At 41.4% G+C, this 288,358-nt stretch overlaps 1 protein-coding gene and 1 pseudogene across 4 annotated transcripts; one reads left to right on the forward strand and one right to left on the reverse strand.

Annotated features, from left to right (window-relative positions):
* Positions 1 to 821: 821 nt before the first annotated feature.
* APP (amyloid beta precursor protein) lies at positions 822 to 142,747 on the reverse strand. 4 transcript variants are annotated; one of them, XM_077342471.1, is made up of 17 exons: positions 142,507 to 142,745; positions 98,782 to 98,949; positions 67,570 to 67,699; positions 60,954 to 61,066; positions 60,380 to 60,573; positions 57,740 to 57,942; positions 52,747 to 52,914; positions 38,100 to 38,233; positions 33,137 to 33,211; positions 31,449 to 31,607; positions 26,980 to 27,108; positions 21,448 to 21,547; positions 18,897 to 19,115; positions 12,321 to 12,374; positions 5,414 to 5,514; positions 3,798 to 3,944; positions 822 to 2,056 (listed from the first exon to the last, which is right to left on the reverse strand). In XM_077342471.1, the coding sequence occupies exons 1-17, from the start codon at positions 142,564 to 142,566 to the stop codon at positions 1,955 to 1,957; spliced, it is 2,256 nt and encodes a 751-aa protein (XP_077198586.1). In that variant the 5' UTR covers positions 142,567 to 142,745; the 3' UTR covers positions 822 to 1,954. The 4 variants fall into 4 exon arrangements, with proteins under 4 accessions (XP_077198586.1, XP_077198587.1, XP_077198588.1 ...); XM_077342472.1 differs by lacking the exon at positions 12,321 to 12,374 and having other exon boundaries at positions 142,507 to 142,746; XM_077342473.1 differs by lacking the exon at positions 52,747 to 52,914.
* LOC143839855 (large ribosomal subunit protein eL39 pseudogene) lies at positions 66,754 to 67,070 on the forward strand (annotated as a pseudogene).
* Positions 142,748 to 288,358: the final 145,611 nt, after the last annotated feature.

Here is a 288,358-nt window from a genome sequence, read left to right on the forward strand (position 1 = left end):
CTCCATCTTGCAGGCCCAGCAGAACTGTCTTATTTCCATCAGGGCCCTGAAAACTAAACATATGAAATTGCTGAAGAGCAATTCTATCTTGAATATAAACTTCATGAATCTTTTGGAGGTGAATAAATATGTCTGTTCCGGTGATTCACAAAAGGCCTGCTGTTTTTCTTAGGAGCAATGAAGTTATAGTAGAAGATAAATTTGACACCACCTAAAAAAACTCCATTTGAACTTCCAGCAACTTGATCATGATGTGGAGATAAAGGACAGGCTTTAGTATGGGTAGAATTATTATATTCCAGGATAAGGAAGAAGAGAAAGCGGTTTTCAAAAATTCTAGCCATTACTAAATTCTATATTGGTAAGTCATTTAAAGCAGAGAATGAGACAGGGTGGGTTAGGCTAATAGCAATTATATAATTTCTATTAATATTCAGATAAATGATAGTGAGATGCAAAGACTAAACAATTGGGACCAAAATATTGTTTACTTTGTATGTTGACATTATCACATACGCTAGAGAAATAAGCTAGAGGAATAGTCTAGGATGGAGCACTGAGTATGTTCTATGCCAGAACTGCACATATTAGGTTGCTTTAAGCTACATTTACTTGACAACAAACAGTATGGCAGGCAACTGTTTTATCAACTTCAATAAAAACCCCTCAGTTTTAAACAAGTGCTGCTGTAAGTGCACTCTTTGCTGAACATGTGTCCGTTTCCTATATTTAAAGGGAAAACTCAAATTTTCATGCTGTAGCAACATGTACAACAGACAACTTAAGATAGCAGTTACAGAATCACACCAGTACAAGAGAGCTCCTCCAGGAATGTATTTATTTACATTAAAACACTATTATACAAACTGAAAAAGAGACATTGTGGAGGGGAAGGCATGCCCAAGCAAACACCCCTCTCACCCACTGCCATTTTGTTCCACTACATTCAAAACGGGAATTCTATGACCCATGTCTATTTGGGGGAAAAAACCCTACCCAAGCCCTAAGTGTGAAATTCGAAGGTCACTGTTAAAGTCACCTCCAAAATACTTATTTCTTCACTCAAATAAAACACTTGCCCAATGGTTTTATTTGTAATTTATTTATGTAACACAGTGTAGAAAGCTATCAATTCATAAGCAATGATTCTGTACAATCATCCTGCAGAAACGTTTGTAGGATCCCCATTAATTTTTCAACCAGCAGGCACTTTTTCCCACCCCCCTATAAAAGTGCTTACAATTAACAGGGATTCTTTTTTTTTTAAGCTGGAAAGGTACAAAAAAAAGAGTTACCCCCTTAATGCCTAAGGTGTGCACATAAAACAGGCACAAAGAAACAAACATGTATTCCCATGATTTCTACATCACTAGTACAGCAGAAGCAACAATCTGTACAATAAAATGCAACTGCAGAGGAAAATAATTTCAACTCATCTGGAATACTTTTCTAAAAAAGTCATCTTGACTTTAAAATGCATAGTGATCAGAAAAAGGAAAAAAAAACGCAGCAAAGAGAAGCAGCTCAACCCCACATACACAGAAAGCATCCCCCATCAATTCTTAAAGCATATTTCAATTAGGACTTATTTTTTCCATCACAAATCACAAGAATAATATACAACTGGCTAAAGGAGCTATATGATAAATAATTGGGAAAGAATCTATTCATGCACTAGTTAAGTACAGCTAAACTTTACAGTACACAAAAACATTCATTAATAATGTAGTTTAAAGAATGAAATGTAAAGAGAGAATACATTACTGATTTTATAATTCAAGTTCAGGCATCTACTTGTGTTACAGCACAGCTGTCAAAAGGCGATGAGTAAATAATAAAACAAAGTGTTTTTTTCCATTTTTGTTTGCTTGTCTCCACAATTTTCTATAACTGAACACCAATGGGCAGTGAAGCCATCATTTTGCTGTCCAACTCATGAGGCTGCTGTGGTGTTCTAATTCTGCATCTGTTCAAAGAACTTGTAGGTTGGATTCTCATATCCATTTTGTTGCATCTTAGAAAGGTGACGTTCCTCCGGTGTCACTGCAGCATCCACCTAAAGACGGTTAAAAGATGGAATATAGTCATGTTGACAGATAACAAAGCATTCTTTCTCCTGAATTTAGCTACTCTATTGCTCAGTTGCTTGCACTCGAAAGACTCTGATTTTATTGTGCTATTTCAGACCAACATGGCTACTCAACATGGCTAACCCAGAACTGAGTTAGCCTTGCAGGTGCCACTGAGCTGAAACTTCATTCCCACATCTGTTTGTTATCTCATGTATTTGTATGCTAATTTATTGCCATTCACAGATTTTATCAAGTGCCTTAATCCAATCTCAGCTATAATCACCCAGTTTCTAACAAGCTCTTCCTGACAACTAATCCCTCCTTCCTATATGTAATAGATTCAAATGAGTAGCCGTGTTGGTCTGAAGTAGCACAATAAAATCAGAGTCCAGTAGCACCTTTAAGACCAACAAAGATTTATTCAAGATGTGAGCTTTCGAGTGCAAGCACTCTTCATCAGACTAAGAACTGACCATCATAACAGTAGGAATATATAAGCAAAAGTTAATCCTGTTACATTAGTAAACTGTGTTACAGCATCCACACACAGCCACATCTGTATTAAAGGAACCGTGGCCTCTTTCAACAGTTTACAGGGCCATGAGACACTCAAACCAGTTTGGTTCATAAATGAGCTTCCTCGTTTGGACGTTGATTCCACCATGAACCATAAACCAAACTACATTTTATCAGTACGTGCCCATCCCTATTAAGCACCACACTGTTCAAAATGCACATGATTGGTATTTTAGGATTTAGGGGGTGTGCATTCAGCTAATCCAAACTGAAAAAATACCAGATTTTTTTTCTTTTGGCTATCAAAAATGGCTGGCTGCAAAAATCGTCACAGACGATAATGGAGCCAAAAAAATTTGACATTCCAGAATACTACCAAATATTGGGATTCATGACTATATGGGAAATCTACTCAAGCCCCCAAATTACTGGGGTTTTTTGGACACCCCTACTAATGATCTCAGGAGACGTCATCCTACTATTCCAAATAAACCAAGTCTATCGAGTCTTTTTTCAGAAGATGTAATGACTATACTATTTAATTCTCTGTGAGCAATAAATTGAGTAGCATTTTCTAAACAAGTATATTTCATTAGTAAACTCTTTACTCCTACAGAATGCCATCCCTCTGAAAACCATTCCAAATTTTGAATTAACAATTGGTCTCCAAGATTAGAGATTAGCTGTCCTAAAGAAAACGGGTGCTTTGGAGAGTATGGTATTATTCCCCAATAAGATTCCGCCCCTCCTCTAAATCCACCATCCCCAGGCTTCAGTCCCAAATCTCCAGGAATTTCATAATCCTGAGCTGGAAAGTATACTGGTGTCTAGAAAAAATTCCTTTCGTCCTTCTGTTGGCAAAAAATACCTTTGTTAGGTAAACAAAACTTGCTTCCTAGAGAAAACAAACTTTAAATAGAACACTGCTCCACATTTATAGGCCTGGATTACAGACTATACAGTATATGGTTTATATATAACATTCGTAATTGCGGGCCAGATGTAATAGTATGCTAGCCTATTCTCCTAATAAAAAGTTAGCAACATTAATTGGAAAGCAAGATGTATCTGAAAACAGGGGCAGGCCAGATAATTTATTTTAATTCACTCAAGTTAAGTAACATACCATCATGTATTTCTGTTTGCCATAGATTGCTGCTACTCTAAATTAATGGAATAATATTTCTTGGTAATATAGGCTTCACTCACCTCTACTACACCATGATGGATTGATGTGTACTGTTTCTTCTTTAGCATCACCAAAGTAATTACAATCACTGTTGCAATGACAACACCGCCCACCATTAGTCCAATGATGGCTCCTTTGTTCGACCCTACATCTTCAGCAAAGAATACCTATTTTTTTAAAGGTACAAGATTAAGTAAATGCAAATTAATATATCTAATTCTCAGCATGACCCTATCTGTGGATACTTAAATCCAGAGCCTGGAACTATGAAAACACAAAACAGATCTTTCTAAAAACATGTACACCCTGAGGGGAAACTAAGCCTTAAACTAAGGTATAAATACAGTAAATAAATAATAAATAATGCTATTGATTTGGGACAGATAAAAGAAAGATTGGTTGGTAAGTGGGAAGGAGAGAAGGATGCAGGCAAAGTGGAGAATATATAGGGGCTTCCCGGAGAAGAGGACTAAGCTATAGTGGGGGAAAGGGGTACAGGTGAAAATTTAGTTGTAACTTTTCCCATCCCAGCACCTATCAGGTTACCCTCTCTCCTGATTTATAAGGCAGCCAGCCAGCAGATGACCGAGGCACAATCCTGCCAGAAAGTATACTTACAGATTTGGAACTGAAATATAAATACATTCTACAAAACAGCACATAAAATTAAGAGGATAAAGGTTTGCTTTATACTTGCATGAATTATAGTGGAAAAAAGAAAACACTAGAAACAAGAAAATACATTGTTTTACTCTATGAAAGGCAAACACTGTTTAATACTGTTTTTAAAAGACTGTGCAATTCTATTTAAATGAAAGAACATTAGCTTATTGACCAACATAGCAGATAGCACTAAAACTTCTATTTCAAGTGTGTCTTTCCATTGCATATAAGCTACCATAATTACTATAAGAGAAAAATAAAATGGAATTTAATCATCTGAAATACACTTTACCAGTTGTTCTTTCACTCTCCAAAACAGGTTGTCCCTTGAGTGATTCATGAAGATGTTTTTAACTGTTGTGAGCCTTCCAGCCTTGAATCTTCCAAATTAACACTTACATATTTTTGGACTATTTTCTAGCACTAGGAATTCTTTTTATTTTTGCTTGCAAAAATAATTATCAAGTTCTAAAAAGGCTAGATTGCCTTGCTAATTGTAATCTTCAGCACCATTTAGCTTCAAGGATATAATCAAAATAGAAACCTTTCAACTTTAATATCAGAATGCAATGACTCCCTGTTGTTAATGTGTCAGTAGTAAGCAGCAACAATCTCAGGGTACACCTTCTCTCTGAGTATTGGTTTGGTGTACATTCATCATCATTGGATTTAGCTTCAGCTGAACGTCAACCTAGGCACACAAAGAACTTCTTTTTTCTCAATTTTAAATCAGTGTCTGGTACAAAATATGTTAAACCTGTTTAAAAGTAAAATTTTTCAGTTTTCAGTTCATACTCAGCACTTATTTGACTGATAATGAAAGACTGAATAGAACTGGAAGAATGAAACTATAATTGGAAGCGAATACATACAACAGGCATCCATGGTTACCTTATGAAGAAATGTAACGTAAGATGCTACAGAAATGAGTAAACCATTATTACAGCAATATGAATTGAAAGAGCCCACTCACCAGTTTCTGATGATGCACTTCATATCCCGAGTCATGTCTAAATTCTGCATCCATCTTTACTTCTGAGATCTCTTCTGTTTTAACATTTGTTAATCCAGAGCCTACAGTTGCATTGGAAAAACCAGGGATAACTAAATCCAGCTTTTAAGCAACTGTAAACACTCTACACCTATGTTGCTAAGGGTAATGATTATGACTCACACATGACAAAGCATCAAATGAAAAATGCTTGAGTGATTCCCCTTTCCAATTGTTTTCAAAAGGTCTACACACACCCATACAATGAATTGCATCCTGCATAAGAGCCTTTTGAGTTGAAGAAGTCTCCTTGTTCACAGTCCCAGTATTTTTAAAGAATGTGTAATACATTATTCCAGCACCCAAAGGGGAAAAGGGATTTTCAAAATATTTCAAAAACTAAGTGAGCTGATGATGTTTCACAAAATGTTCACAGGTAGGAGGAAATAACAGGGAATCCGAATATTACTGCCTCCCACTCACTCATCCCTAAAATAAGCAATACAAAACCTTTTTTGTTGTTGTTCATTTTTTTCCACATTATGTACCTCAGGACATGACATAACAATTAGTTCCATTTATCCCCAATCCTGATAAAGGCTCCACTTCTGAGTTTTCATCCCAAAAATATGATATAGTATTATGGTAATGCAATACAGCCTTCAAATCCTTTTTGGCTCATTTGTCTCAAGAAATATGTAATGGGGCATTAGCTGCACTGATACAGCTAAATAAACTCTTATATTAGTGCTCTGTTGTAGCTATATCCTGATTTCTTTCTATGCTGAATTGCCTTCCATTTGAGCTCTTCTTTCCCAGTGTTCTATAAAAATGTAACTTCAATATTTATTAAACTTTTATCCAACTTTACAACTAAAATTGGTTTAAAGATATTTTAAAAATTAAAACAATAGAATACAATAGGTTAGATGCAACTATCCTCCCATGCAAGCTGCTCTCCCTTGACACAAAATAATTCTTCTGCTGGAATAACAGAGCTACTTAGAGATATGAACACATGAGATTCAAGCCAATATTCCATGTTGTAGGTACTGCTAAAAATTATTTTGTGGATCAGCCTCTAAAATGCCAGATATGTATGATATTAATGTAAATATTACATCTATATGTTAAAATACATAATCTCAATCTTGGTTTTACTGACAAAACCCAACCTAAACACTGTGTATGGGGAAAAAGGTAAATGAGTCTTTCACCCCACTAAGTTTTCTACAATGCAAGGGGAGGAACAATTTTCACCAATTTCCTGTGCCCATGGCAGACTAAAATATTCACTAAAATTTAGCTCCTAAGGGATGGGGACCTCTAGCAAAAGCTTGTGTGTGGGAGAGTTGGGGGTCAGATGTCTCCTGTGGGAGGAAGAAATCAGTGAAAATCAGCTCCTCCCCATACCTGTAGAAATCTATGCAGGATCCAAACCACAGGGCTGTATCCGATGGATCTATTCTGCTAAGAGTATCACTTCCTTCTGGCACAAGAGTGTCTTTGGTCAGTAGAATGTATTTCAGAGATTTCATAGGATAATGTTCCCTTCTGAAAACAGCCAGATGAAGCATGGGCTACAAACAGAATTCTGAATTTTGCTCAATTTGTCTCATGCCTAAAAATATGATGTTGTAGCATTGAACAAATCATATACCTAATTGCTGAACATGTTATCTCCCTAGTTAAGTGAGTATCATTTAATTGAAACAATTTAATCAAGTATCTATGGCTGTAATTTATAAGAAAACCTGTGTGATTAAGGAGTGCAACTCTTTTGAGAAGACCTATCAGAGGACTAAACTCAGCCTTTCTCAACTTTTTTACTGCTGAGAAACCTCTGAACTTTGTTTCAGGCTTCGAGAAACCCCAGAAGTGGCACAACTGTGAAGACAGGAAGCCAAGCTGTGTACATGTCCATGCAGGGGCCATCCCTTCCCACCCCCATGAGGCCACTGGTCATTGGGGGGGGAGTGTCAATATGACCATATATGATCATATCACCTGATAAATGTTTAAAAATATATTAAAATTAATTAACTTCCATCCATTTGGAAAACTCTTCCTGGGCTGTCAAGAAATGTCAGAGTTTCATAAAATCCGGATATGACAACATGGGGACCCCATCAATTTATTATTATTATTATTATATTTTTTATTTTTGTTTTCTTAATGATTATACAAATTGAAATGTGCATTTAGACTGCATTTAAATAAAATATATTAAATAGCTCTTAGAGTTTTCAATTAGGTTCAATTCAGTTTATATACCCCCACCATTTTGTCTTTTTAACCAGCTGAGTTCATGCTTGGTCACAGTATGGAAGAAATTCCTCTAAGTCTTGGACTGGGTACAAATATCTTTCCATCTCCTTTTTGCTTATATATTTCCCCATCAACTTTTTAGAACTCTGAACAGCAGTCAGTTTGGACCACATTAAAGTAATGAAGAAACTATATCTTAACAAATCTAAATAAATAAAAATAAATAAATCTGCATATTTCTTCCCTGCAGGTTAGAGTAAAAAGAAAACCAGGGATAACTAAGTTTGTGAATACTGTACAAACAGAAAGGTTAATTCCACCTCCACAAGTCTGTAGTCTCAGATCCTAACTGGAAGTCCTTTTTTGAATTTTCTTGCATTGGGATGAGAGACAGGCAGTGGCCAACCTTATCCCTCCATAACTGTTATCATATTCTGGCAAGTACTGTTCCCAAGTATGTTTACCAGATGTGTACACTGTAAACATTTGGGAGTTAGGTGAAGTATATTCACTGTAGAACAAAATGCATAGCATTTTGGATTATTGTGGGCTCTCTTTAAAAAAAATATCTAAAATGTTTATGTTCAGCTTTTTGAAATAACTGTTTAGGCAGCTAAACCAGTGCAACATAAATAATTTCTACAAGATGATTTCTAACAAATACCATTTTCTTTTTGTAAATAGCAGCTGTGGGAGGTATATTTCCAGTAGGGACTGTGAGGTAAAGGAATAAATTAGCTCCTTTTCCCAATCTCACGTGTGCTGCCCCCACAACCATACTGTGCCTGTATGTTTTTCTCAGTGAGGAAGAATTAAATTAATTCCCCCTCCTGGTGCTCTGATTCTAATTTGCATTAGTGCTTCTAACGACTGATATATACCAAGAAAAAATAATGCAGAAGAGCCAGTTGTCTCCTAGAAGCTTATCTTTGTAATGGCATGTATATGAGATGGGAAATAATTAATCAATCATGTTTTTGCCAGTGCAGCAGTATCAGTTAACAAATAGTTCAAGCATCCTTTTCCCTATGGGTGTCTCCCAGGAATCATTTGGAAGTCCCTCCTGTTTTAAAATAGTGAAGTTTTGGGACTATCACTAAGATTGCTGAGTCATTGCTATATGGAGACTGGCAAGTCTTGTAGCAAGACAGATTGTTCCTGGGTCATATCTTATGTATGTATGTATGTATGTATGTATGTATGTATCCATGCGATTTATATCCCGCCACTCCCATACAATGGCTCGTGGTGGATCACAAGGTCCTCATTAAAAATCCCATTAAAACATCCATTAAAAGGACATACTGATACAATACAAAAATACACAGCAAATGGGTGATAAATAACACAAGCCCCGCACCCAAGACTAATACCCAGTATTGGGGAAGAGAAGGGGCCTGACCGGCAGCCCTGGGAAGGGGGGGGGGGCATGATCTTCCAGTGATCTTCCTCACTGCCCTGGCCTCAACCAAAGGCCTGGTGGAAGAGCTCCATTTTTCAGGCCCTGCAGAACATGGAAAGCTCCTGCAGGGCCTGCAACTTACCCGGGAGCTCATTCCACCAGATCAAGGCCAGGCATGCCTCTCTTGAGATGGGAATCACTAACAAATCAGTGCCCGCAGAGCGTAAAGCCCTGTGGGGGGGGCATAGGGCAACAGGCAGTCCCTCAGATATGTGGGGACGAATTGGTTATTTAGTACTAATATTTTACCATGTATATGGTGACCTACAAGTCTGGGTACTACGTGCAAACTTTTATCTGAAAAGATAAAGAGCTAGCAGAAAAGCCCGTTGTAGGAAAAATACAACGGGTGCTAGCCTCACTCAATCCCCCCACTGGGCCAGTCGCACCAAGGCTTCAGCGGGGCTGCTCAGAGGGGGGGGGGGTGAGCACAGGCAGAAACTCCCCCCAAAGTTAATCTGAATACAGATAAGAGAATCTGAATGGCTACTGGTATAGCTGAGCCTGTAAAAAAGACATTTTCCTCCCAATTTTTATTCAGATATATTCAGCCATACCAAAAATCAGCCGGGGTGGCAGGAGCTGAGAGCTCTGCGCTGCCTCAGCTGGGCCTGGTTCTTCTTGCAGCTCAGTTTTAACTGGTTTTAACTGAGCTACAAGAGGAATCAGCCCTGGATTGGCCAGGGCAGCGGGAGTTGAGAGTTCCCGGCTATATCTGTGTGTGCAGCCAAGTGACCTCCCCACTGTAAACTTCTCCTGCAGTACTGTTTAAACCATGCTGCAGGAGAAGTCAGGCTGGCTTTTATTATTGGTAGTTTTTATTCTTGGGTTTATTTGACTTGAAAAAATGTGGGATTTCCAAAAAAATCCTGGCCTGAATTTGGGTATTGATATTTTAGATTTTTTTTTAAACATCAATTTTTGGGGGGGTCCAACAGACCAAAACTGAAAAATACCTCTTTGGTTTTGCACACCTCTATGTAGAAAACTGAATAATGGCAGGTGGGACTATCTTTGGGATTCGGTAGGCAGCAATGAATCTTGATTTGCCTTTGAATCTAAGGTCTGAAATGCAGCGGCTGACTTTATCCTTTTTTAATACCTCAGCTGTAAACGTAAAGTAAGATTTCTTGTAAATGGCAGATGAAATATGTTGTATATAATTGTGTTCGCTTTAAAAATAGGAATTAAAAGTCTACTCTAAAGCTAATCTACCTTTTGTTATAAACACAACCACTACTTTTGTACTTTACATTAAGAGAGAATTATACCTGCATCCTAAATCTGTACACACAGGCATGGTTTAGATGAAATGATAGAATATGAGATACCATTATATGAACTAGCCTTGTTGATCTTCTGGGCTCATGTGCAGCAATCCAATTAAAAGTGTACACTTTTGAGACAAACAAGAGTGGGTCTGTATCTGACAAAACAGATTCTGGTTGAGGCAAAATGACATACTATGCTTTGTTATCTTCTCTGCAACCAAGATTCTAAGCCAGAATTTGGAATCTCTGTTTATAGGGGAAGATCCCAAGACTTCTATAAATTAATTCCTGCAATGACAAATTATATTCCCCTACAATCACTAGTCACAAGTATGGAGAGGGGGAGGGAAACCCCTTTCAGCTACACAAATATAACTATAACAGACTGGCTAAGAAGTATTATGGAAAAATCTGAGTAATCCTGAAAAAACATATTGGATTGAGACATTAAACATTCTCAGCATTCTATTCCTTAGGAAGATTACAATAATGATTTCATGCAGAAGAATCTACCTAGGCATTGGGGTATATAAGAACATAAGAAGAGCCCTGCTGGATCAGACTAGTGGTCCATCTAGTTCAGCATCCTGTCTCACATAGTGGCCATCAGTTCATCTGGAGGGCTAACAATAGGGTATAGAGGCTGAGACCTTCCCCCAATGATGCCTACTGGCTTTGGGATTCAGAGGTTTAGTGCCTATGAATCCTTCAAGAATCCATCTAATCTCCTTTGAAAGCTGTTTATTCCTGAGGTCATCACTACATCCTCTGGCAATGAATCTCACATTTTAATGACTCTCTATGTAAAAAGTATTTCCTTTTGTCCATCCTGAATCTACTACCTTCAGCTTCATTGGATGCAAGACACTGTTGTTTATTTACCAAAGTATCACAAACAAGATCAAGGACTGATTCAGATTTGCATTACTGAATGCCTTAGTAGAAATTAATCTAAAAAGTGATGCTGTATTGGCTCCTTGTGTATTGGCACCTGCAATGGGCTTCATGAATTTAGTGACATCCCTGGGGGAAATGTAACACATAGTTCTGCCCTGAATCACACAAGTTTGTGAACTGCAAGATCCATGCATGCTTTTTTTTTGCTAGCAGGCCACCTTCTAAAAATATTCAGATTATGTTAATTGTATCATGGATAATTTGCTTCATCTTAACAAATGAAAATACTACTCCAAATAATACAGCACTTTTTGGAATTAATGACATTGAGCACCACTGACTTGAGGGTAGAATGAACTAAAGAGTCTCTTCAATTCATGAAGCCCATTGCAGGTGGGACACAAGGAGCTGAAATGACTTTGGCAAGTGTCAGCAATTACATACAAATAAACCCACAAAATACTTCCTTAAACATACCTTGGAATTAAAATTAAATTCTAAGTACATTTACAAGTTTAATTTTCTAGTTCTTTTCTGGAGAGCCAACTCACTATACTTAATATTTCCAAACCAAAAATATTTGTTTTTTTATTCTCTCTCTAAATACAAAGGAAACTTTGACTATCAAATGAATCTCACATTTTAATGACTCTCTATGTAAAAAGTATTCCAAAATTCTTGTTTGTCTCTAAGGTGCTACTGGATTTAAAAAATGTAATTAAAAGCCCTCAGTCGGATTTGCATACATTCTCTGGGGAACAAAAATAACTTAGCCACACCAATTTTAGCTTCAGCATATTCTTGGTACAGTTACTTCTTTCATGGGTAATGATGGGAAATGTTTCAGAAAGATGACTCAGCTAAAGTACTTATAGTGACACAATAGTACAGCAGAGAAATATAACAAAGAAAATGTGATCCATTCAGCTAAAGCCAATCACAGACAAGCAGGCCAAACACAGGTTAGGTAAAAGCCATGCACATTATATACCTGGTCGTGTGGTGAGTCCTCTGTCTGCAGCTGGTCGGGCATCAACTGGCTCAACTTGGTATATGCAGCCAAAGAAACAAACAAAAGGAAAGAAAAAGAGCAAATAAAAAATAAACAAAAGCTTTAAAATTAAGTTGCCAATGGTATTGCTTAGGACAGCGCAGGAAAGGAACTGCCACAAACCAAGTTATAAAAGCAACAGCTGAAAGAGATCTGCTTTAAGTTAATCCTGGAAACAAAAGAAAAGGCGTGGAAACAATTTCAAACTAAATGGAAAAATGCAATTAATGAACTTCTGATTACTTTACATGTTAGCTATCAAGAACCAACTACCAAAAGTTCTACAGCTTCTGTCTTCAGTGTTTGCTTCAGAATATCTCCTGCCTTTGGCCCAACATAAATATTATCATATATGTACTTATATTTTATTAATCAATTGTGGCTCCCTTGAAGAAGGGCTTTACCTTCTGACCACCACTTTAAGTACAGCCTTATATTCTCCTTGAGACAATTATGCAGTAGCCAAGCTTGTCATGGAACATTTTTGGGAAACCAGTGACTAGTTGCCTATCTTCCACTTGTTCCTTGATGTAAAGTGGAATAACTAAAAGGTACTTTAAAAATGATACAAACCAAAAGCTCTCAGGTTGAGGCTCTGGAATCATTCCAACACAACACACAGCCATAGTTTCCATTATGTGAACAAGCCTGGGGGAACCTCAGCCTTATACAGTCCCTCTCTCAGTACCTTTTTCCTGGACTGCCATTGAAAAAGGATTGGAAATTAGCATTGCATGTTTTAATATGTAAGTTTTACCACAGATTAACTCCTTGAATTCAGATTTAGCAGAGTGACTGATTTTGGTTTGGGACACATCTGAATTCTGAACTGGGTTTCCCAATTTGTGTCCATCTCTATGTTAGGCCAGTCAAGGTACATTGCTAAATTGGGAAACCCAGTTCAGATTTCAGATGTGTCCCAAACCAAAATCAGTCACTCTTCCAACTCTGAACTCAAGAAGTTCAGGGCATGGGGGGAGGGGAACCTACCCAGGGGTCCTAGAGAATCCACAATCACAGAGCATTTCCAACTAACTATCCTATATCTGCTCACCATGTTTGGTGAAGATTGGACTTCTTGGGGCCAGGTTATGGACACCCAAAGAAGGTGCTCCCAGGAAAGTGCCCCCCACAACAGACACTCAGTGAGGTAGGTGAGGCTAAGAGAGCCCTGATATTACTGCTTGGTCAAAACAGCTTTATCTGCTGTGATAAGCCTAAGGTCACACATCTGGTTGCATGTAGGGGAGCAGGGAATCAAACCCAGCTCACCAGATTAGAAATCTGCACTCACAACCACTACACCAAGTTGGACAAACCCCAGCAGTAAGCAGGAGACAACTGTTGCTGTCACTGTTGTGGATGGATGTGTCCCAGGCTAGGCCCATCCTCTCTCCAACAACCAGATGAATGCAGGGCCTCTGTTGTGGCCTGGGAGCAACCAGAAGAGTAGGTGGCTGTACTGTATTGCATTACAATCTAGGGCCAACTATGGAGCCAGCCCACTCTCCCTCTGTGGAGTGACGTGATTATAGGGCAGGGCCAAGTCTTTCACCCTGTGTGGGAGCTAACCACACAGTTGCAGGTAGCTGCACACTCCTGCACCAATGTTCTAATTGTGGTGAAGGTGACTGCAGTTTAGGGTCAAGATTCCTGCTGTAACCAGGAGCTACAGGCACAATTGTGGGTGGCTAGATAGTGTGCAGAGGCTAGATAGTCATCCAATAGAAATGCCATTTTATGAACTTAGGCAGATTGTGAGAACTTAGGCAGGAAGGGATGTGCCAGTGTTTGTCCCTTCCATGCCTACCCAGGGAATTGCTGATCATCACTGTGAGCTGATAGGTGAATTTCCTCCAGGCCAGGCTGGATTCTGGAGATTTTTGGTGGGTGGGAGATCACTTGGGCATGAAATTGGGGTCACGGTGGGTAGGCAGGTAGTTGTGAGTTTCTGCATTGTGCAGGGAATTGGACTAGATTAGCGATCCCCAACCTGTGGGCCGTGGACCACATGTGGTCCTTCGACTAATTGGAGGTGGGCCCCGAAGGACGCCTTCCCCCCCCCCCAAGCCCTTTACAACATACTTCGGGTGTCATTGTCTCCCATCATTCCCAGATGGGACTATCTCATTGCAAAGAAACAAGCTCAGGGTTCCCATTGATTTGTCATTGTCATGAGTTAAAATAGTGAATATTTTCATGAGTGAAAATAAAATGTTCCTTATGTTCATTGTTGTGGCATGTCTGTATCTTATTTTGAAGGGATGTTTAAACATTACCATAGAGATCAGAGAGCGTTAGGGCAGTGGTTGAGAGTAGAGGAGTAAACTACCCCCCCCCCACTGGGCCTCAGTAAAAGGCATTGAGTGGTCCCCGGTGTTGAGTGGACCCTGGTGATAAAAAGGTTGGGGGCCACTGGACTAGATGATCCTGGAGGTTCCTTCCAACTCTATGATTCTAACAAATCATAACTGTAAAGAGCTCCAGCTCAAAACTGCTACCAATAGTAATAGTGTGAAATCCATGGCATAGTGGTTAAAGAGTAGTGGACTCTAATCTGGAGAATTTGGTTTGATTCACCACTCCTCCACATGCAGCCAGATGGGTGACCTTGAGCTAGTCATAGTTCTCTTAAAGCTTTTCTTGCAGAACTGTTCTCATAGAGCTATCTCAATCTCACCTACCACACGGGGCATGTTTTCTGGAGGAGGGGAAGAGAAAGGAGTTTGTAAGCTGCTTTGAGACTTCTTTGAGTAGTGAAAAAGTGGGGCATACAAAACCTGCTTTTCTTCTTCATCCTGCTCCCAGGGAGGTGGACCATGTATGCACAGCTAATCCTCCTGCAACCTTGCATTTTGGAGCCCATTTCCCATAATCACCTTGCCAGTGGGATGACTGTCCAAGCAAAACAAAGCTGGGGATGGCTCTGGAATGCAGCCCAACACCCCAGAAAGATTTGGTCATGCTATGTAACCACTTTATAAGCTGGTGAACTGAAAGGCTATGGTGACTGCAGATGGGACACTCTCTCCCCGCTATATCAACAATAACTGCTGGCCAGCAACATGAGTTGATGACTTGTTGCTATGAACACCCACGCCATCACAGACTAAGATACCATCATGTCTCACACCTAAGGGTGCCATGGCTCATGCCACCATAACAAGTTGTCTATAGGCACTGCATGTTCTTTATAGTGGTCTCAAATCTATATGAATGGAGGAAGAGCACCTGTCCCCTTTATTGATGTTGTAGTTTTGAATGGAGAGGGTGAACGGAAAAAAGAGCCTTGCTGCTTAGAATGGGGGGGGGGGGATTGCTTAGCTAGCTTACTCATTTATGGGTCAGGGGACTTTTCTTTGCTCTGGGTTCCTCTCTGTTGTGATTTGTTATTTGTTTGTTTGCTTAGGATTTAATTCCTCTTTCATTTAACAAGCATTAACTACCCCGTTGGGCTGAAAACGTTGGTATTAAAAGCCTGGAATGGTTAGCATTTCAACACAGTCTCAAGGAGACGTCTATATGAGAAAGGGCTGGAATTCAATAATTAGAGAAAATGATTTACAGGTACATTTACTCCCTGAAATGTCTACTTCAAAGAACCTCAGACAGAAGGTATCAGGAAAGCCCTTTCTTTGCTGGACACTTTTAAGAGAGCCATTGCCAGTCAGAAACAAACAATATAGAGTTAGACAGGTGAACAGTCTGGCTCAGTATAGAGCAGTGACATCTAAATTTTGGATTGGTAATTGCATAATGTAGCAAAAGCATTAATTACAAAAGAAATTGACTACACAAATCTGTATCATGCTAGATTTTGTAGACAGACTCTGCAAAAGTATGACAGAAGACATTCAGAAAATCACTGGCATGCAAGTGGTGAGCTGTGTGAATTTTGTCACCAAATCTTAGAACACTCACCAAAGACTTATGCTTATGGCAGCAGGTTCACAACTGCCACACATGCATTCAACCCAGGCAGAACACAGGCAAGAAAAAAAAGCCACAAATGTGTCAAAATAAAATCAAAAACTCATTATGTTACTGTGCCTAATGGTCATGACTATTCATGCAGAGGCAAAAGTCACAGCACCCAATAAGACCATGTCTGCCGCTTAAACAACTTCAGTGTGGGAGTCAGAAATATGTAAACTATGTCAAAGTTTCTATCAGCAGATCACACTGAAGGCCATTTCAGATGCTAGATAAAATCAAACATAAGTTGACCAGAGCATATGATCAGAAGGGAGCTACTGTTAAGCATGGTTCCATGAAAAACTGTACTTAGATGACAGATGTGTTGGCAAGCAATTCCTTGCATTCACACTTTACATCTATAAGTGTACTCTTCAAGCATCTTGCATATATGCCAAAAGCATGCAAGACCTAAAGTTCCACACATTTATAAAATCTATTAAAGAATAATATCTATTAAAGCACATTTATGTATAGAACAAAATAGTCCAAGTGGTGTTTTTGTCCAAATGATGTTTTCTGTCTAAAACAAGGAAGGATAACAGTAGACACAGTAGATAAATAAGAAAAAGAGACATAAAATAGCAAAATGTTACAAAATTTTCAGAAAGACTCTTCTAGGCTAATTTAAAAAAACATACCTTGTTTCTGCCTACATTAGAGAGAGGAAGCTATATTCCTGCTTTTACTGTTCCAGACACATACTCTTTGCAACCAAAAATCAGTAACAGTTAGCCCAAATATTTGCAGTGCTAGCTGTGAACTTGATTGTTAAAATAAAAGTTTCATGGTATCAAATTCAACAGCATTTTCACAGCAATGAAATGCAGCTATGCATGGCATAGATGGTCTATTTGACAAATGCTATTAATTGTAGTGGTTTCTAAAAGGGAAAATGTTTGAGTTCTCTGCGCCATTTGTTCCCTCCCAAGGGTTAAGGTGAATACTAGTGGATCTATTCCAGTTTGCAGGTGTTGTAATTAATCCATCTTGTTCACTGGCTTTTATCTCTTTCAAGGCCAGAAACAAAAATGCAGCAATTAGTTCTTTCTGAAGACATGCTATCCACAAGGCATGTGGGTGGGGGGAGCAGGAGTGATGATGCAGTCTTCTAGGGAGTCCCTGTGAATATGGATCCTGATTGGATTTGGAGCATCATCTGATACTAGAGGGTCAAAGAGCATAATTGAGCTAGAGATTAAGAGAAAGGGTGATTATTTGGTGATTTATGGGACAGAAAAATTCTTAATCCTCTGATTTTGGACTCTGATGTTCTGTGATTGTCTCATCTGCTTCACGTATCACTATCTTAGAAAGAAGTGTCAAAAGGAGTTCTCTAAAACCTAAACCTAAGTCTATCAAGAAGAAGCTGTGCATTTTAATGGGAATAGTAATGTTAATTTTTTAATTAATTTAAATTAATGTTGATGTTTTGTTCCAGCTATAAAATTTGCCTCTACATATGGTGGTTGTACTTAATATTTAAATGCTCAGTTATTTTCTACCAAGAAAAGATTTGCAGTGGGTTACTGGGACAATTTAAAAGCTCTTGAGTAATGTGTATTTCTTTAAATACTGCAGAGCATGTTTATCCATTCTTCCCTTTGGCTCCACAATAGTTTTCTTGTTTATCTAGGAGCAAATTTATTCTCCTGCACTCTGACAACTTCTCATCAGCTTGCATTTCTGAATATTGAAGGGTGATGGGTGATTCATGGATAATCGGCAAAATCCCTGGTGACTTTACTGCTCCCCTTTGCCTAACAACCCTACTCTGACTTATCCAAAATAACAACTGTGCTACTTAACCCAGAGAGTGTGTTGCCACTTCAATTTACCTGGGTACAAGGCCTCAATATTAAGAAGTGAAGAGGGTTGTTTTTTTTTTTTTTTTGTCTTTTTAAGGAAAACATTCTGATACAGAAATCTGCATCTAAATCAAACCTGATCCAGCCAGGAAAAAAAGTTTGATGTCTTAAAGTTTATCAGTTTATATCTAATTGTTTGAATCATCAGAGACTTCAAATGTGATAAGTCCAAAGAAGGCCAAAAATGTTCACTTTAAACAGTATTCCTACAAGATGTTCAAATCAATTATTTTTCCAATGATCAACAAGAATTAACTGCAATAATTTTGAAATAAGCCAACTAAGAACAGCCTATTCAAACCTGTCCATATTAATCGAATTCACTTTAAAAGAAACTCCAAGGTAGCAAAACTTTTCCATTAACCACTGAAAGGCACATTGTTTAATTAGGTGTTTATTATTTAAAATTGAATCTAATTCTGACAAGTTAGTTAACTTTTTAGTGGAGTTACTCCAATTTTTAATAGCTTTCCTGTTAAGGTACCTTATGCATCTTGATATCTGCAGTTATGCATAAGTTTCTATTCTACTGTAGACTGGTAAACTGTTGTGGAAGATTTTCACCACACAAGAGCATACAATGTTAGTCAGAAAAATTTACAATGAACCCATTCACATCATTCTCTATAGAAAAAAAACAACAACAAAATCCTCTCTAGTCATTTTGCATTACCTTCATTTTCAGTATTGGCTGGGACAGAATCCACTGCAAAGGGATGCCAAGGCTGAAGGTCTAGGCCAAATTCCCCATCGACTGGGAGGAGTTCAACTGTTGTTTTAGTTTCTGTCAATGAAGGCATCAGGGCATCATTTCCATAGCTGATCCTAGGCTCACTGATCATATTTGCCAAAACATCATCAGAGTAGTTTTGCTCTCTCTGAAGCAACTCATCTAAAAAACAAAAAACAGGGAAGAAACATGTCAAGCTATTATGCTGTTTCATAAGAACTACTTGATGATGGAAAATGCATATGAAAGCACACAAAAGTAGTTTATAAGAGATTTTGCCTGACAAAGAAACAGACTAATAGAGCAACCACACACAATTAAGAAAGAAGCCACAATTGCAGTAAGTTGGCAGCTTGCACCAATTTCTGGGGACTGTACTTCTTGTTCTTGTATTTGTAATAACTTCCATTAACTTTTCCTTCAAAAGACTCACAGGCCTCATTTTCCAGTTTCTAGTACTATTTTAATTATTTCTCCTGTAAACCCACATGGTTCTACAGGAATTTATTTACAGGGCAATTCACATACAGGACAAATATCAGTGGACAACCTGTGTGGATGGCTAGCTATAAGTATTATTCAATATGAACTGTATAATGTTTTGCCTTAACACTGGCAGTATTGACAAGGGCAGACAAACAAACTTGGATAATTCATTTGTCTACACTATACAGGTTTTTTTTAAAAGAAATGCATAAAAGGTAAAGTTATCCCCTGTGCAAGCACCGAGTAATGTCTGACCCTTGGGGTGACGCCCTCTAGCATTTTCATAGCAGACAATACAGGATGGGGCCTTGCCAGTGCCTTCCCCAGTCATTACCATTTTACCCCCCAGCAAGCTGGGTACTCATTTTACCATCTTCAGAAGGATGGAAGGCTGAGTCAACCTTGAGCCAGCTGCTGGGATCGATCTCCCAACCTCATGTACAGACAGCTTCGGACAACATTTCTGCCGCTTACCACTCTGTGCCACAAGAGGCTCTAAGAAATGTATAGTAGGATACAATTTCTCTCTGATACTTCAGGACTTAACTAACCACAACACTATGTATTAATTTAATATCAACATCAGCAGTCACACTGATAAAATACTGGTCATACTGATCAAATGGCCCCATGCTCATCTATTCAAGCTTTGCTCACCCATGATTTTCCTTTTAAAGATCTCTACCAAACTTTACCATGCTTAAGAGAACCCGAATTCTTACACAAAGCACTACTTTTTAATTACTGTACTGAACATTAGATGATGATTAGTGGGATATAACAAAAATTGAGAAATTAATTATAAAGAACATAAATAATTGTTTTTATTCAACATTTAGATTTCTAACACTATAGTACGCATGGGATTGTCAAGAAGGTTCTAGAACAGGCTTTCTCAACCAGGGTTTCATGAAACCCTAGGGTTTCTTGACAGCCCTGGAAGTGTTTCTTGAATGGGTGGGAGTTAATTAATTTAAAATATATATTTTTAAAATCAGCTGATTTATCAGCTGATTTGATCATATGTGGTCAAGTTGACCTGCCCCCTCTCAAAATGGCCAATGATGGGCGTACGGGGTGGGAAGGGGAGAGTGCCCAGGTGAGTGTGTACACAGCTATGCTTCCCAACCATATTCTGCTTATCATGCTACTTCTGGGGTTTCTTGAAGCCTGAAGAATGTTTCAGAGGTTTCTCAATGGTAGAAAAGGAGACAAAGGCTGTTTTAGAATATCGTACTGACAAGGAAATTGCTCATTTTCATTCATTCTTTGAAGCCTCACCAGCAAATATGACAGCTTCACTTTGAAAGCCCTAATCTGAAGACTCCTGAATCCCATTATTCAAACATTCATCATTACCCAACCTGTTAGTATAACACACAGGCTGAAATAACAGGACAACAACTGCAGGGGATAGAGAGACAGGAAATTGTAATGTGCTACACTTGCCAAATGAGAACAATCTCACCATGTAAACAATTCTGAAGAATTCAAGGAGAATTTCTTATAATTTAAGTTAAACTTCCATCTTCAGAGAAAATGGGATCATTGTTCTTTAGACTGCTGCTTTGTGAAGCTTATGTCAAAATATTCTCTGCTCTTTTCATTTGCTCAGAATTTCCTACAAAATGAGCATCCCTTTCTTGTTGGTCAGTATTAAATATATAATATAAGCCATAGCCAACTCCTCCCTTCTCTCCTAGTCCCATGAAGAAAATAGAAAGATATGAACAGAATAACATTTTTAAAAAGGGAGAGAATAAAAAAGAAAAGGAAAATCACTCTCATCTCTGCCTAAACTGGGAAAGATTCTCCAATAAAATATTGCAGTATTTATCTATGGTGTGCATTTTATCAAACTGTGTTTCCTCTCCCGACACAGTATTTTAATAACAATGTTTTATTTAATAGCAACAAGCCAATTATATTTTAATTAATCTAGTCTTTCCTGAGCTGAAAATTAACAGCCCCCCCATAACACTTAAGAGTGCAAAGTACAGCAACTTACCAACATCATCTTGGATCTCTTCAGCAACAGCCGGCACTTTGTAGAGGAGAGAAAGAGACTGGTTCATGCGCTCATATATCACACGTAGGTGAGTCATAACCTAGAGATGAAAAATCAGTTTGCAGTGGTGATCTTTAATATATCAAGAAAAATGTGATGGATACAACTTTAAACACATTTTAGAGAAAGACAATTTGCACCCCCTGTCAGCTTTATCAATTTGCAGCCGAGAACCCATTAAAAAGTCACAAGGCAATTCGGTTCTGTCATATATGCACAGAAAAGGTACAGTTTTGTGGCAGGTATCTTCAGTGCTGTTCATTGTACCATCTATGTCAAGGAGGATTAACTCACATTAAACAAGTGCTGTCAGCAGGAAGGACAAGAATGTCAACAGTCAAGTGCAGAATTTCTAACTGAAGTTTTGTAGGAAAAAGCCCTTGCATATGACCTGAACATTTCTCCCTTTCCCTGGGGAACAGCAGGAAAATAGTATTTTACTTAAATCTGAAACAAGAAGTTGAAAGCTAGAGCTTGCTCTTCCCAATGGTATCAGTCTGCTGCATACTGAAGCTTCAAGTGGCTCAGGGTAGACGGGTGCTCCTGTTTTAATAATGATTTTCTTTATTTGAAATTGTTAAAAATATTTGAAAGTATTAACAAATTCCTTGCTCTTATGCCACAAAATAATAAAAATATCATGGGCAGAAAAGGCCAGGCCAGCATTTGCATGACAATGGGGCTAATCCCTGCTTATGCATGATGTCAGCACGGGCCTGGCTCAATTTAGGGCTTCTGATGGCCTGCAGCAAGGGAATGCTGATTTTCCAGTGTTCCCTTTTTTGCTGTGGCCATCATCAGTGGCCAGGCCCATGCACCAACAAACCCTGCTCCTGGCACCATACTACTAGGGCCAGGAAGGGACTGAAAATGCCCCACTTGGCTCTGCACCACTTCATAGCACCATGGGGTCAAATTTTTGTTGTTATTTTGCAGGAAGGTGGGATCATGATCTCGCGTAATCCCACCTTCCTGCAAACCTCCCCCTGCTCCCCATGCGGTGGAACCTTTCTGCCATGGCTGTGTTTCCCAAGGGGATGCATTTAGGTGGCGGAGCTTCTCCACTGCCAAAATGTGTCCTCTGCAGGGACGTAGAAAGAGGCAGACCCGTTCCACCACTGAAATGCATTCCCCATGGGGACACAAGAAACTGCGAAGTGTGCTATTCCGCCACAACGAATCGGCAGTGGCCCAGTGTGGCTGCTGCCATGCATGATTGGCCTGCCAAGTACATAGGTGATACTTGCTAGATCAGACCAATGGTCAGCCATTTACAAGGTATTATGGTCAATCACTTCTCCTGATGTTGCTTCCAGCACTAGTATACAGCAGTGTGTTGCCTCTGTATTATAGAGGTTCCCTTAACTCACCATGGCTAGTAGCTATTTATGGACCATTCCTTTATGAATCTGTCTAACCCCCATTAAAGTTATCCATGCATGTGGCCATCACTACATCCACTAGCAGTGAATTCCACAGGTTAACTGCTTGTTGAGTAAAACAAGGTTGCACTTACCTGTAGCTGTGGAACACAAGAGTCTATGCAGGTGTAGGCTAGCTGCAGGGAACAGGCTTTCAAGCTTCCAGAAGATTCAACATCTTTAGAGTGCTCCCCCTTCCCTTCATCTTGAGATGACAGCTAGGTACTTTCCTGCCCACATGGTAATGTAATAGAGACTGGGAAAGCATTCCTCCCTCAGTTCCACCTTTGCTACCATGGAGTAGGCAGACCAAAGAGAAATATCAGCCCACAGCAGGGAAAGGAGGAAGGGATGTAGACTTGTGGCACAGCTGTCATTTGATGAACAACAGTTATAGGTTAAGTGCAACCTTGTTTTCATCATCATGTCTTCTGTGCGGAGGGAGGTGTGGGAACTAAAAAAGTGACTGCAAAACTGCTCCCCCTACAGCTGCTTCACTCCTTGAGTGCATGGAGTAATGCCAGATGAATGTGGTAGGTGACCTCTTTACTACCCTGCAGATGTCTTCTTCAAGGCTTGAGCCCTGGATGAAATGAGATCAGATTGGGAATAGGCTGTCTTTATGAGCTCTGTCATAAGCCAACTGAATTGCAGAGACCACCCACCTAGAGATGATCTGTTTTCTTTTTGAGACCACTAAAACTTGCAAAAAGGGTGTCATCTTATCTAAATTATTTTATATGGTATGGTGTAAATAAAATAGTGATGGCCTTCTAATGTCTAAGGTGTGCAATGTCTCATGAGTCTATGTGACTTGATGCATTCAACTGCTGCTTCTCCAGCCTCAGGCCCTTGGCAAAGATCATCCCTAGGCTAACATCTTTTATTCTTTGGATAGGGAGCCCATACACTGGGGCACCTGCTCCTGTAGAAATATCCAGTACCTTCCCATTACCACTGTAAAGTGAGATACTCAAAGGAATGCACCTGGAGAATACACCTACCTAACAAGTTAACTTTACCACCCTCTTCATCCACTGGGGAAGAATCTGCCCCAGATCTGCGTCTGGATACTAAATCCTCAGTTACTATAGAACTTACCACTGACTGTTGAAGAGGAATTCACATCCTTCCTTGCTGATTTTGAACAAGTTCTTTATCTTCTTGGTAAAGGCCTGACCAGAGGTAGCTCTGGACCTGAGTTGGATCCATAAAGAACATTATTGGATCCAAAGGCTTCAAATCTGAAGGAGCATAATCAAGTTCCACTGCTTTTACCCTTCTAATTAGTGGCTCTGAATAGAGTTTTAAATCTTCTGTAGGTGATGGATTTACTATGCGGTTGTCCAGAGAAGGCATGGAAGTACAGACCCATTTGTCCTCTGAGTCTGTTCACCACTTTCTTTGGTTTCTGATGTGAAATTTACTGGTACCACCAAATATGTTTCATTGCTTTGTAGAGGCTGAAGGTTCTTTCCCAGGTAGTACAGGGGGGCAAATGATATCAAGGTTACAATAGTGGAAAGGGGAACAATATGTCCCCTACTGTAGGGTAAAAAAAACCCTTGGCCCTGTAGGAAGTTGCCACTGTGGGACATTGTGACCACAGTTCTGGGGAAATTCAGTTGAGGGTGCTGTGTTTTTACAGTAGTCCGAAGGCGCCACCTCAGCCTTAAAGACATCATACTCTGAAGACTAAGGAGAATCTAGTCTGTCCATCAAAGATGCTGGTGTTCTAGGATGCTCTAGTAGGATGAACTATGCCAACAAGATATATAGATAGTTGATGCTGACAGTGTTTAGAATCTCTATGCCAAGGTGGTGATGGAGATTAGTATCAAGGGGAAGTTGAACTTTGGTGATGAAGGGATGGTGAATCTTTGTACCATGGTGGGGCTGGATACTGTTGGTGAGGTGAGTTTGATCTTTGACCTTGACGTGAAGTCAGTGACAGATGTAAAGGCAAAGTGGGCTCTTGCCACCACAATGATTTCTGGAGTTGAGGGGAACTCAACGCTGTGTGCTTGGCCTTTTTTGATAGGGGCTTGGAGGGGGCAATTGGTACTGATGCCAAGATGGTGTTCTAGTCTTTTTATGGGCTATTCCAAGGGTTTTTTGTCAGCTCAGACCAATTCTTCCTACAGGATTGTCTTCATCCTTGATGCCTTCACATTCTTTTCGTTAGATGTGAAAAGGTGGCAGTTCTCACAGGTCTCCATGATATGGCCTTCCGCAAACAAATAAGTAATTCCATGCCCTCATCATTCTGCACTATCTTAGTGCTGCACTGCTGGCACTTTTAAAATAAAGCCATTCTTAACTCAGAGATCAACTGAGAAAAGACTCAACAAAAATATTGAGGCAAGGTACAAGAAACGTCCTTTCTCCATGGTGGTGGGGAGAGAATTAGAGAGAAGCACTGTCCTCTCCTCTGTTACCTGACAGTTTGGGCAGGAAAGTAACTGGCTTTCTAGAGGGGAGGGGGAGCACTACAAAAATGCTGAATCTTGTGGAAATTTCAAAGTCTATTCTGAGAGGTTGGCCTGTTCTGAGAGGTTGGCAGTTCCACAGACAGAATGATTAACATCGTAATGTCTTATGTCTTCCTGGAATCTATTGCACATCAGCTTTATTGGGTGTGCCTGTGTGCTGGTATTATGCTACTAATAATTTTTAAAATAAAAAACCTAACACTTAGCAAGGTTTTTTATTGTTAAAAATCTGCATATTTGTTCCAAGAAAGGAAACACAGGGCTTCTTGGTGAGATCCAAAGACGCATGTAACAGAAATTGTAAGCCACAATGTTCTCAAAGGAAAAGCAGTGAATATGGTTATGAAATAATGTCCCTGCTCAGTCTACCAAGAGACAAATAACCTACTTACAAGAGGAAGAATTCCTTACTCCTCATATTTTGCTTTGTGTATTTACTCATGGTGGGGCTCCAGAAATAGTATTCAGATGTAACTACTGATGAAGAGAGCTTATACCCAAACATCTTGTTGGTTTCCAAGGTGCTAACTGTTCTACCACAGACCAACATGGCTACCCTCTGAAACTATCTAAATTGTATTTTTGCTGTATTTTTCTCTATAAAATACCCTTTATCTGCAGCATATATTTTATTGACTCCTGTGTTACATAAGCAAATTTAGTCTAGCGCATGGTTAAATGTAATCAATGCATGACATTAGAACTAAATATATTATAGTGACTATAACAGAAACATCATTATGCTATGTTAATTGAAAATGATAGAGTATTAAAGACTTAATATACATCAACAGTAGGTGATATATATACTCAACTTCTTGTTTCTGTGAACCATTTACATTTTTCAAGAGCCTTGGGAGCTACCAGGCACAAAATGACAGCTTGGTTGATGGAGCCAGTCACAAAATGGCAGTTATGCAAAAATTGTAGCATTTCAGAGCAAGTCTGCAACACTTGGCTAGGGAAACTTTTCCTCTACTGTTCCCTCAAAGCAAACCAACAACTTGTCCTGGAGGGAAAAACTGGTTACCTCTATGTTTTGCCTGGAAGAAACAAGTAGCTGTTTTGCTGCTGTGGCAAAAAGCCAATTGCATGTTCCTTTATCACCCAGAGCAAGTTTGTATGTGTGAGGGAATAAGGGAGATAGATAGGGAATGGTGCTGGTGCTATCATTTCCCCACACCGAACAAAGGTATATGTGTTTATGTATGCCTTCTTCTCCCTTAGCACAGTATAAAAAGAGAAGCTAGTACTGTAGCTTTAAGGGAAGAAAATTATAACAGCAGCACTGAACAGAAGATAACTACTTTTAACTGAGTGGAGAGAACATATCACTCCCAAGAAATCTCCCCACTTTTCTTTTTTATATGAAATCACTAGACTTTATTTCTAGCCATCTCCTTTATGCTTTCACAGAACTCAGGCATCATTTTAAAAAATTGAGAAAATCTTCTCTACCGGAATGACAAGGTAAATAGTGACACAGTTTTGCTTGTTGCAGTAATTAGCATTCATTCAGTATTAAAAATGAGTGTTCATGTCTTTGATGAGTATGTTACCTGAGATCTGATTTGGGCAGCTTTCTTTGGATCCACCATCCGGACATGCTCAAAGTGTTTGATTGTGTGCTGCCTGTCTTTTTGTTCAGCACGCACATATTTCTTCAGCATGTTGAATACATGCCGAGGCTGTGGAGAGGGAGAAAAAATAAACAAACAGTGAAGCTCTGTATTCTTAGTGTTTGGGAGGCAACGGTAGAAGGGCTTCTGGCTCTGCTGGTGGACCTCCTAATGGCACATGGGTTTTGGCCACTGTGTAACATAGAGTATTGGACTGGATGGGCCACTGGCCTGATCTGACATGACTTAGCTTATGTTCTCTTACAGAACCACTAATTCACAATGGGGAAGTCAGCTCAGTTTCCCAGATCAGTTCAGAGCACTGTTGGCAATGCCACACACGGTAATGCTATGCTGTATTTTTAAAAGAGGTAAATTTTGTCAAAGCAACAATGGCACTGCTAAACTACCGTCTACATAATGTTATAAATTTCTAAACACTCCTGCTGACAGATGTCATCCTAAAAACAGAACTGACAGCACTTACACATGACCAAATCAGTTGGGCAGTTAACAATTCAAAGTCCTAAGATGGCACAGGATGCTTCTGTGTAAAAGCACAACTCAGTTTCAGTTCTACTGGGTTTACCTAGTGATGAGATCATGCAAATACAACCATGCATAAGGTTAGGTGTTATCTCACGTTAGGTGTTTTCTATAAGCAAGAAGGGGCCTAGAAACAGAAACATTCTCACATACAATAACCCTTAACTCATCCTGAACAACATAATGGAATAAAAGCCATCACCTGGCAATAATGTCCTTCTAACAAGATTGTATCCAAAAGAACGGACACATAATAAATTTGACATTAAAATGGAAACTTTTTTTTTAAACAAAAAGTGCAGGTATATTTCAGTCTTCTGGGTTTGTTTGCTGCCAACATGAAAGTCATTATCATTACCTTTTTTAAAAAAAAGCTAAAGGAAACTGCTACACTGGCAACTTCATTCAACTACATGACAACTGTTTTCCTGATGCTGTTCAATAAATGTGTGGATTATTCTATAGCTGTCCTATGGGATTCAGCTATCAAGGCTCAGTTCCCATCCCATGATCATTCCTTAATTCAGCTGTCTTCAGCATACTGGGAGAGGGCTGACAGAGCAGTCCAAGGGAAGGGGTACAGGTATGCTCTAGCAAAAGTAAAATGGTCTCCAGGTTGCATACTTTCCTACATTGCTATTGGAGTCTGAAATGCCATATATCTTGCACAAGGTAAAGTGGGGATAGAGTGCATAGATCCCTGAGGAAAATGGATATAATGAGCATCTGGAACGTAGGAAGCTGACGGGCAGCCAAAATAATGTGTCTGTAGGGAAGCCAATCCACATTCATGCACCCATCTCCTCCTGGTGATGTGTGAGGGTGTCACCAGCTGTGTTGGGAGACCAGCTTGACTTCCTCAGGGCTCATTCTCACATCAGAATCAAAACAGGAGTCTTGGGTATGCCTATCTCTGCATTTATGGCTCACATGAGCAGCAGAGTTGCTGGGGACGCTCTATAATGCCTTATTCCTGTGTGCTAAGTTGAATGAGTGATTAGAGAATGGCTTCCAAGTATGGAAGGTGTGAGTTCTTGTTCAGCCTCTTCTTCCTATTTTGGTATTGCTTGGCCTGTGGAATAACATATAAGCACTGCCTTCTGGCCATCATCTCTCTTAATGAGAATCAACCCTTTGTCACCTGTTTGCCAATGGGTACCTTTCTCCAGTGAAAAATGGGGTGTGTGTGAGTGCTAAGATTGCCTTTGGTGAAAGTGCAGCTGTTACTTCCCTTGTTGATGTTTCAGTGTCTGTATTCCTTTTCCCTGGTCTTGTGTCCCATTCTGGCTAAAATTCATACCATTGGTGGCAACAGTCCTGTATGATCCACTGTGCTTGCTTATGCTGAGTGAGCTATGGAGGCATGTGTATCTGTCTGGCAAAAGGCCATTCAGTCTCTAGAAGTAACTCGTGTAAATTAATTCCAGGGGTCTTGCCACTCATGCCATTAGCATGTGGTGGCTGCCTGGCTTCAAGACACACCATTCTATGATTGTTAGAGGATAACAGAGAAAAACAGAAACTCCTTGGCAAGGCATTCGCTTCATGGGAAACACACCAGAGTGTTTCCCATGAAGCAAATACCTTGCCAAGGAGTTTCTGTTTTTCTTATTTCCCCTCTGGACAATGGATATAGGATACCAACTAGTGAGGCATTATCAGTGGTGGGGACTTAGGATGGTGCTAGAAAACCACTGTCCCCTCCATCTGTTAGTAAGGTGGTCAGAATCAATTTTATTGTCTGTTTCTCTAGCTGTTCAAATGGAAAGCTTTGACTGGGGTTTGGATTGCTACGACCACTATCAGACTAGAGGTGTCTAACCAGAAATATCATGCACATAGATGCCAAATAATGTGGTAACTTTTGGCAGACTAATGTTACTGGATCAACTCTTGTGAACACAGTTTCCTCAACACTTAATCCATGCGAGATGCAAATGCAAGCCAATGTCAAGACACAGAAGAATTACTTCTGAGGCAACTGTTTCAAGATCTTTAAAAACATCCAGATCCTCTTCAAAATAGCACAGGACAATTCTCAGACTAATTACATACTTCTGCAACAGTGGAGTATCAAATATTAATATACAAAGTAGATCTTTTGTGTTCAACAGGCTTGTGGCCCCATGCAACAAAACATATTTTACCTAGCAGCAAACCGTCAGTTGCTTTTCCATTCTGCCCAAGCAACAATTACTTGATCAACATATTTTTGAAACAATGGGCCAAAAGACATATTTTAATTATGATGTCACTTTACATTGTTAGACTTTGAAATGGGTGGCTACAGTTCTCATAAATAATAATTAAATAAATATAGCTATTGAATAAATATTGGATTTTAACAATTTTAACAAGCATTAAATGTTTTCCCTGTTCAAGATATCTCACTTGTGTGCATGTGGGTGGGGAGAGGTGAACTACACAAAAGAAATAATAACTCCTGAACACCAGTAAGGTCTGTCTGAGCTCAAGAAAATAATTTCTATGCTGTCAAAAAGAAAATAAAGGTGACAAAATATTTTTACTAATCTTTAGTTCTCTGTCAAAGAGAAATTAATATTTGCAATTTTAATTTTATTATATAAATGGTGTTAATTATTTACTCATAAATGCTGAAGGCTACCCTAAATTATTGAGTACCAATTGACAAATTAGCCAGTGTCACCTCAAACTCCTCAACATTTCAAAACCATCTCGTTATAACAAGAATACTGCATTATGCAATTGAGAGAACAATGAGAACCTGTAAGTGATTAGCTACCAGGTTTATTTAATTACAGGGAAGGCAACAATTTCATGGTTCGCTTACAGAGGAACTGGAAGTGTGAAAAATGCAACAAACCATCCATGTAATGAACTATAGATGGCATAGGCTGATAAATTGCAAAATTCAGCTACCTTCCCAGAATCTTAATTCTCTCCAGTCTACATTGCAATTTTAACAATGAAATTTTCCCCTAGGATGTCCTAACATTTATGCAGCCCTGCATATTCTATGTGTAGACTAAAAGTCGTATTTCTTGTAAAAAACGTATTATACCTTGCTCTCTCTGATATCCTGTTATATGTTATATATGTTATATATCTTCAAGCACATTAGTACATTAGTACTATATATCTTCAAGCACATTAGTACTTTTGCTTTACTCATAGCAACATGTGCTAATTCTATATGTCCTCTGATAAAATTTTAAAACATTTTGCTTCAAGTTTTGAGACAGTATTTTAACATTTCATATTAAATAAGAAACAGAATTTCATCAAGCCATGGTTATTGTTAAAAATGTTTGGCTGTATAAGAAGTCTCATTATCAAGTCAATCCACATGCAAGTTCAGAAATCTTCAGAGCAGCTGGGGCAGTTGGAGCTGAGAGCTCTGTGCCATCTCAGCTGGAGCTACCTTTTCATACAGCTCAATTTTAGCACACTCGGTTTCAACTGAGCTGCAGGATAAGACAGTGTGGAGCTGTGCCAACTGAGCTGCTGTCTTCTGCCACTTGGTTTAACTTCCAACCCTACCAGGGCTGTCATAAAACCCCAGGGTTTCACAAAACACTGGTTGAGAAAACCTGGTATATAGATACACATCCTGTCTTTGCTGGGTACAATTTTCTGTGTGTTCTAGAAAGTAACATACCAAGAACAGAACAGAGTCATGGGAGATCATAGCCACACCTCAAAATAAATTAGCCAGACAGAAACAGAATCCTAGATAATATTCTAGCAACAAATCAGGTGTGCACAGAATGCACTTACTTTGCCCTAAGTATCAATGAATCCAGAGGGGTTTATTTCCAGATAACAGCATGCACAGTATTGAGTTCCTTGTCTATTCTTCCTACAATTCAAATTCTGCTTACCCTGGGAGGAACAGACTGCAGGGCTGTGACATAGTTTTCTAGAGCAACGCGCCGACGGTCATTGAGCATGGCTTCAACTCGTGCCATGTGTGTTTCCACTAGTTGCTGTCTTTCATTTGCAGCTTGTTGCTCCAATGATTCCACTTTCTCTTGGAAATGCTGTTGCAAAAGGGAAAAAAAAGAAAGCAAATGAGAATTAAATTAGCAGACACCATAAATAAACTGACAGCATAAAAGGAACTATATTTAAGGTTCCTTTCCTTTGCACAGACTTAAATGGGAGTTTGTTGTCTTTTTGTTTGTTTAGGCTTTCGTTCTCTTTTTTGCCTTAAATTGTACACTGCCAACTTTTCCTATAGTCCCTTTAGAAGTTATATTGGAAACTGACCTTTTCATTGACCACTAAGATTGTGTTTTAGGTATCATGAAGACCTAATGAAGGGAATTAATTTTAACTTAATTTTAAGATTTTCATTAGCATACAATTACTTGATGAACATGTCTGACCAAAGAAAGCGAAGGAAGTCCATAAGAGTATCTTGTGCTTAAATTTTTAGAAAAAAGTGTTTAGTCCTCTCAGTATTTTTAAAATAATGTTTAATTCCATTAAAAAAAATTTAATCCATCTTTCTCCCACCTGGAAATTAAGGTATCAATGAATATAGTTGTTCAAAATGTTCTGTCTGTAGTCAGTTCATCCTAAAACTGCAACCCAGATATCCAAAAGGAACATATCTGCACTTCTAGTGGTGGGTTAGGTCCTCTATAGCAGTGGTCCCCAACCTTTTTATCACCGGGGACCGGTCAACGCTTGACAATTTTACTGAGGCCCGGGGGGGGGGGTAGTTTTTGCCGAGGGATGTCGCCGCTGCCTGAGCCCCTGCTCCACTTGCTTTCCCGCCAGCGCCCCTGACTTCCCGCTGTCCATTGAGGGGCATTGCAAACAGCAGTTGCACAGTGCCATGCCGTGGAGGAGGCCCAGCCATGGCGGTTACTGGAGAGCACCAAAGGTGAGCCAGCAGCAGAGTGGCAGGGCAGCCCCCGAGGCAGCAGCCGCGGAGGAGGACAAGGAGGAGCCGCGGCCTGGTACCGACTGATCCACGGACCGGTCCTGGTCCCCGGCTCAGGGGTTGGGGACCACTGCTCTATAGCCATGGTTAATATGTGACGCTAGTTATGGTATAGTAAATACAGCCAGTTGTTAGTATCAGACCCAGGTTCAAACCTTGTTTGTCACTTAAGCTTGCTGGGAAGTCCGGTCTAAGTGGAGAGGGGGACATTTTTTTGGGGGGGAGTAGGTTTTGGAGGGGTTGGGTTATCTGGGTTTGGGAACCAAACTGGAATTTTCCAATTTGTGCTCATCTCTATTGGTAGGCATAAGAAGATATTATATTTATAAAAAATAAAAAAAAAAGATTTATAAAAAATGTGCTTGTGTGGGTGCAGAGATTTCAAAACCTAGTTTCCTGTTCACACAACCTTTACCAAAGGAAGTTAGGAAATACTACACAGAAGGAACAGAAAACTTGGAACATGGATGCTTTGAATTTCATCATTTGGATTTCTAAAAAATTCTGTTTGGAAAGCAAGGCACAACAAAATATCTGTGTGGAAGCCAGTAACAATATTCATAATGCCCTAAGAAGTGCCCACAGATTTTGTTTTATATTACAATCCTAATCGTTTACCTGGATGACAGCCTTTTTATCAGCCTTTGGTAAATTCTTTGCTTGGTGTTCTGCTTCCTCCCATTCCCTCATGACCTGCCAAAACAAATGTGGTCATTTTATTATAATGATATGTTTCCTTGAAAATTTTGCAGAGAATGGGCAGAGACCTAAAAAAAAAAAACGTGATTAATCCAATAACAAGCATCTGAATGTATTATATTTTTAAATATTTTTCACTGGTTTTAATATGAGACTCTATGAGATTATATGAGCCTCTTGTGGTGCAGAGTGGTAAGACAGCTGTTTGAAAGCTTTGCCCATGAGGCTGGGAGTTCAATCCCAGCAGCCGGCTCAAGGTTGACTCAGCCTTCCATCCTTCCGAGGTCAGTAAAATGAGTACCCAGCTTGTGTGCTGGGGGGTAAATGGTAATGACTGGGGAAGGCACTGGCAAACCACCCCGTATTGAGTCTGCCATGAAAACACTAGAAGGCGTCACCCCAAGGGTCAGACATGACCCGGTGCTTGCACAGGGGATACCTTTACCTTTACCTTATGAGATTATGGTGCTTCAATTTTTAAATTTGATCATTACAGCAATCTTGTGAAGCAGTCTAGACTGCAAAGCATCAATGGCTGACCTGAACTGAGAAGAGATTTGAAAACTGCTTTCCATACCCATTGCTCTGCCTCCACACAGTATGTTGGTTACTGTCTAAAACCTGAGTCTAAAAGAAATCAAATTTCATATGCACAGGTACTGAGAAAATAATTTGGAGATGATTTTAAAGAACATATATCACTGGAAGTGCTCAAAGTCATTTTTCCCTGATATGGATTTCACACTGAGATCCAAGCTTACAACAACAAATAAAAACAAAGTGTACTGCTTCGGGCCAACATTGCTAACCCTATTGAATCTAACAACAAATATCATTAACCTTATGAATTTTGCATACACATTTTTGTAATATGTTCTGCATCACTAAATGTTCTCCCACAACAGACTTTGGAGCAGGGAAGAATAAAAGCTGTAGGGAAAAAAGGGAATACCACATCTAGAATGCAGGAAGCAGATTCTGCTAAAAATCAAAGTTCAAGGATTATTTCAAACAAAACTCCATGAAGCCATAACTTAATAAATTAAATTCCTCATGCCCAAGACTCTGTATCTCTTAAGACTCAATCTATGTTGTCAATTAGACATCCTGTCAATGGTCCCTCCTCCCATCTTCACCTTTCTAAAACACAGTGTCTTATATTAAATATTGAAGCAGTGGTCTAAATCCTTTCTTTATCAGGCTTCAATATGACATTGATATCCCTCTGTTTTACTTTACAAATAAATGCAGGGCTTCCTAGTTTTTTAACATATATAATCCTTCATCAAACAAGGGATTTTTGTCTTATAAACCTACCTTCAAATTCAAAACAAAGGCATTTGGCTGAAACACATTGTGAATGCCAGCTTTACTATAAAGGTGATACAGTTATATTTCATTTGAGCAAATTTTCAGTCCCTTAAATCCCTCAAATCTTAAAGAATGAGTGAAGTGAGATTGTAAAATGACACTTCACAAGAATCGATTATGCACAGGGTAGGAAAGCCAGGCTGGCGGTGGCAGGGCAGTGGAGCTAATCCCCACTTGTGCATGATGTCGCTGCCATCCTGGCTACCTCCCAGCCCTGTCCTGAATAAGGGTCTCGTATGGCCTGAGGTAAGAAAGTGCGGATACTTCCACATGCCCTGTGTTGATGCAGCCGCCATCAGCAGCCCTGCTGGAACAGCCCCATGCAGCAAATACCTTGGTTGGCGTTGTAGAGCTCTGGAGCCGAATGGGGCATGCTGCTATCCTGCCAGTGTGTGGTGGGGCCCCCTGCTGCAGCCACCACAGCACAGTGGATTCTTCCAGCCCCGGCATCATGCGTGCACATGCACAATGTCAGGGCAGTCCACGTGCACCAGGGGACTCCTATCCCCGTGCATTCCCGGGATGAGGCAGGGCATGGTGCCCCGCCGCTAGGAACCAGCAGTGGCACAGCACAGCCACTGCCACACATAAACAATCATGGCTAGTTATGATGTAAATCTGAAGACCAGGAGTTCAACTCTGGAGCAGATGATAGACGGTTTGTGGAATCTGACCAGGATGATTTAAAAATAAAATGTCATACAGCACCAGCCCAAATTGTCTTTTTAGAGGCATATGCTTTTGACATCATTAAAATCTGAAAGGTATGTTAATACTAACTCATCAGAAAGACTAATTTGTTTTTGCCAGACAGCATCACTATTAACCAGTGCTCCAAACCAAAGATAACACACTGCTTCCCTTTTTCAAGACACAGCAGCTTACAGAAATTAAATGTACTTATGACACACACACACCATAAATTTCCCTCCCCCAGACATAAGATTGTCCTTCTGCTTCTCTTTCCCTATACTGGTTAAACTGCCCAAGTACAGTATTTTTTTCTTTTCTGAAGAACTCTGGATGTCCCACCCTGTCATATTAAAATGTTTTGTCTGTTGGATTAGCCCAGGAACCTGAAGGAACGATTGGGAGCCCCACTTTGACTTAAACAATTTAAATAGCACTTGTACCATTTTGAAATTCAAAAATAATAAAATATTGTATTATTTGGTTTTATTTTATTTCTTTAGATTCTGCTAGGAATTTGGGAGTGATCCTAGAGATCTCCTTGTCTCAGCTTGTAGCTCAGCTTGTTTTTCCACCTTCACCAAGCTTGGCTACTAGCACTCTATCTGTCCCAAGAATACCTTGCCACATTGATCCATGTGACAGTAACATCTAGACTAGATGTTTATAATTCGCTCTACACTGGCCTTCCCTTTTCCCTGACCTGGAAACTTCAGCTGGTGCAAAATGCAGCTGCTAGGGTTTTCACTGAAAAATCATGGAGAGTCCACAGCCAGCCAGTGCTGAGGGAGATGCATTGGTTGCCAGTTTTTTACCAGATCAAGTTCAAGTTGTTTCTGGTATTAACCTTTAAGACCATCTGCTGTCTGGACTCAATATATATGAGAGACCATTTAACTCAAGGGGTAAACTCAGGGACCATTTAACTCAGGGGAAATCAGGGGTTGAAAATTTCTAAGGTAGATAATTCTGAGATAAAATCAGTACATACATAGATTTTAACTCTTATGCTTCAGCCCAATGAAAGCATCTTAAGCTATTCACAGTTACTTTTTGTTGAGAAACTTTTGTTCCAGTGCTTTCCCAAGCAAACTAGCATGCTTTTGTGAGTATTATCTGACTGTTTGGTTTCCAGAAGGGCTGGTATACTCTTTCCAGCACCCAAATCCCTTTCTCTTGAAACACCAGTATTGTGAGTTATTAACTGACTCTTGAGGCCTCTAACTGACTCTTGAGGCAGTTCCTAACCATACCAGATTAGGGAACTCTGCACTTCAGAACTAACTCCGTATTTGACTTTCTCTAGAAGATCTTTCCAAACTTTCTTTTCAGCTTTCCTCTAGTTCTCCATCTGTGTTAACCTGCTCTCAGCTAAGGCTGAAATCAGACTCAACTCAGTCAAGCCAGACTCTGCCCTCAGCATTCAGCTCTTAAGTCATAGTCATAAACCTATTTTTGCATCAATGAAAACACAAAGCTTTCACAGCCACACATATCTATAGTACTTCAAAGACTTGATGCTTCATGCTGTGAAAATGACAACTATTGGATTGAGATTTCAAGAAGAGTGTCATTTCAAAGTCAAATAGTCTTCAATACAGGACACACGGTATGATATAGATGTATGGGGGATAGAAAGATTGGGGAAGGGGAATAACAAAAATATGATTAAGACAAATACTAAATTATACCATTAGAGTTCAAGATTATATATGGAGCAACTGACTTCTAAAATTATTATCTATACTACTTTAAAGAGAAAAGGCAAATGGAGAAGGACAAAAATATGCCTATTCTTACAACAACTTTTCAATACAATCAAATACATGTGCAAATACATGTGCAAATCAAGAGACATATGTTCAAACTTTTAAGTTCCTATCTTGACACTCAGGGCTAAAGCACTGTGTAGCTAGTGATGAAGAAAAAACAACAGCTATTTGTTTATTCCTGCCATCACCTCCCAGACATGTACAGTCACCAAATGAGTGCAAGGTGAATCCCTGAGAGGCAGGAAGTGTCACTGAGCTTTGGGATGTCTCATTTATTCTCCCATATCTTGTTTGCTAGTACATCAACATATTTGTATCATACTTTCTTCAACACTTGGTCAAAAGAATTATGAGCTAAGCCAATGTTTTAATATGACTGTAGAGCAGTGGTTCTCAACCTTCCTAATGCCATGACCCTTTAATACAGTTTCTCATGTTGTGGTGACCCCAACCATAAAATTATGCAAGTGTTCTTCACAGAAATTAAACTGAAACTGACCAATGGTGTGAAGATCCATTGTTCATGATTGTATATAAACAGGTTTTACTGATATAGGTCAGGAACATCTGGAAGAGGCCAACTCTCCTTCCTCTCTTCCCAAGTCTTCAAACTATTCTATTCTTAGTAGCACATAACACTTAATTAAAATATTTCTATCCTGCCTTTCTATATTGTTTGTGTTTCATGACTGTAAGTGTGTTTCTCATTGTTCCATAACTCTAAATTATAAAACCCAGTGTATCACATAACCAGTGCCTTCTTCACAATTCTTTTGTTCCCATTGAAAAGATCTAATTTTATATATCACTTCCAACCCCACCACCCCGTCCAAAAGTTCAACTGGGTACAAATTCTCAACTGTATGTCACAGGAAGAACTGGCTTTTCAAATAAAACATGGGTAGCCATTTAAAATTATTTATTGCATCGAAACTAAAGGGAGGGTAAAAGAAATTAAGGAGGCAAATAACCCATGTTTCTTTTCACTTAAAAAAAAAGCATCTCAAGCTCTTATAAGAGTTGTTTGTAAAAAACATTTTGCAGCTCACCTGAGACATCCTTTCACGGTGCTTGGCTTCAAGCATCTCTTTTGCTTTTAGGAAATGGGAATGCTCATTCTCATCACCAGGTGTCTCCAAGTATTTGTCAACGGCATCAGGAGTGCTGGGAGCCGTAGTGGGAACTTGGGGTGGTGGTTATGGGAAAAAATTAGGAGGAAATGGAACAGTTAAAAGTGAAGGATAAATGCATCTATATCTTTTCAATACAATAACTTACAGCAATCAGATGTTAGAAAGCAATATAAGAAGTTACTTGTAAAGAAAGAATTTACTCTGTTGCAGAAGAAACATGCACATTGATAAGAGATTTTGTCCCACAAGGAATGCATGCATAAACTGAAGGTATTCTAGACTATATAAAATACATAGAATGGAATTAAAACAAAACAAAACACATGACTTATTATTTCAAACAATGGCTAAAAACTTTTAATGTTTTCCTGACTAATCAATATATGCATACTTTAAAAAATATCAAATATGGAAGAGACTGGTCTATTACATTCAGAGGCAGGAGAAGCCATATATAACAGAACTTTGTGATCTACAGAACAGCTTCTTGAACTGCCAAATAAGGTACATATACATTTGCTTCACTATTAATTATCTATGTGAATTCCTAAACTCCACAAACTAAAAACAGTTTTTAGTAATTATTGCAGATTTGCAAAGCTTTGGCCACAATTTTAAATAGTATAGATTATAGATTAAATAGTATAGATTAACAAGCAGATTTGAAAAGTGACATTGTTATGTGTATGCAAACAGACATTCAAGTTCTGAATTTAAAAAAATCAGATGCAAACAACATCTAATCCTCTTTACAGAAGTTTTCAGATGAAACAGATGTAAAACGTGACAATGAAATGCATTACTAAAGGCAATAAATAGTTCAGTTGATCTGACAATGCATTATTGTGTATGCAAAAAATTAATCACAAAAAGTGGCTAAAGGGACCAAAACCCAGCAGAAGCATCAAACATGGCATATCTGGAGAAAACCAATGAGAGAAAAAAAGAATTCTACAAAATAGCAAACGGGATTCCAGTGATTACAAATATCTGAATGCAGCATCTGTTAAAAAAAATTGTGTAAAGATTTTCCTAAAGAAAACTGTATTTTTAAAGACCAAACATGTTAGTTCATGAGATGACCCCTCTGGTAGACCTCCTGCATTTTGGCCACTGCGTGACACAGAGTGTTCGACCGAATGGTTCACTGGTCCAATCCAACATGCCTTCTCTTACGTTCTTATGACCATCCATTATTCAAAATCAGGCTAATATATCAGCCACTATGTTTGAAACACAGTCTAAATGGCAATTTCCAAAACAGTTCATAATAGCAGCAGCAGCTTTCCACTGCTGCAACAATGAAACTAGTAGGCACTGTTAAATCCCAGCAAGGTCTCAGGTGTTGTATCAGTTACTCTTCATGAAAAGGTTACAGAGTTCCGGTTAGACAAACAGCTAGTTTCATTTCAGAGTCTACTTAGGGACCAAAACCAATGCTAATTAAACTAGCGGGATTACACATGTACAAGCTTCTTAAAAAAGGGTCAACAGTAGCCAATTTCCTTGTGTCATATGAGAAGCAGTTGACATCGATCTGAGAGACAACCAATTTATACTGTTAGTATTCCTACAAAAAAGTAGTAGACCTGGGCCATTCTAGATTGTTGTTGTTGTTGTTGTTAGGTGCAAAGTCATGTCCGATCCATCGCGACCCCATGGACAATGATCCTCCAGGCCTTCCTGTCCTCTACCATTCCCCGGAGTTACCCTTTTGAAAAAGAAATGATTTCTTTATCTGCTGGGAAAGAGCAGAGAGAGCTTTTTATCAGAGAAGCACACGTATTCTAGGATTACCACATTGTGCCAGTACTCAGTCAACAATCTTTCACTTATAGGGTTAGTATACCCATTAGTTGACTATTTGACCTAGGTAGAGATAGTCTCAATTGCTTGAGATAATGCTTGTGAGTTTTAAAACCAGAATGATTCTTATAGCTGGAATGTTTTATCTTTTATAATATTTAAATTAACAATGATTCTTTTATCTTGTTAATGCCAGATGTTTTTATGTACCTTGTAATTTGACTACTGGTCTAGTACCGTAATAATAAAGACTTGACTTGACTATTTGACCACAGTTAAGGTTTCTTTTTAAAATGTATAATCATAAACAAAGCCCAAGAGGAATGGCTGGTATTAATGGTATTTCAACTAAAATTTCTCTTCCAGGACCTTGTAAGATTTAGGGGACTTACAACTTTCCCCTTGCAACCGACACACCAAGGAATTCAAAGGAATGCATTCAGTTCACTAACTTGGATGATCCCCCTGCTTAGGAGAGACTGACTGATTTAGATCTGGACAGCGTGTTGCCTGGTCCATCAAATTATCTGTAGAAACGTACCTTTTTATTTCATTATGGTGTCAGGAAGTAATTAGTACTGCTTGTCCTACAGCCTTGCAGTACTTCTAGGCAGGCTTAACATACCAAAAGTTTTTCCTAGTGGTTTCCTGCTTTTATGCCCTAATCTGCATGGTCCAGACTGATCTGTTCTCATCAGATCTTGGAAGTTAAGTAATGTTGGTCCTAGTTAGTACTTGGAACTGGAGACCATCAAGGGAATCAGGGCTGATATGGAGAGGCAAGCCATGGCAAACCACATCTGTTCATCTCTTACCTTGAAAATTTTCTGAGGTTGGCATAAATTGGTTGCAACTTGACAGCAAAAAACCAAACAAAAAACCCATATCTGCTTTAACAGGAAGAAACCACCTACTGCACCCAACCTTTAAAAAACAAATTTAAAAATTTGCAAAGACTTCCCTTTGTTTAAAAAATTGCCCTTGTAGGTTGATTCTAGTTTCCCAAATAAAAGCCAAATTGAAGAACTGTTCAGTGACTTACATTGTGAAACATTATAATTATTACATTAATAAAGAAAATGCTTTAGACTTATTCAACCAATCAAATTATAAAATTAGGTAATTATTATTTTGTACAGGCTACACCCCTTTCACAAAGACTGCATTAAGTTCCAAGACATTAATATGGGGGGGGGGGTGCACTTTGTACCAAAGGCCATCTATCTGCCTTATAACAACCTCCCCCCCCTTGGGCATCCCAACTTGATAAGGAGACATTCATGGTCAGGATGACCTGGGGAACCTATCTGCTGTAATGTTCCTGGCCTTATCTGCTGATTAAAAAGGCTACTCAAGCACTGAGGGAAGCACTGATGAACTGCACTTGCTGAGATGGCTCAAGGCAAGATTTCCCCCAATAGACCATTAAGCCTAATCTGTTACTGGTGGAAATGATAAGATGGATGTGATATCTCAGTAAACCACAACTGGTATCTAGCTATGGGAATATAAAGCACCCCTTTAAGCATAAATGCACTACAACTGTAGCCATGCACTTGATGAAATCTCTGGGTGCCACAGGCAGACCAAATGGGAGGGAAGTGTAGTGGTATACCTTAGAACCCACTCTGAACTGTAAAAACCTTTTATGAGATTGGTGGATTGAAATATGAAAACATGCATCCTTCAAAGTGGGAACTAAGAACCATAAGGAATTCAATTATAAATGAAAGCAAGACCATTCTGAATTTTGTATTTTTTTAAATAATTGAAAAATAGAAATAAAACTAATAATAAACAAAATTCTGAAAAATAAACTACAAAGCTATTACAAAACATCAATTATACAAGCCTGAAATTAATTTCTTATTCTAAACAGGAAGGCATTTCATTTCCCAAATGTATCAGACATTTACACTGACAAAGATAACTGTAGCAATTACATTCCGGAACTCTACTGCTCTCCTACAGTCCTACCAAATGTATAAAAGTGTACCCAACAATCCCCATTAGTCCCTTGGTATATTTTATAGGGAGATAGGGGCCACTGATACAGTATTTTTTTTTTTTTAATGTCAGAAAGGTTTACTGAGAAAGTTAAACTGCTTCTTAACAGAGAGCTTTTGGGGGCTTTCAAATTTCTTGTCCAGTGTTTTAAAATTGTTTTCTTCTAATTGCTATCAGCATATTATAGAAAATTATACACCTTAGAGAATATACTCCTTTCATTGTTTATAGCAAAGTTTTCAACACTTGTCAATGGGATTTTTATTTCATCTTTAACATTTCTAACATTCAGATGCTGATATCAAGGGATTTGCTCAGTGTAGATATTTTTGCAAAATTAACAACTCTTTGCCTATCAGAGATTAAGGATTTATAATTGAATACCTTCAGATTTTCCCAGATTTTAACATGTAATTCTTTTGCAGTTTGGCTAAATTCTTTAGATTTTACAAAAGAAGCCAATGGTGATATTTTAGGAACTAATTTTGGTCTGATCTTTATTCAGACATTTTCTAAGGCACTGATAACAAAATTATCCTTAGCATAATAACTATTTTTATCTCTTTTATCTTGTTTGGTGGTGCTGCCTCTGGCCCCTGTAGAATGGGATAAGTGAAGCCATGTTGCCTCTGAGAAGAACAATGCTTCTGAGTTGCAGTTGAGGAGTTAAGATCACTTAACAATCTAGCTGTCATGCCTGTCATGGAGGGCACTCCAGAGGCGGCTACTGACTCGGATTTGCCTGGGCCAAGCATTCCGCCGGAGCTGCAGGGAGACCCGACCATCACAGCCCTGATTCTGGAGCAACCTATATTCAGCCAGCTAGAGACCCACCCATATGAAGCCATGTGCATCAAGCCCCAGGACAAGACCCCTTTTAGCCCTGAGGATTCACCAGACAAACAGCAATAGCATCGGCGGTCCAAGAATCCTGCTAGCCTTGAGCAATGACCAGAGTGGCTGAGATAGCATTGCAGATCTATTCTGACAGCTGTCAGGAGAGCTGCACATCTGTCAGTTTGCTGTCAGGCTAGAGGAGATGCAACCGCTTTCTCTGATGAGGGTTAGGTCCAGCTGCAAGCCCCCTGGTTGAGGGCTGCTCCACTCTGCTCTGTGTATTTCAGGAGGACCTGGTCTCAAGGTCCTTCATGGGTACAACACATGGATTCCCTGCCTGTTTTCCCAGACAAGTCCTTGTTCTGGTTTGCTACAGTGGAGCTCTGCCTGACTGACTCCCGGTTCCTGACTTCGACCTGACTCCTGACCATGCTCTGGGCTCCAGACACTTGGCTTTGGTTCTTGACTATGCTCCCAGCTCCAGACTACATTCCAGGCTTCAGATCCTTGGCTTCAGCTTCTGATTACACCTCCAGCTCCTGACTCTGTTTTGGTTTCTGACTTGCTTCCTGTTTCCTGACCCCGCTCTGGCTTGATTTTGCTCCCTGCCCTGCCGACTGTGTAAACTGTCTCCCACGGCTCCTGATCTCCTGGACGGAACTCTGGACTCTAGCCTACAGCCTGCCTCGGCACAACCACCTGACCAAGTAAGTGCAGCCTGGCAGTTTTTGTTCATCATTGAAAGGTACTCACCAGTGGATTGTGAGAAGGGGAGATCCTATACCTTGTAAACATGGAAAACAGTGTTGTAGAGCCATGAGTTTTCTTCAGGGGCAATAGATCTGGGCTAGCACATCTGCAGCATGTTTACCTGCACTGATCTACAGCTTAGTTTAACTGCCTGTGATAGAACATGTTTAGCTAGGGACTTGAAATAATCATGTAAGTTGTCTAAATACTGGGAGAGACTTCCCAAAGGAAAAGCTGCTATACTTCTATGATTACTTGGTAATTTGCAACTCAGAAATTAAGGGTGGATGATGCATAAAACTTTGTCCTCAATGTGCCTAGCCAGTGGCTCTTGCCATCTGCTGGGGAAGAGTGCTGACTAGGTCACTGGCATGCTTGTATATCTTCCATGACTAGAGAGGAAGGTGGTGGGTGTATGGACAGAAACTTGCAAGAGTCTTGCTTCAGTCTACATAAAGTCTCAATTTTATGAGATAAAGCCTAGACTGAGGGTTGCTTCTGAAATACTGGAAGTCAGATAGGACCTCTAAGATCAGGATTCCTGGAGGATCAGAATATCTATTCAAGATCCTATCTTTTGGTGACTGTCCGACATGGAGACATTGACATCAAGGGTTTTCACGATTCTCAACATTTGTTCATCACAATAGAAATTCCTGCTGGAAGACACTGGGGTCAGATCACCCACTGTATCAATGAACGATGGATCTGAAGCAGTCTCAGAACTATACCAAGGCACTATGGAGACCTCTTCCTCCATTTCCTGATCTACGGGTTGAACTAGAACCAAAGTGGAATGAGCTTCCATTTATCTCCTTGCACTCTAGGTTCTGAGGATGATGTTCAGCTTATCTTCTCAAGTATGATGGAGACATGCTACAAGCATACTGGGGTGGATTCGCTGGTTGCCAGGATAAGGGGGTCCAGGCTCTGATGGAACCAGCTGTCCTGCCAGGGTACTCCATTGATCATCATCTGCATCAGGAAAAGAACCAGAGAAGGAACCTAGATGAGGTGATGGGGCTCATGAAGGAATCAGAATGAACTCTTAATCCGGATTTGGTTTGAGATGTGCTGACTTGGACTCAGATTTGCTTAGATTTCTTGTGCTCTTGTGTAGGTGGCTCTGAATATTATTGAGTCTTAGCCACCAGCTCTGATTATGGTAACCTGGACAACTAGTTGCTGTTTCTGGGGCAACCAAAGCAGCCTTCTTTGAAGACATAGGAGCAGTCTTAATGGTTGGAGCGGAACTGAATGGACTGATGTTGAACCAGAATGGCTTTCTATCGTCAGAGTTGAATGAAGCAGACTTGTAACAGCTGGTCCTGAACTTAGAGTAATTTTAAGTGGAGCAGTGGCAAAGCCTTTTCTCATCGTGTGGACTTAGAAGCTTTTGGAGTAAAGTGCTGGCAAACTGATCAATTTCCAACATTATGGGTTTTCTTCAAGCACAATAGGCAGAGCTTATGCTCTTTGCTGTGGGTCATTTTTGTTCTGCATTTGGGAAACTTCTTAAACAGTGTTCAAAGAAACACCGTGTTTTGTATAAAAAGGTGGTTGGTCCCCTTTAAGAGGTTTTTACAATCTGTCACATTGGTAACTGTTAGCAGCTGGAACACACTGGTATTTTATATATATAGTAGGGACCAAGCCTCTTGCATTCAAGAATACTTCGGGCACTAGATTGGGATGGTGGTGGAAGAACTCTGCGGACAGCCTCTCCCTCCTCCAAGGACCTGGAAAGGCTACAGGCAGCCTTTAGGGAACTCACCAGCATGGGCAGCTCTCACACCGCAGGGATCTGCAGTCTCTGAGCCTCAGAGAGAAGTGGAAGGAGGAGGGGTGGTCAGGGGTGGGGGACGGAAGATGATTGGTTGGCCGCTGCACAGACAGGCAAGCTGGTTGGAGGAGGAAGAAATTCAGGGGCGGGACAGCCACCCTGAGAGGGTGTTAAGCGCTGAGTGGCACTTAAGCCATGAGACACGCTTCTCTCCCAAGCTCTTACCAGAAATATATTATGTGGAACAGATATACACTGTAACTCCTGACCGGAGGACCAGAAGCATTCTTTTAGACTTCACTTGAAGACCAGGTCCCCAGAGAGAGGGACAGGGCTTTTCCTTACCTAATAGAATTTAGGTGTGAAGTGTACATTGTTCCTCCTCCATTTCTCCGTTGCCTTGGTAGTGGGGGGTGGAAGTGGGATATTTTTCTTTCCGCCATGTTGGGAGTTTTAAAAGTCTTTTAGCAGGAATTTTAATGGGGTTTTAGACTATTGTTACCTGCCACAAGCCTGTCAGGGAGTGGCGGGAAATAAATCGAATGAATAAAATAAATAAATAAGTATATTTTATTGTGTATATAAGTATATTTACTGCAAATATGGTTCTCTGAATTTTATATTTTATAAATTATTATTATTATTTTGTTAAAGATTATGTTTATCTATATTGTATGTGTTGATAGCTAGAGACCGTGAAGGCATTTTAAAGAACTCAAGAAGTTAACTGAGATTGAGGCTTTTGTTTGCCTTATATAAACTAAATGGTGATATTTGTATTCTAGTCTTTTATTATACACACTTTATGTGTGACAGGGATGGATTCAAGTTTAAAAAGACAGGCTTCTCACTGCTGTGTCCACTTTAACCCCAGATAACCCTACAAGCTTTTTGTAGAGCGGATTTGGAACAGTAGCAGTTGAGGGAAAAGTGGAGAGATTCTAAAAGAAGATGCACTGTGGGGATTTAATGGTATAGTCCCAATGTTAGACTCTCTGCTATTCAATATGTTAAATTCAGAAATCTGCATCAAAAGCAATCAGTACAGTCCTCATGTGGTTTGCTAGTGCATAGACTGCTGGCTGTGCTCCTATACTAGGTAAGACTGGCACTTTATAACCAAACAGGTTAATTTACTTGGGAGAAATACTTGCTGTCATGAAGGTTATTTGCTTTAAGTTTCATTGTTCTTTTAATGCCACTAAAGGTATACTTGGGAGTGACTTGGGAGAAGAAAAGTTAATACCTAGTAATCTCTCTCTTCTTTTTTATTAAAAAAGGGAACAATTGCTATAGTATTACATTGACACACAAGACAGATCATTAATCAACATGACTTCTGGGACAAGTAAATTCTTTTCTAAAAGGCACAACTAGTAGGTTTACTTCACTTAACAGTACAATTTCTTCCATTCTTATATTCTCAAAGTCCCAGAATAATTAGCTGCAACTTGGTCTCAAAACATGCAACAGAAACTGAGACATTAAACATGTGATAAACAGGCCACCAAGCTCATGTCATAGTTATTTTTCCTCCTAATTCAACAAGCAGCAAATACACTTAGCAAATATAAACAGCATTCAGAACATGAAACAGACAAACATTAATAGTGAATAATCTGGGACCCATCCTCAAATCCCAGAAAGCAAGAAAATTCAGACCAATTTCAGATCAATATGTTTATTTCTATCCAACTCTCCTTGATTCTTCCATCTTCAAACAAGTAAATCTCCACAGCAAAAAGTGAAAAAGTATATAGTGTTTATACAAGAATGCCAAATAACAGTATCAAGAAAAAACTTATCTTATCTACCGAATGAGATCAACTCATTCATTCATTCATTCATTCATTCATTCATTCATTCATTCATTCATTCATTCATTCATTCATTCATTCATTCATTATTGGCACACTGGGATACGAGGGACAGCCCTTCAATGGCTGATCTCTTTGGGGTTGTGGACAGAGGGTAGCAATAGGAAAGAACCAATCGCATTGCTCTCAGCTCCCGTAAGGTGTACCACAAGGAGCAGTTCTCTCCCCAATTCTATTCAATATCTTCATGTGCCCTCTTGATCAGCTGGTACAGAGGTTTAGACAGGGATGTCATCAATATGCTGATGACAACCATTTCTTACTCCTGATGGATGGCCACCCTGATTCACCCCAAGACCCATTAGCCAGATGCCTGGAAGCAGTGATGGGTTGGCTTATGCAGAGCTGTCTGAAAATCCTTCAAAGACAGAGGCTCTTTGGTTTGGTAGGAAGGACCCCAATGAAAAAGTGCAATTGCCCTGCCTGGATGGGGTGCAAGTATTTAGTGCCACACTCAGTCAAGAACCTGGCCATGAACTTTGACACCTTCCTCTCCATGGAGGAACAGATCATGAAAGTAGCAAGGCTAGCATTTGTCTACGTATGCCAAGCTGAACTACTAGTGCCCTACCCTAACAGCTGCACTGACTACTGGTTGAATTCCAGATCATGCTTAAAGTCGAAGGTAATCACCTTCAAGGCCACAGCAGTCTGGGACTGGTGTACTCAAGGGAGGTTTACCTGGCATCCACCAGAGCCAGGGCTTTCTCTATTCTGGCTCCCACTTGGTTGAATGAGCTCCCAGAAGATATCAGGGCCTTGCCAGATCTAAAATAATTCTGCAGGGCCTGCAAAACAGAGAGTTACCATCAAGCTTTTGGGTAAAGCCAAAGAAACAACTAGAGCTCCCAGAAGATTCCCACCCCCAACTACGCCCAATCAGTCATAGCACTGGGTAACTACCGATCTGGCCACGTAATTAGAAAAGGTTGCACAGAGTTGTGCAGTTAAAGGTTGAATGTTACACAGTTATAAGGTTTAATGTTTTAATGTTGAAATGTTCAGAAAGTTATGAGTTTATAATTGTCAATACTCTTGTACTGTACTAGAATCACAGTGAATTATGTGCTGCGAACCTTTACTATAAACTGCCATGTAGGAAGGGCAGTATAAAAATGCAATAAAGTAAATAAATATCAATCAATATAAAGAAAACAAAAATGAAAACATATAAAGACCAATATCAATATCTGCATAAGACAATTTCATTTGTGTGGATTTCATTCTCAAGAGATCATAATGTCAGCATAACCATTCTGTAGTGGCAGCTCAAAATAATCCAAAGGCCCTGATTCTCAAGTTACGTGGTACAAGCAGCATTTTATCCTATCGGTGAAGAACTATAGCTGGCAAAAGTCAAAGCAGCCATCTAATACCATAAGGTATGAGGCTTGCTAGTGTGGCATAGTTCTAGGTGGTGCTCAATATACTGTATGCCACCAGTGTAGAATGTAACGTCATGACCAGCACCAGCCCATGGGCATAGATTGTGGAACAGAACAAAGTTGTCCTGTGGTATCTTTAAGAACAACAAAGTTTTATTCTGGATTTAAGTATACCCAGAATTAAAGTTTATTGGTCTAAAAGTGCCAGTGGACTCAAAATTTGTTTTACTGCTTCAAGCCAATACAGTTACACTCCAAAATAAATTGTAACTATTTCTGGTAGCAAAACTAAAAATATAACCTATGCATATTGACACAGATTTAATTTTAGATCTACAGTTCTTTGTCTTATATCATGAATTTCAGTGTAAACCACCCTGAGCCACAGTGGTATATAAATGCAGCAAATAAATAAATAAATAAATAAACAAACATTTTCCCCATTTTAGAAAAGGGTTGGTGCCCTAAAAGTCTAAGGTGTTCATAGCTTTTCTGTTTTAGAAAAATTTAGAAAAAACAAAGATAACTAAGGGGGAGGCGGGGGATACATGGTGTGGAGAAAGTTGGGTGTTTTCTTCCTCTTCCCAAATTCTAAAACACTGGACAGGGGCATTGATAGAGTATTCTTTCACACAGTATATAATTCTAGTAAAATTCATGCTAAAAGATATAATGATGGTTACAATGGAATTACACAGCTTCAAGGAGCTATAAACCCTGATGACTCAATGGAACCTGCATGTTCAGAAGCAATCGACCACTGAATATCAACTCTGGAGGACAGAAACAAGGGGAAGCCTTTGTTCTCCCCTCTTCTGGTTAGCCATTGTAAGATAACAGATGCTAGAATTATGGACCATTAATCTGATCCAAGCAGCTCTTTTTATACAATATGTTCTAACTTCATCACTCTGCATAAACTTTACAGAAGTAGTTTATGTAACAAACAACAATCTGTTGTAATGATGCAACTGCACCATTCAAGTGCCTGTCAGCAGTAATTAACAGAGTCATCAATTTTAATTCTTGTGCTGAAACTGGCTTCCTTTAAAGGCTGTGACTGAGAAATTAGAGAAGGAATGTTCCTATTCAGAGAAATACTTACGCACAAGTGACAAAATGTTCTTGTACATAATTGCATGGGAATTGCCACTAGAAGATCTGGTGCTTTCTATCTGAACTACATGAGTTGACTGATTATTTGGGGGAGGGGGGCATTATTTCAGATTTACCAACTAATTTCAGGTTTACCGCCCTGAGTCTTACGGGAGGGTGGTCTACAAATGTAATAACATAAATAAATAAATGATTCTATTTTTAAGCAAGATGTATAAGCCATGGACAATCCCTTTTGCCTATAGTTTAGCAAACTGATTCACAATATCTTTGGAAGTTTCTATTATATGCAGTCAGGACTGGAATACTTTAAAAAATGATTTATTAATATAAAATGGCACACTGTTGACATTTGTATCATAATTTTTGGTTTGAGTAGTCTTCGAGAATTTGTATCATAGATGAGACATGAGTATCTACATGATACTAATAAATGCACACATCACTATGACAAGACTGCTACCTTTCTTAGATATGGAGGACTTAGAATGAAAAATAATGCTTTAATGATACATTAATCCCATTTATAGGAATTCACTGTAATATTATAATAATTTCATCTTGCTAGATTATATAGTTATCTTCCATATGGCCAGAATGTGAAGTTTAAAAGAAATTCCTCAACATTACATGAATATCACATTTTTAAAAGGAAATAAGGTAAACAACTTTTAGATAGAGGTTATCCATGAAGAACTGTTCAGGATGCTGAGCTGAACAAATACCCAGTTGTAAGCTGCTTCTAGAAAAAACTGTTAAGAATCACATTTCCTATGCTTTTCATTTGTAATTTGTAAACACTGGCATGTGGTTAAACATATACCTTGATCCAGTCACCTGGAGTGAGTGGCTATTTTATGAAATGGCCTCTATGGCACAATCGCCCATTGAAGTTCTTGCCTTCCTCAGCTCCACCCCAAAAATCTCCAGGTGTTTCCAAACCTCGGGCTATTGGACCTATTGTTTTGTTTGTTTTTCACCACCTGGAGGTTGGCAGCTGTAGGCCACTGAAAGATCATTCTTTCTCTTTATAGAAATCAATGAGAACCACATGAAATTGCCAACAAAGAAAGCAGACCCTGATGAAATCCAGCTATCTGTCTCTCATCCAGCATGCAATGGAGGGGGGCTCCATTGGCAACTTCTCATGAGGAAAGGGGGGGACTCCCTGCCATTTGCATCCACACTCCCCCCTAACCATAACGTCTTCACATAGATGTTATGTGAGAATCCAATTCTCACAACTTTTTTTTGTAGGATGTCTCCTCCCCTCTCAGCCTACCCTTAGCTGCCAAAAGTCAACTCTGTTGGAGTGCTCCAGGATAGCTGGCCCTCTTGTCTATATGCTGCCCAGGATAACTGTGTGGTACAGAGTAAGAAGAAGAGTCCTGCCTGGCAGAGTCCATAGTCATGAAGTTCCCAGATTTACTGCTGCTGCTATACTGGGTTACTGCAGTTTTATAAGTAATGTTTTATCACTGTAGGCTGCCATGAGCTAGCAAGTCTGGGAGTGGTAGCAAATAGATAGATAGGATATATAAGAGGGATGGGTGGGTGGGTAGGTGATATGAATATTTTTTCTCCTACCATTGCATGTTTATTGCAATTAGTTTCAAATTCATCTACTCATGTTTTACCTTGTTTAGGACTCTTGCTTTTGCAGTAAAGAAATTCTACATTGCTTCAGGTTTTAGTGTACTAATATGCAAACAATTATATCATGGCAATTATATCATGCTGTATCCTTATGTTTTTGAGTGTCTACAAAACTTGGTGTGGTTAATTTAAAAACAGCCAGCTCCATGTTTTGGAAGATCCTAGGGATTATCATCCTCACTGCACATGCATGAATACACACACTCATGTGAGCACACATGTTCCACTCCAAGCAGTATCACTGCCCAAAAGGAGACAGAGAGGAAAGTGAGAAAGGAAGGGTCCTTTCTGGGTTCCATTACCTCTTATTTATTTACCCAGGTGAGCAAATGATAGCGTCCCTCTAAATTCAGAAACCACCATCCCTGTTAACTTGTTACTCTTCTCTATATAACAGCAATCTTTACTATCATAGCATATAACTGGATGAGTAGAAATCAGTCCTAATACCATGATCACTCCTCTCCTCTGACAAAAGCATATAGGGCTAAGGCAGGTATTCTGCCTGAACAAAAACACTTGCCAGCTTTTCAACAGAGAGAGTAAGTTAGAGATTGAAATCCTTTTCAATGTTTTAGTCTGTTTGCTATTGACTGTTGTCGTCCCCTTCTCCATCCCAGCTGTGATCAGATGAACGTGTCTGTCTTTGGAAAGACTATCTCATCCATATCAGACAGCAAGATCCTTCTTCTAACAGGCAAAAATAACACAAAGTGAATACCCTTGGTCCAAAACTATGCAAATCCTCACTTTTCCAGTCAAGCCTTTCCCAGTAGCCACCCTTAGTCACAGTCCATTTTTTCTTCTTTCTTCTAGCACATCAAGTTACAGTTTCAAACAAAGCAACTTTTTATGATATGCAGCTACATGCGCCCTAGCACTCTAATGCATGTATAGTGTTTCAAGCAAGGACAGGAGCCACATTCCAAAACCCAAAGATTTGGCACGCAGGCCATTTCCTAGTTTGCTCAAACCCTGTGCTTGCATGAGAACCAACACAGACTCCAACGAAAGAATGTACTTCTACAGCAAGTCCTATATGCCTTGTCTCTCTAATTGTCTCCCACTTTCAATTACTTTGCTGCAAGACTAATCTGCATCTACATCATAGATGAAAGAAGTCATCTAATGGTTATTAGAGAGAGAAAGAAAGAGACATGTACTAATGGTCAAACACACTCTACAATTAGAGAAGCTGAGAGATTTAGTGAGTGATAGCACAGGGCCAATCCCAAGGAATTTGAAAACAAAAATACTACAACACAGACCCATTGCAAGCAGCAGAGGCAGAAGTGGCACAAGACAGAAAAGAGAGAGACTGCCACAGGCTGGAGAGGTCCACTTACTGACGCTGCCACAGACTGCCATGCAGTATTCCTCAGAGTCAAAGTTGTTTCGGTTTCCACCACATCCGCCGTAAAAGAATGGTGCACATTTTCCTTCAGTCACATCAAAGTACCAGCGGGAGATCATTGCTCGGCAAGGACCAGTCTCAGCTTGTTCAGAGCACACCTCTAATTATAGGAGATGTGGAGTAACTGTATTTAGCATGAAATTGGAATCGCCATGCTATACTACACACCTTTATTTGTATACATAACCATAAGTTGTTCTAGGCTTCGTGTATATCTGGGATACCTGTAAATATACCTTAATCAATTCAAAAACCCACTGCTTTAAGTTCTACTTTTAAAACAGCACTCAAACCAAAGCCTCATGTGCTCATCGCTGTCCACAAGCCTGAAGTCTACGAGGCAGGACATGATCTCAACCATTATCTTCTCAAGTGTCAGGAAATACTTATGCAATAACACATTATAGAATCTTAGGACAAAAATTAAAAATGAGCGATTCAATCCTGCCTATAGGATTTATACTACTGACGCAGACAATAATGTCAGAAATTCCTCTTAATACAGACCAACAATAGCAACTCTACCAGTTAAATCATGTTTGAGCGGCTTATACTGGGATTATAGTCACGGAGGCATTACGTTCCTGTGGATGAAAGCAGATCATACAGGGCAGGCTATATATCCATAAATATTAAATAGCTTTCATGGTTTGATTTTCAATTTTGATTAAAAACTGGGTGACTTCTGACCTCAAACAAAAAATTGCATATAGAAATTGAAGTCATATTCAATTCACCAGTGTACATAATCTATAGTCTACTAACAATAATGTTCCAAACAGGAAAATATAGATACCACACTGATGTTTTATGGTTCACCATCTTGTTTAGTGTGATCTTATATTGTTTTATTAAGGGCATTGTTGGGGATTTTATTGTGTTTTATTCATTTATGTAAACCACCGTGAGACACTTGTGAGCAGTGGTATATAGATATATACATAATACTCTATGCGTGCATATTATTTAGTAAAACTATATTAATATATTTTACAAGATGACTGCAGATGTCTGGATGTAGCAAGCTGGGAAGCCCCAAATGGGTTTCTCTTCCTCCAAAATGGTAAATGAAGAGGCTCCAATTGTGGATACCACAGTGCAGGTGAAGTGGCATGGGCACCAGGGTGCCACAGATGTGGTTACTGCTAAAACCCTATGAGTGGAAACAAGCCAGGCTGCCAAATTCACTCAGCGACTTTTACTCCCAAGACGTGGGTGGCAGCAGTACCCAGAAGGAACCAAGCACTGCTAATTTGTGCATCATCAACATTTTGGGAAGGGCAGTTGAATAGTAAGAGCAGAAGAAATGAAGTGCAGCTAAGCTGCAGCATGTTACCATAAAGGAAGTAGATGGGTAGCAGCCTGAGCCCAAAGAGTCCAGCAATGCTTGAGCTGGCTCTCAAGAGTGTTAACATTCAGAGTCTTGGCACTGGAAAAGCATCGTCTATCTGTACAACACTATAGAAGGCACAGATGTACATTTCTCAGCAGCTCAACAGAAAAGCTTTGAAGATTAAACTTAACCTATTTTCTTAGTTTCAAAAAGTAGTACCTGACCATACTTTGGCTTATTCGCAAATGCAACTTCCAAATTTTAAATATATACTCAAAACCTGAAGCTAAATCTTTAACCTAACACTCAAGACAAAGAGTATTTCAGGAGACTGTTGGAGAAAGCTGAGGAGCTGGTGCAGGATTTAGGAATAAAGCGTAGGCATTAGTTACACAAGGGTGGAAATGTTCTTACTACAGGTAAGTACATTGCCAAATAACAATTATTTAAAAATTCCAATTTCTAATTGAAACAAGACTGGATTTCTCTTCCTAACATTTAATCCACAGGAAGTGACTAAAAAGGGTATATCTGAACTGCACAATGAGTTTGAAACACAGGATCCTAGTTACCATATAATTAAAATATAAAATCAATATATTTTTATCAAATATTTATTAGCTAGTTACATTATACAAAAGTAAGAGCCCTCTTTTGGAAACTTAACTACATCAGCAGAATTCTATATTTTAATGTGCACTCATTAACGTCATGCTCATTAATGGATCTGAGTATTATTCAGAGCAAATACTTCTCACCAAAACAGATCTTTAAGTGCATCTGACTTTCTCATATTAGATCAAAGTGCCCCATCTTATTACCTGTGTTTTAGAGATCTTGCTAACCTTGCATTTGTTTGCATTCAATATTTTCTACCATGGACTTTTCTTTCCCTTGCCAGGCTGTCTCTCTACCTATATGCTATAGTCTGAATTTAAAATTACAGCCCTCACAAACAAGGTCTAAGCATTTAGACCATTCAGTGGCACTAGGTAAGTAACAGAAGTGTTGAATCATATTCCATATATCATCACCAGCATTTTAGTTGCCACAAAAATTAATTCTGACATCTGACAGAAGAGATGAATAAATGCAAAATGATTTACATATGGCCTTCCTGCAAAAACAAACCAGGTCATGTTTAGGTAAAGGTATCCCTTGTGCAAGCACCAGGTCATGTCTGACCCTTGGGGTGACGCCCTCCAGCGTTTTCATGGCAGACTCAATACAGGGTGGTTTGCCAGTGCCTTCCTCAGTCATTACCGTTTATGTCATGTTTAACATACCTTTATAATTACCTTTATAACATGACATTCAAAATCATGTAAAATACTAAAGGCAACATAAACACAAAACATAATGATACCAAAGTATCATAAATAAGCACTAACAGGTAATTTTTAAAAAGCAGATCTACAGATTAGATATATTATACAGAGACAAGGCATTACAAATATGTACTCTGTTCTTAAATTTACATAATGTATTTTTAATCCATCTCTTTGCCCATTTCAAATAGGACTCGTCCTCATTTTTTGTTTGTTGTTGTATACAGGAGCTACATACAGTCACATGGTTCCATAAAGATTTACTGGAAAAATATTCTTACGTAGCAACCTTTTGGCTTCCTTACTCCAGGGAGATCTGTTTCTAATTATTAGATTACTGTACGGATAAGGCATCAAAGAGTTTACAATTACTAGATGCTTTCTCTAGTGTCAGCAATCCTTCAGTTCTTTTCACTTCACCTGTCAGTGCCATTTTGAGCATTTCTATGGAAATATTCAGTTTACAAATATCTCAAATATCGTAATCTGACATCATTTTCTGTAGGTAATGTTGCATTTAATGTATTTAATGATATTCTGATGTAGATTAACACACTCATTATTTTAAGGGCCACTAATTCTGTATTTGCAACCCATTTATAAAGTTCATTTAAATAGACAAAAACAATATAGAGGGAAACCTGGAGAAGGTCTCAGCCATACCGTTTGCCTTCCTGAGCAACTGGTTGCCTACTATGTGAATCAGGACACTGGACTAGTTGGACCCTGGTCTAATCCAGCTGGGTTGTCCTTATGTCCTAAAAGCAAGGTTGGTGTAGTAGTTTAGAGTGGCGGCTTCTAATCTGGCAAACCCGGTTTGATTCCGTGCTCCCTCTCATGCAGCCAGCTGGGCGATCTTAGGTTTGCCACAGCACTGATAGAGCTGTTCTGATTGAGCAGTAATATCAAGGCTCTCTCAGCCTCACCTATACAAAATCTCCACAACTGAACGCTAATTCAACTGAAACCAAAGGACAGATTTTGTTATTCTAGCAAGGAACTAGCCAATCTTCATCATCATGCTGCATATTTGTTTTGATGCTGTTTACTAATTCAGTCTCTCCTTTAATCTGTACTCTTATGATTTTTGTTCCATTGTCTGAGGAAGTGTGCATGTACACAAAAGCTCATGCCTTGAATAAATCTTTGTTCATTTTAAAGGTGCCATTGGACTTAGATTGTGTTGTGCTACTTCAGACCAACACGGCTATCCACTTGAATCACCTACACAGGGTGTCTGTTGTGGGGAGAAGAAAGGTGTGATTGTAAGCTGCTTTGAGACTCTTGGTAGAGAAAAGTGGCATATAAAAATCCACTCTACTTCTTCTACAGTTCTAGAGTTTACTTACAAGACCTGAGTACCAGCATAATCTCCTCATTACAGAACCCACAGAAAACAAATACCTTCATCTGCCTCAGTAACCTAGTGCCACTGAAAGCTTGGCATGAGAAGATGTGCTATCTGACATGAGAGGACTATGTCTCAGGTTTCTGTCCAACAGAAAAGTCATCCATTAAAACTATTTTCTTTTTGTCCCATTCTATTTTAGAAAATCTATTATGGAATTCAAATTTGCATTATTTGGATATTATTATGTTTTAAATAGTTTTCATCAGTACTAAGTCAATTTTATCAGTACTAAGAGGGTAAGTCTGAGCTAGTTTTAACTGAATAATACAGAGCAATCTTTCTAATTGCTTACCAGTCAACTTATAAACTGCATTGTCTTATTATTCAAAACTCCTATAGAAGAACAAAAATCTCAACAAAAAAATCTCAAAAACAAACAAATAAAAATTTTGGGGCTAAAATGTTTACATTTTACTAAACATTATGGCTACTTCTAATAAAATTTACATTTGTACAAATGTTACATTTGATTAGTATGGTCAGGTCAAAAGAAAAAAACAACCTAATCAAGCACCAATCTATTTTTTCCTCCCAGTTTCAAATGGACGATCCAACACGCAAGCCCCCTTCCTAACATCCACCAAACTGTTGAAAAGACACTTGCTTCTGTTTTGATTGCAACTTATTTACTTACACATAAGAACTTAAAAATTTGATTCAGGTGGCTTGATGCAGGGAATCTGGGATGACAAGAGAAAATGCCCAAATTTGTAAATCATTATGAGAAGAAAAAAAAAAAGACAGTGTAGGAACTTAGACTATTTTGCTGTTTGGAACATTTTTATCAGTGAAGGGCAAATGCACACGGTGAAGGTCTGTTACTTAGACATTTTGCCCTGAAAATAGCCATTACCTCGTACAACCTCTTCCACAGACTCCGTTGTGGTGGTGCTGGAGGTGGCAATGCTAGTTGTTCTCTCTGTGGCTTTCTGGTATTTCTCCTGAGTATCTTCATCATCCTCATTGCCATCATAGCCATCGTCATCTGTTACTTCGTATTCCACATCTGCAACCTCCTCTTCCTCTGTTAGCTGCTCTTCTGCTACCTTGTCATAACTGTAAGTAGTAATACACTTGAATTAAACCCAACAAACAGGATTACATGTATACGTCTGTTAACTGATCCTGGAATTCAATGGATGTATTAAATATGGTAAAAGGAAGTTTGTTCTGGATGAACGAATGCTGTATTAGTAGCCATAGTCAATAGCCTTTTAATTTCTTTGCTGCAGTCCCCATCTGCAGTGATCTTGGAGCCCAGGAAAATAAAATCTTTCACTACCTCCATTTCTTCCCCATCTGTTTGCCAGGAATTGAGAGGGCCGGATGCCATAATCTTTGTTTTCTTGATGTTGAGTTTCAAGCCAACTTTTTCACTCTCCTCCTTCATCCGCATCAAAAGGCTCTTTAGTTCCTCTTTGCTTTCTGCCATTAGAGTGGTATCATCTGCATATCTCAGGTTGTTGATATTTCTCCCTGCAATCTTGATCCCAATTTGTGACTCATCTAACCCTGCTTTTCTCATGATGTGCTCCGCATAAAAGTTAAATAGTCAAGTTGACAGTATACAGCCTTGCTGAACTCCTTTCTCAATTTTGAACCGATCAGTGATTCCATGCTCGGTTCTCACTGTTGCTTCTTGACTTGCATATAGGTTTCTCAAGAGACAAATAAGATGCTCTGGTATTCCCATCTCTTTAAGAACTTGCCACAATTTGTTGTGCTCCACACAATCAAAGGCTTTAGCATAGTCAATGAAGCAGAAGTAGATGTTTTTCTGGAACTCCCTAGCTTTCTCCATGATCCAGCGTATGTTGGCAATTTGATCTCTAGTTCCTCTGCCTTTTCAAAATCCTGCCTGTACTTCTGGAAGTTCTCTGTCCACATATTGCTGGAGCCTAGCTTGTAGGATTTTGAGCATAACTTTGCTAGCATGAGAAATGAGTGCAATGGTGTGGTAGTTTGAACATGAGAAATGTTACTAACACTCAAGCTACAGTTAATAGCACCTAAAACGAAAACATTAAATCTATTTGACTATAAATGAAATTACAGTATTTAGAATTAAGTCAAATGTAAAAACAGTTTAGAATAATATCAATACTTTTTATATTTAACAATACAGATGTCATAGAGTACAATCACATTGAAGTCTTCTGTGCTCCACAAAGCAGCACTTGACAAAACAATTCCAGCTTCCATTACAGTGAAAAGATTTTGACTTTGGCAATCAAAATAATTATTGTCTGTGAATATGCTGGATCACACTAAAAGCCTATATCACCCAGAAACCCATTTAAAATAATTAATTATTTCTACTCCTTCAAAAAAAGAATAGCCACCACCATAGGGCACTTACAAGCTACACCATTTCTCTATTCATCCAGCAGCTGTAACCTAGAAGCAAATCCTGGACCTGTTTTTCCAATATGCAGGTTCAAAATCTGGACTTTAATATCTGGCTCATTTATCAAGCAAATGACTGTTCTTTTCACTTCAGCACAGCCAAGAACATAATTCTAATGAATTGCAATTTAACATTTCATTGTGAATACAAGTTAGAACTTGTGTTTTGATTGGCAGCCTTACAAAAAAAAATCCCCATGCAGTAGTGCTCTTTTAAAATGATATAAATTACCTTTCAAACTTTAGCTGAATGGTGCAAAAGCACCTTACACATGTTAACAACCCTGAAATATCTGAAAGTACGCACCAAGAGCAACAATTGTATTTTAGAGTGGAGCAATAGAATAGAGTGTGATGGTCCCCTATGAAATACATAACCGACAAATGTCAGCTGTTTAGAAAAGCTGTTATCAATTTTCACTGTTACATACATATGATATTCTGATAAGGAAACACCTCACAGACCCAAGCAGACAAAAGCAGTAAGGCATTTTCAAACACTATGTCTGCTATGCAGATACAGGAGAAGAGCTGTTTTTTTATGCCCCGTTTTTCACTACCCGAAGGAGTCCCAAAGAAGTTTACAAACCTCTTTCCTTTCTTCTTCCCACAGCAGAAAGCCTGTGAGTTAGTGGGGCTGAGAAAGCTCTAAGAGAACTGCTTTGTAAGAACAGCTCTAACAGAACTGTAACTAGCCCAGGGTCACCCACCCAGCTGGCTGCATGTGGAAGAGTGGAAAATCCAACCCAGTTCTCGAGATCAGAGTCTGCCACTCCTTAAGCACTACATCCCAATGACTCTCAGATATACTTTCTTGCAGGTTTTGCACAGACACATTAAAGGTTTAATTATTCTGTAAGCTATAATTCCCCATAATTTATTATAAGTCCAATTGAACACAGTAGGGCTTACTTCCAGTAAGCATGCACCAGATCAGATTGCTTTTGAACTTGGGTAGCTTTTGTAGTCAGAACTTTCCCAGACTTTGGCCTAGCCACAGAATTACCATTGAGTCCTCCATTCAGGGCAGATGTTCACAAATGCTGGCCTAACAATGTGCCTGAAAGGGGAGGGGCACCAATCTTACCTGCCATCTGCATAGTCTGCATCTGCACCACCCCACCAAACATCAGAGTCATCTTCTTCAGCATCAGCAGAGTCTGCATTGTCATTCTCATCCGCTACTGGGCAGCACACAAACTCTACACCACGGAACTTGTCAATTCCACAGGGTAACAGCATCCCATAGTCATGAAGATTCATACTTTTTTCACTACAAGACTGAAGACAAAATGAGGAGAGAATAGAATGTTAGGACAGAATATGAAAAACAAACCAGCAAGTTGATTTAGCACAAGCGTAGCATCTATTCAAGCCTTAGAACAGACAGGCGGAAGGTATGCTATACTGCCATAAAGCAGTTACTACAAAGTTTCCAAGTTTAACATGTCAGCCACCCCTCATGCAAACAGATTTAAGTCCCACAGCAAGTCCAGGAACATCTTAGACGAACAAGGATTTTCAAGGTATAAGTTTCCAAGAATCAAAGCTGCCTTCTTCAGATAATAGTGATGGAGATCTCAGAATTCTAGTTAGAAGGTAGGAGGGATATTGTAAAGGATGCTCTTAAAAGAGTTTTCAGAATACTGATTATAACATACCTCCTTAGCAACTGTGTGCCAGTGCAGATGGGTTTCACATATATCCATCCTCTCTTGGTGAAGGAACTTGCACTTATCGGGCACGAGCAGAGCATCACTCACAAACTCTCCCACTGTTAAAATAAGAAGACATCTTAATTTTTATATATTCTTGGGTACATTTTTGTGTGTGCAGCTATGAATGACCCTGGTTCTTACTAACCAATAGGATAATATTTTCTGTGAACAAATCAAAGCAGAATCATTTTGTATTTCAATCCCCAGTGTTGCAATTAAAAAATCACAGAACTTATAGAATCACGGAGTTGGAAGGGGCATACAGGCCGTCTAGTCCAACCCCCTGCTAAAGCACATAGTTGCTAAAAAACTGCCAGTGAGGGGGAGCTCACCAGACCTTAACTACTCTGACTGTGTCTGTATATATATTACTTGGTTGTATATGTTTTGTACTCCACAAAAAGACTTTAATTCAAATTTTGAACATAAAAGAAAATTTCTACTATGCACTTTCAAGTCTATATTTTTAGCACAAATGTAGGACACTATTTTTAAACACATGTAGGTATTTTCAGGATGCTGGATCTAATATTTCTGTGAATGGAACTAATAATATTTCCGTGGACACAAGAACAGACTTTTAGCTTTTATCAATATATTTTTCAGCAAGACATTTCTTTTCTACTGTACATCATAAATGACTTCTCTGTAGAAGAACTTTAAAAATCATCTCTACTTCCATACTTTGGTGAAGGTGAATGCTATCTAACACCCCACTAGTGGTCAAAAATGATCCAAATGCTGTGAATCACAACTATGGAATAATGTTAAACCCCATCTGGGAATATGTTTGGCTTATTTGTGGTTGCAAAAATTATTAATTGGTAATCATTATGATCTATTACTCTGCAGCTATTGTAATTCTTAGGAAAGTGTGGCACTAACTCTCAATCTTAGTTTTAAAAAAACCATGATGAGTAATAAAAGAACAGGATCCTAGAAAATTATATGGAAAAAGAATGCTTTAAGTGTTTGAGACCATGCAGTCGCAGTGCAGGACAAATGAAACTTATACTTCTAAAATCTTCAGATTGAGAAAGTTTGTGATTGCTGAGAAGTCTTCTTTCTACAAGTATACATATCTATGCAACTACATTTCCTAGGAAACTAAGTAAGTTTTCCATTTAGAAAGTTTCCCATTTAAAAACACTGCAGCCAACCACCATAACTTTAAGAGGTAATTCAAAAGCGGTGAAACTTGCAAAAAACCACCAGGTCTATTTTGATTTACAATCAGAACAGTATCTATTTGCCCACATAATAAGTGAAATATATAAATAGAAATGGGTACCTGCCTACTCACGGAGGGGAATCCTTCCCCCCCATAGGTGTCATGGCTCTGATCCACCCCTATTATCATTGTTGCTGCCAAGCCAGGCTTGCATCCACTATCTCCTTGCCTGGTGTGGCTTCTTTATTTTTTATTTTATTCTCTTGAATTTCTATACCGCCATCCCATAAGGCTCAGGGTGGTTTCCTCTCCCATCCTTGCCCTTCTCAATCCCAGCTTGGTATGGAGGAAGGGTAACTGCATCATTCCACCCAAATCCCTAGTTTCTGGATTGGGGATGAGAGAATGCCCACACCTCCTCACCTATCTCCTTTCTTGTTGGCTTGGGGAGGGGGACATGCACCCCTGTCTACGATTACTGGCTCAGCAGGAGGGAATGAAAGGACTGGCACCCCCCTGGTGAACTCCCTCCTTGATGGCTTGGTGGGGGGGGGGCAGCAAGCACTTCTGTCTTCCATTGCCATCATCACCACTAACCTCTGCTGAAAAGGCTCTCAGCTCCCAGCCTCTGCTGCTGCCTGACATGGGAGGAGAAGGATAGGCTTAACCTACCATGTATTTTTTAAAATTGTTTTCAGATTTTTCTGCAAACGTGGGTGGGTCCCTCAAGTTTAGAAAAAATGTCCTTTATCTCAATGTGGGCCCATTCTATGGATCTGTAGATCAACCCACATAAGAATATTAGATACATAAATGTACACAATAATTTAAAAAATAGCAGTATAAAGTTGTTAACTAAGTTATTAGTTCAAAGACACAGCTAAATACTTTATCTCAATTCACTATCTTCCATTTGGTTTCTGTCATTAATGTAAGGAGAAATCTTTTCCTTATTTCATAACTTCGAAGACTGAAAAGTTAAACCACAGCTATTCAATGCACTACTCTTTATTTTTCATTATAAATGTTAAAAAGACTGAATTTTTAAGACTGAAACAAATATTCTGCAAATATTGCTATTTTTCTGCCTGGCTTCCTTTGATAATGAAAACATATTCATGTTCCTTTCAGACAGACTGCAAATGTCATTCAGAATTTACCTATCACACAAATTCAAAATGCATTTGTTCTGGCACAATTTGCAGATGTCCATCTAAAATTATTGTTTCTCATTCACTTTGAGTAACAGGTCCAGTTTCTGGCATTGAGAGGGTGGCGGTAATGGTATGGCATAGGCCTGCCCTGACCCTGTTTCTGAGGTTCCCACTGCAGGCTCCCTGTGGTGAAGAAAAGTAAACTGGTAGCCACCCCAGAATGCAGGTATGATTCTGTTCAGAAATCATCTGAAAATATTTCTGTGCTGTCAGTTCTTTTGCTGTGGGAGTGGCCTGGTGATGTCACGTCCAGTGGGAGTGTCTGGATGATGTCCCTTCTGATGACATGGGATTTTTGGGGGTGTGAAAGTAACAAGTGGCCTGCTGGTATCACTTCTGGGGTTTCTCAAAGCCTGAAGAATATTTCATGGCTTTCTCAATGGTATAAAGGTTGAGAAAGGCTGTCATAAACATTTGTTGACATATTTATTGGGTTACTTCCTAAAAGCATGTGCTCCATTGCTACTAAATACAATATGGGAGATTTATCTGCAGGGGTAGAACCCATCCTTCTGCAACTATTAATTCTATAATGAAATGTTTTCAGAAAATTATTCATTGTTTCCATTCCCATTATGAATTTTAGTAAACAATGAGACTAGCTTGGCTTCAGCATGTCTTCTAGGGAGGCAGCATATAGAATTATAGAGCTGGAAGAGGCCATATAGGCCATGTAGCACAACTCTCTGCTCAATGCAGGATCAGCCTAAAGAATGCTTTAGGCTGAAAGGATAAAAGGATGCTTTTATATATATATGTAACACACCAGAAAAAAGAGTTCAATGAAATCTGAAAACATTGGAAAGGTGGGCAAATGAGAACAAGATGCAATTCAATAAGGATAAGTGCAAAGTTCTACATCAGAGTCACAAAAATAAGAAGTGTGCATACTAGACTGGAGATACACTTCTGGGTAGCAGTGTGCATGAGCGAGGTTTTGAGGACTGTAAATTAAATATGAACAGAAGTGTGATGTGGCACTAAAGGTGAATGCAGTCTTAGACTGCATCAACAGAGGCATCTCACTGAAATTGCAAGACATCATAGTCCTGCTGTATACGGCATTGGTCAGACTGCACCCGGAGTACCATGTGCAGTTCTGGAGGCCTCACTTCAAAAAGGATGTGGACTAAATTGAGAGGATACAGAAGAGAGCAGTGAGGATGATCCAGGGCCTGGGGACCAAGTCCTATGAGGAAAGGCTGGCAATGTTCAGCATGGAGAAGAAGATGTTGAGAAGGGAACATGATTGTGGTCCTTAAGTATTTAAAAGGTTGTCACTTAGAGGAGGGCAGGGAATGGTTCCTATTGGCAGCAGAGGATAGGACCCAGAACAATGGGTTTAAACTATGTCTAGAGCAGTACCAGCTAGATATCAGAGAGGGGGAAATTCAGAGTGAGAGTAGTTCAGTACTCCGATGCCTAAAGAGGTGGTAAGATCCCCTTCACTGCTGGTCTTTAAGCAGAAGCTGGACAGATACTTATCATGGATGCTTTAGGCTAATCCCGCATTGAGCAGGAAGATGGATTAAATGGCCTATATCAGTGGTCCCCAACCTTTCTGAGGCTGGGGACCGGCAGGGCAGTGGCCGCGCCCGCACATCGCGCATGCGTGCATGCGTCATGTGCGACCAAAATCGCACATGTGCGGCACTTTCGCGCATGCGCAAAAGTGCCGTGCATGCGCGATTTCGGCCGTGCATGGCGCAATCGCGCGGGCGCGGGCATGGCCCGCGCATGCACAATCCACAGGCACAGCCCTGATTTCCTCTCCCCGCCCTCCTGCAGTAAGAAGCTTCCCGGGCCGCAAGCTTGCGGCCTGGGAAGTTTTTTACTGCGGGGGGGGGGGCGGGGAGAGGGAGCCGCGGCCCGGCACCGGGCCGCAGGTTGGGGCCCGCAGGTTGGGGACCACTGGCCTATATGACTCTGATTTTCAGACAAGTAAGTAGATGAAATTTAGCTCTCCCCTGTACAATTCCAGATACCTGAGATACTCTGCCCATTGTGCTCATTCCCTTACTGTAGTTTAAGTATGTGCAATATTCTTCTTATGGCCAGAGTTTATTTGGGTCTTAACATTACATATCATATTTAATGTATCTATAATTTATGTTTTCAGTTAAAACAGTTACTGATACACATTCTACTGGGCTGGAAATTCCTCCTCGGTCACCTTATGTAACAGACTGTTAGGTATCTGGGATGCAGCAATATATATTGACTGATAAGGGGAAATAAGGGGAAATTTGGCCAGGGCCAAATAGAGTCTGTGGGGAGGGGCAAGTCATTCTTAGGATCATAAATGAGTAATGAAGACACAGTAAACAAAACTATGTACAGTTTCAATTTCTGCACTGCAAGGCACAATGTGAAAGACACAGCATGGAAAGAGCAAAGCAAGGCTTGGGGTGTTCTTCAACAGAAACTATGAGAGCCAAATCATGGCTCCACATGGCCTTCTAAAAATAGCAGCTAAAGGGACTGTCACATAGTAAAGATAACATGACTAGGGTTCTGGCCTCACTGGAGCTCCGTCACTGCTTCAGCTAACCACTTCCGGGATGAACCCTCCAAGCACAAACGGGACTAAAACAGTTCTGCAGGGCCTGCAAAAGGGAGCTCTTCCACCAGGCATTTGTCTTAGGCCAGGCCAACCAACCAACATCTGCAGGGCCCCTGCTCCTCCCGTCCCCCCAGAAACCCACTAAGACTCCTGGACCTGTTTGAATCACCACTGTTTATGTTATGATATACTGTTATGTTTTACTGTCACCCGGTTTATCAATTAATAATATTAATGTTATTATATGTATGGTTCCATGTATAGTTTCAGCTATATATAAACTGCTCTGAGCCTTCGGGGAGGGCGGTATAAAAATATGAATAAATAAAATAAACTTGCATCCATCCCTCTCTCATATTGTCATTTATCTAATGAAAAACAAAGTTAAAATAGAGCTTGATAGTAATGCTTTAGATCGGGCTGCAGAATCAGGGGAGTCTGATGAGGACTTTTTCACAGTCAGAGTAGTTTAGCAGTGGAATAGGATACCTAAGGAGGTGGTGAGCTCCCCCTCACTGGCAGTCTTCAAGCAAAGGTTGGATACACACTTTTCTTGGATGCTTTAGGATGCTTAGGGCTGATCCTGTGTTGAGCAGGGGGTTGAAGTAGATGGCCTGTATGGCCCCTTCCAACTCTATGATTCTATGATTCTATGATTCTAATTTCTACAGGGCATAAAATGATAAATTAGGCCAAGAGATTGTAACATATTAAAGACTATTTACGGAACCAAGATTTCCCTATGTAGCTCCGCCTTTCCTTTCTCTCTTCCGCTACAGCGTTGTGGTGATCTGTCGTCAGATCTTCGCCATGTCCTCCCACAAAACTTTCAAAATCAAACGGTTCTTGCTAAAAAGCAGAAACAGAACTGGCCGATTCCACAATGGATCCGCATGAAAACTGGCAATAAGATTAGATACAACTCCAAAAGAAGGCATTGGAGAAGGACCAAGCTAGGCCTGTAAAGAGAAGCCCATGTGGCTCATCTTGTCCTGCACCGAGACCTCAGATGGCCTTTTGCTACCAATGTGACACAACCCTGTTTTCAAAGCTGACTCATGTTGTGCATATTTTCTTTTATAAACCTTTAGTTTCAAAAAGGGTTTTGGGAAGAATTAAATCTGAATAATGGGGAAGAAAAGATTTCCCTATGTCCAAATATTTAGAACTTTATCTACTGCATCACACTGATACTAGTACCATGTGCATATTAAAAGTCTTTCATTTCAAAATCCTACACAATTAAAACACAGCTAAATCATTCTCCAAATGTTTACATTAGTAATATGGGGAGCGCCTGCAAAAAACATAAGACTTCCATACATTTTGCATGCTTTATCACTTTTCTGCTTGCTTCAGGACTAAAATAGCATTTTCCTGTGAGTTAAGGCATCCATAGCTACTTCCTTGTGAATTATTACCTTCCAATCAAAATGTGTACTGATGCAATAATAAACAAAGGGAATAAGGAACTCTATTTCATAGAGTTCTGCCTGGCTTAGTGAACAGGTTTTAAATGTAAACAGTGTGTGTGTGTGTGGGGGGGGGGAATCCAAGTACATGCAGTACAATAGAGTGACAATCTTGAAATACATTTCTAGATTCTCTTACCTAAACACCTGTAAGGAACTACAATATGAGGATGACTTTTGCATTGCTTCCGTCCTCGCTTGCACCAGTTCTGAATCGTTACAGGTTGGTTTGCTTCTACAACATTTGTAATTTGCAGTTCAGGGTACACCTAATATGTAGAAGTACAAAGAACACAAAAATAAAATAAAATTTCTTGATATTCTTGCTTACAGTATCACAGCACAGTCTTGTGTATCGGTATTTATAAGCTTACATTTTTTATGCATTAAGGTCTATGAAATATTATAGAGCATGTAGGGGCGGGTGGGGGGGGGATGGGACTTCTCTAAAGTACCAAGGAGCCACTTTGATAGTTCACAATAAAGATTATTTAATTATGTTCTATATTTATTCTGTTTTTTCTGACTGTAGAGTCATTGCTCACATATACAATGGCACTCAGTCATACATTCTTCTCCTCTTCATAACAGCATTTTAATTAGTCATCTTGATACATATATCTCCTCCCTTCCAAATAAGTTTTTGTTACAGAAGAAACTGTATTTTAACCTTCTCTCTAGATTATTTTAACCATTCAGAAATAAAAAGCACTTTGATGGATTTAACAAACATATCCTGGCCGCCAGGAAGCTCTGAGAGCAAGAGGGTGGGGTGGGGGAGAGGAAGCAGTTCCTGGGGGCCTGGCAAGCACACCCGGTGCCTCTGTGAAGCCCTGGATGTGCTTGGCAGGTCCCCGGGAACTGCTCCCTCTCCCCCCCCTGCGGCCAGATGGCTTCCCGGGGGCCTGGCAAGCACACCAGGGGCCTCGTGCTTTCCAGGCATTTGGGAAGCACTCTCTCTCCCCCACCCCCCCAGTGGCTGGATGACTTTCCAGGACTTTGGGAAGTGCCCGCTCTCTCCCCTCCCCTCTGCGGCCTCTTACCTGGAGCCCTGCAAGTGGAGCGTCGGAGTCACAGATGTGCCTGGCTCTAACAGCCAGGCACATCTGTGAGGCAAGGGGTGAGGGCTTGGTGAGGGAGGGCGGGAGCTGTAGGGGCAGGGCCATTCAGGGTGCAGCAGGCTGCACCCCAATTCATCATATTCCAGCTCGGACAGGGAGGGCAGAAGCAGTAGAGGCAGGGCCAATCAGGGTGCAGCTGGCTGCACCCTGATTGGCCTTGGAGAGGCCGGACTGATTGTCCCCCAAGGCTGTTTCACAATTAAGAGGCAACGAATGGCTAAGATATGCAAGAAACAGGAACAGAAGCAGGTTTTTTTTCAACCTAATCAATAATAATAATTCAAGCTGCACAAGAAACAAACTGCATGAAAGCCAAGATTCAAAAGACCAGTAATGACAGCAAATGTCAGCTTTACAATCCAGCCAATTAAACACCATCTAGCTTCAAAGCCTGTTCCTAAGAACGGGCATTGAAAGGGTCCCCTCCCCTGGCCAGGCAGCTTACGCTGGCTTTGGGCTGCAGCTCACAGCTGGATCAAGTGGAGCAGGCAGGAGCTGGCCAGCTCATTAGCAGGCCTGGGACAGAGCTCCTTAGCAGGCAGTCAGCATGCCAGGAGGCCCTCATTAGCAGGCCCAGCCTAGCATGCCAGGAGGCCCTCATTAGCAGGCCCTGCTTAGTAGGCTAAGAGGCCCTCGTTAGCATGCCATCCACCATGACCCTTTGCCCAAGGCTCTCTCCCTTTACCTGCTGCTGGCTCCAGGAACTGAGGTGCATCTGAGAGCAAAGAGGCTAACATCCAGGGACAGAGTGCAGGAACTGCAGAGGCAGGGCAAAGCTGGCTGCACCCTGATTGGCCCTATTCCAACTTGGACAGCCAGACACGTTCCAACCCCCCCCCCCCAGGCTGTTTCACAAATATATAGAGGAACCGTGGATACAGATAAGCTTTCTTAATAGAGGACCTTTATTAGCATAAGATTGGCTAATCATAGAAACTAAAATTTTAGACAATTAGAGTTACAAATTCTAAAACAGAAAGATTTTCATTTAAAACTGCCAAGAGAAACAAGTACTTTTAGAATTATTGTTGAGTCCTTCATACTAAGTATAGTTTTTATCCAATGTTTCTTGTCAACACAGATAAATCTCAATTTCTTCAAATATCCAGCTAAAGGATGACAATATAAAACAAACTTAGAACATTCCAAGAGTAAATGGTATATCATGTCAGGAACATTATACCCATGCAAACAATATCTCTTCTGAGAAGGAATATCAAAAATTCTACCCTGAGTTAGGTTGGAAGGAAAGATGTTTAGGTAAGCTCTTTTTAATGGGTGTTACTCCAGAGTTACGAGGGTTTTGTATGTTATTTCACCCTTGTTACTGAGGTTCTCTAGATATACTGATGATCTTTTAGTTAACATCTTAGTTGCAGATAAAGATAAATTATATTTCTTATACAGTGCCAAAGTTCTGTTATATTGCCAGTAGAGTGCAGAAAACCTTTGTTAATTTTGAGTAACTTAGTTCTTAAAATGTTTTAATAAAACTCTGTTTTTTAATTTATTTTCTGATGCTGGTCAATGACTGTAAATAAACCAATTAAATGAATGATATTCCAAAATAAAGGATGAAACACATGATCTGTATCTGTGATAAAACCATTCAAACTCACTATAAAGAATGTTTTTTGATAACAGCTGCAGCTATGCTGCCTGCCCTTTGCAAGAAGCAGAATACTACTTTTCTCATACTCTTCTCCTTTGCTACATGGTACATTCCTCTTGCGGCGCAGAGTGGTAAGGCAGCCGACATGCTGTCTGAAGCTCTGACTATGAGGCTGGGAGTTCAATCCCAGCAGCTGGCTCAAGGTTAACTCAGCCTTCAATCCTTCCAAGGTCAGTAAAATGTGTACCCAGCTTGCTGGGGGGTAAACGGTAATGACTGGGGAAGGCACTGGCAAACCACCCCGTATTGAGTCTGCCATGAAAACACTAGAGGGTGTCACCCCAAGGGTCAGACCCGGTGCTTGCACAAGGGATACCTTTACCTTCCTTTTGCATTTTATTCATAACCATCCATGAGATAGGTTAGGCCAGTCTTTCTCAACTTTTATTGTTGAGAAACCCCTGAAAGACCCTACATTGGTGTGATCAGAGGAGGTGTAATCATGGAAAATAGCTGCATACATGCCCAACCAGAGCCCCTCCCCTCCCCAACCCTTTCAGGCTTGTAACTGGCCATTTTAAGAGGGGGGAGGGTTGACATGTATGGTCATGTCACCCAATAAATGTTTAGCAGTTTTAAAAGCATTTTGGAAATTAACTCATGCCCATTCCAGAAACTCTTCCAGGGCCATCAAGAAACCCCAGAAATTATGGATTGGTTTTATGCTGCTGGGGGTATGTGTTTTATCCTATTTTATTATCTTTTTGTAAACTGCCACTAGCCAGCATGGTCCAGGAGTGGCAGTCAATAAATCAAAACATAAAAAAATAAAACCACAGACCTTGCAGAGTTAAATGGAAATCAAATAAGTTGCAGATGTTGTTCTTGTTTTTTTTTTTTAAATCCTGGGTCACAGGGGATAAAAAGCCCAGTGTAGATAAAGCCTTGATCAGATACTCTAAGTACCACATAAAACTGATAATATGACTAATTGGCAATTAAATTTTTAATTTAAAATACTTGCAATCATAGTATGGAATAGAGCATATTTTATTTCTGTGCTGCTTTCACCTATTTAGTTTTCTTCTCTGGAGCCTCCAGAAATTATGGTATGACCCACAATTACAAAAGATGTAAATACTTCTATCTTGTTTAACTGATGGAACAGTAAATCTAAACCTGGCTTCAAAGTAAAGTTTTGTGAACACCTTTTCTGATATAAGGCATTCTGTTAATTATGTTAAAATTTACACTGAATCAACCTGAGCCAAGAAGAAAGGCATAGTATACATTTTTAATAAGTTGTGCTAAGACACAACTCCCTCAATCTATTTATTAATTGGGAAAAGTGCATGACTACAATTGGGGGGATTTGTGTGACATTTCTCTAACTGAAATATATTCTATTCAATGACATCAACTTCCTGAACTAAATTTAAACTGCTGTGTTAGACATTGTGCTCATTGAAAGGTGAGAGTTCCTGATTGGAGAGGTAAAATTCTACTTGCCAACATCTCATTACTGTGAGAATAATAGTATCCTATACACTTAAAGATTCTTCTACCACATACAATTAGGATGAGAATTTGTTTGGTTTGTAAAATATTTGATCTGCTCAATTACAAATTTAATCTTCTACTTCCAATAGCTACAATTTTGATAAAAATCCAGATTTTGTGTTTTCTTGTGTTCATATCTTTTTCTGCCTTTTGAATAACTTTTTAAATCAAAACTCAACAATTAGTTAACTTTTCACTCCACATATTGTCTAAATAGAAATTCCTGAACTAGTTTCAGCACAAAAATGGCCTCTAGATACTTCTGAGTAATATAATTTTGCTCAGTACAATGGTAGAACAAGCCTCTTTCAAACAAGCACTATATAATTACCAGAAGGCACAAGAATAAAGAAGTCTTCTGTTATATTTTATTTCAATAACTAGATTATTTTTCCCAATAGGACACAGAAATGTCTTTGTTCCAGTGCAAAGCAGAAATGTGGATTTGTGTTTCTCAGATTAATTAAACACATGCAGCACAGATATAGGAAACAGAGTTTCCACAAAGCATTTCCACCTCAGTGATATCAAGTTTTGCAGGAAAATAAAGTTCATGTTTACTTAGGGTATGCCCACTCCTTCACAGGTATTAAATCACAGATGGAAGTGTACATGAAGCTAGTAAGGAAGACATACAATTTTGTGTGTCTTGAACTTTTGACAGCCACTTAAAAGAATAATTAAAACCATCCAATTAACACTCATTGGAGGAATGAAATCCTTACACATTGTTACCCTCCTCTTTTTTGAGAAAATGTGGAGTTGGGCAAAACAGTTTATGTATCTTGAGAAAATTATATTTTAAGAAATTTTAAAGTTGAAGAGTTTTATAATTTAAATTGTACAAAAATTTAAATTGCATGTTTTATATATTGCAACCAACCCTGAACTTTCAGGGATTAGCCTGAAACATCAGTCCCAGATATCTGAACTGCTCAACTTGATCAATACTGTAACTGGCAACAGATCATTTGAACTCCTGTGCCCTCATTTCTTACTAAAAAGAACTTTAGATTTCAAGTAATTAATAAGCAGACTATTTGGGAATTATAAGAGAGCCAGTTTGGTGTAGTGGTTAGGAGTGCGGACTTCTAATCTGGCATGCCGGGTTCGATTCTGCACTCCCCCACATGCAACCAGCTGGGTGACCTTGGGCTCGCCACGGCACTGATAAAACTGTTCTGACCAAGCAGCGATATCAGGGCTCTCTCAACCTCACCCACCCCACAGGGTGTCTGTTGTGGGGAGAGGAATGGGAAGGCGACTGTGAGCTGCTTTCAGCCTCCTTCGGGTAGGGAAAAGAGGCATATAAGAACCAACTCTTCTTCTTCTTCTAATCTGAGAAGAAATGTAAGAGTCTATGCATTTCTACTACTGATGTTGCAAGCAGTGCTGTATCGTCAGCATACTGTAGGACTAGCAATTTGATGGAGGATAAATATGGTGAGTTGAAATCACCAGGAGTACAAATCATTAATATTAATATATTATATTAATAGCAGTAGTGAAAGAACGCAACTGTGCTCCACACCAATATTCAATGTAATTCGACTGGTGACCCTCACCCGAGCTTTTGAATGAAAAATAATAACCTTCTGTCCATATAAGTGTTCCTCAACTTCCCTCAGAGCCTTTTTCTAGGTATTAAGCCAAAAGCAGCCAAGGTCCATGACTGAAATCACCAGGGGCCCTCTTTAAAGTTAGTATACTTGTCTATTAAGAACTGGTGTAGAAATGCTCAACAGCACTTACGCTCTTCTGAAATCTAGCCTGTTCTCAATTAAGAATTGCCTTTTCCTCCATCTAGGTTGATAACTTGATGTAAATAATAGAAGCGGTGGCTTTTCCATTACAGATAACAAAATAGGATGGTAATTATACATATCTAATGGCTCACCCTTTTTACAATTTGGCACAATTATCACATGCCACCAGATTCTAGACATTATCCTAGTCTCACTGATCTGGGTAAAAATAGGTGCCAGAATTTCTGCCAACCAAACAGCATTTGAGTGAAATGATTCTAGAGGGATCAAGTCAGGACTTGGTTCCTTACAAGTTCTCATCAGATTTATTAAATCCTTGATCTCTGTTTTACCAGAGGCCATACACCCATCTCAAGAGGGTGGATTCAAAAATCGGCAGTATCCATCCTGGGAGCAGCAAATAAAGCTGTAAAAGCTCTTCCCTGCTGTTAGCAGAGAATGTTTTTAAAATTTGTTTAATATTTATCAGGTTATATGACCACATGTGGTCATGTTGACCTGCCACCCTCCCAAAATGGCCAATAGTGGGCCTGGAGAAGGTGGGAAAGGGAGGGCCCCAGGTGACTGTGTACACAGCTATGCTTCACATCTACATTCCACATGACTGTGCTACTTCTGGGGTTTCTTGAAGCTCTAATTTAAACATGAGTCAGCACAGTGACTCGGTGGCTAAAAAGGCAAAAGGGATTGTGGGCTGTATCAAAAGAAGTGTAGTGTCCAGATTTCACGAGGTGATGATACCACTATGAAGAAACCCCCCAAAGAAACACCATTAGGAGCTCACATTCCTTGTAAATTATAACCTGCTTTGCTAAATATCTCTAAGTTCCCAAACCTCATTTTGTTTTCCCAACACATCATATATTCAAAGATAAAATCTTTAATTTCCTCCCACTATTACCTAGTCCAGAGTGTTGAACTCATTTGTTATGAGGCCTGGATCTGATATAAAAGTCAAGCAGGCAATGTGTGCCACAAAATGTAATGCCAGGTTCCAAAGATATTATAAACTTCATAAAGGAGAGCAGCTGGCAACCTCCAACTTGGTGTGCCCTCACATTATGAGGTCCCATGTGTTGGATGGGATGGAGTGCAAATAAAAACACACATGGACAGACTGGAGAGCCAGTGATGCAGCACAGGGAAGATGCTCCCATGCTGCCCAGAGGGGAGAAACGCTCTTCAAAAGCCTGCTCCCAGTACCAATGCTGTGAGCCTGGGCCCCAGGCTCAGGGAGAAAATGTAAGGAGAAAAAATGTGACATGGCTAGGGATTGCAAGTCCCCCTTCCCACCCATAAGCCATCATGAAAAGGGACCAGGAAAATCAGCTGAATTAATTTCCTTTGCTGAGGAAGTAGAGAAGGTGATGGTGACTCTGGTGTGAGAGACTGAGTGCATGGTGAGACTCAGGCCAAGCAAAGCCCAATAAGCCAGAGATGCTTCTGTGGCAGCAACCATATCCAAATAAAGCCACCATGAAATCTAGGGGGGGGGGAGACAATGCTGGTGGTTCAAGATACACGTGCAAATGCCCATTCACACAGCTTTCCAAGATGGCATCCCTGAAGCTGCAGCCAACCGGAGAGGTGTACATTCTCAACTTAGAACTCCGAGGCTGGTGGTGCTGTATACCATGCTGGTCAGATCACACCTGGAGTACTGTGTGCAGTTCTGGAGGCCTCACTTCAAAAAGGACATGGACAAAATTGACAGGGTGCAGAGAGCAATGAAGATGATCCAGGGCCTGGGGATGAAACCCTATGAGGAAAAGCTGAGGGACTTGGGAATGTTCTGCCTGGAGAAGAGTAGGTTGAGAGGGGTCATCCAATGAGCTTCCATGGCATGAATGGGGATTCTAACTTGAGGCCAGCACTCTTATCCTCTGCACCACACTAGCTTGCCCTCAGTGGGGCACAAGGCAGTAAGCCTGTGATAACCAGATGATAGTTAGTTGGTGACACAAAGGCAAGGGCCCAGAAAAAGGCCAAGAAAACTAGGAGCCCTGAACCTCCCAGTTAACCTACATAGGCCAATTGGTGGCAGCAGCTGAACAGAGGAAGAGAAAACCAGGTGGAGACCTTGTGCATGCCTTGGAATTCAAGGTGGAACAGAGCTTATTAGGAGAACAAGCTATTTTGCAATATCTACATTGGCCTTTTAGCAGCGCCATTTTTTTTCTTCAGAGAAAGACAACAACAATCGCATCAGTGGCCCAGTATGAATTACCACATTAAACACGATCCCGGGTTCAAAAACAGTCTTAAATCCTAATCATGTTTTCTGATGTTCAAGTACATGGTCTTCAAGCTGCTTTAGTTATTTCAGAGTCAGCTATTTGTGATCATGTAACATATTGTACAACAGAAAAAATATTTATCACATTAACATCAATGTATTTAGAAATAAATTATTAGATACGCACTATTAATTTCAGCTTCCTCAGTATCTTTTTTCCTTTAATTTCCATGAAGTTTATTAAAAGGCAATTATATATGCATTGTAGATGTAGATTTCATTTATAGATGTTTTATGTAATATTTGAGATTTCCTCTTAAAACTTAACCAGATGATATAAGTAAACAGAAGTGGAGCTCATACTTTCCAATTGCAAAAAAAAAAAAAAAAAAATTCCGTGGACCTTCTTTAAAGAGTAAACAATCACTTTGATCATTCCATTCAGCAGCTGTTCCAGCTTTCACCACCTTATTTCATGACCTACTTTATGCCCAATTTTTCCTCTAGGGCTTGTGTGAGCTGTCACAAACCAAGAGTCCCAGGATCTCATTTTTTAATAATCTAATTAATTTATGCATTCCAGGTTTTATTACAGAAAAGCTGAAGGCAATCTAATTCAGTTTGAAGCATATGCTTGCAAACAGAAACTGCTGCGATTTATCCTTTCTGTGAATCTTATTTCAGGACTAACACAAAAAGTATACTTAGGAGTAATGCAGTAATTTTCAAACTTTGAAATTATGACCCAAATAATTCAAATTGCATCAGTAAATTCAAAAACAACCCAAACTGTCCTTGATGTTCATTTTGTGATGCAAATTGCTTAATCTGTAATACAGAGGATGATTACAGAGATGATGAAAAAATTACTATGTGGTTTTGCCATTGTGAATACCTAATCCTGATCAGAATACACATAAAAGAAGCAATTGTATATTACAAATCTAAGACTGCATATAATGATAGTAATTCCTTCTGGTTATATCTCGCTCTACTCCAGTCACACAGAAGAAGGGTGAGAATTAAGTATCTGAGGTACAGGCAAAAAACAAAACAAAAAAACAAAAAACATTTCTTATTGTTTTTCCCCAAAATTCTGTCTCTTCTTCAGAGCTATGAACCAATTCTTGTGATTTTGGCCTCATTAAAATCCAAGTAATTGTCAGCCAGTCAGAGCCCATGAACTCTTTTGAGTGGGAAAAGGTAAAAGGAGGGGAGGGAATTTTTCCTCAGACCAGCAATTTTGAATGTCTCTAGATCAACCTTACTCAACCTTTCTGTCATGAAATCCATGAAATATCCTTCAGGCTCCTAGAAACTCCAAAAGTGATGTCAGCAGGCCACACCTTCCTGCCACACCCCTGGAAGTCACATGTCACCAGAAGTGACATCACCCAGCTACTAGACGTAGCACACCAGGCGACTCCCATAGCATAGGATATGACTGCTCAGAAGTAGTTTCAGATGATTTGTGAATAGAACATTGGTTTACTCACTGTGGGAGATCCTTCTCCCTGGGCTCTAGGGCTCCATCTGTGATGGGTGGTTCTCACTGCTGTTGCTAGGGAGGCAGGAACAAACAACTTCCTTTTCCTGTCTCCCTTGCAGGAACCATCCATTCCTTCAGTTATAATACTTTCAAGGCATAAGAATAAACTTTAATTCCAACTTTTTAAACACATGAAAAAGGTGCACCAAGAAGACAGAAAAAGGAATCGAAGCTGTTATTACCCCTATTACTAATCTCCCTCAACTTTGACAAGAATCATTTGTCCAAACTGTTAAAAATTTTAACCAATGTGATATGTGCAGGCGGCACCCAGTATGGACTGGAAGGAGTCCTAGAGACCAGGGAGAAAGACTCTTCATGGTGAGTAAACCAATGGTCATTCTCCCCTGGATCTAGGGCTCCATCCGTGATAGGACATGAAAGAACAATCAGTTAGACCGAGGCAGGACAGAGTAGTCTGCATCCACCACCTCAAGAAGAACACATATCCCAAATGCTGCATTGGCTGAACTAAGCTCTTTAACTTAGAATGCTTTATGAAAGTTGAAATTGAAGACCAAGTAGCTGCCTTATAAATTTGGTCCACTTATGCTGATTTACATAAGGCAGTATTGGTAGCTGCACAGCATACATAGTGTGCTGTTTTACCTGAATTAACAATTTGACCCACTGCTTTATATGCTTCCACAATACAAGTTCTCAGACATTTGCCAGTTGCCAATGAAGACATCCTTCCCCCCTTGTTCGGAGGAGTTACTGACACAAACAGAGAATCTGTTTTCCTAAAAGGCTCTGTCTTTATCAAAAAGGCCTTCAGCATTCTGTGCACATCTAACACATGTCATAACACTGCCTTTGGATGTTTGGGTGCTGGGCAAAAATAAGCTAAATTAATTCCTGACTCTTATGAAATTAAGAATTAACTTTTGGTTGAAATGTGGGATCTGTACGCAGTACTTTGTCTTTGTGAAAAATACAACCATTTTTTCTCACTTATAATGTGCTCAAGTCTGAAATTCTCCTTGCTGAAGTTATTGCTACTAAGAAAATAACCTTTATTCTTAAATAAAGAAATTTCCTGAATAGGCTCATAGACTTCAACAACACAGAAAAAACTGTATTAAGTTTCCCAATAGGGAACCTGTGAGATTGAGGAGGGAAGAAAACTGAAGCTCTTTTCAAAAAAATGTGGTGATGTCTGGTTAATGGAACTCCCCCTACCAAGGTCACAGTAGCCCATTCAGTGTTTTTCCATCTTTACCATGCAAGGCTACTAGCGCCCTATCTGTCTTCAGATTGCTTAGCCAGTCATCCATGCAATAGTCACCTCCAGTTTGGACTTCTGTAACTCGCTCTACAGAGTCTGCCCTTGTCTCTGACACAGAAATTGCAGCTTGTGCAGAATACGGCTGCTAGAGTCCTTACAGGAACATTTTAGAGGGCCCATATCCATCCTGTGCTGAGGCAGCTGCATTGGTTGCCGGTTGCTGCCCAGATCAGGATCAAAGTTTTGGTATTAACCTTTAAGGCCATCTGCGGTCTGGACCACACTTATCTGCAGGACTGCCTATCTCATGCCCCTCACAGGGCACTTTGCTCTGCGGGTGCAAATCTGTTGGAGGTCCCTGGCATGAGGAAGGTTCGCCTGGGCATTTTGTACACAGGCAAAAAGATCCACAAACGGAGTACAGAAATGGTCGCAGAACAGATGGAAAACTCTGCAATTTAGAGACCATTCTGACTCCAATACTGACAGCAGAGCTAGTCGGCCTGTATATTAAGTAGTCCCTGAATGTGTTCTGCTCTCAATGAAAGGAGATTGTCCTCTGCCCATGTTAGAATCAGTTTAACTTCTTTTTGCAGCAGGGAGGACCTGGATCCACTCCCCCCTATTTGTTTAAAGAGTCTTTGGCTGTAGTATTGCCTGTCCGGACTAAAACATGTTTCTGAATTGTTTGCTGAAACGAAAGAGGTTCAAACAAATTGCTTGCACTTCTAACAGATTTATATGTAGGTTGGAGTCCTGCTTGGACCATTCACCTTGGGTATGCTGCCCCTCCCAGGTGGTCAGACTGGCATCTATGAAAACTACTGCTTCTTCTTCCAGGAAAAAATAATTTGCCCTGTTTTAGATTCTTCACTCTTAGCCACCTAATTAGACTGTTCTTGACCCTGGTGGAAACCTGAATGGAAAGGTTCTCCCTGGTTATGATCCTTACTTTGTAGGGCCTGAGAAAGGATTGCAGAGTTCTCAGATGCAGGCTGCCCCAATGAAGGGTTTCCATGTCCGCTACCATTAAACTCATAAACTTGGCCAATGACAGAAGGGAGGAACATTTGCTTCTAAATGCAGAGATCACCATGTCTTAGGTCTTTTTTTTATCTTTGTCATAAAGAGCATATTTCTTGGTGCATTCAAAAGGATCCCCAGATGTTCTAGACACTGTATGGGAATAAAGGAGCTCTTTGACAAATTTAGTATGAAGCCAAAATTTTGCAGAGTTGTTATAGCTCTGGCCACGTGTTCCTTGGACTCCCCCTCGGACAACACTCAAACTAAAACGTTGTCTAAATAAGGATGTATTTGTATGTTCTGCTGTTGCAACTTGAGCTACTGGAATGATCATAAGGTTCATGAAAACATGAGGAGCTGCAGCTCCGCCTCCTTCAAGCCTCAGGAGGTTAGAAAAACCGTGGGGGTTGAGTACTTCTGCAATAGACCTTAGGGTCTCCATGCAAAAGCGACATTAACCTGATGAAAATATTCACAAACTTTAGGTCCAATATTGGATGTCAATCCCTATCTGGTTTTGATACCATAAATGGAATGGAATAAACTACTAGTCGATGGTCTGACATTAGCACTGGTTTGATTGCTTTTATTTCCCTGAGATGGGCAATTGCTTGAAGTAAAACTGCCCTTTTTGTGGGGTTTGAACTTGTACGGGAGTGTAGAAAGCAGTTTGGAGGGAGGGTCAAGAATTCTATTTTGTAACTCAATTGAATCACAATGGTGGTCCACTGCTTTGACTGTATGGAGGCCCAACCTTTTGAAACAGTGTTAGTTGGCCTCCTCCTGAAGTGAACATGTAGTCAGGCTCTATTTTGACTATGGTTTCTGTCATGCTTATCTTGCCAGTTGGGGCCCTGTCTGCGGAATTTATAATACCTTCCTCTCTAAAAGGATTGATGATTGTAACCCCATGAACCTCTTCTGTTGTCACAAAATCTGGGTAGTGTATTCTTGGCTCTGAAAGAGAAACTTTGATACTTAAGGTCTAATGAATTTTGGAAGGACTTGCTTTCCACCAAGATTCTGTTAAGAGTCACCAAATAATTTATCCCCCTAGAAGGGGTAGGAAATAATAGTTTTAGAATGATTATTAGCCAACCAAGCCTGAAGCCAAAGGACACGTCTAGCTGCTACAGCTAACGCCAAGCCTCTAGAAGCAAAAATTAAGGAGTCCAGAGTGGTGTCTGCTAAATAAGACACTGCTTTTAACCAACTGGATACTCCTTCCGCTTTTGTTGCTTTCTGGCTCTAATCTTACCAATTTGCATGCCCATGGACTATGGAAGCTCTGGCAACAATGGAAGCTGTATTAAAAACGTTAATAGACATTATGAATGCTTCATGGGTTTTTATTAAGGTGAAGTCAGCCCACCTGTCCATGCTGTTGCTAATATTACTTTCCCCATATTCTGCTACTGGTCCCTGGGATTGTAAAACAGTTACAGGAGCATCAACAAAAGAGGTTCGAAGGAACTCCTCAGCATAATCTGATAATTTATACATTTTTTACTGCTTGTTTGACATGGGTTTCAACCATTCCACTTTTTTTCATTTTGAATGATTCCATCATGTGGGAAACTTTCTGAACAACTCCCTCAAGAGGAAAAAAATTCTTCCTTCCTTTTGACTCTGGAGTTAGCTTTTCTATCAGCAGGCACTTCAGATGACTCAGGCTGAATAAGGCTTAAGGCAATAATATATTTTTGTAATATTTCCTGAAAGGTTTGAAAAATCTTTGTGCCTGTTCTGGCACCTGAACCTCTTCCACTATTTCTTCATCTGTTAAAAATTCGCCTTCCTCGACATCGTCTTCCTCAGAGGAGGCTGGGGACAGGGAATACTGTAAGACCGCTCCCTTAGTTGGCACTAAGGTAGCATGGCCATAATGCACAAATGGAGGAGAAGAATAATAAGTCATGCAATGGAGCATCATCAAAGGAGGCAATGGAATAGAAAACATATTGATTTTTCCTCCTCTGGCAAAAAGAAGCCACTTAGTTTCTCATCATATTTTGCATAAAAGTAAACATTTCAGACAACATGCCAGCTGGCGGTCCCTCACTCACGTGACCCTGGAAGCCTCCAGATCCTGACTGGGAAGTGAGATTGTGCCCCAGAACGCCAGAAATGGTTTGAGGATCATCAATGGCCACATTCTCTGAGCCTCCAAAATGGCCATCCACAGCAGACTGCTCTACTATATTTTGCGGGCTAGCCTCTGCACTTGTAAAATGGCTACCAGAGCCGGAATGGCACCACTGAGCCAGTGCAGCTGTGCTGAGGGATTATTAAAGCACATTTTTTTCCATTCCTTTTAACATCCCGCAGCTTCTCCGACATTGCCACAGTCAGTCCGGCTCAATCTAAGCGCTGACTGCCAGGTCTGATGTTTCCTCTGCCATGGCTTCTATAGCTGAGAGATCTGATTCAGATAAGTAATCACCCTTCAATAAGATGGACGCCATTAGGGTGCTGTAAATCCCATTGCACTCGGCTTCTTCTGACTTTTAAATTAGTCAAAGCTAAGTCTTTTCTCCCAATAATCCTCTAAGAGGATAAAGATAAGAAAGGAGATTTAGAGAAGAAAAGGTTAGAATAAGAATTAGAACTAAGGAGGGGTAAAATGAAAAAAGGAAATGGGTTGAACAGCAGCAGGCTCAAACACAACTGCACTTCCTGAGACAGAAAAACTGAAGGAAGGTAGGTGGTTCCTACAAGGGAGACATGAAGAGAAAGAAGTTTGTTTCTGCATCCCTAGCAACAGCAGTTAGAACCACCCATCATGGATAGAGTCCTAGAGCCAGGGGAGAACCATACCTGCACTCTGGGTTGACTACTAGTTTGCTCTTCTTCACCAAAGGGAATCTGAAGTGGGAGCCTGAAGAAACAGGGCTACGGTCCATCTAGGATGCTCCATTGCCTCCAACCCCCCCATCACCAGAAAAGGGCAAGAGTAGGCCTATGCTGCTCTTCCCCCCTTCCCCATACCAGAAATAGCCCAGCGGCCGACTCAACTGGGTCAGGAACAGGGCTGGGGCAAGCCTATGCTAGAATCATAAGAGTTGGAAGGGTCCATACAGGCCATCTAGTCCAACTCCCCTGCTCAATGCAGGATCAGTCTAAAGCATCCTTGATAAGTATCTGTCCAGCCACCGCTTAAAGACTGCTGCTCCATCACCCCCTGCCCCCTTCAGTTAAGTTAAAATGAGAGTACTCACCACTCTGGACTCTAGTCGCTATCACAAGTAACAAGCCTCTGCCAGCAATTTGTTTGGTCATTCCAATCCCCTCGACTGCCTTCCAATTTCCGCCAGTAACATTGCTGGCCATTTTGGGAAGAGGATTGACATGACTGTATATAGTCATATTACACAAAAACATTTTTAAAATTAAAATATATTTAAAAAATAATTAACTACAAACCCAGTCTGTTAAATACTTTCGTGGTGATCGTAAACCCCTTATGTTTCATGAAACCTGGTTGAGAAAGCCTGTTCTAGATAACAGTGTCAGTTCCACAAGTTTTTTTTTTTTTTTAGCTTTTAGTTAATGTTTGAGGTTGGCTTAGGGAAGAAAACTTGTTTAGTAAAATAAAAAACATCCAGTTACAAACCTAACATTCCTACCTTATGCGTGCAAGTTCTGTGGACAGGAGCTCTGACTGTTATGAAAGCAACATTGGAACCTAGAAACAATCCCTTATGTTAAAGAAGTAGGTTGCAGTGAAACTTTGTAAGCTGAGGAAACCTGCCTGGAGAAAGGGGAATTAAATCACCCTTCAGGGTTTATTTATTTTATTTAAGGCTCAGCTACAAATAAATTACTCTCACTGGGGGAAAGTTTGTAATTTAAAGGGTGAAGCAGAGCACCAATTTCAATTTATATAACAAAGCCAGTGACACCAAATATTTGCCAAATTAAATACTTAATTTTCTGCTAAATAACTTTGCGATTTCTCTGTGTAGACAAATATCTATGAAAAGAGATTTCTGTTTTACCTCATAAATAATTGCAGCCTTGGTCTATCAAGTTCCCAAATAAAAAACCTTTAAGGAACACATGAGCCTCTTGTGGCGTAGAGTATTAAGGCATCAGAAATGTTGTCTGAAAGCTCTGCCCATGAGGCTGGGAGTTCAATCCCAGCAGCCGGCTCAAGGTCAACTCAGCCTTCCATCCTTCCGAGGTCAGTAAAATGAGTACCCAGCTTGCTGGGGGGTAAACGGTCATGACTGGGGAAGGCACTGGCAAACCACCCCGTATTGAGTCTGTCATGAAAACGCTAGAGGGCGTCATCCCAAGGGTCAGACATGACTCGGTGCTTGCACAGGGGATACCTTTACCTTTACCTTAAGGAACACATAGGCCACACATTTCCATTGCTTTGAATCCCCTTTTACCAGAGGAGGAGGAAGAAGAGGAAGAATGGGTTCATATATGCCGCTTTTCTCTACCTGAAGGAGTCTCAAAGTGGCTTATAATCGCCTTCCCTTTCCTCTCCCCACAGAAGACACCCTGTGAGGTAGATGAGGCTGAGAGAGCCCTGATATTACTGCTTGGTCAGAACAGCTTTATCAGTGCTGTGGCCAGCCCAAGGTCACCCAGCCAGCTGCATGTGGAGGAGCAGGAAATCAAACTAAGCTTTTCAGATTAGAAGTCTGCACTCCTAACCACTACGCCAAGTACTGGGGGACGGGACATTTTCAGTTCTGTGAGTGGTCACCTCAGAGTCTTTTCTCCCTATACCTGCCACATTTCCAGTCTACTTTCAGTTAGAACAGTGTTTCCCAACCAGGATTACGAATAACCTCAAGATTATGCAAGAACCCTAGAGGGGTTGTTATGGCCCTGGAGATGGTGGGAAGGGGAGGGGCCCCATCTATACAAACTTTTACCCATTGAGGCTCCTTTATTGTGGTTGACCTTTCATGGTGGGTGGAGTCCATTGCAGTGAATTCTATTGGGGGTAGTTGGATAGAAGGGGGATTGTTTGGGATTTCTTACTTTGGCTGGGTTGGAAGGGAGCCTTACTCTGTCTTTAGGCTGAGCCCAGCAGACCAGGCTGCTGAGTCACTTGGGGTGGTTGGGGACCAGGCCTAGCTCCCATCCACTGCTGCAACCTGGCATTTTGGTCCTAGTGGTAGGTGGAGCAGTCTGCTGCTTTCCAGCCAGGTGAGTCTTCTTTCGGTTGGTTAGGGCTGGGTTTATTTCATGTTTTTTTTAAAAAAAAATACTCTTGAGTGGGTGGTTGGAGGGAGGGGGGGTGACATGCCACTTCCAGGGTCATGGCAGGGAGGTATAGCCAGCTGACATCACTTCAGAGTTACATAGAAGTCTGCAAACCTTTTCAAGGTCAAAAGGTTAAAAAAGGTGAAAGATGATATACCAGAAGTGAACCCAGCTGCCAAAAAAGTGTGTAGGTAGAGAAGGTGTTGAAAGGGAAGGTCTTCATGCCTTACCAGGGCAGCTTTTTTCTTCTTTAAATAGGATCCCACACCCTCTTTTTACCAGAATTGTTGGGGGATGCCTGGATTCAAACATTTAGTTTGAATGTCAATATAATCTTAGCTTTAAGCATTGTCACCTGATACAAACACATTTTAATTAAATCAGTGATCTCCAATATCTTTTCCCGTATTTTAGGAACGCAGCACATCAGCTTTTTGACTAAGTTATTTTCACAGTTTGCAATGCTGCTTTTTTAGATGGGAACATGTTTCATTTGCAATGTAGTGTCGCCACAACAGTCAATTTTAGATCCCCCTGTATTCAAATAGGTCATAAGGTCTTTACTTTTCACCTTCCTTCCACAAAGCTGCCAGGCACTTTATCAGCTGAAGTGAAAACAGATCATGTTAATGATATATAGAACTGTCCACTTTCAGCCCAAATGTGTTTTCTGTTGTGATTATTACAGGGCATTGTGAACTGGCCTACACCATTCATTCTGCTACAGACCTCCTCAGTTGTTCAACAGCAGGTAGGATTTGGAGGCAGAAAATCTATACACATTTTAAATATTTTTAAATAAATATTAACTATAGGCAAGCTATATTTCAATTTATACAACTACTGTAAGTTAAAATGAGCATTAAAACATACTGAATATACAACTGCAGAAATGCAGGAAGCTAGACTACTCACTGCCAACCTTTTCAGGTGATTCAAAATTTACAATGAATAACTCATAGGGAAATGCTTCTATTCTTATTCATTATTGAAGAAACATATAATAAGGATATAACCATCCCTACCAGTAGGTTGTTCAGCTGAACATCTGAGTGCTTGGATTGGTTCTGTACTGATTTCTAGTTGTTCTATTTTTTGACTGTTTAACTCTAGTAATTGTTTTAAAGATCTGTACTGGAGGCTCTGTCAGATACCATGTGGAAACTTTATATTAAAGTTTATTCCTTAATAAGTATGTTACAAAAACAAAGCTGAACTGAAGTTTAATATTTATCATACTATGATTTAATATTTGATAACCTTGCCCAAATAGGAGTTGGTTTTATACCCTGCTTTTCAATGCCAGAGGGAGTCTCAAAGTGGCTTAAAATTACCTTTCCTTTTCTCTCCCCACAACAGACACCCTGTGAGGTATGTGAGGCTGAGAGAGCCCTGATATTACTGATATTACTGCTCAGTCAGAACAGCAGTATCAAGGCTGTGAAGAGCTAAAGGTCACCCAGCTGGCTGCATGTAGAGGAGTGGGAAATCAAATCCAGCTCAACAGATTAGAAGCTACCAATCTTAACCACTATACCATGCTGGCTCTCGTATTTGTGCTTAGTTAGCACTAGTCATAATAGATTATTTGTGCTTAGTTGACACCTGTCATGAGTAAGAAAGCTCAAGTCTTTGAGCTGGAGTCCCCTTTGATCTGTGACTTTTAGGTCAGCAACAGAGTGTCCAGGGAGACGGTAGTGTTCTCTCACTGGTTTCAGAATATTGTGGTTTCTGATGGCGTGTTTCTGTCCACTGAACATTTTCACACAGCTACTTGTTATGTTTAGAAAACAGAAAGTTGCAAATGACACCAGATAGATCATTCTAAAGGACAAGCAAGTGCAGGTGCTCAAGATGGTACAGCTGATGTTATGTGTACACAGTAACATCAATCAAGAATGGTAATATATTACAAGAATTGTACTGCATGATTGTACATGAGGACAAAGATGTTATTTTGTTTGCTGTAGGATCTAGTCTGTGGGTTGATTGTTGCTGCAACAGTCAACTCCACTCTGTAATTACCCCCTACAAAAAAGTTCTGTCCAAAGCATGATAAACGCTGCAGAGCCATCCAGGCTTGTCCAGGTCCTGAACTATTGAAAATAGAATAACAGACAAATATCAGCATCATCCAAGATTTGAAGCAGAGAAAAGGGTAATTCTCACCTGTCCTGACTATAAATACTTCTAAGATGATCATCTCAATTGTCCATCTTACATAGCTGAAGCTTCAACATTGTTTCGAATTTGCTTGTGAGTCACCACTTCCTTCTCCTTCGTTGCCAGCCGAGTAGCCTATCTCATATTCCCCTGGCTCCTCCGCCATTTCCCTCCAGCAGAGACTGCAATGCTCGGACCGCCAATTTCTTAAGAACCTCAGCTATTATTTTGGCTATTTTTTCCCTAAAGCTTGTCAGTTTAACTTGCAGTTGCCTCTATTTTAACTCCTGTATTGACCAGTGTTGCCTCTGTAAATGTATTCCAGGATACGATTCAACTATAGTTCCAACCTTATACAGACTCACTATTTGGCCCCTTGAACTCATTTGATTGAGAGAGCACAAACAGGAGATGTGAAATCACTTTTATATCCTTAGACTCAAATGAAAAAAAAGTTGTTGACTGAGTTTTGCAGAGGCTTTAATTAGGTTGTAGAGTTCAACACCCATCCACTAACATAGGCCAGCACTATAACCCTTTTATCCAAACTTTGAGTTGCTGTGTCACCACACTTTCTCCTAAGACAACATTGTTATGCTTCTGTCTTAACTCATAAAGGATCCTGAAGAATCTTGACAGAGTCTAAAGCAATTATGTGATTGTATCGTGTTCATTAATACTTAGCTTAGCTTAATGCCCTGGAGTTTACACTGAGTTAATATTCAAATGTTCATGGTTCAAAACAGCTCAGCATTGACTCAATTTCAACTGTAAATACTCCTCAAGGACCTCAGAACACATTTATTGCATTAAGACAGTTATTATCAACACATTCTAATCCTTCTGCCTTTAAAGGAGAGCCTGTTATTAATTCAATTTTTGGCTACATCTGTTTCAGACGTTTCAGAATAAGGTTTAGCCAGTTAAGGGGAACAATGTTGAATAGGAGTGTCTGGTATTTTGGAAAAAAATTATGTCTAATTCCTGGAACCTGTCTGAAGTCATTTTACGTTTACAAAATAAAAATATAAATACAAAACATTTTAAAAGTATTAACTAAAATCCTGCATTAAAACCCAGCCCAGCATAAATAAAAACATATATAAAAACTGACCTTATAATAACAGTGTCATATGAGGATCATTTTGATCTCCTGGGTTGCCCTGGGGAATTGGTTTCAGCTTCAGGCAGCTGTCTTCTCTGTACTCCCCCCCCCCCCCGCTGCCGCCCATCCTTAGCAATTCACAGCCAGATGGCACTCCAGCTACTTCTTCTCCTCCTCACTGTGGGGAGCCCTGTCTTATCAGCATACAGCCTTGGTTCTCAGGGGGAAAGACAAATGGTCAGCAGGAGACTTCCTAGCATCAGGGGAAAGATCAGACTAGGCGTCTCCAGAATTTACGCCTCAGAATATCAAATGCATCTTTGATGTGAACTCCATCAACCTTACAAAGAACTTCAGCTTTATATTCTCACTGTTATGATGGTAGTTCATAGTCTGAGGAAGAGTGCATGCACTCGAAAGCTCATGCCTTGAATAAATCTTTGTTGATCTTAAAGGTGCTACTGTACTCTTGATTTTGTTGTGCTACTTCAGAACAACAGAACAACACTTCAATTTTTCTCACCAGTAATTCCAGCCCTATAAAAGGCTGGCTAGATCTTAATTGGATGTCTGCCAATTTACATCCTGCTATGCTTTGGGATTTCTACTATGTTTTGTGAAAACCTTCAATAAAGACTTTTATTCCCTATATACTCCTTGGAGTCATTTGGATTAAGTTGAAGGAAGGGTCTCACCTATGATATGGAAACCTGAGTTTGTGACAGTTTCCAAGACTAAAATGCAATGAAGTTTGAGTCCAGTGGTACCTTTAAAACCAACAAAGTTTTATTCCCTCCCACACACACACACACACGGCCGCCGCCTCCGGGCAGTGTACTGAGCTTTCCGGCCCCGGAGTTTTGCACACGCTACACCAGGTAGTCCACATACGCCAGAGGATACCCTCCCCCATGCATATGTGAGAAGCGTCGGAAGATTCCGCATTACCTTACTGCAGGCCTTTCAGGGCGCTGTACTGGGCCAGGGCTGGGATGGCAGCAACATCATGGGCAATTGGGACTGACCTGCTGCTGTCACCCCGGATTACCTGCCCCGTGCATAATCAATTGTCACATTTTCTGGCTATAGGATATCTGCTTGTACAAAATGTTCCATGTCTGAAGTCCCCACTTGTATGCTGTTAGTTTGGTGTAGTGGCTAGGAGTGCGGACTTATAACCTGGCATGCTGGGTTCGATTCTGCACTCCCCCACATGCAGCCAGCTGGGTGACCTTGGGCTCACCACGGCACTGATAAAACTGTTCTGACTGAGCAGTGATGTCTGAAGGCTCTCTCAGCCTCACCCACCTCGCAGGGTGTCTGTTGTGGGGAGAGGAAAGCAAAGGCGACTGTAAGCTGCTTTAAACCTTCTTTGGGTAGAGAAAAGCGGCATATAAGAACCAATTCTTCTTCTTCTTCTAGCTGTAGACATGGGAACATTCCCATACAGTATTTCTTTGTTATAGCTGTTATGTGTTCCTTGGTTGGGTCTTATGTATTAGTGCTCTATTATAGCTGTAGGGAAAGGAATATATTTATTGTCTATAATGCTGTGCATTTTAATGAGATTATTGAAACATAGGCAATCTTGAATCCTTACCAACCATTTTGTTACTACATCCACCATGCTTACAAATTCCAAAAGTACCCACATGCTCCAAAAGGTTGGGACCCCTGCATTTAGAGGAACATGAGGGTTTTATGACCAAATCTGTCCAACTGTATTATAAACATGATGCTGTTTTGATAGAATGCTAAAGAAGTTTATTATTCAGTAAGCATTTATGATTTGCTGGCCTTAGGTTTCGACTTCAGGAGAAGGATGGGCATATAAACATTTTAAAACACAGTATGGAAGAGAAAGGCTACACCTCAAAAGAGAAAGCATATAAATCTTCTATTAACTGCCCCAACCATTCCAGGCACAGTGAGGTATACAGAGCACAGCCATGGGCAGAGTATATTCTAGTCCTCTTATCTTAAAATATGGGACAGCTTTCTATTTGGCTAATTGGCATTCGTTCACATAATAAATGGTATGATTGTCCCAGTGATGGAATGGGGCCCCTACAGGCAAAATACCTAAATGTAGTCAAACAACTGCTGTTAGAGCAATCTGGGGCACTCTATTCTTGCCACTGGCCAGGTTCATGACTCATTTTTTCCTTTGTAGTATAAGTACCAAGATACACAGAATGCAGCATAATGTAATAGTACTTACTAATCCATAGTAAGTTCAGAGTGCCTTCTCTAGTAAACTACTTCCCCCTACATAATGAGATAGTGAGGTCAGGCTGTGAGATGTGGAAAATATATATATGGGGGCACTTTTGCTCATTCACTAACCCCTGAAGACTCTATCCATTACTGATCCAAAACTCAATATTTTCTGGCCTCTACAGGCAACCACGGAATGGTAACAATATCAAAGATATTAATTACTCTACTGTTGAGCTACAACCAAGACTCACATGACAAGGGAGAAGCAGCTATTTTACAGGACTGCCATCTTTTTATTTCATAACTAGTAATCAAGCCCGCTGCAGGGGAATGCAGCGGGCGCTAGGTCCTCCCTCCCTCCCTGGGGGGCCCTTTCTCCACAGAGGGGCACCCATGGGCGGGGGGGGCTCCCTGGTCTTCCTCGCCCCCCTCCCACCACCCCGCCGCCTCAGGCCGGTGCCGGCCGCTCCCCTCCCTACCTGGGCCACGGCCGCGGCGGCGCGGGGGCCGCCGGCGTCTCCATCCTCGCCGGGCTGAAGCGGGCGCCGCTGCCAATCGGCGCCAGGGGAGAACCTGCCGGGAGGCGGCGACGGAGGCGGCGACAGCTGCTGGGGCGAGAGCGATGCCGCCTCCGCCCCCAGTGAGCAGGCGCGGCGGCGGAGGGACGCGAAGGCGGCGGCCAGAGGCTAGCTGGGCCAGGAGCCCCGCCGGCGCCGGCTGTGGCAGGGAGGTCGGCCGGCCGCCCGCCGTCAGCGACCAGGAGCAGCCCCGCCGCCCGTGACGGGAAACTCCGGAAAACCCCGCTTGTTTGGTTTGCGGCGGGCTGAGGCGGCGAGAGGCGCTTCGCGCCTCTCGCCGCCTCAGCCCGCCAGGCAGGGAACCCCCGGCAGCCGCGCTTTGCGCGACTGCCGGGGGCTCCCTGGGTCGGCGCCCTGACCCGGCGAGAGGCGCTTCGCGCCTCTCACCGCGTCAGGCTGGGAGGAACTGCGAATCGGAGGGACCAATCGATTGTCTGTCGTGAGGAAGGGTCCAATCCGGACCCTTCCTCATCACGGACTAATCCCACCTCTACCCCTCTTAGCGAATTATATAGTCCGTGGCGCCCATGGCGCCACGGGCGGTTTAAAGACTCTTAGCGAATTATATAGTCCGTGGCGCCCGTGGCGCCACGGGCGGTTTAAAGATGAATTCTCATGCCTATCAAGGGTTTAGGAAACACAATGTCAACCAATGTCTCTGTACCCAATGGGAGAGTGGCACCCATTAATGTCCCTCATACAAACATGAATTGGTATTGTAAAATGTAAAGTGGCTGGCAACCTCATTTGGTGATTTAGTTACCATTCCCACTCTGTGATATTCAGTTAAAAATATCACACACACACCCAAAGGGTCGATCCAGAGTGTTTTTTTACCTCAAGTAAAAGAAACCTTTACAACAATTCCAGTGTTCCATTTTCACTTGAAGACAATGTTCAGACATTTGGGGTCTTATCAAACAGGGCATACAAAACAGGAGAGAGACCTGCTAGCCAACCCTGACCTTTAAGGTTCCACAACCTTTTGTAGGATTTGCTCCCAAAATCTGCATCAGCTGAGGCAATGAAGTTGATTTTGTAATGCCTAATGAGCATGGACTCGGACAGCCAACTGGATGCCTTACAGATATCAACAACAGAAGCATTCATGTTGAAAGCTGCCAGAGTTGCTGCACTTCTTGTACTTGTAGACCTTGATGGGTATACACTGGTACTATATATTTCCTTAGGCACCTGGCTAAAGGTAGATATGGAGATCTTTTTACATTGGGTTGCAGGATAAAAAGCTACAAACTATCCAACTTCCTGAAAAATCTAGTCTGCCTAATGTAGACATGATGGTTTTACTAAAGATCCAAAGAATGTCAGGTTGTCTCCTTTGGATGGAATGGCTAGAACCAGAAAGAAGGTAAAGCAATTTTAACTGATCAGTGAAACAGCCTTGTGCCTGTGCCATATATGGCAAAACTGGGAACCTCCATGGACAGCCAGCTTGGTGTAGTGGTTAGGAGTGCAGACTTCTAATCTGGCAAGCTGGGTTTGATTCCATACTCCTCCACATGCAACCAGCTGGGCTCGCCACAGCATTGATAAAGCTGACCAAGCAGTAATATCAGGGCTTTCTCAGCCTCACCCACCTCACAGGGTGTCTGTTGCAGGGAGAGGAAAGGGAAAGCGAATGTAAGTTGCTTTGAGACTCCTTCGGGTAGAGAAAAGCAGCATATAAGAATCAACTCTTCTTCTTGTATGGAAAAGAGCCCCATCATCTTCTGAACCATCCCCTATGCTGGGACTATGGAGATAATTTCAGATGCCTCCGCTTCCTCCTTTCTCAAGATCTTGGAGTGCAGAAAATGGAAGAAGGCATCAGGGCATCCATCTGTTCTGCCATAAGAAGTAAGGTAGCTTCATGTTGAAGAGGGGATCTGGTAGCCATCTTCAAGTATTTAAAAGGGTGCCATATAGAAGATGGAGCAGTGTTGTTCTCTCTTGCCCCAGAGGGACGGACCAGATCCAATGGAATGAAATTAATTCAAAAGAACTTCCAACTAAACATCCGAAAGAAGTTCCTGACAGAGCAGTTTCTCAGTGGAACAGGCTTCCTCAGGAGGTGGTAGGTTCTCCATCTTTGGAAATTGTTAAACAGAAATTGGATAGCCATCTGACAGAAAGGCTAATTATGTAAAGATTCAAAGATTCAAAGGGGGAGTCCAAAGCTGCCGCTCGCACCCAAAGCAGCCAGCACCGTGATACGTGGGGGAGAGAGGGTGCAGGTATCAATGCCCATGCCTCCCCTCCCCCCCACGCTGTGGTGCTGACTGCTTCGGGCATGAACAGCCACTTCGGACACCAAAGTGCCCAACCGTAGTCCCTTTAGGTATTAGAGAGGTCAAATTAATGTAAGCCCAGGACAGCAGACCTACTACCTTTTGATGAATGTTCCAGACTTGGTATACCCTTAAAGATTTACACATGCTTCTCCTGCTGTTTGCCAACCTCATCATCCTTATCTGGATAGACATCTGATCCTGTCTAGGATAACCCTGAGCTACCATAGGCTTATGCCCCTGAGAGTTTTCTGAGCTGTCCAAGAGCCCTGGACCTGGCATAGATAGCAGTAGGCTCCCCAAATGAACATAGTGTTGATGAACTGTAAATCTAGAGAGAAATGAAACATTTTCTCTCAGAAGAGGTGTGACTTTACTGTCCACAGATTCAAACCCTTTAAAAGGTTTCAAGACTACCCTGAAATGAATTTTGTGTGCCACGTGTTTCTGGAACAATAGGAGTAACTCACAGAAGATGTTGTGAATGGGGTGTGGCCCATGGAACTAAGCTAAACACCAAGACAATTAAAGAAACATGAGATTCACTGATAAAGGGAAATTTACCAACTGCTGCTGTTATGAATACCTTGTACTGTACTGGAATACCTTGTACTGTACTGAGTCTGTGCACCCAGGTGCTCAATCTCCTGGGATGAAATGAGCTGGCTCTTCCGATGGTGGTTTTTGAAATGCTGGATCATTACTGTGAGGTCTTGTAAGACCTTCATCTTGGTTGGGGACTTTATAAAAAAGTTGCCTAGATATGTGAAGGCCCCTGGAGTGGAAGTCCAGCACTAGCACCACCATCAGCGGTCTGGGCCCAGTGTATCTGAGAGACCGCCTCCCTGCCTATACCCCCAGAAGAGCTCTACGCTCCGCCACCTCCAACTGGCTACGGATCCCTGGCCCTAAAGAGGCTCGTCGGGCCTCAACAAGGGCCAGAGCCTTCTTGGTCCTGGCCCCCACCTGGTGGAATGAGCTCCCCAAAGAGATCAGGGTCCTGCCGGAACTTCCACAATTCCACAAGGCCTGCAAAAAGGAGCTCTTCCACTAGGCATTTGGTGGGGCTGACTGAGCCATAACACCTACAGGTGCCCCCCACTGAGGGATTGTCAAGTTATTGTTGAAGTGCCGTTCTAATTGTTCCAGCTGATATGTTGTTGTTATTGTTATACTGTTATATTGATTTTGATATTGATTTTGATAGTGTTTTATGTGAATGTTCAAAAATGTTTTATGTAAACCGCCCAGAGCCGTAGGGAAGGGGCGGTATAAATAAATAAATAAATAAATAAATAAATAAATAAATAAATAAACAAATAAACAAATAAATAAATAAATGAATGAATGAATGAATGAATGAATGAATTTTGCAAACATTAACATATCCAAAGCAATACCAAACAATATTCCCTGCAGTTAAAAATTAATGTCTCCGCAGATGACCATTAGAAATCAACTGCAGTCTTGAAGGTTGGGGACAGAATGTATGTGGATGTGAAATCTCCTAGGAATAATACATCTTCAAATCTTGAGTACCTCCACTTCGAATCTGACTTTCCTGTACCTCACATGCTTATTGAAGAACCTAATGTCCAGCATTTCTGTCCAGTCTCTACTGTGTTTCAGAACCATGAAAACAATTGAGCAGACCCTTGATCATCCTAGATGCTCCAATGTTCTGCAGGAGAGCTATGGAACCCATGGTTTGCTACACCTCTTATTGAGCTTGGGATTTGGGGTGCTCAATATCCTGTCTCATAGGGTTGAACTTGATTGAGTTTCCATGGCAGATAGTTTCTTGAATACTTTTGTTGGATGTAGAGAGGTTCCACATCTGGGTGAAGAATTACTACCACTTTTCCATTGACACCTGTCTGACATCAACTGAACTGTGGATGTGTTTGATTTATCCAGGGTTGGGGTTTCACTTGGGCAAGAGGTTTTGATTAGATGGCCTGTAAAGACTTTATAGTCATTATAAAATGGAGATAAGAACTAGTATAACTAAAAGGTCTGGGACCATATTGGATTTCCACTCCTCTCTTGAAAGGCCACATACTTCTTGTTCTTTATTTCTAGTTGATGGCCAAATAGCCAAATTAGGGTTCTTTTTGCCCATCCCAATTAATCAGAAGGAGAGAAAAACCTTTTTTATATTTTTACTGCAGAAGAAATATAGATACAAAGGGAGGTCCCCAAATCTGTGAGAAGAGCAATACCATTACATAAGACTTTATAACTTCCCATTGGAGGCGGGAGAAAGATAATGCCCTTTTGGGTCAAACCAATAACCTGGGGTCTTCACCCCTTTCACATCCCACAGGACCACCCTGTTGTATCCATGCCAGCTCCCCAAAAAGGTCACAAAAAGCAACTTTCATTCCCTCTCCCTCCCGGCCAGCCTCTATTGGTTAATATATACAATTGCATAATATAAATAATTCCCTGTGGCTTTGGGAACAGGTCAGTTTGACATTGGCAATATTTCAAGACACAGCTAAGAACAAGCTGGGCCTTCTGATTACGATACAGTTCGAGACGCCAAGTTTCTCTTTACAGAAAAAAATTAAAAAGATCTCACCCCAACTCCATCATAGTCAAGGAGTATGTATATGGTTGTGTATGTATATGTATCTATAAAAGATTATCTCTCCAAGCATTTCATGAAGTAGGTGCTGGTCCATGAAAACTTAAGCCATAATAAATGTTAATTGCTAAAATGCAAAAACTTGATTGCTGCTTTTGCTGCATGAGACTAATGTCACTGTCCCTCTGTAGTCTTTCATTTTCTCTAGGAAATGTGTATAAATTAGACTCAGTAGCCTTTATTAACTACACCAAAGAATGCGCTAGCACAGTATGCACAGGAAATCTTTTAAGAAAAATTAGTACCAAGCCTGTAGTGTTTGATTTATATAATAAGGTTTGGCGTTAAATTTCCTTAAGAATGTATTTTAGCTTCTTCTCCTGCAAGGCTTTTAAATGAAAAATTGTTCTAGAAAATTGGTACAGGTCTTGTATTTGCTGCATTTTTCAACACTTTGTTTCATTGGAGCTTTAAAGCAGTTTTGCAGGGTTTTTTCCAGTCAATAGGCAGTTGTTATTTTCTTTTAAAAGAGAGTAGGCACTAAACCTAAACACAAATAGGTCTGTTTAGCATAGAGAGGAGACAACTGAGAGGGGATCTGATAACCAAGTATTTAAAAGGGTGCCATAGGGAGGATGGAGCAGAATTGTTCTCTCTTGCCCCAGAGGAACAGACCAGAATGAATGGGATGAAATTAATTCAAAAGAAATTCCATCTAAACATCCGGAAGAAGTTTCTGACAGAGAGGTTTCTCAGTGGAACAGGCTTCCTTGGGAGGTGGTGGGTTCTCCATCTTTGGAAATTTTTAAACAGAGGCTAGATAGCCACCTGACGGAGAGGCTGATTCTGTGAAGGCTCAAGGGGGTGCCAGGTTACAGTAGATGAGTGATCGGGTTGTGAGTGTCCTGCATAGTGCAGGGTTTTGGACTAGATGACCCAGGAGGTCCCTTTCCAACTCTATTATTCTATGATTCTATGGAAATCCATTGGATTCGTCTGGGAAGTACTTTTGATATTATTTGATTACAACTGTCTAACTTGATCTTTCAGATTGTTTCTGTAAAGTAACTTGACACTAATCCCCGAAGTGTCTCAGATTGTGTCTGCTGCTCTAACACCGTCACAACTGGTATATCATGAACTTTAGTATTTGTACAACCTAAAGCAGAATCAGTAGAAATCCATCTGTGTTATGTTTTTAAAACTTGAGTCTTGTAAAAGTATTTCTTTCAACTTAAGAGATCTAATACAGGAAGCAGCTCTGCCATAAGAAAGGGCCCAGTGGAGAATACAAGGAATGAGGTCTAGAATGCATGACTCCATGGAAATGAATTTATTTTACGTGTTAACATGCTGTTCTGAGGAAAGAATGGACAATTGGCTGATCATTTCATACTTCTCTCCTTCAGTTACCAGTGTTTTTGAAAAGTTCTCCATCATGAGCATTTTAAAACATGATATGAATAAACATTTTACCTTTCCAAATTCCAAAATTCAATGGGAATCATTGTTATGACAAACTAGACAAAATATTAAAATGGGTATTTTTGCTGAGTCTTTTATAGTAGGCTATTTTTGTTTCAAATGTGTACATCAGTATATTCCCTTGTCAGAAACATCTCAGTAATTTATGCTTTATCATCATCCTCTTAGATTCAGAAGTATTAACCTGTGAGGACATCAGGCAATTTCTAGTTAGTACAATTTCTTTCTGAAATTTATTAAAAGTATAAGCTTTCGTGTGCATGCACATGTCTTCAAAAACAAACGCTAATATCTTTAATACAACCTTGTTGGTCTTGACGGTGCCACTGGACTCTAACTTTTTCTGCTGCTTTAGACCTACATGGCTACCCACATGATGAATCAAGAAATGTAAGGAACCTAAACAAAAGCAGAAGGAATTAGTTGTCCTCCTAGTAACTATTGTGATTTGTAGCTGGCGGTTTTGATTATGTCTATTTTGTTATTATATGTTTGTCCCTATTCAAAGCCCATGTCTTCTGAAAGTAAAACATTAAAGCACAACAAAACAAAAAAAATAGTAAAATAAGCAAAAAGAAAGGGCAAAGTCCAAAGGGACAAGAAATAAAGAACCACATAAAACAAACATTATCTTCTCTTTGGAACTATTTATATTTAGTTATTTGTGTACTTTAATGGCTACACAAGTATTTCTATATAGGTGTAGCCTAAACCTGTACACAGAAATCTGTGATAGTAAATTTACACAGTTGTCTAAAGCAGTTATGTCCTTTGATTACTACTAAATTGAAGGTGAGTGATTCCAAGCTTTGCAGTCAGGGGAGAATGAAAAACCTATTTTTATATGACCAGATTGGAAATTCTATACATTTGGAATATCACATTATTAAAAATCACATTCCCAGTGATACAGCAATTCCTGATGACTAGTACCTTTAAATATGTGCATCCGTTGATACCGGTGAAACTCTAACAAGTTTCATACGAACAGAAATAGTTGGCTACAAACACAGGGTTGGAAAGGCTTGGCTGTTTGTAATGGACAAGGTATGGAATAAGGCAGGAACTGCAAAAAGTAGAATAATTGTTTCCCAGGAGCTCCACAAAAAAAATCAGCTTGAGTTTTGGAGTATTTGTTGAAAGCTAACTAGGAAATGAGAGGGCAGTTGACACTAGCTATTTGTGATTCACTCCTAGGACCAACCTTGACTCTGATGGATGGCTGGGCAATAATTCCTCCCCCCCACCATCCCGGACTTGATATACAAGACTCATATACTGCAGAAAGCCTAGACAAACATTTATTTTTGACCCCTTAAGTCATGAAGTACCAAACTTCCATAAAATACCATAGAAGTATTTTAGAAACCAGTTTAAGGAAAAACATTCCTTCAAAAGAGCTATGTAAAAACAAATCAATCAGCCACCAACTACTTCACCAATCAGAATGGTTCACATTATCCTGAAACCAGAAAAAATCCTCCCCTAACCAAATGGGCAAAGATCACGAAAGAGAAGATGTTGAAGATTCTTATTTAAAAATAGAATATTATCCATATTCTTTGGGAAAAATCATCAATGTTGAATTAGACACTTACTTGCTGGCAATACTGCAAAATCCCTTCTTTTGTCCCAATACAGGTCTTGGTACCTGAAGGGTCAGATTCCCATTTCCCATTCTGGACATTCATATGCATATTCAATTTGCCACAAAACATGGCCACTTGAGGTTCTGCCAGCAGTCCAGCATTTCCATCAGTCGGCACCTGTAAGAAGCAGATAACATTAATTCATTATTGCAATAGCAATTTAAAACAGCAAGAGGGAAAATAAAGCACTCAGAACATATAAAAGTTCAAAGACAAATTAATCATCACTTTACCTACGGAGACTCCTGACCTAGCAGAAAGTTCTGAATATTTAATCATGTTGTACTTGTGATGTGGCAAACAGAGAATGACAGCCCACCCCTTCAACATGCAAGCACTAGCTGCTCTGCTGTTCTGAAAGGCAGGAGGCTTGTTACATGGACATATTACATGGCAGCAAACATAACCCTTTCAACAGCTTTTGTAATTTGTTTTAGTAGCTAGTTACTAACAATATTTTTGTGCCATTTCACACACAACAATTTTAGCAACCAAATGCTAATGGATTTTAGCTACCTTTTCATACAAAGCCTCTTGCATCCAGTTAGCAAAACAAGGTTGAGCCATGTTTGAGATAAACTGCCTTCTTCCATTTTCAACTTTTCTTTGCAGTTCTGAATCCCTGTAGTCTGCAGTTTAAAATGACTGAAGCCCTTCCAATATTACGACTTCCTCCTGCCACTCTTTTTCACCACACTCGTTTGCAGGGGTGGGACTGGTCTAGTGGGCTGTGTTTTATTACCATCTTAGGTTTTTAATTGTATGTTCTATTGTTTAAGGGATTTTAGATTTATGTAAACCACCATGAGCCAGTTGTTCCAGGAGTGATGGTCTAAAAAATAAATAAATATTGTTATAAGTTGAACTTTTTTGGATGGCCACCTCCTTGGTTCCCAGACCATATTCCTAGTGCCCTCCCCAACCCACCCACATGAACACACACCTCTTTCCTGGTGTTAGGTCTAATGCAAATTCAGTACACACTATAATGCCTACACTTCTTTTCTAGTTGTTATGCAGTGGCCATATGTATAAATTCTTTATAAAAGTCATTTGCAAAAGCCGCTTTGGGTCCTCAATTCGGCGGGGGCGGGGGGTTGTGAGGGAGAAAGAGAGAGAGAGGCAGAGAGAGAGACAGAGAAGCAAGCAATGGAAAATCCCATGACCAGGAGCAAGCTGGAGGAGGCTTTTCCAGCCTTCCAATGATGGAGACTTTTGGGGAATAGTTGCGAAACCAGGGCTAAGAACTTCCTGGTCAGACCATTGCCTTGCAGTTATTCTGACCTAGTGTTATAGCCCTCAAAACAATTTTTTAAGACCACAAGAAAGACACTATGGCAGAAAGGGGGAGGTGAACTGAATTGTTTGGCTAGACAATTTCAGAAACGGCTCATTAACAGGATGAAATTTAGTGTATGAAACTCTCATCCCTGTGTCGCTTTACTTGGAACTGGGCCAACAAAAGAAACTCCCAAGTTAGAATGGATGAGAGGAACCATAATTTCCAACAGAATTCTGACAGAATGTTCCATGAAAGTTATTCCCATGCCTCCCCTTATTGTAGAGTTGTAGTACAGAAAAACTAGTCAACATCTTTGAAGCTCTAAGATACATATTCTTCCAGCTACAAGTAGTCTCCAACATGACTTACTATTCCTCTCTGGGAGCCATTTGTTGTTCTAGGCAGACATTAACTTGAAAGCAGAAGACATACCTAGCATTTAGAAAGGCTCATTTAGTTCCTGGCATTTCCCATGTAGGCCAGGAAAAGCATTTCCAAAAATTTTGAAATACTATTTTCAGTGTGGGCTACATAGCAGTGAGCTAGTTGCACTGGTGAATTAATTCATTTATATATAGATAGACAAGCAGGGTATCTAAAAGACTTTCAGGAGCATCTCATTTAACCCTCCCTACTATTTTCTTTTTTCTTTTCTCTTCCCTTTTCTTACCGTCTTCTCTTTTCTTCCTTCCTTTTCTCTTTCCCAAGCATCACCTAAGCTACCTTTATCAGGCTCCCTGTCTTCAGCATTCCTTCCCTCTCCTCTGTAGAGTCTACTCAAGAAAGCTATGGCCCAATTATATGATAGTAGCTATAACCCAATAATTGCTGCCAGGACTGATTCTTATAAGTCCTCTCAAAGGCCCAAACAAACCTGGAAAGGGTCCTGCTCCCTTTGCCAGCAAGGCTTGAAGGTGCAAATACCATGGGGGGGGGGGGTTGGCACCAACAGTATCCATTTCTTAAAACTACAGGTACCCCTCTTATCACTTGTGGGGTTTACAGCCCCATTTTTAAAAAATGATTACAGATTTTTCTGCAAGCCTGGGAGTTTTCTCAGGTATACAGGTAAGTATTTACAATGGAGCCACCTTTAGTATTAGATATATTGATGACTTACGTAATCACTCACTCATGTACCTTAACATTCTTGCTTTGTAGGTCATGAATGAATGACATATTTCCAAATTCATCTAACACAGAAAGGACCGATTTATCACTGAATATGTCAATCAACAGCAAATATACTGTTCCAACTTAAGCCACTGCATTTGTTTTCAGGTTCTACATCTCCTCAAAAGTGCTGCCATATGCCACACAGGCCTTTGGTAACTCAATATTAAATCCCATTCAAAACTCCAATTAATCTCAAAATGCTTTGTGAGAATTATAAAGCTATAAAACAGTAGACAGCTATTTGCTTGAGGTGAAAAGTAAGCAGATATGTAAAACCACCATGTCTTCTACTGTACAATGCATTTGTCACAAATACAGTGAAAATGCGTGTCACACAGGATGTCAGAGTATTGGCTTTCAGAAGAAAGCAAGATGTTCCAAGCAGTTGCGGGGAAGATATTAAAATATCAGGCAACTGACATATTAGAATCTCAAAAACACTCTCCATATGTAAAGGTCAGAATTGCATCAGTATAGATGATTCAACATATTTCTAGATCAAATATGGTCAACTGGAAATATATGGACGAGATCCAGGACAAGAAATTTTTTAACAGACCTCCAGAACCCCTATCAAATTTTAATCAAGCAGTGTTTTCTCAAACAGTCATGTACAAGGTGGGAGGGATGTTTTCAAGTTGTAAAATACCTTAACTGCCCATACTCTGGTTTTAATATCTGTACTAAGGGTGGGAGGGCGCAGGGCTCCTGCCTGGCATTTTTTCCGACATGGACATTTTGTTAACTTTACACTTTACCCTTGGCTGTTCCCAAGCCGAGAGAGAGAGATTTTCACCAAAGTTTTGCATCAATTTCACCATACAGGCTGTTCTGGTTAAGTGTCCATTCTTAACAGACATTTATACATTCTCCCCAACAAATTGCTGGTTCTTCCTCCTCACTCAAAGAGCTGGGAAGCAGCACAAAGGAACAAGAAGGAGGCCAGGGGTGGGGAATAGGCTATAACTGGCCCTCAATGGAGGAGGAATAGGCTATAATTGGCCCTCAATCAGAGGCCCAGCATGTCACTGGGTAGCACAGTCTCAATTTTATGTGGTATGATGTATGGACAAGATCCATGCTCTATAATTGCAAAATCATTCATAGTAATGCTAGACTAAAGACAAAAGTATTCATAGCATATAAGAACCACCTCTTCCTCTTCTTAATCTTACCGCGTTCACTGAGCTGCAGATAGGCTAATGCTCTCAAAAGACATTAAAACATCAAGCTAGGCAAGGAAAATTATAGTCAGTTTCCCAGGTGATGAGAATTAATCTGCATTATAAAGGGCGTAAGAGGTAAAACTGACCTTCATTATCAAGTTGTTACAAAACCATTCAGAAAAACATTAAACAATTAAAGATTGCATGCTCAGTCCAGCTCATAATTAAGACTCACACTGGCTTGTTTTCTTAAACCTTGTCTGTCTTACAGTAAACAAAACAGTCTTCTTCAAGGATGCTATCCTCCAGGCAGTACTTTCAGAACCCCCAGAATTAAAGCTCCCCTCCAGACTGCAGAGATCAGTTTCCCTGGCAGAAAGAGCTGTTTGGGACGGAGATTGGGGGTGGGGAGAAGCTCCCTCCTGATCAGGGCTAAACTACCATGGTGTGCCATTCCTTGCTGAAGGACAGTGCTTACTCATGAGTAAACATTCCCATGCCTCTTCTTCCACCCAGCAAACTTCTGAAACTGGCAGGAAGTTGGTGGTGGAGAGCTGAACCCTTATTAGCTCATTCTGGTCAAGGGCTCCATCCTGATTGGGGCTAAACTACTAGGATGGGCCATTCCTGGGTGAGGGACCTTTCCTATTGGGAGAATATTACTGACGGGGTCAATCAGGTAGGAAGTAAATTCTCTGCATGAAATTTCAGCTGATTGTCCCTCACTGGCAGAGTGCAATTTGAACTTACTGCTCCTCAGTGGCAAGGCAAAGTGCTCTGTCTCTGTTGGCAGCACACCCAAGTTGGGCCAATCAGGCAGGGAGTGAGTTGTCTACTTGTGAATTATTATGTTTAATAATAATGATTATACACACACACATATATATGTGTGTGTGTGTGTATGATGCATATATCTATGCATATGATGTTATCTTTGCATACATTTTATGTAGCCCTTAAATCTGTAGCTTAGCATTTTCATCTCGGGTCCTGGTTATCATACAGGGTATTTATGAATGTAGCAGGCCCGGAATCTAGGCTCCATTCCCCTGCTATGTTGTGTCTGGGAACTGTTAACTCTACCCTGTGTCCTTGAATGCCAACAGAGATCCTGTGCAGAAGACTGTCTGCTTTGTGAAAAAGGGATCTTTTCAAACCTTTGGCATGGGGGTATGCAAGGGCAAAAAGTAGATAATGGTCAGGATAGTTAGGATCTTTAGTCTTAGCTAGAACCCATGATGTTAAGTTAATTTTTCTTTCAATAAATAGATTTTCTTCAAATGAAGTCTGCTTAAAATCTCACAGGACCTCTATTCTTCTACCCTTAAATGGACTTGAAGCTTTAGCAAGTTAACCTTTTTTAGGTTTATCTCCTCACAATAAATTAAATGTACCATCATCAATATGTCATGTAAGATAAAGATTTTGTTCTTCCAAGTTGAATGATTAAAAAAAAATTCAACCCAATAGTTCAAGGGTGAACTGGAAGGGCCAAAAGGTGACAAGAAAGCCAGAGAGATTACATCTGTCAATGGCAGACAGATGCCTGAGATACAAAATAAAGGGAGCTCCAGCAGATAACCTACCTTTCTTAACTATCAAAATTAGGAGTACTCAAACTGCGGCCCTCCAGATATCCATGGACTACAATTCCCATGAGCCTCTGCCAGCATTCGCAGTTTGACTACCCTTGGTCAAAATGTTGTGCAGGGAAACTAGTATGCGATAGCCATAAACCACCATTCCTAGTCTACAGGTATACATTGTTTTGGGAAAGAAAAAAGAACACAGGAGCCCTTAAGAAAAAAAATCTCTCAAGAAGAACCACCCAGTTTTTGTGGCATGCTAAGGGTATATTTGTAAAGGCAGAGTTAAAAACACAAAATTAAAAATCATACTCTTGCAATATCTGGCTATGATTCATTAATGAAACAAAAGTAGCATACATAAAAATGTGCTCTATCACGGCCACCCAAATTAAACCAACTGTTAGACCAGTGGTCCCCAACCCCCGGGCTGCGGCCATGAGAGCCTCAGCAGCGGGCCGTGGCTCCTTCTCCCTGCCTCCCCGCAGCGAGAAACTCGCTAGGCCGCAAGCAAATAGGCCGGCGGCGCAAAGCTGCATGCACGGACCTGCCACCCATGCGCTTTTTGAGCCCAACAGGAGCATAAACGCGCACATGTGGCAGGACCACACATGTGCGTTTGTGCGGGCCCCGGGTCGCCCTCTCCCCCCACCCCTTGGCAGTGTTCTGCAACGTTAAAAAGGTTGCAGACCGCTGTGTAAGACCACAAGATTACCGACATCCTTGATACAGGCAGCTGTAAACAAAGAAGATTTACTTGTCTAGTGCCACATCAGAGACTGTTCAACTATGGAAGTTCAGCATCTACATAAATTACTGCTATGTAAATCTTTCTATTACAATTTAAAGTGTTGCTCTATTGCATATTCATTTTCAAGTGAAAAGAAACATTAAACTTTCTTCAATAAATAACTACTGTGGAATACTAAATATGCTAAAAGCTTAATAAACAACTCTCTTGAAACGTAACTGTGCTTCTGACTTGTCTTTACAAATGTATTAGCCAGGAAAAAGAAAACTGCTATTCAACAATTCTTCAACATTCAACAAGAATGTTCTGTGGCAAAATAAAAGATTTTTATCTGATGGCTTTCTTATCTAAACTAATAAACGCCAGTTACCCCAAAACATTTATAATTATTTACAAAATAATTGTATTCCAGAAATACTAATTTAACTTCTCTTCAGGATCTTGTGTTAGTGGTTGCAAAGAACATATGTTTGGCAAACGTGAAGGCTTTGGGATTTTTCATAACTTTACATTTGAAAAATTCCTGCATTTTGAGAAAACCTATAAACCAGCAGAAAAGAAGAGGGCTCAACTTATAGCCCTTCCCTTGTGTAAGGCTGTAGAAGTTAATCATTCTGACACAAAGACATCAGTTCTCTTCTAATGAAAGTTTATACAGACTCTGATCTTATTACTGGCAAATCAATTTACTGTTCGCTTGCATGCAGTATGAAGCATCCCCTTAAAAGGATTAATCATAAAACACTTTCAATAGTCCTGTTAAATGCAGCATGAATACAGGAGGATTAAATCATCACCAACCACTTGGCAATTAAAAGGCAAGGGGAGAAGAGAGAACCTCAGAGGTTGTTGGGATTTTTTTTTACATCAAACTTCCCAATAACTCTAAAGGATGATTTTCCATATGTTTGTTACAAAGTATTCAAGGAGCAATTCACAAAATCTGACTGTTTGTAGACACATGAGTAGACAGGATCTTACCAGGTATATACCAAAGCACTCCTAACAATACTTAGGAAGGACCATTACTTAACTTACTATGATATGGTCCTTTTCCTTGAGGCCAGGAGGACGTCACAGTGGGTATTTCCCCAGGGAACAAAGGCTTTCCAGGAACTAGAGTAAATCCTGTTTGTGAACTATCTATGGGAGGCTAAGATGGTATCTGAGACTGCTTTGGAATAACCTAGACGGTGGAGCTGAAATCTTTCAACCTCCAAGCGATCAGACGCCACCAGTGGGACTTGGGATGGAAAAGTGGGCCTGTTTCGACTCTGCAGGAATTGTGGTGGCAGAAGGTAGTGCAAAGATTGAACTTGATCATGCATTTGGAACATGACGTGACCTTTGTACTACCTTCTGCAGAATTCAGGATACCTACAAAAATGTGATTTCTTGAAAGCTGCAAGCAAACAGTAATATTATTTTTTTAAGTTGTGTAAAAATATGGGTTCATGTAAATCGCTCACATTGAATTAATCCTCACCTCTTGAGAATAAATAATCCAGTCTAAAACCTATATACCTAACAAATCTGTGCCAGCTAAACACTGCTATATGGATTATCATATTTTCTTGCTTAAAAGGACTGTGCTATTTGTAAAAAACAACAACAAAAAGTTGTGAGAATCAGATTGTTGCAGAAGATGTGGAAACACCAAACATAAGAGAGACACTACTGAAATATGAGCTAATCTATTGCAAAAAAAAAAAAAGATTTGGTCACAGGATTCAAAGTAAATTCCTTTGTGAGAGGTGAAGAACGGTGGGATGTATGTGGAGGGCAGGGCCAACTCTCTTGCCCCTACAAACACCTCCGAAGGAGCAATTCAGTAAGGGGGTTTTCCAAAAGAAGAGCAGTGGTCAGTAAGGACATATTATTCCCAAAGAAAAATCATCTCTCTCTCTCTTTCTCTGTATGTCTATAATAGCAGAGAACTGTCGAAACCTCCCCAGAAACAGTCTGAAAAAAATACTCCAAGAACAATCCCTTAACTTACTTCTTAATTTACTGCAAGAAAATCCTAAACAAAAATTGTACATGAAAGAGGAATTCAATCTCAATTTTTGCACCCTTTGCAGTAAACAAGCAAAAAGTGAATCATAACACAGTGGAACCCAGGGCAAAGCAAAGCCCCCTGGCCTCTAACTGAGTAAGCTAGCTATCCCCCCACCTAGCAGTCCCCCCACCATGTCTGGCACCAAAGCTTGTTCAGAAGTACATCTCTCTGTCCAGAGGCACAACAGAAAGCAAGGGGATCCACATTTGTTCTACATTTACATAGATCTGAGTCCCACTATGATGACAGGGAGTGCTGTCATTGGAGGCAACAGTGCCTGTCAAGCTTCAGAGAGTCCCTACTTGTGTTTCCAGGACTGGAAAGTACCACCTCCACCATTGTGTATCATTTTTGCTCCATTGTTTCTGCGTAGGTTTCATTTTCCAAGTAACCCCAAGCCACATCCAAAACCTCAGAAATTTCTTTGGAAGCCATGTGTGCCAAGCATCACCCGCAAAGCCCCCATCTGGTCAGAATTCAGCACAAATTCTGGCTTGTCACGTGGTTCATACCCATCCCTAATCACGTCTGCTAATGAATATGTAAACCCCATTTTTTTCCATCACCAAAGTTGCTTTCTGACTATCCAACACTGAGTGTCCAATTATCTATTCAGTGTTCCACATTTTCAAGTTCAGTAGGTATGTTCAAAACTGAACTTCTCATCTTTTATTTCCACAAGACTTCAGTACTATCCATATATATTGGTAATACTACAGTTTATCTGATAAAATAGGCAAAAAGCCTTAGGCATTTCTCTGTAACACTTTTCTTTCCTTTGTTCTCTCATATTCTTTGTTCACAGACCACATAAATTTCCACAAGACTTATTCTGTCCTCTGTTTACAGAGGGAAGAGATGCTGTTTTATTTTTAATTGAAAACTAAATTTCTTCATATGTAGAATATTCCTTGAATATGCAGGAACAATGCCTGTTGGTGAACCTATTATACGGTATAGGACTATTCAGGTAGCTATTAAGAATTATTCAAAAAAAAAATCATCATACCACATAAAATTCTGACCGTACTTTTGATGAAGTGCTGGCCTTCTTGGTGCCAGCTTGGTGTAGTGGTTAGAAGTGCGGACTTCTAATCTGCCGAACCGGGTGTGATTCCGTGCTCCCCCGCATGCAGCCAGCAGGGAGACCTTGGGCTTGCCACAGCACTAATAAAGCTGTTCTGACTGAGCAGTGATATCAGCAGCCGCAAGGCCTTCTAAAGAGAGCTCTTCTGCCAGGCATTTCATTGTAATGCTATATGTTCACAATCCTGATGTTTCCTTGTTCTGTACCATGAATTTTAATGTAAACCACACAAAGCCACAAGGGAGGGTGGTATCCTTATCCATGGTTCCTCTATATATTTGTGAAACAGCCTGGGCAGTGGAACGTGTCCGGCTGTCCAAGTTGGAATACAGCCAATCAGGGAGCATGCCAGCAAAGCTGGCTGCACCCTGATTAGCCCTGCCCCTGCAGCTCCCGCCCTCCCTCCATGGACTCTGTAGCCTCTTTGTTCTCAGACATGCCTCAGTACCTGGAGCCAGCAGCAGGTAAGGGGAGAGGGCCCTGGGCAAAGTGTCATGGTGGAGGGCCTGCTAATGAGGGCCTTTTGACCTGCTGACTGCCTGCTAATGAGCTGCCCAACCTCCGCCCACCCCACTTGATCAGGCTGCAAGCTGCGGCCCAAAGCCACCTTAAGCTGCCTGGCTGGGGGCCAGGGGAGGGGACCCTTTCAAGGCCCGTTCTTAGGAACGGGCTTTGAAGCTAGTATAAATATAATATCTAAAATTTCCTGTGCCAAATGTATTATTCTCAAACCAGGAACAGACATCTTCCTTTTTTTAGAGCACATGTGCTTTTTATGCCTTGTTGCAATGATATTTCAGTCACCATTTCTCAGATCAGACAGATTTTCTACAATGTGTGAACCTTAAGAAGGAGTAAATGCCCTTCTCTGAGAAAATGCCATTTAAAATTTTATTCCTGTTATATTCTGGAACAGCAAACACGGGTAGGTAGGATACAAAGAAAAGATTAACAAGCTGCTACCAAAGATTTATACATTCATAGAAACCAGCATAATACATACTCCAGCACATTTGTGTAAAACCATTCAGCTGTAGCAACCTGACAGCTAAGCTATAAATAGAATGAAATACCCCCCAGTTCCTCACTGCACTGTGTTTTCAATGTTTTCTTATTAGGACCTAATAATGAGAAGTAGACAAGACTGTACAAGAGATCATGATTTCCATCACTAAATTATTTTTTTAAATTATTGTTTGGTAACATTTAGGAAAGAAGATAATCACTTTCCATTATTTTTGTATATACAATGATTATGCTTAAGTTTTTTGTCTGTGATCCTTAAAACTCTATCATTGTGTGCCTTCTGGTTTAATATCTACTTGCAAACAAATATTTTCCTTTACTACACTGATTATCATTCAAAGCACAGATAAACTATTAATGAGAAGATTTCATGACATCTACATAACTATGGAAAAAAGGAATGTTAGCATCTTATAATCTAAAGTAGCAGAGTTAATGCATATTATATATTACCACAATGCATATACAATGCAGAGCTGCCTAACTGCCTAACTCTTCTTGGGGTTAGAGATACCTGCACTTTTCCTATGTGTACAAACCTCCAAACCTTACAATCAAGCCAGTAGTATTTCCTCCTCATCACAGACTGCCTAATGCCAACCAGTTAGATGAGTGACAACATGAGTTATGGGCTTCAGGATCATAATTCGTTTTCTTAACTCAGCCTTTCTCAACTTTTTTACCATTGAGAAACCCTGAAACATTGTTCAGGCTTTGAGAAACCCCAGAAGTCGTAGGATCATTCAGAATATTGTTTGGAAGCATGCCCACATGGGACCCCTCACCCTCCCATCCCCTCCAGATCTATCATTTTGGGTTGGGTGTTTAAATAATTAAAAAAACATATAAAAATAATTAACTCCCACCCATTGAAGATACCCTTCCAGGGCTGTCAAGAAATCCCCGGTTTTCACGAAACCCTGGTTGAAAAAGCCTGTCCTAACTACTGTACCAAACTAGTTACCCAAACAATCTTAACAGAACTATTTTAATTTTCAGAAAGCAATAAATAATTTGTTCAGCATTCTTATCTGCTTCAGATCTGCTTCACCAGGTAGACAGTCCTAGCTAACATTTGTTTCAGTTTGTTACTAGCATAATCAGTATAATCTGCTCCACTTAATATTTTTGGTAAGGGCTTGGAGGAGCATGTTTCATGGCTTAAGTGCCACTTAAGTGCCACTGTCGAGCGGCCAATTGCCTTCCATCCCCTACCCACTTCCCTCTGAGGCTCGGAGGCTGCATATCCCTGCCGCATGACAGCTGCCATCTGCAGAGTTCTTCCACCCCATCCCCCCAATCTAGTGCCCGTAGTATTACTGAATGCAACGGGCTTGGCCCCTAGTATTTCCATAAGAAGGAAAGATGCAGACTCAGGGACATTCTTAGCACTGAGGCATCAGTTTTTTAAAAACGGTAAAAAAACTGTTTCATCTGTTTCCATTCTTCTGCTATTTTTGAGAATGTACACTCAGATAATTTTACAAAGAAAACTAGAATCTAAAGGCAGAAAATCTTTAAGTTTCCCTTTAAAAACAGGGTAAAATAATTTTTGCAACTTTAAACATAGAACTGAAGTTCTATTGATTACAAGAGAAATCCCAAGTGAAATGAAATACTGTCTGCAACAATTCACTCGTTGTTTTCTGAGGCAAGTTAAGAAACAGTTTCACTTTCTTTATTGTCCTTCTAGTATCCTCAAAGACAACTCAAGAAATTTCCAACATTATGGCAATACAATTAATATTTATTTAAATATGTGTGCTGTACCCGAGAAGGGAAAGCTTCTTTTGGACATTTTCAAACCTATTACTTAATCATTCTTAAAGATGCTTGCTTAAAATTCCTGTTCCTAAATATAAGAATATGTGAAAAAATAGATGATTAAATGGATTGCAGAATTAGAGTGAGCAAATACCTGTGCTAAAAGTCATGGCATAAGCAAATCAAGTTTATATGTAGTCAGATGTTAACGAGAAAATGGGAACGAAATGTTTTTCAGATGTAATATAACCCCATAGGACATTGAGAAAATGGACAAAAAAAGGAAAATGCTGGAAATGTCAAGAAATAGATTAAACTTTTTATCATATGTGGTGGACCTGTAAAAAGGCGGCTGCGTGGAGGGAATGGAAGGAAATACACAGAGAAATGCAACATGTATTAAAATTCAAACTAACAATGGATGTCAAGAAATATGCTACTGGGAATATTAACCAATAAACTATCAAAAGTCTTTGAAGAGATAACTGAATATATGGTGACAGCAGGTAGACCTATTTATGCAGCAAAATGAAAAAACAATGTGTGCCCAAGCTTAGAAGACTGGAATAATAAACTGGCTGGATATGCTGTAATGGTGAAATTAACATCATGTTTGAAAAACAGATCAATTTCAAATTTGAGAAAAGGTGGAGAATCTATTATGCAAGGAGAAACTATTTTAAATAATATATAATTAAAGAATTAGAAGTTGGTGACTAAAGATGTCGTCCTCAGGGGATTGCAGTGCAATCACTGGAGCCTGACAGGGGTCAACTGTGGAAGCAAGTACACAAACCCCACCTCATTTTTTCTACCCAGGAAGTCCTAGTGAATTTTTATTTCTATATTTCTATCTTTATGAAAATAAAAAATATATAAAGGTAAAAGTAAAGGTATACCCTGTGCAAGCCGGCTGCTGTGATTGAACTCCCAGCCTCATGGGCAAAGCTTTCAGATTGCTACCTTAACACTCTGCGCCACAAGAGGCTCTTAATATATATATTAAGATGATATATATACACACACACACACACACACACACACACACACACACACACACACACATCTTTAAACCGCCCGTGGCGCCATGGGCGCCACGGACTAAATTGATTACTAGTATACATATATACATACATACATACATATATGTGTGTGTGTGTGTGTGTATGTATGTATGTACACACACACACACACACATATAAAGAATTAGATGCTGAAAAAGAAGAATATAAATCGTGACATATGATGTATTATTGTCTTGATTTACAGTGTCATAATATTTTTATTATTGTTTAAATGATATGCTAAGGTGGATATGCAGAGATACTATTTAATGGAATAAGGTAATCATACAAATTATTAATATAGAGGTAAATATAGCAGTAAATCTTTGGTAAATATTAACCATTGTTAAGATTTAGGTAAGGAGGAGATAGGAAGAATCTTGCTCTTAAATCTTTTTTTATTATATTACACAATGTATAACAATCCTTAATTAAATATGTATAACTTTTTTCTTTTCTGTTTGTCTTCATCCTTCTTTCTAAAATAAAAAATGAAAATGAAAGAACATTTCTGATCCTATGAAGTTGGAGAACTGAGAGATAAATAAGAAGGAATTAAGAGTCATATTTTAATCAAATTCACCTTTCTATACCAGTAGTATCCCATGAGGAGTTGACAACTGCTAATACAATCCAATGATATACCACATAATCATAAAGATAGTTTCAGCATGTAGCCACTTTGGTCTACAGTAAAAGCTGATTCCAGTCCAGTAACACCTTAAAGACCAACAAGCTTTTCACACTGTACACTTTGACTCCTGAAAGCTTATACCCCCAAAATTTTGTGGGTCTCTAAGGTACTCCTGAACTCAAATCTAGTCTAGCTATATAATCATGGACACACCACTGACACCTCTGTTAAGAAATAAAATCACAGAGTCAACAACCTTTCATCACATGGTCTTTCAGAATATAGAATGACGTTGATTGTTCCAGCAGACTTTTGATGAGAGTGCTAATCTAAATACCTAGAGATGGCAAAGTTTCATGATTTAGGGATAGCAGCTAAAAGGTCTACATCCTCAAAAACAGAATGTGTGTGTGTATCCGTATCCATGCGGGTGAAGGAGGAGAGTGCAAAAGTTGGCTTGAAACTCAACATCAAGAAAACAAAGATCATGGCATCCGGCCCTCTCAATTCCTGGCAAATAGATGGGGAAGAAATGGAGGTAGTGACAGATTTTATTTTCCTGGGCTCCAAGATCACTGCAGATGGGGACTGCAGCAAAGAAATTAAAAGACGCTTGCTCCTGGGGAGGAAAGCTATGGCAAATCTAGACAGCATCCTAAAAAGCAGAGACATCACCCTGCCAACAAAAGTGTGTTTAGTCAAGGCTATGGTCTTCCCAGTTGCAATGTATGGCTGCGAAAGTTGGACCATAAGGAAGACCGAGCTTCAAAGAATTGAGGCTTTTGAACTCTGGTGCTGGAGAAGACTCCTGCGAGTCCCTTGGACTGCAAGGCGAACAAACCGGTCAGTCCTAGAGGAGATCAGCCCTGACTGCTCCTTAGAAGGCTAGATCCTGAAGATCCTGAAGATGAAACTCAAATACTTTGGCCACCTCATGAGAAGGAAGGACTCCCTGGAAAAGAGCCTAATGCTGGGAGCGATCAAGGGCAAAAGAAGAAGGGGACGACAGAGAATGAGGTGGCTGGATGGAGTAACTGAAGCAGTAGGTGCAAACTTAAATGGACTCCGGGGAATGGTAGAGGACAGGAAGACCTGGAGGATCATTGTCCATGGGGTCAGGATGGGTCGGACAGGACTTCGCACCTAACAACAACAATCCTTATCTACGATTCCCTTGTATATTTCTGAAACAGGCCTATGGGTGGAGCCCTACAAAAACTGTCCGTACTCAATTCCAGCCCAATCAGGGTGTGGCTGGCCTCTAAAGCTAATAGCATCCCTGGCTGGCTGCTCCCCTGGCGACAGCCAGCCCACAGATGACCCTGGCTGCCGAGGGCGACACTTCTCCGCTGGCCGACCACTTCTTTTGGCCAGTGGCACCAGGGGACAGGAGGAGCTGCAGGAGGCTGCACCGCTGCTCCTGCACCGGAACCCATCATCTGACACCTTCAGAAACGCCAGGTCTGTTGCCCTACCTCCACATACAAATGCTGATACTGCCGCCGCCAATCTGCACTATGTGCCACCCTTCCAGGCCGCCCTGCCGTGCAAATACCGGACCACAAGATATGCCGCCTGCCTGCCAACCTCACTCCAAGACACCCTTCCACAGCCCTGTGACTGCACTTCTACCTTCCCTGACGCTACCAAGCTGCCCTGCCACACAAACACTGGACCACGAGGTACACTGCCTGTTCACCGCCCCACAAGACACAGATCCACCCCCTCTCACTTCCCCTCTACCTTCCCCGACATTACCAGACAAACCCAGGATGGAGGCCACTTCACCCTCCCACCCACCCCAACAACCTTTCCTGCTAGTGCCCGCTGCATTGCACACTGCAGCGGGCTCCTTTGCTAGTATTTATATATTACACATGCAAGCCAGATCTGCTCTATTCTTGTTTTACTATAAAACCTGAATTGTTTTTTGAAGTACAATTCCTTAATTATTTGTAGTCACTGCAGCCATGCTTTGAGGTATGGAAGAGATAAATGACTATTCTTAACAAGGCAAGTCATAACTGTATGTAACAGGAAGGCAGAAAAGAGATCTCAAAGCATACCAAAATAACAAGCCTAGTTTTATGGTGCATATTTAAAGTGCCTTAAAGTTATTTAAAGCTTCATTCATGACTGAGTTAATTGCCACAAATTTACAGAAGGAATAATAAAGAAAATTATTTTAAAATACTGAAATGTAATTTTTAGAGCATAACAAACAAGGGGGGGGATTTTTTATGAACCGTCAGCCATTTTAGTTTTAAATTTATAATCTATTATAAAGAACCTAAGGCGTACAGCTACTAAATCTACTGATATCAAATAGACATCAAAATGTTTGGTGTGAGTGCATCTGATCTGTCCACATTCATGCCAAGTTCATAAAAAGGTCTACAAGCTTCCTAGCAGAGAACATTACCAAGTCATTCACCAAAAAAAAATACTGGAAAGATTTTTTCACAAAGGTGTTGCAATGGAAATCAGTGTAAAACCAAAACCAAGGGCCATTCCGTACTCGTTCAAAATTGCACAATGGTTGCAAATTGAAATTGCTACTGATTTGCTGTTATGCACAACGTCGTTGACAATCTGCAACACTCCTGAAACCGATCCGCAAAAAGCGCTTTGTTGTAACGCTTTCAGGGAAATCCCAAAAAGTGGATTCACCTTCCGGAAAGCGCTACACTCTTGCAACCAATCTGCAACACTAGCGGGAAAGTTCTGTGCGTTACCATTGTTGCGGTTTCTGCAAAGTCCCTCCCCCTGGCTGTCTCCTCTGATCTTCCAGCGAAGCGATCGCCATGTTTTTTTCTCGGAGCGAGCAGAGATCAACGCACCGGCGAGCCTTCGTTTACCCAGCAAGGCTTCCCTGGCTGCAGTCCCTCCCCAGAGCTGTTTTAAGTCACCAAGCACGAAGCAGCACGCAGCCCTGTTTGCTGGTTTATTTTCCCTTTATTTTTCACTCTATTTTCGGCCGAAAATTGCGTCCATGCGGGGGGGGGGGGTTCACTCGGGGGGAGCGTGGCAACGATGAAACGGCAGCTCAAACACCACCTGCTAGCTAGATGGCTCTCTCCGTTGCAACGAATCAACGCAGATTCGTTGCAACGTGTTTTTTTTTTTTTTAAACCTTCCTTAAAGGGAAAAGGGCTTTTCGGGAGCATGATAACGGCCACCCATTGGCTGCTTGACGGCCAGGGGTGGGACAAAGCTCGGCAATATCGCTTCCTGGCTAGCGATTTTTGCCGAGACCGGAAACCTGTGGGAAACGATAGAAATGCAACTGGATTCCACTACAAAGGCAGGTATGCATAACGACGAATTCCACTATTTAAAATGGCATTTTTTCCTTCCGCAACCAATTTGCTACATAGATCCTGGTGCGGAATGGCCCCAAAAAAGGAACACAACCCAACCTTCACAGGTAGGAACTCAGAAGTTAAGCTGTACAATAAAATAATGTTAAAATGTTAATTATTTATTATAGTGCACAATTAAAAACAGAATAAAAAATACACGTTAAATAAAGAATAAAAAACTACACGTTTCGACCAAACGGTCTTCCTCGGTGGTCAGAATTGTGACAATACACTTTATATAAAATATCTAAACTTATTATAAAGTGTAGCTGAGTGGTTGAATGGGATCTGTAAATTATGGCTCCAACCAATATATATAAATTTTAGACTTTTTGGAGACCACCTCCTATAACATATGCCTAGGTTCACCACTCTTCGCTATTATATAATTCTGTGCTAAGAGTGTACCTCATGTGCATCAGAAAAAAAGCTTTTGCCACAATTCTGACCACAATTCTGACCCAGTAGGGTCAAACACATTTGGTCTTATGTGCTGTTAGTTCTGTATAGTTTTTATTTTGTTTTTAATTGTGCACTATAATAAGTAATTAACATTTTTACATAATTTTATTGTACAGCTCAACTTCTGAGTTCCTTCCTAATGGAAATCAGTCACACAGGATAAAATTATGATTATTCTATACTAAGGTGCTTCATCTATTTCTAAATTCTACTCTCTCTTTGTAACTGCCCTTGCCTCAATTCAGGAGCTACCAAACTAAGGGCTAAAATGGACTGTGATTAGATATGAAAACTGAACAAAACATGACTAATAAAAATATGATATAATGACCATAAAAGATTCCATTTTTACTTTTGTTTCCTTAACTGAATCTTGAAACTACCTATATGACAACAAATATTAGTTTTTATAACTTCTTTTTTTTATTTTTGTACGATCCTCCCTTGCAGCTCAGGGAAGTTTACAATATGAATTCACAGTTCCATTGTAATATTGGTACAATACACTGAAATTAAACTCATAAACTTGTAACTTGTAAACATTGTGAACATTTAAACTGTTAACTATCTGTTCCTCTTCATAAAAGGGTAAGAAGGTGCTGGGAGCAGTTGAGAACTCATTGCCTACCCACCAATCAGGGAGGCTGTCCTGGCTGTCCCATCCCAGTTTGACTGCCCATCCAACAGCCAATCAGGAGGGAGGTCCTGTCCCTTACTGCATCCCCCTCCAACTTCTTCCATCCAGAAAAAAATGCCAGCCACCAGTAAGGCAGGCAGGCAGCTGGAGCTGGGAGGGAGGGCAGAGGGCCAAGGACTTCAGCTGGGGGCAGTAGAAGTGGGGGTGGAAGGAGGGAGTCCCCACCAGCGCTTCCCCACCCCAATGCAAAAGGCCCACTGAAACCTGCAGGGGCCTCAGCAGGCCTTTTGGAGACCACGAGGGGGGGCTCAGCTGGCCTGCCCAGGGCACTCATTACATTCCTGGTTGCAATGGGCTTTGCTCCTAGTATAACCATATAACACAAACTGATGCTTGATGAAGTGGCCAGATTTGAGATCACCTTTGGTGTATCTGGTGAGGAAGGGTTCTGGAAGCCCCCCCCCCCAGTCAATGGTATTTCTTCATTGGCCCCAATCGAAAGCTTGGCAAAAAAGTTCTGATTTACAGGCCCTGTGGAACTGTGCTAGCTCTTGCAGGGCCTTGATCTTCTTTGGGAGCTCATTCCACTAAGTGGGGGCCAGGACAGAGGAAGCCCTGGCCCTGGTTGAGGCCAGTCGTGCTTCCTAGGGCCAGGGATCACTAGCTTGTTGGCATTAGTTAAGCATAATATTCCCTGGTGGGCATAAGGCAGAGAGACGGACCCTCAGGTATTCTGGGCCCAGATCACCTATCATCTTGAAGGTAATTACCAAGAACTTAAACCTGATCCGGGATTCAATCAGTGACCAGTGCAGCTGTTGGGATACAGGCTGAAAGTGGGCCCTCCAAGGTGTTCTGTATCAGCTGGGAGTTTCCAGAGCAGGGAAAAGGGTAGACCTATATAGAATCAGTTAAAGAATTTCAGACTAGGTGTGACTGTCACATGGATCACTGCGGCTAGGTGTTCTGAGGCCAGGTAAGGCACTAGTAGCTTAAGTTTGCCACAGGTCGAAGTTAAGTTTGCTAGCCATGCTACTCTTGTGACCTGTTCCTCCATATCCTCAAAATCACGTCCAGGTTCCCTGCAGAGTGCGCCACTGATAGCTGCACCTCACCCAGGCAGGGCAATTGCACTTCCTCACTGGGATTTTTCCTACCCAGTCACAGGACCTTTATCTTGAGGTTGAGTTTCAGACAACTCTGATTGAGCCATCATGTCACTGCTTCCAGACATCTGAGTAATGAGACTCTGGGGGTAAATCAGGGCAGCCATCCATCAGGAGTAAGAGTTGGATGTCATTGGCATATTGGTGACATCCCAGTATGGACCTCCATACCAGCTAGCTGGATAAGTAGGCGCATAAAGATATTGAATAGAACTGGGGAGAAAACTACTCTCTATGACACCCCACATGGGAGTGGGCAGCTGTGTGACTGTTTATCTCCAATTGCTACCCTCTGTCCACAACCCCAGAGGAAAGAGATCAGCCATTGAAGGGCTGTCCTCTTATCCCAGCATTGGTGAGGGGATGAGCTAGGAGCTCATGGTTGACTGTGTCAAATGCTGCCTTGAAATCGAGCAACATGAGTAGCACTGACCTGCCTAAATTCAGGTCATCCATCAGGCTGGCTACCACATGGCCAGGCTGGAATTTTGACTGGGCTGGGTCCAAGACTGAAGATTCATTCAGGAGTGCTGTTAATTGCTCTGGGGCAGCATTTTACACCACTTTACTTAGAAATGCCACATGCGAGACAGGGTGGTAGTTTGTGGGCTCCCGCAAATCCACATTTGCGGGAGAGCCAGTTTGGTGTAGTGGTTAGGAGTGCGGACTTCTAATTTGGCATGCCAGGTTCGATTCTGGGCTTCCCCACATGCAGCCAGCTGGGTGACCTTGGGCTCGCCACAGCACTGATAAAACTGTTCTGACCGAGCAGTGATATCAGCGCTCTCTCAGCCTCACCTACCCCACAGGGTGTCTGTTGTGGGGAGAGGAATTGGAAGGCGACTGTAAGCCGCTTTGAGCCTCCTTTGGGTAGGGAAAAGCAGCATATAAGAACCAACTCTTCTTCTTCTTCTTCTTCATCAGTAACAGCCATACCACTGACCCCTTCAGCATGGGACATTTAATTTGGAGAAGTACATGTAACTATTTTACAGATCCCTACCTCGTACAACAATTCCAAATAAAGAACCACTTCTGTAAAATTTAGGTTATTAAATTAATTCAGGTCAAGACAGTAGCATAATGCGAGTGAAGTTCTATTTTGGACTTCAGTATCTACTTATGAATTTAGAGCACATAGTGTGAGATTCAATATTCTTGTAACATCATGTATACCACCACATAACTGGTGCAATGGATGAGCCTCACCCTGGGAAAACCTCCTTCATGATCAAGGTGTCTCCCCTGCCAGCAAAAGGTCTCTATCTTGCTTTATGCAGATGACATGGTCCTGGTTTCCCTTACAAGAGTTGGTCTGAAAGGAGTTGGTACTTAACAACTTGGGTATTTATTGTAAGGAAGAGTCCTTTTCCATCAACTACACAAAAAAAAAGTTATGGTTTTTGGGAAAAGACCTAAAAAATTTATTTGGAGTATAAACAATATTCCTTTAGAACAGTGTAGTACATTTAAATAGCTTGGGATCACTTACAGTGAGACCCTAAACTGGAATGCCCACCTTGCAACTATAAAGGCCTCTGGTCTAAAAATCATTGGAGCCATTCTGAGATTTTATTACACCAGGGGAGGCTTTCTAGTTGACCCAGCTCTAAAGCTCTTCGCAGCCAAGGTCATTCCTCACCTACTATATGGCATTGACATCTGGGGCTGGAAAGAACAAATAATCAATAGCTTGGAGCCCATTCAGAACTTTTTCTTCAGACGCATCCTGGCTCTTTCAAAAGAGTCTCCTGCAGCGCTGATGAGGGCAGAGCTTGGTTTTCCCTCCCTCAAAGCCCGTGCCCACTTAGCTACTCTGAAATCTTGGAAGAAAGACATCACAACGAAATTAGATTATTTAAGCCATCAAAGTTTTAAGCTCTCATTGAGCAAAGACAGGACTCAGTCTGACTTTTTTTAGCTCCATTCTTTCATGCTATACCATACCAGATGATTTACTGCATACATCAGCCAATATTTCTGATTTACGTGATTGGGTGTTCAAAGCTGAATCACTGATCGACCACTCTTCAATTCAGCTATCACAATCAGCCCCATGGTATAAAATAATTAAAAAAAACATTCTAGAGCATCATATTTAGTAAATATAACAACACGTAATGGCCCTAACATCTTTGCGGTTTGAAATGATGCCATCAGCCATGCTCTCTGGGCGATATCTCCAAATACCCACAGCCAAACGCCTGTGTATATGTGGAAATCCATCTGTGGAGGACCTGCCCCACTATGTTTTGGCTTGTCCCCTGTACTCCGAACCTAGGGACAAATTCCTTGCCAAGGTATTACCAAACTCACACCCTATTTCTGATTTTAACAAAGTCACGTATCTGTTATCAGATGTCGACCCCTATATCTCCTATAGGGTGGCACTTTTTTCTCTGGCTGCCAGGAAGATTCGAGCTAATGCATTTTTACAGGAGCCTCCACCTTGATACACCATTTTATCCCTTTTATTGTAACTTAGTAGTCCATGTTTACATTTTTAGGTACACAATATTGGTGACATATTGTTTGATTTATTTATATTTGTGCCACATTGTTTTAATTGTGTTTTGTAACGGCCTTTGGCTACATACAATAAATGCTATCGTATTATAACTGGTGATACAAAATGCAAAACAGATAATTAGTGCAAACCTTTCCCCCTTTATATCCATGTCAGTGGTACTGAACTCCTATGCAAATCTTTTATATACACATATATTTAGTAGAAGCTGTTTTGTTTTTAGACAAATTATTATAAATGTAGATTCTACTGAACACAAAATATGAAGTGCGATATATGATCAAAACAACAACAAAAGTATTAGATAAAAGAATATTATTTATGCCTCTTACCAGCTGTCTCAAGACAGATGGACAGACAAGGCAACTGTCTGAGTGTGATCAGTGTCCTAAGCTTTAACCCACTGGAATACAATATGCAGTCATTCTTGCATGTCTGCCAAGTCATTCCACAAGGCTGTGGATTTTGTAGGTATTAATCACAGACACTTCAAAAGTACAGTCTGTACAGTAAAACTTTATCATGCCACAAGAACAACCCTGGGCTGATGCCACCAGGCAGGCACCGGTGGGAAGCATTCCCAAGCCTCAGAATAGCTGGCTTTCCAGTTACTTCTGTCCCCTGGCTGGAGAGATCTGTTATATCACAAGTTTCTCCCAGCCCTTCTTTCCAGATTGGAAAGCTGGGGCTTTCCAGATTGGATGTAAGGGCTTACTTTTATACTCTGCTCCCGGATTAGCTCCACACCCTTCTGTCCTGAGTCTACCCCACATAGACTCCTTCCCTTTCCTCCTTCCTGGCTTGCTTCTCAATTATTTCCTCCATTTGAGATGTGCTCGTCTATCTGGCACTGCTGCCTTCTCCTGGCCCTGACTGCGACCTGTCGACTCTAGCTGCCATTTGCTTTTCCCCACAGCTGCCCACATGCTTTCCAGGGCCCCGCTGGACCTCTCCTTTGCAGGCCATCTTTGGAACCACTTTCCCACCTTGCTTGCCACATCCTCCTATGCCTTACAGAAGTCTGCCATCAGCTGCCCAATTCATCTCCTTGCAGGCCCCACTGTTCTCCCTGGTCCTTGCAGCTGCCAGGTGGGTTGTCCACTCCAGGGTTTGTCTTGTTGGGGCTGGGGAGTCTGGGGCTCACAAGCTCATCAGTGACAGCAGGTGCTATAGCCATACACAAACTTATACTTCATTAAATTGGTGTCAGCACTAAGGCTAATTCAAACAAGTATATTCAAAATTAGCTATTTTAGAGGCCAAATCATAGTGGAAACCTACATAATGCAATCTTGTACTTCAACAGCCTCCATGACAAAAATCTAATTTGACTGTCTACACAATGGTAGAGTATTGGAGTGCCTATAGAACTTACTATGGTTTCCTACTAGAAGTCACCTATTAAGGGACTAATCTACACAACAGCATGACAATGCCTAGAAAGAACAATCACTAGGGGGCTATGCTACATGATAAAGCAGAGATGTTCACACTTTATGGATTTCTCTTCCACCCATCTTCCAAGTACTTCTGGGCAGAAGGTAAGGGAGTCTTCCCTCCATGTTATCCTAATCACCACCCAGTTTAGCAAAACAAACCAAGACCATTGTCCAGGCTACCCAGTAAGTTTCAAGGCAAATGGGAATTTGAACCTAAGTCCCCTTGTGGAAAATTCTAATGAAAAACTCTAGCCACTATACAACACTGGCTCTCAACACCCTTTCTGCCTACAATAATTACATGGCAAAACCACACTATGAGGAAGCCACTTTGTACTTGTAGTCTTGCCTTATGGAGCAGACTCTAAACCAGTGGTTCTCAATCTGTGGGTCATGACCACAATTGGGGACGCTTGGCCCCTTCCCTGGGGTTGCCCGGTTGCCTGCCGTGGCCACAGGGATGTGCAGAAGTAGTAGTGTGCGGCAGCAGGCAGAGGCGGTGGTGGGTGGAGGCGGCAGAGCCATGGAAATGGCCACCTCCATGATGCCTCAATTTTGTGTGCATGCGTGTGTGTATGCATATGCCACCCGTGCATGTGCATGCCACTGTACCAGCCCCTGCCAAGATGGGGTTGCCAGCAAGGTAAGGTTGAGAACCACAGCTCTAAACAATTCTTGAACAACAGTACTGAATGTTTGGCTTTTTTAAATTAGTATGTAAAAAAGTAAAATTGGCAGAAAACAAGTTTATAATATTCACTTAGTTTGTTATTTCATATTCTGAATAATAAGATATTTATGGTATAGCAAAATAATCTGGAAAAAATCTAAAACTATTATATTTGTTTTCCCAATAAGTAACGAAACTCGAAATAAATGACCTATAAATGTTAACATAAATGACCCATTAAAAAGTCAGCAAGAACTCATAGATTTGGCAGTGGAAATTTGAGCTCTTTAAAATGTTTTACCACACACGCTGCCTTACTATTGTCATAGATATGGACAGAAATAGAGTGGAACAGTTGCTGACCAAAAAGATTTTGTGGCACAGGTAAATAGAGGAAACGTGGCCTCTTAGGAAACCATTCCAAGAAGTCTAGAGCCCCAGAATAGAATGAAGAGCAGTAAGAAGAAAACTAGTGTTGTAACTAATTATATTAATTATGTAGATTAGTATTCATCTAGCCCATTATCAATTGATTCAATTTATTGAGGCCCAGGTGCAGAAGCATCTGAGAATCACAAGAGTGTCTAGCTTTACAGAACTGAATACCAGGTTCAAGAATGGTGCAACATTGGTTGGAGGATATTCATATTTATCAGAAACTTGTAATCATTATTTTTATATAGACTTTATCAAGAGAAAAAGTAGCAAGAATGAAAAAATATTATATATTCAAAAAAGACACTGTAAATATAGATAACCTTGTATGGTGTTTGAAGTTATGAGACAGTGATTTAGCCAACAATGTGATCTTTATCAAATGGGACTGTTAGCTATTGTTAAGATTTTAAAATCCTATTAAATGTGGGAAGTTGCACTGATTGAGAGCTTCTTCTAAGAAGGTGGCTCCTTGTCTGCTGACTTTTAGGATAAGAAACTTCTATGGACTCATGTAATTACTCTCCTTTAATTATCTATGTAACTATGATGGATGGCATAATGTTTTGAAACTCAATAGTTATGCTTTAATTATAAAGTTTAGAATGGAAGCAGAGATTCTATAATAGTATAATAGCATTTACTTGTGAACTATACCCAGAACAAACCAACAGCATTATCAAGATTATCAACTCCTCTGACAAGGAGTTACTTACTTTATTTATTTGTACTTACTTCTCACAAGGAGTTAAATGAACTGATGCAGAAAACCAACTAGATGCCTAGGGTTTCTTAAATGAACACTATATCTGAATCCAACCTGATCAGTCATCCAGAATCCAGTATTCATAGGCATGTGCTGCACACAACAGAAACAGATATCCCCAATATTCCCGTGTTAATACAAGTGGCATAAAACGCTATGCTCAAGGCTAAATATGAAGAGTCTGGGACTATATAGCCTTGCATGTCTGTTTGTTAAGTATGTACTCTGTACCTGCCAGTGTCTTCTTCTAAACTTGTCAGATATCTACTCTTGAAGTCTTCTTATCTCTATTGGTATGCATTTTTGTTTAGCATTTTCCATTACATCCCACAATGAGAAGCTTAAAATGAGAGTGAAATGAACCTACATTTCCTTCAATTTGAACCAAGTTTAAATTGTTATATTAAAGACAGTTTACATAGTTGTCCCATGGGTACAAAGGGGTGTCAAACATATGGCCTGGATACCAGAACCAGCTCATCCAGAGCTCTTATCCAGCTTCTAAGCAACTGGTACAAGAGAGGAAAAGCAGGAGGCTGCCCTAGGATCGGGGGGGGGGGGAGACAAGTGTACGGGCACACACACTGAGTTATGTGTGGTTGAAACTGTATGAAAGGAAATGCCTTGGAGATGGTTATGGTATCCTTTCGAAAAAGCTTAGGCTTGCATATGATTAAATATTGGGGCTCATGTGAATTTCCCAGTAAATCAATTGATTTTACTTCGAGGAATCAATTGCCTTTATTTGAATTTGGGGTAGAAAATAATACTTTTAATTGGGTATGCCTGTGTTATTTATAAAATTTATACCTCCAGTACCTGCCATTACATTTTATGTCAGACATGGCTATGCCCAACAAAGTAACATTTATTTCATGACAAATGAGTTCAACACTTGTGCTTTAACCCATTTAAATCTATAGTTGGAATATACATTTCCAGGTCTAATGGAAGGCCCAAAATGAAGAAGTGAAGTTCATCTGCATTAACTGGGGAAGGGGGAGACAGAAAGGCCTCTTAATTCACCTGTCTGTCAACACAAGATAAACAGCAGTTTTGTTATGCAGCAGGTGGTTAAGTTTAGAATTCATTACAAACAAAAAGTGACCCAAGACAGCAATCTAGAGATGCCACTAGAACACCCACCCAGAAACAAATAGACTAAAATAAACCATGGATGTTCACTATCTGACAAGGGAAAAGCAGTCTCTCTCTTCCCATCCCACTCACTTGTATACTAGCTGTGAAATGACAGTCTCAAGGTAACAAATTAGCAGTTCAATAAAGGACTAGAAATGTTAATCAAGTAAATATGTCTCCACTGCTCCTTGTGTTTATTTGTACATATAGACAAAAGCATGTGAATAAGAGTGATGTGGAAATGACAGAAAACTGTGTGGAAGATATACAGCAAATATTTATATTCCACCTTTCATTTTCATGAGGAAAAAACTAATAAAAGAATATGAAACTCAAATAAACGAAAGGCACAAGAAAAGACTCCACTCTCTATCTTCCCTCTCCTGCCACTGGTAGAATACAAGGGGCAAGAGGGGAGTATCTGTCAAGCAATCCACATTTCACTGTGTGTTGTGCCTTCGTTATTATACAGTATCTGAACAGGAAAGCCCAAGGGGTGAATAGAACTACACCTAACAACCCAGAAGTAATTTTTGATGTCTGAATTGAGTCCTTTTTTTTAGCATTATACACAATATTTAGTAGTATGTACTACTAAAATACTGAAACTCTAAATACTTATAACCTGGGACAAGTTGCATGGTCTACTGGTCACTTCAGACCACCAAGCTTTTCAGAGTCCAGGACAGATGACCATCTAAAACAAAAGTGTCAAACTCAGTTGTTATCAGTCATAAACGTTACTTTGTCTGGCTGGGCCATATATGTGTTATAAAATGTAATGCCAGGCGTTGTTGTTGGAGGAAGAGGAAGAGGAGAGTTGGTTCCTATATACATTTCCATACAAAACGGCACTTGTAAATGAGTCATTGTCCTTCAAATAAGGAACTTTTTCAGCACTCTTCCCTCCATATCCCTAGCCTCAGCAGCCAAGCATGCCTACAACCTGAGTTTTGTTCTGTTTCCTCTCTTCCCCTGCCCTACCTCTGAGGAGGCACACTGGACTGTCCCTTCCACTTCCCCAACCCCAGCGACAACAACAGCATTGTGAGGCGGGCCATGCTGAACAACTGGCCATGGGTAATCCAGTTGACGAGAGTCTTAGTTTAGGAGGAAGGGGGGTCTGAACCTGTCTCCCCCAGATACTCCTGCTCCCAGTTCCCTTCCCTTCTATATTTCCCATAGAAGTGACAGGGCTTCCAGGAAGGCCTGACAGCGAGGCTGTTTCCAAATCCTTCAGGAAGTGCTTTTTCCCCTCTTTTGACTTATTTTTCCCTCACAGGCTGCGAACAGGTGGGGGAAGAAGGGTGGCTGCCATCTCCCACCCACCTCAACACTCACTCCAGGCCCCAGTTCTGTGGCTGTTCAGATGTGTCACAGCAACATAAACGCCCCCTTTTCTTTTGTTTCTCAGCACACTTCCAAGGTGGGAGGTCTTCTCCTCAGAGCAACATGCACAAGACAGTGCAGTTGCCTCCCAAACCATGTATAAGCCCACATCCTCCTCTCTGCTGGCAAACTGCCATTCCATGCTCCCCTTCTCACCAACACCCCTCACAGTCACCATCTGAAAAAACACAAAGCTGGATGATGCAGCAGTGTAAGCACTGTTCTACCCTATATTGTCTCTTTGCCCATCCTTGCTGAGGCCGAGAAGAAAACACCACATACTCCTGTTTCTCCACCTTCATTGCCATTCTCTCTCCTGCTATTTTACCTCAGCCTCTTAGCACTGACCCCTAGCCATCATTCTCTTTCTAATTCTTGACAACTCTGACTACATACACAACCCACTACATAAGCCTGCTTGCCCCCTGAACAACCTCCTGCTTTTCCTCCCTCAAACCAGGGTCACTTTGATGACCAGGGTCAGACATTACTCGGTGCTTGCACAGGGGATACCTTTACCTTTATATATTGCTCACTCCTGCTCAAGTGATGTAGAGGCCCCTGTGCATAGCAACAACTGAAGCAAACAATGTAAGGAATCAATTTTCAGAACAAGTATTTTTTACAACATAATTAACAATGACACAAATTAGTATTTTCTTCCTTTTTAAAAATAACACTCTCCAATTAGTAGCCTGCACCATCTGTAACAACACAAACACTTTTTTCTGGAGAAGAGGTCTGCTCTGTAATAGTTTTTAAAGTGTAAAAAAGCAATAATTACATGATTTTTTTTAAAAAAAGGGATATGTACTGCACCCATCAGGAGAATTATTTTGGACTAAGAGTAGAGACCGAAAAATCAAGAAACAAAACCCTTGCTTACTTCAAATCTGACCTTAAACTGCAAAACAGACAATATCTTTAAGTTATAACTGAGCAGGTGCAAAAACTGCAGGAGATTTTTGTTCTTTCTTTGCTGCAGCTTTGAGGCATCACTAGGTATCTGGGGAAAAAACTGTGTAAAGCAACCATATGGTCATGATATGTATTTGCTTCCTACTAATTTTATTTCTAGTGTAGGATAGGATTTTTTGTTAAGTGTTTGCATATTGTGTCACCAGAATTTATAATCTCTGTTAATCTATGATATTCAAGTTTATTAGTCTGGAATGTTTGTTTCTTATTTGCCTCCCAGTCAATTTTCTACATCCACAACATAACTCTCATGACTGTGGACTTCCAGTCATTCCTCCTTACAAATACCAGGGAAAAGCAGCTGCAAAACCGCAGAATGCCTGCATTACATTTACAGTATATCTGCTCAAAATGATGAGCACTAATAGTATCAAGAAAACTGAATTAGGAATGCACAAGAAAAACATTAAGTACTTTCTTAGGTGACTACTTATAAAGGAATGTTGTTAAGCAGAATTGCCCAGCTTCCACAGAAAAGGCTCAAAAGCATTTTGAGATGTAAAGACTGAGATATCCTTCAATAACCATTATTGTACTCCAACAAAATCTGTTTTGTTTTCCTGTACAGTCTTTAGAAATGATGTATTTACTCTTTTCCTCTTAAAGTTCAGCAGTTCCATTCAGAAAGCTGCTTTGTCAAATGAGAAGAGTTCCTGATGCCAAACTGTGCCATGGGATAAGAAGAATGGAACTTGAAGCATCTGGAAATGTTCCCTCTCAGACACTTAACACTATTCAAGAGTGTAATGTACACTCAATATCCCACTATAAACAGATACTGAAAGGAAGATCAATGAAAGGTGAATGGTAGTTCATGTCTGTGTTTCTTGCTGAGCTTCCTAAACATTACTAGTTCCCAACCTTTTGCGTATGTTGACCCATAAGTTTAAATTCCCTTGATAAGGAGACCATTTATTTATTGTCATGCAAAACTTGGACTATAGATTTTTGACTACCATTTTTTAAATTTATTTCAACTGCAAATTTGCCTATTTTATAACCTTTATACATAAATTAAGTTATCCAAGAAAAAATTTACTCAACACACCTACTGATATGGAATTTGCGGAGGTGTTTATGACACTTAGATCAGTTATTCTCAGGTGTTTTTTTTTAAGAGTTTCAATTTTATTTATGCTATCATGTTCTTTTTTTTAAATAATTTCAAATTTTATTTATAATCCATTACAAGAAAAATTCTCAGGTGTTTTGAATGCTAGTATAAAGACACAACTATCTGACTGCATATTGCTACAAATTGCATGAGCTATAAAATTATAGATACAGCAAACAGATCTTGTTGAACCCTGAAGCATTCCAGATCAATTTATTCTTTGTTATTTAAATTTTAATTTAAAATGGCATCAAGAATTAATTCATCCTTATCCATAGTTCCTCTATATATTTGTGAAACAGCCTAGGGGGTGGAATGTGTCTGGCTGTCCAAGTTGGAATAGAGCCAATCAGCACCCTGATTGGCCCTGCCCCTGCAGCTCCCACCCTCTGTCCCTGGACTCTAGCCTCTTTGCTCTCAGACGTGCCTCAGTGCCTGGAGCCAGCAGCAGGTAAGGGGAGAGGGCCTGGGCAAAGGGTTTTGGTGGAGGACCTGCTAATGAGGGCCTCTTGGCCTGCTAAGCTGGGCCTGCTAACGAGGGTCTCCAGGCCTGCTGACTGCCTGATAAGGAGCTCTGTCCCAGGCCTGCTAATGAGCTGGCTAGCCCCTGCCCGCCCCACTTGATCCGCCTGCGAACTGCGGCCCAAAACCACCTTAAGCTGCCTGGCCGTGGACCAGAGGAGGGATCCTTTTCAAGGCCCATTCTTAAGAATTGGCTTTGAAGCTAGTCTATACAGAATATATGATCCCATAAATTTCTACACAGAAGTAAGTGTCTATACTGAACCATGCATACTCCCAGGTAAGTGGCTGTAGGATTGATATGCAAAAAGGCTTTATTTAATTAAATGGGATTTAATTCAGGGTATACAGAGACAGACAAGAAAAACACAGAAAATAAGTTGGGATTTACTTGGGTAGCTTAACTAAAAGCTTTAGACTTAAAATCTAAATTTTCTTTCTCTTACAAAACTATTTTAGAAATGAAGGTTCTCCCAGTGTCCACAGATCCATTTAACTTTAGTGGGATAATTCTTCTTTGGGAAAATGCATCTGTTTCTAAACATTGAGCACTTTCGTTTTTTTTCTAATTATATGATATATTCTATCTAGAGTCCGCACATTCTGTCCCCGTCAATGGCTAGTGAGTGAGTGGAAATGAGGGAAGAAATGAAGCTGGAATTTTAAGCTTGTAAGACAGAGGCTTGAGAAGCACATGAGAGGTCCTTCTTGGCTTGGCTGTTGTGTGGATGGTACCCGCCCCCGCCCCCCGGCCGGGCTACCTGCCCTGCCCTGCTGCAACCCCTGTGAAGGGGTCATTTGATCCCCATGTTGATAACCACTGATCTAAATAAAGAATATTTACAACCTAAAACTGTAAATGGTGAACAAGCAAATGGTTGGAGAGACACAGGAACTGAAGTGACTTTTCTCAGGCTTGGCCTGGTAAATTAAAATCAGTATTTGCCAGGAAGGTCCTAAGAAATCAAAGGCATAAGTGGCCCAGAATTTTAAGTGGAGTTAGCTACAGTCATCTCTCCAAAGCAGCCATTTTTGCTTGGGGAGCTGATCTTTATACTTTGGAGATTAGCAGCAATTCCAGATCTCCAGGCCCCACCTGGAGGCTGGCTGTCCCTGGTCTAGAAATATTCCCTGAGGGGTTTGAAAGTGGGGCCCCAAAAGTGTGTAATGCCTCCGCAGCCACCTAACCAGCCACACAGCGCCCCCTGACCTATTTGCAGAAAGTAGGTAAGGTTGCCAGATTGGTGTAGGTTCATGTTCTGGAATTTCACACTACCTAATGTGCATAATCTGACTAGGGTGAAGACTGCTGTGCACAGAGAGACCTGGTTGCCAGCTTCCAAATGAGGCACTAAACCCACACCAAACCATGAGCTAGTACCCGTTGTATTACAGAACACAATGGGCTTCACTACTAGTAAAGAAGGTATAAGGAGCTCATTCTATTAGTCCACCAGTGCTACAACTTTGATCACAAACCTCATACACCCTTTTTGAGAAAAATAATTTGTTTGGCCATTTATTGCAACTGCATCTTGAACCCTTTTTCAACATAGTAACTACAGAAACATCAAAGTGGTATTACCACTTCAAAATGATGTGAGGAGGAGAGTGGCTGGAAGAAAGCAAAAATGCAGGGGACGACGGATCAGGTTGTTAGTGCTGTGTAAAAGCACAAGTACAGGTTTCCAGGTGCAGCTGCAGCCTTGCCCACCATAGACTGCTGGTTGGCTTGCTGGTTTGCTATGTCCCACCTCTCCACCTCAGAGAGCCCGCATGAGCTTGGCTGGGCATCAGGTAGACAGTCTACAAGAGCCCACAGGTTGGGAAACACTGCTGTGCACAATATCAGATGCTACAGCAACAGATCTTCCCAGTCCAGTGACAATGCAAAGCATGTCCAGCTCCAATTTCTGCCTCCTCACTCTTCGTTCACAAAACACTTTAGCAACTATTCCTACAGGGCAAGTGAGATGGCTAGGCAGTAGGAGAAGCACAAACCAGATTTTCTGGCTAAATACCAAAAAGAGAGAGTGTATGCAGAAGTGCAGGTGTCTGCATTTTGAAACAACCACCACCTGTCTCCTCAACTCCTCAGCAGCCAAGGTGTGAAGGGTTAGAGGCACTACTTTCACCAGGAGAGCTCAAAGACCATCTGGAATCTACCTACAATCCATCTCTCTCTAGTCCCAATTGCTGTGGGGCTTGCAAATGGACTGTTCAGAGGCCTATTTCAGAGACAGGCAGCAGGTCTCAGCAAAAAAAAAAAAAAAAAATCACCATTAAGGCTCTAGCTAGGCAGTTTGCCTGTTAGCCTAGGCCAGCCAAATCAACAGCAAGCCACAGGAATACCAGAAAGCAATGTGAACTGTATGGAGAGGCTTGGTGAACTAATTATATACGCAGGATTATGATTCACATCTATTGAATCCCTGAAGTGGGAGGCTCCCCGTTGAAATCCATTCACTCCCCGCCCCAAGGAATCCATGCCTGAGTTGTTATAATAATTCTTGAGTATTTTTCTTCCTTTACTTCCATTCTAGTTACTTGGCAGGCTAATATTAAATGTTGGCCTCCCAAAAAACATTAGCTTAAGCAGAATTGTCTCTAATATTCAAAAGTGTATGCTGCAGTACATTTCTTCTAGATGTTGTGGAGCTCTTGGTTTTGTTAACACATAGGATGTCTATCCACCGGAACCCATAAGTTAAGGACCAGTTTGCTTACACTTAGCATAATCAAGTGATTGGGTAATTTATTACATAGAAAAGGTGGATCACAAAAAAGTGTCTCTGTCCCAAGGACCTTACAATCTAACATTTGATTTAAAAAAAGATGAGAAACAGGGAAAATTATTAGGGTGTGAAAAAACTGGGGACATATGTGTGCTCATTTCAGTGACACAAAAATGGACTGTGAAATGTTCTCACAATTTTCCTGGCTTGGGCATCTTCAAGAAAGCATCCTCATATGTACTATACACCCTATCTGAAAGAAGATGTAAAGGTAAAGTTATCCCCTGTGCAAGCACCGAGTCATGTCTGACCCTTGGGGTTACGCCCTCTAGCGTTCTCTTGGCAGACGCAACACAGGGTGGTTTGCCATCCCCTTTGCCAGTCATTACCATTTTACCCCCCCCCCCGGCAAGCTGGGTACTCATTTTACCAACCTCGGAAGGATGGAAGGCTGAGTCAACCTTGAGCCAGCTGCTGGGATCGAACTCCCAGCCTCATGGTCAGAGCTTCAGACAGTCTGTTGGCTGCATTACCACCCTGCACCACAAGAGCTCTTCAGGATGAAGCAATTCTACATCTTTTTCAGAAAGATAGTTACTTATTTCTTAGTGGTAACCACAATATAGTTAGCAAGGCAAGGGCTTATTTGGGTTAAGAATCTGTAAAAAATATTTTTAAATTGACACCATAGAACTCAGATTATTTTTGTTTGTTTTAACATGAAACCAAGCAAAGTCTGCTCAGTTTATTAACAGAACATATCATACCAGCCATAGGCATCTGTAGACATGACAGGTCAATTCCATTTAAACACCTGCACTTACATTTGTATTTATATCTAATACTTTCAGCCCTAATCTTATAGAGCTCACTACTCATGCATGCTTCGCATGTTCATTTTGTACCAAAGTTGATATTGACTTCATTGGCAGCACGTTTCCCTATGTACATATATGTTCTATCAGCAAGCTAGATTTACAGAAAGCAGTAGTGTTTCTCATTTTGTTTTCGCTTTTAATCTTATATCACAGTATTTCTTTTCCCCAAATCCCATAAATTTAAGGCTAATCAAAGCATCATCTCAAAATGATCAAAATCATGCCAAATATTCTGGATAGCTTCAGGGAACAAATTATAACATGAGCATTTTACTTCATCAATAATCCTAGCCCAACCATTTGTATCTTGAGGTATGGTTGAGGTAACTCTAATTTACACATTTTTCTTCCCTTTTGGGAAGAAAAGCAACATCCTATAAAGAAACACAAGATACAAACCAAAATGTCTGATAATGCAGTATATCTCACCTTCTACCTATATGTATGGACTGGTAACTTCCATTTCAATGCAGCTGAATAAGTACATGTGCACATAAAAGCTTATACCATGAATATAACTTTGTTGGTCTTAAAGGTGCCAGAAGACTCAAACTTTGTTCTTCTGTAATATATGTATATAGTATTAAAACAAAAATGTAAGAAGTTAAGATGCAGTAAGAAGTAACACGTGCATATAATGTCAAGAGTTTAGGAAGGGGCAAAGTCAGCAGGACAAGGCCAATGCAGCTGGCCTCAACTTTACATCCTGAAATAAATAATACTGTCCTCACTTTCTCTCACGGTTTTCAGACACATACTTTCTACTAGAATAAACTCTCCATTTTCCAAAGTTTTCATAAAAATGTGAATGCCTCAATTAAAAGCCATTCCAGCAACCTAATGTTTAACAATCTTTAAGCAATACATAATCTGTAGAGCGGTGATTCTACTTAGAGATACACTAAAAAAGAGGTGGACAGAAAGTACACCATGCTCCTTCAGTTGAGCACTGGAGAAGTTCTTGGGTAGACTACTGTGCTCTTTCTAGTTGCTAGGATTTTGTAAAGAATGATGAAGTAGACTAATATAATCCCATAAGGTACTATTAAACAAACATAGGATCACTTGACAGTTTTGTTAAAATATCATATTTAACATTATTTTGTAAGTTTAAAGAAATACATAAAAGCAAATTGTGAAAAATGGAAATCTTTCCACCCCCTGCACTACAGAAAATACAACAGAGTATTCTGTGAATCAATACTTCCTTCATTGCTGATTCACAAAATTTGCCAATTTACGAGTCAGTGTAATGCAACTGACAGACTGAGGCTGTGAGAGAACCCATCCAGCCATAATGCTCACTATGACCGTTTACGCACTGGGAACTTCACTGCCCCAGCTTCCGTGCAGGAGCACAAATCAGGGGTGGATGAGATACGCTGGGCCATATGCTCCCCCGTGTGAGTGCAGGAAGAGGTGGGGCAACCTGCCATGACTAAAACTCCAGCCTGCAGCCTGGCATGAAACCTCCTGTGCTTAAATGGTCTATGGGCACTTTCACACACAGTAAATAATGCACCTTCAATCCATGTTAGCAATTTGATGCAAGTGCATTTGCTGTCCCACACTCAAATCCTGTTGCAAAGTCCACGGAAAGAGGATTGAAAGTGCATTACTTGCAGTAAATAGCACAGAAATCCCTTAGTACCCAAGGGAGAGCTTAACTTTTGTTTCTCAAAACAGCAGCATTCATTTACACAACGCAACTCCTCTGAAAACCAAGGGAAATGTTATATGGTGAGGGGGCATGCTGTTCAGCTTTTCAAAAAGCGCATCTGCTGCAAACAGTCAAGGACTTGGGAGTTGGACAGACAAAAGTAGGTTTCAATCACGATATCTCAGTCTAATTTGCATCTTGTCACATCACATCACAGTAAGAATAAAACAGAACCAAAAAAAAGAGAGAGGAACATACTAATACAACCTGAGGAAAATCATAATTTAAATATTAAACATATAATATACTATCTTTAAGATAGTGTACATTTTCTAAAACATTAGGGAACACAAGTGATCTACAGTGATCTACAGAGATAGACATCAACATGATGTGATAAAAGAACCATACACTTTTGTGTAGGAAGTACCTGAACTACCAAAAAACACATTTTCAGCTGTTTATCTTGATGATTTAAATCTAATATCTATATTTTACCCTCATTACCCATGCCACAGCACAATCCCTAGTCAGCAAACAGTACTCATCTAAGCAATGAATATGAACAGCAAAGTCATTTAGAAACTTGTGTCTGAAAACTGCTTCATTTTATGGAATATATACAATCTGGCTGCTTATCAAATTAGTTTTATCTGTGGATTCTTCTGGTACTGGGGGTATGAATGGACAAGACAAGGCTTTCTACAAACCTGGGGAAAGCCCCAGAGTTGCAGAAAAATCTGAAATCAAAAGAAAAATACATTGAGGGATCAAAACACTTCAAAATATAAAAGCAATATCATATCTATTTAAGGGCAGGGGAAGCTATCTGTAGTTGTTGCTAGGAAACCAGGAAAGTACTGCCAGAACTCAACACTTCCTTCAATAAAAGGTGGGGAAGGGGGAGAGAGGGAGGGGCACTTTCCATAGCTGTTTTTGCCTGTGAAGGATTCATTGAGGCCAGCAACCACCAGGTGACCTCCTACCATGTCACTTCCATGATTCATCCAGGTCCATCTGTTATTCAATACATCAGAAAATAAAAGCCTATGTGGTATAATTGCTAGAGTTTTAAACTATAATCTGGAGACCCAAGATGCAAATCCCTACTCTGCAGTAGAAACTCACAGAGTGATCTTCAACCAGTCATGTTCTCAAGCCCCACTTATCTTGCATGGCTGTTAGGGAATAAAATGAAGAATAATAGAATCACAGAGTTGGAAGGGACCCTCAGGGTCCTCTAGTCTAACCCCCTGTAGAATTCAGGAAATTCACAACATCTGCCAAACTCATAATTACCCCAATTCCATGCTCAGATGATGCCCCCTCCAAACAAACCAAGAATCTATGGTTAATCTGGCCTAGGGGGAAATTTGCCTCCCAACCCCAAAGTGGTAATTGGCATTTCCATGGGCATTTCCCAGAGCCAAGCATGGCATAATCCCTGCTGCCCAGCCACTTACAATCTGCCTTATTTACAGAATCAGCATTTCTGAGGTGGCTATCTAGTTGGCTTAAAAACTTCCAAGGAAGGAGAACCCACCATCTCCCAAGGAAGCCTGCATCATTGAGGAACCACTAACTGTCAGGAACTTATTCTTTTGAATTACTTTCATCCCACTGGTTCTGCTCCGAGCCTTTGGAGCAATAGAAACAACTCTGTTCCATCCTCTATGTGACTGCCCTTCAAGTACTTGAAGACAGCTATTGAGAAAAAATGATGGAAGCAGTTTGGCCACCAATGTAGAAAAAGGTGGGGTATAAAGGAACAATAAATACAAATGAAGATTCAGACGCTATAAAAGTTAGATAGATGAGTGGGTTGAAGAGAAAGAAGCAGGGAAATATGTGGATATGGGGGTTGCCAGGAATAGGAAGAGAGGAAATAGTGTAGGAAAGGCGATACAGGGCAAAATGTGCTGCCCGTTGTAATATCTTGCCTGCTCCCAACTGTCCAACTTGGCCTGCACCACACAATTGAACCACAGACGTCCCAACGAAAGGCTGCCACCAAAAAGGGAAGGAAGGAAAGCTAAAGAGAGGGGCAGATAAAGGTAGACTGGTGGGTGCGTGGAAAGAGATAATGAAACATGAAAAGGGGAGAAGAACGAGGAACTAGGGATTTCCCACCCACAAGTTCCTGTCATCAATATATAACCTTGAGCATCTTTCATGGACAATACAGATTTGGGTTTACATAGTATTTTGGGATACATATGCATTTTTTACTTTATTTCAATAAATACTCAATAAATTCTTATAGGATGCAGTAGAAATATCAGCAGTAAGTAACTCTTGAGTACACACAGTATCAACAACGAAATATGTGCTGATTTTGTTTCTTAACTCATGCTGTCTACCTATAAGTTTTTTTGTAAACAACAATGATCTTGGCATAATATTTTAATAGAAAGCATACAAATTCAATTAAGGCTATAATTACAATCTTGCTGGCTTTGTAAAACACAATAATAATACAATTGTTCCTAGGTACTTTAATATGACTAGCTACAGTAAGAGATATCATGAGAAACGGTGGAAACAGCTCTATTCAAGGGTACAATAGCTAAAGGCAGAGGCAATTTTGCAACTACAAATATTATTGTTCAACACACCACCATTATGCACCTACTAAATTTTACACTATTTGGAAAAGCGTACATACATAAAGACTGTGGGAGAATAGTTTTAATTTGATAACATCTTTAAAATTATGCTTTTTAGATTCAACAATATTCCTCAAATTGATCCTCAAACAAATATAGTTTGCACAATATTTATGCTGGTACTGCATACAACTCCTATCCAGTTAGTTCACAGTGGCTAACAACAATCATTAAAATCCAATACAATGTAACATCCATGTAACACACTTTCACAATGAAAGTTACCAGGACTCACCAAAATTCAACCTTAGGACAAGATTTTTGTTCTAAGGGCAGCTGTAATATATGAAGTATGCAAGTAAGAATTGACTCTGAGGCAACCAGCAAGGAGGAATTGCACAAAGCTGGTTCTTGCAGGTCTAACATATTACTAACCTAGGTACAACAGGACAAGCAGGCATGCAATTTTTGGTTTTGTTCTACACTAGTATGTTTTCAACTGAATTTGAAAATGAGATTCTCTGTTCTTTATTGATTCATATTACGCTTGCAAATAAACTTAGCAAATACTAGGCACTTGCATTTTTTTCACCTTAGAGCCTTTTTTGCACATGATATGAGGCAAGTAAAAAGAACACAAATTACACATGATTTCTAATATGAAGGAAGAAGAATTCACACATTTCTCCTGCAAGAAAATGCTTATACAGTTTTGCACTGCTGAATCTCCCTTCAAAAGAAGTACCAAAAGAGTATCTGACCTACTCACAGATGCATATCACAATGAGCAATCATAATGAGCTTCAAATACCTGGGATGACAGAGAATACCCTTTTCATAATTACAGAATCTCGTAAACCAGGATTTTTTTTGGGGGGGGGGAGGCAGTTATACCACTATGGTGTCATTAAAAAGTGATCCTTACCATTTCAAGGCCTCCAAAACCAAGAAAAACACAATGGAACACTGTGAGAATGTTAATTTTAAAAGATGGGCTAGAAAACCTCTCCTAATATTAGAGAATTATCTTCCCAATCTTCTTCTGCAATGGAACAAAACCCCACCCCACACCTTCTTAAAAAACGTAATCTGTAATAAACATAAGACTTCTCAGAATAACAGAGCTGGAAGGGACCACCTGGGTCATCTAGTCCAGTGGTCCCCAACCTTTTTTATCACTGGGGACCGGTCAACGCTTGACAATTTTACTGAGGCCCGGGGGGGTATTCTTTTGCTGAGGGCCTATGCCACCACCGCCTGAGCCCCTGCTCCACTTGCTTTCCCGCCGGCGCCCCTAACTTCCAGCCGCCAACAGCAGCTGCGCAGTGCCACGCTGAGGGAGAGCCCCAGCCATGGTGGCCGCTGGAGAGCACCAAAGGTGAGCCGGCGGCAGAATGGCAGGGTAGCCCCCGAGGCAGCAGCCGGGGAGGTGGATGAGGAGGAGCAACGGCCCAGTACCGACTGATCTACGGTCCAGTCCCAGTCTCCGGACTGGGGATTGGGAACCACTGATCTAGTCCAATCCCCTGCACTATGCAGGACACTCACAACCCTATTGGTCATCCACTGTAACCTGACACCCCCTTGAATCTTCACAGAATCAGCCTCACAATTTCATTATTTTGCATTGCTACAACAGCTGTTCTAGTGTAGTGGTTTGAGAGCTGTGTAAACAATGGAGCCCTTCATTCAACATTCACTTTGGTCATAAAATCTAAAGGTGGCATTATACAATTCATTCATTTTGCCATATGCCATACAGATATAGAAATATACACCTACTAGATTTCAAGCCCATTTTATGTTAGAATAAAATGGGCGCTAGCTGCCATCTCTGGGGACGGCGCTTGGTGGCTGGCCAGGGCGGCAGAAAACTTTTTGAGCCCCCCCCCAATGAAGAAAGGCTTGTGTGGGCCCAGGGAGCGGGGTGGGGGCTCGGTGAGCCGCCCAGCACCGTCCCCGGGCCCGCAGAAGCCTTTTTCCTTCCCCCCCAGTGGCAAAAGCTGGGCTCCCCCCCCCAGCGGCAAAGGCTGGCCTGCAGAAGCCTTTTTCCTCCCCCCCCCAGAGGAAAAGGCTTTGGCGGGCCCAGGGACGGTGGTGGCTGGCTCAGCGAGCCGGCCAGTGCCGTCCCCGGGCCTGCAGGAGACTCAAACTTTGTTCTTCTGTAATATATGTATATAGTATTAAAACAAAAATGTAAGAAGTTAAGATGCAGTAAGAAGCAACACGCGCATATAATATCAAGAGTTTAGGAAGGGGCAAAGTCAGCAGGACAAGGCCAACGCAGCTGGCCTTTTCCCTCCCGCCCAGCGGCAAAGCCGCCCAGCGCCGTCCCAGAGCCCGCAGAAGCCTTTTTCCTCCCCCCCCAGAGGCAAAGGCTTCTGCGGGCCCGGGGACAGCGCTGGGTGGCTCAAAGAGCCAGCCACCACCATCCCCAGGCCCGCATAAGCCTTTTTCCTCCCCCCCAATGGCAAAGGCTTCTGCAGGCCCGGGGACGATGCTGAGCGGCTCAGCGGGCCGTCCCCAAGCCCACAGAAGCATTTTTCCTCCCCCCCCCCAGCGGCAAAGGCTTCTGCGGGCCCGGGGACAGCGCTGGGCGGCTCGCTGAGATGCTCGCCGCCCAGCGCCATCCCCGGGCCCGCAGAAGCCTTTTTCCTCCCCCCCAGCAGCAAAGCCTGCCCCCCCCAGAGGCAAAGGCTGGCCTGCAGAAGCCTTCTTCCTCCTCCCCCCCCCCCCAGTGACAAAGGCTTCTGCGGGCCCGGGGACGGCGCTGGGCAGCGTCCCCGGGCCTGCAGAAGTGTTTTTCCTCCCTCCCAGGGGCAAAGCTGCCCAGCGCCATCCCCAAGCCCGCAGAAGCCTTTCCCCCCCCCCAAGCGGCAAAGGCTTCTGCGGGCCCAGGGACAGTGCTGGGCGGTTCAGCGGGCCATCCCTGGGCCCGCAGAAGTGTTTTTCCTCACCCAACAGCGGCAAAGGCTTCTGCGGGCCCGGAGACAGCGCTTGGCGGTTCACTGAGGTGCCAGGGCCATCCCCGGGCCCGCAGAAGCCTTTTTCCTCCCCCCCAGTGGCAAAGCCGCCCCGCGCCGTCCCCGAGCCCGGAAAAGCCTTTTTCCTCCCTCCCCCAGCGGCAAAGACTACTGCGGGCCTGGGGAAAGTGCTGGGCGCCTCGCTGAGATGCCCAGCGCCGTCCCCGAGCCCGCAGAAGCCTTTTTCCTCCCCCCCCCCGCGGGAAAGACTACTGGGGAAATGCCCAGCTCCGTCCCTGGGCCCGCAGAAGTGTTTTTCCTCACCCCCAGCGGCAAAGGCTTCTGCGGGCCTGGGGACAGCACTGGGCAGCTCAGCGGGCCATCCCCGGGCCTACAGAAGCCTTTTTCCTCCCCCCCAGCAGCAAAGCCTCCCAGCGCCATCCCCGAGCCCGCAGAAGCCTTTTTCCTCCCCCAACAGTGGCAAAGGCTCCTGCGGGCCCGGGGACAGCGCTTGGTGGTTCGCTGAGCGGCCCAGCACCGTCCCCGGGTCCGCAGAAGCCTTCCCCCCCCAGCAGCAAAGTCTTCTGTGGGCCCAGGGTGGGCGCTGGGCAGTTCAGCGAGCCGCCCAGCGCCGTCTCCGGGCCTGCAGAAGCCTTTATGTTCCCCCAGTCAGGAGAGGGCACAGGGAGCCACAGGTCTACCTTCCCTCTCGGCGGCCAACACATTAAAAAAAAATTACATGGCTTCAGCCCTAAAAATGGTTATTGGAAGTTTGCCCAATTCACACAGAATTACTGTCTAGATTTTACCTACTCTTTGAACAGCTCATTACTGGTAAGGCATTAACGTCTTTTATAGCCTCATCCTATGTGTGGCTACTTAGAACTAAGACACAAATTCATTTCAACAGGATTTACTCTCAAGAACATCCACAGGAAAAGGTTACAGACAGTGAAAGAAGGGCAGTCAACCTGGAAGCAAGGTTTTCCAAAGAAGCAGAGAATAAGATCATGGTTATTTTGTTACTGTGACAAAGAGAGAGAGGAATTTTGCACAGTCAGTGTGACATGTAAGTTTTAACCTAAATATCCACTCATTTCCTTCCTTATTCATTACATTCCAATTATTTCCTTGCCTGGTAAATTCCAAAGGGAGGTGTGGCATACTTAGGTTTTCCTCTGCCACTCCCCTGCTTCCTATTCAACAAAAGGAAACAGGCCCCATGTCCGGGCAAAACCCAAGCTGAGCAGTGCTTCACAGATCTTTGCTATGTCTGGATGATGCTGTGATGATTTAATCATACCATTTTCCCCCCTGGAATTCCTTGGAAACGGCAGGAGACAGATACGAAAGCAAGAAAACAGAAACATGAAAACAGAATGGCATCTAGTTTAAGGACAAGAAGGGGGTGGGGTTCTCTGGAGCTCTTAGGCAGTCTTTTCTTTCTGCCTCCTAGTAAATATATTGCACACAGTATTATTTGCTGGCTGCATGAATGGCGGGAAGAGTTGTTAAAACACCTAGCGGTGGGAGGATTTCTCTAGGCTGCAGCTTTCATTACAATGTTTCCTTGCTGCACTGCAGAGGCGCCATCTTCTCACTCTTAATCGTCACTCCAATCCGTTTCTTTTCATCTGGTCCCAATCCCTAAGAACTCATACTCGAGGAAACCGCCGGGTTGTGTAAGGCGGGAGGCAGCTTAAATGCAAGAAGGCCAGAGATTTCCTCCAGCAAACTGTGAAAATCCATTCTTCTGCCCACACTCCCCAGCTAATAAAATCTCCTTCCCCTACATGCAAAGTACGCGACCCACTCCAGGATCAACAAAACCATCTCATCGGAAACGGTGCCAGCGATATACGCCTTAGGAGGCTCTGCCGCCTTTCCAGAAGCGGATGCCAATGCGCCGGCAAGGCAACACAGGTATCCTCCCAGCCTAGCCCAAGGCTCGCCCTACAAAGAGAGAGTCTCTTTGCCCTTTGTTTTAAGGAAAGGAGGCTGAGGCTTCATTTCGCAGGAGGCGCAACGCATGGGGAACTTCCAGGTGTAAGTTAGCAAGGCAGCAGTCGCTTCGTACAAGAATTTGCTCACTGCAGGGCTGGGCGAGCGACAAACGAATCCCTCACATTTGTTTTCCGCACCAGACGGGAGAAGGAGGAAACCAGGCAAAGAAAGGAAGTCGAGCGAGGCAACAGGGGAGAGCCATGTCGGCGATGAGCCGCCTCCCGTCTCTCTCCCCAGCTATGTGGCTTCCCCCACCATCACCCTCACCACCACCCCCGCTCCGTAGTATCCACCCACAATCGGCCCCAGCAGACAACACAGGGAGGCGTAAAAGGCAGCAAAAGCCACACGCCGCCAGAAAGGCTTGCCCAGACAACCCGCCAAGGCGAGGCGGCATCCCCCCAAACCAAGGAGGGGAAAGGAAAGCTGACCCCCCACGCACACCCCTTCCCCCACGACTAGCACCCTCAAGGCGCTCCCTAGCAGCTGAGACGCCGGCGGAAAGAAACGACCGCTTAGGAGGCTCCTCGGAAGCGCCTGCATAACCTGCGAGGACTGAGCTTCAGCAGGAGCTCCAGGCACGGCGGCCAAACAAAGACTCGGGGGCATCGGGAGTCTCGCCTTACCTCCAAAGCCCCAGCACTCCAGGAGGCCACGAGCAGCAGCCAGCCTAAATGCGGCAGCATCCCGGGAAAGGTGTGGGGCTGGGGCGGCAGTGAGGCTCCGGCAGTAAATCCCCCCCAGGCTCCTTAGCGTCCCCCTCCTCTTGCGCCGCTTGGAAACGGAACTGAGCTGCAGCAGCGGCACCAACCGAGCGCCGAGGAGGAGAGGGCGAGTCAGCTGATGTCCCAGCCCACCCGAGGCAGCGACGGCGGCAGCCAGAGCAAGGCCCACGCACCGCAGAGACCCCTAGCGGAAGCGCCGCACAACCGCAGCCTTGCCTTTCCTCCAGGCGCTGGTACTCTACGAGTCCGGCAGAGGGACGCAGGAGGGGTGCGGTGACGAAGGGTGGAGGATGTTTGTCCCTCTGAAAAGGAGCGGATGAAGCCCTTGCGTCTACGGGGAAGATCTCTGCTATTTTAGAAGCCTTCTTTCCGCGAGCCTTCAGACTTGGCGAAAACTCGCCCTATGCCGGGGGGGGGGGGGGGGAGAGAAAAGGATAATTTGTCCTGGGAACTGGAGCTACTAAAACCGAAAAATACTCAAAGGAATGGCAAGAATTTCCCCAGAGGGGAATGACGTTTTCTGTGACTGGAATTAATATTTGGGGCTGGAATGACAGTTTGCAGAGTAGAATTGTAATTCCAGTTCTAGAGCACGGATTCTGGTTCCAGGATCTGTCAGTTGAGTCCCAGAACATATTGCCATTCCCAAAGATGCTGATTCTGCGCGTGGGGAAGAGATTCTGGTCTCAGAGCACTTATGGTACTCCAGAGACCATCAGCCCTTTATGGTGCTTGTCATTCCAGGCCTTGAACAGGTTTCTCTAATTCCATCAGTTTCATTGCAACTTTGTGTAAAAGTAAAGGTAAAGGTATCCCCTGTGCAAGCACCGAGTCATGTCTGACCCTTAGGGTGACACCCTCTAGCGTTTTCTTGGCAGACTCAATACGGGGTGGTTTGCCAGTGCCTTCCCCAGTCATTACTGTGTACTGTACTGTATTTCAGTGGAGCCCATGCAAGGAGGAGTGGTAGAGCAGAAGGTCCCAGGTTCAGTCCCTAGCATGTCCAGTTGAAAGGACTAGGTAATAGTTGATGTAAGAGACCTCCACCTCAGATTCCGTAAAGCCACTGCCAGTTTGAGTAATAATACTGGTTGATGGATTGAGGGTCTGATTCAGTATTAGGTAGTTTCATGTGTATAAGTCAATTGGCATTCCTGGCTTCTTTTATATCCATAGGCATTCAGGCATTCTCATTGCTCCTAATGGGCATTCTTGTTGTTATTTATTGATTTTATTTTGGGATTTATATTCCACCCTGTCTTTGAAAACTCAGGACAGATTACATACATTATAGTACATACCCACCGGGACAATATTGCCATGGATTTGTTTATTTCTTATATTTATGTCCCTCCATCTCCTCAGGGCTCAGGACAGTTTACAGAAAACTTGGAAATCATAATACAGGTACCATATAATTCAGTAATAACAACAGGATGACAACAGCAGTAACAGTTGGTATATAGTGGAACCATTGCTGGACTTGACAAAAAAGAACATCAAGGATGTTGTAACACATATACAGTGAACACACCTGGCCTCTCAAGGAAGCATACCAAGAAGAGACTCCTTGAACAGAATAGCCTTGAAGAGCACTAAGAAGACAAAATATCATAATAGAAAAAATCTAATATACAGTTAGAGCGTCAAAGAATTGAGGCTTTTGAACTCTGGTGCTGGAGAAGACTCTTGCGAGTCCCTTGGACTGCAAGGCGAACAAACCAGTCAGTCCTAGAGGAGATCAGCCCTGACTGCTCTTTAGAAGGCCAGATCCTGAAGATGAAACTCAAATATTTTGGCCACCTCATGAGAAGGAAGGACTCCCTGGAGAAGAGCCTAATGCTGGGAGAGATCGAGGGCAAAAGAAGAAGGGGACGACAGAGAATGAGGTGGATGGATGGAGTCACTGAAGCAGTAGGTGCAAACTTAAATGGACTCCGGGGAATGGTAGAGGACAGGAAGGCCTGGAGGATCATTGTCCATGGGGTCGCGATGGGTCGGACACGACTTCGCACATAACAACAACAACAAATATACAGTTTGTTGAAGCCCAGGTCCAACTGGTCCAAAATGCAGCAGCACAGGTTCCCACTAGGGCACAGCTCTCAGGCAAGTGCACTGGCTCCCAGTTGAATTCTGGATCAGGGTCAACATTTTGGTTTTAACCTTTAAGGCCATCCGCGACATGGGCCCCATGTATCTGAGGGGCCACAAAGCTGACTATGCTCCCTGCAGATGCTTTGTGCTCTGCCAATTCAAACCAGCTGGTGATCCCAGGCTCCAACACACATGCTTGGCCTTAACCAGGGCCAGGGCATTTCCAGTCCTGTTGGATTCCAATCAGCAAGTGACCTTGTAGGACTGCTTGTTGTAAATCAGTGGTCCGCAACCTTTTAAAGGCTGCGGACTGGTGGGGGAAGGGCGATCCGTCGGCTGCGCAAGTGCAGGAGTGCGGCGCATGCGTGTTTGCGCCATGCGCTGCCACAAACGCGCATGCGTGGCAGTTTCACGCATGCACGGGAGTGCCGCAAATGCACACGCGCGGCACTTCTGCATATGTACTGCCACGTACGAGCACATGCACAAAACTGCCGCACATGAGCACATGCACTGGCGGCCACTCTTCCCTCTCCCCCCTCCTGCAAAAAGAAGCTTGCCGGGCGGCAAGCTAATCGGCTGCTTTGGCGGCCGATTTGCTTGTGGCCTAGGAAGTTTCTGACTGGGGGGGGCGCGGGGAGAGGGAGCCGCGGCCTGGTGGTTGGGGACCACTGTTGTAAATAACAAGGTACTGATTGTAGGCTCAGCAGAGACACCCAGTGGCTACAAGCAGAAAACCGCAGCCAATTTCAAAATGCATGCTTGAACATGTTTCTCCCGGACTCATCCAAAGTCTTTTGTTTCAGGTGTCAATGCCCACTTCCTCCTGGACAGGAAAAGAAAGAGGGCTTTGTTATCCTGCAGTCATTTTGTTCTTTGTTATAGCAGAGATGCAGATGGACTTGCAGCAGTAGCCATCTTGCTGTGGAGTTAGCATGCATGCTTAGCATGTAGGACCAGTCTATATTGTTTGCAACTTGCTTAGGTTTTTGGAGCCCTGACTAGCAAGGCTGGATATATCTGTGTCAGTAAATTTTTTCCTGTTTTTCCTGTTTTTCACTCTTTTTAAAATTGTTTTTCACTCTGTGTCTGTGCCTGTTGTTTTGGGTGCTTTTCCTCGCTCATTCAAGATTTTACTGCAATCTCTTTTGATGGGCAGCTCATCCTTTCAGCAAGTTGGGAGACTTTATTTCTTTTTACTTTGTTGGTGACCTTTGTGAGTGCCTTCTGGTTCCAATCAGGGACCAGTGCAAAGGTTTATTGGGAGCACTCCAAAATCCCAACGTCCTGATCCCAACCTGGTCGAATCAACTCCTAGAAGAGCTGCGGGCCCTTCAAGAGATTATATAGTTCCAAGGAATCTGCAAAAAGGTTTTGCACTCTGTGGGTGTGAACAGGTTGGAGGTCCCAGGCCCTCGTGAGGTTCACCTGGCCTAAATCTGGGCTGGGGCCATTTTGGCTCTGGGCCCTGCCTGGTAGAATGAGCTCCTGGGAGACCTGAGGGCCCTGACAGAACTTTTACTGTTCTGCAGGGCCTGCAAGATGGAGCTTTTCTGCCCAGCGTTCGGTTGAGGCCCGGTTATGGAAGATGTGACCCCTGTTCTGCCCCCTGGTCCTGATGCCTGCCTGTTATACCTTCCTGGGTGCATATGACAGCTGTTGTTGGTGTGGTTTGGGGTGTAATATTGGGATTGGGGTAGGGTATTTAGGGTGGGTGGGTGGGGTGGGCCGGCCGGCCTTCTCCTAGCCGGCGGAGCGGCTTCGCAGCGTCATAGACGCTGCGAAGCCGCTTCGCCAGCTAGGGGAAGGCTCCAGAGAGCCTCGGGTGGGGGGGTGGGCTGGCCAGCCTTCTCCCGGCCGGCGGGGGAAGGCTCCAGAGAGCCTCGGGTGGGGGGTGGCCTGGGCAGACAAAAATCCTTCCCTCCGAGGAGACACCGACAGAAAAAAGAAAAAAAAACCCACAGCCGACAAGCGCCCTCATCCCCGCAGAAAACCATACCTCCCAGGAGCCAGTGACAGACAAAAAAAAACGCCGAGCCCCCAAGGAGCACCCGTCAGGAGCCGCCGCCAGCCTCCTCTAACAGGTAGCCTTCCGCCCCTCGCCTGCCCCCGTCTGCTAGCGCCCATTGTCTTCTTTATACAATGGGCTTTTTTTACTAGTATTGCATAAAGCAAGACTGTAGATTAAATATCGTCTTCATTCTGAGTGTGGAGCAATAACTGCCTTGCCTTTTGCAGATCACAGTGGTGCTATTCATTAAAACCTAATTGTAATCATTCTTGTATTTTGATACATACAATGTAAAACTCAGCAAAAAACAGAAACTGAGCAACAGAAATAACAAGAGAAAATAATTTCCGACAGATGGATAGATACCATTAAAATACAACTCTAATCCATGTTACTGTTACTGCAGGCAAAACAAGGAGACGGAGGAGGTCCTTGACTCATAGAACTAACTTATCTTTGAGTTAACACCTACTGGGTAGGATACTATTGCCTTTAAACTCCCTTTGTACTGAATACACAAAAAACACTGTGGTTCTGGCAGCACAAGGGGGGGGGGGACAAATGATGCTGGGACCTTGGTGAGAAGAAGCAAATAGTAATTGGGACTCCTGTGCTCATTCGTAGCAGCGCTATGGAAATCTGTAGCATTCTCAGACACAGGGAGCTTGCAGAATGAGACATTTGACAACCTCTTTCCTTGCAGATCTTATTCTCAAACTGATGAAGATTAACAGAGGCTGTGATTTTAAAAACCTGTGCCTGACCTTACTAAGTTAGATCAAAGAGCAGCTCATTATTTACCTCAGGGATCTCTAGCATGGGGCACAAACAACTAAGCAGTGGGAAATATTTGTGGTAGAGATATACAGCTGTAAATTTGATAACTGATCATTGACCCAAACCACACAATTTAATTAATAAATTAAGTTAATTAAATTAATTTAGCTCTTCCACCAGGCTTTCGGTTGAGTTCTAGCCCTCCTCACAAATGTGACGGTTGTGTCTGTCATCTGCCCCCTCCCTTTCCCTTCTTAGTGGGTGTGGAATTGGGTTAGCTATATTGAATTTTGCCGCCATTCTTGTCTTAACTTTTGCATTAATTGTATTATGTTTTATTGTGTTTTTATTGTTTTAGGGGATTGGTTTTTATGTGACCCGCCTCGAGCCTCCGAGAGGAGGCGAGATATAAATAATAATAATAATAATAATAATAATAATAATAATAATAATATTGTAAATGCTCTCAATCAGAAGAGAGTATTTCTGATATTCAGGAGCACTTTGAAACTTTCTGATTGTATTGATATTCTGAAGCTCCGCTGTCTGATCAATTTTCCAGGCAAAGGGAGGGAGTAGGAGAAGCCAACATCAACTGGGCTACCTTTGTTCACATATTTGTTCACCCCCTCAAGGAAACTCTAAAAGGTTACTGAGACAAGATTTTCCCTTGCAGAAACCATGCTGAATCTTCCCCAATACCTTTTATTTATATATTTGCCTACTAATTCTATCTTTAACAATGGATTTCAGCAACTTACCTGGTATGAATGTTAGACAAACCAGGCTGTAATTTCCTAGATCTCTTCTGGAACCTTTTTTAAAGATGGGAGTTGCATTAGCTATTAGCAGGCAGACCCTCCTCTCATAGAATCATAGAGTTGGAAGGGGCCATACAGGCCTTCTAGTTCAACCCCCTGCTCTACGCAGGATCAGCCCAAAGCATCCAAGAAAAGTGTGTATCCAACCTTTGCTTGAAGACTGCCAGTGAGGGGGAGCTCACCACCTCCTTAGGCAGCCTATTCCACTGCTGAACTACTCTGACTGTGAAATTTTTTTTCCTGATATCTAGCCTATATCGTTGAACTTGTAGTTTAAATCCATTACTGCATGTCCTTTCCTCTGCAGCCAACTGAAACAGCATCCTGCCCTCCTCCAAATGACAACCTTTCAAATACTTAAAGAGGGCTATCATGTCCCCTCTCAACCTCCTTTTCTCCAGGCTGAACATTCCCAAGTCCCTCAACCTATCTTCATAGGGCTTGGTCCCTTGGCCCCAGATCATCCTCGTCTCTCCTCTGTACCCTTTCAATTTTATCTACGTCCTTCTTGAAGTGAGGCCTCCAGAACTGCACACAGTACTCCAGGAGTGGTCTGACCAGTGCCGTATACAATGGGACTATGACGTGATTTTGATGTAATGCCCCTGTTGATACAGCCCAAAATGGCATTTGCCTTTTTTACCACTGCATCACACTGCCTGCTCACGTTTAGCTTACCGTCTACAAGTACCCCAAGGTCTCGTTCACACACAGAAGCGTATCCCCCATCCAGTAGGCATGCTTTTCATTTTTCTGACCCAGATGCAGAACCCTACAGTTACCTTTATTAAATTGCATCTCATTTGCCCATTTTTCCATTGTGTTCAGATCTCGTTGAACTCTGTCTCTATCTTCTGGAGTATTTGCCAGTCCTCCCAATTTGGTGTCATCTGCAAACTTGATGAGTAGTCCCTCCACCCCTTCATCTAGATCATTAATAAATATGTTAAAAAGTACCAGACTGAACCCTGAGGTACCCCGCTACTCACCTCCCTCCAGTCTGATGAAACACCATTGACAACAACTCTTTGAGTGCAGTTCTCTAACCAATTCCCTATCCACCTATCTGAAAATCCAGATTGCAGTCCTTTAATTTATCCATCAGAACATCATGGGTAACCTTATCAAAAGCTTTACTAAAATCAAAGTAAACATCAACCGAATTTCCACAATCCAGCAAACCTGTTACTTGGTCAAAAAAGGAAACCAGGTTGGTCTGTTGGAGACAAATCCATGCTGACTTCCTTGGATCACCAAATTGTCCTCCAGATGTTTGCAGATAGCTCTCTTTAATATCTGCTCCATTATCTTCACCACAACAGAGGTCAGACTCACTGGTCTGTAGTTTCTTGGGTCATCCTTCCTCCCTTTTTTGAAGATCGGAATAACGTTTGCTCTCTTCCAGTCCTCTGGGACATCTCCTGTCCTTAAAAAGGTCCCGAAGATGATGGACAAGGGTTCACTAAGCTTGAAAAAATATTCCTCCTTCAGTTTGCACTGCAAATGTTCTCTAGTTTGACATTAGTCTCTTTTTACTTGCACTGATACAATGGCACTGGATTCTGTACACTGAACTGGGTGTGCTGGGTTTACAACCCCCCCCCTTGTTTGAATCATGATTATGCACTTCACATCAATCATTTTGAGCTGCCATTGTCACAATATCACTGGGTTCTACTGGGCACTAAAATCTTGCCCTGATTCTGCGGGGCTTGAAATCCCTCTTGCTTGGAAAGTGTGCTTTACATCAGTCCTGTTGAGCTGATGTCACAATGGCACTGGGTTTTGCTGGGCTCTGGTATATTGCACAGGTTCTGCTGGGCTTGAAACCCCCCTTGCTTGAAGACTGACTCTGTACTAGACAGCAGTTCAGTTGAGCTGGCTTTGCCACAATGGCACTGGATTCTGCTGGACACTCTGACTGCACTAGTTCTGCAGGGCACTCTGTACATTTCATTTATTATGCTGGTCATACAAAAATTACCCTGCCACCACTATCAGTTTCTACAACAGAGATTCTCTTGGGCTTTGATTCTGTTCTGTGGGCTTCTATTACTCTTGCGTTTTTTCTGTTTATTTTCTTCTGCTGGTAACAATGAACAATAGGGCACCTTCTTTGGAGGGGATAACTTGAACCCTGTAAATCCAATCCTCACCAAACTTAAGGACAGATAGAGGACAGCCAACCAGAGATCCCCTGTGAATTTGGTGTCTTTAGCACATCAGGGGTCATTCTAATGCCTCATGAATCTAACCAGTTCATTTAGTTCTTTAAAATTCATGTTAGGTTGTTGTTTATGAACCATTTCCCCAGTTTATGCCCTTCCCTTCCATAAAGATGGTAGTTGCTTTAGCTATTAGCAGGTAGACCCTCCTCTCACTAAGCTTAAAAAAACATCCCCCTTCAGTTTGTACTACAGATATTCTCTAGGTAATTATATCAAACCAAGTCATGATTGGCTGCAAGCCAAGCATTCTAATTGGCCTTGAACCTTATAAAAATTCCACACTCAAGTCACCTTTTTCTATCAACATCTCAAACAGCTTTGCTTGACCTTGCTCCTCCTCTTTCTGCCACTCACTGCTTCCCACGTGAATGATTCCACTTCATTTCTACTCTATCATGGCAATTATTTGACTGTATAAATCAATGTCACATGAGCCTCATCGACCTGTTCCACCTACCAAGCATTAATTTGCACTCAGTAGTTACCACCTATGAGCAAGGCTATTGAAAGAAAAAAACAGAGAATGGAAGCCCCCTGCTTTTCCTTCATCTGCAAAGCAGAATAAAATGTAATTGTAGAATTCAAATGCAGATCTTCTGTCCTGTGAGAATTTTTGATAAACTAATAGTAGTGAAATGAACACATCACAGGACCCCAACAGAAAAGTCTGTGAGGAAGAATATGAAGCAGACAATCCACCAAGTAGCCAGGCTGCACTAGAATGTTAAAACAACAGAAGAGGTCTATCTGATCATCAGGCTTAGTACCAGAAGAGGTATCAGTGTGTAAGGGATTCTACCTATAACCATTATACCTAATATTTCTCTAGCACTTAGAATCATAGAATCTTAGAATCATACAGTTGGAAGTGACCATACAGGCCATCTAGTCCAACCCCCTACTCAACGCAGGATCAGCCCAAAACATCCTAAAGCATCCAAGAGAAGTGTGTATCCAACCTTTGCTTGAAGACTGCCAGTGAGGGGGAGCTCACCCCCTCCTTAGGCAGCCTATTCCACTGCTGAACTACTCTCACTGTGAAATTTTTTTTCCTGGTATCTAGCCTATATCGTTGTACTTGTCGTTTAAACCCATTACTGCATGTCCTCTCCTCTGCAGCCAATGGGAACAGCATCCTGCCCTCCTCCAAATGACAACCTTTCAAATACTTAAAGAGGGCTATCATGTCCCCTCTCAACCTCCTTTTCTCCAGGCTGAACATTCCCAAGTCCCTCAACCTATCTTCATAGGGCTTGGTCCCTTGGCCCCAGATCATCCTCGTTGTTCTCCTCTGTACCCTTTCAATTTTATCTACGTCCTTCTTGAAGTGAAGCCTCCAGAACTGCACACAGTACTCCAGGTGTGGTCTAACCAGTGCCGTATACAATGGGACTATGACATCTTGTGATTTTGATGTGAACTTTGACATCTTGTGATTTTAATGTGTATTCAAAGTGTATTGAATACACTGATATATGTGTATATCAGTGTATTCAAAGTGTGCTGTGTCCATTATCTTCTTGTGATCCTTAAAAGACTGTCATTCAAACTTCGTTCAAATATCTGTTTCTGATGTTAATGTCTTTTTTTTACTTACCACCTGCAAGGGAGACCTGTGCCCCAACTTATGACCACAGTCTGTTCTAATTGTGAATTTTTGTATTTACTTAAACAGAGTCACTTCTTCCACAATACTCAGCCCCATGCCAAGTGTATGAAACCTAGTCATAAATCCTCACCTTGATCTCTTTTCCTTGACATGCTCCATTACTTTCCCTTGCCCACACCAGAAAATGTGCATAGCGAACAGAAGCAGAACATGGATAGATACCCCTAGCATCGATTTCCCTTATGGCGACATTTTCTCTTCCTGAATTCTTCCCCTGAATTCTTCCCCAGTACAAAAAGACATTTAAGTATTCTTACATTAACAGGCAAGTTAGTGGTTATCCAGTGTTTCCCTGCCTCTGATCAGCAGACACAGAACCCCCACTGTCTTATGAACTGTGAAGAGTTCTAAAAGTTCAATGGACAAACATGGTAAACACATCTCTGCAGTGAGATTCCTCCCCCACCCCCGCTTCAAGTTTCATTGGGCAACAAAACCACAAGGCCGCAGTGGTCATCATCCCAGCTTGATTACAGTTTCCTTCTCCAGACCAATGACATGTTCATTCAGTTGTTCAAACAACTATGTGATTGTTCTGAAAGGTTGCGTGCTGCTTTACACCCAAAGCACAAATTTATGGCAATCTGTCAGATGTATAGGCTAGTCTCATTTGCTATACAAATCTAACTTTATTAAGTAGTAAATATAATAACTACTGCCCAGACTAGCTCTTTATAGTTCTTCTCAGTGTCTTTCTGCAGCTTACATGTGGGTTGTATAACATATCTTGAAGATGAATAGATTTGAGAGAATAAAGTAGGGATGTCAAATAAGCTTCCTTAAAAAGGAAATATAAAAAGGCAATTGAAGGAAAATGCCTGTGTTTGTGTTAGAAATATACTGCACAAGGGCTCAGATCTTTTGGTCATACTGAATCTCTACATTTTAGCTAATAGGCTTTCTTTTTCCTTTGATGCCCTTCCAAAGCTTCTTTTTCTGTGAACTATAAGGGAGGAGTTATACATAATATCAGAGCCTATTCCATTAAGGCACTCACAGATACTTTCAGATGTGATCATGTCCTTTCAAGAACACAGTAATGCTTTTTCTTCACTAATGAATAAGAGTATTTTTAACTATTATTAGACTATATTCAAGTTTATTTAAAAATGAATGGCAGGAAAAAGTCAAAACAACTTTCCCCGGCATTCTCTAGTGGCAAAGCTTTATTTTGAATATGAAGTGGACAGTTATATTCTGGAAATAAAGTACTTTCAATAATTTTTTTCAGATTAAATTCACAATATAGGAAAGATGGCAAATAAAAGCATAATGAATTCTGGTTTTCTTCAATGAGTAGGCTCATAAAGTTTTTGACTCACTGAGACTAGCACTACACAACAGTTGTTGATAATAATCTACCAAGGATTGACTAATATCTTGTCCTTTCCAGCCTAAAACTGAAATATTTATAGTGCTGTTGTGCATCAGGAAGATTCAAAATTAACGTTGTGTGTTGCATTTGGCTTGTGCCACAAGTTGTACAGTCAGGCAGATAATGTAGCCTACTTTTAAAATGGCTTCCTCACTGAAATAATAGTTCATAGGATTGAGGTTCCAGTGTTTATGGCACAGAATAAGGCTGCCGTGGTGGATCAGTAATCCCCTTAGCGCTATATGGGTTTCTTATTCTTGCTTCAAGTTTCTCTGCAAATTTAGGGCTTTTCTGCATGCCATAAATGTAGCATCATACTTACCTTGTGAAGACGCTATATTCTGGCTGCTCGCATGATGTTGCCAACCTCCCTCATCTGGCCAGCAAACTGCTTGGTACATCCGCATTTTAAAGCACTAATTGGGGAATCGCAAAAAGCGGATTCACCAACCTAAAAAGTGCTATCACACAACAGACAATCAGCAGGCCACCAGCAAAACAAATGTAGTGAAGAAGCACTACATCCACCTCCAATGTCCTGCCCTCACACCTGTCTCCCTCTTCCTTCTTCCTGGGGACGGGAATTTCTTTCTTTTTCTTTTTTTAAGGCAAACTGCCTGGAGCAACCACTAGGCGGCCATGTGCCTCAGTGAGCCTGCAGATACACAGAAGCACTTTATAATCAGGTTCCCATTTCACACAGGTTACAATTTAACACAGCCTTGCCAACACAAAATTCTCATTGTGTGTCAGGGAAATCCCCCCCCCCCAAGATTGTCTGCGCCTCTATGAATATGTAAATAGGCATTTAAACAAATAAGTATATATTTTTTAAAAATTGACAGTTGCTGGAAGTTCCAGAAGGAGATTGGTTGCCCAAAGTGATCGATAATGGTAGACAGGCCAAAGTACAATAAGCCTAAAGCATGTTGCTCTCTCTTCTTGCTCTTCTGGAAGCGAGTGAGGAGTGCAAGATGTGTGAAAAGCAGCCAGAAACATACAAGATGGCTTGAGAGGTGTGGAGTGCCAGTGAGTTGCAATTAATTCTAGCACTTTGCCATACAGCAGGCTTCACGCTATAATGCCCAATCTGTGGAAAAGCCCTTAGTGTCATCCCAAGAAGAGTCACATCCTTCTAAGTCAATTGAAGTAAATGGAGTCAGAAGAGTACAAATGGGAAATCCACAAGTACTAGTTTCTCGGTACTTAAGTATCCATAGATGGGACAATGTTGAGAATTACTGGCCACAGAATCCTCTACAAGATCAAAGCAGTTTTGGAGAACTGAAAGAGTGTCCTTGGACTTTTAATCCATTTGTATGAGACATGTGCAGCCATTTTACTGAACGCAAGGGAGTGATAGTAGCAGGATTTCCCATTAAGTGAGTCAGAAATTGTTGGCAATGATATTACCACACTAGTCAGGCAAGGAATATTCTGTTTCTTCAATTATGCATGTTACTGATTGTTCCATTGGGCCTAAAGCAATCTAGAGGATGGACATTGTTTAGCCGTGCTTGAAAATTTTGATTCCTGCTCATCTATCTGGCTGCCATTGTCCTACTGGGTAGGCATGCTCAGATTTATATTTAGGAACCGCTTGTTCTTCTCATTTGAACTCATCCGTAAATTTACATCAGAGGTTCTTCTCCAAGTATCCCTGCTTTCACAAGATAGATGGGTGGTTATTGGATGGTTTTCTGTGGGAGCACTAGAATGTTGATACTTCCTTTTCTATTTCCTCATCCCCCCTGCTTTAACACAATGGTGTGTCCTCTCTTATTTAACTGTGCTTTTAATGCCAAGTGGATAAAGTAGACAGGGCACCAATAATCTTGTACTAACTACTGACAGTTTGATGGCTGTCTTGTTGCATATGTTTTAACTGGAGATATTATTATTGTTTTAGTTCACCCTTGATCTACTACTATACTGAAACCAGTAGGACTTCTTTTTGAACAAGTATCTGCTGGACTGCAGCCTTCTCTACAGAAATGAATTGCAGAATGGCTTGCAATGATGGAACTTTATCTAGCATCCCAGTTTTAAGAAGTATGGTATGATTGTCACAGGTTACTACTAACTCTTTTGTAAGAAGAGAGCTATGATAACTTCAAAGACCAGGATTCCAAAAACTGATTTGTTGATTACATAATGAACAGTGGCTGACTCCTTCACAATACTGTCTCCATCTCATCCCTGACCTACTGCTGTGGCCTGCATTACGCAACAACCATTTGTGTATCTGGATATAGTTGCTGTTGCTAGAGTAACCAATCCACCTCCCAAAAGTAGCGAGGCATTCTGCCCTGGTTTAATAACATCTATCATTTGGACATTTATTTTGATTTAAGTACAACATAATTTATTATAAGATAAACATTCACATTCAGTTAGACATAATTTGATAAAAGCAGAGTAGGTGTAATTATTATCTGAATACATAATTTGCCCCTCCCCAAAAAAACTGGGAGAGCAAACTTGCTGTACCACAGACCTGTTATATCTATGTTAGCATTATCAATGTTAGCCGCTCCCTGCACATCTTGATATCAGGACAAGAAAGTGCATGTCCACCTTTGCTAATGCATTTCAAGTGTGGAAAGGACACTATAATAACACTAGCAAGAAAGCCCATTGCAAGCAGGAATGCAATGGGCGCTAGGACCCGGGGGACATTGGGAGGTACAGATCTCTCTCTCCCTCCCTCTCTCTGCATGTCTCGGTGTACCTCGCAGCAGAAGGCATAGCAAGTAATTACGGCTGGTTTGTAGGAGCCAAGGAGGGCTGGTGTGCAGTTTGGAGCAGCTCTCTCTGTCTCTCTCTCCCTCCGTTGCAGCAGGGGCAGCTCTCTCTGTGTCTCTGTCAGTAGTTTGGGGCAGCTCTCTGTGTGTCTCTCTCTGCCTTTCTTGCAGCAGGAGCGATAGGAGGGAATGAGGACTCTTGTTGGGTCTGGCAGGGCTTTATGTGTTTCTCTCTGTCTCTGGTGTGTCTGAGAGGAACATGGCTAGCATCCAGGGAGGGAGGGCAGGAGCTGTAGGGGCAGGGCTAATCAGGGTGCAGCCAACTAATCTGCGAATTAGTTCTGGTCCTAGCCTTAGAAATCACCCCTACAGGGTATCCACATTGTCTGAGTGCTATTGCTAACGTATTTAAAAGCGAATCTGCCCTATGGGCAATTTCTGAGACACAAGAGAATAAATAATAAAGATGTATAAGGAAGCATCTGATTCATTAGCAGATTAAGAAATCACCTCATGGATGCACCGATGGTGAGCCATTTTGTAGAAATGGAGCACACACCAGAAAGCCTGCAATTTTTTGGACTTGAACAACTCCATCATTAGGGACACCATAAAATGGACATGAATAGATTTCTGAGACAACTTGAATGTTTCTTCATATATTCTCTAGATACACTTAGCCCTAGAGGACTGAAATGTCTTGCTTTCTGTAAGTCTTGGCTTTGGAGGACCTCTTTATAATAGTAATGTATCTTTAAGAATGTTGCTGTGTGTAAGTGGGGTCTGGTAAGATTATTTTATTTATAGTCAGATAACAGCCCTAAACCTTTGGGAGTAGTCATTGACTAGCATTCCCCGCAGTACCCTAGAGCAGTGGTCCCCAACCTTTTTTGGGCTGGAAACCAGGGGGGGAGAGGGAGGCACAGGTACCGGTGCCCGCAAACCAGCAGGTGCGCCTCCCTTCCCCCCCCCCCCATGGCTCAGCACTTGCTGCACCAGGAGCAATTGGCCCCCTCCCAGTGCAGTGAGCACCACACTGTGGGGGGGGGGGAGGCACGGGTGCCGGCAGGCGCAAATGCGCAGGCACAGCAGGTCCACATATATAGAAGAGAAGATATATACTTGTCTTGTTAATTTTATAGGAAAGGGGGTAGGATTTTGCCACCTTTGATACAACAAACTGTTTTTGGAGGTATGTGTATTTGTCGTAATTCTTTGCTGCATTGTTTAATTTGACTAATATGTATAATAATCTGTACATTTTGAATTTAGGACTGGAGGATTCAACCACTGATGAAGTCAATGAAAACGGATTTTATCTAGAAACTGTTATGGTTGTTCCTTCTGGTATATATATAAAAGAATTGTAAAAGAAATTGTATTGAAATTCATTATATACATTATCATAAACATATTGCCTTGGAAAGGTTCCCTATTTTTTTCTGTTGACTCTATCCTTCTTCCCCTGCTTCACCTCTCCCCTGAGCTTGTCTGTTCCTGCTGCAGATCCTGCTTGCTATCCTGCAGTCTCTATGTCCCTCAGTTCCTCTTCCCCTCCTCAGCAACACAAATTCTCACAATATGGCTCCTAGCGTCTTAAAAGAATGCCAAAGACATAAACAATTCAGAAAAGAAAAGGCCTGCAGGAGGTTGAAAATTTCCCACCGACCCAAAATTTTAGGTGTAACAAATTGAGTTAACAGTTAAGATATAGTAATAGTTGTGTAATATTTAGTGCTATCTGTGAGGTATATTTTATGGTAAAAATGTAACCATATATGATTCAATCACTTTTGATCTTCCTGGTGAGTCTGCTGTTTCTAAATATACCACATTCAGTTCCTTGTTAGTTGCTGCAGTATGTTGTCACAGCTGGCGGTTTAGGCCTGGGGAGATTCTTTTGGAGCAGTCTGCATCTGCGTACCAGACTCCACTACTTGGGGGGTGGAGCCTCTGTAAGAGGCTGAGTTGACGCTGAGCCACAGAGCCTCCCTGGCTGGGGGGCAAGCTCACATCACTGGGCAGCTGGAGGAAACAAACAGAGGCTCACACCCATTGGAGCCTCATTGCTTTGGTTGTCTTCCCCTGCAGTGATTCCTGTGGCATTGCGGTGCTGAAGGCTCAGCAACCACAGTCTTGTCACTGGGGTCTGGCTTCCTCATGGTTGGCTGATTATGAGGTAGCTCAGGGTATTCCCAGGCTGTGCCGCCATTCCGGTTGGTAAATAAAGCTGTGGCCAATACTTGCATATAAGCCGAGGCACCTAATTTTACCACAAAATCTAGACAAACGTATTGACTTGCATATAAGCCGAGGGTAGGAAATGCTCCATCATCACAGCCCTTCCCTCTACAGAAAAATCAAGAGGATGAATAGCTGCTGGTTTTTGTACCCCGCTTTTCAATAACCAAATGAGTCTCAAAGCAGCTTACAATTGCCTTCCCTTCTCTGACAGAACTGTGAGAACAGCTCTGGCAGGAGAGCCAAGCAGTGCCCCCTAAGCCAGGAAATCAGAGCAGAACAACAGTATCTGAAGTTGGCAACCCACTACAAGTACAACAGCTATCAAACTGGGAGAATGGACTAACTACAACTGCAGTGCCCCCCAGAACAAAATACTGAAATAAAGAACTGTAAAACTGAACAGTGAAAGAAAGAACTGTAAAAATCAACTTTTAAAAGAAATATAACCCCAAGAAGAAAAGGCAAACAATTCTGCCCCTCAGATAAAAGAAAAAAAACACTAGGAAAAAGGAACAGTAAATCCCAAAGCACCTTCAAAACCCACCCACCCCACCCACAGAAACCAAAATAATAGTTTGGAAGAAGTGATTAAGAAGAGGAAGAAGTGAAGGCAAAAGGGGAAAAAAAGATCAGAGTCCCTCAGTGAAACTGTTGATGTCCTACAAGCTGCCAGAGCAAGCTCAGCTTGCAGTACACATTTGCAAAAGGCAATGCAATGAATGGCTGGCTGGAGCAGGCTTTTATTTCAATTACCGCAAATAACCCCATATAAACTGAGGAGGGCTTTTTCAGTGTGAAAAAAGGTGCTGAAAAACTAGGCTTATACACGAGTATATATGGTACATTGTATGCGCATCTTCCTTGTTGGCCCTTATTTGCCCTCCTGGTAGGCAACTGTAATTTAGGGAGATCTCCAGACTCCACCGAGCAGTTCGCAGGTTCAAATCAGAAGTAGATACATGCACCCAGATTTAATTTTAACAACTCTGTGAAATACTGAGATGAGAAATAGTGGCTTTCCCATAGTTACTCCTTGTCTTCTCTCAATCAAAAGTAACTAAATGTGTATCCACATATCGGTAGTACCTGGCTTCCCATGATAACTAGGGCCAGAATTCATTTGTGCCTGAAATACCTGAAAGATGTTTAACATCCCTCTAAAGAGTTTTGTCTCTTGAACCATCAAAGCCTTAACAGACAGCTTGCTTTGCTCACTTTTTAGACAATCTGAATTCATTAATTTGAAATTCAAACTCCTTTTGTACAATCATTATTCAGTGTAACAGTAGCATGTCACTCATCTTCAGGCACTAAGCAGTCTTAATGTTTAGTAAAATCCCCCTTGGATATCTCAATTTTCATGAAACAAATGAGGAAAGAATAATTTCTAGTTGTAAGGCTGTGAACATCTGGCATGTTCTGAACATAGAAAATATCCCTTGTCTTCCAGGCAAAGTTTGAGAGATATGAATTTACAGGATTGTGCCAAAATATTTCTACATACAATGGGAAGGCTTTGTGGTATGCTTTGGAACGATCAAGACATGTAAAAATATTTGTTTATATTATTGTACATATAAATATATAAGGATTTATATTGGGGTAAATTCTGCAGTTAGGGTTAGGATTAGCTTAATGATGGGTCTGGTTGGGTAATTTGGAAGTTTACTGGGATCGTTAACGGTGAACAAGACTTTTTTACATGGCTCGGAAATACCATTGTAGGTATAAATATTTTCTTCCATTATTGCACATGTAAAAATACAGGGATTTATATCAAGGTATTTTCTCAAGTTAGGCTTAGGGTTCGCTTAACCATAGGTCCGGTTTACTGAGATCCTTATGAGTGAGGAAGGCTTTGTGGCATGGTTTGCAAATACCGTGAGAAGTAGAAATATTTTGACACCATTGTAAAGGTAAATGTATTGTGATTTTTATTTGGGTATTTTCTTAGGTTAGGGTTAGGGTTAGCAAAATCCTGGGTCCAGTTGAGGAGTTTGGAGGTTTACTCTGATCTTTATGGATGAGGAAGACCAGTGTATGTAGAAATATTTTTTGACATCATTGTCCATGTAAATGTATTGGGATTTTTATTTGAGTATATTCTTGGGTTAGGGTTAGGGTTAACTTAATAATGGGTTCAGTTGGGGAGTTTAGAGGTTTACTGGTATTGTAAGGGGTGGGGATGATTTTTTGACATGGTTCAGAAAGACAATTGTATGTTTAAATATCTTCTGACTTTACTGACTTTATGTAAAAATATAGGGTAATATGTCAAGTTAGGGTTAGGTTTCGCTTAACCATGGGTCTGGTTGGGGAGTTTGGAGGTTTGCTGGGATCCTTAGGGATGGGGAAGACTTTGTGGCATGGTTGGGAAGACCATTGTATGTAGAAATATTGTTGACATTATTTTCCATGTAACAACGTAGGGATTTATATTAAGGTAGTTTATCAAGTTAGGGTTAGGGTTAGCTTAATCATGGGTCTAGTTGGGGACTTTGGAAGATTACTGGGATCGTTAGTGGTGGGGAAGACTTTGTGACACGGTTCGGAAAGACTATGAAATTTAACAATATTTGTTCACATTATGGTACCTGTAAATATATAGGAATTTATATTTGGGTACATTATCAGGTTAGCGTTGGTGTTTGCTTCATCATAGAGTCTAGTTGGGGACTTTGGAGGTTTACTGGTATCATTAGGAGTGGGGAATACTATGTCACAAAGTCTTCTCCACTGCTACCGATCCCAGTAAACCTTCAAACTCCCCAACCAGACCCATTATTAAGCTAACCCTAACCCTAACTGCAGAATTTACCCCAATATAAATCCCAATATATTTACATTTCTACAACTCATGATCTTCCCAACCATGCCACAAAGTCTTCCCCACCCCTATGGTTCCCAGTAAACCTCCAAACTCCCCATGATTAAGTTAAAGGTAAAGGTATCCCCTGTGTAAGCACTGGATCATATCTGAGCCTTGGGGTGATGCCCTCTAGCATTTTCATGGCAGACTCAATATGGGGTGGTTTGCCAGTGCCTGTGGATTAAGTTAACCCTAACCCTAATCTGAGAATTTACCCCAGTATATATTTACATGTACATTAATGTCAACAAATTTTTTTATATCTCTTGATCTTTCCAAACCATACTACAATGTCTTCCCCACCCCTAACAATCCCAGTAAACCTACAAACTCTCCAACTGGATGTATGATTAAGCTACCCCTAACTTGAAAAATTACCCTAGTATAAATCCCTATATTTTTACATATACAATAATGTCACAAAATATTGGTACTTACAATGGTATTTCCGAACCATGTCACAAAATCTTCCCCACCCCTAATGATTCCTGTAAACCTCCAAACTCCCCAACCTGACCCATGATTAAGCTAACCCTAACCATAATCGCAGAATTTACCCCAATATAAATCCCTATGCATTTACATGTACAATAATGTCAACATTTTTTTTACATCTCATTGTCTTTCAAAACCAGGCCACAAAGACTTCCCCACCCATCACCATCCCAGTAAACTTCCATATTCTCCAACCAGACACATGCTTAAGCAAACCCTAACACTAGCCTCAGAATTCACCTCTATATAGATATCCCTATATATTTGCATGCAAAATACTGTCAATAAATATTTTTACATGATTAAACTAACCCTAACTTGAGAAATTGCCCTAAACTTTAGAAAGATGTTTAAGACTACCCAACAATTTAACCAATAGTGAACTTATAACAAACTTCTTGTCTTCTTGTCTTTTTTTATTTATTACATTTCTTCAAGGTTCTCAGTAGTGAAAGGTCTTTCTCAACACTTGCATCTCAAAATCCATCAACTGCTGCCCAAAGACCATTAACGGGATTGAATATGGGAACATCTGCATCAGAAGCAGATGGATCCACTCAGCAGGAGCTAATGATCAGTGTATAACAAAAGGTTTCAGTACTGTGGTTACCAGCTCTGTATTGGGAAATACCTTGAGATTTGTGAGTGGACCCCGGGAAAGGAAGCCTGGGTTTTCCCCAGAAGGGACACAGTCCCTTCTTGCCCCACATGTTGCCACCTTTGAGCTTTACTTGTGTGCTGACTATTAAAGAGGACTGAAGAACCATCTGATAGGTAAGTATGCTATATTAACCACACATTGGAGAATAATACTTTTATGTATCTCTTCTGACCACATGGTTATGGTATGATATATTATAATTTTTTAACAATGTGGGTAAAAGATATATTTTATCAGACTAGCAGGGAACTCTCATGTTGTACTACATAATGACTAAACCATTACCATTCTAAGTGAAAGGGAAAATAGAAAACAGTTTGTCCTAATAGCCCATTATGAGCCACTGAAACTAGGAGGGAGAACAGGGACAGTAATGTGATCACTCCATAAATACAGTTTTACATGCAGTATTTCTGTTGTTTGGCACATGCAGGAAAGAATTAAACTTGGTGAAAGATTTCTCATAGAAGGAAGTCACTAGATAGCATAGTAAGACAGATGGCATGTTTGGATGGGATATATATTTTGCAGAAGGAAAACAATCATTTGGGGAAGAAAGCAAGGGAACATAAGATACTGAAAATGGAATGGAAGCATGAACAAGACTGAGAAAATGCTTGATGTACAGTTTCTTTACATGCACATTGTACAGTGAATATTAGGCTTTCTTGACGACCCTGGAATGGTTTCCCAAATGGGTGGGAGTTAATTATTTTTTAAAATATTTTTGAAATTTGTTAAACATTTATTGGGTGATATGACCATATATGGTCATGTCTACCCCCCTCCCAAAATGGCCAATGATGGGCCCAGAAGGGGATGGGAAGGGAAGAGGCCCTGGGTGTGCTTCCCAACCATATTCTGCACAATCACACCACTTCTGGGGGTTCTTGAAGCCTGAAGAATGTTTGAAGGCTTTCTCAATGGTTAAAAAGTTGAGAAAGGTTGGTATATATGAATGCATGATAATGCATTTTTTTCAAGCAAAATATTATTTAGGAGGGGGCTCTCTTGTATGCACCTTCAGGTGGCATCTGATTCAGTCCTTTGTAGATGACTGTGGGGAAAATGGGAAAGGTTGGCTATAGATCCTATATTACTTTCAGAACAAGTGAGGCTTACCCAGGAGGGTCGCTTTTCAAGGGCTTACCCAATATCTAAAGGTGTTAGACAAGGGTGCTTGTTGAACCTATATGGTTAAATATATATATATATGATGATATGGTGACTTTGACTAAAGTTCTTTGACTAAAGTTAATTCACATGCTGTTATGTTGTCAAACTCCCCTATATCTGTTCTCCTTTATGTTGATGATGCCATTATCTGCACCAGAACACCTGTGGGGCTGTGACATTTAATAAAAGCCTTTGCTGATCTTTGTGCACAAGAAGGACTTACAATTATGATATTTCAAAAATTCTGATTTTATTTTTAGTCATGTATCCCAAAATTGACTTTAAAATTGCAAGACAAATTTTGAAGCAAGTGAATCAGTTTTGTTATTTGGGTGTTCGTCCAGTCAAATCAGTCATGTAAGGTTCATCTTGAAAATGGGCAAAAAAAGCTTGGATATCCACCAAAGCTGTAATTTAATTCTTCTTTAGCAAAGGAGGGCAATATGTTCCCACAGCACTTAGTGATATTCAGCTCTAAAGTAGTAACACAGAGGGGATCTGAAGCTCCAGTGTGGATAGAGGCCTGCCAGGAATAGATGGTACTTTAATAAAATTTCTACATAAGATTTCCAGAATCCCAGGTTGTGTAGCAAGAATGTTGCTATGATTAGAACTAGGAGTTCATTCTTTGGAAGCACGAGCCAGGGCTGCTGCAGTATGCATGTGATTAAGGTGTTCTTTGTATTTAATAAGACTGGTTAATTTTTCCATGTTCAGGGAGGGCTCTTAAGTAAGTCTTTACATACAACTGACAGAATGTAAGGTCCTCTTTTTGGAAATTCAGATCAAGAACCTGAGGTCATTGGTAGGGTTGCCAGCTCTAGCTTATGAAATACTGGAGATTTTGGAGTGTAGGCTTGGTAGATTAGGGACCTCAGCTGGGTACAGTGCTATACAGTCCACTCCTCAAAATAGCCATTTTCTCCTGGGGAACAGATCTTGGTCATCTAGAGATCAATTGCAAACCTGGAAGATGGCAACCCTTGTCATCAAAGCTGCTCATATTTTGAGCCCTATGAATTAATCAAGATGTGTACTTGTGTTAGTCTATAGCAGTTGAAAAGAACAAGAGTCTAGTAGCACCTTAAAGACTAACAAAATTTGTGGCTTTCATGAGTCACTGCCAACTTCTTCAGATAATAGACCTTTATGCTTGAACTCTTATAATAGAGCACATAGTTTGCTCTCCGGGTTTGTAAGGTTTGTAATATCCAAGAGCCTTCCATGAATGGTTACATATTCAACCATTCCATCATTTTATTTATTTTATTAAATGTATTACATATGAAGGAACATTTAGATTAAATGTGATACTTTCACAGGTAATGGATAGATAGCTTCATTATTTGAATGTTCGTGTTAATGGGGGTGAATTGATGTGTTGGAAGATTGTGTTTGGAATATGTTTTTTTTAATTCTAATATAAAATAATTATGGATTTTGTCGCTTCTTCAAAGGAGGGCAAACATACCTATTAATGAGCAGTTGAGAGAGCTCCTAGCACATATTGAACACAAGCCACTTTGGCTGTTCCAAATATTTTACCCAAGCTATGAGTCTAAGACCTACAGGTAGATTATTGGGATTGTTCTTAACTATTGGTATGATACTGCTCAAGGCCATTGTCTTGAATGAGTAGTTTTGTTTAAGTAAATTAAGGAGGGGATATTTAAAGCTGAGGGTGTATCCACTGCACATGCACACAGGAAGCTGCCATATACCGCATCAGACTGCTGAGCCATCAACAGAAGTATCGTCTGCTCAAACTGTTAGCATCTGGCCAGGTTCTTAGGAGGGTTTTTTTAAATATCATCTACTACCTTATCCTTTTAGCTGGGAGATGCCAGGAATTGAACCTGGGAAATGCTTTTGTCTTTTTGAGCCTGTGGTCACATATAGAATGTTGAAATTAAGTGGATTGGAGCAAGTCACAAGTCATCACTGCTAGGCACATGCAGCTACAGAATCAGAATGTGAGTCTGTGAATGTGTACCCTTTGGGATAAGGCATCTGAGAGCTGTAAAATGAATCGGAATACGTGACACAGAAAAAACTTCTCTTTTATCCCTCTTTCTTCGTGTAGTTTCTTTTAGCTATTTGTATGTTTCAGGCATAATTCAAATACATGCCTAACTTCAAAAGCTTTTGAAATCATAGCTGATAGTGGCTTTATCAAATTTAAAGATCTTTGCCTCTTTTTTCTTTCTTTTTTTTTAAAGGGTCTTTGTTCCATCTCTAATTCAACTCATTAATGAAACATGAACGTGAGCTCTGGCTCCAGCTTTAAAATATAATAGTGTGTATCAAAATCTGAAGAATATTAGATGTAAAAAATAAAATTCAAAGTAAAAAAGGCAGGTCCTTTTTAAACTCCCTTATTTTTGGTATCACTTAGTGTGTTGTTAATAACCAATAATGGTTATGCTAGAATATAAATTTGTTTTTAAAAACCTGTTAGTCTTTAAGGTGTCACTGTTTATTTTACTGCAAGCAAAAAACTCCTTTTATTTTTGCTGAACTAGACTAATCTGTATAGTCTTCACAAATTATTGCAACAAATATATACTACAGGATAATTCTGTTCACCTGTCGCAGAGGCAATATGATGGCAATTATTATTATTAAAATTTATTTCCCGCAACTCTTAAGACCATCTTGTGGCAGGTTACAAGTTGTCCTTACTAAAACCTCAATAAAACCCCATTAAAAGAATAGTAAAGGTAAAGGTATCCCCTGTGCAAGCACCGGGTCATGTCTGACCCTTGGGGTGACGCCCTCTAGCGTTTTCATGGCAGACTCAATACGAGGTGGTTTGCCAGTGCCTTCCCCAGTCATTACCATTTACACCCCAACAAGCTGGGTACTCATTTTACCGACCTCGGAAGGATGGGAGGCTGAGTCAACCATGAGCCGGCTGCTGGGATCAAACTCCCAGCCTCATGGGCAGAGAGCTTCAGACAGCATTTCTGCTGCCTTACCACTCTGCGCCACAAGAGGCTCTATTAAAAGAGGCTCTATTATAAGTTTTCCTGTGCGTGCATACTTTGGCAGATACATCTGCATCCCCATGAAGGCTTATACTTTAAATAAAACTCTGTTGGTTTGAAAGGTGCCACTTGACCCAAAATGTGCTGCTTCATATCCAACATGGCTAAACATCTGGAATGATGCCTGTAATTTCTTTTCCCCTTGCTCATCTAATTCATGTCCATTATTTAGCTATCAAGATGTGAATGGTTTTGGACCAAAGAATCACAATCAAGACTGACTCAGTGAATTGAGAGAAAATGCAAAATTATGGTGGATTTTAACAGCCCTTCATTTGTGCAATCTGCTGATCACTGAATCCTGAATCCTGGCTTGTCTCTCTAAAGGCTTTCCCACATGCACAGCTTAATCTGTATTTTTATAGAAATCGAGTTGTGAAGCTTAGATTCAGTGCTTGCATTTTGCACCATCCTTTTTCCTCTGGATTTTTTGTTTTCTAAAATTTGTCAGATTTATTTTGAACATATAACAAAAAAAATGTATTTTGATAAGGTTCCCCATGATGTTCTGATGGATAAATTGAAGGACTGCAACCTAGATTTTCAGATAGTTAGGTGGATAGGGAATTAGTTAGAAAACCACACTCAAAGAGTTGTTGTCAATGGTGTTTCATCAGACTGGAGGGAGGTGAGTAGCGGGGTACCTCAGGGCTTGGTGCTCGGCCCGGTACTTTTTAACATATTTATTAATGATCTAGATGAAGGGGTAGAAGGACTACTCATCAAGTTTGCAGATGACATCAAATTGGGAGGACTGGCAAATACTCCAGAAGATAGAGACAGAGTTCAATGAGATCTGAACACAATGGAAAAATGGGCAAATGAGAACAAGATGCAATTTAATAAAGATAAGTGTAAAGTTCTGCATCTGGGTCTGTATCAACAGGGGCATCACATCAAAATCACAAGATGTCATAGTCCCATTGTATAAGGCACCGGTCAGACCACACCTGGAGTACTGTGTGCAGTTCTGGAGGCCTCACTTCAAGAATGACATAGATAAAATTGAAAGGGTACAGAGGAGAGCGACAAGGATGATCTGGGGCCAAGGGACCAAGCCCTATGAAGATAGGTTGAGGGACTTGGGAATGTTCAGCCTGGAGAAAAGGAGGTTGAGACGGGACATGATAGCCCTCTATAAGTATTTGAAAGGTTGTCATTTGGAGGAGGGCAGGATGCTGTTCCCGTTGGCTGCAAAGGACACGCAGTGATGGGTTTAAACTACAAGTACAACGATATAGGCTAGATATCAGGAAAAGGTTTTTCACAGTCAGAGTAGTTCAGCAGTGGAATAGGCTGCCTAAGGAGGTGGTGAACTCCCCCTCACTGGCAGTCTTCAAGCAAAGGTTGGATACACACTTTTCTTGGATGCTTTAGGATGCTTTGGGCTGATCCTGCGTTGAGCAGGGGGTTGGACTAGATGGCCTGTGTGGCCCAACTCTATGATTCCATGATTCGATGTTGTTATTGTTGTTAGGTGCGAAGTCGTGTCCGACCCATCGCGACCCCATAGACAATGATTCTCCAGGCCTTCCTGTCCTCTACCATTCCCCAGAGTCCATTTAAGTTTGCACCTACTGCTTCAGTGACTCCATCCAGCCACCACATTCTCTGTCGTCCCCTTCTTCTTTTGCCCTCGATCGCTCCCAGCATTAGGCTCTTCTCCAGGGAGTCCTTCCTTCTCATGAGGTGGCCAACGTATTTGAGTTTCATCTTCAAGATCTGGCCTTCCAAGGAGCAGTCAGGGCTGATCTCCTCTAGGACTGACCGGTTTGTTCACCTTGCAGTCCAAGGGACTCGCAAGATTCTTCTCCAGCACCAGAGTTCAAAAGCCTCAATTCTTTGACGCTCAGCCTTCCTTATGGTCCAACTTTTGCAGCCATACATTGCAACTGGGAATACCATAGCCTTGACTAAATGTACTTTTGTTGTTATGATTCTATAACATATAACAAAAAATTGTCACTCATGAAGTGGTAGTAGGGGCTGCAAAGGTTTTAGGTGTGGGATTTTTTTTGGTGTGTTTTCACAAGTGTTCTATTTCAGCTGTTAATTAATGCCAACTTCTTGTCCTCCCTTGCAAATTTACACTTAACAAAATACATTTTCCTCTTCTCCTGGAGAGTTTCATATTTGTGCTTACTTATGGATCACCAGTGCATTAAGAAATCTTGGTGTGTCAGATGCATTCCTTCCTTCAAATGGATCCTGAACAATTATCTGTTCAATGATTTTTGGAATGTTCAGGTGGCACCTGCCATTTTGCTATAGGAGTCTGGAGACTGACAAAATGTTTCCCCCCAAACATTATGAGGAACCATTTGCTGTAGAAAAAGGAAAATATGGGCCTAGAGTAAAGAACACCCACTCACAAAATGAGACTATGCTGAACAACCATATTATTGAACAATACAATCCCTGGTTCTCAATCACTAATGAAAAGGGGAATGCACTGATCTTCATGTTTCTTTTGAATAGTGCATTTCCTTAGTCCACTATTACTAGTTTAAATACATTCTTAAAGGGAAATGTAACACGAGTGGAAAGCAGGGGACAGACTGGCAGAATGTACTACAGTCCATAAAGCTGCAAGTAATTTTTGCACCCAGTGCAAGCAGGGATATTATTAGTATTATTTTTTCTTTGGTGTGTACTAATTTGATTTATTTTTCCCTTATGAAACACTTGAAATCACATGGTAGAGAGAAAAAAAATCACATGGTAGACAGACAACGGAGAGTCCGTCCCCTCCACCTGACTTCCCAGCAAGCATGCATAGATGGGAGTGTCGGCAACCTATGGGCTTGCCAAATCCCCCCTGGCCACCCGCGTGAGATGGGGCGGTACAGTTGCCAGCTTCAGGCTGGCAAACACCCGGCAATGGGGCCTCGGCGGGGGGAGGGGGTGAGTTGCCCTATAGAGTCTCGCCCACAGCCACCCCTTCCAAAGCCTCCATTTTCTCCAGGGGGTCTGATCTCTGAAGTCTGGAGACGAGCTGTAATTCCGGGGGATTCCCATGTCCCCCCTGGAGGCCAGCTATGCTGCCCTAGCTGGCCACACCCAGTGGCAGCTGTGCCGGAGGAGCCGGAGCTTCAAAGCACAGCCGGAACAAAGTCAAGTCCAGTCTCTGTCGCCAGGAGTTAGATAAGCACAGTGCAGAGCAATACAGGGAATAGTTGAAACAGAGCCAAGGTCAAAGTCCAGATAGCAGATATTCAAACAAAGCCAGTCCACTTTACCAAATGCATCGTCTGCAGCCTGCAGCCTCTGGCTCCTTTGGCGTTCTGCCAACCCCACCCTATGGCGTCGTCTGAGCCATTCGGGCGATTCCGCGGAGTCTGATGCAGACTGCTGCTGCTGTGTCAGTGTCCACGATCTCTCCTGAGCTGGTCCTGGCTGACTGGAGCAGCACTCCCCAGGGCTGGACGCTTGGGCTCAGTGCGTCTAGGCTCAGCGTGGCCACGCACAGAGAACGCTGGACATGCCACATGCCAAGGACACCGTGGGACATTCTGCCAATGGCTCGGGATGTGGGACATTTGGAGAAAACTTGGGACCGTTCCGCTGTTTTCACGGCATATGGTCACTATATCTATGAAGGCAGAAAGTAGCCCTTTAACTTCTATGGCAGAGTTAAAGCACTGATGGCTAAAAGAGTTTGTAGTAGTAGACAGTATATTTTTCTTCCACCATTTTAGTAGAACTAGATGAGCAAGCCCTAAAAGAGGGAAGTCTGAGCTCTGCCCTCATCAAAGTGGCCAGGGCCCCTGTGGGAAGAGCTAAGACACGTTTCAAAAAGGTGTTCTGAATGGATCCTAAGCCACTGAATGCTTGCTCCTTCCTACCCCAAACTCAGATGCCATACAAGTAAGCTGGGGATAGTCTCTTATCTGCAAACACAGTTTGGAAAATCTACTGAGGATTATCATTTACAAATATACATTTTTCTGATATTTTAAAGTGATCAGACTTAAACACATTCAGAAAATGAATCTATGTTGTTAATACTTTATTTTCTGCCCCACCCAATTTGAACACAAAGTTCTAGAAATGGTCCACTGCTTTAGTGTATCATCACTCTGTTTCATACTCCAGGGAGTTAATATTGGTAGGAACTGGAATCCAAGCCAATAAACGCAAGAGTGAGTTCTGATTATTTGTGCCAATGAATTTAGAATGACGCAAAAGAATTTTGAAACTTGGCACTCTTACAAACCAAGACCTTTTCATTAAAGCGTAACAAATTCAAGAAATTATCTCTTGTGATTACTGAAGTGCTCTTGCATAAAGCAATAAAAATATTTTAAGAGAATTTAAAATAATGAGTCCCAAAATATGAAACATTCTATACTTCGTAGTGTCGAAACATTTTATGCTATGCAGCTAACAGTACAATCCTGTGGAAATTTACTGTAGTCTAAGGACACTGAAATTAATGGGAATAGATTTAAGTAAATCTACCTAATCTTTTAAGTATCCTGTTGGTACCTTATGGAAATAAGCAAAGGATTTTTCTTTGCTAACAGAGCATTTCAAGGAATGGAGCCTCATCACTAAGACATTAAATTGCCACTTGTTCTTAAGAAGGAAACAAACATGACTGGAGAGTAAAGAACAGTGAGAGAATCAAACAGCTGGTGTAAATGTAACCTTGTCAGCCTGTAAACTCTGAGCTGCAAATCAGGAGCCAACCTTCTAATTTTTCTTTCATTCTCAGGAGCAATTTCTTCCTTCTTCATGCTTCCTAGTGTTGGTGCTCTAACCTGGATAGCCCAGGCTAGCTTGATAGTGTCAGATCTTGGTTACTAAATAGGGTCACCCATGGTTGGTACTTGGATGGGAGATCACCAAGTAAATGCAGAGTTGCTATCCAGAGGCAAGCAATGGCAAATCATCTCTGAGGGCATTTCTGCACATTAAAAAACATAGTGTTACACCATCGCCATGGTGTAACATTATTAAATAACACACTTCCGGTCATTCTTCACCTCCTGGCTCTCTCCCTTCCCTCTGCCACCTTCTTGCGCTTCTTGGCACTTGGCACGCCTGCTTGAAATGGCGGAGGAGAGGAATGCACTATACTTGTGACTCTTCTCCACCTGTCAATCAAGCCAGGCAGCCAATTACCTTTCTCCCTGTTTTAAAGGGCCCACGACACAAGCTAATTTTTTAAAGTAAAACTTCTCCATTTAGACACCTATACCTCATAGATGCATAGTGTTTTTATTTAATGCCACTCCTTTTGGAATCATTAGCAGGATTTCGAAGAGGCAGAGAAACTAGAGATCAAATTGCCAACATATGCTGGATCATGGAGAAAGCTAGGGAGTTCCAGAAGAACATCTACTTCTGCTTCATTGACTATGCTAAAGCCTTTGATTGTGTGAAGCACAACAAATTGTGGCAAGTTCTTAAAGAGATGGGAATACCAGAGCATCTTATTTGGCTCTTGAGAAATTTATATGCAAGTCAAGAAGCAACAGTGAGAACTGAACGTGGAATCACTGATTGGTTCAAAATTGAGAAAGGAGTTCGGCAAGGCTGTATACTGTCGCCTTGCCTATTTAACTTGTATGCGGAGCACATCATGAGAAAGGTGGGATTAGAGGAGTCACAAATTAGGATCAAGATTGCAGGGAGAAATATCAACAACCTGAGATATGCAGATGATACCACTCTAATGGCAGAAAGTGAAGAGGAACTAAAGAGCCTGTTGATGCGGGTGAAGGAGGAGAGTGCAAAAGTTGACTTGAAACTCAACATCAAGAAAACAAAGATCATGGCACCCAGCCCTCTCAATTCCTGGCAAATAGATGGGAAAGAAATGGAGATAGTGACAGATTTTATTTTCCTGGGCTCCAAGATCACTGCAGGTGGGGACTGCAGCAAAGAAATTAAAAGACGCTTGCTCCTGGGGAGGAAAGCTATGGAAAATCTAGACAGCATCCTGAAAAGCAGAGACATCACCCTGCCAACAAAAGTACGTTTAGTCAAGGCTATGGTATTCCCAGTTGCAATGTATAGCTGCGAAAGTTGGACCACAAGGTAGGCTGAGCGTCAAAGAATTGAGGCTTTTGAACTCGGGTGCTGGAGAAGGCTCTGCGAGTCCCTTGGACTGCAAGGCGAACAAACCGGTCAGTCCTAGAGTAGATCAGCCCTGACTTCTCTTTAGAAGGCCAGATCCTGAAGATGAAACTCAAATACTTTGGCCACCTCGTGAGAAGGAAGGACTCCCTGGAGAAGAGCCTAATGCTGGGAGCGATCGAGGGCAAAAGAAGGAGACAACAGAGAATGAGGTGGCTGGATGGAGTCACTGAAGCAGTAGGTGCAAACTTAAATGGACTTTGGGGAATCGTAGAGGACAGGAAGGCCTGGAGGATCATTGTCCATGGGGTCACGATGGGTTGGACACGACTTCGCACCTAACAACAACAACAACAAGACTTGAAGCAATTTTGTTCCAGATTATAGGGGAAGGGGACTTTAGAGAGGCATGCTTTGTGTGTTAACTGGTGGGGAAAATATATATATACTAGTAAGCAAGCCCGCTGCAGGGGAATGCAGCGGGCGCTAGGTGCTTACTTGAGTCGTCCTCGGCTGCGGCGGCGGCGGGCTGGTCGGCAGCGGCGTGCTGGTCGGCGGTGGCGATCTTCCAGCGGCGGCGGGCTGACACGGCGAGAGGCGCTTTGCGCCTCTCGACGCGTCAGCCTGCCAGGCAGGGAACCCCCTGGCAGCTGCGCTTTGCGCGACTGCCGGGGGCTCCCTGGGTCGGCGGCCTGACAGTTAGAAGACTTGCTGGTTAAAAGCTCCATTTGGATCTCCCATTTTCTATAAACATTTGGAAGATACCAGGGAAGGTGCTGGTGAGTGTCCTGGCACCCAGGAGCACCAAGCAGGGGATCCTTGCATTTAGAGAAACACTGCATCTGCTCAACAGTATACAAGAGTGAGGAGGAAAGGTATGAAGGACTGTGCAAGTCTGTAGTGTCTTAATGTACTCCAAAAGATGGTTATAGTTTGGAAGAAACTGTGAACATAGTGACTGAATTGAGATTAATAGTCCCAGGCAAAAAAGAGAAACCTAAAAATTCAGAAAACATTTTATGCAATACATGAAAACTACACCAAGATCCTATTATACCACCATATTACATGTAGTCATTTTGATTATGACTATAGATTTTCTGCCAGTGAAGAGAATTAAACACAGGGAAGTGTTGTTTGTCCTTTTTTGGGGCGGGGAGCGGGGACAATAGATTTAAAAAAAAAAAAAGAAAAAGAAAAATCGTTGCAATAATTTAAAAAAAGTAATTTTGAAAAAATCAAAATCTTTAAACCGCCCGTGGCGCCACGGGCGCCACGGACTAAATAATTCGTTAAGGGGTGTGGAGGTGGGATTAGTCTGTGATGAGGAAGGGTCCGGATTGGGACCCTTCCTCATGACAGACAATCGGAGGGACCAATCGGCAGGCGCTTTGCGCCTGCCGATTGGTCCCTCCGATTCCCAGCCCCAGCAACTGTGAGCCGTGTGCAGCGCGGCTCGCAGTTGCTCCCGGCCTGATGCGGCGAGAGGCGCGAAGTGCCTCTCGCCGCATCAGGCTGCCGCCCCTGGGAGCCCCCGGCAGTCGCGCGAAGCGCGGCTGCTGGGGGTTCCCTGCCAGGCGGCCTGACTCGGCGAGAGCCGCGAAGCACCTTTCGCCGCGTCAGGCCGCTGCCGCTAAAAGAAGCCCGCCGCCGCCGCTAAAACAAGCCCGCCGCTGCCACCGCCGCAAAAAGAAGCCCGCCGCCGCAAAAAGAAGCCCGCCGCCGCAAAAAGAAGCCCGCCGCCACACAAAGAAGCCTGCCACCGCCGCCCACACCAAAACAAGCCCGCAGACTCAGCGACTGTGAGTGCCTAGCGCCCGCTGCATTTGGCTGCAGCGGGCTTGCTTACTAGTTGCATATAAAGCATTATTTTCAAACAGTGTAATTTCAACATTTTTATTCCCTGTTAAAGTTGCTAACCTCCAGGTGGAGCCTGGGTACCTACCAGAATTACAACTGACCTCTAGATTACAGAGACTACTCAGTTCACCTGGAACAAATGATAACTTTGGTTGATAGGCTGAAGACGTGCACCTCCAGGCTTCATGTGCAGAACTCCAGGGATTTCTCAAACTGGAACAGTCATCCTTTTTGTAATCAATGTCAGGAAATGCATTCAGAGCATGAAACAATCAGGGCTATTCCACACCCGATTAAAGAAGTTGAAGTCTTAATATTTGCAAATGCCATATTTTTGGCATTCTGCACTACATTGTAAACATCCAGCATTACATCTGCAAACAGGCTGCTACACCCCCCATTTTAAAGCGCTTTGCAGGGGAATCCACAAAACTGGCCATGTAGCATTAGCAGGATGAAAGCAGCTAGCAAGACACTCGCACAAGACACATGCATTACCAAAGTGGCTGAAGTAGTGAGATTTCCAGCTCCAGTGCTCACCCTTGAGCCCGCCTCCCTTTCTCTTGACCCGGAATGGGGCTTTCTTTCTGTTAAAAACCTGCCTGGAGCAATGAATAGACATACAATTGCCCAGATAGTTCACAAAATAAACTTTTCCCCACCAGTTTGTCCATAAAGCATGCCTCTTCTCACCAAAAAAAATAAATTAGCTATGTTGGTCCATGGACTGCTAGACTATCTTTAGACACTGAAGGCATTACTAGGGATGGGTGCAAACTAGAAAATTCCAGTTTGCTTTGGGGTATTGGATGTTTCCAAACTGAATCTTACCCCTGAAACCGAACAACTTGGAAGTACCAAAATGAAATGGCTGTTTTTGAGCTGGTCCTTTTCACTTCCTCTCTGGCTTAGAAGCAGGGGGAATCAAAATGGCAGCCATTTTAGGTATCCATTTTACTACCTCCCCCTTCCAAGCAGGACGGAATGAAACAGCATCAAAATGTCTATCAGCCATTTCAGCCTTGCAACAGGGCAGTGCCTGTCCACTGTGAGGGCTAAAATGACTAGCAATCATTTAAAAGCTCCATTTAGCTTTCCTCCATTTGAATAGAGGGGAAGCAAAACTGAGGTTTTAAATACATGCCAGCCATTTGAACCTCCCAGCTGATTGGCAGCAAAATGGAGGTTTTAAATGGCTGCCAGCTGTTTAAACCTCACAGCTTGACCAGTCATTTAAAACCTTCATTTCACATCCATCCATTTGGAAGAGGGGAAGTGAAACTCTGAACTTAACCGGAGAAAAAAATCCAGGAAATATTTGAAGAAGGTGCTTGCTCTGAATGTGGGTTTGGGTGGGATGGGGACAAATCAGCCAAATTCATGACAGATTTCAAGTTGTGAACCAATTTGTGCCCATACCTAGGCATTACTAGACCAACAGTTGGCTCTTGACAGGGCTTTAAGAGTATGCTGTATGCTGTTTTTTAGTATCTGATCACCTCTTAAAGGTAAAGGTAAAGGTATCCCCTGTGCAAGCACCGAGTCATGTCTGACCCTTGGGGTGACGCCCTCCAGCGTTTTCATGGCAGACTCAATACGGGGTGGTTTGCCAGTGCCTTCCCCAGTCATGACCGTTTACCCCCCAGCAAGCTGGGTACTCATTTTACCGACCTCGGAAGGATGGAAGGCTGAGTCAACCTTGAGCCGGCTGCTGGGATTGAACTCCACTTAGCCTTTCATATATTTTTATCATTTGACTGTCCCCAAACGTTGAAGAGGTTTTCTTTTGAACAGGTTAAATTTCTTTCCCTCTGCTGTTTAGATGGGTACATTTCAAGGAGTACCTTACTTGGATAGAATGTGTGCATGTGGGTATAGTGTGATCGAAATCTTATCCCATATTTTTCTTGATTTTATATTGATTGTATCTTTAAGCAAACTGCACATATAGACAGTGATAGTTTCCAAGTTCTCCCTTGATTGTATGTCTTCACTGTTAGCTGATATTAATCTGGCTGCAGCTACATTTCTGTCAACAGTGGCATGTCTGTGAGACTGGAAATAGAGGATCGTATTTGTAAGATTGGTCTTACAAATTCTGTATGTCTTGTAGAATTATCAATTGAGAAAAGTCATATTGACAGAAACAATCATCTTGATGATTTGTTGTGAGTGCTTTGAAAACTTTGGACAATAATTCTTGCAGAAATTGTTCATTATACTTTGTCATTATTTGCATAGGCATTTCATTTGGTGTTCAGATATCTGTGCAAACCCCTTTTTCTTATTTGTGAAACTTGCCTACTGAAAAATGCAAATTTTCTAACTAATGATGCATGTCCTAGAAATTCTAGTAGCTTTGTTATTCCTTTCTCTTTTTCATTATTTGGCTAGCCCACTATTTCAAAATGGCACTTTTATATTAAGCTAACTCAAGATTATTTTCTAAATTTAGTTTGGCCAGTAATGAGGACAAGGACAAGACATTTAAATTAAAGAACATGGAGCCATCTACAGGAATCCTACTACTGAAACCTGAAATATTAATGTCTTTTGGAAGAGAATGAGCCCGCAGTGGCACCATCATGATTTGGAAAACAGTCTTCCTGACCTTTCTTTATAATAACTCCAACCTTTCTTTTGCTGTTTCTAGGTATAACTATAAAACTTTCTGCCTGCTGAATTTAACAGTTCATCCATCTGATGATACGGACTCTAGCACACAAAGGTTATGCCATAATAAATGTTAGTCTCTAACATGCCATAATATTTTTTATTACAATGATCAAAGGATTCACAACTGGGTGAAAAAACTGGTAGTTCAGAGCAAAGATATATTTTGGTCCCTCCCTTTCTTATTGACTCTGACATAGCTTTCTCAATACTGAGAAGAAACCATTTAAAATTCCATGGACTAGACTCTGTGACTAATATATTCCTGCTCAACTGTTAAATGAAATCTGCTGTCATGTCTGGTGACATTGAGGATTAGGCTGCCAAATATCAGATGGGCCTGGAATTAGTTCCCCTGGAGAAAATGGCGGCTTTGGATGATGGATTGTATGACATACTACACTGAGATGTCTCACCTCCATAAATCCCACTTCTTTAGGTTCCATCTCCAAATTAGGGATTTCCCAACAGGAACCTGGCAACCATATTGAGAGGTGCCAGGAATGAAGGAAACTAGGACACTAATAACCAATCAGGAAAACCCTGCAACAACCCTCTCCCCCAAAATAAAACTACTACCTGAACAATTCCAGAATATGGAATACATTGAGTTCTGGATTCAATATCTACTTTAATAATTCTAGTTAACAAATCATGTTGAGTCTGGATAAGAATTTATGTCTATCTGAATAATATGTAAATCAAATTCATCTGGATTTTTTTGTCTCCATGCACCTACAAATTTCAGGTTGCTCATTAAATAAAAAAGGTGGCAGTCTCCCACTAGACTTTGTTTTCTTGTATGTTTTCATGTCTAAAGATGGAGAAACAATACAATTAAAGCCCCTAGTAAGCACCATATTGTATAATCTAATTTGGATAGCCCGTTTTTTATACCTGCATATAATTTAAGCTTGTTCACATATAAAAGTTTTAATTCTCAACCAAATTATTTCCACTCTCACAAATCTTCCCAAACTATTAACGTGGATTCTAGTTTCGGGTTAATAGAAAATAGTCCCATTTTTCCCTCTCATTAGAAGAAACAAATTATTTTTGGTTCTGATATGAGTTTCTTGCAGGATGAATGTATATAGTATTTGTTTTTTCAGAGCATGGAATAGTTTCCTCCTTTTTTGTGGACAGTTAAAACCATTCCTATTCTATGATAAGACTTTACAATCCATAATACCGTTTCATTAATTAATTAAAGAATAAAAAAGGCATAGAAGAAAAGGAGCAAGTACCTATTAAATGTGGAAGGTGTTTAAATTTCTTCATATTATCTGTTACAAATTTCTTATTTTGGGGATAAAATTATTTTGCTAGCTTTAAAGAAGTATGTCTCATTTTTGTTAAAGATTTGAAACTAAATGAAAGTCCTTCTATCTCCTTCCATTTAAATTTGATATATTTTTTTCTTGAGACAAGAAACCAGAAAGATATATTCCTTTTCTTCAGAATTCTCACTGGAATTTATTTTAGTACTGCTACTTTCATTCCTTCTATTGAAAATCTGTTTACAGAGTGTAATTTAAGAATTGTATCTGTGGTACATTTCCTAGTAAAGAAGTCCAAAATATCTATAGATAACTCTTTGTAATATGCAACTGATCTACTTCAACATCTATCACATCTATTTCTAAATTCAAAAATTTGGCCTGAACTTCCACCATTTTATCTCTTATGTTTTTTCCTTCTTCCTTTAAATCTAAATATTATTTTCTTTTGATGGAGCTCTAACATTATTGAGAGATCACTTTGTCTAATTCACTTTTCCATCCATCCTCCTCCACAAGTTTATCTCAAATTAGTTTTAATTTTGTTGTAAATTCTTCCAGTTTTATTTGCCAACTTTTTCGGGTGAGAGATTTTTCCCTTCCATATCCTTAATTTCTATCTCCACTTTGCTAAATCTTTGATCCACCTTCCAACTTCTTCAAAGTTTTAAAGTTACCCATATAATCTTTCTGAAAGGAGGTAAGTAGGTTAATCCATTTTGTCATTTTCTGTTTTTTATCTTACAAATACTAACTTTTCACTGGGTGTGAGTCATTGTCAGGTATTATGACCCTCTTACCACACCTTCCCATACTCTTCTATGTTTAGCTACATTTTCATTATCAACATTTCCTTTAACCCAAATATTATTTTAAGACTAAAAAATGTTCATGACTAGCAATACCTTTGTTAATCTAGACAGGTTTTTAAAAGATCTCTGTGGTTACACCTGTCATTCTTTGTCCTCCATCCTTCTGAGATATCAATACTTTTCTTTCTCATTCATAGACAGGATACAAGCCTTTCTAGCCGACTGTTAACAAGCAACTCCTTCACATATATTGGTTTTAGAACAAATTTAGAGTACAGTGGCACCTTTGAGACCATTGGTATTAACTTTGTTGGTCTTAAATGTACCCATGGACTCTACATTTCTTCCGCTGCTTCAGATCAACATGGCTACCCTCTTGAATCTATTGATTTTAGTCCTTCCTTGTATGTTCAAGCCACAAATCTGTCACAGAAGCAGCTCCTGGCAGGGTGTTAAACAAAGAGTATATGAGTAGATTGGAGTTGTATAGTCTTATCCAAAAATCTTTATCAAGAAGCTGTTTTAGACCAGATTAAATATTGCAGAAGGACAGCTCACCTTCCCCAGCAATAGCTCAGCTTGTTCTTGGAGCGTCACGCCACCCTCCCACACAGAGCTTCAGTCCTTGGAGAGTTTGATATATGAAGGCTCTAAATAGCTTTCAGAAGCTTCTAGCCTCCTTTTTTCAGTCCAGGGAGGCTAATTAACCCTGTTCCATCAGGATAACCAGTTTTTAATGGGTTCCTTTTGCAGTGTTGAAGGGTGAAGGAGCTCAGAAGCAAACATTTCAGCAACTAATCCGCCGTTTCCCAGACCAACTTTCTTCAGAGACTACAAGGCAAAAGCCTACAAGACCTTTCTCCAGGAACTCATGTAGAGGTCTGGCTCACCCCAGCATGAATAGGTGAGCATTATTGTGTGTGTGTGTGTGTGTGTGTGTAGATACGTGTTCTCCTGTTTTCTCAAATGTTATTTATTATTCCATACTAACTGTTACACACATGATGAACTAAAAAGCATGTGGTCCTGTCTGTCATATACCTAAAAATCCCTAACTGTGGGACACTGACTAGTATTAGTTCTGGACAGGATACAGATGAACTCAAAAGCCCATCCTTCAAAGCCTCCATTTTCACCATTGAGACTGATCTCTGTATTCTGGAGATGAGCTGTAATTCCAGGGATATCCAGATCTCACCTGAAGGCTGGCATCCCTAGCTGCTATGGTACAGTGCAGGAAAGCAATGGTCCGCTCTGCTATTACTATGATCATATAAAAACACTTTGTACAGATTTATGGTATTTAAGAAATCTGAAATGACATGGTATAATCTATAATACATTAAGACTCAGATCTTCCCATTACTCTATAGAGTTATAAGGAATGAAAATATACCATATTTCTTTTATTTTTCCATGCAGTTTTGAGTCATTCTCAGTGTTTGAAAAGAGGTACCTTTTACATCATCCTAAAAACTCAAAATGCTTATACAACTTTTTCATGGGCAGGTAAAGAGGATTTGTATCTTTTGAGGTAAGTGTGATGCCACTTCTATCTTGCTACTCTCATACAAGATGCATATCATCATCAGTAAATCTTATAAAACCTAAACTGACTGCTCACACACTACCTGATTGGTTCTCCCCAGGGTGTGCCACTAAGAGAGAGAGAGAGAGAGAGAGAGAGAGAGAGAGAGAGAGAGAGAGCACTCTGCCAATGAGAGCCAATGAGATGAACTTGCATGCTGACAATGCAATCCCTATTTAATTGGCCCTCCCTGGGAGTATGCTGCTAATAGGGAGAGAATACTTTGCCAATGTGGGTCAATCAGGTCGAATTGCACTCTGCCAATGACAGCCAATCAGCTCAAATTGCATGCATACAATTTAATCCATACCTGATTGATCCCTCGGAAATATTCCCCCAATAAGAGATGGCCCTCGCCCAGGAATGGCCCACCCTGGTAATTTAGCTCCAGTCAGGAGGAAGCCCTTGGCCAGAAAGATAATAAGACTACAGCACTCCAACTCCAACTTCTTGCCAGTTTCAGACATTTACTGGGTGGAAAGGGAGGCAGCCTCAGATCATGTCCTGCTGCCAGTAAGTTGTCCTTTCAACTCAGCAGACATTGGAGGGGGGGGGGAGAAAACTGACTCCTGGTACAGTCCCTGCATGCCTTATGGAGGGGGGTGGCTTGTGGGAGGCCCAGAAACAGCCTTGTGCTGGCTCTCTGGGATCCAGGGCAGCCAGGAAAAGCCTCTGCCCTGGGAACTTTACTCATGAGTAAGCCATGTGAGGTTTGTACTTTGCAATCTGAGAAGGGAAGTTTTGCCTCTAGTAGATGTATTTAGCTGTGTTCTTGTTATACCATTGGCCTGTTGAGCTCAGTACTGTTCACATTGATTAGCAGCAACTAGATCTCTGGTTAAGAAAAGTTTTACCCAGTGATTGCTATCTAACGTTGGTCCTAATGGTCGAAATGTTATTTATTTATATAGACAAAGCCTATTGCACCCAGGGAAACAATGGGTGCTAGGATACACACTTACACTGTGGCTTTCCTGGGGACTGGCTACATGGCAAAAGCATAAATCATGGGAGTGAGAAGGAAAGAAGGAATGATGTAGAGGCAGAATGTAGAGGCAAAATCCTATGGGGCTGCCGGGCTGCCCTTACTCTTTCTCCTGCCCCCAGACCCTTGAGGTCCCACCTCCAAATCTCAAGGAACATTCCTAACCCAGGGTTCATCAACCTCAATGTGTGGCCTGGAAATCTCCTGGAATTGGAAGTCATTTGCAGACTATAGAGATCAGCTCCCAGGGGAGAAATAGCTGGTTTGAAGGGGGGACTCTACAATGACAATAACCATCATAAAAGTCGACTTGTATGGAGGCCCATGTAAGGTGTCTTTATATACAGCATTTTTGAATATTTAAAGAGAAACAGGCTTCATGTACTGAATAGACAAGCTCAGAATTCTCAAGGGAATGATTTTCTTGCAATCTGTCTCTAAACACATTATGTGAATAGAAAGCAATGGAAAATGCAAACATCTCTAATTAAAAGTAGATCAGATTTCATAAAGGCCTGGGACTTTCAGCCATGATCCCTGCATACAAATACAAGAAATCTCAAATGACTTTTCTCTTTAAGCAGTATACTTTGACTGCAAATTCATAGCACTTAGGGAAAAAAAACAACAGATTGCTAGCTCTTTCATTTTAAGAAGCCATGGTGTGGAAGGGATTCATCCATGACTTACATTTCTAAATTAGAGAAACATTTGAGGTATACAGACCTTGTAAAGACTCTTCAATGTAATCAGTAGCTTGAAAGATTCTATTGCTCAGCTCTCTACCATGAAGCAGAAAATTGGCTTAGTTAACAGTTTAAAGAGGCCTATGCTGCGATTTTTTACTAACATCAAGCACATGTGAGAAAAATAAATAACTGATTTTTTAAAACTCTATAGAGATTCAAGTGACTGTCATCACAGTAACTAGTAGATATAAAGTTCACAGATGGAAGTGCTGCAGGTGCATAAGTCAGCATGACTTTATGAATGAACCAAATCTGGCTTGTTTTTTCTCTTTTCATTTCTCTTCTAGATCACTGGGTCCAGTACCTGTGGCAAATATAGAATAGATTAGCTGCCAGAAACAGCAAGGATGACAGCAACCTCAGGGCCACAAGTGTCAAATAAGAAATTCCTGAAAATCTCAAAGAAGCAAAAAAGAAGAGACAATATAAAGATGAAAAGGAATTTGAGGGATATCTACAAATACGAAATTAAAAAAGAAACAGACTTGAAGCAACCTCTTTCATATTAAGCCCTGACATGTACTCAGTTGGTTAAAATTATAAAATGGTGGGATATATGATCTTAAATGAAATGGTTTGAGAACTTTAAGAGATGTATTTTACTTAAACGTATCTCTATTTCTAAATTGTATAATCACTAAAAAATAAAAACAATATTAAAAATAAAAGTTCACAGATAATGAGTTAATAATAAATATATTGAAGTGGGAGATATTTTAAAAGGGAAATCAAAATATTACAGTAACACAGACTAGAGAGAATATCAGTTTCATGCATGTGTTATGATTATCATATGGTGTAAGGCAAGGAAACAACATCTTTGTTATTTTACAGATCAAAGATGGAAACATGGAAAGTATTACTCAGAGTTAAAACAATTATTGGACCATTTTCCATGAACAGCAGGTGTCCTGAGTAGAGTCAGCAATGGATACTAAAGCTTTGGATCTTGGATATTAAAGCTACAATCCAGTTGTGCATATTCAATCTCCATTTATGTCAACAGGATGTCAGCGGGTGTGACCTGTTTGATTATTGTAGCATATTGTCTCTAACCAAGAAAAACATTTGAAAAGAGACTTACATGTGGCATACATCATGTCTAACTAAAATTTCATTTTAATGAAACATGAAATTAATTTTAATGGGGTTGGGATTCATATAATTTGTAATGGTGTGGTTTTATTGTTCAACTGAATATGTTCATTGTTGTGAACCGCCCTAAGCCCTTATGGGAAGGGGCAATATTTATTATTCCTGAACTACACTGATACCCCATGCCATTATTTAAGGAATTTTAAACAACTTCAGTTTTGTTTAAAAGGGTTTTGCATTATATAAAGTTAACAGAATTTATAATGTTAGAATTATAGTTTGTGCGTGCAAACTTATTAATATCCTCTAGCAACTGGGGTTCCTTTGAAAGTCATCTCCAAACTAAGAGATTGGTTACCTTGGAGAAAATGGTTGCTTAGTATTATACTCCACTAAGGACCCTCACTCCTGGCTCCACCCCTAAAGTCTTCAGATATTTCCCAAATCAGAGCTGGCAACCATATCTCAAAGTAGTCATTTTCTCAGGAGAACTAATCTTTTTAGTCTGCAGATCAGTTGGAGTTCAAAGTGATGCAACCATTCCTTCCCAATAGCAACCCTCTGTCCCTGACACTGGGGCAGGGCTGATCACCATTATCAGTGAGATGGCGAGCTACAAGGTCATGGTCTACTACATTGAACATTGAGGTAAAGTCTACTACTAGACCCTCGATCTAGAGCTGACCCACCTCGATCTAGTTGACTGGCCCATGGTCACCTGGCAAGCTTCCACATCAGAATACAGTATGGACCTAGGTCTTCCAGATTCTAGTCTGAGACTGTAACCACTATGCCACACTGGGATGGCTATTGTTGAACAGTAGTGAACAAGTTGGCCTGGGTAAATCATGGAACTCACTTGTTATCAAGTTGTCAGGTGGTTGCTGCCAGGCCATACCTATGAATCTTCTGTCAAAGGTCAAAACAGCCCTGAAAAGGGACCTTCCTACTCTGTCTTTTATGCTTATATTGCCTTTTCGTAATATTTTTGTGGTTGCCTAATATGACAAGCCCCCTATACATTTCCCATTACAGAGGTAAAATATTTGCTCCCAAAATAAAATTATTTTCCCTTACTGACTGAACTGCCCAAGTAACATGGCTTCTGTATTATAATTAATAAAACTGACTGTCACACCCTGTCACAGGCAGAAGATTTGACTTTCAACTCAGCCTGGAGGCTTAAAAGAAGTTGCTTTTTGGAATGGCACTGGAGACTGTGTTAATGCCAAACAAAATAAAAGATTTTATTTATCATACAGGGAAAGGTTAGATGGAAAAAGGAGATAAAACTTTACTGCAAAAATCAGTCATTGTACAGTTTACAGGTCTAAGTACATACTTTTGAGAGGTATGGAAGTATTTTCTAAATGTCTGAGTTCTTCATACAAAGAGGCTTTTGTTTCTGTGTTTATCTAAACAATTCAGTATTTTTCTTGGAGTTCTTTTGAACTCCTCTGATATTATTATTATTATTAGTAGTAGTAGTAGTAGATTAGAAGTTTCTTCTAAGAATACTAGGAGTCGGTCCGTCATGGCCCGCTCTACTACCTTACCCAGAAACGCAAGGTGCGAGACTGGGCGGTAGCTGACGGGGTCCCACAAGTCCAATTATCTTCTAAATTTGATATTCCAGGGCTGTTTGACACTTTGTATCACAAAGACATGGCTGCACTCACACATGCAACTCCTGAAATGTCTACAAATGTCTTAGTATAATATCAATTATTTATGAGATATATCTCCAGAACAGTGAGATATGGAAAAATGAATTGTGTTTCTGCTTGAATTGTGTGCTGCAATTCGTGTGCTGTATTATATATGATTAAATAAAAAGTAATTCATTGTGGTGTCTCATTATTGATTTTGCTTGGCTATAAAGGTGATTTGTAAGGCTTTCCTGAATTTATTTATTTATGGCTTACATTAGGAACAAACACAATAGATTTTTTTTAGGGGTTAAACAAGTGCCACACAATCAGGCCTGCAACTTCAAGTTTTTATGGTGAAAGGTCATAATGGTACATGGGGGGGGGAATCAACCTGAAACCACAGTTTCATCAGGAACTTGGGGAGTGGTCTTTGATGCCTTTCAATAGAGCACAGATCACAATGGTCTGCACACCAGGCATTTATCCACCATTGCCAGGAGAGGCTACTAGCACCCTATCTGATCCCAGAAAATCTAGCCATAGTCATCTATGCAATGGTCACCTCTAAGTGCATAGAATCACAGAGTTGGAAGTCATCTAGTCCAACCCCCTGCACCATGCAGGACACACACAATCCTATCACTGAAGGTGTAACATGACATCCCCTTGAATCTTCACAGAATCAACCTCTCTGTCAGATGGTTATCCAGCCTCTGTTTAAAAATGTCCAAAGATGGAAAACCCACCACCTCCCGAGGAAGCCTGTTCCATTGAGAAACCACTCTAACTGTCAGGAACTTCTTCTGGATGTTTAGACGGAATTTATTTTGAATTAATTTCATCATATGGGTGTCCCTCTTTACCTCTCCAGAACATCCCACCATTGAATACATGGAGATGGTAGGATGGTGGGAAACCGGAGCATGGGGTATTTGTTGTTTTACTGCTTTATTGTATTTTAAACTGAATGTTAATATGTTGTAAACTGCCCAAAGCCTATTTGCAGAGAGGGGCAGTCAAATTTGCAGAGAGGGGCAGTCAAACCCTGAGCCTCCAGGGAGGGTGGTATAGAAGTATGATAAATAAAATAAATAATAAATGCCTTGTCAAATGCCCAAGTAACAATATAAGTACTGTATTTTAAAGCAAGAAAAAATAGCACATTCAGAATGGTGAGGTTATAGCCCATGTAACATCTGAGCAGAGTTTTAATTTTGCCAACTGACCCCGCCATATGTTTTCTCTTTCACATATACATCAAATCAGTGGTCCACAACCTTTTTATCACTGGGGACCGGTCAACGCTTGACAATTTTACTGAGGCCCGCGGGGGGGGGGGTAGTCTTTTGCTGCCACGTTGCCACCACCTGAGCCCCTGCTCCACTTGCTTTCCTAAGGCTGCAATCTCATGTGCATTTATTAATCCTGACAAGACAGATTTCCCTTGAATTCAGAATGCTCAAAATGGAAATGTATTGGTTGCAATCCGAGCCATACTTGAAACTGGCCTCAGCTAGGGCCAGAGCCTTTTTGGCCTTGGCCCCAGTCTGGTGAAATGCTCTACCAAGGGAGAACAGTGCCCTGCAGGACTTTAACCAGTTCCACAGGGCCTGTAAGACAGAGCTGTTCCACCAGGCCTATGGTCATGGCTCCGACGAACCTTCTGAGAGAAGACTGGCCATCTAGAGATTTGACCTCTACCAATCAAAACCTGAATCTGTTGGGGGCTACAGAAGAATGTTTTTACAGTATTTTATATGATTTTTAAAAAATTATCTATTGTCAAATCTATATTGTTTACCCACCCTGAGTGTGCAGGAAGGGTGGGCTCTACAAATAAAGATTTTATGTATTTAGTTCTGAGTAAATATATTTAGAACTGCAATACATGCATAGTAACTTTACCGGTCTTCTAGATTTGACAACAAACTAAGCAAGGTCAAAATAACACTTCCTGGTTATGAAACATTTTAACTAAAGTAATAATCTTAACTATCCTGCTTCCTTCCTGTCTTCAAATGTACCAGACAGCATTTCTGTCTAAAACAATGCTTGCTGTTTGGACTAGAGGAAACGGATTCCTTCAAATGTATGTTTTGTCTCTTAGTCAATGAAACCGTGAACCTATACAAACAGCCATAAGTGGAAAGACTATAGGATATTACAAAATATTTTCCAAATAAAACATCTGACATCAAAGATTCATACTCTTTTTAGGTGGCCACCTGAAGACAGGAAAAACAGAGTTATTTCCATGCTGCCAATGAAAATCACTGTAACAATATTTGTGCTCCCTTGCAAAATTTGAGCACACATCCCTTTTGTTTAGGCTCTTTCTTGCTCTCACTCCCCCCCCCAAAGATAAGCTGTTCTTAGAGCAATCTTAGTGCATACATTTAAACATGTTTTTGTTTCCCTCAACATACAATGGACAATCAAGTGGAATGCAGTCAAACTGGTGCAATCAGGACCAGTGCAAACTGGTGCAATCCAGTGGCACTTTGAAGACTAACAAAAGGTTTGTTCCTGTAAATGTTTTCATAGGTGAGCAGTAGTTCCTAAAAGCTTTTGTGGAATTAAAATTGGGTCAATCTTTAAATTGCCCTAATGTCCTGTTTATTATGGCTGCAACAGAAATCAATCCTATAGCCTGAATCTGAATGGTATATTCCAATGTAGGTTAAGTGGGAGACACACCAGTGTGTCTGGTGTAACCTCCACAGACATTGGAATGGGTCTGGCATCCTAAATCACATAAATTGGAGGTGGAGTGCAAACCGGGATCTTAAAACGGAATTAAATTAATTCAATTCAAAAGAAATTCCATCTGAACCCCAGGAAGAAGTTCCTGACAATTAGAGCAGTTTCTCAGTGGAACAGGCTTCCTTAGGAGGTGGTGGGTTCTCCATCTTTGGAGATTTTTAAAGAGAGGCTGGATAGCCATCTGACAGAGAGGCTGATTCTGTGAAGGCTCAAGGGGGTGGCAGGTTACAGTGGATGAGCGATAGGATCTGAGTGTCCTGCTTAGTGGACTAGATGACCCAAGAGGTACCTTCCAACTCCAATTTTATGACTTACTTTGAAGACACAAATGTGAGCTTAGGGCAATAAAGGGCAGATGCCCAAATGCACACCACTCTGCTCAAACGCCCAACAGACAGAACTAACGCTGTTGTAGCATATAATGAACTCTCTTCTGTTCCTAATTCCGACAGTCAACTGGCCACTAGTGAACCAAGCCCAGCCATCAGAGCCCAAAAATGGGGGAAGGAGGAGGGCTGGAAGGCCTTCTGGCACTAGAATGACTCACTGATTGGTGGGGCATTGAAAGTCCCAAAAATATTGTTGGACTCTAAGGTACTACTGGAGTTCAATCTAGGTGTTGTACTGCAGACTAACTGCTGCCCTCTGAATCTGCCCCCTGAAATTACAGCTAGTTTTCTCAGAGAATGTGGATTTTGTCATTAATTTTGTGTTCAGTGCTAAATGACCAGCAAGTTCCATCAGAGTCCAAATACACAGCACGGTGAAAAAGAATCCACACAAGGCAACAATTTTCAACCCAATGGCCTATGTCCATTTAGTTAGGCAAAGTTGAGCATACTTCAGATATGGCTATGACACACAACCTTGAACATCCAGCTACTTTTGATTAATAACAATAACACATGGAAAACACCAAGCTAAAACACCATTAAACCACTGAAAAGTTCCTGATTACCTAATGCTTGGATTCATACAAACATCATGGAATGTTTCATGCCACAGATGCCTCAAGCCACCATTGCCATGGTTTATCACTGTTACAATTATGAAGCACCAAAGACTACTTGCATAATCCTGGCAGAATGCCATCCTGCTCATAGTTGAAAAAATAATCCATTTTGATAAGCCTACACACAGTGATTTAGATGACTGAGGCTCTTGCATATGGGATCAATGCAAGTTTACGTTGACTTATTTTTACTCCATCAGAGCTAATCATATCCATGATTTATGTGTTCTTGCTTTTTAGTCTTTCTATATGCCTCTCTTTTTCACACTTTAAGCATAACTAATAATAACAACAGCATTAACAACAATTCCTCTGTCAAGCATCAGGTCTTCAAGTCAAGACATTACATTCATTTGGAATATATATTAAAGATCTTTACACACATCATATCACATCTTTTATCAGCCAAATTGGCCAGCCTTCCAAAATGGCATATAAACCTACATGTGACATGGTGACTTTCTTGAGGCTTTCCAGTGAGCACCATAACGAATGGAAAGATTTGATGTTATGGGGAGGATCCACACTTGTTCATTAACATGTAAAGCAACTGGTGTGGGAGGAGGCTCTATTTCTAACACAAAATGGAACATGTTGGCAAAGGGGGGTTAAGCACCGCTATGTGTGGTGGAGGGTAGGGGAACCACAGCTTTCTCCTTTCCCTCAGCCTTATTACTTCTTCATATCTGACTAAGTGTGCATGCACATGAAACCTCACACTTCGAATAAAACTTTGTTGGTCTTAAGGCACCACTGGGCTTGAACTTTGTCCTGTTGTTTCAGACCAACATGGCTACCTACCTGAACCTATTTCTCTAAAGTAAGCAGTTGGCACTACCACCTGGTTCTCTAACCTGCTTGCCTTTTTTTAAGACCCCATATGATCTAATTTATTGTTTTGTAAAATTATCCCCAGACTCAATTTATGCTTATTAATAAACTGGTTCTGACTTTCTAGCCTTTAGCATATTCTGCCCTGTGTAGGTCACAGTGCTCTGCAGTAGCGAATATCCTGGATATCCCTGGGCCATGCTATGTCAACCTGGCCTGAACAAGGGCCAGGGACTTTTTGGTCCTGGCCGTGGCCTGGTGGAATGAGCTCCCGGAACAGCTGAGGACCTTGCAGTCCTTTGGTTGAGGTGGGACAGGGCAAAGCAAAGGGCAATCTAGCCCCTCCTCCAGAATTCGGTATTTTCATCTTCTCGGGTATACAGTGCAGGGGGTAGATAGGTGGGTGAGCTGATGGCCAGTGTGGGGAGGGGGTTAAAGTGACAGGTGTGATGGTGGTGGGAGGGGATTTTTATTGTTATATTGGTTTTATATGTTTTTTATAATCTGTTGTAATCCACTGCGAGCCAGCTGTGCTGGGAGTAATATAATATAAATGTAATAAATCAACAAACAAATATTGTGTAATGCCTGGGGTGGTGGTCTTTGCTGCCCTCTTCCGTTGTGGACTTGACACAGCACTGATAGCCCCCCCCCAAGTGTCTTTCAGTTGCTCAGTGTTTATTCTTCTTCAGTTAATGGTACAGACGTGTCACTTTCCCAGTCCTTTCCTTCCTTCCCAACCAACCTTTTCCACTAGTGCTCCTTCCCATTTTATCCCTCTCACCCCTCCTTCCCAATTCCTCTTAACTCTTTAGCTAAACTCCCTTCCTTCCCTGGGCTTGTTTCTGCCCTGCCCTGCCCCCTATTTCAAAAGGCTTCTCTCCCTCTTGGACATTTCTTCGACCCCCTCAGCCTTCTCTCCTTTGAGTGGGCATGCCCCACTCCTGCTGCCATAGTTGGGAATGATGTGGCATAGGATAAGTGGGGCTTGGCTGGGTTACCCTTGCTCCTCCTCTGGCTTGGCTTGACCACATCTCCTCCAAGCTATGGTGGGTTGCTCTGGGGCTGCTACCCGCTGACCTGCACCTGTCTTCCCAGGGGGTTGCTTGCTCACTGCGGCTGTCCTATCGAGGCCACGTCCCCTCCCCTGTGTGTGGAATCTCTTAGGGCAGCATCTTCCACCATCCCCAGGATATCGCAGGGTCTCTCCTCCCAGATGTGGGTGGGGACACAGTCCCTTGCAACCTCCATTCCTGGACATATTGAAAGAGAAAAATGCAACTTTTCACATATTGCTTAATGCAGTTTTGCTTCTTATGCTTTCTTTTTGTTAGACCTCTTAGGACCCATCAGTGCAGTAGTTCATATGGTACTTGTTGCTTCTTAAGTCAGTGCTTTAAAATACACTCAAAAGGATCTTATTCAGATGCATATAGAAGATTAAAATTCATACTTGGCTGTCTAAAATGTCAAGTATGTTCTGCAGAAAAGAATGCCTACCTGCCCACAAAAAGGGTTTATCATAGGAAGGACAAAGGGCAAAAGACACAATTTGGCTTTATACGTTTTGTATAATCTGTTGTAATCTTAATCTGTTGTAGTCTTAATTGGGTAGGAGTAAGAGAAAAATCTGGAAGACAAGGGAAAGCGAGATTATTTAACAACTAACATGCTGTGATTTTGAATTAACATTGTATGTCATATTGAACATCCTGTTGATTACCAACTGTTCAAATGAGCATTTGTACAAAATATAGAATACAACTATTAATTGGTTTATAAACCTTAACTGAATGGTTTAGAAAAACTTTCTATAGGATCACTGAGAGGATCATCATCATGAATTAGGGTTTTTGCTGATGTTACTCTGTGAAGAATCTTATACATTGAGGATGATACAGCAATGATAAATAAAAAAAATATTTTTTTTGGTTGGAGTGTCTGGCCCTGCACTGCCCTAATGCAGCCCTATTTAGTCTCCTTTGCCTATTGAACAAACATTTCCCCCATGCAATAAACAGTATTTCCCTTTGCTAATATTATCAGTAATGGACAAATACTACTCGTTACAGTCAAAAAGAGCTAGAGTCCAGTAGCACGTTAAAGACTAACAAAATTTGTGAATATGAGCTTTTGTGAGTCACTGCTCACTTCTTCAGGTATAAAGGTAAAGGTATCCCCTGTGCAAGCACCGAGTCATGTCTGACCCTTGGGGTGACACCCCCTCGCATTTTCATGGCAGACTCAATACGGGGTGGTTTGCCAGTGCCTTCCCCAGTCATTGCCATTTACCCCCCAGCAAGCTGGGTACTCATTTTACCAACCTCGGAAGGATGGAAGGCTGAGTCAACCTCAAGCCGGCTGCTGGGATTGAACTCCCAGCCTCATGGGCAAAGCTTTCAGACGGCTGCCTTACCACTCTGCGCCACAAGAGGCTCTTTCTTCAGGTATAGCTATAATGTAAGTCCACCTGTCCTTATTTCTTGGTGAGTGGAGAGATTTCAGGTGCCCAATGACAAAAGTAGGTAATCGACAATAGCAGGATTGATTGGATTAGATGTGATACATAGAGAGATAGTTTTGAGTCTGGAAATGGAGGGGGTAGGGTGGGTGCGAGGATAGGCAAAATGCTACTGAGACTGTCAGTTGTTTCTCCCTACAGACCAGCTTGCTGCTGTTTGCGCTCTGGATTGCCGTGCAACAAGAAGTGGTGATTTCCCTCATTGAGAAGCAAATCCGACAAAAACTCCTGTACAGTTGCAGGTTGCTGCTGACATCATCCGGAAGCAGCACTAAAACCCACGAGCAATGAGAGGCTGTCCAGGGGCAAATTCCTCATGTGGAATCAGTCCTGGAATTGCTGTAACATTACCAATGCTGATTTCTACATGCCTACATCCCTCTGCGTATCACACCTCATTCAATCCAGCCTGATTTAAGGGCAGATGGACCCACATTTTAACTATACCTGAAAAAGTGACCAGTGACTCACAAAAGCTCATACCCTGCTATTTAAAAAAAATCATTATGGTGCTACTGGACTTTGGCTTTTTTCTACTGCTATAGGCAGACTAACATGGCTGTTATCTTGAACTACTCATTACAGTTTGATTGCAAACTGGGAACAAGCACTATCAACTCTATGAAAAACAGTTTCCTTTTTTATTGGAAATTGGAAAGCGCTTTCAATGTTTTTGTAGATCTGCTTTCCCATTGCTGTCCCTCTGACCCCTACCATTCACTCAGCACCTCTCCCAGTAAAAAAAAAAAACATCCAGAAAAGGTTTGGCCTTTGCTGCTTCAGTTCTTATGGAGTAGTAGTGATGGGAAGCTGCATGCCTTATGTTCCTAATACTTCAGCCTTATCCATGTCCTCTGCTGAAGGGGTACTTAACTGGAATGCATTTTTTTTGTGCTGTGGCCTGGAAACTGTCATTTGACTCAGTAAATTGTGAGCATGTGTTCACATGATGAGTAACACTGTCTAATAAATGGTGCCAACTGAGCAGGTATGAAAGCCAGACAAATTCAATGAAATGTAGCTGATTTAAAATTACCTGCTCATGATGTCCCTGGGGCTTAAGTAGCCCAGGCAAGTCAGTACATTTTGAACACATGCCAGTAATGTTACCTGACAGCTGAATGCCATAAACTGTGCAAATACAAAGCCACTTGAGATAGTACTAATTTTGAATGATAAACAAACAATAAAAACAACCATAAGGGGTTCTCTACACAAGACAAAAATGGTTTCTGCAAGTAAGGTAAGTCTTATTTTCATATTCAAGAAAATCACATCACCACTAAATATTTTAAAGGGAAAAACAACCTGATATTTTAACAGCAGTGTGCAGTTATCATGGAACGATGTAGCCACAGATGTGTGTGCCATTTCAGTTTCTGATCTGTGCTGATTTGTATATAAATTAGAGAAACTATGCATTTCAGTTTCCCAGTTCCAGAAAATGTTCCCACTTGTTATCTTGAAAGCCTGAACATAAAACAAGTCTGTCTTGCAAAGTGAAAATTATAACAAGAGTTCATAAAAGCTATTTTAGGTACTACTGGTACTTTAGAGAACCTAGATTTGAATGTAACTCAATAGACTGCCATTCTTTGCAGTGGTGGATTCAATTTCCTCAGGGAAAGATTTCCGCAGAGTAGGGAAACCATTACATAGATCACCTTCTTGCATCCCTTGCATAAATTTAATACTCTGAAATTACAGCTTTTAAGTTTATTTTAGTAATTTCTGTTTTCAATGTTATGTTGCATTTCTTTGATAAAGAATATCTTCTCTGAGCTTGTACTATACCGGGTTTAAGATTTAACAAGGATCCGATTCGTTTCCATTACAAACTCCATTTTGGGTGCATTTGAAGCGCTTCAGGAAAATGCTGCCTTTCCTATAGTGGGAGCATGTTTAGCTGTATACAGCTTGCTTGGGGGGCATGATTTATTCTCAAGCTTTTCCATTAAAAAGCTGAATATCATCGCCGCAAAACAGCCTTGTTTAAATAGTGACTGCAAAAACAGTAATCATCAAACTTCCTTGAATCCTAAGTGACTTCTATGAATCAAATCTGTTTCATTATTAGAATCCAAGCAACCTGAACAGGAGCCAAGAGGAACAAGTTGTAGATGATTCTTCCTAGGACTCTTCCTGAGTTCCTGGAGAGCCACTGCCAGGTTGAATAGACAGCACTGCCCTTGATAGAACAATGGTCTCATTCACTAGAAGACAACCTTGTGGGTTTATGTAAGTACTCAATGAGCTTTTTTTTTTTTAAACAGTACTTTCAAGTAAAATAAAACTAATCAGCTATACCAGTAAAAGTTTATTGCCCTATATTGACAGGCAGGCGGGTATTACCGGCCCTAAGAAAGATGTTTTATGCGTTTTTTGTGTTGGTATAACCAGCCACAGCTTTTAATTAAAACCTGGAGTGTTGGTTAGACATAGGGGAGAGCCTGCCCTGTGGTCAGCCGCTCCCACCTGAATTTTAACCCTACTGGCCCCACCAAGTATCCATCCCCTTCTCCCAGCCAGGAGCAGGGGTGCCTTAGCCACTACAGTTCCTATCTGGGAAGTGTCCTACCCGGGGTACCCCAGATGGCGCACACCTCCATTGGTCCAACCTTGAGCCACTCGGCTGCGTGACGCTCATTCCTTTCACCAAGGGTCAGGTCGTTCATCCCAGCCACCTCTTAGGAGGTCCCAACCTGGGAGTCAGGCCACAAGCCATACTCCCCCAAAACTCAGGCTCCTCCTATGCCATCCCGCCAGCTGTGACAAGAGATTAACATCTACCATAATACCATGAGTTCCAATAACAACGTAACTATAACTGGAAAACTTTTACAACTTTAACATAGGGAGGGAAAGCCTTCTGTCACTGGCAGCTCCCAGGGGCAAGTGAGGCTGGGCTAATGCATGTGGTGCTATTTATAGCCTGACATCACTTGTGTGCTGAACGCACAGAATCTGGCCATCCTTGATGTGCCAACCAGCACATCATTTATTTGGCACCTGCTCCTCCGTCTGTCAATAGGTGGCCTCAGTAAGTCGGTGTCTTCTTTTGTGTGCAGGTTTAAACATCCAAATCTATAGTTTTATAGTTGTAAAAAAAATAACCTTTAAAAAAATAACCCAAAGGCTTTCTCAAAGAAGACGAGCCTTCATCACAGCACAAGTAGGGGGCTGTAGGACTTACCTTGAAAGACATTACAGAGTCATAGTGCTGCTACCCTTTGCTCAATTTCATGGCAGCCCTTAGCACAAGAGGACTCATTTGGAAATGAGGAATCTAGCTTCATGCAGATATACTCAGCAAGTTTGGATCCAAATGTCAGCAGCCTGGAGTAGAGTCTCTGGAAAGAGGATCTGCATAAGGTTTATCTCCTGACGATTAACTTCCCACACCTGAGCCATCAGTGCTAAGAGAGAAAAAAACAACCAGCTCACCTGAAGCACCATTCCAATGAAGGAGACAGCAACAGAGAAGATACATAGTGCTCATCTACTGGCTTGCTATCACAGGGAACTGGAAGAAGAAAGCTGTGGGCTGAATGCAGGGACCCAGCAGAATCAAGACTTGGGGATTGCCATGCTCTATATAAGTGGTTTGCAAAAGTAGGTCACTGTGACTGCAATGTGCAAAGGACATGTCCTGAGAGTTAGATATCTGTCTGATGTACTTCTGGACTGATCTTGGACCATGTCTTGACCTTCTGCCTGCCTTGTAGACTCCCTATCTGACAAAAGGGTGTCCTCTTAAGGGGCTCTGTAGTGTACAACAGCCAACCTTGGGACTGACATTCATTGACCATGCTCCCAGGAGGATGGTGATGGTAGGAATAATGGTTTGTACCACTTCCAGCTCTAATACCAACCTTTCCCCTCTGTTGCCCTAACATGTGGGTTGGGGAAGGTGAGGACAGAAGTCGGGCTGTCAACTGACAGCCAATGTATGCAGTACCTGAGGAATGTTGTGGTTTGAATTTGCCCAGCACGATATGTAAGTGTCTTCTCCTATGGAGAAGCACAATGGAGAGGTGTTGGAAAGGAACTCTATTCTTATGATAAGTGACCTAGGGATTTGTGGAGATCACAATCAATATTTTAAATTGGCACTCAAGACGGTCAGCTATCTTCATGTAATGTTCAAATGTGAAGTGTATGAGAGAAATGTAAATGCTGATCCTAGGGCTCACTCAGTTGCTGTGTATTGCATCTGCTGCACAAAACTAAAAAATGCAACTCACACTTCCCTTCCCCTTTCATTAAGGCAATATGCAAAATCACTCTGAAACTAACACTGTTTTGTTAAATCAAACATCTGTCCATAGAATCATTTTTTTGAATTGTTATTCTGGTCAAATCATTGTGAGGCGAAGGCATCATGCATTGCTATATCTTGCCTTGAACTGTATCTTGCCTTGAACTGTGCGTTCCTCTCATAAATAGCTGCAGATTGCCACAAGTTTTTTCATAAATCATAATCTAGCATTTGAAGACAGATGTCTAGGAAAGGAGCAGCAAATTCCTCTTTAATATTAAAGAGGACTAGATCAGTATATAGTCTTGATCACATGGCTTGCAAAAGATGAAGTATTCATTGTATACACAAAACGAAAACATAACATGGAATTTTACTATAAAGTAAATCTGTAACATAAATAAAGCCTGACTAGGATGGTGATCCATGAATCAAGGCAAGCTGGACGTGGTTAAACAAGAAATGAGAAGACTGAACATCGACATTTTAGGAATCAGTGAACTAAAATGGACAGGAATGGGTGAATTTAATTCAGATGACCATCAGGTATACTACTGTGGACAAGAATCTCGCAGAAGAAATGGAGTAGCCTTCATAATCAATAAGCGAGTAGGAAAAGCAGTCTTGGGATACAATCCCCAAAATGACAGAATGATCTCAGTTCGAATCCAAGGCAAACCATTCAACATCACAGTGATCCAGGTCTACGCCCCAACCACTGCTGCTGAAGAGGATGAAGTTGATCAGTTCTATGAAGCCCTACAACACCTTCTAGTTCTATGAAGCCCTACAACACCTTCTAGAAGCAACGCCCAAAAATGATGTGCTTATCATCATGGGGGATTGGAATGCTAAAGTAGGAAGCCAAAAGATAACCGGGATAACAGGCAAGTTTGGCCTTGGAGTACAAAATGAAGCAGGGCACAGGCTGGTAGAATTTTGTCAAGAGAATACAATGGTCATAGCAAACACTCTTTTCCAGCAACCCAAGAGACGACTCTACACATGGACATCACCAGACGGTCAACACAGAAATCAGATTGACTATGTGCTCTGCAGCCAAAGATGGAAAAGTTCTATCCAGTCAATAAAAACAAGACCAGGAGCTGATTGTGGTTCAGATCATGAGCTTCTTGTTGCAAAATTTGGGCTTAAATTGAAGAAAGTAGGGAAAAGCACTAGGCCACTCAGGTATGAACTAAATCATATCCCCGACGAATACACAGTGGAGGTGACAAATAGATTTAAGGAATTAGATCTGATAGACAGAGTGCCTGAAGAACTATGGATGGAGGTTCGCAACATTGTACAAGAGGTAGCAACTAAAACCATCCCAAAGAAAAAGAAATGCAAGAAATCAAAATGGCTGTCTGAGGAAGCTTTACAAATAGCTAAGGAGAGAAGGGAAGTGAAAGGCAAGGGAGAAAGAGAAAGATACACCCAACTGAATGCAGAATTCCAGAGAAAAGCTAGAAGAGATAAGAATGCCTTCTTAAATGAACAGTGCAAACAAATAGAAGAAAACAATAGAATTGGGAGGACCAGAGATCTTTTCAAGAAAATTGGAGATATGAAGAGAACGTTTCATGCAAAGATGGGTATGATAAGGGACCAAAATGGTAGGGATCTCACAGAAGCAGAAGAGATTAAACAAAGGTGGCAAAATTATACAGAAGAACTATACAAGAGCGAGCTTAACATCCCTGATGACCACAATGGGGTAGTGACTGACCTGGAGCCAGACATCCTGGAATGTGAAGTCAAATGGGCCTTAGGAAGTCTGAGTAACAATAAAGCTAGTGGTGGTGACAGCATTCCAGTTGAACTATTCAAAATCTTAAAGGACGATGCAGTAAAAGTGCTACACTCAATATGCCAGCAAATTTGGAAAACTCAACAATGGCCACAGGATTGGAAAAGGTCAGTTTACATTCCAATTCCAAAGAAGGGCAATGCCAAAGAATGTTCAAACTACCGCACCATTGCACTAATTTCTCATGCTAGCAAAGTTATGCTCAAAATCTTACAAGCTAGGCTCCAGCAATATGTGGACCGAGAACTTCCAGAAGTACAGGCAGGATTTCGAAGAGGCAGAGGAACTAGAGATCAAATTGCCAACATACGCTGGATCATGGAGAAAGCTAGGGAGTACCAGAAGAACGTCTACTTCTGCTTCATTGACTATGCTAAAGCCTTTGATTGTGTGGAACACAACAAATTGTGGCAAGTTCTTAAAGAGATGGGAATACCAGAGCATCTTATTTGTCTCTTGAGAAATTTATATGCAGGTCAAGAAGCAACAGTGAGAACTGAACATGGAATCACTGACTGGTTCAAAATTGAGAAAGGAGTTCGGCAAGGCTGTATACTGTCGCCTTGCCTATTTAACTTGTATGCAGAGCACATCATGAGAAATGCGGGATTAGAGGAGTCACAAATTGGGATCAAGGTTGCAGGGAGAAATATCAACAACCTCAGATATGCAAATGATACCACTCTAATGGCAGAAAGTGAAGAGGAACTAAAGAGCCTGTTGATGCAGGTGAAGGAGGAGAGTGCAAAAGTTGGCTTGAAACTCAACATCAAGAAAACAAAGATCATGGCATCCGGCCCTCTCAATTCCTGGCAAATAGAAGGGGAAGAAATGGAGATAGTGACAGATTTTATTTTCCTGGGCTCCAAGATCACTGCAGATGGGGACTGCAGCAAAGAAATTAAAAGACGCTTGCTCCTGGGGAGGAAAGCTATGGCAAATCTAGACAGCATCCTAAAAAGCAGAGACATCACCCTGCCAACAAAAGTGCGTTTAGTCAAGGCTATGGTCTTCCCAGTTGCAATGTATGGCTGCGAAAGTTGGACCATAAGGAAGGCCGAGCGTCAAAGAATTGAGGCTTTTGAACTCTGGTGCTGGAGAAGACTCTTGCGAGTCCCTTGGACTGCAAGGCGAACAAACCGGTCAGTCCTAGAGGAGATCAGCCCTGACTGCTCTTTAGAAGGCCAGATCCTGAAGATGAAACTCAAATATTTTGGCCACCTCATGAGAAGGAAGGACTCCCTGGAGAAGAGCCTAATGCTGGGAGCAATCGAGGGCAAAAGAAGAAGGGGACGACAGAGAATGAGGTGGCTGGATGGAGCCACTGAAGCAGTAGGTGCAAACTTAAATGGACTCCAGGGAATGGTAGAGGACAGGAAGGCCTGGAGGATCATTGTCCATGGGGTCGCGATTGGTCGGACTCGACTTCGCACATAACAAGGATGGTGAGAGGAGTTGAGACTCATTGCCTCCCTCATTGGCCACTTGTCCAATGAATGGCCAATCAGGTAGGCTGTCCCACCCCTGGCCACACACCCCTCCACCTTTTTCCACATGGAAGAAGTGCCGGCCCATTCTACTGCACGGACTGCGAAAGGTAAACCAGCCAGTGAGTGGGAGCTGGGACTGCAGGCCTGGGTCTGGGGGGGATGATGGAGGGAGAGAGCTCCTGCCAGCACTCGCCTCTGCCCTAAGCAATCCTGCAATGGCCTCACCAGGCATCGGTGGACCTGCCCAGGTTGGAGCAGAGGGGAAGTTAGCACTCATTGTATTTTTTCTACAACAGGCTTTTCTGCTTATATATAATATTTTTGAATGGTTAACTGAAAGCCCTGGGATTTCAATCTGATATAAGTCCCTGATCGCCAAATACTTGAGGCCAAAATCTGAGATCAGGAAATCCAGGGAGATGGTGTGATGATTGCGGCATTATAGAGAAACTCTGTGTTTGTTATCTTTCTGGCATGATATCTGCAGTTAGCTGCCTAATATCTAGCCAAACAATTACATGTCATAGAGGAGAGCCCACATGTGCCATCTAGCAAACAAAGAGAAGGCAATGGCATCTTCCTTGTTGGGCATGTCAAATAATTACATTACAATCCTAAACACAGTAACACCCTTCTAAATCCACTGAAGTCAGTGGGTTTAGAATGCTGTGATTTTGTTTAGGATTGCACTGTTAAATATGCAAAGCATCTACAGGAACAGATTGCATTATAGCTCAGAAGCTGAAAGTGAATTCTAGTAAATGCCAAGAGAACAAACACTTCATGAAAATGTTTAGTGCCAGGTTCTGAATGCAAAGTTTGTTTTAATGGTTTCATGATTGCTGGCAGAGAAAACATTTTGCACAGCAACAAGTCGATAACTGTAATTCCGGCTATTTTAATGAGAGGCTTTTGTGATCTAAGCAGATCTTTGTCTACTTCTGATGAGATTATTAAATTGATACCTACATAATATTTAAAGAGGTCTGAGACAGTTTCAGTGGAAATATTTGCTTCCTAAACAAAAGGCAATTTTCAAGGATTTTGTTGGACATTTAAATCATTTCAGTCATAACTGCTAAACAAAGGAATTACAAAATACTACACAAAAGTATGAACATTTCTTTAAAGTCTGTTTTCACCTTATGTGTTCATATGGCTGCTATTAACAACAGCTATAAAACTGGTGTAATGCAAGAAAATGCAGATGGCAAAAGGCTCCTTTGATGTAATTTGTTACATCTTTTGGTCATAAAATGTAAAAGTCAGTTCAAAGTTATTAAACTTTGGGGTGGGGGGTGGGGGAGAGATTTTAAGCTGAAATGAAAAGTACTGAAAAACTGCAAGCAATGTCCCCAGGCCATCAGAATCCTGATCCATCCCTACCAGGTCGCCATTATTTTTCGGTCATTTCCAGGCTGCAGAGATCAGTCCCCCTGGAGAAAAGAACTACTGCGGAGGTGGGACTCTGGATCCCCCAAGCTCCAGGTGGGAAACAAAGAAAAATGCTGCATGGCAGTAATTGCTAATAACAAGAAACATCCAGTAATTCATTAACTTGTCACAGTTTCTTGCTTCAATTAAAATATTTCATAGATAGCAAAAATTGCTTGAAGAACTGAAAACCTTTCAATCTATACGTTCATCAATTCAGTTCAGTATGGAAGAAATAAAAAAGAGTTATATGTTTCAAACAAAATGAAAACATTGGTTGGCAAAGAACTTACAGAGGGTTTCTCAATTACTGCCTCTGTGTCAGCTTTTCTCAACTTTTTACCAATGAGAAACTCCTGAAACATTCTTCAGACTTCAAGAAACCCCAGAAGTAGGATCTCCAGGTCCCAGCTGGAGGCTAGCAACCCTACCACTGTTCAGGGATGCCAGCATCCTGGTGAGACATGGAGAACCCCCAGAATGAAAGCTCCTCTCCAGACGGTAGAGATCAGTTCCCCCGGAGGAAAGGGCTACCTGGGACTGGGATGGAGGCTGTGTACCACTACCCTCTCTCTATACCCTCCTCAAAAGTATTTATTTCTTCTGAAACTGCAAACTTATTGACCACACAATCACCTCTCCATGTAGGAAATACCTGAGCCCTCCTTGGAGACAGCCATTGGCCAGAAGGTCCAATGAGCAAGTCAAAAAAGTCTCACACCATCCTCCTGGAACAGCTTCTTCTGCATGTGCTCTAGCTACATCTATTTAAGGCAATGGCAATTCATACAGCTTGGTGTAGTGGTTAAGATCAGTGGCTTTGAATGTGGTTAGCTAGATTTGATTTCCTGCTCTTCCATGTGCTGGGTGATCTTGGACTAGTTGCAGTCCCGTTAGAAACTGTTCTCACAATGCCTACAGCAGCCTTTAGCCAGGAAGGAGTCCCCTGCAGCCTGGCCAGGGCTGATGAAGAGGAGCTCACTCACTGAGGGTGCGGTTGGGAGCTGCATCACAAGACCTGCAGAAGGCCAGGGGCAGCCGGTGCAAGGTCAATGGCTGGAAGGGCTGGACTTGGAGGATGAGAGGACATGTGTTTGGGGGGAAGGCTTAGAGTGTGGGGGAAGGGTGATAAGGAGGAGAGTGATGTAGATTAGGGAATGGTGAGGTAAATATCCCAGGCCCTGGGGAGTGATGATGTTGCCATTGCAGGCTGCCCCCCCTTCTGAGACCTAGCCACAACCTCCAGCCATTCCTCCACCTCCTCACCTCAAAGTGGCAGAGTGCCCAGCCAACCCAACTGCTTTATACTGTCAAGGTGCTACTCGTACTTCTGACTCGAAACAGCTCTACAGTGTTTGAAGCAGGCATCTTGTTCACCCTTTTAAATGGAGATGTTATTGACTCAACCTGGGATTCTCTGTATGCAAACCAGATGAGCCATTGAATTATGGTTCCAGCTGTAAGCCACAGTACCTCTGGGTGATAGAAAAACTATAAAAAGCCAGCTTGGTGGAGTGGCTAAGAGTGATGGTTAGGAGCGCTGGCTTCTAATCTGATGAGCTAGAATTGATTCTCCACTCTTCTACATTAAGATAGCTGAGTGACCTTGGGTTTATCAAGGTGCTGATAGTACTGTTCTCAGAGAGTAGTAATATCAGGACTCTAGTGGCCTCACCTACCTCGTAGGGTGTCTGTTGCGGGGAGTGGACAGGAAAGTGATTATAAGCCACTTTGAGACTTCTTCGGGTAGCAAAAAGGAGGATATAAGAACCAACTCTTCTTCTGTTTATGGGATGAATGTTCAGTCATGAAGAAATACCCAGGTAAGCAATATTCCTTTAGTGACTTCTTGAGCTGAAATACATTTGCTCTAAAAATTGTCCTCCAAATTCAACTTATTTGATGTCAGGATTTGGCTTCTAATGAGTCAGCCGTAGCAGCCAACATTAGAAAGTTATCTGATAGCAATTATGGGGTAGCAGTCAAATACTAGCAGTATTGGGTTCCATTAGACAGTTGAAGCAGTCTGTGTTTGAAAACATCTGAAATATGCAGCAGTCAGCAGTCAATGGTGTCCTTAGAATAAACACTGAGCAAAAGCTGCTACTTCTGTTCTTGACTCTTGTTTGTTTGATCTTATAGTTTCCTTTTGCCCTGGATTGCCTTGTAGATTGTTAGAATAATAGAACCATAGAATAATAGAGTTGGAAGGGACCTCCTGTTGACCTCTGACCTGCCCATGACCATACTTCTGCCATAACAATTGGACTCATTGACTGTCTTTGGTCATTTGGCTACCTGACCTTTGGTTATTCTTACCTGTTTCCTGATGTGCATTTGAACCTCACACTGTGTGGTGGGAGTTACTGATTTCATGGTGGGAAAGAGTTTCTCAAAAAAATTTCCTTTGTCAATGGTGAAAGTATCGACAGAAGAGAACAGGGAACCTTTCTAAGGCAATATGTTTGTAATAATATATACAATGAGTAAATACAATTCATCTTTTATATACCAGAAGGAACAACCATAACAGCTTCTAGATCAATTCCGTTTTCATTGGCTTCATCAGTGGTTGAAACCTCCAATCCTTATATTATTATTATTGTTAATATTTTAGTATCAATCGGCCATAGGCTCTCTAGGGTACTGCGGGGAATGCTAGTCAACGACCACTCCCCTGTGGGGACTAGCATTCCCCACAGTACCCTAGAGAGCCTATGGCCGATTGATACTAAAATATTAACAATAGTAACACAAGGATTGGAGATTTCAACCACTGATGAAGCCAATGAAAACAGAATTGATCGAGAAGCCGTTATGGTTGTTCCTTCTGGTATATAAAAGATGTAAAAGAAATTGTATTTATTCACTGGTGAAAGTATAGCTGCATAGTTTCACATTGCTCATTTTAAAACACACTGTATACCCTGGATCTTATCAGGGCTTCATTTTTAAGAATCTGTTGGGTTATTGAGATTCTAGATCTACACAGTCCTGCTCCCTTTCCCTTAAAGGAAAATATATTTAGTTTCTGAAATGGAATGTATTAAATCAAAGAATGGTATGGGTTAGTAAAGAGATGTGGGAAAACATAACTTTAATGATACTTTTGAAACAATATTTTTGAAGATACAATTTGTGAAACCATATGCTTCATAGCAGTTGTTATCTAAAGAATAAAGTCCACAATAAAAAGCTATTGACTTATACCTGATTTAATAATGTCCATGCCCTTCCAAACAGTGGTAGCATAACCAGACACAGGTCAGAATGAAGGTTTTTATCCCTGTCAAGAAATGAACATCTCTCATCTATTTGGTGCCATTTTCTCTTACAGATGACCTTCTCTTTATATACAGTTTGACACGTTATATTTCCAGTTCAGCAAACTAGTTTTAAGAGACCAGGAAAGAAATATCAGTGTTCCCCCCTGAAAATGTTCTTTCAAATTTTATAACCCAAAGTCAGAAGAAACATTAAGAAGTACTTTCAAAGGCAGCAGTTGTATCAATCATATGGTCAGAACCTTTTCTCTCAAAGCAATTAAAATGTTATAAACAGCATGTCTCATGCACATACAGTGCCTCATGTATGTAGGTTTCTATTGGTTTGAAATTTACAGCACAATCCTATATAGTTACTACAGTCTGACTTCCATGGGGATAGACTGGTATAGCTTTGCATAGGATCACAATGTTAATCTAGTAAATAAAATATTATGGGGTATCAGTTTACCTAGCAAAAATGTACAGATAACCTGGATAATCCAGATTTTAAAAAAGCACAGGAAATGAGGCAATTAAAAAAAATCTACCACTATTCTTAGGTAAGGGAGGGAGTGTTGGAGAAAAGAAAGAGTGAGTCTAAAGAGAAAATACAGAGAACTCTGAATTGGCTGACAGTGAAACATTTCAGGGTACACGATCTGGTGTTCTGATGTGGAACAACTAATCTGCTGCCTTGTAGGAGTGCTTGCTTGCATCCACTGAGTTTTATTTGTATATTTTAAAATTAAGCAAACACTGCCTCATCTAACCAAAACATAGCCAGGTACCTTGGAATCTCCTACCACAGTGAGTAGTGTAAAGTGGGCAAAAATAATATTATTTGCATCTCATCTTCCTCCTGGGGGGGGGGGGGAATCTATCTATCCTCTCTCTCTCTCCATCCTCTCTCTATACATACATACATATCTAGATGACCCGGCAGGCCCCCTCCAACTCCATGATTCTATGATGCTTGATTCTTGATTCCCATTATAGTGCAAAAATAAGGATCCCTACCTTTAAACAAGGAAAAAACTCTAGTCATGTTTCATGGCCTTGACAGTCAAACACTACTAAAAGGAATCAATTCAACAAAAATTAATGGCAGTTTTTAAATGAATTAATATCTGATACTAATATAGAATACTTGCTTTTCATATGAAGCATGTGACATTAAAGAACAGCAAATGCAACTGGCAACCACATTAGTTTGACTTCAGTCTTTTATTTGAACTCAGCTAAGTGACAGCAACATTAACAATTACCACAGGCTGCATTACTGAAACCATTTATGCCACTGCAAGAAATGGCGAAGCCATATTAAGAAAATATTAGAAAAATATGACCACATTGCATAAAATCAGACTGGAAGGTCATGTTCTCCTTACAGGTAAGAGCCTTCCAATTTAGCCCATCATACTGGCTCAAACCCCTCATGCCTCATTTTCAATGTGTCAGGCAGCTAGGGAGAATGACAAAGTCATACAAATCACAGCATGAAAGAATAAAGTTAGGAGGGCAAAGGAAAGGTAATGCTTATTTCTGGGAAAATTTTACTGGAGACAACTGTATTAATAAAAAGAGATTTCACTGAACACTCAAAGGGCTGTGAACCATCTTTACAATTAAACTGACCAATCAGCAAACCAGCCAGCTGAATACTGGGTGATGTTCCAAGCCCATTCTTCTCTGTCCTTCTTACTCTCCACTTGTTCCTTTCTTTCCTCTCCAGATGGAAAAAAATAACAAAACACTCCATAGATATACAGAATAATCTCAGAAGTTGCTTTGACAATTTCCTCCATATGATGGTGGTGGTCTTTATGGAGGAAGCATTCAGCATTTGGTTTATTCAATGGGATGGTTATTGTATATGGGGTTGCTCATTAATGTACCTGTTCTTGTTTTTCACCACACGGATTGTGTCAGCTGTACTTGTATGCACTCGTAGAGTAAAATACAATAAAATATCTTGTATAACCCCCATGAGTGATCTGTCATATCCTGACTCCTGGTCTGCACTGGAAAGGTGGCTTCATGGCATAAATCCTTCAGCCCGGCTCTTAGCCCATCCCCTCCTCCCAGATTCCTGGTTTCTCTTCCATCCTGTTGTTTACAGCTGGCTAGTCTGCAGCTCCATTCCCCCCTACTGGGAGCTTCATCTTATCTTCTAGTGTCTTTGGTTTGTAGGAGAGCTGGCTGGAGCCAGCTGTGGCCAATTCAGGGCCTGGGAACAGATAATAGGTTTGTGCCTTCTGGATCAAAGGCCTCTTGGTGTGAACCAGTTTTCCCACCTGAATCTCCGTCCCTATATAAGGTTAGAGATATCACTGCTCTCCCCCTGGAAACATTTGCCAGATATTAGGAAGCAATCTCTGGGTGACTCAGGCAGAGTCACCTGAAACTCAACCCCTCTAAGATGGAAGTCCTCTGGCTGGATGGACGGGGGCAGGATCAGGGAGCATGTTTACCCTTCATGGGAGGGTGTATAGTTTATGGCTGAACCATGTGCCAGGAATCTAGGGGTGATCTTTGATGCCTCCCTTTCTACTAGCACCCTACCTGTCCTCAGAATACTTGGCCACTGTGATCCATACAACAGTCATTTCCAGACTGGACTTCTGTAACTTGCTGTACACCGGCTTTCTCTTACATCCCTTATTTCTGACCCGGAAATTTTAATAGGTCTGGAATGGGCTGCTAGGATACTCATGAAGTCATTTTGGAGGGCTTATATCCAGCTGATGCTGAGGCAGCTGCACTGGTTACTGGTTAGTTTCCGGATGAGGTTTAAGGTTTTGGTTCTTACCTTTAAGGCCATCTGCATATCTGCACTCTACATATCTGAGGGACCGCTTGTCTCCTTATGCCCCCTTCAGAGCTCTTCATTCTGCAGGTTTGAATCTACTGGTGGTCCCTGGTTCCTGGGATCATTAAGCAGGGCAGGCTGTTTCGTCCTGTATCAGCCATCATAGAAATTAGTTTGGAGTAGACTGCATTCCCACAGCTTCTTTTATCTTCCTTCTCTCACCACTGGGAGATAAATGGCAGGGGGGTGGGGGGAGGCAATATGCAGGGCCCCTGAAAACTCGGGGCCCACAGCATGTGCTATAAGTGCTACATGGTTAAACCAGTACTGCTCTAACCATTGCTTGATTTTATAAGCCTCCACCATATCCTCTCTAGCTGTCTCTTTTCTAAAATGAAAATTGCCAGACTCATCAGCATTTCCTCATAAGAAAGGTGATCCAAGCCAGCATGGTGTAGTGGTTAAGAGCAATCGTCTCTACTCTGGAGAACCAGATGATTTCTCACTCCTCCACATGCAGCCAGCTGGGTGATCTTGGGCCAGCGCAGTTCTCTCAGAGCTCTCTCAATCCCCCTACCCTACAGGGTATTTGTTGTAGGGAAAAGAAAGGAAGGCAATTGTAAGCGACTTGGAGACTCCATCAAGTAGTGAAAAGTAGGTTATAAAAACCAACTTTTACCTTCTTAACCATCTTTGTGGTGATTCTGTGGTATTTTCAGTCCTGCCTCAAAGGTAAGGTTCAGAGAGTGGTGTAGCAAGTGTAGCGAGGCTGCTGCTCTGACCTACAGGGTCCTTCAGAGTTTTATCTTGTCCCCTGTGCTTTTTCAATATATGTGTAAAGCCAATGAGAGGTGTCACCTGGGCTGAGTGGCCACAAATATGTGGATGACAGTCAGCTCCATCTCTTGTTTCCAACAGTTCCCAGTGAGGCTGTGGAAGCCACAGTGCCTGGAAGCAGTTTTGAAATGGATGAGGGCAAACAAATTGAAACTTAATCCAGACAAAAGGGAGGCGCTGCTAGTGTCAGGAAGGATTTAACTAGGGCTGATCCTGCACTTACTTTGTTTATTCCATTGTCAATCCTGTTGAATTCAAATCGATTTGAACTCGGATCTTCCTCTCCCCCCTCTCGCACATTGAAACAGAAAAGTGTTCTGCACATGGTTACGGTAGTTCAGAAGGGGGGGGGGAGCCAAGCATAGCCTCTTTCTTTCTTTTCTTGAAGCGGGGAGAGGAGCCAAGCAGAGCGGGAGCCTCTTTCTTTTCTTGGGGGGGGGGGGGAACCGAAGAAGGCAGAGGAGGGAGAAAAAAATCCAAGACTGACAGAAGTTGAGAGAAATTAGGGGCTTCTCCTTTATGGCAAGCTTGTCACATGGGCAGCTTTGGCCAATCAGGGAATCTCTACCACAGAGAAGAGCCCAAATTCAAAACAGCCTACTTTCTCAATCCAATTCTAAAAATATTGAGGGTTAAAGGCACTCTAAGATATCGCACGATAAAGGTAGGGTCATGCTGGATCAATCATGTTTGTTGCAGAAGGAAAATTTAAATCACCCAAAATCAAAACAGAAATTGCATTCTGTGTAGACGGCAGGGACTGAATTGACTTGGGATTGGAATAAAAGCTCCGTGCAGTTTACACCCAGGACATGGGATATATTCTGTTCTGGATGGAGTTATACTTCCTGCAAATGTCCCTAGGTACTCTGTGAAATTAATTGGTTGCTGTGGTGGCCAAATGTACTTTCCCCAGCTGCTAGTGAGCCAGCTGTGGCCCCTCCTGGGCAGGAAAGATCTGACCACTGTTGTGCATCTTGAATAAATAATGTTTTATGAATAAATAATGTTTTATGTTGGGCTGCTCTTAAAAACTGCCTGGATAGTTAGTGCAAAATACTGATGCCAGAATCATAGAATCATAGAATCATAGAGTTGGGCCATACAGGCCATCTAGTCCAACCCCCTGCTCAATGCAGGATCAGCCCTAACCATCCTAAAGCATCCAAGAAAAGTGTGTATCCAGCCTTTGTTTGAAGACTGCCAGTGAGGGGGAGTTCACCACCTCCTTAGGCAGCCTATTCCACTGATGAACTACTCTGACTGTGAAAAACTTTTTCCTGATATCTAGCCTATATCGTTGTACTTGAAATTTAGACCCATTACTGTGTGTCCTGGATAGAGTCATAGGGACCATATCAGCTCAGTCTTGCTCCAACTATATATACATCCTGATCCCAGTTTGCTTCCAGGCACAAGTCAACGCATGAACATTGACATAGGGGCCAGCATACCTTAAGGACTGCCTTCTCCCATATGAACCTATCCATCCATTCTGGTTATCTACAGAGGCTTTGCAGAGTGTCCATGCCTTCTGAAGCTAGTTATAATAACAAAACTTTGGAAGTCCCTTCCCATGAAACTTCATGCATCTCCTTCTTCCAACGGGTGAAGCCTTTCTGTTTGTGTGTGTCATCTGGCATTCCTTCAATAACTGTTATTGGCCCTCCTCATTTTGATGTTTTTTCCTCCTGCCTTTCTGCCATTCCCCAACCTCTGGAAAGTGATCCCAGAATGCCATTATACTGTAGTTTTGTGACTACTAACAAACTTTAAATTTATTTATTGATCACCACTCCTGGTCCAGCTGGCTTGCAACAGTTTATAACAGTAGACATAAAATAAAATAAAATCCCCACAGTACCCATAACTTCCACAGACAAAGAGTTCCACCCCACAAGAGAGTAAATGGCCCCTTCGATCCAGTGCCTCAGGGAGGGCATTTGGAAGAGGAACCCAGCACATGTTCCTTGCACCAGCCTGAACCAAACACCTGATAGAAGAGACCCATCTTACAGGTCATATGGAACTTGATAGCTCTGACAGGGCCCTAAGCTCTTCTGAGAGCTCATTCTACCGGAAAGGGACCAGGACCAAAAAGGCCCTGGCCCTGGTCAAGGCCAGGAACACTTCCTGTGGGCCAGGGATCATCAACCTATTCAGTGAGGAGCTTTGCGAGGGGCATAAGGAGTTAGACAGTCCCTCAGATATGCTGGGCCCCGACAATGAATGGTCTTAAAAGTCATTACCAAAACCTTGAACCTAATCTGGAATGCAACTAGCAACCAGTGCAGCTGCCTCAGCAAGAACTGGATGTGGGCTCTCCAAGGTGTTCTCATGAGAACCCTTGGAACCATCTTTTATACCAGCTATAGTTACCAGGTCACAGACAAGGGCAGGCTCAAGTCATTTATTTATTTATTTATTTATTTATTTATTTATTTATTTATTTATTTGATTTTTACACTGCCCTCCCATATGGCTAGTAAGGTTCTTTTTTGATCACAGGGTGTACTTTATTGTGCTACTGTGTGTTGTTTTGTATATATACTAATGTAAATTTCAAAGATCTAGCCACCTGATACCTTTTAAGGTCCTTATTTTTCCCACTTTTTTCTCACATAAGGACTGCTGAATCGCACACAAAAAGACTACACTTTCCTTCTGAATTTCCCATAATGAATAGGGCCCATAAAAAGAGATTATGTTCAATATAAATTTTCCATAGCTGCACAGGTAAAGGATGCATCTTCTACTTATGGCTTCAATCCATGGTGGACACACAAAAGAATCATTTCAGTAAGACTGTAACACATGTTCCTTGCTGTCAATTAAAATATATATCATGCACAAAGCAATAGAAAGGGACAAGTAAAAAGAGTGGGTAAGGAATGGTAACCACTAGGAGAATAATAAATAATAAATAAATAAATAAGACTGTAGTCTTATCTACAGGCTGTTAGTTTTGAAACAGTGACCTCTGAGGGACAATGAAAAAAGGCAAGAAAAACGCTGTTCTGTGGCTTCTTGTTAAACACATTCTTGTATCTACTCAAAATTTTGAAGTTGAAAGTGTGTGTGTGTGTGTGTGTGTTGGGGGGGGGGACACCAAAGAACAGAGATACAAAGCTTCTGAAGAAATACAATTAGCATCATTGTTCTGGTCCAGACTTTAATAAAAATATCTTGCTCATTATTTTTAACATACTGGCATCATGACAGGGAGATTTTACCAGAGAGGAAAAATACCTTTTGATCTTTTCTTTCCTTTGTACCATGTTCAATGAGCTTTCCAGATCTGTAAATGAGCCTCCTCAAGGGTCATCCCATCTCAATTTATAACATAAAACCCTCACGATGGCCATGGTTAAAATGTTCAGGATCAAAAATAGTGCAGCGATTGTCAGGCATCCTGTTGTGACTGTTGTCAAAGTTGAGCACTCATCTTCATCCCTAAACTGGAGAAATGCTAAGCACCTGGGAGCTGAGGAGGCCACAGACAGACAAGACTGCAGGCAGCAGGGAATCAGGCTAGATGTCAAGGCAACTGTCCTGCAGGCAGGCAGGTTTGGTGGCTTACAGAGGGGCAGTCTTGAATTCCCAGGGATGGCCCAGAAAACTCTATCCCTAATAATCTGCCCAGGTGGAGTCAGGGCAGTGGAATATAGATTTCAAAGAGTACCTTATTCTCAGAACCAGGAAGATTCTATTTGAAAACAAAATCGGAGCAAATGAGCAGCTAATTCCTGCCCCTTTCCATGCCTTATCTTGGCATTGTATTCTCTTGACAGAATTCTACCAGCCTGTGCCCTGCTTCATTTTGTATTCCAAGGCCAAACTTGCCTGTTATCCCAGTTATCTTTTGGCTTCCCACTTTAGCATTCCAATCCCCCATGCTGATAAGCACATCATTTTTTGGCATTGCTTCTAGAAGGTGTTGTAGGGCTTCACAGAACTGGTCATATTCATCCTCTTCCACAGCAGTGGTTGGGGCATAGACCTGGATTACTGTGATGTTGAATGGTTTGGCCTTGGATTCGAACTGAGATCATTCTATCATTTTGGGGATTGTATCCCAAGACTGCTTTTCCTACTCTCTTATTGATTATGAAGGCTACTCCATTTCTTCTGCGAGATTCTTGTCCACAGTAGTATACCTGATGGTCATCTGAATTAAATCCATATATATAAACCCAGTATTTAAGTTGTGATTAGCTCTAATGCCATTCAAAATATTTTACTAGATAGTGCCTTTTGCTTTCATTGCCCTAGTTCTACATCAAACCATCTAAAGCATGAAATGCTATAACTTGTATATGCATTACATAAGATGAGGCTGATTTTTCCATTTTCCAAAAATGAGACTAGAGTTAGTTCTAGCTATATATGTTGTCATAATATCATTTAAAGCATTTTCAAGGATATACATAGGAATATTTCTCTCTGTGTTAGTATAGATCAGTTGCTTTTTGATTGCGGAAAGGAAACAAAATATGGAAACAGTATTTGCCCTGCTTAAGAAGGTTGCACTCAGACACTAATGCTCAAACAACTTTCCTTCTCTTTGGGAGTTAATTTGATGATATTATGATCTACAAGGAAGTCTATCAAATAAATCTGCAAAAAGAGATTTGAATTTGAATTTTTCCCTTTTTTGTATTTGGCCATTTATTGTTAAATAATGTTATATAACCAAATCAATTAAATTATTAGCAGTTTTTAAGGCTGACATATTCACTAATCGATAGTCTGTCTTCAGCTAAATACTCTGGGTTCAGTCCAATGAACCTTAAATGGAGCATGCTTATGGAATGGAACTCTCCCTACCCCTTTGTTCTTCCCTATAATTTTCTTCTGTGTCCCCTGAAAAGTTGGTTTTGAGCACTAGGAGACCTTTTGGAAATGTACACTGGTCACTGTTGTTCTAGAAAGAATTGGGTTCCAATTTCCATTCTGCCATGAAACTCATTGGGTGACCTTGGACCAACATTAGTTAGAGGAAGGATTCAGCCTCTTTGAACAGATTGGTGGCATACATTCACTTATAGTCTTGATGCAGCTGTTGATTTAGTTATACAGATATTTGCTAAATGACCAGTATGCAAAGTACTGGGTCTAAAATAATACCTTGTAAAAAGAAAATGGGAATATGATTGTGAAGGCAGTTCATTGTGGGTCTTCCAAAAAGCATGACATTTCTATTATCTTATGTCGCTCCTGCTCAGAAAATGCTAATTCAAAATTGCTCCATTTATAATCCAACTCTTTGCTTGAATAATGGTATCATGCCATATTATCCATAGACATAAATTCAAATGACAGCCAACCTGGAATTGTATATCTGATGCTCTGATTATAGTCTTTGGTCTACAAACATGGCCATCTGTCAGGAAGACTATGTGCTTGCCAACATACCACTTTCAGTTACTGGTCAGCCTGCAGAACACAGACAGCATTGTTTTATTTGGAATCCCAAAAAGCCATTCCAGTGTTACAAAGGCAGTGCATGCTATTTTGCATCTGATGAAATTCATTCTATGCTAAGTGGGCTGTTCAATGGAAAATAAAGTCTGCCCAGATTAAGTAAACATTTCTTTAAAAAATCTTTTTCGACATATATAGTGTCTTATCTTGTGTGTCAGTAATATATTTCAACTTTATCCTTGTATTGGCAGAACTAGACACAAAATACATGAGTTATAACTCTTCATAACTGAAATCTTGCAAGAGAGAGAAATCAGATTTCGTTGAGCTGAAGAACTATGGACGGAGGTTTGCAACATTGTACAAGAGGTAGCAACTAAAACCATCCCAAAGAAAAAGAAATACAAGAAATAAAAATGGCTGTCTGAGGAAGCTTTACAAATAGCTAAGGAGAGAAGGAAAGTGAAAGGCAAGGGAGAAAGAGAAAGATACACCCAATTGAATGCAAATTCCAGAGAAAAGCTAGAAGAGATAAGAATGCCTTCTTATCAAATGAACAGTGCGGACAAATAGAAGAAAACAATAGTTGGAGAGGACCAGAGATCTTTTCAAGAAAATTGGAGATATGAAGAGAACGTTTCATGCAAAGATGGGTATGATAGAGGACCAAAATGGTAGGGACCTCACAGAAGCAGAAGAGATTTTTTAAAAAGGTGGCAAAATTATACAGAAGAACTATACAAGAGCAAGCTTAACATCCCTGATAACTACAATGGGGTAGTTACTGACCTGGAGCCAGACATCCTGGAATGTGAAGTCAAATGGGCCTTAGGAAGTCTGAGCAACAATAAAGCTAGTGGTGGTGACAGCATTCCAGTTGAACTATTCAAAATCTTAAAAGATGATGCGGTAAAAGTGCTACACTCAATATGCCAGCAAATTTGGAGAACTCAACAATGGCCACAGGTTTGGAAAAGGTCACTTTACATTCCAATCCCAAAGAAGGGCAATGCCAAAGAATGTTCAAACCACCGCACCATTGCACTCATTTCTCATGCTAGCAAAGTTATGCTCAAAATCCTACAAGCTAGGCTCCAGCAACATGTGGACCAAGAACTTCCAGAAGTACTGGCAGGATTTCGAAGAGGCAGAGGAACTAGAGATCAAATTGCCAACATACGCTGGATCATGGAGAAAGCTTGGGAATTCCAGAAGAACATCTACTTCTGCTTCATTGACTATGCTAAAGCCTTTGATTGTGTGGAGCACAACAAATTGTGGCAAGTTCTTAAAGAGATGGGAATACCAGAGCATCTTATTTGTCTCTTGATAAACTTATATGCAGGTCAAGAAGCAACAGTGAGAACTGAACATGGAATCACTGATTGGTTCAAAATTGAGAAAGGAGTTTGGCAAGTCTGTATACTGTCGCCTTGCCTATTTAACTCGTATGCGGAGCACATTATGAGAAAGGCAGGGTTAGATTAGTCACAAATTGGGATCAAGATTGCAGGGAGAAATATCAACAACCTCAGATATGCAGAAGATACTACTCTAATGGCAGAAATTGAAGAGGAACTAAAGAGCCTGTTGATGTGGATGAAGGAGGAGAGTGCAAAAGTTGACTTGAAACTCAACATCAAGAAAACAAAGATCATGGCACCCAGCCCTCTCAATTCCTGGCAAATAGATGGGGAAGAAATGGAGATAGTAACAAATTTTATTTTCCTGGGCTCCAAGATCACTGCAGATGGGGACTGCAGCAAAGAAATTAAAAGACGCTTGCTCCTGGGGAGGAAAGCTATGGCAAATCCTAAAAAGCAGAGACATCACCCTGCCAATAAAGGTGCGTTTAGTCAAGGCTATGGTATTCCCAGTTGCAATGTATGGCTGTGAAAGTTGGACCATAAGGAAGGACGAGCGTCAAAGAATTGAGGCTTTTGAACTCTGGTGCTGGAGAAGACTCTTGCGTGTCCCTTGGACTGCAAGGCGAACAAACTGGTCAGTCCTAGAGGAGATCAGCCCTGACTGCTCCTTAGATGGCCAAATACTTTGGCCACCTCATGAGAAGGAAGGACTCCCTGGAGAAGAGCCTAATGCTGGGAGCGATTGAGGGCAAAAGAAGAAGGGGACGACAGAGAATGAGGTGGCTGGATGGAGTCACTGAAGCAGTAGGTACAAACTTAAATGGACTCCGGGGTATGGTAGAGGATAGGAAGGCCTTGGAGGATCATTGTCCATGGGGTCGTGATGGGTCGGACACGACTTCGCACCTAACAACATCAACAGATATATATGGAAGAGGGCATCTTTTTAAACATATAACTCATATGCTGTTTTGGCACAAACTCTGAGCATGTAGGTTTTCTGTGAATTGCAAATGATAGATCTGATTTGTATATTCAGAGGAATACATTTAGAGGAACACTGGATCCCTGGGCAGAATTAAACTGTTTGGGGTGAGGCAATTCTACATGTATAAAACTTCTAAAACAGGAATATCACAGACTGGAACAGATTATTGGAATGGTCATTGTACAATTTCATTTGTAGTGTATTCTGATAAAGCATTATATGATTAATACCATATCTCCTGGCAGAAAGTCCTGTTTTGAAAACTTCTACAGAGAAAATACATAGATTACACATTACTTGGACAACTCAGGAAATTTGTTTTGTAATCCTATATGAGTTCCTTCCAAAATACTGGTGGAACCTAAATAAATATGTATGAAAAAGCATATATATTATTCTCTATTTGCAGAAGATGTGGCAGAACAAGACAGGACTGAGCTTTCATTTGGAACAAATTGCAATTAGCTGCAAATTTACTGTTGTGATTTCTATATTCTATATGGTTTCTGTAAATGTATATACTTAAAGTACTTAAATTAATGAAAGGCAATGTTTTACATTAATTGTTCTGTATTCTTAATCTTGCTATTTTCTTATTCATTCATTCATTCACTCACTCAGTCACTCACTCACTCACTCACTCAGTCACTCACTCATTTATTTATTATGGGATTTATTTACCACTGCCACCCCCAACATAGTCAGCTCAGGATGGTTTCCAGCATTCCAAAGCAATTTACAAATGTATAAAATGCATTCAATAAAATACAGTGCAAAAATGAGACCTTAAAATACAATAGTAATTATAATTATAATATACTATTATATAATAGTAATAGTAATTTGTTTAAAACAAAAAAATAATATATTTGCTGAAAATAGTGCTCTTCCAGTGTTGTTATCATAGCACAGTTCTTGATAGCTTGTTTTTGTTTTTGTTTTGCTGGTATGGCATATGGAGGAAGCCCTCAGAGTAACCTTGGGGTTCATTGATTACACTGTTCAATCTGCCTTGAGTCTCAGTGTGAATATATAGTAAATAAATAAATAGCATTCTATGGCTGTTTTCACAACATTTGTATTTACAACAAACCAAACAGTTCCAGGACATATCAGGCAAACTGCTTTATCCTTTTTTAAAAAAGTAATTAATAGTGTTTTTGTCATTAAGGACATGGTGTTCATCTGCAATTTGTTGTTTCTTTGAAACAGAACTTCCTTTTCCAGACATCTTATAGGGTTTTTAGCAGAGCAGCAGTTGCAGAGTTTCAATGTTATCCTTGAATTAATAAAAAAATGTGTGTAGTATAATTTTAGGGGCCAAACTCCTCTATTTCCCATTAAATCCACTCCATTCTAGCTGCTATTAGCTGGGGGTTTTCAATTTGACCATAGTAAAGAAGAGAAGAGACTCCTGCCAACCTATCCACTACAGTTTTCAGAAGCACTTAGCTATGTACACAGGCTGGGAACAATTTTTAAAAAATGGATTGGGAATCTCACTTACCAGATGGCAGAGTTACAATCCTACGTACATTGAATACTGAGATTTATTTCTTAATAAGCACAGTCCCTTGAAATTTAAATATACACCTGCTAATATGTTTTAATTTTAATATGTTTAAAATTGGGGGCCCTCTAAAAAAGGGCAAGTAGACAGAAAGAGTGAATGAGGGCAGCCTTCCACCTAGAACAGAGGATATGCCATTGTTGGCTTCAAATTGTATCCAAGGTGCACATAAACATCACTGCTTGCCAGCTAAGCCTCACTCATGAGAAGTAAAGTGGCAGCCAGAGGGAAGGGAACTTGGCTGGAGGAAAATGTGAGAAGGGGAATGCCATAAGCTTCCCTGCTAAGAGAGTACTCAACGGACCACTCATCGGCTTCTGCAATCACAGACGTATAAGAAGACTCCAGAAGTGAGAGCAACCAGTTCTTGTTGTGGATGGGAAAATGCTTTTGTTTGCATCAGCAACCTCACCAGTAACTTTGGAAGCCACTTCCTTTGATGGGTGGAGCCTCTAGAAGTGTTCAGTATATAAAACACTTTCCCCCCAAAAATATTAGACCTTTTACTGTCCTTTCCCCACCTTCCCCCCCCCAAAAAGCAGACCTGACATCTGAACCCATTTACACAACGACTTTACCTTCCTTATGTACACACATAGGTTCAACATGGTAATTTATGGAGAGGCAGAGTTAAAAAACTGAGTGGCATGGGTGCCTGAGCTTTGCTGGCTAGCAAAGCACCTACAATGGCCAAAATGCTATTATGGTGGAAAAAACAAGAGGGGGGCTGACAGAACAAAGATGGTGCCTCTTAAGGCAGGAAGAACAGTATGGGTCTGAGGGGAAAATGCCCTGAGGATGAGAGCAGCAGACAAGCAGGTTGGAGGCCCACACAGAAAGAGGTTGGGGGCCGCACGCAGCCTGCAGGTCTCAGGTTGGGGACCCTTGCATTATAACTATAATGAAAGGACAGTGCATTTCCCGACTGAAAGTAGGATGAACATTATTTTGTAGTGTCAAAAAGCACTAAAAGGGACACTGAACAGAACAGGTGATACTAATCAGATGGAATGTGCCTCTCTGCAGTTTTTTTGTGACTAGGATCAGCTGCCAGTGTAACATTATCAATACTACCATGAGATCAATTTAGAACCTATGAACACACAAATAAATAACTGGTGAGAACTTGATGGTATAGCACATTAAAAGAATTTGATCTACACTCAATTTTGACCATTTTACTAAAGAAAAATATGCTGAGAAAATTAATCATAAAAAGTAATGCCAGAAGTGTGTAAAGTCAGAAATGCAGCAGGTGGGATGTATGATGTTATTTACTATTCAATACTAATCAGATAGAATATATCAAAATATTTTTGCCTATGGGGACACTGCCATAATTGAAGGCAGATTATTTTTCTGTATTTTATAGATATCTATCTCTAGTTAGCTAATTAAGGGTGTTTGGCCAAGAGATTCAAGTAATTATACCATACCTTCTAGCAGCTACATATCTGAAGGCCTCTTTCCCCCTGCATGAACGTGCTTGGAAAAGACAGTGTCTGATGTACAAAGAAGAAAAGAAGATCTTGAAGGGGGTAGCAGAAAGACAATTAGATAGGTTAGTGAGGACAGCAACTTCTCTCTCCTATTAAGTGTCATTCCTAGTCTGTTTCCAGATTGCTACTTTTTGGGAAGTGCCACATTCAGTCTTACACTCTCTGTCAGCTAGAGATGCAGCTAGGAACCTCTCTCTTTCACTGGACATGTTATTGGCCCCAAAAGATTGTTGGATCATGCAGGGTTCACCATGACATGCCCCAGACCTAGGCCAGGCTGAAAAGGATCACCTCCTGATGGTTCCACAATACCATTCTCAGACAACATATCTAAAGTCACAGGTGCAGATTTCAAGGACCTTCCATTTGTGATTTCTATAATGACAGGCACTAGGATGGGATGATATCTGATGCAGTTGGTCAAAGTGGATGTTGATGAAACTGATAGAAGCCCTGGAGTCTACCATTGCAGTGGTTTGAACCATTTGATGTTTGTCCAGGTGAAAAGCGATTGGGAGAAAGAGATGGGTGAAAGACAGATGAGAAAGAAGGAATAGACACTGTGGCTGTCTCAGGTCTGGCACCATGGACTGAGGCTTGTTGGCTGGGCAGGACTGTGCATAACACATGACACAGGCTGAAGTTTACACCCATCAGCTATTTTCTTCATTTGTCAGTTTTGGCTGGGCATTCTCAGTTATCAAGTTTTACAAATTTATTTGTTCTGCAGACAGAGTTAGTCAGGTCTCATCTGGAGCAGAGATCTCAGGTCTACACAAATAAGGCTTGGGAGCATTAACAGATGCTAGGAGCCAGACACTGGAGCTGGCACACAACATTTCATCTAGCAAGCTCCCCCCCCCCCCGCCCAAGCCTTAAATCAGGGGTAGTCAAACTGTGGCCCTCCAGATGTCCATGGACTACAATTTCCATGAGCCCCTGCCAGTGAATGCTGGCAAGGACTCATGGGAATTTTAGTCCATGGACATCTGGAGGGCTGCAGTTTGACTACCCCTGCCTTAAATAGTGTGAGAGGACAGCAGTTCCACCTGCTCTGAACATAGCACTCTGGGACCCATATTTTCCAGACATAGCTAGGGTAAGAATCCTACAAAGGATTACATCCATCATGATCTAACCCAGGGGGTGGAACATGGGCTACAGGTCTTGCATTGCATCTTCTGTAGGCTAGCTCTGCATGAGCCTGCTGCCTCTGCTGCTTCTATTGAGTAGAGGAAGATTCTTGTGGGCTTGATGACCAAGGGGCTTTCCGCACCGGGATCCTTGTAGCAAATTGTTTGCTGAACGAAAAATCGCCATTTAAAATAGTGGAATTTGTCATTATGCATACCTGCCTTTGTAGTGGAATCCAGTTGCGTTTCCATCGTTTCCCACAGGCTTCCGGTCTCGGCAAAAATCGCTAGAAAGGAAGCGCTATTGCCGAGCTCGTCCCGCCCCTGGTCATCAAGCAGCCAATGGGTGGCCGTTAGCATGCTCCCAAACAGCCCCTTTCCCTTTAAGAAAGGTTTAAAAAAAAACACACCCGTTGCAACAAATATGCGTTGCTTCGTTGCAACGGAGAGACCCATCCAGCTGGCAGGTGTGTTTGAGCTGCCATTTCATCGTTGCCACGCTCCCCCCGAGTGAAAAAAAAATCCCCCCCCCTCACGGGCGCGATTTTCGGCCGAAAACAGTGTGAAAAATAAAGGGAAAATAAATTAGCAAACGGGCTTCTCTGTTGTTTGTGCTTAGTGACTGTAAACAGCTCTGGGGAGGGACTGCAGCCGGGGAAGCCTCACTGGCTAAACAGAGGCTTGCCGGTGCGTTGATCTCCACTCGCTCGGAGAAAAAAAAATGGCGATCGCTTCGCCGGAAGATCAGAGGGGAGAGCCAGGGGGAGGGACTTTGTAGAAACCACAACAATGGTAACGCACAGAACTTTCCCGCTAGTGTTGCAGATTGGTTGCAGGAGGGTAGCGCTCTCCGGAGGGTGAATCCACTTTTGGGGATTTCCCTGAAAGCGCTACAAGGAAGCGCTTTTTGCGGATCGGTTTCAGGTGTGTGGCAGATTGTCAACGACGTTGTGCATAATGGCAAATCAGTAGCGTTTTCAATTGGCAACCATTGTGCGATTTTGAAGGAGTGCAGAAAGCCCCCAAGTTCTGACCAGGTGCTTAGTTGCCCAAGGACCAGGGGAGAATAGACAGAAAGAACTTCTAGTGGAGTAGTTCCCATTGCAGGCTGTTTAAGGGGAAGTTCTGAAAGAGTTCCCACTGCATGTTCCTCTGGACAAGTTCTGATGCAGATAGACCAGGAGCATCCATTCTGCAAGAGACTTCTGCTTTCCCCAGGCCATGTTTCTTTCTTGGAGACTTTTGAATTAGAGTCCAGAGCCATATCAATGGGGATCATGGCAGCTTGTTTTGGAACTTGAAACAGCAAGGTAAGACTGCCCAAATGTAGACTAAATCACAATTGGGCATTTCAGCAATTTAATTTTTTTTTAAATGGTGGCAGGATATTCATGGTAACCATGAGGACAAGTTTGTCCCTTAGTAACTGAATTTTATTCCTCAGCTTGCAGATCTTGGTGACTCTTGGATGCTAAAGATGCTTCTTCAGCAGCTTATGGCTGTGAATGCTAATGACTGTTCTGTTTATTACTCATTCTCTTCCTGTCAGGCAAAGTAATGCTGCTATAATGAGGATGATTACAACCTGGTTTACCATAGTCGGGTTGCAGTGTAGGAGAAAGGGGAAAAGATAAAGCTCAGACACAGAGTCTGCAATAAAGAGGATGCAAGCAAATGAAAATGCTGGAACTATAATTAAATGGGAAGCTTGTCCAAAAAGTCTAATACTCAATAGCATGGTAGCAACTAATCTTAATTTGAAGATGGACATTCTGTGTGTCAAGAACATGGTTTCAACACACATTTGTTCTGAAAACAAACATTTCAGACCTGGTCTTACACATGTACCACAATAAAGCAGTAGAAGTCAGAGATGGCAGAATGGCTGAGAGAATGTCTCATTCAAGGCAAAGCTTCCTGAAAATAAAAGAGCACAGCAAGGAGAAAAACGGTAGCTTAGCCTTTCATATCCTGTTCTTGTTTTCAGTTTACAGTAGCTGCACCCAGATGATTGTCCGGGGCAACAGATGTGGAAGGCCACCAAACAGCCATGTCACTCTCCAATATCCCTGGTCCAGTGAGGATTCCATGAAGACCCTGCTGCTTTCCTCCTCTATCAGGAAGAGAGACCTCTTTCTCTTTCCTTCCTCATGATGTGGCGATGAAAGGTTTGGGACTACTGCAATGGGATAAAGTTAGTGGGCAGCAGCTTCACATCTCACTACAGTACAGTGAATTTGAGGGCAGGAGGAAAGGAAGGCAGGAAGTGGTTTCCTGGCTCATCTTACTATGAAGTCATAGAATCATAGAATCATAGAATCATAGAATCATAGAGTTGGAAGGGGCCATACAGGCCATCTAGTCCAACCCCCTGCTCAACGCAGGATTAGCCCTAAGCATCCTAAAGCATCCAAGAAAAGTGTGTATCCAACCTTTGCTTGAAGACTTCCAGTGAGGGGGCACTCACCACCTCCTTAGGCAGCCTATTCCACTGCTGAACGACTCTGACTGAGAAAAACTTTTTCCTGATATCTAGCCTATATCGTTGTACTTGACGTTTAAACCCATTACTGCGTGTCCTTTCCTCTGCAGCCAGCAGAAACAGCATCCTGCCCTCCTCCAAGTGACAACCTTTCAAATACTTAAAGAGGGCTATCATGTCCCCTCTCAACCTCCTTTTCTCCAGGCTGAACATTCCCAAGTCCCTCAACCTATCTTCATACGGCTTGGTCCCTTGGCCCCAGATCATCTTCGTCGCTCTCCTCTGTACCCTTTCAATTTTATCGATGTCCTTCTTGAAGTGAGGCCTCCAGAACTGCACACAGTACTCCAGGTGTGGTCTGACCAGTGCCGTATACAATGGGACTATGACATCTTGTGATTTTGATGTGATGCCTCTGTTGATACAGCCCAAAATGGCATTTGCCTTTTTTACCGCTGCATCACACTGCCTGCTCATGTTTAGTTTACAATCCACAAGTACCCCAAGGTCTCGTTCACACACAGTGCTACCTAGAAGCGTATCCCCCATCCAGTAGGCATGCTTTTCATTTTTCTGACCCAGATGCAGAACTTTACACTTATCTTTATTAAATTGCATCTTGTTCTCATTTGCCCATTTTTCCATTGTGTTCAGATCTCGTTGAACTCTGTCTCTATCTTCCGGAGTATTTGCCAGTCCTCCCAATTTGGTGTCATCTGCAAACTTGATGAGTAGTCCCTCCACCCCCTCATCTAGATCATTAATAAATATGTTAAAAAGTACCGGGCCGAGCACCGAACCCTGAGGTACCCCGCTACTCACCTCTCTCCAGTCTGATGAAACACCATTGACAACAACTCTTTGAGTGCGGTTCTCTAACCAATTCCCTATCCACCTAACGATCTGAAAATCCAGATTGCAGTCCTTCAACTTATCCATCAGAACATCATGGGGAACCTTGTCAAAAGCTTTACTAAAATCCAAGTAAATGACATCAACCAAATTTCCCCGATCCAGCAAACCTGTTACTTGGTCAAAAAAGGAAACCAGGTTGGTCTGGCAGGACCTGTTGGAGACAAATCCATGCTGACTTCCTTGGATCACCAAATTGTCCTCCAGATGTTTGCAGATCACTCCCTTTAATATCTGCTCCATTATCTTCCCCACAACAGAGGTCAGACTCACTGGTCTGTAGTTTCCCGGGTCATCCTTCCTCCCTTTTTTGAAGATCGGAATAACGTTTGCTCTTTTCCAGTCCTCCGGGACATCTCCAGTCCTTAAAGAGGTTCCGAAGATGATGGACAAGGGCTGTGCAAGTTCTCTGGAAAGTTCTTTGAGTACTCTCGGGTGCATTTCATCTGGACCAGGGGATTTGAACTCATCCAGTGCAGCTAAATGCCTCTCGACCACCTCTCTATCCATGTTAACCTGCCACCCAGACACTATCCTTTGGCTACAGCCATCTCTAGATGTGCCTAAACACTTAGACCTGTGGGAAAAAACAGATGTAAAATAGGCACTAAGCCTTTCTGCTTTCTCTGCATCTTTCGTTAGAGTTTGTCCATCCGCACCCAACAGCGGGCCTATTGCCTCCTTTACTTTACGTTTGCTCCTCACGTAACTGAAAAATCTTTTCTTGTTACAATGGGCTTCCCTGGCCAATCTTAGCTCACTCTCAGCTTTGGCCTTTCTGATGATTGATCTACAGTGCCTAGTAACCTGTAGGTACTCTTCTTTAGAGCTCTGTCCTTCCCTCCATTTCCTGAACATTTTCCTTTTCTTTCTTAGTTCCTCTTGAAGTTCTCTGTTCATCCAAATGAAGTTCTCTGTTCATCCAAGTCACTTCCTACCTCATCATAACTTGCCATGGAGTAGGAGAACAAGGAGAGCAGATGGCAGTTTCCTGCCTTTCCTCATTGTGGTATGTGAGGTGGAAGGCAAGTTGTGACTTCCTTGCAGTACAAGTATTCACTGCCTAGTGCACCCAAAATCCATAGACTGGCCATGTTTACAAGGATTTAGCAACTCTCTGTCACCTGAGAACTGATGCAGTACAGTCCATTCTATCTACTGTTTAGGGCCTTGCTACTTCTTTATGACCTCATTGTGCTTCATGGTTAGACCTGGTTTTAGAAAGCAGCATAATGTCAAGGCACTTCAGAATGTATAATTCATCTCATCTACATATGTAGTAAGAGCCTCTTGTGGCACAGAGTGGTAAAGCAGCGACATGCTGTCTGAAGCTGTCTGTCCATGAGGTTGGGAGTTCGATCCCAGCAGCCGGCTCGAGGTTGACTCAGCCTTCCATCCTTCCGAGGTCGGTAAAATGAGTACCCAGCTTGCTGGGGGGTAAACCGTAATTACTGGGGAAGGCACTGGCAAACCACCCCATATTGAGTCTGCCATGAATACGCTAGAGGGCGTCACCCCAAGGGTCAGACATGACTCGGTGCTTGCACAGGGGATACCTTTACCTTTACCTTTACCTTTACATAGTGAGAGTAGATTACAAAAATGTCAGTGGGGAATCCCATTAGAAATGTTCACAGTCACCATCCTCCTGTGTTAGTTCTCTTTCTATAGATTTTTATTTCTTGCAAGGGAATTCTGTCTACCCACCTGCAACATGTTGTGCTACATTTGTTTCATTCTATCATCTCAATTCTACCACCTCATTTCCATCTCTGTCTGCTGTAAACTTCACTACCTTAGGAGCATCTCAAACTTGCAGTTCCTTGACAGTAGGGGCATGCATATATAAAGTATTAAATTTTGCATCAGATTCTAATGTCAATTCATATTTGAGTACTATAAACATCACAGTTTTTACCTCACCAGTTGACTTGTGAGGAAAACCTCCCCAAAACTTGCATACTGATATATGAATGCTGTTAATCAAATAATTACCCATTCATTGATTAATATATGATCTGGAGGCAATCACTATAAGGATATTTGTTGATGGTGTTCCTGTGTGTAATTCTATTTGGTTTCCAAAATTGTTATCTTGCATCTAGATGATCATTCCAGCAACCACTCCCATTAAAATATTTTACCAAACATGGTCCTAGTTGTGGGATTACATCTCTGCAAGGTGAAACAATATATCTAGTTATTACTAGTAAAAATTTTTCTCTTGGACCACCCCATATTTTCTCATTACTAGGAGGGGATATCAAATAATAAATCAACTATGAGCCAGCCTTGTATCCCACCTCAATACTAGTGCTTGAAGCAGGGATAAAGGAATGATATCAGAAATGGGGAAGCAACCTATTCCACATTGCCACCTGCCTCAATTCAGAATAAGGGGAGGGGGGGAGAGATCTGAATCAAAGAAAATTCCTGGTAGGAATATATGGGTGTAGGCATAATAACCTGTCATAGTTATTAAGCAGGTGTCAAAGGCCTTGGCTAAGGTCAGCTGGATATACAAGTAGTTCACAGTATTTATTGCCAATAGACAACTTAGTACTACTGCATGCAGAAAACAATCTAGCGTCAGATTATTCCACTATTTACTACATATTCATGAACCAAAACGTTCTGCAATCATTCTTCATAGCCTAGGGAGACAGTCTCCCACTGCATATGTACAGTTGCAATACTTCAAATGCCTCAGGTTTATGGCACATGCAATTTCTATCAAATTATTCAGCAAGACTGACAAAGTTTTAGGCTTTTCTGCTGACTGATGTCAGGAACAGAAAGGAAACCAGAATATGGAAAAACAAATTCAAAGGTTGCTTTGTCAGCTGTATACAACTGAGAGCCAGCATAGTGTAGTGGTTAAGAGTGGTGGCCTCTAAGCTGGAGAGCTGAGCTTGATTCCCCGCTCTTCCACTTGCAGCCACATGGGCTACTTACAGTTCTCAGAGCTCTCTCAGTTCCACCTGCCTCACAGCATGTCTGTTGTGGGGAGGGGAAGGGAAGGCAATTGTAAGCTGCATTGAGACTCCTTTGGGTAGTGAAAAGTTGGGTATAATAAATCTACTGACAAAGATCCTCGCCCCTAATGTGGAACATGCACATTAGGGGTGAGAATCCGTGTTCCCTGCCCCCTTCCTCCCCACCACCCCCTCTCCTTACCTGCTGGCTCAGCTGGCCCCACCCCCCAGTCTCCCAAGGCCGGCCCCACTTTCCAGAGGGCAGGGACAGCCTCAGAGGCATAGCGGAGGCAAGCCCAGCAACACACAATGGTGTGCATTGCTGTGCTGCCCCAGTCTCCCAAGGCTGTCCCTGCCCTCCGGAGGGTGGGAGCTGCCTTGGAAGACTGGTGGAGGCAACAACGCCAGAGCAATCAAGTTGGGTGAGTTCTTTTATTGTTAAAATAAAATAAACGACTGTATTTTAAAGTGTCACAAATATATCTAGCAGTTTCCAGTTCCTTTTTCTAGTAATAAAGCTGCCAATCCATAAAACAACTGGTGCAAAAATAATAACCTTGTACTTTATGAGGGGGAAACTATATATTCATCTCTTTTCTCTTTTGAGGTTTCCTTTGTTACTATCAATGAAAGCATCCCATATAATTCTTCATTTACTATAAACAACTGCAGAAACCCCTTAATACTCTCTGACATTAGCGGGTGAATCACTGAGACATTTCTTAGTGCAGTAGATAAAAACTACCCAGAACAATGAGGTATTCCAACACAAGCTATCTATTCTATGAAATTAAAGATGAAATGAGATAGCCCTGTTGGGGGCAGTAGAAACAACCACACCCCCTCCTACTCAGCTCCCTACCGCATCAAGCCCAGCATCCACCAGGCCCAGGGGGTTGACTGGTGCACTTTATAAAGAGCAGCATAACAACCAGCTGATTAATAGCAGATAGCCCTTTAAGAGTTAGGCACCCACTGACAGCTGGTAGGGGGTAAAATGGCCAGGAGACATCTCACCCCCTGTTTTCTGCTCATTGTAAAAAAACTACAGCCAGTAGAAAGCAGGGGGTGAAATGCATCCCATCCATTTCATTCCCTGCTTTTTGCTTGTCATTAAAAGCCATGGTAAACAGAAAACTGGGGTTGAAATGGCTTGCAGCCACGTAAGCCAATGCTTTGTTCCCTGCTGTTTTTCACAGGGAGGAGAAAACAGGGGGTTAAACTTTAAAAGCCTATGAACCCGTACAAACTGCTTCAGTTTGTGAACTAGCTATTGGTTTGTGGTTATGTTCAGCCATAAGCTCATCCCATCCCCAAGCATAATATCCAATAATGTGTGAACGTAGCCTTCTGAGCTTTCAGACACAGGAGCCAAATCAAACAGACAATGTTTCTGCACATTTATGGAGTATATATAAAATGAAATGTAAATGTAATATTTGGTTTCAAATTCTAGTCCAATTATTTTGCATTTTCTGCTTATTTTTATCCTCACAAGGTATTTTTAACTCCACTTACAACCTTCAACAATAGATGCTGATAATACTTGCATCACCTAACTGATTTCTTCAATTTTTTATTGAGCTTTTTAAGTAATGAAAGAATAATCAAAAAGATCTAACTTCCTTCCCATCCACATACTTTCAATAACTCAGATTAGTCAGAAAACAAAGTAAGCCATAAAAAAAAAACCCAGCCAATAAAGGACAGACAGCTTCTCTACATTACTACTGGAGGGAATTAATCTGGCAAAACACAGATCTACACTTATACTGGGGGCTTTCAAAGGTGGGAATCTCAAATATAGCAACTTATATCTGCTCCTGGATATCACGGGGGAAAGGTAGGTGCACCACAGATCAATCATGCATGTTGCACAGGGAAAATTTAAAGTGCCCAAAATCAAAATGGAAATCAAATACAGTGCAGAGGGGATGGGTTTATTTGGGCTGGGAGAGGATAAAAAACAAAGCACAGACTCGCCCCAGCTCAAATGTGTTTTTTAAAGGACTACTGTCCTTTGTTACTTTAACTTGCCTTCTACTTCTTTCTCTCCTTTCCCTCCATTATTTCATTTTTTTTTGTTCAGACTGTGAATTTTTCTCTGCTCTAAACTTCTGTGTTCAGCTGTCTTATGGACAAAATATTCCCTAATAGAATGTCTGCATTTTGAAACACTGAGCAGTGTTCTGCTTTATGGGATACTTGACCTGGTTTCTGAACATAGAACAGGAACAGTACAATCATCTCTGATTTGTTCAGTCACTTTCTTTATTTAAGGGTCTGGTCTCATTTTCTTCTGGTTAAAATCATCTTTTCTGTTATCAGTCAAGAAGAGATACCATGGTAAGTGCAAGAAATTAAGGGACCTTTTGGAACTTTGTTAAAACAAAGAGAAAAGATGGCTATGCACCCTCAATATTTTTGCTAAAATGATACTTCTGTAAGTCTGGTAGGGTTCCATAGTCCTGTGGCCTCCTGTGTGGTGCACCTTCTGAGGCTGATCAGAGCGATGTGGGTGCAGATCATGGCCCCACAATATTAGGTTATGGTGAAGTCCATGTGCTATACTACAGATATTACCAGGCCTGGTTTAAGGATTTGTGGATCCTAGACCACCAGAGCCCTTGTTAGTTGTTGTTAGGTCCCAACAAGTCATTATCTTTACTGACAACAACTTTATGAACAAAGGCCCACCATCCAGCTCTGTCTACAGTTTTTTTCTTTATGTTTTTGTGCAGTCAATCCATAGCCCTACCCACACTAAATTGGCCATAGGCACCACTGAACATACTTGCAAACATACTTAGGATCATACTTATCCTTCAACACACAGCCATGTGGCAGAAAAAGCAAGGTCAAAAAAACATTGGGGCTTTACGCACCGGGATCTTTGTAGCAAATTGGTCACTGAATGAAAAATCGCCATTTAAAATAGTGGAATTCGTCGTTATGCATACCTGCCTTTGTAGTGGAATCCAGTTGCGTTTTGTAGCGTTTCCCACAGGCTTCCGGTCTCGGCAGAAATCGCTAGAAAGGAAGCGCTATTGCCAAGCTCGTCCCGCCCCTGGCCGTCAAGCAGCCAATGGGCAGCCGTTAGCATGCTCCCAAACAGCCCCTTTCCCTTTAAGAAAGGTTTTTTTTAAAAAAAAAAACAGACCCATTGTAACGAATCTGTGTAGATTCGTTGCAACGGAGAGACCCATCCAGCTGCCTAATGTGTTTGAGCTGGCGTTTGATCGTTTGATCGTTGCCACGCTTCCTCCGAGTGAAAAAAAAAAATCCCCCCCCCTCTCACGGGCCCAATTTTCGGCTGACTGAATGTGTAAAAATTAATGGGAAAATACATCAGCAAACGGGCTTTTCTGTGGTTTGTGCTTAGTGACTAAAGGGGAGGGACTGAAGCCAGGGAAGCCTCTAAACAGAAAGAGGCTCACTGGTGCGTTTATCCCCGCTCGCTCGGAGAAAAAAAAAATGGCGATCGCTTCGCCGGTAGATCAGAGAAGACAGCCAGGGGGAGGGACTTTGTAGAAACCGCAACAATGTTAACGCACAGGTCTTTTTCGCTAGTGTTGCAGATTGGTTGCAGGAGTGTATCGCTTTCCGGAGGGTGAATCCACTTTTGGGGATTTCCCTGAAAGCGCTACAAGGAAGCGCTTTTTGCAGATTGGTTTCAGGTGTGTGGCAGATTGTCGATGACGTTGTGCAAATCAGCAAATCAGTAGCGTTTTCAATTGGCAACCGTTGTGCTATTTTGAAGGCGTGCAAAAAGCCCCATTGAGTCCACTAGAACCTTGAAGACCAACACAATTTTATACATTAGAAACTTTTATGTGCATGAACTCTGCATCAGATACAGAAAAGAAAATGATTAACTTAAAATTTTCCAATACAGGTAATACGATAAAATTATGCTTTTCTGCCTTGGAGTTTCTCAATGTGTTTATTTTGTTAGCTGTTGAGCGATTACAACTTGCTCTAAATGCCAAATAGTCTTCTTCTTCTTATCCTTTAGCTGGTGATTGGTGGAGCAGCTTGTCCTTTCAGCCAATACCCTGCTGTAGGTGCTGCTGGATTTTTTGCCTAATTTATGTTTCCACTCTCAGTGATTGGTGGCAGTAGTTTTGGCCATGTGTATAGTCGATCACTGGTTTCTAAGGTCTTCCTCGATCTATTTAAGCCATATGTTCTTTAGCGCCAGTTGCTGGATCTTCCAGAGGAGTTTATGAGGCAGTCTGCTGGTGTTCATTCTGCAGACACGGCCAAACCATTGCAATCTGTGCTTTTTTGTTTGTTCTTTAATTTGCATCTGGTTGTCACATTTTGTTTGAATTGTGTAATTTCGACTATGACCACACAGAGAGACACCCAAAATCTGTGGCAGGCATCGCATTTGGAAGGTCTCAAGTTTGTTTGTCAAGTTTTAGTAAAGTCCATGTTTCTAATCTATATAGGAGGATTGGCAGGATTAGTGTCCAGAAGAAACAAACTTTGGTCTTGAGTTGTTAGAATTTTTCTGCAGGTTTAAAGAGCTGCCCAGACAAAACCCAACCATTATTACTACTACTAAGTATGCTAACATAATAGAAATAGACTGTCCTTTCAGAAATAGTTCAAGATATTTCTTCTTTATTAATCCTATTTTCCTCTTTGATGTTAGACAGAGCATTCAGTTCAGTTGTGTTAAAATATTATCAAATGTAAGTCTATTAAAACCACTGAACTTAGGAGGCAACAGAGAACTGCAGCAAAATAATTAACTACTAATTTCATAAAATTTTAAAATGGGGGGAAGACATTGTTGAACAGAACTGCACAAATATTCAGTTACATTTTATCTTTTTCTGGAGTAATCCGATTTGTACTAAATTACTGTATGATTTATATTTTCCATTTCATCAAGTCATGAAAGATTCAACAGATAGCTGAATAAATTGTTTAAATATGCAAATCTTTGGGGCATTTAGTAATATTTCTCAGAGTATTCCATCTGAATGCTTCTTGCTTCAAAAGCACATGAATCAGAAGAGGAGATAAATTGCATTTTAATTTACTATGTGTTTATTTTAGCTGCCGCTAATGCGGCAGCTAAAATTCTCTTAGCCTAATTTTCTCCATGATCCTCAGAAGGGAAAAATAGAGAGGAAAAATTAGATAATTCCATCCAGAAATTGCAAAAATAGACAAAAACAGTAAGATAGGAAATTATATAGTTACTTGTGGCTTAATTTATTAAGTGCCTGGGAAGCTACCAGTTCAACTTAAGTAAATGGAGACTAAAAGTGTTTAGTACTCCAAAATGACAAATCTTTATTGTATGTACCATTATACAGAAATAGCTACTAAATGCTCATAAAGTTGCTTTAATTAATCCAAAAACAAGCATGTCACAAATGATAAGCATTTCTGTTTAGCATTTCTACCTTTTAAGGACCCTTGTAACAGCAGATCTTTGAATGTTTATGCAACTTCGTGTCTGAACACAAAAGTGGTACCACAGCTGATGGTTAGGAACCTTGCCTGCCTTAGACTATGGATGGCAGGATATGGTGGGGCACGTGCAACCAGATGGAGACAGGCCCATGCTATCTAGACACTGTAAGTGGCAAGAATCATGCCAGATCAACTCAGCGTCACGGTAGAATACACAAATTCCATGGGGCACTCCTTCAGGTGATCCAAAAGCATACCTGACAGCCATCACTAAATCCCTGTAGCACTTTTAGTGGATGGAGTGGAGTTGACATTTGCAGAGTAGTTTAAGAACATGGATCCAACTCTGCTGTTTGAAAAGAAGGTTAGTGAAGTGGCCAACAGTGCCTTCTATCAGCCGCATTTGATTTGTCAACGCCCTCTTTTCTTAGACTCAGCTGATCTGGCCATGCTGATCAATGCTTTTGTAAGCTCACGGATGAATTACTGCACTGTGCTGTCCCTTGGACTGCCCTTGAAGACAACCAGAAATTGCTGTTTGTCCTATGATGAACAGATTCTAGTTCCATCTTCTAGGTTGCGCTGCTAATCCTTGATCCCAAGTTGTGTATTTAAATTCCTAGAGACCACAGGCAATGAGAAACTGTGGTTCCTTTGTAAGAGAGAGACGGAAAGGGCTTAGAGGAGGCAGAAGGTGGTCAGCTCCTCAGATAAGGCTGAACCAAGGATGGAAATAGGAATAGGTATCCTGTGCTAGAAAGATTAGTTTATTTCAGGTAGGCAGTATGTTGGATTGAGGCAGAGTCCAGAGATGACCTAAGAGATGAGTCTGAATATAAGGGTGACTGCACTAGGAAAGTGTTGTAACTGAAAAGTCTACACTTCCATTATGTCTGTCGGTGTGGTAAAGGCAGTAGTAAAGGGATCAGATAGCCAAGGATAATTACTTCACAGTTAAGAGAGCTCTGCTGTCATCTCCCAAATCCTGTGTTTTTGTGGTGTTGTTCCCTCTGTGTGGAATAGGTTTCTTGATGAGGTTAGTGGGGTATCATTATTAGAAATTTCCAAATGGTGCTACAAGGCCATTTGTCAGGGCTTTTGGTGTTGCATATACTGTAGATAAGTTATTTTATAAGGGGGAGGCAGAGTATCAGGGGTATTATTATTTGCTTTAAATTGTAATTTGTAAGCTGCAAGGCCATCAGGTAAGGTGGTGGTTATAAATAAATGCATACACTCACATACGCAGTAACCTACTTGCAAATGACGGAATAAATAAAGGAGTAAGGGCTCTGGGGGAGGAGTTAGGGCGGGAGCGAGAGAAGGCCGTTTTGGCCTTTGGGGAGGGTGGGGGGGCGGCAGCCGGCCTCCTCTCGCTGCCGGGAGCGGCGAAGCCACTCCCGGGGCGGGAGAAGGCCGTTTTGGCCTTCGGGGACGGTGGGGGGCCCGCAGCCGGCCTCCTCTCGCCGCCGGGAGCGGCTTCGCTGGGATTGGGGTGAGAGAAGGCCGTTTTGGTCTTCAGGGAGGGTGGGGGATGGCAGCCGGCCTCCTCTCGCCGCCGGGAGCAGCTTCGCCGCTCCAGGGGCGAGAGAAAGCCATTTTGGAACGACAGAACGGCATTCTCTTGGCCTTCTCTCAGCTTTCTCTCGGTCCCGGGAATGGCCTCGCCGCGGTGAGACCGCTCCCGGAGCCGAGAGAAGACAGGCTCCTAGCGCCCATTTTATTCAGACATAAAATGGGCTTTATTTCTAGTAATATAATAACAGGTGTAGACATCAGTGATATGACATACACACAAATTAATAAAAGAATCACATTTCATAGATCAGAACTGGCAACCATATGGCCCATGGAAGATTTTGTGATTTAGATTCATTCACAATGTAAAATGTAAGAAATTAATTAATTAAATCAGAATCACTATTATTTATTAGTATTTGTTATTATTTTTTTAAAGTAGCAAATGTCCAATGACCAAAAAGAACAGCACAAGCTTTTGGCTGTTGTGGGGCTTTTGGGCTATGCAGCCATGGTCTGGTAGTTTTAGTCCCTGATGTTTCTCCAGTAAATGGCTGACATCTTCATGGTTGGATACAGCAAGATGGGAATCTCTCCATGCTAAAACTTTGTTTGTGTCCATCCGCAGATATTGTCCCATTACTTGTATTCAACCTGAAACCTTTAAAGAAAACAATGAACTCAAGCGAACCCAAAGGTTCATGAACATGGGAGACATCCATGCAAGGTCAGGGTTTGGGGTTTGTGACTTTGCCCTGACCCACCACCACCCACAAATCCAACCAACTTCCATTTTCCAGGTTCATGCCCACCTCTACTTTTTACAGCAAAAACACAGCCCTAATCATATTAGACAGCACTCAAAATGCCATTTTAAACATTTCTTTGCATTTACTGAGCTCTCTGTTATGTAAAATAATTTGTTCGAGTAGCTGCAAAAATTTATCATTTCCTTTAAAAATCTTATTAGCTTTTAAAATGAAATATATACTCAGAATATAAAGCATACTCAGAAATCTTAATATAATGCATACAATAGATAGACTATTGCAAACTTTTGAATATTTAGGCCTGTAGTTACGAACATGAAAAAATCGTCAGCTAAGCATATTTAAAGGGTCTGGTGACTAATGCATTTAATGAAGCATAAACTTTAACGAATAAAAGCATCCTTTTTCAGAAGTGGGAAGATAGTGTGTGTGTGTGTGCGTGTGCGTGTGTGTGTGTGCATTCATGCACATATAGGACAATGAAATGAGTTGGGTGTTGCTACTGGAACAGAAGTCTTGATAACAAAGCATTATGTGTATGGGGAGGATAGCATTCAATCTCCTGGCTCCACTCAAAACCGTTTTTTTGCAAAAAGAATTCCTCCTATGTGCTGCTTGATATTATTTGGAAAGGAGAGGACAGGGGTTAGTATTGCTGCCCTGTTGCTTTTCTAAAATTGGTTAATATACTTCTTTAAAAGTTTTAAAAGATTTTTTCATCTGACATATTATTGATGTGATCTGTTTTGAATGTGTTGGGAATAAAATACTTTTATTGGACATATCTGAAGATTATTGTTTAGATTACAATGCTTGTTACTAAAAACACAGCACCAAATCCAAACTCATTATTCTACTAAGAGAAGAAATAATTTCTGCCAATTGCCCCCTCCTGCTCTAGAGCTCCACTTGACTTTGCTGGTCCTAAGAGTCCTCCTGTTCTCCAGGATGAGCTTTTGGGGGCTTGGTGGGCTGTAGTACAAGAAAATTTGGTCTGGATCCAAGCCATTTTCTTGAGGTACTTAAATTTAAATATGATCTACAAGGAAGATCAAATTTCTCTGGCTATTCACACTGCTTGCTTCAGTTATCACTTTATCTATTTTGATTCTAAGATGCTTTCAGAAAATACCTCCTTGGCATTTGTTTTGCATCATAGATTTGATGATGGTTGGACACAGAAGAAAAATTCATTCTGTGCATTGTGGCATAGGATAAGCCAATGTTTATGGATGCTGCATACCTTGTTTCTCAGCTTCTGATATGAGCATACAAGCATTTATCTGTTTTCACATGTCTAGATTACATTTAAACTCTGCAAGTTAATTTTTAGTATGTGTATTTTTGTTTCAGCTGTTGAAGGTTGATTATATTGATTTTGTTCAAGATTGCTGCTTAAAGGAAACTAGATGGCTTAGGGGATTTGTAATAAGATGCAAAGAATTCTAGCTTCAGGCAATCTGTTCAAAAGTGGCGGCCACATGATAGCTCTACATACTTAAAATATGAGGGAAATTGTTCAGTTTCTACTAAAATGTATTAGGTAAGCAACCACCACAAATCTGTGACATCTGATATACCTTCATACATAGATCAGGCTTTCTCAACCAAACTTTCGTGAAACCCTGGGGTATCTTGGAGGCCCTAGAAGAGTTTCTTGAATGGGTGGGAGTTAATTATTTTTAAATATATATTTTTTTAATTTGTTAAACAATTATCAAGTGCTATGACAATATATGGTCACGTTGAACCCCCCCTCCCCCAAATCAACATAGCTAGTGATGGTCCAGAAAGGGTGGGAAGGTATTGAAATCACAATCAGCAAGTAATTGGGTGAAAGCAACCCTGAAATGATGTAAAGTTGCTAAACTGTACCCATGGGCTCACCAGTGATATGATATAATTTATAGGTGCAGCCAGCAAATTTGCTAAGGGTTATTTACTGAAGTCCAAAGATGAAGCTTTGGAAAAGTTTAAGGTCTATCTGACCTGTAAAGAATAAGTTTTCTTGAGAATCAATACGATACTCCTAGAAGCTGAAGCAGGCCAATCTCCCTGCTGGACTGAAGCTGCCTATCTTTAAACCCCTCCCCCCGCTCCGGAGGAGCGGGAGGAATAAAAGAGTAAGGGCATGTGGGGAGGAGTTAGGGCGGGCCCTGTCCGGGATAAAAACTCGGGGGGGGGGGCCAATCAGGAGCCGCGAAGCGGCTCCTGATTGGGCCCCCCGAGTGTCCATTCAAGGCCAAGCGGTTGCGCGGCTCCCCATTGGCCGCTTACCCGAGCCTTGCTTGCCCTGGCTGGGGAGTCACCAGACAGACAGAAGACGCTGCCTGCCCGGTGAGTCCTCCAGCCGCCCTCCTGCCACTAGGGAAAGGAGCAGGGACGCCGCGTCGAAGACGCGGCGTCCCTGCTCCTTTCCCACCACCGCCATTTTCCAGCTTCTGCCGGACCCGGGCGCTCCTTCGCGGCAGCCGCGGAGGAGCACCCGGGTCCGGCAGAAGCCTCCCCCGCCCACCGCCGCCTTTCTCCGGCTTCTGCCGGATCCGGGTGCTCCTCCACGGCAGCGCCTCTCGCCGCTCAGCCTGATGCCGCCGCAACCCCAGGACTGCTCCAAACAACAGGACTCTGCTCCAAGAAACAAGACTGCTCCAAGAAACAGGATTCTGCCGCCGCTTCTTCGCCTTTTGCCTCAGATCAAGTGTAGGACTCCGCCGCTGCAACCCCAGGACTCCAGGGACACATGCAGCAGCTCGCGGCCCGCTCGCCGCTGCCGCAAGACCTGCCGAAAGACTCCAGGTAGTCCCCCCCCATACCCACTCTCACTGCTAGCGCCCATTGCATTTCAATCTGCAATGGGCTACATTTCTAGTTTGTATATAATGCAGGCAGACACAGAAGACTCCACTTGAAGGCATTTGGTGTCAGAGTCCCAGAGCTGTGAATACTAGCAGGATATGCTGATGGATCAAAAGGCTACAGGATTATGGAACCCAAGACCCACATAGTGAAACTCTGCAACACTGTGAATGTGGATGAAAGGAATATTCTGTGAGCAATGATGCACAATGATTCTGTGAAGTAGGACAGCCACAATGCAGTGCGGACCAGTGATGACATAGGTGAGATGTCACAAGGATCACTTCTATAGAAAATGCATATTCCTGTCCTACACACAGATAAGCCCTCACAGTCAGAAGGGGGAGAGATGCCAACTCCAGGGCAGGAGAGAGGCAATACTCTCTGTCTCAGAAGGGGTGAATTCAAAGGAACAAGGAACAGATGTTGAACCTGAGGAGGCATGCTTGAAGTGGGAACCAGTGCACACAACCCCACGAATTTCACCCAGGTGTTCAAGCCAGAACAAAAAAGGAATGATTTCAATAAGATATTGGGTGAATTCCATAAGGGTAAAATTGATCAAGAAAGATTCATTAGCAACCAGTTGCCAAATGGAGTACAGGCAGTTTGCGGATGGCCCATGTCTCTTGCAAAACAGACTGCGGTAATGGTTAGAGTGTGAAACTATGACCTGAGACAACTGGGATAAAATCCTTGCTCTGTTGTAGAAATTTCCCAGGTAACTATGAGCATGCCACAATTCTTGGCTGAATCTACTTCACAAGATTGTTGCTGTAAGGAGAAGAGTAGGATATAAGTTAAAAATAAGTATAATACCATGAATGGGTGTGGCTACCTAACAGGTGTCCAACATATGTTTATAGATACCCACCTCCCTGCAAACATTATGATGGTCATCACATGCGAGACAGCTGTTTCCCATATCATTGCTGATCTGGATTTGCTTTTATCCACTAATTCCGGCCTTGACTATGCAAACTACACAGTACATTCCGAGTGTCTGGTGCAAACAGATCTTGCAATTACTCCCTTTTTAAAACGTTTACTTAGATCACTGGTAAGGTACTCCATAAATTATACCAAAAATGGCTTATAACTACAAAATTAATAAATATCATATAAATGCAAATTCTATTCAGTATTCATTACCAGCTTAAGCAGTATTTCTGGCATGAAAACACTATTCTCTGTTTCTCTACTAGAACTAACAGCCTCCTTATGTTTTTCCTTTAAGGGCTTTTTCAAAGACAAGGCTGTAGACCAAAACCCACTCAACGGAAGCAGCCAGCCAGCTAAGAAAGCAGCCACCTGCTTCCTTTTTTCTCAGAAAAGCAGGCAGAACTTCTTAAAAGACATTAGAGAGAAGTCTAGCATCTCAGAAGCCCATTTTTCCTTTTGTATGGTATTTTTTAATGACTGAAAACCAGCCGGCAAAAAAGTGACTCTTGAAGCTTGCCTATAGCATGTAAAACCTGCAGATCTGATTAAATAAAAGTAAAGACTCATCTGATCACAATAAGCACTTTAGGATGTAGGCCTCATCGTTCTACTTGTCCTTCAACCTTCTTGGAGATTATATATTGTTTATATACTTGTTTTGAAATTCTCACTGTAACACAGCCTTCAATCATTCTCCCCCCGAGAATGGATAGTAAAAATGTCAACTGGATTCATAGCATAATAATAAATTTAAAAATACAAAAAAACATATGGTTGCCAACCCTTTACAGTAATTACTTAACTGTTTGAATTAATAAAATATCACATTGGGGAACTAATGAAGAAGATAAGAGATTCTGTTAAGCAAATAGCATACATCAGACAGTCAGAGTATCTTTATTGGCATAAACATAGCCAATTTTTTTTGAAAAGATAATTATTGTAATAGCATACAATAATTATCTTTTCAAAAGTTATCTCAAATACACAGAATATCTTCTGTCAAGAGCATCTTCTACCATCCAACAAGCTCTGTTACAACCCACATCTATCTTCCTTACTACACAACTGCTTTTCATTCCAATGACACATGCAGTAGAGTAGTTATCACTGCATTGCATATAGAAGCAACGTCAGTGACTGTTAATAGAGCCTTTGCAGTGAGAAGGATAAAAGAATCACTGACATGAAAGAGTAACTGAAGGCCAAACAAGTGAGGCTGAATGAGCAAGGACGACAGAAATATGATAGGGCATCTTGTACTGATTAGGGAGGAATGAATGCTGATTAGTCCTGGATGCACAAACTGAAAACAACTGGTATGAGATAAGTAGGAAAGGGACACCTAAAAGATTGATGAGGCAAGGCCGTTATGAAGACATTTAATGTAGCTGCAAACTATGTTAGCAGGTCTTCTCCAGCCTGAGAGCTGGGGGGATCTCTGCTACAATAGTATGAGCAACTAATCCTTTCCAGCCAATTTTGTTGGAGTCTTTATGGCTGGCAGGAGCTAAACAGGGCTCCTACAACAGCAACATGGTACAGTTACAATCATTGGACAGATGAAAAATTATTTCTACTTTATTAAAAATATAAAAGTAAACAAGGAAGTTACTTACAAGAATTCTATCTCCGTCTTCTCTCCTCCATGTTCCTGTTGGCATCTGTTGTTTTCCATTCCTCTGTACATCCCCCATTCCAGCTTGCTTTCCCTGTATTGTCCTGTTATTGCATGTCATCTCCTTCTGCCCATTTGTATTTCCCTATACATTCCTCCTCAATATCCCTTTCTTCCCTCTGACATGGAGGGTAACTTTTCTGTGTATGTGAGGGCTGTTACCTATAGAAATTCCTTACACCATTTTCCTTACCCTATTTTAGCAACTCTACAAATAGATTTGGGGATATTCTTAATTATAAACTTTTTTCTACTAATGTTTCATATGACAGCTATGTTGATCTGCAGTAGAACAGCTAGACAAACAAGATTTTGGGGGAATAAGGTTTTGAGAGTCAAAGCTCCCTTCATGACAGCCTATGCTTTCAGATGTTCGTAGGTTTCTAAGGTGCTATTGAACATGAATCTAGCTGTTCTACTAATATTATTCATTATTGGGGGAATTAACAATAAATGCAGAGGTGGAATGTTGAAGTCAATGAGCTTGGGAAATTATTCATTAAGAGCTATTGTGCATTTGTTCCTCTTAGAAACTGACATAACCTCTGTCTCAGGTGTGCTGTGAAGACAGTGGACAGATAAGGATAGCTTGAGATAAATTTGAAATACAATGTAAAAGTCACAAGTGTTTTGATAATTCAATGATAGAACTGTTAAGATCTGAAATTTATTACTTGTCATTCATAAGGATTACTTATATCACTGACCGTATCTCTGTGCATGCCCCTTACCCATGAAATTAATTCTACACTTCCCTGTCTCCTTTATCATGTTAAGCATTCACCAAGGATCTGTATAATCAGTAATAATAAGTTCATTAGCTGGGAAACAATACATTCTGTATTATGCAGGATATTATGAGTTGCTGTGACAACACTATGATATGTTAGACAATTACTAACAGCTAATTGCAGCCATTCCATTCTTATCTCAAGGGTGATTTGAGAAGACTAGGATATCAATTGGAGCATTCACTGCCTGAGATGATCAAATAGAGATTCCATGGGATGCTTGACAAGATCCAGAGAACTGCAAAAATGATAAACTAGGATGCCAGAGGGCATAAGGACTGTGAAGTAGGTGCATTTTTAACCCTCTGGAAATTCTTCTCTCTTGCTGAACACTAGTAGGTTATTGGAGGCCTTATTGTCTTGCTGGCTGATACTAGCATCTCTCCCTCCATAACACACACCATCCAGGCTTTACTATGACATTATCCAACACTTTGCTGCAAAGCAGGTTTGGGAAAAAACAGAAAAATACCATGAAAACACTGAGAGTTGTACAAATGCACTATTCTTGTGTTGGAAAGCAAGGAGAAAACCCACTTCCCAGTAGCATCAAATCGAGGATAAATAACCCATGTGGAAATTAAAGAATAGGAAAACAGGGGGGGGGGGACCAAAAACCCTTTTAACAAAGAAAGTGAAGTGAACCCAAATAAAATTCTGTATACATCTATTCAGCTTTAGGAGTTCAACAGACATGATGATTATGCATTTCTACAAACTATAAGCTTGTGGACCTTTGGTTTGCGTCAGGGCTATAGGGAAAGAACAAAGGGATGTTACACTTTTACCCCTACTTGGTTTCATCATCAACAATAACATTTATGAAGATCAAAAGATTAGTCAACAACAATTTAACAGCATGGTTTACAGCTTGACTTCAACAAATTAGAAATTATAACAGACTAGAAATTAAGCCCGCTGTACAAAAAATAGAGTGGGCACTTGTGGGGTGGGTGGACGGATGGATAGAAGGAAGGAAGAAAGGAAGGCAGGAAGACAGAAAGAGAGCAAGCGAAAAGGAGAGAAAAAAAAGGAAGGAAGGAAGGAGGGAGGGAGGGAGGGAGGGAGGGAGGGAAGGAAGGAAGGAAGGAAGGAAGGAAGGAAGGAAGGAAGGAAGGAAGGAAGGAAGGAAGGAAGGAAGGAAGGAAGGAAGGAAGGAAGGAAGGAAGGAGAACTTGAATTCTGGGAGGATGGAAGGCAGGTAGGCAGGCAGGGAGGTAAGTGCCATGAAAGGGGACGAGGCAGGGGTGGAAGGAAGGGGGGGAAAGGATCCACTGGGTGGGTGGGGGGCAAGTTACAAGGGGGTGGGGGAAGAATTGGGGGTTGAGAAGGGTGGGTGGCTAGGTGTTTGGGGGCAGGAAAATGGTGGCGGGGGAGCACGGGGTTGAGTGGTGAGTGAGGGAAGAGTTGGGGGTTGAGAAGGGTGGGTGGCTGGGTATTTGGAGTTGGAGAAGCGGCGGTGGTGGAGCGCGGGGTTGAGTGGTGAGGGGGGAAAGAGTTGGGGGTTGAGAAGGGTGGTGGCTGGGCATTTGGGGGTGGGGAAGCGGCAGCGGGGGAGCATGGGGTTGAATGGTGAGGGGGGAAAGAGTTGGGGGTTGAGAAGGGTGGGTGGATGGGTATTTGGGGGTGGGGAAGCAGTGGTGGTGGAGCATGGGGTTGTCGTGAGGGGGGAGGAAGAGTTGGAGGTTGAGAAGGATGGGTGGCTAGGTGTTTGGGGGCGGGAAAACGGTGGCGGGAGAGCGCAGGGTTGAATGGCAAGGGGGGTAAGAGTTGGGGGTTAAGAAGGGTGGGTGCCTATCTGCCTTGTTGGCAGGCAGCCACGTAATGGTGGCTGTCAGCCAAAGGCGGCACAGCTTGCAGGGTGGGCAGGTCGGGAGGTCGGGAGGTGCTTCGTGTCTCCCATCTCATTAGTCCAGGGGTAAGGGCAGCGTGGGTGGTGATTGGCCCCTTCCCCTCGGACTGACAAGCGCACAGCTCAATCGGCTGGCGTGATTGGGCTCTCCGCTTGTCAGTCCAGGGAGGGGAGGGGCCAATTGTTGCCCCCCATCCCGGATTGAACCCTCCCCCACACCCCTTACTGCTTTATTTATACTGCTCCCACGGAGTGATGTAAAGATGCTGAAGAGAGGGCTGAACTGCTTAACTCCTATTTCTCCTCAGTCTTTTCTTGTGAGGGTAATAGTGCTCAATGTGGCAGAAACGTAACACAACACGGGGGATGGGGATGGTGGCCTACGGTCACTGTGGGGGCTGTCCATAAACATCTAGTTTCTTCAAATGAAATAAAGTCTTTTGGGTCAGATGAATTGCATCCAAGGGTACTAAAAGAACTTGCAGATGTAATCTCTGAACCTCTGTCCATTCTTTTTGACACTTCTTGGAGAGTAGGTGGGGTGACAGATGATTGGAGGTGGGCTAATATTGTCCCCATCTTCAGGAAGGGTGAGAAAGGAGGATCTGGGTAACTATTGACTTGTCAGCTTGACATCTGTACCTGGCAAATGTTTGGAACAAATCATCAAACACTCAGTCCTTGAGCAGCTGGAACAAAGAGCTGAGATTTCTAAGACTCAGCATGGGTTTCGCAAGAGCAAGTCATGTCAGACCAACCTTATCTCTTTTTTCGAGAAAGTGACTACCTTGTTGGATCAGGGGAATGCCGTGGACATAGTTTATATGGATTTTAGTAAAGCTTTTGATAAGGTTCCACATGATATTCTTGTTTTTTCAGCATTCCTGTTTTTGCCACGATCCCCATCAGAGGCTAGGCCCCCCATGTATGATGCTCCCCGTAGGGACACAAAATGCCCCATTTGGCTTCACAGTGTATGGAGCTGACAGGGGCACTTTTACACCCCACACAATGGTGGGATAGTGGAATTCTTTTTAAAAGAAAATTATTTTGAAAATTATTTTGATGCAAAATCACAGTTTGTTTTTAGCATAGAATATACAAACTATGTATTCCTTTCCCTCTTCCTTTTGTTGTATTTCTCTCTACATCAATGTCTAATTTATCTTTCTCATGCATAACGATCTCTTGCCTTCAGTTTAGGTGGGCCTATAAGTCAAATAAAAACACACATTGTTAATGTACTAGAGGCAAAGCCCATTGCATGTAAGAATGCAATGGGTGCTAGCAGAGTGATGACCATGGGAAAGCCCTGACAATGAGAGGGCCAGCTTCCATAGTGCCCCAGAGTGGGTCTGACCTTCCTTCCCCTGCTCCCTGGTGGCAGGTAGCCTGGGGTAGAGTAGAAGTCTTACTTGTTGCTTCAGGACTTGCAAGCAGGCCTACCCTCTTTCCCTATTCCCAGTCTTGGGCAAGCAGGTGGGAGGGCTGGGGAGTGAGCCTGCTCTTTTTCCCTCCCCCCAGGCCTCGGGTGGGTGGAAGAGCAGAGAGGCTGTGGTCATCACCACAAGGCTGGCTAGCAGGTCTGTTGTCCTTCTTGCATCCCCACTCCTGCTCTCCAGCCTGGCTTACATTTGAAAAACAGGTCAGCAGAATGAGCTGGCTCTTCTTCTGGCAGGAAGGAGGAGGAGGATGGGGATGAAGAAGACATGTGATTAGCCCTCAGTGGGGGAATCAGGTAGGATATGCATCATCCACATACCAACCCTACATAATTATATCCAGTTTAAAATTCCTGAAGCCAGCAGCTCAAGGCAGGTTTACAAGATACATGAAAAGCGTAAAAACACATACAAGCAAATTACAATAAAATAAATTAACTACTGAATGAGTACATATGGTTGTCAGCTGTTGAGTTTTTTTTAATCCAATGTTTTGCCAGCTCTTAATGGGGAAAAGAGGATGTAAAAGTCAGAAGAAGCTGACTTTGAGTAATTTAAAATTAGTGAATAATTTCATTTCTGACATTCATTAGCCTCCCCCCCCCATTTAATCAAGGATAAAATTTCTGGGCATTTATTAGTTCTGGTACTATTACTTGGAACTAAATTATTAATTATGGTTTTTGTTTGGAATTATTCTGAATAATATTGAGTGGAATATGAAATGGGAAAAAATTACTATGGAAAGAAGAACAATTAGAATCTTAAGAGATTTAAATGGCATTTCTCGGAAAACTTGCCAGGGAGTAAACCCCATTAAATAGATAAGAGTAAACCTACTTAGAATGGCCATGTTTGACACATATACACTAATAATACAAAGGAGCTTAAACTGTTCACCCTGTTCCTTAAAGAAAGGAAATTATATTCACTTTAAACTGTATTTGAAAGAGAACTGGGTGGTGTAAAGGAGATTGATTTCTCAGATAAGGTATTTATTTAGCCATTATGGCATATTCAGCAAGTTTATTTTCCCATTCTTCTAGGGGGGAACAGACATCTAGTTTCCATTTTCAGGCCTAGATAATTCTGTGTATTTGAATATCCCTTTCAGGAGTTTGGTAATTATTTTCCTTTATAATGTTTTTTGGCTTCATGTCAAGCAATAATATCACATAGGTGAATCTTATGTTGAGTTGCCTAGAGACAAGATGCCAGTGACCTGGTAATATATGGAGCCACTTCCTGTAATAGCATTTAATTTGGCAGCCAAAAAATCTCAATATAAGGGTATGATCATGGGTTTTAAATATGCTGGCAATATAGCAGGTGGTTCAACTCAATTATATGTCGAAGAACATACTTGTCTTGCTCAATGGTTTCTTACTTCTAAAATTCAATATCTGAACATCTTCTGAAATTCTTGTCTTTCATTCTCTATTGAAGATAATTAAACTGAAAAAAAAACAAGTTGGTACAGTCTTTGGTCAACCAACTTTTCCCATTTACTTTGAAAAGGATCATCTTTTAATCTAAGTAGGAGTCTAGATCTGTTGTTGAAGAGAATCTTGATTATAAAGGCGTCTAACCAAGCTGCTGATTCTAATGAAGGAATTGCAAATTCTTGGCAAATGGAGAAACCAGATAAACATTTCGGTAATCTAGTTATTTTCCTTTTTAAAAAATGAAATGAAATGAACCAATAATTTCTGAGATACCTTCTATCCATACATCTGCTCCAAGAAAGTATTACTTGACTTATTTTACCCCAGAATGTTCATATGGTTGTGGGATATGTTCCTCCTTCCATGTGAAAAAATTTAGATATGGTGTTATATTTTATTTGAAATAGAAAATTGAATTGATATTTCCAAGATACATTTTGGGTATATAACATACTCAAATATCTAAAGTCTGTTCTTGCTTAAATACTGGCATTTGTCAATTTTCAGTCTTTTTTCTTCTCATAACAATCTCTTGAGAAGACTACAACTTTTGACTTGTCACCCTTTATTGTCAGGCCTTCAATCATACAATAAGAATCAAAACTCATCACCATATGTTTCAGGACTATTGCTGTGTTACCAGCATAAATTAAAATTGATATATCTCAATTATTTAGGATAGGTGGATGAAAAGCTGGTCCTAAAACTGCTTTAACTACATCTGAGGTGCACTTGTCATGCAGAGAATGGCCTTCTTGGGAGTGGATTTCCATGTTTATTTTATCTGTTATCAATGAAGTCCATTTTCCTGGTTTTATTATCTGGTTAACCTAGTTTGGGTAATTTATTAAGCAATATAATTAACAGTATATTCCTTCCCCCAACCTTTTTTTTTTTTTTTGCTTTTTGCAAGTCTACCACATGTGAAAAAAGAGTTCCATCTGTGTCTTGGCATTTACAGCATTTTACTTTGTAGTTTTTTCAGTGTTCTGTGGGGTTATATACCACCTAAAAAATGTGTAGCATTTTCCTCTTATTGCCTGGCTGGTGTACAATTGATTTATTTTCCCCATATGTGTTCCCATTGTTCTATAGATATGTGCGGTCTACAATTCAGCATCTATTTGATCATACAATTTTCACATCTTCTGTTTCTGGCTGGAGTAGTAACTAGGCATGTGCACTAAATAAAAATCTAGTCCTTTTTGATTCAACCCAAATGCATTCAGCCTGAATGTAAATCACCCAAATCACCATTCACTGGTTCGGTGCCATTATAACCTAAGGTAAAGGTAAAGGTATCCCCTGTGCAAGCACCGAGTCATGTCTGACCCTTGGGGTGATGCCCTCTAGCGTTTTCATGGCAGACTCAATACGGGGTGGTTTGCCAGTGCCTTCCCCAGTCATTACGGTTTACCCCCCAGCAAACTGGGTACTCATTTTACTGACCTCGGAAGGATGGAAGGCTGAGTCAACCTTGAGCCGGCTGCTGGGATTGAACTCCCAGCCTCATGGGCAAAGCTTTCAGACAGCTGCCTTACCACTCTGCGCCACAAGAGGCTCTGTTATAGCCTATGGCTTCATTAAGGTCAGTGAGAAATTTTACTTTTTCATCTATTGTATGGTCTGGGTAAATGGTAGTTTGAGGTAGATATACTAAATTTGCAGCATAGCTGCAGGATCATCTGCTCAAACTGACCTCCACATTTCAAAAAGATTGGACCAGGGATCCATTTCTAAAGACATTCCATCTGACCCCCATTGTTTCCTAAGGTAGGGAAAAAAGAGATTATTTGTTCTGGTCTTTCCCCCACTCACTGTTGAAAACAATGGAGGTCAGATGGAGCTCTTTGGGTGCCTGCAGAATTGGACCCCCTGGTCCAATCTTTTTGAAACATGTGGGTTCTTGAGGAGAGGCTCCTATGGGTATGCTGCAAATTTGGTGCCTCTACCTCAAACCCCCACTTCTCCGGACCACATAATAGTTGAAAAGGCGAAATATTCCAATGACTTTAATGGCACCATAGGTTACAATAGCACCATATCACCGAATTACTATCCTAATAGCTGAATCATGATTCAGATAAGGCTGTTTCAGACCATTTAAAGTGTGGTGAAAGGTGATTTGGCTTAGATACAGCCAAAAGGTACCTAAATATCCCCCACAGGGCTTTACGCTCAGCGGGGGAGAATCTCCTGATCGTTCCTGGCCCTAGAGAAGCGCGCCTGGCCTCGACCAGGGCCAGGGCCTTTTCGGTCCTGGTCGCTACCTGGTGGAATGAGCTCCCGGGTGAGCTGCGGGCCCTGCAGGATTTACCAGCTTTCTGCCTGCAAGACAGAGCTCTTTCGCCAGGTTTTTGGTTGAGGCTGGGGTTAGCGAATGAGTGCCAGCATTACCCCCCCCGGACCTAGTAAGTTAGATCTCCTCCCCACCCTCCCTGCTGCTCTGATAGCAGGGGTGGGAATAATGAGAGCTTCCGCCATGTTGGGATTGTTTTTAAAGTCTTTTAATGGGTATTTTAATGGGGATAAGACTATTGTGACCCGCCACGAGCCTACGGGGAGTGGCGGGAAATAAATCTAATTAATAACAATAGCAATAGCAATAGCAATAGCAATAACAATAAATCAGTACCCAAATTGGTGCCAGAATTCTGGTACCTTTTGTTCTGCATATCCATGACTTGTATATCCATTGTAGTAAATGATCGTTTTGTTTTTTAATCAACTGTTTGAACTCAGTCACATCTGTTTTAGCTCAGCTTCCATGTTAGAGATCCTCTTTTGTCTTGAAACTAATAATGTAGTAGCCACTGAATATTTATTTCTTTGTCTTTAATATCTTGCCAACACTCGATTTCCCCCTGAGCATTTACCATGTGACCATACATTAAAAAGTCATTTTTTATTTCTTGTTTATTTATCATGATGATAAGCTTCTGTTGGGGATATAAGTGGAGAGTTCCTTATTTCCTGACATTTAGACAATCAGGCCACAGTTCCCCAATTCTTCTGTGCTAAGCCTTCCTTAAGTCCACTTAATCAAAGATCACCATCCTCTCAGCCATAGTTCCTTTTGGACCCACTTGCTGTCTACCATAATGGGATCAGGAAGAGGTCTTGGCCCATTCCTGTTGCTGAATCCAGCCAAAACCCATGCTTCTGTAGTGGCCATCATCCTGCTATCCTTCTAGCAGAATCCTCCTGCCTTGTGCTACTTCCTATCTTCAGTAGTTAATAGTTCCTGCTGCTACCTCCTGCTCTTCATCTTCTGCCTTGCTTTGGGCAGCTACTTCTGGCTCTTCTGATCTTGCACCAGGCTTTCCAACCTTGGCTTGCTTCTTGAATGCTTCAGCCTTCTCCTGTCAACCATTTTCCTTCTTCCTGCACCAAATTTTAGCCATCCTAGCCAGCTCCTTCTCTCATGTTGTTGGTAGTAGTGCTTCATGTCTGGCCCATAAGAGACCCCCAACCACCAACAGGGGCTCACATACCTTGTCAAGCTAATAATAGTGCTTCTGATGGTTCCTGTTCTTCAGAAAACAGGAAGCACTATTTTTCTTGATTATAATATGTGCATTGTTTAGAAAGTATATTCTTTTCAACAAAGCTTTATATCCAAGTTTAAAATTTGAATTAAACATCAAGACTGATTCTGCACAAGGAATCTACCCCTGGACAGCCTCTGGTTGCTGGTGGGTTTTAGAGCTTCCTCCAAATGACATCGTCTGTATCCTGAGACTGTCCAGAGGCTGGCTCAAGTTTGGGGAAGATTTGCCTCAAGAGGAGAGAAATTGCCAAAACTGGATTTGCCACATTATCTCCCTTCATATCGGGGAACAACTAGGGGCAAGCCTGTGTGGAGGGAGAACCATGTAACAGTCCCTTCAGCATCTTGCCCACCCTTGCACCCATCCTCCCCCAAGAATTTTAAAAAAAAGTGTGGTCCACTTTGTCACAGAACCACAACGCTACTTTGCATATGTTAAAATAAAATTGCCCACAGTCTTTTTGGAATGGAGCAAGCAAAACTTGGTGCTATTTGTATTTTCTGGTGGAGATGAATGAATAGGGGAAGGGGGGGCACATGATGAATAAGCCCCCTCCCGATCAGCTAGGCATCCATGCTCTTTGTTTTTAAGCCTACTGTTTATGCCCAATCACTCTTTGGGGTCCAGTTACCATTTCCAGCCTCTCACAACTCTACCCAAACATAAAGAGTCCAAAACACTGTTATACTGTTCTACAAGAAATGTTCAATGTTAAGCACTTAATTCAAATATGAAACATGGTGTTGAATATCTGTCAGGATGGCTCTTAGACTGTGTCAAGTATAAATTGCTTTATAGGTGTTATGGGACACCAAAAATGACCGTTAAAATTGTTAAAAACTATGTTAACAAATGTTGGAAATGTGGTAACAAAGTAGGCTTCTTTTCTTAAATGTGGTGGAAACGTGAAAAAGTTTATAAGCTTTGGGCAAAAGTTCATACCATTGTGTAGTTAATGTGGGGTCTTAGATTTCCTATGTAAGCTGAATCTGTATTATTAAATATATCTCTGCAGGGCCTCCCAGCCTAACCTCAAAGCATAACTAAAAGGAGGCACTTAATGGAGGGTGTAAGTGGAACAAAAGAAGACTATATTTTACTATTCTTTGTATGAATAACTTATACTGTCTCTATTCTATATTTCTATCTTTATGAAAATAAAAAATATATATATTTTTTAAAAAAGAGTCCAAAACACAATGAATCCCGAAAAAGGAGGGGGAATGCTTTATTGTTGTGGCGTTTCTCTATATCAGCACAGAAGTGTTGCTTTTTTTATTAAACATGCGTTTATGTTGTGATGTTACTATTTTATTTATTTATTTATTTATTATATTTATATACCGCCCTCCCCGGAGGCTCAGGGTGGTTTACATAAGAACAAAGAACAATACATAAGTCTATAAAAATGTGAATAACCTTACAATAATAATAACTAATAGTTGTAACCATATAACAATATAACAGTATAAACAATATAGACAATACAACAATGCAAACAGGTCCAGAGCATACTGGTGGAATTCTGAGAGCGGGCAGGGGGGGAGCAGGGGCTCTTCAGTCACTGTTGATTATATCTGGTCTCAACCAAATGCCTGGTGGAAGAGCTCCTTTTTGCAGGCCCTGCGGAACAGTTTAAGCTCCGTCAGGGCCCTGATCTCCTCTGGGAGCTTGTTCCCCTGGTCTGGCCTGGAATGGCCTCATTCCCCTGGTCCCCTGGAATGCTCTGGCCCTGGTCAAGACCAGGCGGACTTCTTTAGGGCCAGGGATCCTTAGCTGGTTGGTAGCGGTGGAGCACAGAGCTCTTTTGGGGGCATAGGCAGGGAGACGATCCCTCAGGTATACTGGGCCCTGACCGCGTATGGCCTTAAAGGTAACCAGAACCTTTAATCTGATATGGAATTCAACTGGCAACTATTGCAGTTGGTGGAGAATGGGCCGGATGTGGGACCTCCAAGGTGCATAGCAATGTGGAAATGCACTTAAAAAAAAAAAAGCTTAATTTCAGGGCTTGGGGGAGGGAGAGGTTTGGGTCCCCAAGACAACTGCTGTGCTATGATTGGTGGCTTGCTGTGATTGACAAGCTGAGGAGTGGGGAGAGAAGTTTGACTTGTTTTCCCTTGCCGCCTCATCAGGAGGCAAAAAGCTGTGATGATGTGGAGGGAAAATGCTGGAGAGATTTCCCGTGAGGAGGCTTCCAAATGTGTGGCTTACAACCATGTGTTTGCAAGAAGGAGGCAGCGTGAGTTTTGTGCCTCCATGCAGAATTGGTCCAACACTTATTACCACTGAAATATCAGCTAATAGCACTTTAAAGCACAATTCACATACAAAATAAATTGATTAAAGATAATTATCTCAAACTTTTAATACATACATTTTGAATTAGTTATTTTCAGCATATTATCAATGTACATATTAATTGCGCATACTAATTGAAACTGCAAACTACAGCCACAGAAATGAAAACAAACAGATGTGGAGTATATCTTTCACTGCTAAAAATAATTCTGCTCAGGCAGTTGTCATTTTGACTATAGTAAAATGAAGAAAGTTATCTTTATCTGTTACTCTAAGAAGACTGGGAACTCTCTGACTTTTAAAAGCAGAGTGCTTTGTAGGGAACTTGGGGAAATCTCCATGAACAGTAGGATTTTCCTTTATATTTCAGTGGTCCTCTGAACTCTAGGACCCCATTTTCACTTTCTCTTGCCATATGGGTGCTGAGTGCATGCTGTAGGCTGGAGAATTATGAACAGAGGGAATAATTATGGAATGATTATGGGTATTCCCCCCATGAAAGTTTGGGATCTTTCACCCATACAATTTAAAACAAAAGGGCACAAAAGCACCTCCTATGCATCAGTGAATGAAATTTTTTTAAGAAGATGATACTAGTTAGACTGCTTGAGTGACTATCTTATTTGAAAACGAATATATTATTCTTTTTCATTTGACATCCTTAATATTTTTTATCTCATGCATTCATATTTTTTCAGCATTCATATCTGGAAGTCTGGAGGGAACAGTACAGTAAATTACACATAACATACAGTTCAATGCCAGCTTTAGAGAATAATAAGGAAAAACATTACTTGGTGGAAAATTACACATGCTATCTGATAGCAATTGCAATGGGGCTGGCCTCATGATTTTTATCATTTTGCAATAACCATATTTGTTAAAACCCCAAGGACTTGGAGTATGTGAAAACTTCCAGTTTCATTAAAGAAAATTCATGTTTCTTGGTTACAAAAGAGAGAGAGTGGCATGGCCCTTCTTCCAACAGAGGAACTTAAATGCTCAAAGAACAATCAAATAAACCCATAATACAATGTATTAATCTTATAGGTTTGTTATTTTGGGTTCTTAAGTAATACATGTTTAAAAGATAGCTTAATTGAAAATATAGACATTAAAAATTGCTCTATAATTTTCCATCTTCCTTTCAGCTTGATGTTGTAATGATCTGCCTACATCATTCTAGTAATCTGCAGTTTTAAATATGACACGCTGGAAAATCTTCCCTACAACAAATTAGGAACAACCTACAGCTTGTTGACCAACTTTAGGATGCTTTCGGCTGAGCAGGGGGTTGGACTAGATGGCCTGTAATGGCCTCTTCCAACTCCATGATTCTGTGATACTATGATTCTAACTAAAGTAGTATATTTAACTTGCTGTAGATGATTTGTTCTTCATTGGTAATGCTGTAAGTCCTTAATAGTGCATCTGATTGGCAAAAGAGGAAGTACAAAGTAGAATCGAAGAAGAAGAGCAGAGAAGGTCTATTCAAATTAAAGCTAGTGCTGAGAAAACTCTTTGTTCTGAAGTGAATGATGGCAGCCTTTGCCTAGACCAGCCTTCCTCAACTTTTTAATTTGGAAATATTCTTCAGGCCTCAAGAAACCCCAGAAGTGGAACAATCATGAAGAATATGATTGGGAAGCATAGGTGTGTGCATGACCACCTGCCCCCCCCTTCCCATCCCTCCAGGCCCATCATTGGCCATGGTGGAATGGGAGGGCAAGTGGACATGACCATATCACTTGATAAATGTTTAGCAGATTTTATATATATATATATATATATATGTAATATGTGTGTGTGTGTATTAAAATATAGTCATATCACTTGATAAATGTTTAACAAATTTTATTTATATATATATATATATATATATATATATATATATATATATATATATATATATATATATATATATATATATATATATATATATATATATATATATATATATATATATATATATATATATATATATATATATATAATTAGTTAACACCCACCCAATCAGGAAAGACTCCCAGGACCATGAAGAAACCCCAGGGTTGCACAAAGTCTTCTAAAAGTTCTTCATACCTTTGTTCCCGCCTTGACAAGCCAGCCATTGTCTCAGGGGGCACAGAGTTGATCGTGCAGAGTGGATAATATTGACCTGTTTATTTTGCCAGTCACCCTTATTCCTGCCCAGTGATTTTTGTAAATTCTGGCAAACCATTCCATATCTAGCATAGATATTTGGATCAAATGCTGACCAAAGTGGTAGGGAATGATGCCAGCAAAACCATCATATTAAGGTTGCCAGACCAGGAGACATGGGAGGATTTAGGGACCTGATGGTCAGCATTGTGCCAATGCTATAATATCTCTTCAGGGATGAATGCAGAAGTGACTAACTTGCATGGTTGGTTTCAACATAACCTGATGGGCAGGACCCATTGCCGCATAACCCTCCAACAACACACTGCCAGGGAAGGATGTGCAGCTGGTGTGCAATGCTTGTACTCTTGATGGACATAGTGGTTGTTTTTCCATCTGCACACAACACTGAGCACTATTGAGGAAAGGACACAGTTAGTTATTAAGTTATTATGTCTGTACACGTATGTGTGTCTATTCCTATAAAGGCATTATTAACTCAAGTCTTTCAGTTCACAGTGATTTCACTATATACTTGTCTTCTAATTCAGGGGTCTCTAATAATTTTAAGAACGTGAGCCCCTTTGGAATTCTGACAAAGTAGAAGAGGTGAGCACAGCCTCCTGCCTGCTGTAGGAGATAGCACCAACCACAACATAGTTGCTATGGGTGGTGAGGAAGGCCAAACACAAGGAAGTGGGGGTACAGACAGCCTGCAAATGGGGTGAAGGCATATCTGACAATAAGCTGGGACATGATATTCTGATTCCCTTTATTTTGGGACTGTAACTCCTATCACTGGGAAGCTATTGGCCAATTTAGGCTCCTAGCAGTATTTTTGGAATAACTGTGCCATGCAGAGCCAATAATGACTTTCAGTGCAAAATTTGGGGTAGATGGCTGAGGATTTCTGGGAATAGTGTGGACCAGGGTGTTCTGAGTCCCTTCATGTTGGCATTGCAACTCCCATGATCATCCTGAAGGTGGTGGCCAATTTTGAGACTTCAGTTTCTGAGGAGTTCAGCATGCTGCAGATGGGTGGACTGATTAATCCTTATAGATTAAACTATAACACAATCTGTCAACACATAATTTTCCATATTGAAATTATTTTATTGCTATATTTCCCTAGTGCTAGAATTTAATATAATTTTGACCAAATTTAAAATGGCCCACAATTTAAACAACTGTGATATATTTTTAAATGCAGTATGTTAAGTTCCTTTTAAATTTCAGTCCCATTTCTTTCTTCTGTATTTATAGTACTGCTGCTTTAGGCAGCTGACACAATATTTCTCACTGCCATCCATCTTGGCTATCCAGCCCTGTAGATCCTTAACTGTTTTACACCTGAGAAGGATCAAACAAAGAATAGAATTTGTCAGTACATGCAGTCAGCCAGAAAGCCTCTTTAGAATGTTATTTTTCTTTTTCTTGCTTAAAAAAAAAATCTTCTGCTATGAAAATTACTGGGATGTCGAATGGCCCTTACTGGGACATCCTAGAGGACCCATATCCAGCCTGCCCTGAGGCAGCTGTATCGATTACCAGTTGTATACCACATCTGGTCCAAGGTGTTGGTATTGACCTTCAAAGCCTTACACGGGACTGTTCAATCCTTATGCCCCATGCAGAGTATTACACTCTGCAACTGCCAACAGACTGGAGGTCCCCAGCCCCCATGAGATTTGCCTAGCCTCAAACAGGGCCATGGCCTTTTTGTCCTTAGGCCCCACATGGTGGAATAAACTCCTGGAAGAGCTGAGGGCCCTGATGGATTCCAGAAGCCCTGCAAGATGGAGCTCTTCCACCGGGCATTTGGTTGAGGCTGGGCAGATGTGGAATGGAGATCTGCCCCTCCTTCAGAATCACAACACTCCAGTAAGAGCAGCCTGGACTCACCCGGGTGGCTTTTGCTGGCACGGGGTATTCATGGTGTGAGGTGGACTCCCGTTTGCGAGCTGGAGCTCCACCTGCAGTTTCCCCCTGTCTCAGCTGTTGGGATGCACGATGGAGCCCATGTGGTGGAATCAGGCACTTCCCTTTATAAGGGAGTGCCCAGTAACAGTTTGCCTCTTCCCCCTTTGGCTGCTAGGCTGCTGAAAACACCTCCCACTCACCCAAAACTGTTGATGTTTAGTTATATATTGTGAGTTAGCATTACTTGATGGTTGCATTTATTGTCACAGCTTGCGGTATTAGGCATGAGAAGGACTGTTTAGGGGATGGCCAAAGGCTTCTGTTAGAGCCTCTTGTGGCGCAGAGTGGTAAGGCAGCAGACATTCAGTCTGAAAGCTCTTCCCATGAGGATGGGAGTTCAATCCCAGCAGCCGGCTCAAGGTTGTCTCAGCCTTCCATCCTTCCAAGGTCAGTAAAATGAGTACTCAGCTTGCTATGTGGTAAACGGTAATGACTGGGGAAGGCACTGGCAAACCACCCCGTATTGAGTCTGCCATGAAAACGCTAGAGGGCATCACCCCAAGGGTCAGACATGACTCGGTGCTTGCACAGGGGATACCTTTACCTTTACCTTTAAAGGCTTCTGCTCTGGCCTCCCTGAGGTGAGGGGGCTCTCATATGTGGCTGTGTGAATGTGGAGCCATGTGGTACTCTCACCCAGTTGAGAGGGCTTGCAGTCGGTTTACATTTCCAGGTGGATTTGGAGCTCAACAGAGGCTGACGCCCGCTGGGCTCCATTTGGTGCCACCCCGCACAAGATAGCAGGCCTGGTTGGGTCCCAAGTGCCTGGCAGGCTTGCCAGCAGAACTGGGATGGTGGCCTGCTGTCTGACTGCCATGAGTGGTCGACGATGCTAGTTGGCAGATATCCTTCCCATGCAATGCCACGCTCCAGGTCGAATAAAGCTGTGGCCATGTTATACCAATTTTGGTGTCAGAATCCTTACTGCAACGTGAATAATATCCCCCTGTCTAAGCAAATGGCTTTACCACAGTTCTGGAGACATTCAGAAGGCCAGGGGGAGGGAGGGAGGAGGAGGTTGACTTAAAGGTAACCAAAACCTTTAGTTACACATTTTATATGTTGTTAGCCACTGCAAGCCAACTGGTTGGGAGCAGCAGCCTATAAGTATGAAAAATAAAATAAATGCAGCCTGATCTCACTAGATCTCAGAAGCTAAGCAGGGTCAGTAAATGGATGAAAGACCACTAAGGAAGACTTTGCATAGGAAGGCAATGGCAAACCAACTCTGTTTTATCACTTGCCTCGAAAACCCAGTGGGGCTGCCACAAATCAATAATGCGACTTAACAGTGCCACAGACATGGAAATCCCTGGTTACTTCCATCTGTATGCCTCAAAAGTCAGAACCTATTGCAATCACACTTGGTGCCAAGTGCCAGGGGTCAGGGTTAGATACCAGTCTGATACTCAGATTCCCTGTGGTCACAGCTTTAGCTTATAACATGTCAGTTTCATTCATACAAAGTTACATTGAAAAGCTCAACTTTACTGCGAGGTTTCATTTCCTTGTCCCTGTATTTTGTAGAAACTAGCAAAATTCTTTCTTCAGATTCTCATTCACAAAGGCTAAGGCAAAAGAAGACAAGGTGCCCCTCTCTCTATATTGTCAGCGAGCAAAACATATTTCTTCTGCTGTTCATATCGTCTGGTTATGAAACTTCAAATATTTCCTACAGGAAGAAAAGACAATGTAATTCTTGTGGCTCCCTTTGAAAAAGAAGAAGCAGAAAGGGCTAAGAAGTTTTAAAACAAGACTATAGGTTCTTTTTTGTTATAGTGCAAGTGGATGATTTATAAACTGCTCTGACAGATTCCATGTGCTTAAAGATTGGATTCCTTTCAGCCTTGTTAAATACTATTTAAAATATAGCCAATCTTGTGCTTTATTGCTTTTTCTTAATGAAACATTTGTTTAATAAACCCAAATTAATCAGCTGTGCTTGGTGAAGCAAAGAATAACAACATCTGGGGATAACTTTTCAAACCATCTAAGAACACTGGGTTTTAAGTACAAACTGAAAAACCTATGCAGAATGTTCACAACTTGAAAAATAAAGTAAAATAATTCCTTCCAAAAAGCAATTAAGAGTTTAAACTAGACCTTGAGTTGTTACTACCAAGTGCAACAGTCCTTATTACATGTGCCTCTTTCATATAGTTGTGGCTGCCACTGCCGCCCATTCTGCATAACGGAAAAAGTAACGTGATCGGCCAGTGCGACATTTTGTAGCGTCCTACCTTCATTTTACACTAGGGAGCCCTCCCACTTTGCTCTCTGCCATCGTAATGTTTGCAGTGCTCCTTACCTCCTTCTGACGAGTGAGGAACATGTTACGAGCTTCCGGAGCCTCCCCCAGCTTGCACCCGTTAATCACTCCCAACAACCAATCACCTAGCAACATGGCACTTTAAACTCCTGCGGCTCGCCGCAAACTCTTAAAAAAAAAAAGAATTATGCAATGAAACGAGAATCCATTTATTCATGTATGTATTGGTTGGGACATGTTTTTAAACCATCTTGCAGCCTTGCAAACACCTATTTGTTGCTCCAGCCATTTTGCTATTTTTTTAAAAAGATAGCAAAACCTCGGTCCCAGAAATGAAGGCAGCGGAAGCAAGGGCAAAATGTCTCCTCACGTGATGACTACAGCCCTCGCCTCCTGACTCTCCCTTGGCTGGCTGCTTGCAGCAGCTGGCGGGATTTCCCAAGGGGAATCCACTTTTTGGGATTACCCTGATCTTGCTACACATTGGAAGATGTAGCAAGAGCAGCGCTGGGAGGAGGCGGGATGTTGACAACGTTTAAAACCACACCAAAACAAAAAGTGCCTGCTGAAGATAAGAGCCTCACTGTTTTTTCATTGTGCAGAATGGCCCTGCCATTCAGCAATGTTTATAGGGTTGCCATTATTTATGTTACTGCCAGGGGCTAGGAGACCAACATCTTGATTGGGGAGAACACAGCTGATGTGTCAAACAAAGGGGAAAACAGAAATTCCTGGCCATGATTGCTATTTGAAAATCACGTAATAATGCTGGCTTCATGAAAAATCCCAAACTGCATCTCTGTCCTTGTTTATCTAGAAACTGATTTACTGAAATCACCTTGGTTTTTCTTGTACAGAAATTCAGTCTGTGGACCCTGATTACAGATTCCAGCTTTTTGATCACAGATTCCACAGCTTCATTAGGATGTAAGAAAAAGGTGTGTGGCATTCCTATGGTCCTTTGGGGAGTGTTTACATTTACCTTGTGATCCTATGATGTCACTTTGATGTTCCAGCTCATTTCAAGGACAGCCATCTTAGTGTGCTTCTTATACCGGCATAAGTGCAACTTTTTGACAATTTCCTAGGCTTTCTCAGCAAGGAAATTAATTTAAAATAAAAAGCCAATCGCTAAGAACTGGAGGTCTGGCAACAGATCTGGAGATAACAGTATACTGAGAATACCTGCCAGTCATATTGTATTGTGGTGATGATGCTTTCATGTTAGTCATATATGGAACCAACCACCAACTCTCAACACCAACATACCTCTGTGATGGCACTCTACCTTGGCCCATGCACAAAAAGAAGCCAGAGAAAGAGACAACAGCAACACAGTGCACTTAACAACATGGAGGACTGTGGCATGCTTGGTAAAAGCCACTTGATAATCAGACTGTTGGGATCTCAACAGTTGGGAGCTCAAATCATTGTCTGAAAACCTGCACCCTTTTACAGGGAGAAGCACAGAGAGCACAGGCCAGTTATACTAGCCCGGCACCCCTCCTGCTCACTTCAGAGAGAAAAACCACAGGAAAAAAAACATGACTTCCCCCAGAAAATTATTCCACCTGGAAAGGTGATGAGATCATTAAATTCTAACATGTTGGGGTCCCCCGGACCAAAAGAGGTGTGTCTGGCCTCAACCTGGTGGAATGAGCTGACAACTGAAACCTGGGCCTTGATGGAACTACCAAAGTTCTGCAAGGCTTACAAAGGAGTGTTCTTTTGTCAGGTATTTGAGGCCAGAAAAAGCTACTAGTTAGTATAGCCAATAAAAATGATCGACCTCCCTCCATTCACCTCTGGGTTATTCTCACCACTAAATTGAAGATATAATGCAGAAAGAGGTGGGTGGTTTGATAAACAGATAAAAAAACATAGCATTTTATGATTTCATTATGGTTTAAATTGTGATTTTATGGTGTTATGTGAGGAAATATGTTGTGAACTGTCTTGAACCTGCTTGCAGGGAGGGGTGTCCAGAAGACAAATAAATTAATTTATGCCTCTGCAGCCCTGTTCCATCCTGTCCATTAAGGCAGTGATCCCCAACCTTTTTATCACTGGGGACCAGTCAACACTTGACAATTTTACTGAGGCCCGGGGGGGGGGGGAGTCTTTTGCTGAGGGACATCGTCACTGCCACCTGAGGCCCTGCTCTGCTTGCTTTCCCACCGGTGCCCCTGACTTCCCACCACCCTCTGGGGCAGCAGCAGCTGCACAGTGCCATGCCAAGGGGGAGCCCCAGCCATGGCGGCTACTGGAGAGCACCAAAGGTGAGCCGGTGGCAGAGTGGCAGGGCAGCCCCCGAGGCAGCAGCCAGGGAGGACAAGGAGGAGCTGCGGCCCGATACTGATTGATCTACAGACTGGTACTGGTCCCCGGACTGGGGGTTGGGGACCACTACCTTAAGGTATCAAGGCACCAGCAGCTGTCCAAGTCTCCACCTGGCATGTGCCTCCTACCTAGCTTTCCCAACCCTCAGGGGGCATTTTGCTCTCTCTCTTCAAGTTCACCCACTGCCATCACCTGGGCTTTGTAGGAATTACCTTCCCCATGTTACCATTCTAAAGCCTTCCCTCATGCTTACATCTTCCAGTACCCAGGCTCTGGTCACAAGTTCCTGTGTTCCTTTGTCTGTACATACCTTAGCTGATGTTATTGTAAAGGTTTGAATTACCTTTGTTTTGGCCTTTGCTTAGGTCTTTTTTCAGGATTGCAGTAAATGTGTGAGATCCATCTGTGCGATTCCATGTGTGTGAGATCCAAAATATCTCTTTCCTGCTACATATCCTTATATTCTAGGTGGATGTGTGTCTTGACCACCCCATTGTATGCAGCCCAGAATCATATAATCTGCCATTAATTACTAACCTTGACATTTTATTTCTCCAATGTTTTTGTGAACTACAACTGAACCCAAGGGAATGATTAGCTTCTTTAGCAAAGAATTACCATACTGCATAATTTGGATGTTATGACACAGTTTACTAATTTGCTACTAATTTGCTGCATCCTTATATCTGTACCCTTATGATCCTGGTTCCATTGTCTGAGGAAGAGTATATCCACTCGAGAGCTCACATCTTGAGTAAATCTTTGTTGGTCTAAAAGGTGCTATTGAACTCTAATTTTGTTGTTCCCTTAGGATTCATTAGTGCTGCTGTCTGCTAACCATCAGTGTAAACCTTGTTTTCCTTCTCCCTTCCCTGTTGTATAGCCTGAATGATTTATCACACCAGCAGCAATTGGGAGAGTGTGAAACCTGACATGGCCCAACACTACCCCCATGCCACAGCTCAAAAATGGAGGCATCTCTCGGGTCCTTCCCAGTGACAATCCCATTCTAAAGACTGCTGAGGTTAGAGGCAATCAGTGGGTCAGGACACACCTGTGAAAAATCTGCACACTTACTGAACACCATCACGAATGGATTCTAAAAGTAAATAATAGGAATGGGGTTTGTTATTTATTTATTTTGTTAAGAGAATGAATATACTGCCTCTCCAGAGACCTGCTTGAGATAGCTTACAATTAAAACCATAAAACAAAACCATTAAAATAAGTTATTAAAAACAATCCAATATTCCTGCTCTAGCCAGTTCCCTGAGAATATGCAGACAATCTTTTCCTCCCACTGAATAATTCCCACACACTTAGAATTCATGAACAGTGGCTCTACACAGAGAATTATTTGAGCCTTTCCAGCATAATGGCTGACCCTCTGATTCCTTTCCTTCACAAATAGAACTCTGCTACTTAATCCCCAGCTCTCCATTACTTTCACTTCTACCTGAATCAAATATATCTTGAAAAAACAGTATCTCTAGTGTGGCCAATCACCTCAGTATGGCCAATCACCTTATTTTTACCTTCAAATTACTCACAGTTTTACAAGCATACCTGTTCATCATTTGAAAAAGCTCAGTGGGCATTTGCAGAGTGAGAGAATATTCACAAGACATATGCATGTACACTTAAACATCCGGAGTCTCATCATTCTTCCTGATAGTTACTCCTCTCAGCCCTTTACTTTTCACGAGGAAGGGTACAGAGCTACAGGGGATGGCTCTTCAAAAAACAAAGCAAAAACCAACTATGCTCTAAGAACAGGCTCTTTTTGGTAAATTATCTTTCTCAAATTTACTCATCATTACTTCCTGAAGGGATTCATGGAAATGAAGTTTCCTCAGCATTCTGGTTCACAAAGTTTAACAGTTATCATTCTGAAGTACAACTTCTCAGAGACTACTTGGTTGCTTATCCTGTGTTTCAGAATTACTTGACATTAGGAACAATCCTAAATAGATCTATTTGAAAGTAAGCCCTGTTTTATTCATTGGGCTTACTTCCAGGAGAGTGTTCTTCGGAGGGCAGCCAAAGAATACTGTGGGGCTTTACGCACCGGGATCTTTGTAGCAAATTGGTCACTGAATGAAAAATCGCCATTTAAAATAGTGGAATTCGTCATTATGCATACCTGCCTTTGTAGTGGAATCCAGTTGCGTTTTGTAGCTTTTCCCACAGGCTTCGGGTCTCGGCAGAAATCGCTAGAAAGGAAGCGCTATTGCCAAGCTCGTCCCGCCCCTGGCCGTCAAGCAGCCAATGGGCAGCCGTTAGCATGCTCCCAAACAGCCCCTTTCCCTTTAAGAAAGGTTTTTTTTTTAAAACAGACCCGTTGCAACGGAGAGACCCATCTAGCTGCCTAGTGTGTTTGAGCTGTCGTTTGATCGTTGCCACGCTCCCTCCGAGTGAAAAAAAAAAAATCCCCCCCCCTCTCACGGGCCCGATTTTCGGCTGAATGAATGTGTAAAAAATAAAGTGAAAATACATCAGCAAACGGGCTTCTCTGTTCTTTGTGCTTAGTGACTGAAGGGGAGGGACTGAAGCCGGGGAAGCCTCTAAACTGAAAGAGGCTCGCTGGTGCGTTTATCCCCGCTCGCTCGGAGAAAAAAAAATGGCGATCGCTTCGCCGGAAGATCAGAGAAGAGAGCCAGGGGGAGGGACTTTGTAGAAACCGCAAAAATGTTAACGCACAGGTCTTTTTCGCTAGTGTTGCAGATTGGTTGCAGGAGTGTATCGCTTTCCGGAGGGTGAATCCACTTTTGGGGATTTCCCTGAAAGCGCTACAAGGAAGCGCTTTTTGCAGATTGGTTTCAGGTGTGTGGCAGATTGTCGACGACGTTGTGCATAACAGCAAATCAGTAGCGTTTTCAATTGGCAACCATTGTGCTATTTTGAAGGCGTGCAAAAAGCCCCTGAATAACAAAAGGATGAACTATAAAGAGAGAAGTTGCTTTAAAGTCAATATTTTGTGGCTAGAGTTGTCCTTGGGGTGGGACTCTGGAAAAAAAATGTCCCAGCTAAGAATCACCATTAAGATGGTTAAGAAAAAGAAGGTAAGAGTTGGTTTTTATACCCCACTTTTCACTACCTGAAGGGGTTTTAAAGCAGCTTACAAAGCAGTGCACAATTGACACCCTGTGAGGAAGGTGGAATGGAGAGAGCTCTGACGGAACTGCTTTTTGAGATAAGCTCTAAAAGGACTGTGACTAGCCCAAGTTCACCCAGCTGGCTACATGTGGAGGAGTGGGAAATCAAACCTTGCTCTTGAGATTAGAACCTACTACTATTAACTACTACACCAATCTGGGTGCCATACTTCTGACTTACAGCTCTTATTTATCCTGTATTTGTGGATATTTTATGATGGGGGCAGTAAGTATTATGATAAAAGAGTATTAAAATGAAATGAATTCATGAATTAGTACCTAATTTACTTCATCATGCAATGACTGACTCATGGATCCAGGATTATTCATATTCTTACTCTAAGAACATATAAAGCTTAAAATCCAAAGCATTTCTTAAAGATTTATAAACCCTTTGGAAGAATTAGCTCAGAATTTAGGTAGTCACTAATCCTTCAGCAATGCACTATTTTTCATTCATAGAATCATAGAATTATAGAGTTGGAAGGGACCATACAGGCCATCTAGTCCAACCCCCTGCTCAACGCAGGATCAGCCCAAAGCATCCTAAAGCATCCAGGGCCCTTAAAAATGATATTTTTAATGCTAATACTCTGAATTTTGACAAGTTCTAGCACTGTAACAGCATTTTATCCTGTTGCCTTCCACCCAGCTTAGATCAGGAATTCCCTGTGGTGTCTATTACAGAAATAGGTGATATGTTTTACTAGTAGTCACTGCAATGTAGAATAAAGGATTAACATTTACAATAGAATTCCCACTGTCCAAATGTTGCTTTTTCCTTCATAGGAAAACACAGTGCAACACTGTTTAAGTAGCAGCAAGAAAGCCAGAATTTTTAGATCCACATTCTTTTGCTAGAGGGTGCAAAAATCTACTCACCTTCATAGAATAAAAGTTAATACAGATGTGTGCTTTTGGTTCCATGAGTCCCATTCCTTAGATTCTATTAATACAAAGAATATTTAAAATGCAGAGAAGCTATAAGAACAAAGCTTTAAGGAAAATCAGAAAGCCTCTTGTGAATGTCCTGTCAGCACAAAATGCACCAAATAAATGCTTACTGGAGGCACAACAATTACAAATATACCCAATCAGTGAAGACCTGACAAAGGGCATTTTAGATGATCAGTTATCCTTCAATTTTAGCTGACAAATCTTACAGCATAAAGTATGACAATCTTTTAAAAGTGTACAAGACTTACAGTGCTTGAAAATATTTTGTATTTTTGATATTTGAGAGTTCTGTTTTATGGAATATTTTATAGTTTTTTGGGTTTTTTTTTGGCTCTCAGCACTTTGGTTAGTTGAAATCACTGTTTGTTAAGAAACTTTAGCTGCTTGCCCCCCTAATTCCAGGCTGAACCTAAGCACAAGTCTAACTCACTTTCATTGCCTAGCTGCTCGTAAATGCGTAAGAATACCACTCACTGCTGGGGAGCCATACTAAATGGACAGTAAAATAGTGAAAAACTCTTGGGAAAGGTAAATGGCCTCTTCCTCCCTCTTGGGTAAGAATTGTGAATCACCCTTCCCTCTTTTTCTTTACACATTTCATCGCTAACTCTGAAACAAAATACATTTTTCACAACCCTTCTATCTTTTGGTGTGCACTTGGAGCACATGGTCCTACTAGGAGTTGTTGTTGTTGTTGTTAGGCGCGAAGTCGTGTCTGACCCATCGTGACCCCATGGACAATGATCCTCCAGGCCTTCCTGTCCTCTACCATTCCCCGGAGTCCATTTAAGTTTGCACCTACTGCTTCAAGGACTCCATCCAGCCACCTCATTCTCTGTCGTCCCCTTCTTCTTTTGCCCTCAATCGCTCCCAGTATTAGGCTCTTACTAGGAGTAGGACCTGCTTAAATGAGGTGAATCAGCTGCCTACTCTGACTCTTGGAGGGGGGATGGAGCCACAGCTCACAGGTGAGCTCTTAGAGGTCTGACTGTAAGGGGCTTGGGTCCCTTTGGAGCTTGTGAACTGTACTTCGAACAGACTTCCTAACATGAAAGTCAGCAAAGGAGGGCAGAAGTTAATTCTTTTAGTCTAAGCTCCACATCAGCAAGAAAGGTGGTGCATTGCTGTATCCTTCTTGCTGCAGAACTCCAGACAAATTCAGGTAAGCAACCTATTTCAGTCTGAAACAGCTTTAAATGACAAAACCAGTTATTAAGCCAGAAAGCCAGCAGGGGAGTGAAGATTATCCACTGTTTTGTAAGGAGTGCCACATATATGAATATCAGCTCACTGGGCAGGAATGGTGGGTGTGGGCATAGTGCATAGAACAGGATGTGGTTATGTTCTCGAGGCTAGGATTGCTGATCTGGAGAACCTGAACAAGAAAGAGTTTGGATTGAGACATTCAGGGACCTATGGTCCCACTCTTGTCCTGACAGCTATTTTACTATTGTGGTGAGTGAGAATCTTTTTATTTCATTTTTGTTTATATTTATTTTTTGCCCTCTCTCCAAAGACTCAGGGTGGATTAAAGCAGAAATAAAATTACATATATAAACAATTCCAATACAAAATAGACAATGGTAACTTCTCTTGTCTTAAAAACCCTATGAAGTCATCATGTCAGCTGTGACTTGTCAACAACAACAAAAATAGAGGAAGAGGGTGTTAAAAAATTATCCACCTGGGTGCCAAATAAGCTAGCTACCCCATTGTCCATCTCTGTGCTTCCTCCTTTTTGAAATTTCCCTCTTGCTCTGCGAATTGCTCAGTTTCCATTTAAAAGCTCATTTCCCTTGTTTTCTTGGGGAACTTGTGGACTGTAAGTTCAATATGTGCAGAGGGTGTGATGTGGTGGTAAAGAAGGCAAATGCAGTCTTAGGCTGTATCAACAGAAGCACCTTTTAAAATTCACAAGATGTCATTGTCTCACTGTATACCCCATTGGTAGGATCCCACCTGGAGTATTTTGTGCAGTTCTGGAGGCTTCACTTCTAAAAGGATGTGGACAAAATTGAGAAGGTTTAGAGGAGAGCAACAAGAATGATCCTGTGGACTATTCTTGCGGACCAAGCCCTATGAGGAAAGGCTGAGGGATTTGGTAATGTTCAGCCTGGAGAAGAGGAGGTTGAGAGGAGACATGATTGCTGTCCTTTAGTATTTGAAAGGTTGTCATTTGGAGAAAGGCAGGGAAAGGTTCCTGTTGGCAGAAAAGGATAGAACCTGCAGTAATGGGTTTAAACGATGTGAAGAATGATATGGGGGGGGGGGTTATTCACAGTCAGAGTAGTTCAGCAGTGAAATCGGCTGCCCAAGAAGGTGGTGAGCTCCCCCCTCACTGACAGTTTAAAAGCAGCAGCTGGACTGCTACTTATCCCGGATGCTTTAGGCTAATCCTGCATTCAGCAGGAGGGTTGGACTGGATGGCCAACTCTATGATTCTATTCATGTGAACCATGGTATATACAGGCTAGATCTTAGGTACTGGGATACCCCACCTGTATGTGTCTTCTTCATGCTAGCAAGGGGACGCTTTTAGTATCATCATCCTCATTATCATCGTCAACATCATCATCAACATCCTCTATAATGCTAACTGGGCCATGTGTCTTGCTATGTTTGATGGGTTTTTTTTGTGGACCTTTGTGAATTTCATGATTATGAGCATTGATTATCTGGTGTATCTGTTATATGACTATAGTGACTTGATTTTGACAGAATGGGTTTATATAGTTGGTCTCCCATTTCTGCCATGCTGCCACGATCTTTACTACAAGTTCTCCAAAATCAAATATTGTCTCATTAGGCTCCTGCAGCATTTCACCGGATCATTTTGGTTAAAGGACATATGAAAGAACTTGGCATTTAACAGGGGTATTTTTTAGTTTTGTAATGTATATCATACTTTTCATTCCAGTTTTGTGATTGTTTCAATTGGAATGTTTTTGTATAATTTCCATTAGCTGTACAAAGTCTGGTATAATTGTAGATACCTTCTAAAATTATCAATAAGAACACTTTCACACTATAGAATTGTTTTTGAAATATTCTTTATTTATATATTGAATATACGGGATTGCATTGCGATGGGACATGTGCCATACAGAATAAAGGACACTAATACCAAGATTTATATTTTGGTGAGAATTGGCCATAGCTTTATTATATAAATGTGCATCAGTGCAGCATGGTAGGATCCAGCCATCTTGTGGCCTGCAGACTGCAAGGAAGTTCTATCTCCAGCAACAAGGCCCAGAAGCACATGAAAACATGCATGTGCGACAGTGGGGCTGACACAAGCTGGGCACCTGGGAGGTGGCAGCCATGAACAGCATCCTGTGGGTGTCAACCTCTGCTAAGACACCCCCCTCCCAATTCTGCCACCCAGAAATGTGAGCCAAGTGACCAGTTCCTCCCCAGGCCAGGATGGTGCTGTAGCTCCATGTCCACATAGAACACTGAGTCTTCCCTCTATATGGATCTGATCCATGTGAAACTGCCAGCTATGATGACATAATAGAAAAAATTAAATAATGTAATAAGGACATAAAAAGACCAGAAAATAGAGTCAGACCCATACAACAAATCAGCGGAAAAATAAGGGGGATGGGCGGGAAGCAGTGAGTCTCAAGGGGTACAGCAGCGGGGTGGGGACTATAGCTCCTGCCTTCGCCATCACTCACCTGCCTACATCATATTTGGGGAGATGGGTCCGTTTAGCTCATCACAAAGGCCTTGCAGAAAAGAGCAAGTGTGCTTGTGTAAGAGAGAGCTAGCACTTGAGGAAAATTTTCTTACCCAGACTGGTAATTTTCACGAGCTGGAGTGTATTCAATCTGTGGATAATTTTAATGCAATCTTTGTTGTCACTATGATGTGCAGAGTTATTACAAGCTTGGCTCTATTCATGCCCACTTTCATATTAAAGTCTGTAAGTAAAAATGAACTTTGTTTCTCTCTTCCTCAACTGAAAACCCATAGGCCCTTTTGCATTTGTAAGTGTGTAATCCAATCTACTCTAGATGACTTCTAACTGAAAAACTTTACTTCTCAGAGAGCCTGGCAAATTGGTAATAAAATTTATGATCCCTAGCAAGACCTATTCTGGGGCGATAGCGGGTATAGGCTTAAAATGACATTTAATAGTGATGTCAAATGTCCAGGCTGCTCTCAGAAGGCTGTAGAGCCTGCAGAACTACTTTGTCATGCTCCAGACTTCATGGTTTGCTTGCTTTGATTTTTTTGGGAATTTTTTATTTCACCTGTTTAGAATACATTGTTTTAAAAAGGAGATCTTAAAATATGCAAAATACAATGCAAAGTGGGATTCAAATCTAGTGAATTACTGAGAACTTGAAATGGAGACAACATAATCTAAGGGAAAATGCAAGTATTCACCTAATAAATATTAAGAGTTTGTCACCTCTCACAATTATAGCAATTTAATATTTTCATTTTCCATGAATTAATACAAACCAATAGTGCGTATTTGAACAACAGAATTCCTTTTCACTAAAAATATTAAGAATATTATTAAGAAAATAAAAATATGAACACCACTGGATTAGAATAATCCTGTTTCTAGCCATGGTCATCCAGATGCATGAAGGCATAGACTTCCTCTCTTCCACATCCTCATTCTAAAGGGTGTCTAAAAGTGTACTACTTCTGAGTATGAAAGTTCCATTGATTTATCTTGGCTCGAGCCATTATCCTTCATCAGGCTCTAAGATCTCTCATCCTCCAATATTTAAGATACTTTATACTTAGAGAAAGGTGGCAATTGTGTTCTCACAATAGAAAATTAGACTTAATGCATTCTCCTTCTCTATACCAGTGAAGATCAGAAAGGGAAAGGGTCATAAACGTGCTGTGTATATTTGTTGACTACTTTATATCTCACTTGGGTGCACTTCATACTCATCATATCTCCTATGGGATTGTCTCACAATGACCATGAATGCCTGTTGTTGATTCCTGGCCAAATTGTGCTCACACAAAGGCACTTCTTGCATAAATTACATTGCAATTTTTATTAGAAGCAAAATAACACAAAATAGTGTGTAAGCTTTTGAGACTCCAGACTTTTTTATTAAACTGAACATTGTTGTTTTTAAAAAGGGGAAATGGGAGGGGGGAAAGACATCAAACCAGTAATTGAAGTCTTTAACCATATACGGAATACACAGGTCCTTCAAAAGGCTGAAAGTAAATGGAAAACACGGTAGAATATTAATTTTCACAAAGATTAGTTTTGATGATAGTCAATGCAGGACTAAATGGGTAGCATTACTTTGTAATTGGATAATACCACATCGACATCATATGTAGTAGTACAGTTATAATGGCTGAGGAAATCCTGCTTAAATTGTGCAGATTGCTGTGCCTTGTACCACTGGCACCTTTGTATGGGCATAGTCTTGCTAGACTAGATTATTATTTGTGTGGAGATTGGTGACTGCACATTCTTTGGAAGCACTTGACGGACAGACAAGAATCAAATATGAACCACTCCAAGAACATGCAAGTTCACTGAGCTGCTGCCATCTGCTGGGAAGTTGTAAACAACATCTGGAAAACATTCCTTTTACTTTTCCCCATGTTGTCTCCAAATCATGGGAATAAGAGGGAAAAATGGAATTTGAATCTTTCAGGACCTGGAGACTTATGGTCAATGTAATTTAAGTAGATTCCTATTTGCATTGTTTGTATGTGACATATCTGGTCCCTAGGTTTCCCAGCTCTGTTTTTTTCTAGGTGCAGGGGTTGCTTGCTGAGTTTAGGAAGAGAGTCAAAGTTGGATCTACATGAATCTACATGAATCACATGTGAACTCAAACAAATCCAGTATCAAATTACTTTTGAAAATGAGGACTATGGACTGGACCATTAAAAACTGGATCTAACATGTGGCACAGCAGCAGCTCAAAAACACGGATCTGAGATATGGATCTTAATGACGTGATATGATTTTTATAATGAAATGAAATAAAACCACTATCTTATAGTAGAGCATGTCTTAGACTATAGCACCACAAAAATCACACATCCACTATGTCATGTGGCTGCAATAGTGCAAAAATGTAGTTGAAATACATGTATTCACATGGATTCTCATGTTCTTTTTTAAAATAAATCCCAAACTCAAGATCAGGTCACCTATAATATCAGTAGCCATCAAATCATATATCTTCTCTTTGCTTAGAAAAGTTACACCCTTCTAAGCCCACAGATTTTGACATGGAAACGACTGACTCAGTAAAAAAAAAAAGCCACAGCCCTCAGTTTGCTAGACCTGAGCAAGGCTTCTGGAGGTCATTACTTGATCACATTTATCGACACGCAACACACAAACACAGAGAAGGATATCATTCTGATCAGGATTGCACTGCCAGTGGGTCAAGTTCCTTGAGGCTTTCGGCTCTGGATGGAGAGATTAAAAAGTCAGTCTGAGTTCTAGCTGATGTTCAGAATCTCAGCCAGAAAATTGTCTTTCCCAATATTGGGTTTGAGTTCATTACCTTTATTGGTATTCCATAGCATTACAACATATAAAGTCAAGAAAGTAAAAAAAAAAAAGTCAAAACAACTGAAGATATATATAAACAACAACAAGGCAATACCAGTAAAATATGCTTTAAAAGTTTAGTTCTAACTTTTAGAACTTCCAGCAAACAGTTTGCAACCACAGACATTATTTCAGATGAATAATCATTTAATAAGTATCAAAATGTGCTTTCCTTATTTACAAATCTTTTTGAATATAATAAATGGAGAAGAAGTTCTTTATGAGGAACTTAATGAAGCTTGAAATCTAGGATGATGTGTTGGGTTAAATCCGGTAAATTAACAGAACATAAACATAAAAGGCACCTTCTGATAACTCCTGGCTAGCACCTTAGAGGAGACAATATTCATCCTACCCATCCTGAAGGCTCTGCACTGGCAAGGATTGTGAAGATTATAGAAATAGTGGATCTATCCTTCCATGATGAATTTGTCAGCCAAGTTTGATAGAATGTATATGAGGGCATTTCCGCACATCAAAAAAATAGCGTTACTCCAGCTGAATGGCGTAGTGATAAATATTATCGTGCCTCTGGCCATTCCTCACCTTCTTGCCTTCTCGCTGTAGTCTGCCACCTTTTCACGCTTCTTACACTCCACAAGCGCTGCTGGAAATGGCAGAAGAAAGCAGCATGGTTTATATGTGACTTTCTTCCACCTGTCAATCAAGCCAGGCAGTTAATCCCCTTTCTCCTTTTTTAAAGGTCCCATGATGCCTGCCAATGTATTTTTTTTAAATTAATAGTTCTCCATTTAAATGCCTATACATCTAATCATAGATGCATAGTACATTTTATAATGCCACCCCTTATGGAATCACAAGTCTTGAATCTTTAAAAAATGAATTTCATTTTTTTTGGGGGGGGGGGACTTTAGAGAGGCATGCTTTATGTGACTACTTTGAGAAAAAAATATTTTTGGCTTTGCCTGAAAGCTTATATGCCTATTCGTTGCTCCAGGCAGTTCACTTTAAAAAAATATCCCCTGTCCCCAGGAGAGGGAAGCAAGTGCCAGGGCAGGACATTGGAGGCAGAGATAGTGCTTCTTTGACTCCACACATTTCTTTTGTTGGTAGCCTGCTGGTTGCTCTCCTTAGCTAACGCTTTTTAGGTTGAAGAATCCACTTTATGTGATTCCCCAACTTGCACTTTAAAATGGAGGATGTATCCAGCCGTTTGCTGCCTGAATGCTGGATGTTGGTGACATCATGCGGAAAGGCTACCTAAGGTAAGCATTCCCCTATATTTAAAAGGTGCAGAAAGGCCCACAAGGTTGAACAGAATGAAAACTGAGGGCCATTCCACACATTAAAAAAAATAGCATTATGCCTTCACAATGGCATAATGCAATAAAAATCGTGCCTCCAGCCATTCTTCACCTCCTGGCTCTCTCACATTTCTTTGCCACCTTCTTGCACATCTTTGCACTCTAAATGTCCGCTTGAAATGGCAGAAGATAGGAACACACTCTTCTCCACCTGTCAATCAAGCCAGGCAGCCAATCACCTTTCTCCATGTTTTAAAGGGCCCACTATGCAAGGTATTTTTTAAGTAAAATTTCTCCATTGCTATGCTGATGCATCTAATTATAGATGCATAGTGCGTATTTTACTGCCACCCCTTTTGGAATGATGACCCTTGAAGCTTTAAAAAAGCAATCTTGTTCCTGTTTTTTTTTTTTTTGGTGGGGGGTTAGAGAGGCATGCTTTGTGTGCTAACTGGTGGGGGAAATTCCCCTCCTTCTGCCTGGAAGATTTAGTGCATATTCATTATTCCAGGCAGTTTGCCTTTAAAAAAGCCCCATCCCCATGAGAAGGGAGTGGGAGGTATGTGTGAGGGCAGCTGCTGGATGCCGAGATAGCACTACTTTGCCTCCACACATTTCCTTAGTGTGTGGTTGCTGGTTGCTCTCCTCTCGCTCATGCTACATAGTTGGGGGAATCCACTTTTATGGATTTCCCAACTAGCACTTTAAAATGGAAGATGTAGCTGCTGGTTTGTTGCTGAGATGCTGGATGCTGATGACGTCATGTAAAATGCAAAAAAAAAAAAGGCTTCAGCAAAAGGTCAGCCTTTCACTATATTTTCTGGGTGTGGAATGGCCCTGTATATTCAAAATTTAATAATCTCTATTTTAAAGAACAAAATATGGTAGATTCATTTGAAAGTAGGAAAAAAATCTGCTGAACATCCAGTTTGGGTGATTTTCATCTCGATAACAGAGAACCAGTTAGCACAGTGAGAATCATTTTTTAAATTGTATGCAGCTTTCCCATCAAAAAGGAGATGCCTATATTTCTGTCAAGCATAGGATTTACTGTCATGCCCTAATCTGTTAGTTGTCTAGGACAGGGTCCTCCAGATGTTCATGGACTACAATTCCCATGAGCCCATGCCAGCAAACATGGACATCTGGAGGACCACAAGTTGACTACCCCTCGTCTAGGATGCCCATTTGATAACAGCTCCCTCTGTCACCGGATGACACTTGGCTTGGATTCTGCCAACATGATTGGGTATGGACCAAGCCCCTATGGTAGCTATTTTGGAGTGGGGTGGTCACTGATAGTTTTCAAAATCCCCAGGTTCAACATAAATTGGGAATTCTTGATTTAAACCATGTCAGCCCTGTATGGCCCAATCTAGTCTTCTAAGCTCTTCAAATAATGATTGACATTTGTAAGAGTGGATTTAACAGAGAATTTATTTGATCTAGTCTTATCTTTCTTCACACAAGAGTGTGCATGTGTATGTTTGTGTTTGTGTGAAATTAAGGACAAAGACCCTACTGCAAAGGAGGAACTTACTGCCGAGCCTAGAAGATCATGAGAAGTTTTTTCTTTGAGCAATGAGTGGATAATGTGAAACACTTGCTGATAATGAAAAGCAGTAACCAGATGCTGCTGCTAATTGAGTTTTACAACATTGTGTTTGCTGCAGCTTTAAACTGTAAGACCATGCACTACTCAGTGCTGTTAAGACTTCCCTCGCTTATCGGCAGATTGCAGCAAAAGATTAGAGATTTGTTTCTAATGTCTATAAAGCAAAACTCTTTGCCTCTTTTACTCACTGCTTCCTGTTAATCTCAAGTACTGTTATAATGCTGTTTTAAAGTTACTGTCAAATAATCTTGCTTGCTTAGTTATTCTTTTAAACAGTCTAATTCTCAAAGCAGACTATTATTATCACTTCCCGGCCAGTTATCTTTTCATTTTATGGGTCAAAGGCTGGAATATAAGAAAATGCTGTCAGGAAGAAAACACATAATACCAAGCAAATCCTCCTGCCTAACTTAATTAGGCTATTACACCATAAAATTGCTGCTTCGTTTGATTGAGGTGAACTCTTAGCTAGTTTAATGTAGAGGTTAAGCAAGCATGATATGAAAGGTGGTCTTTCATAAAACAATATGCTGATCAAGGTGCAGAATACAGTACCAAGATACTGAGCCTTGCATTTTGAAGAAGTAAGGAACAGAAGAAATAACAAAAGTGTTAAGGGTTAAAGCCATAGTTTTATGCAATCTTTACTGTAGAATCATTGTTTATAATGTTAATGCAATGTATATTTATTTAATCATGTCTTCATTAGATTGAGTCTTTATTATAACTCTTGGGACAAAACATATGCCAATTAGAGATCAGGGAAACCTTTGATAGTCTGTTCATTATCTCCAAAGATGACAATAACTGAAAGAATAACAAAACATTCCGGATTGCATAGTCTGATCACCAATAAAATCAAACCAAGTTCTACCCCTCTTTTCAAGCTCAGACCATAAACTAGGTGGTTCACAGTTGTAATAGCCCTTTTCCATACTGCTCTCATGCTTTTTACATTAGTGGTAGGACTAGGCTTTCCAGCTGTCTGCCAGCAACTCCCAGGAGCTTTTGAGAAATGGGGCATAGTGATATTGATGCATGTGATTCTACAACATCACTCTGGTTATATATCGAGAAGCAATGAAGAATAATAAAGAGTTGGTTCTTATATGCCGCTGTTCTCTACAAAAGGAGTCTCAAAGCGGCTTACATTCGCCATCCCTTTCCTCTCCCCACAACAGACACCCTGTGAGGTAGGAGAGAGCCCCGATATTACTGCTTGGTCAGAACAGCTTTATTGATGCTGTGACAAGCCCAAGGTCACCCAGCTGCCTGCATGTGGGGGAGCAGGATGGACTCTCCATTGGATAGAATGGAGAGATGAGGGCACCCTCTGTCGGAACCCCTGGACGTGGACCCTGTGGTCGAATCGTTGTGAAATTTGGAGGAGGGTGAAGAGGGTTAGGGAAGAGCCTCCCAGAGCTACCCTGAAAGTTTAGAGGTTGTAATTGGAACCCCCATCTGCCCGGGTCTCAGGAAAGGTGGGAATGCTGGACTTCCCATTAAAGTCAATGACATCATTGACCTTAATGGGCGCCAAAACCGAATTGATCCAGATCAGGCCCCTAATGCACAAGCCTACTTCTGGGAGCCTCCAGTAAAGATTTTTAGAAAGCAGAATGTACAGACTCCAATACGTTGTTGAAGGCCTCTATCCAGAAGATAGGAGGTGGATAGTCATCTGACAGAGAGGCTGATTCTGTGAAGGCTTAAGGGAATGGCAGGTTATAGTGGATGAGTGATAGGGTTGTGAGTGTCCTGCATAGTGCAGGGGGTTGGACTGATGTCACTTCCAACTCTATGATTCTATGATTCTAGGTAACCTTCACAGTGCATGAGAAGTGACACAAGTTACAGAGCCCAATATGAGATTCTCTTTAGAACCCAAATTCAGAACATCCCTCACTGCTAGGTGAAGGATGTGAATGGTATAGTAGATGCACTTCAGACCCACAGCCTGCACTGCTGCCCTAATATTTGTACTGCCATGTAACTCATGTAACTCATGGAGACATTCCTGATTCAAGACTTATGAAGATAGGTTGAGGAACTTGGGAATGTTCAGCCTGGAGAAAAGGAGGTTGAGAGGGGACATGATAGCCCTCTTTAAGTATTTGAAAGGTTGTCATTTGGAGAAGGACAGGATGCTATTCCCATTGGCTGCAGAGGAAAGGACACGCAGTAATGGGTTTAAACTACAAGTACAACGATATAGGCTAGATAGCAGGAAAAAAATTTCACAGAGTAGTTCAGCAGTGGAATAGGCTGCCTAAGGAGGTGGTGAGCTCCTCCTCACTGGCAGTCTTCAAGCAAAGGTTGGATACACACTTTTCTTTGATGCTTTAGGGTGCTTTGGGCTGATCCTGCATTGAGCAGGGGGTTGGACTAGATGGCCTGTATGGGCCTTTCCAACTCTAGGATTCTGTGATTCTGTGCTTACTCATGCCGTTACTGAGTGCTATGTTAGCATCATCCAGTAACTTGACATGGAGCGAGTCCTGGCAATAGTCCCCTCTTACTCTGCCTAGTGCTGGTTGATCCAGAATATCCTTGTCACTAATGTGCATATCTCTAACAACTACAGGACAACTGTGCCTTCACATGGTTCTTGGAAGCCCTAAATGGGGGAAGGGTACTGCAGCCCCATTCAGAATGGGGCAAGCAGGAATAATATTCCAAGGATAGGAATTTCAGATCAGCTTGGAGAACCTGGCATCCTTCACAATATAAAAGTGCTGCCTGTCTAGAGTTATCATCTTACCAATGAAGCAAGTGACTAAGTGCCCTGCTTGGTGGAGTGAGCAACTCAGCATGACTGGACATTGTGCCGAGAGGAGCACTTTGGGTACAGGTCTCTCCAGTAGGTACAATGCCCTCATTCTTCCATACACATGATGGCCATTTGTGATAGAAAAAGTACTCTTTAGATTAGACTTCTTTCTCTCCTTTCAATAGTACCCTGAATGTGAACTGAATCTATTTGAATAAAGTTTACCTTTTTTGCAATATAATTCTTACAAGATTTAGTAACTGCACTAAGGACGACAACTCAGTGATTTGACACTGCTATGTTAATCAAATACATAAATATGGACTGCTCACCCTTTGGCACAATAATGCCAGCCACAACAAACATCTCTGTAGGGAGACCTGGAGTGCATAGAACTGGAGGGATTTTCAAGTAGCTGCTCTCTAGGCGGGCTGACAGCAGCACAACCACACCACTAGTCTCTCTTTCTACAAATATATTTCAGGGGCTTTACAGTAAAATCAATAAAACATCAAAATATTATCCCTGTATTACTAATGATGGGCTGACCTTGTGTATTTGAACTAGAGACTTCTTACATATAGACTACATCAGCTTCCAATATGCTGACAAAATAAGGAGTTCTGCATACAGATAGTGTGCCCTGACCTGAATAGTCCAGTCTAGTCTAATCTTGGAACCTAAGCGTGGTCGGCCCTGAGAAGTCCAGGGTCAAAACGCAGAGGCAGGCAATGGCAAATCACCTCTGAATGTCTCTTTCCTTAAAAACCCTACAGGGCCACTATAAATCATGTGTGGCTTAAGTGCAAAAAAAAAGTGTACCAATTTTTACCTGACATTCCCTAATAGTGGGCAAATATATTTGGTTTAGCAAAATGCTTAATAGTTGCAAATCAGACAGGCAAGTGACTATATTACCCTTAAAATGTTAACAGGCCTATAAATATACGAATCATGGAGGGAACAGTGTGTGAGAATAAGGTTATAGTAAATATTCTTATCACCTCAGCTTGCTTCACATGGCTGTCAGCCAAAGCAGTAGATCAGCTACCACTGAGCAGAACTGGTTCTTCCTCCTGACTTGCTTTTATTTATGGGAATGATAATGTGCTATTAGACCCTGATTACTCATGTGTGATGCACTGACTAACTGGGTGGTTCTGGCAGCAGCTGTTTGCAACCAAATGGTGAAGCCTGAGGACATAGACGCTGACTGCACGGAATATTTGGCCTCAAAAGCCAGAATCAAGGGCACTCAGATCTGCAGCATCACAAAGTCAATTACAAATAACATTTTTCTGCTGAGGCTGGAATATTGTTATGCACTATTTTTAGGAATATTAGAATTTAGATCAGTGATCAGATCCTGAAGACCAGATGAGCTATTTCAAAAAGGTGAAGAGTCCACTACTGGAATGCTGCAGTCATGTTGGTGCTATGCTATACACCTTTTCCACAGCTTGCAGATATTTTGTATCACAACAAAACTGCTACAATACTACTAGATAGTTTAAAGGCATTCCCCACTCCTTATTGCATTAATGGTAACATGTGGGATTTGCAGCATGTCAAAATGAGTGCATTTAAATCAGCTGTTTACTACTGCGGCTAAAATGCCTACACCAACTGGGCCAACAACAGTTGATTGTTAAGTTTTCCTTCTGGGACACATGGTTAAATTGTTTTTTTTTTTTAGTGCAGTCATAAATTCCCACTGCTCTTAAAGCTATCTGAAACAAAACAAAAAAATAGGGAGGAATCTCAAAGTAAACAGGCCCTGAGTTGTATAGGAAGGGCAAGTTAGAGGAATAAAGATTTATTTATTTTATTTATTTGCAAAGGAACTTCAAGAACAGAATGGAAAGGGAAATTGCTGAGTTGCAAGTTATTAAAGGTAAAGGTAAAGGTATCCCCTGTGCAAGCACCGAGTCATGTCTGACCCTTGGGGTGACGCCCTCTAGCGTTTTCATGGCAGACTCAATACGGGGTGGTTTGCCAGTGCCTTCCCCAGTCATGACCGTTTACCCCCCAGCAAGCTTGGGTACTCATTTTACTGACCTCGGAAGGATGGAAGGCTGAGTCAACCTTGAGCCGGCTGCTGGGATTGAACTCCCAGCCTTATGGGCAAAGCTTTCAGACGGCTGCCTTAACTTACAGCACTTCAAATAAGGAAATCCCCAGGACTCAACAGGGATACTGGTTTCTTATCTCACAACACATGCTGACAATCTAAATATGCTATTTGGTCTTGGGGTACTGGTTATAGAATCGTAGAATCATAGAATCATAGAGTTGGAAGGGGCCATTTGGAAGTTTAAACCCATTACTGCGTGTCCTCTCCTCTGCAGCCAACAGAAACAGCATCCTGCCCTCCTCCAAGTGACAACCTTTCAAATACTTAGAGGGCTATCATGTCCCCTCTCAACCTCCTTTTCTCCAGGCTGAACATTCCCAAATCCCTCAACCTATCTTCATAGGTCTTGGTCCCTTGGCCCCAGATCATCTTTGTCGCTCTCCTCTGTACCCTTTCAATTTTATCTACGTCCTTCTTGAAGTGAGGCCTCCAGAACTGCACACAGTACTCCAGGTGTGGTCTGACCAATGCTGTATACAATGGGACTATGACATCTTGCGATTTTGATGTGATGCCCCTGTTGATACCGCCCAAAATGGCATTCGCCTTTTTTACCGCTGCATCACACTGCCTGCTCATGTTTCGTTTACAATCCATAAGTACCCCAAGGTCTCGTTCACACACAGTGTTACCTAGAAGCGTATCCCCCATCCAGTAGGCATGCTTTTCATTTTTCTGACCCATATGCATAACTTTACACTTATCTTTATTAAATTGCATCATGTTCTCATTTGCCCATTTTCCCATTGTGTTCAGATCTCGTTGAACTCTGTCTCTATCTTCCAGAGTATTTGCCAGTCCTCCCAATTTGGTGTCATCTGCAAACTTGATGAGTAGTCCCTCCACCCCCTCATCTAGATCATTAATATATACGTTAAAAAGTACCGAGCACCAAGCCCTGAGGTACCCCGCTACTCACCTCTCTCCAGTCTGATGAAACACCATTGAAAACAACTCTTTGAGTGCGGTTCTCTAACCAATGCCCTATCCACCTGACTATCTGAAAATCCAGATTGCAGTTCTTCAACTTATCCATCAGAACATCATGGGGAACCTTGTCAAAAGCTTTACTAAAATCCAAGTAAATGACATCAACCGAATTTCCACGATCCAGCAAACCTGTTACTTGGTCAAAAAAGGAAACCAGGTTGGTCTGGCAAATCCATTCTGACTTCCTTGGATCACCAAATTGTCCTCCAGATGTTTGCAGATCGCTCCCTTTAATATCTGCTCCATTATCTTCCCTACAACAGAGATCAGACTCACTGGTCTGTAGTTTCCCGGGTCATCCTTCCTCCCTTTTTTGAAGATCGGAATAACGTTTGCTCTCTTCCAGTCCTCTGGGACATCTCCAGTCCTTAAAGAGGTCCCAAAGATGATGGACAAGGGCTGTGCAAGTTCTCTGGAAAGTTCTTTGAGCACTCTCGGGTGCATTTCATATGGCCCATGGGATTTGAACTCATCCAGTGCAGCTAAATGCCTCTCGACAACCTCTCTATCCATGTTAACCTGCCATCCAGACACTATTGATATTTGTTCCCTCTCGTTTTGTTAGGATATTTGCTTTTGCCTTTTTAGCCACTGAGTCACACTGCTGACTCATGTTCAATGTATGGTTTACTAAGTCTCCTAGATCCTTTTCGCACACACTACTGCCAAGACAAGCCTCCTCCATTCTATATTGGTGGATGTGGTTTTTTCTACATAAATGCAGAACTTTACATTTGTCTCTATTGAATTTCATTCTATTCAGTTTAGGCCAGTTCTCAAACCTATCAAGATCATCCTATATTCTGATTCGGTCTTCTGTTGTGTTTGCAACCACTCCCAGTTTAGTATCTTCTGCAAATGTAATATCCCCTTTAATATCCCATCCAAATAATTTATAAATATGTTGAACAACACAGGGCCCAGGACAGATCCCTGGGGCACTCCACCTGTCAACCAGTTATCAATCCACCTGACAGAATTAGGATCCATACCATACTTTACCAGCTTGTCAACAAGAATATCATGTGGAACCTTATTAAAAGCTGAAATCCTGATAAACTATATCCACAGCATTCCCCTGATCCAGCAAGGTAGTCACTTTCTTGAAAAAGAGATAAGGTTGGTCTGACATGACTTGTTCTTGGGAAACCTGTGCTGAGTCTTAGAAATCACAGCTCTCTGTTCCAGCTGCTCTGTTTGATGATTTGTTTCATAATTTTGCCAGCTATAGATGTCAAACTGATGGGTCGATAGTTACCCAGATCCTCCTTTTTCCCTTTCTTGAAGATGGGGACAACATTTGCCCATCTCCAATCATCTGGCACCATACCTGTTCTCCAAGAAGTGTCAAAAAGAATGGACAGAGGTTCAGAGATTAAATCTGCAAGTTCTTTTAGTACCCTTGGATGCAATTCATCTGGCCCAATTCATCTGACTTTGTTTCATTTAAAGAAACTAGCTGTTTATGGACTGCCCCCACAGTGACCCTAGGCCGCAATAATGTGGTTCATGCTCATCCCTAGACAAAAGCTTTTGGATTTGCCTCTATGATCTGATTTTGAACTGATCTGATCTACAGTAGATCCTAATAAGAGTCCTGGGAGTTCCCAGGTTTCCCTGATTCCCCAGAACACTATACATGGGTGAAAAAATCCACTGAAATCTATATAATCAATTAATTTAACCTTCTATACAATTTCTAATACTTGGTTATTGTCTTGGACTAGGATTTGGGAAACCTAGGTGATTTTGGGACTGTTACACATTTAATAATGAAACTCACAGGGTTATTGTGTGGATAAAATGGAGAAGAGGACCATATTACTTTCACATAATCAACAGAGAATATTTTTGAAGCTAGAATACTAAATAACTAGTGCTGCTTACCTATGGTCAGCCATACAATTTTGCTTCCTTTGTAAGTCACTGTGCAGCATAAATTCATATAAGTTATATGTTACTGTGAAATAAATAATAATTGGGCCAGTACCAACTGGTGACCAAAGCTTGGTTACAGACCACTAAGTACTAGCTAAAAATGTATTTCTCAGCCTCCCCTGGAAGCTTACTTATGGATATGCTTTAGTGACACATTCATTTCAGGTTCATATAATCAAAGTCTCTCTTGGATTAAAAGCATAGGCATTAATGTAACTTGCTCTTGGGCCAGGAAGATGAATATATATTATGATTGCTTGAAGACTTGAGGATTTCAAACCCTCTAAACTCAGCTCCCTGTAGCCCTTGTTCCCCCAGTTTTTGGGTCATCCCTGTTTCCTATAAAACGTTGCCCACTTATCTTTATTCTTTGGACCTCATTTTGACAAGGAAGGCATTATTTCAAGTAAGATTAAATGTCTTTTCCTCAAGTGTGACTCATGGCACATTTTGCCATATTCCAGAATCAGAGAGGTTTTGCCTGCATGGATGTAGTGTCCCCAACATCCCCCCCCCCCACTCCGCATCTTCCTGGTCTGTCTGGCCCTTTATAATCAACATATCCTGATTCAGGACTACATAGTCAAATTAGGGCTGAATTGCAGGAGTGAATAACAAATCCTTACTCAATTAGAAGAATCATGCTGTACTGTCTAAAGTTGCCAATGTACTTTTTCCAATGTTAAAATTAACTTTTTTGTGTTTACAAAAAGCTATACTGTGCTTTGAATTTTAGTGCACACCACCTATGTTCATCTGAGTTGTGGCTATCTATATCTACTTGAATTTTTATGTCATCAAAGGTAATGTATATCTATCTTCTGTGCCAGAAGCAGGTGCTGATGAGTGAACCAAAGTACCACTCAATTTCTGGTGGAGCAGAAGAACACTCTGGACAAGGTGGCCTAAGCAGCTGACATTGTGCAGGGAGAGTCACTGCTCAGCAGTGAAGTGGTTGACTCTTTCCTGGATAGGTTCCTTCAGCCCTTTAGGAAATTCACCTAGTGTTCTTGTCTGACATTCCAAGCATTTGGCATTTTCTTGCTTCAAATGCTTCAGGGGGAGGTGGTTGCCTTTCTGGACCCAGCTGCAGGTTGTGCACAGACAGCAGTGATTCAACTAAGAACTTGAGCCTACATCTCCCAGCACAAAGTAAAGTACCCTAATCCTAAAGCATCATGTTTTGTCCACTGGGGCTCTCAATGTTAATAATTGATGGTGACATGTAGTTGGGGGGGGGGGCTTAAAGACCAAATTTAAAAAGCTGGTTTGTTTTATTGCCTTTTCTTGTTTCTTTCTTGAAAGAAAAACCAAAACAAAGTGAAATGGTCTCTTCCCTAATATAATAGAAATAATTTCATTCTTCACCTTCTTTTCAGCCTCTATCTGTACAGTGATTCTTCTTTTAGTCCAATAAAACTACTTGTAAAATAAGATTTTCTTCTCTGCTATTTCCAGACTTTTCACAAGATTTATGAGTGGGTTTGGGGGCAGAGAAGGTTTATATATCTTCTGCTGGCCTTTGACCCTACAGAAACAACAACGGAAGGCAAGAAATTCTAATGTAGTGTGGGAATCTTAATTAAACTTAAAAAAATAATTCTCAAGAGGTCCTTGCCTGTATAACCAAGATTATAGAGTTGGTTTATTCAGTAATCAACAAGTTGTTTTCCAAATGTATCTTATCAATCTTTGTGCTAAAATATCATGATTTATTTTCTTTCTAAAGCAGATTTGCACAAACTGTAACAGAGGCTTGGTGTATTGTTTCATAGTCTCCATGAAAGAGTGTGATTGATTTTAGTTGGTGATCAGTGAATCTGCTCAAATGCAGGATAAACTAAAGATTGTGTTATTGCTGAGAATAAGAGTATGAGTCATGAGAAATTTTACCACAATGATCCTTGGGCATTAAAGAAAAGTGGTTTGGTTGTCACTCAGGTGCAGGAACCTTCACATATTGCAAAGGTCAGATATGTATCTCATGACTTTTTAAATGAACAGATATAGTATTCATCCTACTGATGGTGGTGGATGATGCCATCAAGTCACAACTGACATAAGGCAACTGCATAGGCATTTCAAGGTAAGAGACATTCAGAGGTGCCTTACCATTCCCTTCATTTTCATTGCAACAGTGGTATTTCTTGGCAGTCTCCCATCCAAATACTAACTAGGGCTGACCCTGCTTAGCTAGCAAGTTCTGATGGGACCAGGCTAGCCCAGACTATTTTGGGTTTTATCTGCACTGGGCTTTTTATCCTCTATCAGCTCGGATTTAAAAGAGCAATGTCAATCAGGTTTATTATTCCATCTACAATTTTCCAGCTCCACTCTAGAGCAATGTCACATTTTTCCTGGGATATCTGAGAGTGAATATTATCCACTTAATTGGAGAAAAGTGCTCCAAAAGTCCATTCTTCCACTATGCCTTTTGGGATTTTCTCCCCCCCCCCAACCCAGCCATGTCTCCATTGTTCTTTCTAGAGGCTGTCACCTCCACCTATGCCATCCCTTGCTAACTCTGGCAGTAAAGCTGGTCAGGAAAATAAAAATCAATAAGCCATCTTGTGCTCCTCCTTCAGCGCTTCCCCTTTTTCCAGCTCTGGTTGCAGAGGAGATGTACAAAAGTCTAGAAATAAAGCCATTTCCAGCCTCCTGCTCCTTCAATGCCAGCTGAAGCTTCACACAACCCCCACTTCTCCCCCCCACTCTAGCTAAAAGACACCCACAGGTACTAGCATTTGGCTGCCACACCTCGATCAAGCAGGAAGGAGAGAGGAGACTGACAATTAGAACAATTCAAGTGCAAAAGACATCATCTTAGTGAAAGCTGTTTCAAGTCAGAAAAAAGGAACATTGCAAATCTGTTGCAAGATCCAGGTTCAGATCAATCAGAATTCAGCAGGATCAAGAGTGGGAAAAAACAATGTGAGTGCAGATAATACCCAGGCCAGAGCATTTATCCTACTAGCTAACCTATAATGTAAGAGTTGAAAAAAAGAACATATATTATTTTTTAATAGTTTCATTAATGGCTTAGTTTTCTGTACTGGTAATTTGGTTTGGATGTTTTACAAGATTCCAGTCCTAGAAGTTGTTAGTGAATTACCTGATGAATCCCTTGATCTGGATTTTAAGAAGTGCTTTCTTTTGAAATGAATATGTAAAACTTATTTATATTCCCTCTAATAAGATGTTCATTATTCCTTCCCTCATGAATAAGGTATAATTTACAATTTCTTACTTTTTAGAAGTGTTCAGTTATTTTAGGATTATTTAATGGTTCATAAAATCTATTTGGCAGAGAAATAATAACAAATTAGAGTCTGGAGACTCATTTTAGAAGTCTTCAGTCTTACTTGACTAAGAAAAGGCACACAACCACACTGACAAGCCCACATATGACTATTGTGAGCAAACTTTTGTTTGTAAAATTTGAATGTGGCTTCTATAGTCAAACTGTTTGTCCAGCTAATATTGTTTATGCTGCTTGGCAGTAGCTTTCTAGAGTGGCAGCAAAATAAGTCTTTACTCATCACTTGCTAACCTGTATGGTTAGCAGGTGATGATTCTTCTTTGGATGCAGAATTTTCCAGCTTTTCATCATGGACTCCAGTCACATAGAATGAGATCAAGTCCCACATTGGCCAATGGAAAAGGGATAAATCCCCTGGCCTGGATGACATATCCCCTGAGGTTTTTTATCTTTATTTTTAAGGAAAACAAAATGGTGGGAACTTTTTAATATTCATACTTCAACTATATTGATGTTGTTGTTAGGTGCGAAGTCATGTCCAACCCATCACGACCCCATGGACAATGATCCTCCAGACCTTCCTGTCCTCTACCATTCCCCGGAGTCCATTTAAGTTTGCACTAACTGCTTCAGTGACTCCATCCAGCCACCTCATTCTCTGTCAACTCCTTCTTCTTTTGCCCTCAATCGCTCCCAGCATTAGGCTCCTCTCCAGGGAGTCCTTCCTTCTCATGAGGTGGCCAAAGTATCTGAGTTTCATCTTCAAGATCTGGCCTTCTAAGGAGCAGGTAGGGCTGATCTCCTCTAGGACTGACCGGTTTGTTCGCCTTGCAGTCCAAGGGACTCGCAAGAGTCTTCTCCAGCACCAGAGTTCAAAAGCCTCAATTCTTTGACGCTCGGCCTTCCTTATGGTCCAACTTTCACAGCCATACATTGCAACTGGGAATACCATAGCCTTGACTAGACACAGTTTTGTTGGCAGGGTGATGTCTCTGCTTTTTAGGATGCTGTCTAGATTTGCCATAGCTTTCCTCCCCAGGAGCAAACAGCTTTTAATTTCTTTGCTACAGTCCCCATCTGCAGTGATCTTGGAGCCCAGGAAAATAAAATCTGTCACTACCTCCATTTCTTCCCCATCTAATTGCCAGGAATTCAGAGGGCCAGATGCCATGATCTTTGTTTTCTTGATGTTGAGTTTCAAGCCAACTTTTTCACTCTCCTCCTTCACCCGCATCAACAGGCTCTTTAGTTCCTCTTCACTTTCTGCCATTAGAGTAGTATCATCTGCATATCTGAGGTTGTTGATATTTCTCCCTGCAAACTTGATCCCAATTTGTGACTCATCTAACCCAACCTTTCTCATGATGTGCTCCGCATACAAGTTATATAGGCAAGGCAATACAGCCTTGCCGAACTCCTTTCTCAATTTTGAACCAATCAGTGATTCCAAGCCCAGTTCTCACTGTTGCTTCTTGACCTGCATATAGGTTTCTCAAGAGACAAATAAGATGCTCTGGTATTCCCATCTCTTTAAGAACTTGCCACAATTTATTGTGCTCCACACACGATATCAACTATATTGATAAGACAGGTCAAATCCCCAGGAACTGGGGAACTGCAATAGTTGTTCCTTTTATAAGGAAGGATGGGGGTATGATCCAGCAAATTACAGGCCCATTAGCCTACAACATAATTGGCAAAATCTATGGGACACATCTGCTAGATAAATTATTTGATTCTGTTTCCAGGCCTGTGTTATGGGTGAAAGTTGAATCCTCATTTATTAATAGGAGAGTCCTCTTTCTGATTCAGGTTTTGCATGTATGGACTTTACTGAAAGTTGGATATAGTCCCAAAGGACATCTCACTGACTCTATAAACACTTTCAAAGGGGTTAGGCAGGGCTGCTTACTAGCTCCTAAGCTCATCCTACACTATAACAACAATAACATCATCACCATTCTTAATGAAGAAGATTTTAACCTCCCAAATTGGCAGACAGTGACAATTGAATCCTGCTATATGCTGATAATGCTGTCCTGCTGTCCAGAACCCTTGTTGGACTAAGGAGAATTCTTGCCAGATTTGCCAGACTTTGCAGGAAGAAAAGGCTAGAAATAAACTACCAGAAGACATAAGTCATGGTCTTTTGTTTTTATCCAGAACACAGAAATTAGAGTATTAATGGGCATAAGATTGAGCAGGTCAACCAGTTTAGATATCTGGGCATGGTCCTCTAAGCATCAGGCTCTAAGAGGGCCCACAGCACTTATCAAGCCAATCTAGGACAGAGATCTGCCTTTAATATAATCAAATTTCTTAGAACTAAAGGTGCCTTTTTTGTACCAGCTGCTTTGAGAATATATAAGTCATTTATAAGATAGTTACCTTTATGGACCTTTGATACTAATAGATCCAAATTATATGACTTAAAATATAAAATATAAGGTATATAAAATATAAGAATTAGGTAGTGGGTTGAAGACTTTGTTTGTGTTCCTGAAAAAAAACAATAAGTTTACTGAGGAAGTAAAATATGAAAACGAGATTTTATACCTAGGAACTCGTTCTGAATAAAGCTTTTTGTCATCGCCAGCTTGGAAATTTCTTTCTGTTTATTGAGAATATATTCAGCAAAATCCTTACTCCAATTGCTTTATGGGATTTATGGGATTTTACTTGGACCTCAAATTTTTGCTTAGCACCTTTAGAATTGGTCCTGTCTAAATTTCTCAGACCAGCCTTCCAAGTCCCTAAATCTGTTTCAAATTCAGTGGTAAGGTTGGAGACGGGTATATTAAAGGTAGAAGCTAGAGTTTGTCTTTTATCCCTTACATGGTGGCTGAAAATGAACCCCTATTCTATAGGTCTGCTTCCCCTAGTTCTCCATGGCAACTTTAAATCCTAATGGTTATTATCTATTGAGGGAAAGATAGTCAATCTTGGTTTTTCTCCCTCTGAGCTTTTGAAATTGGGTTTCAAACATGCCATTAGTCTGGGACACCAAACAACTAATAGATATCTCAAGCTCCCCTGAGTTTGTTTTTTTACATCTCCTACTTCTAGGTTTATTCCAACTCCTGCCATTTATCTCTGCTTCTTAGAAAATCCTGGACATAGGGAGGCCTATACGTTAGCTAGATGCTCTGCTTTGCCTTCTGCAATGCTAGAAAGTAAATTTGAGAAGATACCTAGAGAGAAGAGACTTATTCCCTGTAAATCAGGGGAGATAGAGCCAGTCAATCATGTTTAGGTGCCCTTTTTACATCTATGATCATCAAAGACTATCAGTCTTCTTTTGGAGGAGTCTATTTTTGTTTCAGAAGCAGTTTGGCTGAGGAAACTTCTCTCTGGGACTAACTCCCAACTCACTAAGCTGCAAAATTTTGTGCAACAACAATCAAATTACAAATTCC

This window comes from Paroedura picta, chromosome 6, assembly GCF_049243985.1.
Source record: "Paroedura picta isolate Pp20150507F chromosome 6, Ppicta_v3.0, whole genome shotgun sequence".
Lineage (NCBI taxonomy): Eukaryota > Metazoa > Chordata > Lepidosauria > Squamata > Gekkonidae > Paroedura > Paroedura picta.

Bases quoted from the DNA above. Each gene is read 5' to 3' on its own strand.
- APP (XM_077342471.1), bottom strand. From the start codon at position 142,566: ATGCTGCCGCATTTAGGCTGGCTGCTGCTCGTGGCCTCCTGGAGTGCT. The intron at 33,212-38,099 runs GTGAGCTGCAAA...TTGTTTTGGCAG, and splicing joins ACCGTGAAAGGATGTCTCAG to GTCATGAGGGAATGGGAGGA. The intron at 3,945-5,413 runs GTGAGTGGGCTC...TTAAAAAAATAG, and splicing joins AAGTGCATCATCAGAAACTG to GTATTCTTTGCTGAAGATGT.